The 255121-nt window shown below is 47.8% G+C and overlaps 6 protein-coding genes and 1 pseudogene across 12 annotated transcripts; 6 read left to right on the top strand and 1 right to left on the bottom strand.

Annotated features, from left to right (window-relative positions):
- Positions 1 to 36072: 36072 nt before the first annotated feature.
- On the top strand, positions 36073 to 49044 carry Cavin1 (caveolae associated protein 1). 2 transcript variants are annotated; one of them, XM_051158643.1, is made up of 2 exons: positions 36073 to 36723; positions 43129 to 43534. In XM_051158643.1, exons 1-2 carry the CDS (start codon positions 36247 to 36249, stop codon positions 43336 to 43338), a joined length of 687 nt encoding a protein of 228 aa, XP_051014600.1. In that variant the 5' UTR covers positions 36073 to 36246; the 3' UTR covers positions 43339 to 43534. The 2 variants fall into 2 exon arrangements, with proteins under 2 accessions (XP_051014600.1, XP_051014599.1); XM_051158642.1 differs by lacking the exon at positions 43129 to 43534 and adding an exon at positions 48173 to 49044 and having other exon boundaries at positions 36077 to 36723.
- Positions 49045 to 95938: 46894 nt separating this feature from the next.
- On the top strand, positions 95939 to 122901 carry Stat3 (signal transducer and activator of transcription 3). Of its 4 annotated transcripts, none has more exons than XM_051158641.1 (23): positions 95939 to 96102; positions 99103 to 99247; positions 99783 to 99881; positions 102263 to 102358; positions 102541 to 102622; positions 103108 to 103202; positions 103344 to 103495; positions 105094 to 105252; positions 105357 to 105449; positions 106133 to 106192; positions 112215 to 112244; positions 112338 to 112431; positions 112528 to 112575; positions 114514 to 114597; positions 115394 to 115492; positions 115619 to 115754; positions 116459 to 116511; positions 116753 to 116847; positions 116959 to 117098; positions 117489 to 117698; positions 121520 to 121562; positions 121905 to 121967; positions 122710 to 122901. In XM_051158641.1, exons 1-22 carry the CDS (start codon positions 95975 to 95977, stop codon positions 121927 to 121929), a joined length of 2166 nt encoding a protein of 721 aa, XP_051014598.1. In that variant the 5' UTR covers positions 95939 to 95974; the 3' UTR covers positions 121930 to 121967; positions 122710 to 122901. The 4 variants fall into 4 exon arrangements, with proteins under 4 accessions (XP_051014598.1, XP_051014596.1, XP_051014597.1 ...); XM_051158639.1 differs by having other exon boundaries at positions 121855 to 121967; XM_051158640.1 differs by having other exon boundaries at positions 117489 to 117701.
- A 4431-nt stretch (positions 122902 to 127332) lies between these two features.
- On the bottom strand, positions 127333 to 150140 carry LOC127200408 (signal transducer and activator of transcription 5A). Its single transcript, XM_051158637.1, has 19 exons — positions 150031 to 150140; positions 149121 to 149258; positions 148685 to 148841; positions 147425 to 147514; positions 144650 to 144824; positions 137460 to 137590; positions 137107 to 137258; positions 136551 to 136706; positions 135976 to 136155; positions 134875 to 134962; positions 134671 to 134793; positions 132589 to 132681; positions 131839 to 132045; positions 131297 to 131391; positions 131048 to 131178; positions 130414 to 130569; positions 129815 to 129881; positions 129454 to 129558; positions 127333 to 127614 (listed from the first exon to the last, which is right to left on the bottom strand). The coding sequence occupies exons 2-19, from the start codon at positions 149246 to 149248 to the stop codon at positions 127452 to 127454; spliced, it is 2397 nt and encodes a 798-aa protein (XP_051014594.1). The 5' UTR covers positions 149249 to 149258; positions 150031 to 150140; the 3' UTR covers positions 127333 to 127451.
- Positions 150141 to 159885: 9745 nt separating this feature from the next.
- On the top strand, positions 159886 to 234067 carry Stat5b (signal transducer and activator of transcription 5B). 3 transcript variants are annotated; one of them, XM_051158632.1, is made up of 20 exons: positions 159886 to 160053; positions 190584 to 190720; positions 204502 to 204639; positions 208870 to 209026; positions 211672 to 211761; positions 212717 to 212891; positions 215641 to 215771; positions 215973 to 216124; positions 216526 to 216681; positions 217068 to 217247; positions 217757 to 217844; positions 217921 to 218043; positions 219823 to 219915; positions 224644 to 224850; positions 226404 to 226498; positions 226871 to 227001; positions 228002 to 228172; positions 232719 to 232770; positions 233044 to 233148; positions 233616 to 234067. In XM_051158632.1, exons 3-20 carry the CDS (start codon positions 204512 to 204514, stop codon positions 233740 to 233742), a joined length of 2361 nt encoding a protein of 786 aa, XP_051014589.1. In that variant the 5' UTR covers positions 159886 to 160053; positions 190584 to 190720; positions 204502 to 204511; the 3' UTR covers positions 233743 to 234067. The 3 variants fall into 3 exon arrangements, with proteins under 3 accessions (XP_051014589.1, XP_051014591.1, XP_051014590.1); XM_051158634.1 differs by having other exon boundaries at positions 204487 to 204639; XM_051158633.1 differs by lacking the exon at positions 190584 to 190720 and having other exon boundaries at positions 159887 to 160053.
- A 4888-nt stretch (positions 234068 to 238955) lies between these two features.
- Positions 238956 to 242535, top strand: LOC127200624 (60S ribosomal protein L31-like; annotated as a pseudogene).
- Positions 242536 to 245561: 3026 nt separating this feature from the next.
- Ghdc (GH3 domain containing) lies at positions 245562 to 249656 on the top strand. The gene is made up of 9 exons (XM_051158630.1): positions 245562 to 245589; positions 245925 to 246205; positions 246512 to 246633; positions 246753 to 247254; positions 247889 to 248081; positions 248175 to 248246; positions 248325 to 248458; positions 248978 to 249066; positions 249303 to 249656. The coding sequence occupies exons 2-9, from the start codon at positions 245938 to 245940 to the stop codon at positions 249519 to 249521; spliced, it is 1599 nt and encodes a 532-aa protein (XP_051014587.1). The 5' UTR covers positions 245562 to 245589; positions 245925 to 245937; the 3' UTR covers positions 249522 to 249656.
- A 781-nt stretch (positions 249657 to 250437) lies between these two features.
- Hcrt (hypocretin neuropeptide precursor) lies at positions 250438 to 253825 on the top strand. Its single transcript, XM_051158993.1, has 2 exons — positions 250438 to 250548; positions 253354 to 253825. The coding sequence occupies exons 1-2, from the start codon at positions 250438 to 250440 to the stop codon at positions 253723 to 253725; spliced, it is 483 nt and encodes a 160-aa protein (XP_051014950.1). The 3' UTR covers positions 253726 to 253825.
- Positions 253826 to 255121: the final 1296 nt, after the last annotated feature.

The raw sequence follows: 255121 nt of genomic DNA, 5'->3' as shown, positions 1-255121 counted from the left end.
TTCCTCATACATATTTTGAATGCAAAATAATACCTAGTGTTAGGATTCTGCAAGCCTGTGATGTCACTGCCTAACAGGCAGGCCTACTGAAGCAGAATCCTAACACCTATTTTTTTTTTAAACCTCCTTTCCTAAATATTGATAGTCTATTTCCCTCTATTAGAGGGGAGTAGGGAGTCAGTTAATAGCCAGAAGCATCGGGAGGAACTCGGAGAACTGGTCAGTCAATCTCCGTGGGTGGCGGAACTCTATTGAGATTCAAGTCTGGTGAAGGAGATATTCTAGATTGAAAAACAAACAAACAAACTTGTGGGGATAATTTTGTTTGCCTGGCAAAAGCATTACAAAACCTGTTTTGTGCCTGAACAAAATGATGGGCACGATGAACATTTTATTAGAATGTTTCTATTCCAGATGGTAATTGAAGATATCACCTCATTACAATTCTCTTGAGAAGCAGCATTTCTGACACCCAGAGTTTACCATTTCCATATCTCCAAGTTCTTTCGACTTTCCAGGCAAGGCAAGTGTTAGAAAAGGATTTCACAATGACTGTCACTTCCTTCCTCAGACACTTTAAAAAAAAAAAAAAAAAAAAGCTAACCTCAGAGTCAGCTGCTTCTTAACCACAAACAAATGTTTCATATGCTACCTGTAAGAAAAGCCTATCTCGCAGCCGGGCGTAGTGGCGCACGCCTTTAATCCCAGCACTCGGGAGGCAGAGGCAGGCGGATCGCTGTGAGTTCGAGGCCAGCCTGGTCTACAAAGTGAGTCCAGGATGGCCAAGGCTACACAGAGAGACCCTGTCTCGAAAAACCAAAAAAAAAAAAAAAAAAAAAAAAAAAAAAAAAAAGAAAAGCCTATCTCGGACTAACTTTAGTGCCCTTGAACTTTTTCTCTGTCTCCTCTAAAACTACATCTTCTTAGACATCCTTAAATAATAGTAATAATAATTTATTTATTGGGTGTGTTTGTGTGCGTGCGTTCCGTGGTGCAGGTATGGAGATCAGAGGACTACTTTGTGGGAGTTGGCTTTCTCCTTCACCAGGAGTTTCCCAGGTATTGAACTCAGGTGTTGGGCTTTCTGAAAGTGCTTTAACCTGCTAAGGATTTTCATAGTTCCTTTTCTTTTTCCTTTCATCTCCTACCAGATATCTTTCCCCAACATTTATTTATTCTCTTTTCATTCGTGGCCATCTTGGCAGTTTCAAATGTCTGTGATTAGGGATTCATATCTATTTTTCTTTTCTTTTTTTTTTTTAATTTTCTTTTTAGTTTTTATTTATTATGTATACAGTGCTTGCCTGCATGACATAAAAGGGCGTTAGATCACATTATAGATGGTTGTGAGCCACCATATGGTTGCTGGGAATTGAACTCAGGACCTCTAGAAGAGCAGGCGGTGCTCTTAACCTCTGAGCCATCTCTCCAGCCCCCTCATATCTATTTTTCTATCCACCACCTTTCTTTATGATCAGAGATGGGATTTCTGTCTGTTAGATAATACCTCTTGGGTTAGTATGTTTGCTGAAGTCGACTATGAACCAAACAGTATTGGGTACCACAGATATGAAAATGGAGCAGATACACTTCCTTTCTGAAATATACCTTGAGAAATAAGTTCCAATACTTACAGGGATGGGGGACGGGGAGCGGATTGTAGTGGCTCACACCTGTAATCCCAGCAATGGAATGCTGAAGCAGGAGGATTGCCTCCTAGTGAACACCAACTAGGTCAACTAGAGCTACAAAGCATCTAAAAAGAATACAAGGAAGAGAGGTGAGTGCAATGATTAATATTGTATTATGTGCCAGCAAGTTTTCTCAATGTTTTGTAACTATAAAGTCATTTATTCCTCACAATAACCCTAGGAGATAAATACTCCCATTTATCAGAGCATATGGCAGGATTGAGGCATTGTCCAACAAATAAAATCTTAAATGGTTTTGAAGCTAGGGGTGTGGCTTGGAGTTAAAACATGTGTTTACCGTGCATAGGGTTTAATTCCAAGGATAGAAAAAGAAGTGAATAGTAAAAAGTTAAAAGTCAGGTGTTCGGGAGGCAGAGGGAGGTAGATCTCTGTGAGTTCAAGCCCAGCCTGGTCTACAAAGCAAGTCAAGGACAGCCATGGTGACACAGAGCAACCCTGTCTCAAAAAAACAAAAAACACCCCCCCCCCCCGCAAAAACCAAAAAACCAAAAATCCAACCAAACAAAAAAAGTCAAGTGTTGTTAAGCACTTCTAGTCAACTGAATCTTGAAAGCTGAGGCAGTAGCATCATTAAACCTAGAATTTCTAGGCTGCTTGGACAACACAGTGAGAACCAATCTCATAAAAACAAAAACAAACAAATAATAAAGTAAAATGCTATTGAATATGCCTGTCACTCTAAAAGATCTTAGCAATTCCATATGAGACCTAGGGAAAACTATCAACTCTAAACTGAATTTTTGCTTAGACATTTAAACGGCAATTACAAAGATTAATTAAGTCTTCACTACCAAGATAGAGCAGAGAGCAGATACAAGGATCCAAGAAACAGAATGTTGGAAATTCACAAGAGGGCCAGTGAGATAAGGCTTGGGTGCCCAAGCACACACACACACCCCACATAAACACACACCAACCAACCAACAAAACAAATAAAAACTTGAAGCCATGGACAGCAGCTATGCTGGAAAATGCCTGTAGTCCTAGCACTTGGGAGATGAAGGCAGGAGGCTCAAGAGTTCAAGAAAAGCTGGTCGTGGTGGCGCACGCCTTTAATCCCAGCACTCAGGAGGCAGAGGCAGGCAGATCACTGTGAGTTCGAGACCAGCCTGGTCTACAAAGTGAGTCCAGGACAACCAAGGCTAACACAGAGAGACCCTGTCTTGAAAAACCAAAACCAAACAAAACCAAACAAAAAACAAACAAACAAACAAAAACCCACAAGAGTTCAAGAATAGTCTCAGCTACATGAGACTGTTTCAAAAACCATACACAAAGTTACAAGAATAGTTACTGTCATTATAATAAACATAGAGGGTTTTTTCCTCTCTCTATTTTTCTTTTCTTTTCTTTTTTTTAAACAAGTGGGTTTTTTTTAATGGTTACTTTTTTTTTTTTTTTAAGGTTCATTATTATGTATACAGTGCTCTGCCTGCATGTACACCTGCAGGCCAGAAGAAGGCATCAGATCACATTATAGATGGTTGTGAGCCATCATGTGGTTGCTGGGAACTGAACTCAGGACCTCAGTGCCCTTAACTTCTAAGCCATCTCTCCAGCCCCTCTCTCTCTATTTTTCAGATTAAATAAGTGTGTGACAATTATCTAAAGTTCTACTAGTAAGAAGCTAATTCTATTTCACTCATGGGGCTTGGACTAGCCTGGAACTCCTGATCCTCCTGCCCCCAACTTCCCAAGCGCTGGCATTGCAGGAGCAGCGCACTGCACTTGGTTTAGACTCTGACAATTCTGGGGGCTAGAAATATGAACGATGATGTCTCAGGGTCATAATTCTGAAAAGGTTCCTTCCTTCCATTTTCCTTGCTCCTTATGATCCCTGCAAAACAGAGGCGTTCCTTGGCTTTAGGATGCGTTGCTCTGGTGGCTACCTCTCTTTTCACAGGGCATTATTTCCTTCGTGTATCTTTTGTTTGTTTGTTTATATTTATTTATTATATGTACAATGTTATGTCTGCACTTACACCAGAAGAAAAATAACAGATCTCATAGATGGTAGTGAGCCACCATGTGGTTGCTGGAAACGGAACTTAGGACCATCTCTCCTGCCCCCTGTTTGTTTGTTTTTTATTCACAAGGTTTCTCTGTTTAGCCTTGGCTGTCCTGGAATTCCCTTTGTAGACCAGGCTGGCCTTGAACTCAGATTTGCCTGCCTCTGCCTCCCAAGTGCTGGGATTAAAGGCATGCACCACGATGCCCGGCTTCATCTATCTTTTTATGTCTACATTTTCTCAACCTTATAGGGACATCAGTTACAGGATTACAATGCACATAAGTCCAATAGGGCCTTGTCATAATTACATCTGAAAATACCCTATTCCCAAACAAGGTTTTACACACACACACACACACACATAGAAACACACATAGAAACACACGTTTATCTCTGCATTTGTTGAAAGGACAGTAAATCAGTGATTACCTGTATCTAGTCCAATAATTTTTTTTTTCTTTTTGGTTTTTTCGAGACAGGGTTTCTCTGTGTAGCCTTGGCCACCCTGGACTCACTTTGTAGACCAGGCTGGCCTTGAACTCACAGCGATCCGCCTGCCTCTGCCTCCCGAGTGCTGGGATTAAAGGTGTGCGCCACCTCGCCCGGCTAGTCCAATAATTTTAAAGTGTTTTCCTTGTATGTAAAAACAAATTCTATTTCTTAATTTGTCCAATAAATAATCCGAGTATCAGGCAGAGAATTGTAGAACAACCGTTATGTGACCTATTAAGCCTTTGGCGAGTCTTCTTGAAGTGCTGCTTGGCAGTTAGTTTCCATGGAAGGAGTCTAATTTTCAGTTTTACTTTGAGTTTCCCAAAATAACATTTCATGCTTCTTTACTTTCAAATCTCAAGAATGTCTAAGACAAAGGTCTTTTGGGAAAAAGCAAAAACCTTTTCAAGTGCATTTGGAAGCCGCCTTTGATGCCTGAAGGGTCAGCTTACCCAGACAAGGAGATGTGAATGCGCCTCAGGCATGCGACGTTTTACCCAGCCCTCATGACTCTCAGCTGCACGAGGCAGGAAGCCCTTGAGCCTGAGGAGATTGAATGCTATGCAAAGGGGAGTCCTAGAGAAGCCACACGCAGAAAGCATGAGGAAGCTGTGGGCGGGAATGTGGGACAGAGCTGAGCGACACAGGGCAGCCATCTCTGTGACCTCAGATCTCAAACACTTGTCTAGGAAAGTAAGAAGCCAGCTTCAGGTTTCTGAAAAGAGAATCTAAGAAATTGTAAGTTCATCGGCTTTCTATTGATTTGCTTGTAGAGAAGAAAAAAAAAAAATGGAGAATTCAAGTAGAAAAAAGTTGCTTTGTTTTGTGTTTAAAGCCAGGTGTAATGGCACAGGCCTGTAATCTTAGTGTGTGGGGAAAATGGAGGCAGGAGCCAGGCTCGGGTACCTAGTGAGTCCAAAGGCCAGGCTGGGACATGTGAGACCCTGTCCCAAAAGACAAATGAGAAAAGAACAAAGAAAGAAAATAAGAAAGAAAGAAAGAAAGAAAGAAAGAAAGAAAGAAAGAAAGAAAGAAGGGGTTGGGGGGTGTGCCGCGGGCTCAGCTGGGTGGTGGTAGTGCATGCCTTTAATCCCTGTATTTGGCATTAAACTCCTGTGGTGTCTAGAAAATAACGCTGAACTCTGCAAAAAGACCGACATTGTTCTGATCCTTCAAACGCTGTGGTAATTATGGGTTTTGCATTAAAAAATGATGTACCCTAAAAAAAAAAATGCTGTACCCATGAGCTTCAGCACCAACAGGCTCTGAGGCGTGACTCTGCTCTTGGTCACCAGCTAATAGAACAATATATTCTTTATATATATATATATATTTAATATATAAAAATAACTTTATATATTTATAAATGTATGTATATATATAATCTTTATAAATTTATTTTTATTTTATGTCGATTAGTGTTTGCCTGTATGAGGATTACCAGAAGCCCAGTAACTGGAGTCGCAGACAGATGTGTGGAGAGGACTATTAATTCAGAACATGGGTGTTCTGGCAAGAGATCACATCCAAAGACCTTCTAGGTCGGTGTGATCTGGCTGGCAAGAGATCACATCCAAAGACCTTCTAGGTCTATGTGATCTGGCTGGCAAGAGATCACTCCAAAGATCTTCTAGGTCGGTGTGATCGGACTGGAATACAAACACACCTTTAGTCCAGGAGACAGAGGCAAACAGATCTGAGTTCAAGGCCAGCCTGGTATAGAGCAAGCATCAAGGAAAGGAAAGCTTAGGTTCAGGCATGGTGGTACATGCCTTTAAGGTAAGCTTAGTTTGTAGAAGGAAGCACCCATGTTTTTTTATTTTGTTTTGTTTTGTTTTTGGAGACAGGGTTTCTCTGTATAGCCTTGGCTGTCCTGGCCTCAAACTCACTGTGATCTACCTCCCAAGTGCTGGAATTAAAGACATGGGCCATAATGCCCGGCTTCTTCTTCTTCTTCTTCTTCTTCTTCTTCTTCTTCTTCTTCTTCTTCTTCTTCTTCTTCTCTTCTTCTTGGAAGCACCCATGTTTAAAAGTGATGTCTGTGGCAGAAAAGGGGACAAATCAAAGATTTGACAGAATAGGATAGGCCCAACTTTTATGAGAAGAGAGAGGAAAGGGAAGCTACTTAGGAGTCAGAGAAAGGAGGCAGTTTTACCAGGATAGTGATAGAGAGCTGACTTTCAGAGAGAGAACTCAGGTGAGAATGGAATGAGCCAGAAAATGAAAAGAAGCCAGAAGATTAGAGCAGATTGCTGAGTTAGTTTGAGGCCAAGCAGAACAAGTCCAGGCCAAGAGAAAAGCCAGATTAAATACATCAGGTGGAAGAAAAGTTTGAGTCAGAACAGCTGAGTTGAACCAGCTAGCTCAGAGCTCAGAAAGAGCAGAAAGTGTGAGTTTATTAAGTAGTAAGTCTCAGAAGCTAAAAACATTCTAAGCATAGGTTAGATTGTATAGAGGCTAGAAGCTTCCAGAACTAGGCCTAGTTTAGCAGAAGGAGGCAATAAGTCTCCAGACAATAATTTAGCCTGGAGAATAAAAGTTACTTTTACAGGTGTGAGCTGCTATGTGGTGCTGGGAATTGAACATGGGTCCTCTAGAACAGCCAGTGCTTTTAACCACTGAGCCATCTCTTGAGTCCCAACTTATATACTCTTAATTGGTTTAATTAGGGTGGTTTTCAATAACTATCTCATGTGGATCATTTCATCAGAAGTTCAAGATCCTCCTCAACAATTTCAGGAGTTTAAGGCTAGCCTGGATTAGATACCCTGTCTTGTAGTAAGTGTGTGTGTGTGTGTGTGTGTGTGTGTGTGTGTATGAGCATCTTGTGTTTTTCCTTTGCCAAATACCTACCATGTAGTATATTCCTCCCTATAAATTTTTATTTATGAATGTGCCTGTGTGTATATATCACATGTGTGCAGGGGTCCTCAGAAGCTAGTTAAGGGCTTCTGATCCCAGGGAGCTGGAGTTACAGGTAGTTGTTGAATAAAAAAAAGAAATAAAAGGAAAGAAAGGAAAAAGATCATGACTGCTCCCTGTAGGCATGAGGTTATTGTGTAATTCAAATGCTGATTTCTATATCCCCTATATTTGGCTGCAATCCTTGTTCTGAGACTCTCCTGTCTCAATGTTGTATGAACACTGCTCCCCAATTGTGCCCCGATATGCCAATAAAGCAGCTTACAGCCAATTGCTGAGCAGGGAAGAGAATAGGGCTGGACTTCCTGCCAGCGAGGGGAGGAGGAGTTAGAAGATGAAGTAGGGGATTGAGTCAGGGGCAGAGATCCAGGAGATGTCAGGAGAGGAGCTGGAGCAGGGAAGACACAAAGTGCAAGTGTCTCCGGGATGTGCTGGGAGAAAACCAGATTAGCTTAGAGGGTTAAGGATAGAGTTAATAACTGCTCAGTTCTTGTGCTGTGAGGGTTGTTAAAACACTATATTAGAGTCTCAATTATTTGTGTGTCAGCCAGGTTAAGAAGGAATCTGAGAAACAAACACAACTTTATTTAAAAAAAGAAAGAAAGAAAAAAGAAAGAAAAGGGAAAAAAATGAGTGGTCCTAGGTATAGTTGTGAAGGCTTTTTTTCTTTTAATTTTTTGTTTTTTTGGGTTTTTTGGGGGGTGGGGTTGGTTTTTTGTTTTTTGTTTTGTTTTTGGTTTTTTGTTTTTCAAGACAGGGTTTCTCTGTGTAACAGCCCTGGCTGTCCTAGACTCGCTTTGTAGACCACGCTGACCTCGAACTCAGAGATCCGCCTGCCTCTGCCTCCCTAGTGCTGGGATTAAAGATGTGCACCACCACCAAGCCTGGCTGTGGAAAAGGTTTATTATAGATATGTGGGAGAACAAAGTCAGAGGCAGGGACATCTGAGAGAGTAGATAGGACCAGACGGAGCTGGGCCATGTAGTGAGAGGGGGAGAGCAAGGAGGCCCGAAGGTACAAAGAGATCGAGTAACCAAAATGGTTGGATTCTGTAGGAAAGAAAAGACCAGTCTCTCAGCTGGAGAGTTCGGGGTAAGAGTAGAGTATGCCAGCCAGAAAGGTTCCTTAAAAAGTGGGAGACTGGGGGCTGGAGAGATGGCTCAGAGGTTAAGAGCACTGCCTGTTCTTCCAAAGGTCCTGAGTTCAATTCCCAGCAACCACATGGTGGCTCACAACCATCTTGTGCCCTCTTCTGGCGTGCAGGTGTACATGCAGGCAGAACACTGTATACATAATAAATAAATACATATTAAAAAAGAAAAGGAAAATATTATAAAAAAATTTAAACAACTTATCCTAATCCAGGCTTTCCCCTGTACCTCTATAAATAACCATTTTCCCACGTGCCGCGTCTGTCTGTCTCTCTATCCAGGGGCAGTCCTTTGTCCCTGGGGACAAATGGCCCCTCCTCTCTCTCCCTTGTTCCCTTCCTTTCCTTCCTTGTTCTCTACCTCCTGTCTCTGTCTCTTATTCCCTGGCCTCTTTCTCTTTGGGGCAAATAAATCTCCTTTGTGCTGAGAACTTGGTCTTGGGGTTCGTGAGCTGACATGTTTCCTCTCAGACTGGACCTCACTATGTCTCCTAGGCTGACCACAAGTGTGCATGGCTGCTCTGGCCTCTGCTTCACTGTGGCTGTGGGAGTGCTGAGGCCATGAACTGCTGTGCCCAGTTGATGAGGTGCCGGGAATCTAACCAAGGGCTTTTCGAATGCTAGAAAATTGTTCTACCAAGTGGGTTACTCATGGCTGTCTTGCTTTTAGATTTCCTTATTTTTATTTTTATGTGTGTGCATTTGCCTGCAAGAATGTATATGTGCCACATGCATGCTTGGTGCCCGAGGAGGCCAGAGCAGGACGCTGGAGCCTGTGGAATGGGAATTACAGGTGGGTTGTGAGCCGCCTCGTGGGTGCTGGGAATTGAACCTGGGTCCTCTGTGAGGGCAGCAGGAGCTCCTAACTGCTGAGTCATCCCTTCAGCCCTTTTCTTTTCTTTGTTTGCTTGGTTTGTTTGTTTGTTTTTGTTTTGTTTTTTTTTTTAAGACAGGGTTTCTCTGTGTAGCCTTGGCTATCCTGGACTGGCTTTGTAGAGTAGGCTGGCCTCAAACTCGAAGAGATCCTTCCGCCTCTGACTCCCTGACTGCTGGGATTACAAACACATCGCTGCTCCTTGCTGCCAGCCCTTTTCTTTTTGAATGATTTTCTTCTCCTAACGTAAGTGGGGTAGTGGTGGTACACACCTTTTTTTGTTTTTTGTTTTGTTTTGTTTTGAGACAGGGTCTCTCTGTATAACAGCTCTAGCTTTCCTGGACTTGCTTTGTAGACCAGGCTGGCCTCGAACTCACAGAGACCTACCTGCCTGCCTCTGCCTCCCAAGGGCTGGGATTAAAGTTGTGCGCCACCACGCCCGGCCTGCCTTTAATCCCAGCACTCGGGAGACAGAGGCAGGGGCATTTCTGAGTTTGAGGTCAGCTTGGTCTACAGAGTCCCAGGACAGCCAGAGCTACATACAGAATGCTAGGATTCTGTCCCAGTCTGCTGAGTAACCTGTGATGTCATTGCCTACCTGCCACTAGGCATGGCCCTACCCAGGATTATAAAAGGACAAACCCATCTCTCTCTCTCTCTCTCTCTCTCTCTCTCTCTCTCTCTCTCTCTCTCTCTCTGTTTCTTCTCTTCCTCTCTTGCTGCCTCTCTCTCCCTATCTCTCTATCTGTCCATCTCTCTGTTTCTCTCTGGGGGGCCTCTCTCACTTCCCTGCTCTCCTATGCTCATATAATAAAATGTCCCCATATCATGCCTGCTGCCTGGCATCTTATTTTTTAATCATTACAATGACCTTACATAAGAAACAATCCAATGGCCTTGTTTTTTTAATTCTAGGAAAAGGGAGGAATGTTAGGATTCTGCCCCAGTCTGCCTATCTGCCTAGCAACCTATGATGGCACTTTCTTTCTTGTTTTTCTTACACTTTTATTCTCTTCTCTCTCCCCCCACCCTGGTTTTTTGAGACAGAATTTCACTGTGTAGTCCTGGCTGTCCTGAAACTTGCTCTGTAGACCAAGCTAGCCTTGTGCTTACAGATCTCTGCCTCCTCAGTGCTGGAAGTAATAGTGTGTACCACCGTGCCAGGCTATGGCAATTATTTCCGATTTACACTTTCTCTTAGTTATTTTAGTTTTATGTTTTAGCATCAGCTATTCTGGCTAATATGTCTGAACCATGTCAGGGTCGTGGACCGTCCCGGAAGCGCTGCTAAGGCTGATGTAGGTGCAGTGAGGGCAGAAGGCTGAGGAGGCACAAGATGGCAATACCATGGCCATTTCCCTGATCCTCAGGCCTCCGCTCCAGCATGGCTTGGGGCTGCAGCAATGTGTCACCATGTTATCATTTGATTCTGTTGCTGTGATGAAACCAACCTTGGAAGCACAGGGTTTGTTTCAGCTTACAATTTTACATCAGAGGTTGAGGGATGATTTCCAGTCAAGAACTCAAGCGGGAGTCTGGAAGCCGGAACTGAAGCAGAAACCATGGAGAAACGCTATGCATTGGCTTGCTCAGCTTCCTTTCTTATATAGCCACCTGCCCAGGGGGTGGCACCACCCACGGTGGCCTGAGCCTTCCCACATCAATCATTAATCAAGAAAAAAAAAATGTCCCCTAGGCCAATCTGACTGCCGAGGCATTTCCTCCGTTAACGTTCCCTCTTCCCAGATGACACGAGTTTGTGTCAAATGGATGAAAGCAAGCCAGCACATATCATCTGCAGTCCTGCCAGTGCTCAGGAGCAAGCCAAAGGTCAGGTGCACACTAGGTGAGCATCATGGAAAAATAGCTGCAGAGTGCTAAGAGATAGGGATGGTGGTTCACATCCGAAATGCCAGCTGCCTGGGAGACTGAGGCAAGAGGACTGTGACTTCAAGGCTGGTCAGGGCCTCTGTGGAAGGAAGGAAGGAAGGAAGGAAGGAGGAAGGAAGGAAGGAAGAACAGGAGGGAGGGAGGGAAGGAAGAAAGGAAAGGAAGAAAGAAACCAAAACCTTTTGCCAAGTCTCTAGTTCCGAATGCCTGGGACAGCTGAAGTTAAATAAGCAAACAGCAGCTTTAGAGTTTGTTTGCTTTTACTCCGAAAGCTTCCAACAATCGCCACAGGAGTATGACAAATCCAGATTTCCCTCTATACAGTGTCATCCGCAATGCCCACAGCATGGACATAAGTTCCTGAGAAGATGAGCCACACTCAGGAGAGAAGGCCACCAGTGGAGACTAACCCTAGGATGAACCAATGCCGGAATTAGCTGGCAGGAGTGAGACTATTATAACTGTGCTCAAGGATATAGAAGAATACATGCTCATAAAATGTAAAATAAGAAATCTCTGGGGAGGCAGAGACAGGTGGATCTCTGTGAGTTCGAGGCCAGCCTGGTCTACAAAGAGAGTCCAGGACAGCCAAGGCTACACAGAGAAACCCTACCTCCAAAAACAAACAAATCAAGAAAGAAAGAAAAAAGAAAAGGGAAAATAAAAAAGAAATCTTGATACAGGAAAAATGCCATCGTGAAACGCAATATTTTGTACTCTTAACTTAAAAATCTGACCAGATAAGGTGGCACCCATCTTTATCTCCAGCACTCAGGAGGCAGAGGAAGGCAGATCTCTGTGAGTGCAAGGCCTGGCTGGTCTATACAACAAGTTCCAGGCCAGTCAAGGCCACATAGTGAGACCTCATCTCAAAACAGAACTAATTTAAAAGCTAGGCATGATGGTTCATGCCTATGAACCTAGCACTTAAGAGGCACAGCCAAAAGGATCACCACAAATTGGAAGCTAGCCTGAACCTTTTGTTTTTAACAAAACCTCAGTCGTTTGGTTGAGGTGAAAGCCTGCTAGCTCGGAGAGGCCGAGAAAGCTCCCAGCTGACCTTCCTCCTCAGCCTACATCCCCAGAGCAATGACCGTCTCCTATACTGTCTCAAACAAAACGTCTCAAACGGAATGTCCTTCCCTTCTACCTCCTGTGCGTCTCTTGCCATCCTCCTGACTTCCTCTCTGTTTTTTTCTTAATGATCCTATGTTCACTTTCTGTCAACTGGTTGCTTGCTCGGCCTCTTGACCTATGGTTGGCTTTATTTAATCCCATTTACAATATTCAAGCCGAAAGCTCTTGGATTAAAGGTGTGTGCTAGGGCTGAGTCACACCACAACTAGAAACAGGTCTTTTCAATATATAACACAATCTCAGGGTTCACAGTGTGGTAAATATCCTGCAACATGTCTCCCTGATGCAAAAACGAACAAACTGGGATGGAGAGATGGCCCAGAGGTTAAGAGCACTGGCTGCTCTTCTGAAAGTCCTGAGTTCAATTCCCAGCAACCACATGGTGGCTCACAACCATCTATAATGAGATCTGGTGCCCTCTTCTGGCATATAGGCACACATTTGAGCAGAATACTGAACAAGGAACAAGTAAATAATTCTTAACAAACAAACAAATAACCAACAACTGTCCTTTCCCCAAACCTGTTAGGTAAGAGTGTTGCTGTCATGCCTGATGACCCTAGTTCAGTCCCTGGGACCCACACAGTGGGAGGAGAGGACAAACTCCAGCAGGCTGTCATCTGAGCTCTTTGGCACTCATGCACAAGTGTGCCACTTCTCCACAGTAAACCTAGGAGTAAGTATAATTAAACATTTTTAACAGATCATTCTCCATCCAGGAATAAAAACTATTATTAAAAAAAAAAAAAGCCTCCAAATAAGAATTGAAGCTTAGGCCGGGCGGTGATGGCGCACGGCTTTAATCCCAACACTCGGGAGGCAGAGGCAGGTGGATCCCTGTGAGTTAGAGGCCAGCCTGGTCTACAAAGTGAGTCCAAGATGGCCAAGGCTACACAGAGAAATCCTGTCTCAAAAAACAAACAAAAAAATAAACAGACCGTAGCGGTGTGTGTGTATGACCCCAGTACTCCCACTTGGAAGTTCAAGGTCATCCTCAGGGACATAGTGAGTTGGAGGCTAGCCTTGGCTGTAAGAGATCCTATCTCAAAAAAGAAAAAAAAAGTCTAACATGTAAAACCAGGAATGGTGATTCACACTTGAGTAGATTTGGGGTCACCATGGAAACAAGCTTTTGGGTGTGTCTATGAGGGAGTTCCCAGAAAAGCTTAAGTGAAGTGGGAAGACTCATCCTGAACGTGAGCAGCCACATCCCATGGGCAGACTTCAAGGCTGAAGAGAAAGGCAAAAAGGCAGGCAGGTGGTGGCGGTGCACGCCTTTAATCCCAGCACTCAAGAGGCAGAGGCAGGCTGATCTCTGTGAGTTCAAAGCCAGCCTGGTCTACAGGCCTGGAGGGGACTGTACATTCAAAGCTTTCTTTCCTTCCTTCCTTCTGTCTTTCAGTTGCTCTATTTCAGGCATTTTGTCCCAGCAATAAGAAAAGTGACTATAATTGGAGCCCCAGCAGGAGAAAGAACAAAAAGCCTCCACACCTGCAATCCTAGCAGGAGGGTTTCAAGTCTGGGGCCAGTCTGGACTACACAATAAACTTCAGGCCAATCAGAGCTACATAGAGAGACTTTGTCTCATTTCTGGGAGACAGAAGGGGGAGGAGGGGAGAGAACGGAAGCAGGAGGGGAAGAAAGGGAAAGGGGAAGTGAGAGGAAAGACTGAAGTGGGCAGGAAGAAAGATTCCGAGAAACACGTCACCGCAGGCAGAACAAATACAAAGAAAACCTGCATAGGCACATCGTAATCATCCGGAAACACACACACACACACACATACACACACTGCAAGATAGTGAAATCACATCCCTAGAGTGCTGAAAGAAAATAAGTGGTATTTTAAAATTCTAGATCAGTGAAAAATATTCATGAATAAAAGCAGGGCCTGGAGACGCAAGCCGGTGGCCAGTGAAAGGCCCTGGGTTTGAAAGCTGATGCTTCAGGAGGAGGTGAGGGGGGAAAAGGGGAGGGACGGAGGGAAGAGGAGGAGAGAGGGGAGGGGAAAAGAAATGAAAACCAAGAGAGATTGTCACTGCTAGATCTGTGTGTGCCACTGCACCTAGCTAACTTTTTTTTTTTTTTTTTTAGTTAAGAAAAAATTACAACCAGGCATGGCGGCACACGCCTTTAATCCCAGCACTCGGGAGGCAGAGGTAGGTGGATTGCTGTAAATTCAAGGCCAGCCTGGTCTACAATGTGAGTCTAGGACAGCCAAGATAACATAGAGAAACCTGCCTCAAAAAACCAAAAACCAACAAAACAAAACAAAAAAACCAAAACCAAAAAATTACTGTAGGGGTTAAAGCATTGTGTGGTGTACACAGTGCATGTGATAACGTCTTAACTACTGCAAGAAGAATGGAGCTATAGCCCGGAATAGTGACAAACGCCTTTAATCCCAGCACTTAGGAGGCAGAGACAGGGGGATCTCCGTGTTTGGGGCCAGTCTGGTCTTCATCTTGAGTGCCAGGACATCCAGGGCTACATAAAGAGATCCTGTCTCAAAATCAAACAGGAAAAAGAAGCACCCCCCCCCCCACACACACACAAAAGAATGGAATGGAGCTATAAAAATGTCAAGATTCTGGAGGCTGGGGGGTATAGAGGGGGAGGGAGGGTGGCACATACCTTTAATTCCAGCACTCGGGAGGCAGAGGCAGGCCCATCGCTGTGAGTTCAAGGACAGCCTAGTCTACAAAGTGAGTTCAGGACAGCCAAGGCTAGCACAGAGAGACCCTGTCTTGAAAAACAAAAAAACAAACCAACAAAAATAAAATAAAATGATGGCACTAAACTCAACCACATCAATTTCATAAATATATTATAAACGAGCCGGGCTATGGTGGCACACGCCTTTTATCCCAGCACTCTGGAGGCAGAGACAAGTGGATCTCTGTGAGTTCTGAGGCCAAACTAGTTTACAGAGTGAGTTCCAGGACAGCCAAAGCTACACAGAGAAATCTTATCTCCAAAAACCGAAAACAGAAAAACAAATATAAGTGAAGGAGATAATTCAGTTACAGGGCAGAGATGATCAGAAAAGATAACAAACAAACAAACAAACAAACAAATACAGACAGTGTGCTGCAAGTGTTCCCAAACTGATCTACGGTGGTGGTTATATGCCTTGGGGAGGTTAAATTGTGCACTTGGAAAGAGTGAATTTTATTATGTAGAAAGTACATCTCAGTGCCTTTGCACTGTGGGTGTGTGTCTTATGCACACACACACACACACACACACACACACACACACACACACACACGTTTGCATTCATGAACACACGAGGCAGCTTGAAGGTGTCAGTTCTCTCCTTCCACTGTGGTTCCTGGGGCCTCGGGCCCTGACAGCAAGCATTTTTACCGTGGTCATGGATTTTCTTGAAAGATATTTACAAATCTCTATTACTTTTTTTGTTTTTGTTTTTTGAAACAGGGTTTCTCTGTGTAGCCTTGGCTGTCCTGGAACTTGCTCTTTGGACCAGGCTGAGATCCACCTGCCTCTGCCTCCCGGAGTGCGGGGACTACAGGTGTGCGTCACTGTGTCTGACTTGATGGTTAATTTTTAAGCAACACGATAGCAAATGGATGGTATAATCCACTGAACAATAGCTGGGTAAATAAATACTGATGATTGGGAGATGAGTGGTTGAGAGCTAATGAGTCGTAGAAGGAATGGCAGGGCTGGAGAATCATTATCTTGCAATGACTCTAGTCGTACTTGAGTTGGGAAAAATATATAAATAGTTCAAGTGAAAGCAAGAGGGGCTATTTGAGGAGAAGAAGAGGACCAGAAACAGAAAGGAAAGAGGTACAAGGGAGGGCAAATTAAGCCCAGCACCCTGAAGGCTAATATAGAAGGACTGACTGTCTGTGAGTTCAAACTCAGCCCGGGGTACAAGAGTAAGGCTTTGTCTCAAAATAACAGTAATACTAATAATGTTATATGTTGAATAAAAATATCATAATTAAATCCATTATTTTATATGTACTTGAAAATTGTCATGTAGACAATATATTAATGTGTTAAAGCTGGTAACAAGAGCTGGAGAGATGGCTCAGCAGTTGAGAGCACTGACTGCTCTTCCAAAGGACCTGGGTTTAATACCCAGCACCCACATGGCAGTTCACAACTGACTATACCTCCAAGATCTGACACCCTCACCCAGACATACGTGCAGGCAAAACACTAATACACATAAAGTAAAAATAAATAAATTATTAAAAAAAAAACAAAACTGGTGGGCTGGAGAGATGGCTCAGTGGTTAAGAGCACTAGCTGATCTTTCAAAGGTCCTGAGTTCAATTCCCAGCAACCACATGGTAGCTTACAACCATCTGTAATGAGATCTGGTGCCGTCTTCTAACGTGTGGACAGAATGCTATATAAATAATAATAAAAAAAAAACTTTTGGGAAAAAAAAAAACTGGCGACAAAACCTTAAAAGTATACAAAAGAAGACATGTATAGTATGAAAATGCCATCCTATAAATGACTTGTTAATTAAAATTAAAAAATAGAGTTATAGTAGAGAGAGGAAGCAAATACTATCTGTGTTATGGGAGTTTTGGTTACTCGGTTATGTGACGTAAACATGTTTTGTTTTAATCCCAGGTGAGGGATATGGGATTGATCACAGCAGCAGACTGTTTGCCTCCTGGCTCTGAGAAGGGTGCGGTCTTTGCCAGCTGTAGTTTAATTCTGAGGACTCTGGAGAGGGGATAAATGCCAGAGGAGAGAGAGGGGGGGGATGGGGGGGGACGGGACGACAGAGACAGAGATAGAGAGAGACAGAGAGACTGGCGGCTCAGAGAATGCTGCTACTTCCCCCTGCTGCTCCTGGTTGCTGTTGATGCAGCTGGAGATATCCTGAAATAGGATTGAATTTGCCCCAAGGAACCCTAAACACCAGGAAGTAAAGTAGCTAAAGAAAACGCTGCCCCTTCTCCCTCTAACCTCTCTCTCTCTCTCTCTCTCTCTCTCTCTCTCTTTAGTTTCGAGATAGGCTTTCTTTTTTTTTTTAATATTTTATTAATTTATTCATATTACATCTCAATTGTTAGCCCATCCCTTGTATCCTCCCACTCCTCCCTCCCTCCCACTTTTCCTCTTCTCTCCTCCTCTATGACTGTGACTGGGGGGGACCTCCTCCCCCTGAATATGCTCATAGGGTATCAAGTCTCTTCTTGGTAGCCTGCTATTCTTCCTCTGAGTGCCACCAGGTCTCCCCATCAAGGGGACGTGGTCAAAAATGGGGCACCAGAGTTCGTGTGAAAGTCAGTCCCCACTCTCCACTCAATAGTGGAGAATGTCCTGTCCATCGGCTAGATCTGGGTAGGGGTTCGATGTTTACTGCACGTATTGTCCTTGGCTGGTGCCATAGTTTGAGCAAGACCCCTGGACCCAGATCTGCACGTCATAATGTTCTTCTTGTAGGTTTCTAGGATCCTCTGGATCCTTCTATTTCCCCATTTTCCCATGCTTCTCTCACCTAGAGTCCCAATAGGATGTCCTCCCCTCTGACCCACTTTCCTGGTATGTGAACACTTTTATAGGACATGCCCCTTGGGCTAGTGTCTCGGTGTAAGTGAGTATATACCATTTAACTCTTTCTGCTTCTGGGTTTCTTTATGTAACAGCCTTGGCTGTCCTATACTCATTTTGTAGACCAGGCTGGCCTTGAACTCACAGTGATCCACCTGCCTCTGCCTCCTAAATACTGGGATTAAAGGCGTGTGCCATCACTCCAAGAGTTCCTACTAACTTTCTTTCTGTCCGACCAGGTGTTGGGGTGTTGGAAGGGATTGGGGTGGAGAAAGGAGAAGGAGATATAAGAAACCAAAATGAAGGCTGGGCGTGGTGGCACACGCCTTTAATCCCAGCACTTGGGAGGCAGAGGCAGGGGGATCTCTATGGGTTCGAGGCCAGCCTGGTCTACAAAGTGAGTCCAGGACAGCCAAGGCTACACAGAGAAACCCTGTCTTGAAAAACCAAAAATAAAGAAAGAAAGAAAAGAAAAGAAAAAGAAAAAGAAAAGAAACCAAAATGAAAATAGAGTTTAAAAGTGCACCAAAATACCTGGATTTAAAGTTAGTATGCAGAATGGGAACTACCTGGTGTCATTTGAGTCCCTGACATGGTATTTTAAAAAGTATGTAATAGGGCTGGAGAGATGACTCAGCGGTTAAGAGCACTGACTGCTCTTCCAGAGGTCATGAGTTCAATTCCCAGCAACCACATGGTGGCTCACAACCATCTATAATGTGATCTGATGCCCTTTTCAGCACTGTGTGCATAATAATAAATAAATATTTTTTTAAAGTATGTAACATGTAAATTATATTCTAGAGAAAACAGAAACCCTTGAATAAATCTGTCAGGTCTGGGCTAGAGGCACCGCAAGCCTGTTGCTTCTCTACCCTCCCAGCTGCTGTACAGGAATGGCCGACATCCTGCTGTGGCTGGCTGTGAGCCTGTAATCCTCTAATCTCCACTTGCTTACCAAGTACCCTAAGCTATGAGGGGCTACAAGTGGCGATGACCTCTGATGGCCACGCATTGACTTTCCGCCTTCTCTGCTGACTGGAAATCACAGACAACTCGACTGCACGTACTGTGGCTACTCATCCACTACATGTCACGAGACCTCTCCCATCTCCACGAGGAGTAGTACCCACGGGGTTGGAGGGATGGCTCAGCAACACAGGACACTGACTACTCTTCCAGAGGACCAGGACCCAAACTCCAGCATCTACACAGCAGCTAGCAACTCCAAGGTTTGACACTCACACAGACAAAACACCAATGCACGTAAAATAAAAGTTAAAAAGAAAAAAGGAGTACCCACTTAGCCTAGTGAGTCTGAATTTTCCTCAGAGCCCCTGCTGCCATGCTAGCTTTCCAAAAGACCAATTTCTTATCCAAAAGGGCAATTTGTCTCAGTGGCCCTCTTGATTCCTAGCCTGGGATCTTACATAATCTAAATCTCATTACAAGATATAGTAAATCAACTAAAATTAGCATGCGTTCTACAAGAGAACTATTCTGGGATGGCTCAATAGATTAAAATGCTTACTGTGAGCCAGGCATGGTGGCACACACCTTTGACACCAGTGTAAGCCAATAGAAAGTCTTTATTAGCATGTTCTGCCTGGCTTAAAGATAAATGATGCTCTGTTAGAGTTAAGGCCACTACGTCCTGCTATGTTCCTTACTCCCAGAGAGCTGGAAAGCCCCCAAGAGCTCCTCTACCCTAAATCCCAGCCAATCATCTTAAAATGGTTTTTCTAGCCACCTGGATACATGGTGCTCAGAAAAAAATCAATTCTTCTTATGTTTAGCTAATCGAAATGATGCAATGCTGCCCTCTCCTTTGCTTCCCACCTGCTCATCTGGTTGTTACAGTTTATTATATAAAAAGCCTGCCTTAGAGGCAGACCGATGATGTCACAGTCTAATTCCCAAATTTAGACAGTGACCCTGACCAGTTAGTTCTTGTTCAGCGTTCAAATAAACTTCCATCAGTCTGAGTCCGGTGTCTGAATGGTCAGTGTGTGGCAATTTGTAAATCCTAGCAGTCTGGGGGCCTTTTATAATCAAAGGATGCTCTAAAATGAACAAACAAGAGGCTGGAGAGATAGCCCAGTGGTTAAGAGTACTCATTGCTCTTGCAGAGGACTGGGTTCAGTTCGCAGCACCCACAAAGGGGCTCACAACCACCCATAAGTCCAGTTTTAGGGGGGCCAATGCCCTCTTCTGACTTCCTTGGGAACTGGTGTGTACATGGTATACTAACAAAAATGCAAGCAAAACCATTCATCTACACAAAATAAAATAAATCTTAAAATGAAATTATGCCAGGCATGCTGGTGCACTCCTTTAATCCCAGCAACTTGGGAGGCAGAGGCAGGCAGATCGCTGTGAGTTGGAGGCCAGCCTGGTCTACAAAGTGAGTCTAGGACAGCCAAGGCTACACAGAGAAACCCTGTCTCAAAAACAAAACAAAACAAACAAACCGAAAAGAAAAAGAAATTAACAAGACTTGACAGTTTAATGCAATATGTGATTCTGAACTGGATCTCTACCAGAAAAAGACTTACAGCCGTTGTTACTGGACTGTCGATGGGATGCTGTCATGGATCAGATAGTGTCATATCTGTGCTGAGTTTCCTCATTTTAACGGCTGTACTGTGGTCACGTAAGAGGCTGAGATCTTGTCGTTAGGAAATAGCGCTGTAGTATTTGGGGTAAAGAACATGATGCTATCTTGTATCCACAAGTCTTTTGTGGTGTGTGCACACTGATGTAAAAGGTGGGTGACATAGAGATTGGGGGACAGAGAATGATAAAGCAGTTATGGTAACAGCTACATGAGACACCTGCTTTTTGGGGGTGAAAAAGCACATTTTGTTTTCTTGTAACTTTTCTGTAAGCTCTCATCTATTTTATAATAAAATGTTTGCAAGGGTAGGAGGAATGGTACCAGTACTTGGGTGTCTCAGACAGGAGGATCCAGAATTTAGGGCCAGCCTGGACGGTGGGTGTGTGTGTTGGGGGGAGAGATTTAGGCTTTTAAATGAATAAATTAGAAAAGAATAAAGCCTAAAAATTCGTGTGCTAGCCGGGCGTGATAGCGCACGCCTGTAATCCCAGCACTTGGAGCAGAGGCAGGCAGATTGCTGTGAGTTTGAGGCCAGCCTGGTTTACAAAGGGAGTTTAGGACAGCCAAGGCTACACAGAGAAACCCTGTCTCAAAACAACAACAACAACAACAAAAACAAAACCAAAAAAGAGTGGATAGCTGAGTAGCTCTTGGTGCCTGCTGCTAACTTGTCAGTGGAGCCTTTCAGGTCCAAGCCCTCTTTTTTCTGGCCTGGAGAGATGCCTCAGAGGTTAAGAGCACTGACTACTCTTCCAAAGGTCATGAGTTTGATTCCAAGCAACCACATGGTGGCTCACAGCCATCTGTGATGAGATCTGGTGCCCTCTTTCGGTGTGCAGGCAGAATGTTGTATACATAATAAGTAAATAAGTCTTTTTAAAAATGTATTATTAATGCCAGGTATGCTGGTCCACGCCTATAATCCTAGCACTCAGAGAGGTGGAGTTCAAGCCTGGACCACTTAGCCTCATACATGAGACCGGTGAGATAGCTCAGCAGGCAAAGGTGCTGGCTGAGTAAGCCCAGGGACCTGAGTTCAATTCCCGGAATACAATAAAGATGGAAGGAGAGTACTAACTCCACAAAGTTGTCCTCTGACCTCCACAGGAGTAAGGTAACACACACACTAATAATTAAGAAAAACCTTCCAGCTGGATGTGGTGGCGCACGCCTTTAATCCCAGCACTCTGGGAGGCAAAGGCAGGCAGACCTTCCTGAGTTTGAGGCCAGCCTGGTCTACAAAGGAGTCCAGGACAGCCAAGGCTACATAGAAAAACCCTGTCTCAAAAACAACAACAGCCGGGTGGTGGTGGCACAGGCCTTTAATCCCAGCACTCAGGAGGCAGAGGCAGGCAGGTCTCTGGAAGTTCGAGGCCAGCCTGGTCTACAAAGCGAGTCCTGGACAGCCAAGGCTACACAGAGAAACCCTATCTCGAAAAGCCAAAAACCAACCAACCAAACAAACAAAAAACCAAGGAAAACAACAGCAACAAAAGAAAAGAAAAAGAAAGAAAAGAAAAATTTCCCTGGCAGTGGTGACATATACATTTAATCCCAGCATTGTGGATCTGGCAAGTAAATCTCTGTGAGTTCAAGGCCAGCCTGGTCTACAGAGTGAGTTTCAGGACAGTCAAGGCCACACAAAAAAACTCTTATCTCAAAAACCAAAATGGATTCCCAGCACTCAGAGGGGTAGTGCACACCTCTAATCTCTGCACTCAGGAAGCAGAGGCCGGTGGATCTCTGTGAGTTCGAGGCCAGTGAATCCAGGATGGCCAACGCTACACAGAGAAACCCTGTCTCGAAAAACAAACAAACAAACAACAACAACAAAGACAGTTTACAAAGTGGGGGAAGATTGTGCAGCGCACAGAGCCAAGACGCAGCTTGTTTCCGGTGTGTGATACATATTTGTTTTACAACGGCAAGGAGCAGGGCTACCTTTACTAGGACAGTAAAGGACATGCTGAAGGTTTCTTGGGGATCCTAGTCATATTACGATATTTTTTTTTAAAAGATTTATTTATTTATTATTATGTATACAGTGTTCTGCCTGAGGGCATCAGATAACTTTACAGATGGTTGTGAGCCACCATGTGGTTGCTGGGACTTGAACTCTGGTCCTCTGGAAGAGCAGACACTGCTCTTAACCATTGAGCCATCTCTCCAGCCCCCCCCATATTACGATATTTTTAAAAGAAGAGGTGATAAAAACACGCGGGTGATCTGGCTGCCATATAGGTCACACATCCCAGGGTCCTCTGGACTGATCTGGCTGCCTAGGAGAGCGTCCCCTTCCTCAACGTCCCACGTGCATCCCTCCAAAAGTAGGATTGGGTGGGAAAGACCTTCCTTCCGGGATCGAGGAAGACAGTTCTTACGTCCATGGTCTAGGAGTAGCTGTCCGCTGTTAGGACTCCAAGCACGCTATCAGCATACTTTTGCATCAGACTATGACCATAGGATCGTCAAGCCTCCAAACTTGCAGACAAGGCGCTGCGAGCAACCTGCTTTTCTGAAAAAATACCCCACAAAACAGGTGATGGTTTCTCTTTCAATCGCCCCTAAGATACAGCTGCGCCCCAGAACTTTACTCAGTGTTTGGCTCCAATTGGAGGGGTCAGGAGAAGGGGCGCAGAGAGGAGACCCCCGTAGTGCGGCGTCGCCTTTGCCCCAAGCTGTGACAGACACACTCATTGTTGCACCAGAGCGCCCCCTGGTGGGATAATTTAGAACTGACCTGGAAGCTAGCCAGTCCCTCCAGCAGGGTCGCAGCGGGACACTCTCGCTCGCCCCTAAGGCGAGTCCTGGCTCTGCTTTTGAGTAGGGACTTTGGTTACCATGAGGCTGCGGTTCCCACTCTCCCGGAAGCAGAAGAGGAGCCAGTGGGACTCAGTCCCCCTTGACTCCCTTGATTGCCTGGTGACCCCTGAGTACAGCGTTCTCCGGGTAAGATATTTTAAACCATGTGCTTATGACACGTAGGACTGAAGGTACATCTTATTTAGTGGGGTGCTGGCCTAGCCTGCACCAACGGATCCCCTGCAGAGCCTTAACACGATGGGGTGGTGCACACCTGTAACCCCTGTGCTGAGGAAGAAAAGGCAAGAGACTCAGGAATTTAAAGCCGTCCCAGACTTCACAAGAGAATTTAAGACCAGATTCTGTCCCAAAAGCAAGCAAGCAAAACCTAACCATTTGCAATTGTTCGGTAGAGTTTTGTTTTGTTTTGTAAGGCGGGAATTGGACTCCCAACTCTCCCTCTCCTGTCCTCCCTCCGGTCCTCTTTCTTCCTTCCGTAGACCTGAGCTTTAGTCATCACCTCAGCCTACAGTACTGCTGCAGCCCACCGATAAGCTGCTCACTCTGAGGGTCTGAGAAGCTGGGCTGTCAAAACACCGCTGTCAGGGAGCGGCTGGTAGAGTTCACACCAGGGTATCTTGTTACTAAGCGATATGAGAGGGTTCAAGGAATGATATGCCCAATGGCAGAAGAGTACATAGAGCAGCTTGGAGGACCTCCCACTTCCAAATCTGTGACAATTTGAGCATCAGATTGACGGTGCTGGTGGTCATGATGCAGGCCTGTAATCGGTAAAGAGGATGAAGAGTTCAAGTCTAGCCCGGCACGGTGGTCCATGCCTTTAATCCCAGCACTCGGGAGCGCGGGCGCGGGGCAGCCTGGGCTACAAAGTGAGTGAGTTCAAGGCCAGCCAAGTCCAGGGCAGCCAAGGCTACACAGAGAAAACCTATTTTTTTTTAAAAAAATTAATAAATAAAATAAAAAGACGCATTTCCTGCTGGAAATCTGCCTAGCAGATGGCATCCTTGACCCTTAAGTGACCAAGGTTAACTGCTGTAGTAATGGACAAATCACATTTTTTTTTTTGTCTACCTGATAAGATGCAAAGGAACACAGCTTGCCTCTTTATGCCATCCCTGCTATGATAATCCCCTATGCCTAATCTCGTGGAAACATGGACAACACTTTCAGAATAAGTGTCCTGTAGCCTTCAAAAGGTCTAAATTATCAAAGTCAAGGGCAGAATGAGAAGTCCTTTCCCCAGTCGAAGGGAGCCCTTTAAAGAGACAGGTACCCGTACAGCTCTGGTTCTGGAGCACTTACTTAGCATCCATAAGTCTGGGGGTTGATTATAAACCTGAGCTTCCAGCATTGAGAAAGCTGAGGCGGGTGGATCTCTGTGAGTTTGAGGCCAGTCTGGTCTAAACAGCTAGTTCTAGGCCAGCCAGGGCTACAAAGCAAGATCCTGACTCAAAAACGGTTTTCCTAGAAATGTAAACATTTTTAAAATGAAAACTTTTAGCCTAGATATGGTGGAACCACCTATGATCTCAGCACTTAGGGGGAGGATCAAGAGCTCAAGGTTGGGGGCTGGAGAGATGGTTCAGCGGTGAAGAGCACCGGCTGTTCTTCCAGAGGTCCTGAGTTCAATTCCCAGCAACCACATGGTGGCTCACAACCATCTGTAATGGGATCTGATTTCCTCTTCTGGTGTGCATGAAAAACAGAAAAATAATAAATAAATAAATAGCTCAAGGTCATCCCCAAGGTCATACTGAATTTGAGGCTAGCCTGAGCTACATGAGACTTGTCTCCAAAACAGACTTTTGTTTAAGATAGTCTCTTTCTTTTACTTGGGAGATCTTTTTTTTTGGGGGGGTGTGTTTCAAGACAGGGTCTCTCTGTGTTAGCCTTGGCTGTCCTGGACTCACTTAGTAAACCAGGCTGGCCTCGAACTCACAGTGATCTGCCTGCCTCTGCGTCCCAAGTGCTGGCATTAAAGGCACGTACCACCATGTCTGGCTATTCTGGAGATCTTAAACACTGACTGATCTATTATATATTTGTTTATGCTGAATGACATCCACCTATTTGAAACATCCACTTTTTCTTTGTTGTTCCCCCCTCCCTCTCTCTCTCCCTCTCTCTCTCTCTCTCCCTCCCTCTGTGTGTCTGTGTATGTGTCTGTGGCCAGCCTGGAACTCACCATGCAACCCAGGCTGGCAACAGGCTTGTAGTGCCTCCTGCCTCAGCCTCCTGAGAGCTGGCACCACAAACATGAGTTGTGGGCCTTTGTCTATAGGTGGAGGAGACATCCTCACTAAGTAAGCTTCTTCGTGCTCAGAAGTAGGCGGGCGTTCCCCCTGCTGGCAACAGTCCACAAGAACCTAAAATGTGTCAAAGGCTAGTTCCTTGCAGAGACGCTTTCAAAGCAAACCGCACAGACTTTAGGCAGAAAGGAGTCAAAAGCTGGCTCTTTGAAGAAACACATATCAAAGCTGCCCTAGAGACAAGGCCTGGGAGGTGTCCTGCAATTCAGATATTCTTGGTTAAGAAACCCAGAGATCTGGGGTGGGAAGTCGGGCTCTCCCATTTCTCCCTCTGTAGCTCCCTGTCTTTGTCTTTCTTTTATCATTAAGCTTAGTGAATTAAAATCTAGTTCTTCGACTCTCCACTGTCTTTATTTTAACCAAGTGCATTCTGTTATCTGGCCTTTTTATAAATTCGAGGTCCCCCTCCACCCCCAGCTGAAAGTGACACTGGACTCCCAGCGTCTCAATCCAGACCAAGTGCTTGGCCATCCTGTGCCTCCTTCAAGTTAGGGATCTGACCGGAAAGCTCCCTCCCTGCTGAAGAGGCCTTCTGCATAACCGGTTCTCGGTTCTTGGGACAGAGCCTTCCTCAGCCAGCTACATGAAGGCTGAGGAAAACTCCCCATCCAGCGCCCAGGCTGAAGAAATCTCTGAGACCAGATTCTCAGCCCAGCCTCCCGGAGAAAGGAACCCACAATGAGTTGCCATATCTAACTTGAAACTTTTGCCAAGTGGTGGTGGCACACACCTTTAATCCCTACACTGGGGAGGCAGAGGCAGCCTGAGTTTGAGTTCGAGGCCAGCCTGGTCTACATAGTGAGTTCCAGGACAGCCAGGGCTACACAGAGAGATCCTGTCTGGAAAACCCAAACCAAAGCAAAACCAAACCAAACCAACCAACAAACCCTGCTCCTTTTACTTTTTCTGTATTAGGCGGGGCTGGAGAGATAGCTCAGCGGTTAAGAGCACCATCTGCTCTTCCAGAGGTCCTGAGTTCAATTCCCAGCCACCACATGGTGGCTCATAACCATCTATAATGTGATCCGATGCCCTCTTCTGGCCTGCAGACACACATGCAGGCAGAACACTGTGTAATAAATAAATAAATCTAAAATAAAAAAGAAAGACAGAAAGAAACTATTAGGCATTCCAAGGGTAAAGGTCCTGGTTCTGTCGGGTACCTTTCTGTTGTCAAATGGACACTCTCAGTCACTTATAAGCGCTACAAGGTTTGGTGCATGAGTATCTGCATAGCTCAGTGGCCTCTTTCAAATTCAGCCCAAGGGGAAACAAACCATTATATTTTGGGAGTCACACAGGGAATCCAGGCCCAGAGTCTGAGCTGATTGCCCTTCCTCGCTAGTCAGAGCCCCTGGGACTCAGGAATGTGTGTCTTCAGGGAAACATGAGTCACTCCGCCAACGCGCAGCTGGACTCTCCCGAGCAGAGCACAATGGAGATGTGGAAATTGGAGGCGGCGCGCAGGGATCTATAGCCCAGGCAGAGTTCACACTCTTCCTGTTGTTACATTGTGAAATGGAAACACTGTTTCCTGGGAAAAGGGCCAAATTCCAGGGAAGACACCAGTTGCTGAAAAGAGCACAGCTGCTCAACGCTTCTGTGTTTGCAGAGAACAGCTTGTTTTCCACGTTTGGGTTTGGTTCCAAACATACAGAAAAGGGGGGCGAGGGGTGCGGCTCAGCTCACGTATAGCATAAACCTATCACGAACTGTCTGGATGCCTGTTCTTGACTAGTTCAAGTGAGAGAAGCACACTTGAAACCGTGCGAGTTGCTTGCCACAAGAGCGTATCAACGGTTCCTCAAAGATAAGAAAGCACTTCGGGCTGGAGAGATGGCTCAGAGGTTAAGAGCACTGTCTGCTCTTCCAGAGGTGCTGAGTTCAATTCCCAGCAATCCACATGGTGGCTCACAACCATCTGTAATGTGATCTGGTGCCCCCTTCTGGTGGGTAGGTGTACATGCAGGCAGGTACTGTATACATAATAAATAAACAAATGATAAAAAAAAGAACATATTGCATCCTTGTAACATCCTTAGTTACTGTTACTATTATTTTGATTTTTAAAAATTATGTGTATGTGTATTTTGCCTGCATGTATGTCTGTGCACCAGTATGTCCTGGGTGCCTGAGAAGGCCAGGGGAGGTGATGGATCTCTTACGGAATTGTAGACAATTGTTTCTTTCTTTCTTTCTTTCTTTCTTTCTTTCTTTCTTTCTTTCTTTCTTTCTTTCTTTTTTTGGTTTTTCGAGACAGGGTTTTTCTGTGTAGCCTTGGCTGTGCTGGATTCCCTTTGTAGACCAGGCTGGCCTCGAACTCACAGAGATCCACTGCCTCTGCCTCCCAAATGCTGGGCGGAGTTGTAGACAACTGTAAGCCACTGTGTGGATGCTTGGAATTGAACCTGGGTCCTCTAGAAGAACAGACGGTGCTCCTAACTGCTGAAATGTCTCACCAGCCCTATTGTTATTCTGAGACACGGTCTCATTGTGTATCCCTGGCGGCTTGGAACTGTCTGTGTAGCTGAGTATGACTTTGAACTCCTGAGCCTCTTGCCTGCACATCCCATGTGATGACATGACAGGCATGTACCACCAGGCCTAGTCTTATATATGCTTTCTTGTAAGGAGGCTTTTCCATCACATTGTAGTTGCTGGGACACATTCAGGTGGAGCTGTAGCTCCCGGAACTGACTATACAGCGAAGGCCATGTTGGTTCATCTCTGGGACCCCACCTCCTGCCTGGTACACCTCCTAGCTATCACTTCTTCTTGTTGTTGTTTAATTTTTTAAAGATTTACTTATTATGTGCACAGTGTTCTGTCTACCTGTACACCTGCATGCCAGAAGAGAGCACCAAATCTCACTATAGATGGTTGTGAGCAACCATGTGGTTGCTGGGAATTAAACTCAGGACCTGTAGAAGAGCAGCCAGTGCTCTCAACCTCTGAGCCACCTCTCCAGCCCCTCCTAGGTATCTCTTAAACCCAATTCCTTAAACATTTTTATACGCACGTGCATATGTGTGTGTGTGTGTGTGTATGCATAAGTTTTGAGTGTACATGTGAGATCGGGGAACAATTTGAGGGAATCAGTTCTCTTTCCACCCTGAGGGTCCTAGGATCAAACTCAGATTGTGAGCTTGGTGGCAAGCACATTTACCCACTTGCTTCTCTTCCCTGACTTTTTTTTTTTTTTTTTTTTAGACAAGGATCTCTTTGTAGCCCTGGCCATCTTGAACTTGCTTTGTAGACCAGGCTGGCCTCAAAGTCACAGAGATCTGCCTGCCTCTGCCTCCTAAGAGCTGGAATTAAAGGCGTGCGCCACCATGCCTGGCACCCTGCTTCTTTTTAATAGAGGAAATTTATGCTACATATTAATGGCATAAATATAAATAATTCACTTATTTATTTATCACAAAAGATTAAATCTAACCTCAACCTGGGGAACATTTTCAAGAGTAGCTCTATACCACTGAGAAATAATAAAGCTTAATTTTTTTTTTTTTTTTTTTTTTGTTTTTCGAGACAGGGTTTCTCTGTGTAGCCTTGGCCATCCTGGACTTGCTTTGTAGACCAGGCTGGCCTCGAACTCACAGCGATCCGCCTGCCTCTGCCTCCCGAGTGCTGGGATTAAAGGCGTGCGCCACCACGCCCGGCTTAATAAAGCTTAATTTTATGTTGTTGTTTGAGGCCAGTCCTCATGTAGCTCAGATTGGCCTCAAACTTGCTGTGTAGCTGAGAATAGCCTTTGACTCCTGGTCCTCCTGTCCTCCACATCTGGAGTGCTGGCATAGCAGGTGTGCATCATCAACACATCTGGTTTCTGTGGTGCTGGGGCTGAGCTGAGTTTTATGTATGCCAGGGCAGTATCCTACTGAGCTACAATCCCAAAGCTGAATTACTTAGGAATATTGTTTGTTGGAACTGGAGATTTGAGTTGTGGTAGAGCATATTTTTGAGGCCAATTTGCCTTACTCTTGTTTTGTTTTGTTTTGTTTTTAGACAGGGTTTCTATGTGTAGCCTTGGCTGCCCTGGACTCACTTTGTGGACCAGGCTGGCTTTGAACTCACAGCAATCCACCTGCCTCTGCCTCCGGAGTGCTGGGGTTACAGGCATGCGCCACCACTGCTCCGCTGTGGCTGTGTTCGATGTTCTTGCAGAGGACCTGTATTTAGTTCTTTTTTTTTTTTTTTTTTTTCCTCCCCAGACAGGGTTTCTCTGTGTAGCCTTGGCTGCCCTGGACTCACTTTGTGGACTAGGCTGGCCTCGAACTCACCGAGATCCACCTGTCTCTGCCTCCCAATTGCTGGGATTAAAGGCATCCGCGACCACACCCGGCCTGTGTTTAGTTCTAAGCAACCGCACCAGGTGTCTGATAAACACCTGAGCTTCAGCTCCAGGAGATCTGACACCTTCTGGTCTCTGTGGACACATACATGCACACGTGTGCGTGCATGCACACACACATAAAAATATTTGAAAAATACGCCTTCCTTGATTCCCAAGGGTTGATATTATAGGTCTGTACCACCATCCTCAGCTCCTTTTAACTATGTCTGTGTTCCCACCAGATAGGCATCAAAGAGATCCTGGTCTAAGGAGAGAGAAAAGACATATCCGTAGACAGAAGCAGTGACAGATGACAACGATGCCACAGGAGATGATGCCTGTGGCTTGTCTTTGGACTAGATCTATCAGGCGAACTGGACTAGCAAAAGGTTAATGTAGAGCCGGGCGTGGTGGCGCACGCCTTTAATCCCAGCACTCGGGAGGCAGAGGCAGGCGGATCGCTGTGAGTTCGAGGCCAGCCTGGTCTACAAAGTGAGCCCAGGATGGCCAAGGCTACACAGAGAAACCCTGTCTCGAAAAACCAAAAAAAAAAAAAGGTTAATGTAAAAACAGAAGACTGTACTATCAGTCACTACTATGTATTTAAGGCTAGGTGCCAGGCAAAACCCAGCAGCAAAGCGTCTCGACCCCTCCTCCGAGAGGAACTGACAACTAAGGCAACGCTTGAGGAAGATTAACCAGCGGTGCTGTGCCTGCAGGGTGAATTGGAGAGAAGAGGTTAAAGACACCGAGACTCGGGCTGGAGAGATGGCCTGGGAGCCCTCTGCCACTCTCCAGAACCTGCTTCATGGTAAATAAACCGTGAGAGTGAGGTCCCACAGTCAGTTCCCAGCATTCACGCTGGGTGGCTCACGACCCCCTGTAACTCCAGCTCCAGGAAACTCCGGGCCCTTTTCTTTTCTGATTTTTTTTTTTTTTTTAAAGATTTATTTATTTATTACACATATAGTATTTTGCCTGCATGTACTCCTGCCCTCCTGAAGGGGGCACCAGATCTCATTGTAGATGGTTGTGGCCACAATATGGTTGCTGGGAACTGAACTCAGGACCTTTGGAAGAACATACAGTGCTCTTAACCTCTGAGCTATCTCTCCAGCCTCCCTTTTCTGATTTTTAAAAAAATATAAGCCGGGTGGTGGCAGCTCCCGCCTTTAATCCCAGCACTCGGGAGGCAGAGGCAGGAGGATCGCTGTGAGTTCGAGGCCAGCCTGGTCTACAGAGAGTCCAGGACAGCCAAGGCTACACAAAGAGACTCTGTCTCGAAAAACCAAAACCAAAACCAAAACCAAAACCAAAAACAAAAACAAAAACAAAAAAAAAAAAAAAATATATATATATATATATATATATATATATATACACACACACACACACACACACACACACACACACACACACATATTTTATTTGTTTTTATTGTATGTGTATGGTTGTTTTGTCTACATGTATGTCTATGTATCACATGCTTGCCTAGGGCCTGGGGCGGCCAGAAGAAGGCGTTGGATCCTCTAGAACAGGAGTTACAGGTGGTTGCGAGCTGCCATGTGGATGCTGGGAACCAAACCTGTGTCCTTCTGCAGGAGCAGTCTCTCCTCTCAACAGCAACCGAGCCATTTCTCCAGGGCCTCTTTGGGCTTCTGTAGGTATCTGCTCTCATGTACATGTACCCCACACAGACACACAGGCTTACATGTAATTTAAAATAAAGCAGTAAGACACTGAAGAGATGGCTCAGTTAAAAACTCTTGCTACAGCCGGGTGTGGTGCCGCACGCCTTTAATCCCAGCACTTGGGAGGCAAGTGCAGGCAGATCTCTGTGAGTTCGAGGCCAGCCTGGACTACAAAGTGAGTCCAGGACAGCCAAGGCTACACAGAGAATCCCTGTCTTGAAAACAAAAAACAAAAAACCAAAACAAAACAAAGGTGGGCACGGTGGTGGCACACTCCTTTAATGCTAGCATTTGGGAGGCAGAAGTAGGTGGATCTCTGTGAGTTCAAGATCAGTCTAGTCTATGCAGCAAGTCTCAAAAGAGGCTAGGGCTACTTAGCGAGACCCTGCACTGAGAGAAAAAAAAAGTTATTGATTGAATCATTGGTTGAAGTTCTGGGGATGGGACCCAAGATAAAGCCTTACAGGAGTCCCAGCCCAATCCTGTTTGTTGTTTATTTTTTCCTTTGTTTGTCTGAGACAGGGTCTCACCTAGCCAGATGGCCTCAAACTCATTTAACTGAGGATAGCCTTAAACTCCTGATTCTCTTGTCTCTGCCTCCCAAATCCTAGGATTACATAGGTCACTACAGCTGGCTGCCAACGTACTGATTTTTCTTTTTTCTTTTCTTTTCTTTTTTTTTTTTTTTTTTTAAGAGAAGGAGTTTCTGAGGAAGAGAAACATACAAACAATAAAGAAAAACTCTTTTTATATACGTCAGGGAAACAAGAATAACACCGCCAAAGCTACTGTGGGGGTGCCCGCCGTTTGTGGCAGCTGTGAGCCAGCTGCTGAGGGCTGGCCTTGGTTTCTCTGATGTAATGACACATCTCCCATCCCAACCGTTTATTGTTCACCAAACACACTGTCACCTTGGGATTGCTCCCAGCTGGGAACCTAAGCCGAGTGGAGCAGATTACACACCTTTTGTCCCATTTGCTTAAATGGAAGCCAGGGAAGTTGAGGACACAACCACGATGAGATGAGCAGTGCTTGGCTGGTTCCCCATCCGCTTCCATTCACTCTGCTTTTTCCAGGGTTGTGAAGGTCCCTTCCTATACACTTCCAGAATCTCTTCCATCCTTGCCCACTCCCTCAGGAGCTGGCTCATGGGTAAATTCTTGTCCTTTGTTGGATAGATGCATGGGTGGGGGAATATGATAGAGCACTGGGTGTGTTTTCATTCTGGTGTGTGTGTGTGTACGTGCGCATGTGTGTGTGTGTGTGTGGTGTGCTGTGTGCGTGTGTGTGTTTGTTTCTTTCTTGCCTCATTATGCATTTTGTGGACCCCTTTCCAGCAGCTGAAACATACATTTCAGGGAGCAGACTGAGGAATGGCAAACTCAAAGACAAATCTGAATGTCGGCAATGGTGTGTGGGGTCTGCTGACTGCCACTGAAATGGAGTGAAATGGGTTTTGGAAGGATTACTGGCCTCCAGGTCTGAGCATCAGCCAGGGCTTGTAAAGCCTTGCACAGGGCTCAACACACCCCCTGTTGGAATCAGTCGGCACTTAATAATAATAATAATAAGAACCCTGAGAGAAGCTTGCTGATGTGGACATTTTTGCGACAGAGCTTTGCTGGGGTAGGGCCCTTTTGCAAAAATTCTCTGTAAGGGAGGGAGGCATCGAATGAGTCAGGTCTGTACCCATGGGGCTAACCCCCTGGGACATAACTTGACTCATCCACAAACACCGAGATTCCTTTTGAAGAAGTGGACTGCAAATACGTCCCTGGGGGTAAAGCCACAGCTGCGTTGACTTAACAGTTGCTTTAGGAAGCATGCAGCCATAGAAAGTCCTCTCTAATATGTAATGTGTAAATGTCCACTGATAGGGAACTAGTTGAATAAGTTACAGCACATGCATACAATGAAAAGTAGGGCAGTTCTGTGTGTGTGTGTGAGAGAGAGAGAGAGAGAGAGAGATCTTAGAGATATTAGCAACTCAGAAAAGAAAAACTAGCATATATATGAATATATAATATGATCATTTCTGCACAAAATTTCTTTCTTTCTTTCTTTCTTTCCTGTCTTCCTTTCCTTTGAAACAGGTTAGCACTAGTTAGTCCAGAACTTTCCTATGCAGACTATGGCTTTACATTTATAATGAGCTCCCTGCCTCTGCCTCCCAAGTGCTGGGATTAAAGGTGTAGGTCACCATGCCCCGCTTTTTTTTTTTTTTTAATAGAAAAATAGAGTCTTACGCCAGACATGGTAGTGCATGCTTTTAATCACAGCACTCAGGAGGCAGAGGCAGGTGGATGGCTGTGAGTGCAAGGCCGGCCTGGTCTACAAAATGAGTCCAGGACAGCCAAGGCTACACAGAGAAACCTTGTTTCTAAAAAAAACAAAAACAAAAGAGAAAAGCGAAATAGAGTCTTGCTATTGCAGCCCAGGCTGGCCCCCAACTCACAATTATTTTGCTTCGGCCTCTCATGAGCTGGAATTGCAAATATATATGATTAAGCCTAAGGTGTGCACAGAAAAGTGCTATAGAAAAATCCCACAGGAAAATATTAACAATGGTTTTCTGGGAAGAAGGAGAACTAATTACCAGGACAGGAGAGGAAGTACAATTTTCTAAGCTGGGCTTGGTGGAGCACATCTGTAATCCCAGTACTTTGGAGGCTGAGGCAGGAGACTCGCCACAGTATGAGGCCAGCTGGAGCTAGCAAGACCCTGTTTCAAGGAATGGAAACAGCTGGGCATGTCGGCGCAGGCTTATAATCCAAAAGAAAACAACAAATAAATTGGCATCATCCCACTGAACTACTTCCTGTACTATTTGCAGTCTGTACCTTGCCTGTTAGATAGTAAGGGGTTGCTGGTGAGGTGGCACTGCCGGTAAGGGTCCCTGCCACCCAGCTTGATGATGTGAGTTTAATCCCAAACATCATTCATGGTGGGAGGAGAGAACTGACTCCAAAAATTGTCCTCTGACATGCCTGCCTACACACACACACACACACACACGTTTGCCTAGTGCTGCTAGAGGCCAGAAGAGGGTGTCAGACCCCCTGGAATTAGAGTTATGGATGGTCATGAGCCATCATGCGCTGCTGACCAGGCTGGCCTCAAACTCACAGCGATCTGACTGCCTCTGCCTCCCGAGTGCTGAGATAGCAGGCACGTGGCACCACCACCTGGCTCAGTATTTATCTCTTAGTGATAGTGGACACCAGTCTAGAAATGACCTTTTGCCGAGCCTGTCCAGCTGGAGAACCCCAAGCCTGGTTTCCTAAGCAGGGAAAAGGTTTTCAGTATCTCTGTGGGAAAGGGAATTGGGGTGGCTCCAGGGACTGCTGAGGGCCAGATACCGAAGAGGTCTCTAGACCTCTGAGCTAAGAACTTTTCTATGCCTGCTCAGAGCTGCCAGCCCCTTGGTGTCCACCATGAAGAAAATTTCCACGTAAGGGAGTATCGCCAGAGTTGCCCCATTCCTGCCCCCAACGAAATGTTCAGAGTGCCCACAGAGTCCAAAGACTTGGAGCTAATTTTTTTTTTTTTTTTTCCGAGACAGGGTTTCTCTGTGTAGCCGTGGCTGTCCTAGACTTGCTTTGTAGACCAGGCTGGCCTCGAACTCACAGCAATCGGTCTGCCTCTGCCTCCCCAGTGCTGGGATTAAAGGCGTGTGTCACCACCGCCCTGTCTTTTAAGACTTGGAGCTAAGAACAGATGCCAACAGTAACCTGGAGTGAACCCTAGCGAGTCACCTGCCTTCTCTTGGCCTTCCTTGCTTTGCTAGATTAAGAGATGGGGTTCTGTGATCTCCCTGAATGCTCACCCAATATCTGAGAAACCGAGAGAAGAACAAATCTGATGCCACACTCTTTGAGGTCTGAGTCAGCTAGACTTCTGCTGGAGGGGACACAGGGAGAGGTGATTTTAGAGAGGTGACTAAAAGCCTTTCCTTTATATTTTATTTCTCACCTTAGTCCTGCCCTGTCCTGACAACACTTAAAGAAACCTTTCTGTCACTCCATCTCTTCCCTCACTCTCACTAACAGCTCCCCAAGCTTTAGGCACAGTGGTAACTCAATGTATAGATAGTGGCCGATTTGAAAAAGATTGTATAGGGCAAGGATCCTACAACGACACTAGGTATAGACACCCCTCCCCCAAAAATATATATTGGGTATATATATACCCAATTGACGCTCCGTTTGGATCTCAGCTTGTTCTTAAATAGCTGGAGTAGGTCTGTGGGGGAGGGAAAAGTAAGGGAAAAAGAATAAGTAGAGCACACTCCGAGGACCTGATTCTTTCCCCAGCTCACATTCCTCCGCCCCTGTCCCGCTGCCGTAGCCTCCACTGCCACGGGGGGGGGGGGTGCAGGGGGGCCTATACTCTTGCTCCAACTATTCCAACCATCCTGAACAGGGTGGGGCACTAGGCTCTCAGGTCCCCCGCTCCGCTGCCCCTCCCGGGTTGGTCTCCCCTTCTGCCCCGGTTCCTCCCTTTCTGGGGTGAGGCCAGCCAATGGCCGACGTGACTCCGGTTTTGGCCTGGGAGCTGGGCAACTCGCGGATTCCCCGCCCCACAGTTCTGGCCAGCGTCCCGGTGCGCACGGACGTGGCTCGAGTTTCCTCCCCTCTGGGCTCCTGCTCGCTTTCCCCTCTCTCGCTCCTCTTTCTCTCCCGGTCTCCCGCTCCAGTTTCACCCGGCGGGCTCCGCACGGCTCCGGGAAGCTATGGAGGATGTCACACTCCATATCGTCGAGCGGCCGTATTCTGGATTTCCCGATGCCTCCTCCGAGGGCCCGGAGCCCACCCCAGGGGAGGCTCAGGCCACAGAGGAGCCGTCGGGGACCGGCTCTGACGAGCTGATCAAGTCAGACCAGGTAAACGGGGTGTTAGTGCTGAGCCTTCTGGATAAAATCATCGGTGCCGTTGACCAGATCCAGCTGACCCAAGCCCAGCTGGAGGAGCGACAGGCAGAGATGGAGGGCGCCGTGCAGAGCATCCAGGGAGAGCTGAGCAAGCTGGGCAAGGCTCACGCCACCACGAGCAACACCGTGAGCAAGCTGCTGGAGAAGGTGCGCAAGGTCAGCGTCAACGTGAAGACTGTGCGCGGCAGCCTGGAGCGCCAGGCGGGCCAGATAAAGAAGCTGGAGGTCAACGAGGCGGAGCTGCTGCGGCGCCGCAACTTCAAAGTCATGATCTATCAGGTGAGCCCACCGGGCAGATCGCTTCCGGAGCTGGGGGTACCCCCACTCGCGGTCCGGGCCCTAGGATCCGGGTGACCGGGCTGAGGCTCTCCTCTCCGTCAGACCGTGAGAGCGGTCAGCAGCTCCTCCTTCCTTCCTGCGAGTCCAGCTGGAGTGGGGTTAAGGGAGTGGCGGACTAGCTGAGGTGGGCTGCAGAGGTGGCGGACTCTTGGGGCGCACAGAGAGGCGCACCCCGCGCCTCCCCGCCCAGGCTCCTCCCCGCAGTTTCTAACTCCTAGCGGAAAAGTTAATGGGCTGGACTTGGGAATGCTGTACTTGCTGAGTGCTCCCTGTTTGTCTCTGTCAATTGCCTCCCCATTTGGAGAACGTTTTTTGGGGGGGAGGTAATGCCTGAGGTCCCTGGTGGTCTTTGGGTGCCCCTCTGTAAGCAGACACTGAAGGTGGGGCCCGGGGCCTGGGGCCTCCGGCGCTGAGGGCCCGATATAGCGGGTGATTCAGGACTCAGGCACGCAGTGGCGGGGGCGCCATGCAAGGGACACAACCCTCAGCCCCCTTTACCCTACCCCCGCGCCCCCGCACCAACTTCGGTTGCCCCCGCGCGTCCCCTTGCTGCCATCTGCCCCTGGCCTCCAGGCACTTTCAGTTCCTTGGGGACACTGTCTCGCGGTGCAGCGGGGCGCGGGCGCTCTTGGCGCCTGGTGGGAGCGGGTGGGGCAGGTAGCGGTGGGCGTTAGAAGTGCAAGTGGGGCTGGTGGAGGTGGCGGTCTGGGCGAGATGAATCATCCCCCTCGCCCCCGCATAACGCGGGGGCTATGGCCGTGTCCAGAGCTGAGCAGTGAAGGGTGGAGGCTGCCGCATTCAGGCTCCACCGGTTGCTTTCTTTGTGCCTTTCTGGGTTCCTCCTGCCTGGATACAACTGTGGTATCTCAACCCCTAAAGCATCTGGGACTCTCAATGTTGATTTGCGCCTGCATTCCCATCCTTGACCCTATTAAGAGTAAATCTGCCTGGCGAACGTCTTTAATTCCAGCACTCCGGGAGGCAGAGGCAGGTGGATCTCTGCGAGTTCGAGGCCAGCCTGGTCTACAAAGTGAGTTCAGGCCAGCCAAGGCTACACAGAGAAACCTTGTCTTGAAAAACAAACAAACAAACAAACAGTAAATCTGAGCTGGGTGAGGAATTGATGCTCTCTCCCTGGGAAGGAATGTGGTGAGCCCTGTCTCCTGCTTGGGTCTGGTTGATGCTTCCACTCCTAAGATGAGTGAGGGGTTGTTAGTTTATGCTCTTGAGGGGAATGGGGGGGAGGGGGGAGGAGAAGACTAGGTTTCCCACCTGCCCTACCTTCAAGGACCTGTGTCAGGAAGCTGTGGAGTCTTGCTTGATTCGATGTTTCTGAGTAACTGTGAGTGAGATGGGGTTCTTAGCTTGGTCTCCCTACGAGGAACAAAGACCAAGACCAAAGCAGACAGGGACAGTGTCTGGGGGAGAAATGAACGGACAATATGCTTGGAGACTTTCGTGGTAGGACAGGCAGAAAAAGGATTGCTCCCAGCTCCTGCCTCTACATACTGCTGAGGGACTCTTCCAGGTGGCCTGTAAAGTTTTGCCTTGCTGTTTCATACCCGTGGCCCCGTCCTTCCAGAGGCCAAGGTGGCCTGAGACACATAAAACGACTGTGTCTACGAACAAAAAAAGCTTCGCTCCTCCCATTTATAGCACCCACTTGGTAGGAGAAAGTATTTACTTAGCTCTGTTTCCACTCAGTCTAACTGTTTAGAGACAGGAGGTTTAGGGCTATGGGGCCTTGTGAGTTGTTTTTAGACTTGTGTGGCCCTTGCAGGTGACATCTAGGGAAAGAGAACGGGGTCTGGGACAATAAGCTAGCTCTCTCGCTCAGAACCTGCACTTGTCACAGTGAACTTGGGTAGGTGACTTTCCCATCTTAACTGTCGCAGGTTGTTCAACTTGGGGACATTCTCAACCTGGAAGTAAGCCTCCCGGTGCTGGGTGAGCGTGGGGATTCTGAGAGAAAGGACAAGTATTGTGCTGCTGAGGTCAGCGTCCTCTCTGTTCTCTCCATCGCCAGTGCTTGACAGCCATTACTATCTGAATAGTGGGGTGGGGGCACACACTAGGTGGTTTTGAACCAAGCCAGCGGGAGAGGAGAGCAGAGAGTTGAGTAAGAGTGGTTTGGGACTGGGGCTGGAGAGATGGCTCAGTCATAAACAGGACTGGCTGCTCTTCCAAAGAACCAGGCTTTGGTTCCTGACACCAACGTGATGGCTAACAGCAATCTAATTCCAATTCCAGGGATTCTGACACTCTCTTCTGCCTCTGCAGGGGCATTGCACACATGTGTTGCACAGACATGCATATAGACATAACATACACACACACACACACACACACACACACACACACACCACACACGTCTGAAAAGAAAGAAAGCATTGCTTAAATTGAACCATCAAGCCACAGGAGAAAGAAAGAACTAAGAACTAAAATGGTCCCTAGCCCTGGGACAAGCTCAGAGGTAAGGACCAGCTTCCAGCACGTGGGGTAGGGCTCAGGGTTGCCGAACTTTCCTGAGCTGCTCCACAGATGTGCCAGGTAGGGGTGAGGGAGTGGGGCCTCCGATGCTGGAGGAAAGCAGCCTGCTCTCCTCCTAGATCTGCAGAGAGGTCCAGTCCGAGGAAAGAATGGGGTAAAAATAGCCATGTGTCTTGGCAGGCCTAATAGGGAAGACTGGGGGCCGCAGAGTTTATGGGAAAGTCAGGATAAGGAGATGGCCAGGGAGAGGGAGCAAGAGAGGGGAGGGGCGGCTGAGACGGGCTGGAAAGAGGCTCCCAGATGATAAGAGTTTTTTAGAGGGGAAGCAGAAAGGAGATTCTATGTTCCCCCCTATCGATGTGGGAGGTCATGATGTGGCAAAGGGGACAATGTGAAAGAAGGGACGCAAGGGTCTGGAAGTCTCAGTAGTAGGATCAGGATGTCTGGCCACCGCGCCCTATTCCTGGGTGAGGGAATCCCTTGTGTGGCTATACACAAATGCGAGCGGTTTGGCATCACATGCTGTCCTATAGGCCACAGTTATATACTCAACAGCTAGTGAGGAGGAGGAGGAGGAGAAGTGCATTGTACTAGTTAGTGGTGGTTGACTGAGGGCTTCTAGGAAGTCTGGGTACTTTGTGCAGAAGGATGGAAGCAATTGCTCTGAAGCACCAGGCAACACAGGAGAGCTGAAACCCACACGTCCACTGTGACGACTCGGAGATAGATTAGAGTCTAAGAAGGGGAAGCCGGGTGTGGTGGCGCAGGCCTTGAATCCTAGCACTGGGGAGGCAGAGGCAGGTGGATCACTGTGAGTTCGAGGCCAGCCTGGCCTACAAAGCAAGTCCAGGACAACCAGGAATACACAGAGAGACCGTGTCTCAAAAAACAAAAACAAACAACAACAACAAAAAGAATCTAGAAAGGGAGATAAAGTAGAAACAAATGCTCTCTCTCTCTCCTTCTCTCCTGTTTTTGTTTTGTTTTTGTCTTTTTTGTTTTTGTTTTCCAGACAGGGCTTCTCTGTGGAACAGCCCTGGCTGACCTGGACTCCCTTTGTAGACCTGGCTGACCTCCAATTCACGGAGATCCACCTGTCTCTGCCTCTTGAGTGCTGGGATTAAAGGTGTGCACCACCACGCCCTGGCTGGAAACAAATGCTTTTTGGCACTTGTAATTTTTCTAGTCTCAAAGTGATTTATCATAGCCCTATATGCCCAAGAGGTGAAGTAGTTTGGATGAGGCAAAGTTGATACCCATTATATCTGCCCTGAGGGCTTGGGGAGAGGCCCCTGAAGCATTGGTGACATTAGATTATTCCCAGGCATTAAAGGGGAAGACAGTGTGGCTGGAATAAGGGCTTGCTGGCTTCTTTTCAAATCTTCACCCAGCCTTTAATTCCTTCCTTCCGGTATGTACTCCAAGTGAATCACAGATACCTTTCTCCAGAAGAACCTTAAACCTTCATCTAAAAATACTCATAGCTTGTCTGCTCTGGTCCTTTTTGCCCCCTTAGCCTCACTACCGCGAGGAGTGTATCCGCCATGCCGTTCTTCCTAAACGGTGGCTTTGGGCTGTTTTTCGTGCTTGTGGATCCAAAGCAGACAGGGTATTTTTAAGGGGCACTCCCAGGAGTGAAGGAACTCTTATTATCTGTCTAACCCACCCTCCTTTTTTAAAAGTCAAATCTGACTGGTGTAAAAGCCAAAGTTAAAAAGGTAAGACGAGGTCATAAAGCAGGCAACTGGCAGCAAGCAGGCGCAGGATATTATGCTAAACAACGGCCTCAGCAGATGAGGGGCGCCTGCGCAGTGTTGGGATCCCGTCCCTCCATGTGAATTCGTCATCACTCTGTTGCTGTACACGCTGAGCTGGAAGATAACCAGCTTCATTCCTCTCCACTGTGTCTCTTAGGAAGCTGGGGCCCAGTCCAGGAAGCCACTTGCCTATTGTCACTTAAAGGATGAGGGGCTAAAACTGGGGCCAGATGAATGTGGTCGTGCACAGCTGAACTCCAAGCTCCCCGGAGGCTATGGGAGCAGGATTGTGAGTTTGAGGTCAGCCTGTGCTACTTAGGGAGACCCTCTCAAAACAACCGCCACCCTGCCCCCAAAGGAGCAAACAACAGGGGAAAGGAATCTACTGTATTTTTCTGGACCATAAGATGCACTACCGCCGGGTGTGGTGGCGCACGCCTTTAATCCCAGCACTTGGGAGGCAGAGGCAGGCGGATTGCTGTGAGTTCAAAGCCAGCCTGGTCTACAGAGTCCAGGATGGCCAAGGCTACACAGAGAAACCCTGTCTCACCCCCCCAAAAAGACGCACTACCACCACCACCACCAAAAGTGTTGGGGGTAGGGGGAGGTGAATTAGGGTGCGCCTTATGGTCCGATTGCTGTTTTTACTGTTTTTCTTGTTTTACTCCTGCTCTAAAATCTGGGTGCGTCTTATGGTCAGGTGCGTCTTATGGTCTAAAACATAGGGTAGCTTCACTGGTAGAGAGCTTGCTTACCATGCTGCAGCTGGGACTCCATCTCTAGTACCACATAAACTGGCAGAGCGGTGCACGCCTTTAATCTCAGTACCCAGGCAGTAGAGTCAGGAGGATTAGAAGTTCAAGCGCAGTGACATCTACATAGCCAGTTTGAGGCTCAACAAACAAGCAAACTAGGCAACAAACAAACCTTGGATATGTTGCTCCTTACTAGAGAGGTGTGTGTGCGCGCGAACATGCACATGTGTGCAGACACGTGCTATGTTGGCTACCATTGGCCCACAGTGGACTATTGATGGCCATTAGCTGCTCAAGCTCCTGAGTGCTGAAGGAGAAACAAAGTCACTCAGCCACATGGGAGTAGGAGGAGAAGGTGCCCAGTGTAAGGATTAAGCTCCCAGCCGGCCAGCCTTGGGATCCCTGGCTTAGGCTTCCTTTCCAGGAGAGAGTCGTTTTCCACTTCCCATCTCCTGGCCACTTCTGTCTCCTCCCCGTACTCTGCAGGTTGGGACCTGCTGGTGCTTTGGAGTTTTATGACAACATGCCTTACTGAGCATTGCAATTGTCTGAGTCTGCTACTCCCCTGACTGCCCCTCTCCTGAGTTCTGACTGCCCGAAGCAGCTCTCCAGAGGGTCAGAAGCTGCTGCCGCCCCCCACCACCCCCCCGCACAGACCCACCTGTCCTGAAGATAGCTTGTTTTTAAGACTCTGATTTCTCTGCATGTTACAGTGTCATATTCTAAGGCCTGGGTAGCAAGGGAGGCAGGAGGTAGATACTCAGCCAAAGGGAAGTAGTCAGGGTGTCCCTGTTCTCTCTCTGCCTGTCCCTTTTCTTAGCCAGGGTGGCACCCATGCATGCCCACCCTGCCTCAGGGAAGAACAAGAAGGAGGGGGTGGGGCGTTTGCGTGGTGTGTTTCTTCCACTCAGCAGAGCTCCCCTGGTAGAATTTACCAGCCGGTCTCGAAATTTCAAAACGTGCCTTCTCCACACCTGGTAGCCCCTCTCCAGCCTCCCAGTAGCCATGGCCATCTCACGGGTGACAGTGGCACCGCGAGGATAGAAGGTGGGAGCCCAGGGAGAGGCCTAAAGAACAATCTGGAGAACAGGAAGGCGGTGGAGGGCCGTTCAGTTGAAGCTGTGTTTATTAATTCATGGGTTTGGGTTCGTCCCACCCCTTCTTGCCCTAGGGCCTTCCTAAAGAAGCATTTCAAATGTGGTCTCGGCACACCCTAATCCATTGGGGGGGGTGGCTTCCTCTCTCTTCAACCAGACCCCACTCTGCATACCACAGAGGCCTCTTTCTGCCAACTTCCCCGCACCCATCCCAAGTGCCATTTAAACCCCTTTTCCTCATCTTAGCCCAAGAAGAAGCCGAATGCACCCTCTGGCCCGGCCACACCCAAGATCGTGCCTCTTGACCTCCTGCCTGAGACTGAGCCCTTTCACCAGAAGCCTGAGACACTGCCTGACCGCCCAGCCTTTGAGCAGATGCCCAGCCCACTGCCCTATTACCCAGAGCCTGGGCCCCGACCCACCCCAGAGGAGCCAGCAGCTGATGGGAGTACCTAGGATCTCCTGGGATGCCAGGGCCACTGGGCACAGGGTATCCCTCCTGGATCCCACCAGCTTATCATTTGATGGAAGTCAGCGCCTTCATGGCCTGTCTTTTCAAGCTGTTGGCCATTATGGGCTGGCAATGGGTGTTGGAAAAAAAAATGCTTGTATGGGGCAGCGGTCAGGCAAATGTGATGTGTGCAGTGGGGGTGGGAGGCAAAGAGGAGGGTCCTCCCTTCCTTCGGTGGTGGTGGGAGGTGGGAGGGATGTTTTGTTTTCCCAGTGCTGGGGATGGACCCCGGAACCTCATGCATGCTAAGCAAAGTTCAACCACAGAAGTGTATTCCTTGATTCTTTTTTTTTTTTAATTGTGGCTTTCCCTGCACCAGACTTGAGCTGCACCTAAAGGCTGCCCTGCATGAAGCTGCATGAAGCTGGGTGTGTCTTCTGAGTCTCTCTTCCCTCCCCCCTCAGTCCTTACCCCTCAGGGACAGGCCAGTTTGGCTCAAAGCCTCTTTGGAGGAGGGCCTTCATGAGGCCCAGGCCTGGGAGTTGTTCCGTGCCCTCTTCACCCACTCCCCTGTAGCTGAGGAAAACATTTACACTTACTTTTTTTTTTTTCATTTTCTTTTAGAAAATGTTTTGCAAAGGGATCCCTTATGTTTGCCAGATCCTGCCTTGGGTGGGGCACCCAAAAGCTGCCAGCGCAGAGAGGCCCAAAGGGAAGAAGACATTTTAGCTGGCTCCACCACACCAGGCTTCTCAACCCCTTTTCCCTTTCTTTCTCCACGATCATCCCCCCACTAAGAAACCCTTGTAGATTTTTTTTCCCCATTTACCTCCTCATGAAAATTTAATACTATGGATAATGTTGTGTGGTCGTTTATGTGAGAGGAGGTTCTTTAAACCATTATAATAACCGAGGCTCCGACACCTTCCGAGAGTCGATTTTCACCCTCTTAGGAACAAAGCCATCCCTGGCGAGAAAGCGTGCCTATAGAAGAGCACGCCTTTCTTCTGCCTTTGGTGTCTCATCTCCTTGTCTTGGTAACCCAAGGCAGAGGTCTGGGGCTTTTAGGACTGTCTCTTCATTTCTTCTTCATGACTCATCTTCTGCTCCGTAATGCAGCCTCTTCTAATGTGCTCTCTAAGCAGATCGTGGGTCTCGGAATCACCTCCACTCTCTCCGCACCAGTTGTAGACAGACTGGTTGGCACCAAGTCGAGAGAGGCTCCTACCCACAGCTGGATAACACTCGTCCCTCTCTCTAACAAATATGAAATGCCAAGGGTAAAATGGGCACTGGGTTAGATTCTTATCTATCTATCTATCTATCTATCTATCTATCTATCTATCTATCTAACTAATCTTTTTTCCTGAGACAGCGTTTCTTTCTCTGTGTAACAGCTCTGGCTGTCTTGAAACTCCCTCTGTAGACCAGGCTGGCCTTGAACTTACAGAGACCCACCTACCTCCACCTCTTGATGCTGGGATTAAAGGCGTGAGCCACCCACGCCTGCCCGGCAGAGCTCATAGTGGTCTTTCTAAGCCAGAAGGTCTTGCTCTCTGCAGCAGGGTTGGGAGGTGAAGTGTAAGAGGTGGGAACCTCCCTGAGGGCCTATCTCTATCCTGGACTGGTGCCATCCTGGCATGGGGAGCTGTGTGTGCTTGGCAGGGGCTGGGGAAGCCGTGCATGCTTTTGTTCAGACCTGGTCATTAAAGGTAACTGTGGAAACCAAGCCTGTTGGGAGTGGTGGTTTTGTTTAATAAAGACCGGGAAAGTGGGACAATCAGAACCCTCCCTTCTTGGTCACCACGAGGCCCCTCCATTGCCTTAATGCCAGGGGAGTAGGGGTGAGACAAAGGTGCCTGGCTCAGGGATTGGGGGGGGGGCAGAGTAAGGGGAGGTGCTTTTGGAATTGTGTTGGTGGCTGTTGTAGCAACAGGCAGACTGGGTGGGCCCAAGACAGCGCTCCAAGGCTGTGAGTCATGAGGAAAGCCTGACTTGGAAATGGGGGTGGAAAAGAGAAATCCATTAATGGAGGGGAAAAGCTAATGGTGTTGTTCTGTGGCCGGAGCCAGCCCACAGGAGATCGCGCAGGGACTCGGGCCAGGTTGCTTCTTCTTTCCCAGCCCCCAATCTTCCACCCAGAAGATGGCGCCTCTGGTAGAAGCCATCACTCCAGGGGAAGGTCCACCATGGAGGGGGCTATGTTTTCCAGGCACCAACTTCTTCCTGGGATTGCTTCCCGGCCCTGTAGCAATAGAAGTTGGCGTAGGAGGGAGAAGCTTGTGGTGTTCTCCTCAGCCTTATATTTTGAGCTCAGATGGTGAAAACCTTTATCTAGAAAGATAGAGGCTAGGGAAACCAGCTAGCTCCATCTTCAGGGGTTAGGATGGGGTGGCAGGAGAAGAGTCTCCGGGGGTGGGGTGGGGCGTGGGGCAGGGATTTGTCCTCTAGGAGTTGGAACTGTTTCCTGACTATTCCACAGTCCATCCACATTGCTGGGCTTTAGTAAAAGGTGAAAAAAAAATTAAAATAGAGTCTCACACACACAAAAACCACCACCACCACCACCACCAAACCCAGAGTCTCACTATGTAGTCCTGGCTGGCCTGGATCTCACTTTGTAAACCAGGCTGGCCTCAGATTCACAGAGATCCACCTACCTCTGCCTCTCCAGCACTGGGATTAAAGACTTGCTGCACTACCAAGCTGGATCCAAGAGGTGGTTTTTGTTTTTGTTCTGTTTGTTTGTTTGTTTGTTTGAGGCAGGGTTTCTCAATGTAGCCTTGGCTGTCCTGGACTTGCTTTGTAGACCAGGCTGGCCTCGAACACAGAGATCCACCTGCCTCTGCCTCCCCAGTGCTGGGATTAAAGGCGTGCACCACCATGCCCTGCCTTTTTGTTCTTTTTTTATACTGGTACTACTGGTGAATCTAGGTTGAGATGCAAGGAAGAGGTGGCAGAGGGTTTAATTCTAGGGAATCTTAAGATGATGTGTAAACCCTAGTGATGTCAATCCGGATTAAGTCTCCAGGGATAGGCAAGATGACTCCAAGAGACTCAAAGAGTACCGCTGAAGTCAGAAGAATGCTGGGAGAGGCTGGGATAGTCCTACACTCAGTATAAGAAAAACATTCCTTCAATGCCTCAGTCAATAAGAGGCAAAGGGATACAGGATTCCAGTGGTAGTACTAAGCCCCACTTATGCCAATTGGAGACTACAAATCCCAGCATGCCTTGTGCTCAAGCTACCTTGCCTGCTGGGAGGTGTAGTAGTGTAATAGATAGCATGAGGTGGCTTGGTGCCCGTTAGTGTTGGTGCCCAGTCCGGAGACAAGGTGGAGACAGCATTCCCTTTTTGTTCCTGCTAATGTTATTGACAAGGAGGGAAGGAAGTTGGGAGGAGGTGTTCTAGTTTCTAGTGTAAACCAGGAAACCCTGGGGGATGTGAATGGGAGGGAATAGGAAAGGGGCTGGGGGTGGGGAAGGAATTTCTGTAGCAGGTGGTATAAAGATTTCATGGAGCTTATGAATAGGTGTGTGTGTGTGTGTGTGTGTGTGTGTGTGTGTGTGTGTGTGTGTGTGTGTTCCTATGAGAAGAATCAATTATGTTGCCTTGTTTTCTCAGGAGATGGGATTTTCTTATGATTCATGGAAATGACATTGAGAAAAAGTTTTAGGAAAAAAATGTGCCCTCCCCCCCATCCCTTGGACTTAAATATTTAAAAAAGAGTCTTGGCCTTTTTTAAGAGTTCCTATTTCTGTCCTGTGCTCACCCTGTTTTGTTCCGTGTTCACCCACATCTGCTCTTCGGTGATGGTATGTTAGGGTATTCCTAAAATGATGAAATGTTGATCCCAGGTCAGCTCGAAAACCCTCCACACAAGCAAGAGTAGGTGCTAGGGTCTCTGAGTGGAAGAGAAGAGCTAAGGGCTGGCTGGCGTTGAGATCCAGGATGGGGTCTCTTACAGGCAGCCCAGGATGGGGTCACCACCCTCCCCGCTCCAGACTCTTTTAAGTTCTGGCCTGGGAAACAAAGTAAGAGTAGGAAAACAGTTCTTCTCGACCCCACCACCACCCCACCCCGCCTCTCCCATTCCAGGGCAAGGAAACCAGAACCAGAAGAAATGTCGGGGGGGGGGGGGGGGAGAAAACAAATACTTGGCGTTCAGCCAGCCTCTTCCCTGGCCTCCGTTAACTTATACGTGGGAGTAGGGGATGCCCACTGGTGGAGCCAAATAGCATAAGAAAATCAAGGACGGAAAAGCTGTAGGCAGAGCTCTCCTGGTTCAATCCTTAAGAACACACTGCCAATAAGGGTAGCTTAAAGTTACCTTACTTGGGGACCGCTTGGGATCAGCTTTGAGATACCACGTTGAATTTCTAAACTCTCCTGGACAGGCTTTCTGTCCCGTCTGGTGCAGCGTGCAAGTCAGGGCGCCAGAGGGAGCTCTGCCATTTCCCAGGTTAAGCTGTCCTTTTCGAAGTCACCGCGGCTTAAAGCAATCATATGGAGTAGCCAGAGTGTGCAAGGGTTTGAGGGTCCCTGGAACATTGCGCCCAAGTGCAAGCATAATATTGACCAGTTTTTGCCCCGAAGCTCTGCTATCTCTCCGTGTTGTCTGTATAACAACCATTCGACGCACAGGTTGTGACCAGTTCTGTACCAGGCACCGGGGTGTTCAAGAGTGAACGAGTCCGGTAGATCTCACCTTCGCTATATAGGTCCCCATGTTCTCCCCAGAATCGCCAGCACCCCACTCGGTTTCTCCTGGGTCCTAGTCAGCCCTCGCTCTGCCTTCTTCGGTGACATTTCTCATCTCAGTTCTGCTCTCCTCTTAGGATGAAGTCAAGCTGCCGGCCAAACTGAGCGTCGCCAAGTCCCTGAAAGAGTCAGAGGCGCTGCCGGAGAAGGAAGGCGACGAGCTGGGCGAAGGCGAGAGACTCGAGGAGGACGCCGCGATCGAGCTGTCTTCCGATGAGGCGGTGGAAGTGGAGGAGGTGATCGAGGAGTCCCGCGCCGAGCGCATCAAGCGCAGCGGCCTGCGGCGTGTGGACGACTTCAAGAAGGCCTTCTCCAAGGAGAAGATGGAGAAGACCAAGGTGCGCACCCGCGAGAACCTGGAGAAGACGCGCCTGAAGACTAAGGAGAACCTGGAGAAGACCCGGCACACACTGGAGAAGCGCATGAACAAGCTGGGCACGCGCCTGGTCCCCGTGGAACGACGCGAGAAGCTGAAGACGTCACGCGACAAGCTGCGCAAATCCTTCACGCCCGACCACGTGGTGTATGCGCGCTCCAAGACCGCTGTCTACAAGGTGCCGCCCTTCACCTTTCACGTCAAGAAGATCCGCGAGGGCGAGGTGGAGGTGCTGAAGGCCACTGAGATGGTGGAGGTGGGTCCTGACGACGATGAGGTTGGCGTGGAGCGCGGCGAGGCCACTGACCTGCTGCGCGGGAGCAGCCCCGACGTGCACACGCTGCTGGAGATTACTGAAGAGTCGGATGCCGTCCTGGTGGACAAGAGCGACAGCGACTGAGCAGGACTCACGGGGCTCTGCCCTGGAGGCCAGCGCCTGACCCTGCCACTCCCTCACCCCCACACCTGCCCGCCTCCTTTCTCTTTTCAAACTTTCTCTTGTGCATTCTCCTCAGCCTCCCAGTCTGGTTGAGCTCTTTCTAAGCTGAAAACACATCGCCTGGAAGAGCACCCCTCCAAAACACAGGCCGTAGATAGAGGGGAAGTGGTCTCCCCACCACGGACAGCCTCAATATGGACACAGTCTGGGTAGGAAGTGGGGCGAATGACCCATGGCCTGGTTGTCCTGCTCCAGGATGCTTTTTCTTAATTCCCCAGTTAGGCCCCGTCGAGGGTCGGCCTGCCCCTTGGCCTTCCTACCACAGCCTCATCCTCATCTGCGCCATGCTCCTTCCTGAGCTGTCTTCCCTCATCTTCACCTTGGGAGACTCCAAAAGCCAAAATTTCTGTGAGGGGAAAACGTGACTCCTAAAGTCAACCCTTGTAGGGGCAGCCTGTTAGTGCCAGCTTGCCATCCCAGCTAATAGAGAGGCTGAGGCAGGAGAAATGGCAAATTCCAAGGCCTGTCTGGGCTAAAGAGTGAGTTCAAAGCCAGCCTGAATAATTTAGTGAGCCCTTGTTTCAAAATAAGAAAAGATGGCTAGGGCGTATCACTGATGGAGCCCTTGCTTAGAAGATGGTGGTGCAATTCAAAGTGCCAGGAAGAAAGAGTGTGTGCAGGGAGGCCTTTGCCTACATGGGAGGTAGCCCACTGGACGACCTAAGGGTCTTTGGGGAACCTAAGGCAATAGGGTAGGGTGGAGACAGAGTATGACCCTGGATAAATGTCCCACCAAAGTAAGCAGGGGGCAAGCAGAGCCTGGGAAAGGCTGGTAGGTGTTGGTAGGAGTGTGGCTTTGGGAAGAAAGGGCGGAACAGAAGAAAGTTGAAAAGGAATAGGAAAAAAGTGCCCTCGTTAGCAGCACAAAGAAACCCAGGACAAGAATCTCACTTTGGTGGGGACTCGGGCTAGCAGGACAGTTTTAGGAACAGGAAGGCAGCCAGTTCTAGAAAGTGTGTCCCAAAGAGGGTTAAAGCGTCTCTTCCAGGGACTGGGAAATGCCTTCTGGGAAGCTTTGCTTCCAAGGCCAGAAAAGTAGGGTTCCAGCAGGGGGCAGCAGCAAGCTGTGGAGAGCTGCCAGTTAGGAGGGCGATGGGAGGGAGGGAGGGAGGAAGGAGCTAAAGGCCAGGCCTAGAGCGGGAAGGGAAGCCGGGAAAGCAGGCCTGGCTGACTTACCCACCACAGCGCCCGCTCAGCTGCTTCCAGCGTGGATCTTTCCCTAGTGTAAAACTGCAGAACTTGCCAAGACCTCCCTACGTTCCTTACCTCTGGGGCACCTTACCTGAAAGTTTGGGGGAGGGGAGGAAAGGGGGCCCTGCTTCTTGTCAGGCTTGAGTTCTGTAATTACTGCCCAGGCTTTCTCCTGAGGATGCATTTCCTCCCCACCCACCCCCCCCCCCCATTAAAGGCTGGTCAGGAGCAAAGACAACACCTCCCCCAAATGCTTTCCTCTCTCTACCTACTTATCTTCCCTGCTCTGCTTTCTAGAATTGTAGCTAATTGATATGGGGTGGAGGGGGGGGGGCGCGGTATGGAAACCACAAACCTTTTATACAGTACAAAGCTTTGCTTTTTTAATTTTTATTTTAAACTTTCCTTTTTTTTTCTTGGTTCCCTTCCCTCCTCTGAATGATTGGAGACATATAAGCTGAGGAGGGTGGGGTATGTAGGATGAGGTCCCTTGGTGCTGACAGGCTGAAGTTGCGGGTAGATGCAGTTTCCTGTGGGCTCTTGGGGAGTCCCTCACAGTTGCTGTGTTCTGGTGAGCAGCCGGACCAATAAACCTGCCTTTCTAAAAGGATTTGTGTGGGGTTTATATTGTCCAAAGCAGTGACTGAGGGTGTTACAGAGGAAGGGAGGAAGGGAGGGGACACTTCTAGCCTACAGTCCCGGCTTCCAAGAGCAGGGCTGAGGTGGTGAAGGTTGATAACAACAGCCAATGTGGCTGCACACTACATTGGTGCAACCCCCCCCCACCCCCCACCGCTTTAATCCCAGCACTTGGGAGGCAGAGGTAGGTGGATCGCTGTGAGTTCGAGGCCAGCCTGGTCTACAAAGTGAGTCCAGTCCAGGACAGCCAGGGCTACACAGAGAGACCCTGTCTCAAAAAAACAAAAACAAACAACAACAACCAAAAAAAAAAAAAAAGAAGGAAGAAATGGACACTGATACTGAAAATTTGGAGCCTCCAAGCCACTCATGTTTCCATCTGTCAGGAGAGATAAGCCCAGACTTCCACTTCCTCTGGGGTGCACATGCGCGCCTGTGAAGCAGGCAATAATGCCAGGGGCCCAAGTACAATCAGATGTCCCTCGAGATTCCCGGCCATTCACCCGCCAGCTTTTCCTTTGTCTCCCATTAGCCCCCTCTTTCCCCTTTTCATACCAGCAAGTGACTTCACTGTGCTGCCCCCTCCCCCTCCCCCAGTTCCAGTCTTGCCCATTCCTTTTGTGAACAGTATCCCCGATCCCCATGGCACCCCATGGCATTCCTCCTTTACCTCCCAATGCCCCGAAGCCCTTCCAGAACCAGGAAGTCTCCTTTTCCCTATAGAGAGACAGGGCGGCTGCTCATGGGCACCGAGTTAAACATCTCGCGGCCCACTAGCAGGAACGGATGGTATTCCGAGGTCCATACCCACTTGGTATCTTCCCCCAATGGGTCATGAACTTGCTTTCCTCACTGGCATTAATTCAAACAGTTACACTGAGACAATCAAATAGGGAAATTGTCTGGCAAGGGAACCTGTCTCTGCCCCCATACCGCCCTCCTTCACCACAGGGTTTCTCTGTGAAGCCTTGTCTGTCATGGGCTTACGTTGCAGACCAGGCTGGCCTCGAACTCACGTTGATCTGCCTGCCTCTGCCTCCCCAGTGCTGGGATTAAAAGCGTGTGTGAGCCACCACCGCCTGGCTACCAGCCCGTTCTTAAACCAACTTCTAATCTCTTCCCCAGCTCCATCTCAGTCATCCCTTAGAGCTTCATATTAGTAAGCATTGATTGCATGAGTAGATGAACGTCAAAATTCTTCATCTTGCAAGTGTGGTAAACTCATCTCTGAAAACAAACAGGCAAAACACTGAAGATGAGACTCTATGCCCAGAGGGAATTTCCACGATAGAAAGCTCCCGACTGCAGCGTTGGCTGAGCAGTTTGGAGAGCATAACTGCTCTTGCAGAGGACTTGAGTCCGGTTCCTAGCTCCTGTGTTGAGTGCATCGCATCACATCTACCTCTGACTTTAGCTGCAGCGGGGCCTCTAGCTTCCTAGGGCACTTGCGCTCATGTGCATAGATCCATACACAAACACACACATAAACATTATATAGTAATAAAACCCAGTAATGTCCTGTTCTTCCAGAGGACCTGGGTTCAATTCCCAGCATTTATCTGGGCAGCTCGCAGCTATCTGTGACTGTAGTTCCAGGGAATCTGATGACCTTTTTTGATCTCTGAGGTTACCAGGGATGCACATGGGGCACATACATACATACATACATACATACATACATACATACATACAAATACACAGGCAGGAAAACACCCATAAGCATAAAATAAAAATGAAATGAAATAAAATGAATGAGTAAATAAATCTCTAGGGAGAGGAAAAACAAAACAAAACCTTCCCTTAAATAAGTCCAGATGTAACTGATATTGTATCAGGCTCTGATAAAATATAGCCAGAAATATAGCTCTCTTGCTCCTTTTCCTGCGCTACAGTGCATTAAAGTGTAAATAAAACACTTGCTTCCCATGTGGTCGTTAAGATGACTGTCAGCAGCTGCAGGCTCATGGCCTAACAACTGAGCATCCCCAGGGACAGGGTCTGCTTTCCAGATCCTTTTAGCCAGAGTGATGCTAGGCAGGACGCTTGTTGGTCCCTTTGGGCTTTCCGTGCCTCTGATGAAATAGTGATCATGTGATCACCTCAATACCCGCTTCCTCTCAACCTGATACATGGACTGAAGAGTAAAGGAGGCCAGGTGAGATGGTGCTTGGCTGTAATCTTAGCACTCTGGGGGCAGAGAGAGGAGGATCTCAAGTTAGAGCTATGTCCTGGGCAACATAAACAAGTTCAAGGCCAGCCTAAGCAATCTCTTTCTTTCTTTTCTTTTCTTTTTCTGGTTTTTTTTTTTTTTCAAGACAGCCTTTCTCTGTGTAGCCTTGGCTGTCCTGGACTCACTTTTAGACCAGACTGATCTCAAACTAACAGAGATCCACCTGCCTCTGCCTCCCTGAGCGCTGGGATTACAGGCATGTACCACTGCACCCAACTCAAGCAACTTCCAACTTCTTTCTTCTCTCTCTCTCTCTCTCCCATTTATTTGTTTATTATATATATAGTGTTCTGCCTACATATATACTTGTTGGCCAAAAGAGGGCATCAGATCACATTAGAGATGGTTATGAAGCACCATGTGGTTGGGAATTGAACTCAGGACCTTTGGAAGAGCAGGCAGTGCTCTTAACCACTGAGCCATCTCTCCAGCCCCCTCTCATTCTTCTTTTTTAGTTTTGCTTGGTACACTTGCAGGCCAGAAGAGGATGTCTCATCCCGTTATAGATGCTTGTGAGCTACCATGTGGTTGCTGGGAATTGAACTCAGGACCTCTGGAATAGAGTGCTCTTAACCTCTGAGCCATCTCTCCAGCCTGGTTTTTCTTCCAAGACAGGGTTTCTCTGTTTAGCCTTGGCTGTCCTGGAACCCACTTTGTAGACCAGGCTGGTTTCAAACTCAGAAATCTGCCTGCAGGGCATGGCACAGTGGAGCATGCCTATAATCCCAGCACCAGAGGAAGCAGAAGCAGATGAATCTCTGTGAGTTCAAGGCTAACCTGGTATACAAAATGAGGCCAAGACAGTGAAGGCTGTTATACAGAGAAAGTTTGTCTCAAAAAAATAAATAAATAAACAAAAAATTAAAAAAAAAAAAGGGGGGGGGGGCGGGAAAGAAAAGCAGAGATCTGCCTCCCATAGCCTGGCTCTTTCTTTTGGTTTTTTGAGACAGGGTTTCTCTGTGTAGCCTTGTTTGTCCTGGCGCTCACTCTGTAGACCAGACCAGCCTTGAACTCACAGTGATCTGCCTTCCTTTGACTCCCGAGTGCTGGGATTACAGGCCTGTGCCAACACTGCCCAGATGAGAACCTTTCTTAAGCAAAAAAAATTAAGCTACAAGGGGTATAGCTCAGCAGTATGTTTTGTCTTGATTGAGTGAGGAGGGCCATGCATTCAATGCCAGTATGATGAAACCAAGACACACACACACACACACACACACACACACACACACACACACGCTCAGAAGGAGAGAGTATCAAATGTACTCCCAGCATTTGGAAGGTAGAGGCAGGGAAATTAAGAGTTCAAGGTCATTCTTGGCTACATAGTGAATTCGAGGCTAACCCGAGCTACCTGAAACCATATCTCAACCCAGTATTGCAGAGGAAGAGGCCGATGGATCTCTGTGAGTTGGAGATCACTCTGGTGTACACAGAGAGTTCCAGGACTACTGGGACAACATGGAGAAACTCTATCCAAACAAAACAAAACAAAAACAAACCCCACTTCCACCCCCTACTCTCCCACCTCAGCCCCACCCTCTACCCTCCTACTCCATCCCCACTCTTTTTTTTTTTTTTTTTTTAATTTTTGGTTTTTCGAGACAGAGTCTCTCTGTGTTAGCCTTGGCTGTCCTGGACTTGCTTTCTAGATCAGGCTGGTCTCGAACACTGCAATCTGCCTGCCTCCCGAGTGCTGGGATTAAAGGTATTGGCCACCAAGCCTGGCTTCCCATTCCTACTCTTACACTCCTACCCCACCCCCTACCCTCTCACGCCACACCCATCCCTACTCTCCCACCCCACACCTACCCCTACCCTCCCACCCCACATCCACCCCTACCCTCCCACCCCACACCCACAGGGACAAGGGAATGAAAGATGAGGACTCAGCTCAGTGACAGAGCATGTATTTACAAGGCCCTACATCAACCCCCAGCACTAAAGAAGAGGAGGAGGAGGAGAAAGAAAGAATGAAGAAGAGTTGTTTGCCAGAGAAAGAGGGGGAGGGAAGAGAGAGAGACAAAGAGAGAGAGAAAGAGAGAGAGAGAAAGAGAGAGAGAGAGAGAGAGAGAGAGAGAGAGAGAGAGGGAGAGGAAGGTATGCAGAAAAAGCAAGTGCTCTTTCTAAACAATGTTGTGGCTCTGCGCTAAGAGCCAGAGCATAAAAATGACAACAAGCTCCTGTCTTTGACTCGAAAGGGTTGGTTGTAATAAGTGGCAGAGGCAGAGGCAGCTCTAAAATCTAGTAAGAGCCTCAACACTAGATGCGACAACGACCGTGCTCCACACTCCCTTGGCCCTCGGAGAGAATGTGGAAAACCTAAAGGAGGGAGGGTCTTCTTGAAGTTGCTCCTGTAAACACAGCATTTCTAGAGTGCAGAAGTAGCACATTGCCTGGCCTTCAGGTCACCATGCCTAAAAACGTCTAAAACACCATTGCATTGGGTTTTGTTTTGTTTTTTGGCTTTTTTGTTTGTTTGTTTATTTGCTTGCTTGCTTAAAGATACAACCATTCTCTGCTTAAGTCTGCAGGCCATTTTGACACTGTGCAGGCTAATCACATAGTGAACTTACACAAACCAAGGGGCCCAGACTTCACCAGAACTTTAACAGTCTTTGGGGACCGCTAGAGTGCGTGCAATCCATCACTGACTGAGCAGTTGTTATGTGACACATGACTGTAAGAGAAAGGACATTGGCTAGCTTAAAGGGAAAAGGGATAGTTTGTGTTGGACAGCAGCCAAGATAGGATCCCTGAGCACAGACTAGGATGAGCAGAAACAGGGAATCTCCAGGGACCCTTACAGACCTGGGTGATGGACAGCCTCCCCGATGACACTGATGGAACTCAGCTCTAAGGGCTCCCAGGCTCTGTGTCTGTTGCAAGTCCCAATCTCCTGGTGGAGAGAATCTGGTTAAATCAGTTAACACTAATGTTCACCCTGGATTTAATAATCTATAGCCAGGAGGATAGGGTCTCTGTGTGTGTGTACATGTTCCTATGTTCAGGTACACATATGTGCATGTGCTTGGATGTATAGGCCAGAAGGAAGTCTCCGGTGTGAAGTCTGAGGAATGCTGGCCACCTTGTTTTGTTTTTCTTTTCTTTTAAAAATGAATATAACCTTGTTTTGTTTTTCTTTTCTTTTAAAAATGAATATAAACCAGGCGGTGGTGGCGCACGCCTTTAATCCCAGCACTCGGGAGGCAGAGGCAGGCGGATCGCTGTGAGTTCGAGGCCAGCCTGGTCTACAAAGTGAGTCCAGGATGGCCAAGGCTACACAGAAAAACCCTGTCTTGAAAAGCCAAAAAAAAAAAAAAAAAAAAAAAGAAAGAAAGAAAAAAGAAAAATAAATAAAACGGCAAAATGTATAATTAGAGACAAGGGGCTAGGAGTCTAGCTCAATAGTGGAAGTTCTAGGTTCATTCCCAGCACACCAAAATCCATTAGTGAATGTTGTAAACAAACAAACAAACAAACAAACAAAAACAAAACCAGGACAGCCCTCCTTTAGGAGATGGTGGATCTAAACATGAGTAGCCCACTGCATGATCAGACAAGAGAGGGCCTTCTGTTGTGGTTTGAATGAAAAGGATACTCAAAGGCTTATCTATCTGAAAGCTAGGACAACTAGTTGGTGGAACTATTTTGGGAAGGATTAGGAGGTGTGGCCTTGTTGGATAAGGCATATTACTGAAGGTGGGATTTGTCCTTGTCCAAAGTGCATGGTGTCTTCAGCCATAGTGACTTACTTTCAACCTCTGGGGGACAATCAAGGACAACAGCAATAGACTATAATGTTTTGGGAGTCTTTTGGACTCCCTCAACCAATAACTCCCAAGGGGTGTTTGTTGTTTTAAAAAAATGAAAATCCCTGGCTGGGTGTGGTGGTGCATGCCTTTAATCCAGGCACTTGGGAAGCAGAGGTAGGCAGATCCCTGTGAGATTGAGGCCAGCCTGGTCTACAAAGTGAGTTCTAGACAGCCAAGCTACACAAAGAAATCCTGTCTTGAAAAACCAAAAACCAAAACCAAACCAAACCAAACCAAAACAAAAAAACCACCACCAACAAAAAGACATCAACTGATAGTGAGGTTCCTGGTGCCTGCAAGGGTCCTGTCCTATGGATAAGAGAGGACAGAAACCACTTTGGAGCAAGTCTAGTAAGGACATTGGGGTAATGATGGAAGGAAGGCAACATGGAACTATCAGGGTCAAGACAGAAAAAAGAAAGCATCTTCAGAGACAGAAGAGAAGGAAGGAGAGGACATCAGGAGAGAGGAGAGGGGCTTTCTTTCTTTCTCTCTTTCTTTCTTTCTTTCTCTTTCTTTCTTTCTCATGTATATAGCATTCTGCCGGCATGTACACCTGCGCATCAGAAGAGGGCATCAGATCTCATTAGAGATGGTTGTGAGCCACCATGTGGTTGCTGGGAATTGAACTCAGGACCTCTGAAAGAGCAGACAGTGCTCTGAACCATCTCTCCAGCCCACCACCCGGCTTTATCAGTTTTTAATTCTGTACATGTTTGTGTCTGTGTGTGAATATGTGCACATGTTTGCAGGTCCCCACAGAGGCCAGAAGAAGGTGTCAAGATCTCTTGGAGCTGGAGTTACGACAGTTATGCTATACCTTACCTGGGTGCTAGGAACCCAACTTGGGTGCTCTGCAAGAGCAGTATGGTACTCTCTTAACCACTGAACCTTTTTTGGACAGGGTCTTCTGTATTCTATGCTAGCCTTGAACTCACCAAGTGGCCAAGGATGACCTTGAACTCCAGATCCTCCTGACTCTACCTCTTAAATGCTGGGCTTAAAGGTGTGTGCCAGCACGCCCCATGTTATACGGTTCTGAGGATCAAACCCCAGTCTTCACTCATGCCAGGCAAGCATTTTACCAGCTGAGCTACATCCCTCCCCCCTCCCCCCCCCCATTCACTAGTTATCAAGCACAAAATATACGATGTGCATCCTGCTAGGCGCTAGGGAGACAAAGGAAGAGACATCCATTTTCCTGGAACTACCAGTGCGATGACACAGATAAAACTGGACAGGTAAATACGACTTGTGGGGAGTTCACAGGAAGCAGGGCAGAGAGAAGGAGAGGAAGAGGTGGGAAACAACAGTAGACAGAGGTAGTTAGATCAAGCCTATCTGAGTAAGACAGAAAGTGTGAGCAGGAAATAGCTGTGCCAAAGCCAAGGAAGGGACAGGAGCAGCAGCAGCAGTGGGAAAGGCCCAGAGCTGGGGAACTGGGAAACAGTCTGGCTGGGATCCAATGGGCAGCAGGGAGTGTGGTAGTGGGCGGGGCTTTGAAGGGTTAGATAAAGAACGCTTTCTATCCTAGGGCCCTACAGGAAGTCACTGCAGGAACAGAATGACACTGTATGAATAATGTTTTAAGCAATATAGGGTAGAAACCTTGGCCTTGGTGCTGAATGGAGAGGCCCATTCTCTAGACAGGGGGGAAGAGAGATAGTCCAGTGTTGATGCCCGAGAAGTGTTTTTGCACGAGAGTCTACGGTGCTCCAAGTAAATAGACTTGTTGGTGTCTGTGATGCTGATGTCTGTGTCTGAGGCCCGTGAGAATCCCAGCACCCACACAGTTGCTTCTTGTACTGTTTCATCACTACGGCAACTTACCACCCACTTAGCATTTTCAAGGCACTTCTCCAAATCTTGTCTTTGCCATGCCTTCTTCTTATGCAGGGATCAAGAAGACCTCCAGGGAACGGAGAGTAAATAAAACGTTTCTAGGGCTGGAGAGATGGCTCAGAGGTTAAGAGCACTGTCTGCTCTTCCAAAGGTCCTGAGTTCAATTCCCAGCAACCACATGGTGGCTCACAACCGTCTATACTAGGATCTGGTGCCCTCTTCTGGCGGACAGGCACACATGCAGGCAAATGTTGTATACATAATAAATAAATCTTAAAAAAAAAAAAAAGTTAAAAAAAATGTTTCTGGAACCTTAGGAAGTTGCACCAGTGTCAATTCTTTTTTTTTTTTTTTTCCCAGTCTCAATTCTTGAGCTATCCTATAGTTCCTGAATCTTTCAGGTAACAAATGAAAAACTAACCTGGTTAGCTCTGGCTGGTTTGAAACGCACTGTGTAAATCAGGCTGGCCTTGAACTCACAGAGACCCATCTGCCTCTGCCTCAATGCTGGGATTAATGTGCGTGTCCCTCCTCTGGACCCTCACTGTGTGCTCTTCACCACTCATCTGTCTCTCCAGCCCTACATTTAGTCATTCAAAGCAATGGCAGTTTATTTTGCTCACGGATTTGCTATCTGGGTAGGTCTTATTAATTGGTCACTTCTGTTCTCTGTGGCCTTAGGATGGCATGAAAACTGGGACCTGGACTCACCGGAGCGTGGCTGACTTTCCAGCTCAGCTTGCGTTCTGAGCTTTAGCTGGGTTGTTAGTCAGAACACCTACTCATCGCCTCCTCAGGGAGCTTGGGCTTCCACACAACATGGTGGCTAGTTTCTAAGCATCCTTGTTCACCATGTTCAAGCCAAGTCAGGTGGAAGCTGACATTTCTGCTTCACTGTGCTTGTGAGAAGTGAGTCGGTCTGCTGGGTATGGGGGTATATACCTGTAATCACAACACACAGGAGGTGGGGGCAGGAGGACCAGGAATGTGAGGTCATATCAAGTTCAAGGCTGGCCTGGGCTACAGGAGACCCTGTCTCATGCAACCAGGAAAAAATAAACCAAGTCCTTCAGAGAGTGGGATTACACTAGTTACGTAGACTGCTTATAGATGGGGAAGTTTAGGGGTTTTCAGATGTGTAAGCTCATTGGATGTAGGTTTTATTTTTGTGTTTTGAAATAGAGTCTCATGTAGCCCAGGCTGGCCTTGAGCTTACTATATACTACTACTACCCTCTTGCCCTACCTCCACTTTCTGAGTGCTGATTACAGAGTTCTGGACTACAGGAGGTGTGCAATATTTCACACACACACACACACACACACACACACACACACACACACACTTGCCTTTTTGTTGTGACACATCTCAAGAGGCACACTAGAAAAGTCTTTTTAAAAAATGAATTATTTATTATACAGTGTTCTGCCTGCATGTAACACCTGCAGTCTTTAAAAAAAAAAAAAAAAAGAATTATTTATTATACTGTGTTCTGCCTGCATGTAACACCTGCAGGCCAGAAGAGGGCACCAGATCTCATTATGATGGTTGTGAGCCAACCATGTGGTTGCTGGGAATTGAACTTTGCAAGATCAGCCAGTGTTCTTAACCTCTGGGCTATCTCTCCAGCCTCTAGAATGGTCTTTTACTTCCTAAATCTGTAAAACAATAACTATATGCCTGCAATCCTACTGCCTGAAAGGTGGAGGTAGGAGAATCAGGAGTTTTAAGACCCAACCTCAGCTACAAAGTAAGTTTGAAGCAAGCTTGGGCTAAAGGAGACACTGTTTCAGGAGGTGGGGGGTGGGGGGGGGGTGGGGGAGGGGGAGGGGAAGGGGGGGGGGGGGGCTGGGAACCTAGGCATTGTAACTCATACTTGTAATCCAAGAATACGGGAGGCAGAGGCAAGAGGATCGTTGCAAGTTTGGGGCTAGCCTGGTCTATGCAGCTTATTTTAGGCTAGCCAGAGCTACAAGGAAGACCCTGCCTCAGCCCCTATGGCCAAGATGAGAATTATAATATCTGTATCACTGAGTTAGCTATCTAGGACAGTTAGTGGAACACAGAAATTAATAAATTTTTTTTTTTTTTTTTTTTTTTTTTTTTTTTTTGTTTTTTGAGGCAGGGTTTCTCTGTGTAGCCTTGGCCATCCTGGACTCACTTTGTAGACCAGGCTGGCCTCGAACTCACAGCGATCCGCCTGCCTCTGCCTCCCGAGTGCTGGGATTAAAGGCGTGCGCCACCACGCCCGGCTGAAATTAATAAATTTTAATCATTAATTTTATTTACTAGGAAGTAGGCCAACAAATGGATGCATTACACCTCAAGAGGATGAACATTAATTTAGATGGGGAAAGGGCTTGCCAAGGCAGTATAGCAGAATATATTAACTTTGCCGAAAATATCTAGGAAAACCAAGAGAAGGTGATTCTTAAAAGAATCATAGTTTTCTCTTGGGGTATGGGAGAGGATATTCTAGGTGGAAGAAAGTGTAACCACAAAGATACAAAGTTACAGGGGAACTGACACATTTAAGAGCAAGGAGATAGGCCCAGAGTGGTGGTACACACCTTTATTCCCAGCACTTGGGAGGCAGAGGTAGGCGGATCTCTATGAGTTCGAGGCCAGCTTAGTCTACAAAGCAAGTCCAGGATAACCAAAGCTACACAGAGGAAAAAAAAAATTAAAAATCTATATATTCATATGTGTGTGTGTGTATGCGTGCACACAGGTGTGCGTGTTTGAGTGTGTCTGTATGCCATAACATGTGTGGGGAGCTCAGAGAAAAAACGTGGAGGAGTCAGTTTGCTCCTTCAATCATGCGGGATGCTGGGTATTGAACTCAGGTTGCCAGGCTTGGTGACAAGTGCCTTTACCTGCTGAGCCATTTAGAAGGCACCCATCTTATCCCTTGGAGTTGTCCCTTACTGAACCTAGAACTCACTCACCAGTGACAACAACAACAAAAGGGAGATGAATATATGTGCTTTGTCAGCAGGAAATCATTAAACTATATTACCAGGGAACTAGGCGACTGCATGGGCCATCAAGCTCAAAGAGAGTTAGGTGCTGTAGGGATATCCTGCAATAAAGAGAAACACTTGTGCTCTCCCTCCCTAGCCCTCTCTAGGTAAATACCACAGTTTCTACACTGCAGTGGATCTCCTGGGCAGTGGGAGGACTTATGTCCAACATTAATGACCCTCCTAGAGGCATTCCCTTCCCGCTTTGAAAATAGGCATCAGCTGGGGAAGTGGCGTATGGTTGAACCCGTCCTTTAGCGTGTACAGAGTCCTGGGTTCTGTTCTAAACATGGATCTGAGGTGGTACCTGAGGTCCCAATCCTAAGGCTGGGAAGCCATTAGGAGATGTGAGTAAAAGCTTGGGCTGGGCGTGCTGGTACACACCTTTAATCCCAGCACTTGGGAAGAAGAGGCAGGTGGATCTCTGTGAGTTGGAGGCCAGCCTGGTCTACAAAGTGAGTCCAGGACAGCCAGGGGCTCTGTGTGACAGAGAAACCCTGTTTTGAAACACAGCAAAACAAGACAAAACAAAACAATAAGAGAAAACAAAACAAAAGCTTGGGCTGTCTCTTTTCCTGGGGGCCAGAATTAATAGTTTATTAATATTGAAGAAGGACCTGTGACCCAGGAAAGGTTGATAGTTATTGATTTTTCTTGCCAGAAATTAATAACAATATCTATCTTTAGTGAAATGGAGCGATGGGGGGGAGGGGCACCAGAGAGATGACTCAGTGGTTAAGAGCATTGGCTGCTCTTCCAGAGGACCCAGGTTCGGTTCCCAGCGCCTGCATGGCAGCTCACAACTGTTTCTAACTCCAGTTCCAGGGGAATCTGACACCCTCACACAGACATACATGCAGGTAAAAGACCAATGCACATAAAAATAAATAAATTTTAAAAAGAAAAGAAAAGAAAGAAAAGGGGTGGTGGAAGAAGGAGAAGACTTTTATTTAAAAATTTTAGTCTAGGGGGCTGGGGAGATGGCTCAGCAGTTAAGAGCACCATCTGCTCTTCCAAAGGTCCTGAGTTCAATTAATTCCTAGCAACCACCTGGTGGTTCACAACCATCTATAATGAGATCTGGTGCCCTCTTCTGGCCTTCAGGCAAACACAGTATATGTAATAAATAAATAAATCTATTAAAAAATGTTTTCAATTTATCCAGGCAGTTGGGGCATACGCCTTTAACCCCAGCACTTAGTTGTCAGAGGCAGGTAGATATCTGTGAGTTTGAGGCCAGCCTGGCCTATAGGGAGAGTTCCAGGACAGCTAGGGCTACACAGAGAAACCCTGTCTTGAAAAACAAACAAACAAAACAAAAACAATTTCCCCCCCCCAACTAGCTGGGGGTGTGGTAGGAACGTCTTCAATCTCAGTGCACTCAGGAGATAGAGGCTGGAAAATCTGAGGTCCTGTCTGAAGAAGCCATGAGAGTAATAATAAAGAAAACAAAAACCTTGTTTCCTGAACTGTATGGGTGTGTAGTAGCTGTGCTTAAAAATATGTCATTGGGCTGTCTGCATGGTGACATAACAGGCCCCTTTAGATTTTTTTTTTTTTTTTTTTCTGAGACAGGGTCTCTCTATGTAGCCTTGGCTGTCCTGGACTTTGCTTTGTAGAGCAGGCTGGCCTCGTAGATTTTTGTTTGTGTGTTTTTGTTTTTGTTTTTGAAGACAGGGTTTCTCTTTCTCTCTTTTTTCCCCAAGATTTATTTATTATGTACACAGTGTTCGGCCTGCATGTACACCTGCATGCCAGAAGGGGGCACCAGATCTCATTATAGATGGTTGTGATCCACCATGTGGTTGCTGGGAATTGAACTCAGGATCTTTGGAAGAGTAGCCAGTGCTCTTAACGTCTGAGCCATCTCTCCAGTGCCAAGACAGGGTTTCTCTATGTACCCTTGGCTGTTAGCTGTTCTGGACTTGCTCTGTAGACCAGCCTGGCCCTGACTCACAGCGATCTACCTGACTCAGCCTCCTCGAGTGCTGGGATCACAGGTGTGTGCCACGACCACCAGCCTCCCTTTTAGATTTTATCTTTACCCCTCTATGTTAAACACAAGCAACACAAACTCTTGATATATTTGTAAGTTTGCACCATCACATACACAATCAGATCACTGCAGTATGCAAAGGTCATCCTCTATTACATAAAGCAAGGCATATGTACACATGTACGTATGTATGTATTTATGCACCATGAACTACGAGTTTCAACTCAATAAAATCTGCACACCCAACAGTCAAGATGGAAAGAGGTTGGACAATTTCAAGAGCTTCAAAACCCCAGAAAAGGCTAAATGAATATTATCTCTAACAGGTGCCACACCAGTCTTACAATGGTGGTGAAAGACTGTCCCAGAACTAGTTCTTTCACCTGGACATTTAAGCTTAATGGTAGAAGACTAATTAAAGATAACAATGAATCCTAAAACCATCAGAAGGAGAAATTTTATGAGGAGTCTTTTGTGTGTGTTAGTTTCAGTTTTTAAAATCAGTACCTAATTCAAAACAAAACAAAACAAAAGCATTTGTATGGATGTTTGTTCACTGTATTTGTGTTCCTAGTGCTGGCAGAGGCCTGAGGAGGGTCTCAGATCTCTTGGGACTGGAGTTACAGGTGGCTAAGAGCCATCATGTGGGCACTGGGATTTGCATCTGAATTCTCCACCAGGACCAGCCAGTCCCTTTTCACTGCTTAGGCATTTCTCCAGCCCCTAAAATAAATACCTGTTATTGGAAACAACTAGTCAAAATTCTGTTACAGAACTTTGTTTTGTTTTTCCAGACAGGGTTTCTCTGTGTAGTCTTGGCGTCCTAGACTTGCTTTGTAGACCAGGCTGGCCTCGAACTCACAGAGATCCGCCTGCCTCTGCTTCCCTGAGTGCTGGGATTACTGGACCAGGCTCTCTGTTACAGAATTTTAAGATCCAATATAACAAAGTTTAATGAAAGAAAGAAGGAAGGAAAGAAAGAAAGAGAGAAAGAGAGAAAGAAAGGGCAAATACTATGTATTGGTGTCAGGTGTCATGTGTAGGATCTTTGCATTTCTGTGAGCTGACCAAAAAGCCTTGCTGTTGAGTTTCAAGGTTGAAGCGATGGAGTTATAGCACTGGGTTATGGCCACTATTCTCCCCCACGCAATCTAGTAATTACTTTATTTCCACGTCATATTTCCGGGTGTATGTCCAGACTCACGCAGAAACTGAAGTTCAGAGCACCAGGACTCGCCCATGCTCTTTTTGATGCCCCCAGAAACCCAAATGTATAAGTGGGGTGATACCTGAAGACCGCCTGACTGCCTGATTCCCACGTGGTAAGAGGCTCACAATCTCGCCCCCCACGTGGTGCCAAGGGCCGGGAAGAAGGAGAGCGGGCAGAAGCGAGCCGTCAGGGCATTTAAAGTGTCTTGACGTCACGCACTGCCAGGAACTCAGCTGAGTTTTCAGCAGGACATTCTGCTAATGTGTCCTCCCTCCCCCTGGGCTTTTTATGAACTAGGCCTCCGCTCTTCCCTTGATCGCGGAGGGAGAAACAAGAAGCTCTCGGAACAGCCAGCAAAGGGAGGCGTGCCCAGCACTTCTCGACCCCACCTTCTCTCCTAGAGGCGTTCTTCATTGGCCAGTAGGCGGGGCTTCGGAAGCACAGCGCTCGCCCAGAGGCCTCAGGGTGGCCTAGCCAGCTGGCCATTCTTTAATTATGCATGGAGGCGTGTCTTGGCCAGTGGCAGCTGGGTGGGGATTGGCTGGAGGGGCTGTAATTCAGCGGTTTCCGGAGCTGCAGTGTAGACCGGGAGGGGGAGCGTGGGGTTCCGACGTCGCGGCGGAGGGAACGAGCCTTAACCGGATCCCTGAGGCACAACCCCGCTCGGTGTTGCCTGACCGAATCGACTAGGAGAGGCCAGGCGGCCCTTGGGAACCCCAGCTGCTCGCATCTGGAGCCAGCGCAGCCCGGCCAGTCGGGCCTCAGCCCGGGAGACAGGTGAAGGGGGTGCAGGGTGGGGCCACCTCCCCGAGAGCACGCTGTCCGTAGGACCCCGTGGGGCGTCGCGCGGATGCAGCTTTGGGGGTGCTTAGTGGTGTGAATGAACATTTAAGTGGGACGAGAGGGTAGGAGGAGACTCAGAGGGTCGCGCGGGAGAGACAGCTGTCCGGATGACAGGAGCCGGCCTGGGAAGGGAAGGGGCGCTGGAAGTTTCCAGGGGGAGATGCGGACGGAGAGTGATGAGTCCTGGGGTCGGACCGTGGGGGAGGGTGACAGAAGTGAACTACGGCAGCTCTCCAGTGACTGCTCCGGAAGGCCAGAGACATTCGGGCCACCAGAGCCACTGTCACACCGGTAGAGATCATTGAGGTTGGTGATTTGGAAAGAGCTACCTTCCCGCCCCCGTGCGGGGCCTGGCGGCTCCGTGCTAAGCCACTCCTTGTCTTGCCTTGCCTTGCTTTGCCCCTTCGGCAGCCCACTTGTACCTTAGGAAGTGGGAACTGTTGTGCCTCCCCTCCCACCCCGCCCCCAGCCTCTTGGGCTGACTACTTGTGGGTAGGATTTTTTTTCATAAGAATCAGATTTCCTATAGGAAATTGACAAACTTGTGTTCTTTCTAAATTCTCTCCCATCTCTTTCTATGTTAACCTATACTTCCCCTCACTTTGTTAAGGAAAAAAAAAAATTTTTTTTTTTTTTTTTAATTCAAAGTAAATCTCTGGTCAAACCAGCTCTAAAGAGCGACAAACCTCTTTCCTCTTTTGACGTTGTTCTCTCATAAACACCTGGTAAACTCGACTAGACGATAAATAATTGAGCCATTGCGTTTACTGGATTGTGGTGTTGCTTAATTGCATAGGACCGAGTGAGCCAATCAAGAGTGGGAGTTTTCTGTCTCAGAGCCAAGCTCTTGGGTAAATGCAGAAGCTAGGGAAACAAAGACTTGGCTGGCCTTGACTGAGTTGTGTGTGTAAACTTTACCTGTTGGGGGTGTGTGGCTGTAAGTAAGTTACCAAAATCCAGACTGTCACGCAAGTCACTCTGTTGATACCCAGGCCACTTCATTCTGTTGTATCAGTTGACCTGTATATTCATACACAGTGCTTATTCATTTTTTCTTATTCAAAATGTATACAGTTTATACCTGCTGTTTGCTATATTAAAGGGCTTATTTATTCTGTGTGTGCATCGTAAATGTTGGGCTGGCAGTACAGGCAAAGCATTGATTTGAATATATCAAAGCAATAAATCCTTTTATATGTGGAATTAGATTGTTAGGTCTTGAGATAGCCTTTTAAAAATATTAAATAATGTTTATGTTCCTTGAGGAAACATGTTTGTTTCATTATTGTATGTGCCAGACCAGAACACTAGCAGACCCCCCCTTTTTTTTTTTTACAGATTTTATTTATTTTTATGTGTATGAATGTTTTACCAGTATGTATATCCGTGTGCCATGTGTGGTGTGTCCAGTGTTCGAGGAGGCCAGAAGAGGATGTCAGATCCTCAGGAACTAGTTCCTGGTTGGTTGTGAACCACCAAGTGGGTCCTGGTAATTGGATGGCTCTTTTGGAAGAGCCATTGGGAAGAAAATCTGGGATAATAATAATAATGAAAAAGTTGGCGTGTTTGTTCTTAGTCTGTTAGCACACTCACCACAAAGAACCATTAGCGGACTCATGAATCTTTTATGTCCATGTGTAGTTCACTGCGGACGAATAACCATTTAGAAATAATTCACAGTCATGAGGCCCTTCAAAGGGCCTGTGAGGTAGGTTGTTCACAGAATGTCAACCTCATTTTGGAGATAAGGAAATTGAGGCCAAAAGGACAAGACACTTGCCTAAGGCATAGTGTGTCACAGTGGTGAAACTTGTGCCTTCTCTGTATTTCTTGGTCCACGCTTAAGTATTCCGTTTCAGTGTCAAGTGAGCATAGCCTCTGATGAGAAATGTCAGTGACATTCTGGATAGTGACCACTAGCAGCAGGCTGAAAGATTCAGGGAGAGAAATGCTTAGTGACTGCTCACTGACTTACTGTCCTGTGTCTCTTTTTAGACTCACTTACTTTTATTTTATTTGCATTTGTGTTTTGCCTGTGTGCATGTTTGTGTGTGAGGGTGCTAGGTACCCTGGAACTGGAGTTACAGACAGTTGTGAGCTGCCATGTGGGTGCTGGGAATTGAACCTGGGTCCTCTGGAAGAACAGCCAGTGCTCTTAACTACTGAGCCAACTCACCAGCCCCTCTTTTATTGATTTATTTATTTTTAAAGTTTATTTATTTCTGTTCTGTGTCTTGAGAAGTACTTTTTTTCTTTTCTTTCTTTCTTCCTTTTCTTTTTTCTTTTTGGTTTTTCAAGACAGGGTTTCTCTGTGTAATAGCCCTGGCTGTCCTGGAACTGACTTTGTAGGCCAGGCTGGCCTTGAACTCACAGAGATCTTCCTGCCTCTGCCTCCTGAGTGCTGGGATTAAAGGCATGCACCACCATGCCCAGCTGAGAAGTAAATTTTTTTCTTGTTAGCATAATTTATTGTCAAACTTCAGCTATTTATTGATGGAGACTAATCATTAAATTTTAGGTATAGGGTAGCTGGGACTTCGATGGCATTTAAGCCAGAGATCATTGTGGTCAGTGGTCATTTCTGTCTGCAGAAAGTTCTGTTTTCTTTTGGCTTTTGTATGTCTTGACGTTCAACTGTGGGACAGGCGGAGCTAGTGAGCACCAATCGAGATGCCCAAGCCCAGCAGCCTTTAGCTGCTGTTTCTGGTGTGCATCTCAGTGAGTATGTACTCACTCTTTCTAACTGTGTGAAAACTACTAGGGAGACTGAGATATACCTTGTTTGTAGATGTTGCAGTCTATTGGGGCAGCTTGAAAAATGCTTTATCTGGGGCTGGAGAGATGGCTCAACGGTTAAGAGCTCTGACTGCTCTTCCAGAGGTCCTGAGTTCAATTCCCAGCAACCACATGGTGGCTCACTACCATCTATAATGAGATCTGATGCCTTCTTCTGGCCTGCAGGGGTACAAGGAGGCAGAGCAGTGTATACATAATAAATAAATAAATCTTGGCGCACGCCTTTAATCCCAGCACTCAGGAAGCAGAGGCAGGCGGATCGCTGTGAGTTCGAGGCCAGCCTGGTCTACAAAGTGAGTCCAGGATGGCCAAGGCTACACAGAGAAACCCTGTCTCGAAAAAAAAAAAAATCTTGAAAAGAAAAATGCTTTATCCTCTAATACAACAAGTTGTCACTAAAGAGAGCAGGGTGTCACACCTGTGTCTTCTTCCCGCCTCAGTTTCCCTCTCCATCACTATCCTTTTCTCCCTTTCTGGGGGCAGCAACCCACCCTGCTAAGCAAGTACTTTACTGTGTAACACATTTTTAAAATTATTTATTTTGTATTTAAAAAAAATTTTTTTTTCATGACAGGGTTGCTTTGTGTAGCCTTGGCTATCATGGACTTGCTTTGTAGACCAGGCTGGCCTTGAACTCACAGAGATCCATGGCCTATGTAACATGTCTTATGTCATTTGTATTTTAAAGCTCTACCCAAACTTTTGGATTAAAAAAAAGAAAGAAAGAAAGAAAGAAAAAAAAAAACATAACGAAAAATCTCATCTAAAGAGCACTTGAGGGACAACACTAAATACTGATGGACTCTGGTGTTGTTGGTGTCTCAATGAAATACGGGAGGGTGGGGAGGATGTCCTTGCCTTGCTGTCTTTGGTGGTGGAAAGAATGTCCTGCTTTGTTGCTGGGAGCCTCAGCTTACTATGACTCAGAGTTGGGGTGGCCAGGTTGTATTTGGTGGCAAATTCTTGGAAATAATTTGTTTAAAAGAGTAACATTTGGAAGTGAATTTCTACTATGGTTCTCATTTTTCTTGTTAAGTTTGGTATACTTTTATTCAGGTTAGCAAACATACCACAACACACACACACACACACACACACACACACACACACACACACACACACACAAAGCTAGGCAGATGAGCCTGGCTGGTCGCACATGTCTTTAATCCCAGCACTTGGGAAGCAGAGGCAGTTGCATCTCTAAGAATTCAAGGTCAGCCTGGAGTACAAGGAGTTCCAGGCCAGCTGAGACCCTGTCTCAGAACAAACAAACACTAACAAACCATCATACCTGGATCTGCCTAGCCTTTTTTTCTTTTTTGGTTTTGTTTTTGAGACAGGGTCTTACTCTCTACCCCAAGCAGGCCTGGAATTCACTATGTAGCCCAGCCTCGCTTCAAACTCAGCCATTTTCTTGCCTCAGTGCTTAGCCACATGCTATAATCGCAGACATGAGCTTAGTGTTTGTTTGTTTGTTCTGAGCCAGCGTCTCAGTTGGCTTGGAACTCTTTGTAGACAACAGCAGAGAGTAAGAGCTGGGCAGGATCCAAGGAGAATGAATTTTCAAAATCTCACCTTAGTTCTTATGGAACGGAAGAAGTGGTGGGGCCCAGGGCATGCGCAGTGTGCACTTAGAGCAGAAGGGTGGCTTAAGACTAAGGCTACATACAGAGCCAAAGAAATCTGGCATTGGATCCTGGATGGGCTACTTCCTGGTCCGCCCTGGCTGTCCTGGAACTTCTTCTGTAGACCAGGCTGGCCTCGAACTCACAGAGATCAGCTTGTCTGCCTCTGCTGGGATTAAAGGCATGCATCCCACGCCTGGCTGAGCCTCAGTTTTTTTTTATCTTTTTCTTTTTAAAGATGAGAGACAGGGCTGACAAGATGGCTCAGAGGTTAAGAGCACTGTCTGCTCTTCCAGAAGTCCTGGGTTCAATCCCAGCAACCACATGGTGGCTCACAACCATCTATAATGTGATCTAATGCCCTCTTCTGGTGTGCAGGCACACATACAGGCAGAGCGCTGTATACAAGATGAGAGACAGGCCTGGTGGCACCTGCCTGCAATCCTAGCAGTTAGCAGGCTGAGGCAGGAGGGGACATCTTGAGTTCTGGGTTAGCTTGAGCTACACAGGGAGACCCTGTCTTAAAGTGAAACAAAGCAAGAAATTCATTAAGACCATGTTAGCAAAGTGTTCACAGTGTGCTGCTCTGTAGCTGTGTGTCTGAGTTCTTGGGAAGGGCCCAAGAAAAGAGGTTCATTCTCTTCAGGGCTGAGGGGTTACAAGGAACCCCTGTAGGAATTCCAGGACTTCCTGCAGAGCAGTAAAGGTTGCGTTCAAGGTGGAAGGAGCATGGGTGCGCAGAGCTTAAAACAGCATAGTGTGTTCAGGGGCTATAAGTGGAAGCTCTTAATTTAGGAGAAGGAGGCAGGGAGAAAGCCACAGAGCTACATCTTTTGTCCCTTCTCTTCTGTTCATAAGTGACTAGGAATGTCCTCCAAGTAAGTGGTACTCTTTTAACAAAAGTAACACATGCTGCTATAAAAAGCTAAACTTGTTTTCCTGTTAATAGTTGAATGCGTGTCCCTCCAGATACTTTTTTAATTTACCAATTGATCTTGAGTCTATTTATTGAAAATCATTTAAAGCCGGGCGTGGAGGTGAACCCCTTTAATCCCAGCACTCGGGAGGCAGAGGCAGGTGGATTGCTGTGAGTTCGAGGCCAGCCTGGTCTACAGAGTGAGTCCAGGATAGTTAAGGCTACACAGAGAAACCCTGTCTTGAAAAACAAGAAAAGAAAAGAAAAGAATTTAAAGAGTTCAACAAAATAATATGGATGTTTTGACCCTGGCTTCCCTTCCTGCTAGCTCTGTCTGTGGTAATGAATGACTTTACTAACTATTGACCAGTTTACCTGACCTTTGACCTTTTAATTGCGACAGTGGAGAAGCTCACATTCTGAGCTTTCCTAAGGTAACCATTGCAGGGTTGATGCACTTGGGGAATGTGCTTGAGGCTTTTGTGGTATACAGCTGTGACGGCATTTTAAAGTAGTACTGTGAGGCCAGACACTTTATGTTTGAATTTTTGGACGTGCCCCTCTTTGTCCTTAAGGCTGGTTGCTTTAACTTCTCTGAGTTTCCATTTCTTTGTCCACAGACTGCCTACTAGGCCCACTCACAGGGTAACTGTGAAAGACTAAGTGAGATAATTTGTTATATCATAAGGTATTTTGCAGAGCGCCTAGCATACAGCTAACTTTCAAACACTATTAACTATTATTATTGAAGTCTGCAGTCTGTCTTTCCCTCTGGCTACAAAGTTGGGCAAGTTATGATTCATGATACCATTAGTGACCTAAAGGAAAGAGAGAGTAATTGGGAGATTTTGACCCACCGGGGAAAAGCTAAATGAATAAGGACTGGGGATTTACACTGTGGTGGAGGAGATGGCAGCTTTCAGGTAAAGCCATAGACCTGGCAAACGGTGAATTCCTGTTACATAAAGGTCCTTATGGTAAGCCTCTTTGCAGGTTCAAAGCTCCGTCATTACACCTCATTTATTTTAAGTAATAGTCCACATATTAAAACTCCGTGACAGTCCCTTGGAGTTTTTCATGCCATCAGAAGGACAGCTACAGGCAGAATGTGCCAGAATTGGTAGAGTGTTTCCCTAGCATGCGTGAAGCCATGGCCTCCATCCTTAGGACTGACTACATAAACTAGGATGTAGTGACGCTCTCCTGTAAAACCCCAACCCTGGGGAGGTAGAGACTATATTGGGAGTGTGCAAGCAGTCTGGGTCGTGTGAGACACTGTCTTGAGAAAAGGGTGGTGGTAGGTGTTGCTGGTGGCCTGGCTCAGTGGGTAAAGGTGTTTGCCGCCAAGCTTGACCACCTGAGTTCGATTCCCAGAACCCATGTGGTGGAGGGTGAGCACTGATTTCCATAAGTTGTCCTCTGACGTCCAAACCTGTAACATGGCATGCGCGCAGACACGTACACGATTAAATTAATGTAACAAATTTCTTCTTAAAGAGAAGTAGGGCTAGTCTGATTGGTGGAACAGGCCTGTAACCCCAGTGATGATGAAGGCTGAGGCAGGAGGATTGGGTGTTTGAGACCAGCCTGGGACTTAGTGAGTGAGATTCTTGAAAAAGGGCCAGAGACTCAGTGGTAAAGAGCATACCTTCATGCACAGAGCTTTGAGTTCAGTCTCCTGTAATGTGCAGAATTTTAATTTTAATTATATATATTCTCAATATGTAGCCTAGGAACTCACTATATAAACCAATATAAACCAAGCTGGCATCAAACTCAAAGAGATCTGCCTACCTTGCCTCCCTACCTTGCCTCTAGTGGTATTAAAGGAAAGGTAAGGTATGTGCCACCACACACTGGTCCATACCAAAAAAAAAAAAAAAAAAGTACAGATAATATTGGCTAGTTGAAGGCCGAGGAGTGATAAGGGTTGACTTTTTCATAGGAAGATGCTACCAGGAGGAGTTCTGTTTTGAATTAGTGTGAGGAAAATAGGTCAACTTTAAATTTTTCTTTTATATTTATATTTTAGAAAGATCTGAGGATCATGCTTCAGCATCCCGAGAGGCTAGAACTGCAGGCAGGAGGCACTATGTTCAGTCAGTGCACAATTTGGCTTGCGGGGGCCGGGGGGGGGGCGGGAGGAGGCACCCAGGTAGCTTAGATGACCCCAGTGAATGACCACGTGACACTGGAAATTGATTTGCTGTGGCCTATGCACCTGCTACATCTCCCTTTATATCTGCGCATGTGCGCGAGCAAGTGTGTGTGAGGTGTGTGGGTGTGCAGATGTTCACGAATGTCCTCCGACATTTTTGTGTCACCGTAACTTTTCTTTGGACGCTAAGGAGCCCTCAGGATGGCCTCATGTATGGATAAGAAGGACTTGGCTTCCGTTAGGTTCAAACTCAGACAAGAGCGAAGCCGCAGCCCATCCAAGCCGTGGGCCAATGTGGGGCAGGAGGAAGCCAGCCGAGCTTGAAAGAGAAAGTAAAACTTCTTGTAAATAATGGCTTCCCTATTGTGGAGGAGGGGTGCGATTTATTAGGGGGATGTTTGGGTAGTTTTTGTAGACGCCATTTCTGAAAACTGATGGGATTAGGGAAGGAACACCCTGCCCCGTCTGCGCAGCCACCTGCTTTCCCGACTGCTGATTGATTTGATTAGTTTGCGGTGTCCCGAGACCCGACCTCTTGCTCTCGGTATGAGAGTCTGAGCTCTTGAGTCTGGACCGAGCCCCTGCTTATGTGGAAGCTTACTAAAATGCATGTTTTCCACATCTTGTCTGATGCTAACTTTGTTTTGCTTTTAGCAAGCTTCCACCCCCCTCTCCCCGCCCCCCAGAATCTAAATACATTAGTCCTTTCCTTTGTCTTCCCCTCCTACTCCTACAAAATCCTAAAAAGACCTCGAAACTCAAATGCAAGCTGGGTAATTATCTTTCCTGTAAACCAAACAATGTGCGTTTATCATTAAAATAGCTAGCCTTTGAGTTTTTCCTGCTCGTGGTTTGGACACAATAAATATTTAATGCAAGGCTGGCTTTCCCTGGCAAATCAGTTTTTCGGTCTTTTTGTCAATATGTTTAGGAAAAACTATTTTTTAACACTAATCAAAATAAATTCGTGCCAGTGCACCCCTTTAATCCCAGCACTCGGCGAGGCAGAGGCAGGAGGCCAGCCTGGTCTACAAAGCGAGTCCAGGACAGCCAAGGCTACACACAGAAACCCTGTCTCGAAAAACAAACAAACAAAATTTTTGAGTGTAAGAGGGGATAAGATGATTAAAGCATCCCGCAGCACACGTGTGTGTAAATAGGTGCGTGCGTGTATGTTTTAACAGGTTTCACCCTCTAACCCAGAGAACTCTCAGCATTCTCCTGCTTAAGCCTCCTTAATACTTATTCCTAATTACATGTGAAAAAAATCCAGTGGACCTCATTTGCCAGGGCAGGTTCTGCATAGGACACTGTGCTGGGAAAGGGTCCTGTGTGTGGGGCTCTTTTAAGCCCTAATGGCTGTATTGAAGATTGTTGGGGGTCACAGAGTCATCAAGAGATTCCTTTCTTGGAGGAAATGTGTTTCCACTGCACATGAGGCCGGGCCAGGAGGTATTGGGACTGCTGTACTCCGCTCAGCTTGCTCTGGGAACCTACAGCTGCTCTGAGAGCTTGGGCTACATAGCAAGTACCAGGGCTACAGATTGAGTCCAGGTCTCAATCGGACAGCTGCGGTCAAATTAAATACATTAATTAACCCACCCCCCCCCATATTCGTTTTTAAAAACTGCTTTCAAAGTAAAGTTTATTAATTAAAAAGTGATCTCTTTCTCTGCAGAAGTGTCTGGGGTGGCCTGGATGAGAAGTGTTCTGCGGGTGTTTGGGGTGCAGCTTGGTCCAGTACATGCATTCAGCTGTGCCATGCCCTGAAAGGATGCAGATCAGCTGGGGTATGGCGGGCACTGCCTCAAAAATGAGAGAAGACAAGTTGTCTGTTTATCTAAGGGGGAAAAATACTGGCAATGTTTGTTGCTATTTGTAAAATGTGACCTTAGGAAAGGAGAAAAAAAATTGTAAAAATTAAAAAATAAATTATATTCACCCTATTCCGTAGTTTCCTGACATTAATGACTGTAGCTCTTTGCGTTAACACGTGTGATTTATTTTGGATGGTGGAGAATAAAATGTGTCAGTGTTTAGGCTTATAAATCTTAAAACCAATGTTTTCTTTTTTTTTTTTTTTTTTTTTTTGGTTTTTTGAGACAGGGTCTCTCTGTGTAGCCTTGGCTGTCCTGGACTCACTTTGTAGACCAGGCTGGCCTCGAACTCACAGCGATCCGCCTGCCTCTGCCTCCCGAGTGCTGGGATTAAAGGCGTGCGCCACCACGCCCGGCTTACCAATGTCTTCTAATTAACCAATGTATATTACAAAAGCACATTGGGAGGGGGCATCCTATGAAGAGTACAAGGTAGAGCGGATCTTAATGTAGCTGTGGAAGACCCCAGAGTCCACACCGTGCTGACCTTTGAACTGCAACCTGCCAGTTTGTTGACTAGCATTGAAGACTCCAAATTATCTTGAAAGAATGTATAAGGAGTCTTGTCTGCTGGTTGCTATATCCCGGTGACGCCAGCTTTCACTCGGGTACCAAAACAACACATTGCAGCAGATATATGCAGGCAGTTCTGAGATTCCAACAGCTCCTTCCCTTCCCCCCTTCCTTGGATCTCATGCATCTCAGGCTGGCTTCAGACTTGCAGTGTAGTAACCAAGGTTAGCCCTGGATACCCGATCCTTCCACCTCCACCTCTCAAGTGCTGGGATAGACTGCAGGCACCACACCCACCCAGCTTTAGAACTTTTCTATTGAACCAAAAGTCAGATTTCTATTTAAAAACAAAAAAACAAAAAAACATTATTAGCCGGCCGTGGTGGCACACGCCTTTAATCCCAGCACTTGGGGGGCAGTGGTAGGGGGAGTCTCCATGAGTTTGAGGCCAGCCTACAAGGCGAGTCCAGGACAGCCAAGGCTACACAGAGAAACCCTGTCTGGAAAAATAAAAGAAGCAAACAAAATGCATATTTATTATCAAGATTTTGTGTATGTGTGTGATGTGCCTGTGTAGGTATGTGTGTGGAGATCAGACAGTAGTTTTTTGTTTTGTTTTGTTTTGTTTTTTTCCAAGACAGTGTTTCTCTGTGTAGCCTAAGCTGTAGTAGACTCACTTTTTTTTTCGAGACAGGGTTTCTCTGTATAACAGCTCTGGCTGTCCTGAAACTCACTCTGTAGTCCAGGCTGGCCTCCAGCTCATGGAGATCCACCTGCCTCTGCCTCCCAAGTGCTAGGATTATAGGCGGCGCCACCACCGCCTGGCCAGACAGTAGTTTTGTGCAGTTGGTTTCCTTGTCCACTTTTATGTGAGATCTGGGGATGGAATTGGGTCACCAGGCTTATGCAGCAAGCACTACCCCTCCCCAGCCAGCCCTAGATTTGTGAAACTTTCAGCAGTGCCACTTTTTTCCACTAATTTCTCCCCCTTCGGAAAATGTGGTTACCTTTCATAAGATATTACTGTCCCTTCTGTTAATGTGCTCTAAGTTAATTGTTTAAATGAATTTTGTTTGTGACTGCATCTTCCTGTATCACCTAGGCCGACCTTGGATTTAGGAAGCTTCCAGAGTGCTGGGTTTATAGATGGAGGGCCGCTTTGTCTGGCCTACACATATAATTTCTATTGATGGGTTATAGCTAGTAAGTCATTTGTTTTGTTTTTGGTACTATGAGTCATGGTCTTATATCTCTAGGTACCCTTGAACTCACATACCTTAGGTTGGCTTCAAATTTGTGGTAATCCTCCTGCCTCAGCCTCCTTTGGATTACAAGTATGTGCTACCGCCCGGGCGGGGTGGCGCACGCCTTTAATCCCAGCACTCAGGAGGCAGAGGCAGGTGGATCTCTGTAAATTTGAGGTCAGCCTCATCTACAAAGTGAGTCCAGGACAGTCAGGGCTACACAGAGAAAACCCTGTCTTGAAAAAACAAAAACCAATACACAAATGTAGTCATAGATAAAAAACAAAACAAAGCAAAACAAATTATGGTCTCTGTACACAGAATTTTGAGGTCACAGATGGTCCTGATAAGAATGCATTTGAAAACTGTTAATCTAAAGGTTTTAGTGTAAGCATTCTTTGAGGAGCTAGGGTTGGGGAGAGAGAGTGGTTCTATGGCTCTGATTAAATTGATCTAGGACCATTTTAACAACCATGGTACAGAGTGGGCCTTCGTTTGAGAGACACTTTTACAAGAGCCATAAATTCTTCAGATTAGTGAAGGCGTATGGCATGTCTAGGAGTTTAGAAATTATTGTTTGTTTGTTTTTTTGTTTGTTTTTGTTTTTTGAGACAGGGTCTCTCTGTGTAGCCTTGGCTGTCCTAGACTCACTTTGTAGACCAGGCTGGCCTCTGCCTCTCGAGTGCTGGGATTACAGGCATGAGCCACCACGCCCAGCTCTGGACTCGCTTTATAGACTAGGCTGGCCTTGAACTCACAGCAATCCACCTGCTTCTCTGCCTCCTAGTGCTGGGTTTAAAGGTATGTGCTACCACGCCAGGCTAGAAATTATTATTTTGAAGATAAAATGCAAAGCCGGGCGTGGTGGCGCACGCCTTTAATCCCAGCACTCGGGAGGCAGAGGCGGGCGGATCGCTGTGAGTTCGAGGCCAGCCTGGTCTACAAAGTGAGTCCAGGATGGCCAAGCCTACACAGAGAAACCCTATCTCGAAAAACCAAAAAAAAAAAAAAAAAAAAAAAAAAAATGCTTTGGAGATTTCTTCTTATCTTCTTGATTTTTTTTTCTTGGTGTTTCCGAGAATGAATCTTGAATTGATTAAGAATGACAAAACAGCAGTAGGTCACCAGCCTAGGGTTTAGTCTGGTTTTGCTAGTGGTATCCAGGGGCATTTTCTGGTAGCTTCTCAGTGCTTGGCTAAGTTCTTTTCTTTTCCTCTCTCTCTCCCCCTTCCTTTCTTTCTTCCCTTTCTTTCTTTTTTTGTTTTGTTTTTTTGCTTTTTGTTTTTGTTTTTGTTTTGAGACAGGGTTTCTCTGGGTAGCCCTAGCTGTCCTGGAACTCACTATTGTAGACCAGGCTAACCTTGCCTCTTGAATGCTGGGATTAAAGGCCTTCCACAGCACACTTGGCTATACTTTTTAAAGATAATTCTGATGCTAAATTGCAGTTCAATTTTTTTAAAAAAAATTGGGTCAGACATATAATAAAGTTAACTTTTGATTGTCTTCCTAAAACAAAGGAAGACTTTTTTTCCCTCCTTGTGATTGTATAAGTTCAAAAAGATACTTGTTAGATGCTATGTGCCTGTAGTCACCTCTCTTCTAACTGCCTGTAGTCACCTCACTTTTCTATCCCTCCCCATAATAATGGGAATGGCTGTTACTGGGAGCAGCCTGGTGTTATCTTGCCCCCTCAGGGTTCCCTCTGGCTGAGAGATTGGCTGGAAATCACTGGTGAATTTTTTGCTTCAGGCCACATTTTGTATGGGTGTGAGCTTTAGAATTTAGGTTACAAGCTCTCCCAGAAATCTGGAGATTGTTTCTTTTTTACTTTCTTCATTCCTTTCTTTCTTTTTGTTCAAGACAGGGTTTTTCTCTGTGTAACCCAGGCTGTTCTGGAATTCACTCTTTAGACTAGGCAGGCCTTCAACTCAGATCCACCTGCCTTTGCCTCTGCTGGGATAAAAGGCAAGTGCCATCACTGTCTATCTTGTTTCTTTCTTAAAAACAAAACCAAAACCAAAGCAAAACAAAAACCTTATCTTTTAAAGTAAATGCGGAGGTCAGAGTACAACTTTTGGGAGTCCGGCCCATGGATTGAATTTAGGTCTTGAGGTTGACAGCAGCACCTTCCTACTGTGGCGTCTTGCCTCCCCTGATTTCACCTTCTGTGTGGTCTCACTTATTTTTCTCAGCATGTTATTAATTTTGACAAGATTTCATAGGAAAACTTGTGTAGATAACCTTTCTGGAGTTGGACTGATGCTTGCTTTTTTGTTTTGTTGTTCCTTTGAGACAAAGTCTTTATCTCAGGCTGGCCTCACTATATGGCTGAGGGTGACCTTGATTTTTGTTTCTGGTTTGGTTTTTTTTTTTGTTTTTTGAAGCAAGGTTTGAACTGGCTTTGCAGGCCAGGCTGGCCTTGAACTCATAGATCTGCCAGCTTCTGCCTCCCAAACGCTGGGATTACAGCATATGCTGCCACATCTGGTTGATGTGGTGCTAAGGATCGAACCCAGGGCCTCTTGTATGCCAGGTAAACACTCTACGACTGAGCTACATCCCCAGCTTGTCGTTTTAAAAGCTTTCCATAAAGTTAAATTAAAAACATTTCAACACACACACACACACACACACACACACACACACACACACACACACACACGAGTTTGAGTCAATTTCTTTCTATAAATGTCTGCTGAGCCTGTTACTGGATGTACAGTCACACTGGCCTTAAACGCATGGCAGTCCTCCTGTCTCTGCTTCCTGAGTGCTGGGATACTCCTAGGTTTGACAAAGTAGAAAATACCTATTTGCCCTCTTCAGTTTCACCATTGTTAACTTCTAGTGTTGGTGTGATACATTTGTTGCAATTGGTGAATACAGCTATGTATAGCTATTAACCGAAGAACACAGTTTCCAGCACAGTTTACTATGCTGTGTATTCTCTGCTGTTTTCTTTTTTTTTTTAGTGTTGGAGACATGGTCTCAACTGTAGCCCAGGCTGAATGTAAACTTGGAATCTGTCCATCTCAGCTTCCTGAGCCCTGGCATTACAGATGTGCGCCTGTGCCTGGCCACTCTGTGGATTTCCACAAACATGGGCTGCCTCGCCACTGGGGCAGTGTCATTTAAAGCATTCTGCCTCCAAAGCCCGGTGCTCTGCGCGCTCACCCTTCCTGCAGCCCCTGCCTGTTGCTCATCCTTCTTACTGTCTCCTTAGTTCTGTCTTCCAGAATACTAAGACGACTGTCATCGGGCTGGAGAGATGGTTCAGCCAGTAAAGGCTAGGCTCACCACCAAAAAATATAAGATGCAAGCAGTAGCCTTCTAGATGGCAGTGGTACAGTGGCCTCTCCAGGTTGCCTTCTTTCACTTAGCAGTATGAATTCAGCTTCCTCCTTGTCTTTGGAGGCTTGGTGCGGGTTTCTTTTTGTAGCTGAGTAACACTGCCTTGCGTGGCCCCTCCTCTGGCGTATGTACCCACTCGTCCCAAGGTGTCTTGTTTGCTTGGTAGTTTGGGCTGTTATAAAGAAAGCCATTTGTTACTGTTTTGATTGGCGGTCTCCTAACGCGCTCTGGTGTGCTTGGCCATCTGTGTGCTCTCTTTGATGTGGTATCTGTTCAGACTTTCTCCCGGCTGTTTCGTTTCTTTTTTGCGGTGCATCGGGGATTGCACTTAGGGTTCCACTGTTAGGTATGGTGGTGCGCGCCTTTGATCCCCAGTACTCAGGAGCCAGAGGCAGGTGGATCTCTGTGAGTTTGAGGTCAGACTAGTCTACAGAGAGAGTTCCAGGACAGCCAGGGCTAACCAGAAAGAAAACAACTTGTCTCAAAACAAACAAACAAACAAACAAGAATTTAGGATTCTCTGTCACTGAGCTGCACCCCCAGTTCTTGTTTAAAATTCTTACCTTGAGACCAGGGTCTTATGAAGTTGACCAGGCTAGCCTTAAAGCTGTCTTGTAGCCCAGGCGGGGCATGACATTGGGGAGCACCTGCCTCAGTTTCCCCAGTAGCTGGGCTTACAGGCTTGCTCTACTAGGCCCAACTCTCAGCCAGCTCTAAACTGAGATGTGTGTGTCTGTGTGTCCTTTTTAATTGTTGAGAGTTTTAAAGTATTCTCAGTATATTTTAAATGTACAAACATACATCTCTCTCTCTCTCTTTCTCTCTCTCTCTTTTTTTTTCCTTCTCAGGCTACCACTCACAAGGCAAGTGCCAAAACTGACCTATATCCACTCTTTGGATTTATTTAGTTTTTTTCTTTATGAAACTCAAAGTCTTACATGTGTTAGACTGAGTTATGCCTCTAGCCTTCCTCTTTAGAATACTTTAGGTGGCATACAGATTTTAGTTTTCTTTTTCTGGAATTCAGTCTCATGCAGACACTAATGCTGGAAGGTTGCAGTTGGTGAAATGGGGACAAGGAAGTGAGATACTTGTCCGTCACTTGTGCTCAGCGCCTGTGATTATAATTTTAACCTTTAGCTCTCTTGTGTTTAGATAAGGCTGAGCATAGGGCTTCGGTCCCAACTACACACCTAGACCAGTGTCTCTGCTCTTAGACCTGTCTCCTAGATTATGTCTGACTCCTTAGGAACGGGCCCCTGCTGAGCCTTGGTGACTTGGATCCTGCCCAGTTTTTACTCTGTTGCTGTTGTTTTGTTCTGGTTTGGTTCCTTAACACCAGGTTCTCTGTATAGCCCCAGCTGGCCTTGAACTCAATATGTAGACCAGGCTGGCCTCAAACTTGCAGCAAGGCTTCTGCCTCTGTGGGAGTGTTTTTCCGCTGTTGTTGTTTTTGAGAGAGGAATTGTTTTTCTTGAGCTCTTTAAAAAATTTTTTTTTAAATTTTAACTTAAAATACTTTTAGCTTAAAATGTATTTGTATGATGTATGGGTGTGTGTAGAGGTCAGAGGTCAACTTTGTGGCGTTTAGCGTTAGTTATCCTTCCACATTTATAGAGTTCCAGGGTTAAATTCAGGTAATCCGGTTTATAAACAAGCACCCTTATCTGCTGGGCCATCTTGTTGGACTTCATGGAGGCCCTTTTAATTCTTGTTTTTTGGTGGGGACAGATTAAAGGAGAAAAATGAGAAGACAGCCTTCCAAGGGGTCCAGGATATTTTGTTTGTTTGTTTTTGTTTTTTTTTTCGAGACAGGGTTTCTCTGTAGCCTTGGCTATCCTGGAATCGCTTTGTAGACCAGGCTGGCCTCGAACTCACAGAGATCTACCTGCCTCTGCCTCCCGAGTGCTGGGATTAAAGGTGTGTGCCACCACGCCCTGTGGTGGTGCCAGTTTTTTTGAGACCTCAAAGCCTCCCCGCTGCGATATAGTTCTTCCAACCAGGCCACACCTTCTAATCCTTCCTAAGCAGTTCCACCACTTAGGATTTGTGAGGGTCATTCTGGTTCAAAGCACCACACTATGAAAGCCAGCAGTCTAGCAAACGTTCTTCCTTCCCTCATACTTCCGGTTCTGTTCAGATCATCAGCGAGCCTTGGTTTTGCCGCTCATGGTTTCTCAGCTCCCTTTGCTGTCCGTCGTGTCTCTTCTGTGGTGGAGATACTAAAGTTGCTCCTGCACCAAACTTTCTAGCAGTGCTGGATAAACGGGGCTCTCAAGCAAAAAGAGAAAACTTAAGATACAAAAGCAAACAGTCTCATCAGAAGAAAGAACAGAACCCAGCCTGGGCTACTACTCCCCAAGCACAGCCCTGAAATGCCTTTGTCCCCACCCTCTTCTCTCCCCTCCCTCCAGCCATCCATCCCTTCCTCCCTCCCTTCCTTTCTTCTTTTTTCCCCTCTCCCTTTCTCCTTCCCTCTCTTCCTTTTTCCTTTGCTGTCTTGGCTAGCCTCAGCTTTGTAATCCCCTGCCTCAGGTTTCCAAGTGCTGGGCCATCATTCTAGGCTTCAGGAGTTAGCCATCTCCTCTCACCACCTTATCCCTTCACACCTTGACCTGGCTCCACTGTGTAATCCATAGCCCAGGCTGGCCTTGAACTTACTATTTTCCTACACTAACCTCCCAAGGGCTGAGATTACAGGCATGTGTTACCACGCCCAGCTGGTAGACTTGTCTCTGATTCTCTCCACTGTCAGCCAGGGCTTCTGACCCTGCCATCTACTGTCCCTTCCACCTCCAGCTTTGGGCTGCTTGAGCTTGTACACCGTACTACCCATTAGACACAAGATGTGCAGGTGCATCAGCCTCCTTTTCTTTTTCTTTCTTTCTTTTTTTGGTTTTTTGAGACAGGGTTTCTCTGTGTAACAGCTCTGCCTGTCCTGGAATTCGCTCTTTAGATCAGGCTGGCCTCGAACCCACAGAGATCCACCTGCCTCTGCCTCCCAAATGCTAGGATTAAAGGTGTGCGCCACCACCGCCCGAACAGCTTCATGCTCTTAGCTCTGCTAGCTCAGGTATTACCCTGCACTTTCTGGGTTCTAGAATTCCATTGCTATCTCTTTCCTCCTCCTCTTGTACGCTGCCATCTTATTTTTTTCATTCTTTGTCCACGTGTCATGTTAGCTTTTGGGACATATTCACCCAGAAGGTGTGTGTCACCCTCCTTGTTTGCACATGCTGCCCCCTCTGCTTAGGCTGGCTGCTCTTTGCTCTCTAGAATGACCTTCTCTCCTGGCCCCCTGCTCTCCTTGTGAAACAGCCTTTCTTGAGTGTAGCCCTGAGCCCACTTCCAGGGACCTCTCTTGCTCCTGAGCCTGCCCTTGTATCAAAACAGTGTTGGTGTCTTTGGCAGTAGGAACCAGGTTGCATAGCCCTGGGGGTCGGGTGGGGGGGCGGGGGAGGGGAAAGGACGGACTCTTCACCTTATTAGGTGCTGCCCCAAGCTGCCTCTCAGGCTTGTTCTTGTCCTAGTAGGGACTCTGCCTCTTCCTTTACCTCTGTTTCTCTGGCCTCAGCAAAGCACCTGGTAAAGACACACACAAATATTCAACATGCCAGTGGAGACGTATACACCTGGCCGAAATCCATGTATTTTCATCTGCCAAGGCCACAAGTGTCCTCTTTCGTTTTATTTTCCTGAGGTAGCCTCTGAGCAGCTTCAGCTGCCCTCAGACGCACAAAGGCTTAGCCATCTCCATTGGCGGTGTTGAGGAGGCAGCTGGACACCAGGCTGGCTGGCATCTGTGAGAGAGGATGGATGGGCTAGAGGGGGGAACCTGGGCACCGCCAGCGCGCGCAGGGTGTTTGGAAGGAGTGAGATCGGATGAATCATTTAGAGAGTGAGTTGCAGAGAAAACAGGAGGATTATATTAAAAAGAGTTTTCACAGCAAAGCCTGTTCCTGTAAAATTGTGATATATTTTCTCATGAAAGTTAGACTCTGTAAAGATAGAATTCAGTTATTAGGTTGGAAAAAATTGCCTTAGAAATCAACAAATGCAGCGAGCCACCTCAGACTTCGTAGATAAACGGACACTTACTGTGTCCACTGGCTCTGTGGGCGGAGACTCAGGTAGACATGGCAGAGGAGGCTTGTCTCTGCTGTTTGACATCTGGGGGATCAGCTGGGGAGCCTTGAGCATCTGGGCTTTTCTTTATTTCCCTGCCAGTGCCTGGCCTAGGGTGATTGCAGCTGGGATCGTAGGTCAAGTGGCTGTATGCTGCCTGTCTGCCTGCCTTGGGTTTCTTCCAGAATGGTGGCTGGGCTATAGAGAACTTTTCTCCTTTTAGGAAAACCTGACAGGCCCTGGAGATTCCATACCAAGCCTGGCCTCGTGGCACAGGTCTGAAATCCCAGCTACGTGGGAGACTGAGTCAGGAGGATCTCAAATTCAAGGTGTGCTTAGACTACTGAGTGATTTCAAGACCAGCCTGGGCAATTTAATAAGACTTTGTTTAAACAAAAACAAAACCTAGCATGTCAGGGTTCTAGTTTTAATCCCCGGCACCATACGGGAGAGGGTGCATTTCAACACTTTGAGCGCTATGCTGCTGGGCTAGGGGAAGAAGAGCAAAGGATGACGGGGACAGGCTGTCCATCCACCACAAGATGCTTGGATGTGAGGCTCTACTGCAAATCTGTGGTGACTTTGGGGAAAGGACCGGGGTGTGTTTTGGTTTTTGCAGGTGGGAGACAAGGTTTTTGCCTTCAATTCACGATAACTTCTTTAGCTTCCTGAGAGCTGGGATGGCAGGTGTGTGGCACCAGTCCCTCCCTCCTTTCCTTGTTCCTTCCTTTTCTCTACCTCCTTTTTGAGATAGGGTCTCACTTTATAATTCAGGCTGGCCTTTAACTCATGACCATTCTCCTGCCTCAGCCTCCTGAGTGCTGATCTGACAGGTGTGAACATACGGATTCTCAGTCCACATTGCCCTGTGCTGAGTGACTAAGGACTTCCTTAGGGTCACCTAAAGGGAATGCGGTCTGAATAAATTTGGGAAATTTCCTTCTTTTCTCCAGTAAAGCATTGAGCTATCTCATAGGCTTGTGACTTTGAAATTCCAAAATCTACATTTTCTTTATCAGCTTTGTTTCAGATCCCGTATCTCTACCTCCCTTGCACCGGCTCACAGGCCAACACTGTGCGTGCTGGGACCCAAACATAGGCCCTTATGCTTGTGTGGCAAGCCCGTTACCGAGCTGTCTCCCCAGCCCAGAAATGTTTGTTTTCCGGTTGAGTAACTTTTCCCTTGTTGAAAGATCCCTGAAGGGCCATCTTAAGTTTCCCAAACAGCAAAACAGGAGGAGTTGGACTCCTTAAAGAATACTGTTTTGCTGGGAGCTAGCGCTCACCTGGGAGGATCTGGTTGCCTTAATACAGAATAGTTCACTCCAGTAGTCCATCCATCCTACAACACATGGATTTTGTTCATCTCTTGTGAACCGGTCATTTAGTGAAGCCAAAGTTCTTCTTGTCATCATGGACCTTAGAGTACAGGAGTTCAAGGCATGGGTCCACCGATACCAGAAGCCATTCGTGCATGAGAGCCTGTGAGTGGAGGAGCTTGATGATATTGCACAGCTAGATAGCCACGTGAGTGCTAGGGGTTTAGCCAGCAAGCAGGTGGCAGCAGCCTTCTAGGCCACTGACCACGTTAGCAACTCTCATGAGTGCTTGCCATGCCTGCTTGCTACAGCCTATGGCATTGTGTGTTTTAAGTCAGGTCTGATGCTGGGCCCGGGAGTGAGTGCAGTTGTCTTCCGTTTTTTCTGCTTAAGGAAATAGACGGTTGGGGAGCCCGGACTGTTGGCATGCAGCGCGGAGGGAAGTCAGGGCCCGCAGCTTCTGCTTTCAGAGCTGATGATTTCTAGTCTTAGATTAAAAAGTGGTCATTAGGCCTTTAAGGAGGCAGATGGCACGTCTTCAGAAAGCCTGTAGGGATGCAGGCAGAGGAGTGGAAACAGTTAAAAGCTCCTGTGCATAGAAACCCAGGAGTGGTTTTAGAGACCCCAGAGTTCTGGTTGACTTTTCTTTCAACTTGACTCCTTCCCTGGGGACATTGGAATTCCTGTCAGCTGGAGTACAAACTCTGGACATTTGACCCTTTCTGGTTAAATGTCAATTTGCTTTGTCTCACCTCAGCATGTTTTTGTTGGGTTGCAGCAATCTTTGCATCTTGAGGGGGTGGAGCTGAATAAGCTTTAGAGGCCATGCAGTCCCTTGCCCTCCCGGAAGGACACCTCCAACTAAGTGTCAAGTGCAAATGGAACTGGGGTGTGTGAGGGGTGTGTGTGTGTGGGTTGCCCCTTAACTCTCCCATTCTCAGTCACTTTTGCTGTTCAGTCTTCAAGCCCGAGCTACGTCATCTGTAAATGAAAATGTATGTGCCGTCTCCCACTGAAGTTATACCTGTTTTTTTTTTTCCCCCCCACTGGTTGTCCTGCTTGTCCTATAATGTACTCTGTAATCCAGGCTGGCCTCGAACTGCCACAGATCTGCCTGCCTCTACCTCCTGAGGGCTGGGATTAAAAGAGTGCACCACCACTGCCTGGCTTTGAGAGATCTTTTGAAAGATGAATCACATTGTCACTTATGTATATGACCTTCCAGACTTCTCCATCCCTGTTTCTCACTATGGCTTTTAGAATCTTTTAGAAACCCCATGCCATGTCACAGTTTCTGTTCTGCTCCATGGCAACTACCTGGACCCTAGGACAAATTAATATTCAGTAGTAGGTATGGGCTGAGGACCAGCACATGGTTCCCCACCTTATTCCTTTGAGATGGGGGCCTGTCCCTGCATCTGGAGCTCCCCGTTTGAGATGGGGGCCTGTCCCTGCATCTGGAGCTCCCCGTTTGAGATGGGGCCCTGTCCCTGCATCTGGAGCTCCCCGTTTGAGATGGGGCCTGTCCCTGCTTCTGGAGCTCCCCGTTTGAGATGGGGCCTGCCCCTACATCTGGAGCTCACCTATGTATTTCTTTTAGGCTGGCTGCCTGGTAAGCCCCAGCGATGCTTGCTTAGCAGCGCTTTCACCCAGTGAGCTTCCTCTCCAGCTCACAACGCTGCAGATCGGGTGATTCTTCTGTGCATTCAGCGCTGAGCTCGGGTCTCTGGTGGGTTCCCAGGTCTCCATCTCAGCTGCTCTTAGCATCCTCTGAGGAACTTTCCCACTGGAAACCAGACTCCCACCCTCACCTTCAGATTGGCCTCTGACTCGGCACCCTGGCACCTCCTCTCTTCTCTTCCCTCTCTTTCTCATCCTATCCTGTACTGCCCTGTCCTTCCAGTCCCTGATTTCCCTGTCCTGTCCATATCCTAATTCTAACATGGAGTCAGTGTAGGGACCTCTGGTACTGAAAGAATTATTCCAAGGGGGCAGAACTGGGAAGTGGATATTAAGTCCCTGGACTTTGTGTAGAGATGTCTAGATATTGGAAGAGCTACTCTGCTACTCTGCTGTAGCTTTTTTTTTTTTCCTTTTCTCCTAATGTTTCTTGCTGTTGACCACTCTCCTCCTTGGCAAATTTGTCCAAGGACTTGTATTCCTTACACATGGATTACCACCCCCTACATGTTTGCTTTTTTAATTAATTAATTAATTAATTAATTAATTAATGATTATGTATACAGTATGAGCGCATTATAGATGGTTGTGAGCCACCATGTGGTTGCTGGGAATTGAACTCAGGACCTCTGGAAGAGCAGTCAGTGCTCTTAACCACTGAGCCATCTCTCCAGCCCAATGTTTGCTTTTTATTTTATTTTATTTTATTTTTGTTTTGTTTAAGACAGGGTTTCTTCTGTAGTCTTGGCTGTCCTGGACTCGCTTTGTAGACCAGGCTGGCCTTCGAACACCCAGAAATCTGCCTGCCTCTGGTTCCCAAGTACTGGAATTACAGGTGTGCACCACCACGCCCAGATTGCTGTTTTTTTTTTTTTTTTTTTTTTTTTTTTGTAAACCACATTTATTTTTGTTTTGAGACAGGGTCTCACTATGTAGCCCTGGCTGTCCTGGAACTCACTCTGTAAAACAAGCTGGTTGTAAACTTAGAGATCCACCTGCCAAGTGCTGGGATTAAATGTGTGTGCCACCACCACTCAGTTTAGAACTCCATTTAAACTGTGGACTACACACTTAGCTGCGGCCTCCCAGATGTGGCTAGGCAGAGCAAGGCTAAAGGAGCCTTCAGCTCAGGCACCGTCCATCTGTTGAGACACTGGAAAGGTGCTTTGGCTTAGCACTGTGCTTGACTGCTGGCTTGCTTACAACATTCCTGAATAGGTTAGTAGCAGGCTGTGTTAGGATGCTGCTCCATGCCGACGCTACCGGTGAGACCTTGAATGAATCCTGTAACGTTCTGTTCCTCCACTCCTCCTCTGTGAAAATGAAGATAAAGTGTACTGTGTTGGCCAGGGAGATGGCTCAGCAGGTAGAGATGCTTGCTCCTGAACATGACAACCCGTGTTTGAGCCACACTACCCACATAGTGGATTAAGAGAACTGATCACCTGAAGATTGTCTTCTGGACGGACACACACACACCACACACACACACACACACACACACACACACACACACACACACACAGAGCAGCAGCAGCAGACTCTCTCCTAGGGCTAGCACAGTGATGAGATGAATCAGTAAGGTGTATGTTAGATGCTCAGGACAATGCCTGGCGTGTGCATGTGGTAAAAAGTGTACACAGTATTTAGCCACAGTCACTGCTTCTCTTTTTTCTTTCTTTCCTCCCCACGTCTTATTTTGAAACAAGGGTCTCTCATGTAGTCCAGGCTCTCCTCAAATTCACTGCTTAATAAAGATGACCTTGAACTTCTGACCCTTCCGCCTTCACTTCCTGAGTGCTCGTATGTGCCACCATACCTGGTTTTATGTGGTGTTGGGACCGGAGCCCAGGGCCTGATATATGCTAGGGAATCCCTTCAGCTACTCAGCTGTACTTCCGGCTTATGGATCGTTCTTCAACCAAGGTTCTTGACTCTCATGTTTTTGTTTTGAGCACTAATTGGTAGGTTTTTTTTGTTGCAGTCGGTGGTGGGTTGTTTTAGGAAAGGGTTTAGTGTAGTCCAGGCTGTCTTCGAACTCACCCTTTAGTGGAAGATGACCTTAAACTGGTCTTCCCGCATCTAAGCTGCAAGGGCTAGAGTTGAAGGCATGAGGTTTCATCTTTAGTGGTTTTGGGGCCAAGAGGTATCCTGTGTTTGGAGAGATTTGATCATCCAGCCCTCCTGCCCTGAGGTGAAGTCACCAGATGCTGATCCTCCCTCCTCAGGATATGACAGAAGCGTCCATAATAATGCCTATGCATATCCGTATCAGGGAGAGCTCTGATTAATTTGGGTAAGGCCTAGCTTAGTGGGTAAACTGAGGTAGGTTTCTGACCTCCCTGGGGCACTGAAACATGGAGTTCATGTTAAATACTGATGAAAGGGCCACAGACCTGCAAGCAACAGCACAGGAACAGCGTGTACCCCACCCCGTGGAAAGGCTACCCTGTCCTACTGAAGAGGAGGCAGGTTCAGTAGTCAAGCCTTGGTCCCCCAAGCAGCTCATGGGAAATAGGCAGTGTCTGCACCCCAGCCCTGGGTCCTTTTGCCTCTTACCACATAGGTTGGAGGGAATGTGTCCACTTTGGGGAGAGGAAGATTCAGAACCTGGGGAGGTGACCTTACATATAAATTTAGTCTCTTGCACTTTATGTAGAGCTCAGACTTTTTCTCAGGCAGCGCTGACTGTGAGCTCAGTGGTTGATAAAGCATGTCTGGCCATGTCACCGTCAATCCAAAGGTTCGCTGTGGTTCTTGCTCCTTTAATCTGCAATATTTGAAATCAGATGTGGTGCGCGTATCCCACATCAGCAATGGATAACACATCAGTTCAGGTTGTTTGTCTGTCTGTCTGTCTTTCATCCCCCTAACATGCCAACACGATGACTCACACCGTTAACCCTGGCACCCAGGAGCCACAGGCAGGCAGATCTCCGTGAGGTTGAGACCAGTCTGTTCTGCATATTCAGTCCTGGCTCATCCAGGGCTACATATGTGGTCCTAAAGAAGACTTTGACACATTGTGAAATGGAGCAGGAATTGTCTTTTTTTTCTTTTCTTTTCTTTTTTAAAGATAGGGTACAATGTATCTCAGCCAGCAATGAATTTACTGTGTGGCTGAGGCATGTTTAAGCTCCCAAGCCTCCTATTTCTGCCGTCTGAGTGCTGGGAGTCCCATTACAACCTGCTTCAGAAATTACTTTGTATCATTTTTCTACTGGGGGATTTTGTGTGTATTTGAATTTTGTCCCTTTCTTCATCTTCCACCTCTTCTTGCATAGGTCCACTGGTTCACACACGTGCATATATGTCTTAGCTTAGACAGTTTAGGAAATTGTGTGATTAACCCCTTCTATCTGGAGTCCCCTGGGGTTCCCTTGATCTATACAAATGAGGCTGGTACTTTAACAGTAATCTCTCCGTTGAGAAGTTCCTCATTAGACTGGAGTTGTGCTCCATATGACTTACTGTTGGTAGGTTATCCCCAAGGGGCTAAGAAATTCCTGTTTTGAGAAGTCTAGTTTCATTTTCTTTTTCTCTTGAGGTAGGGTCACTGGGGGCTAGAGAGTGGCTCAGCAGTTAAGAGCGCTTACTGCTCTTGCAAAGAGCGCAGGTTCAGTTCCCAGCACCCACTTGGCCATTCATCAGCCATCTGTAACTCTAGTTCCAGGGAATTCAACACTAGTGTCTGGCCTCTGCTGGCACACACACAGGGCAGACATGCCAACAGAACTCCCATATGTAGAAAATAAAAATGAGTCTCTTAAAACAAAAGAAAATAGGATCTCACAGTCTTAGTTGTGGCTCTGTTGCTGTAGAGAGACCCCTACGACCAAACCAACTCTTACTAAAGAAAGCACTTAGTTTGGGGCTCGCTTACAGTTTTAGCCCATGATCATCATGGCAGGAAGTAGACAGGCATGGATGGGAGCAGTAGCTGAGAATTTGCATCCTGTCTTACAGGCAGCAGGCACACAGAGAGACGGGGCCAGATAGGGCTTTTGAAACCTCAAAGCCCACTTCCAGTGACACACCTACTCCAACAGGCCACACCCCTAATCCTTCCCAGACACTTTCACTAACTGATTATGGGTGCTGTTCTCATTAAAGACCGAAGCCTCATAAAAGCCAGCAGAGCAGTAAGCCCATGTCACACTCTGTAGCAGTGATGTGGCTGCTCCTTTGGCACCCAGGATGGCGCTTGGCATTCAGACTGTTGGGCAGATGACCGTGTGTGTTCTGACATCCAGTGAAGTGGTTATTAAAGCACCAGCTTCAAGTGATTTTTGAAGATAAAAAATATTTTACTTAGAACTTATGGAAATTGGGCATGGTGTGTACCCTTGCAGTCTAGGAGCACAGACTGAGGCAAGGAAATCAGGAGTTCAAGGCCAGCCTTGGCTACACTGCCAGACTCAAAAAAAGAACTTGGTGGAGTCGATTGTGTTGTGTGTTTGTGGTGCTGAGGATGGAACCCTGGGCACTGAGCATGCTGGGTAAGCATTGTGCCACTGGGCAATGTCCCCAGCAGTTGTCCTATGCCTTCTGTTAATTAACACGCTTTGCATCCTCGCAGCATGTGAGCATGTGGCTGTTCACTGAGGGCTAAACCATGTCACCCAAACACCCATACTTTCCCTGGAGATCCCACCTGCTCTTTGCCTTTAATTTATGGTCACCTCTGAAGGAGAGATAAACATGTTTTTTTGTTTAGATCACAAGTGGGGGATGAGAACAAAACTTGTGAGAGAGCAGGGGTTATTTATCCCTTTAGAAGTCAAACCACCGTATGGGGAAGATTGGTTGTTAAACAGCTGAAAAACATCCTTGAACAAATTCTGAGAGGAGGTATAAAGTGAGCCAAAAATAAGAGGCAGAGCCTTTGGAGACTTGGGATAGTTTTGGCTGTTCATTGCTCCACTTCGAGCTGCTCCTAGAGAGAACTGCTCGAGGGAAGGCTTCGGGCTCCGGGCTCTGGGCTCCAGCTGGGGTTCTGGGTTCTGGTTGCTCCACGTTTCAGCAGAAGAAATCCTGCTGATTACGCCAGGAGAATCATTCCTCGGAACTGACATCTTTACGGTTTCGTTATTGTATTCTTTAATTTTCTTTTCCTATTGTTTAGGTCAGTCGGGTTACAAGTGAGGTACTCTCGGTTAATAAGTTCATAATAAAATATATTTGCTAAGAAAATTGAGCCTATACACCTCCTCATGTAGAATAGCTTGACAGTTTTGCCTGTCTCGGTTAGACCAAAACAAAACACAAAAATCAGCTGTGGACACTTAGCTTTAATTTTAATTTTAATTTTTTGGTTTTTCGAGACAGGGTTTCTCTGTATAGCCTTAGGTATCCTGGAACTTGCTCTGTAGACCAGGGTGGCCTGCAACTCACAGAGATCTGCCTGTGTCTGCCTCCATGAGTGCTGGAATTCCAAGTGTACACCACCTTGCCTGGCTAATTTAGCACTTTTTTATGTTAGCTTGAAAATGTGCACCTTAACTGGAGTGTCCGTCTGTGCCTGAGCAGGTAGAGTGGGTGTGGTTTTATGATTTTTATCTTGGGACTGGCTCTGTATTTGTGTCCAAGATAAACGATGAAATAGTCTGTTTTTGTAATTAATTTATAGCACTGGAATTTACTATTTTAAGCAGGTGATTTAATTAGGACCACAACGTTTTTTATAACATGGCCCAGAGCAACAGTTTCCTTGTTTTTAATAAACAGAAGTCAGGTGATATGTACTATATTACATTTTCTTTTCTTCCTTTTTTTTTTCCCCTTTTTTTTTTCTCTTCCTTTTTTTATTTAGGTTTTGTTTGTTTGTTTTATTTTATTATTTTTGTTGTTGTTTTGAGATGTGGTCTCTGTAGCTCTGCCTAATCTGGAACTCACTGTGTAGACCAGGCTGGCTTCAAACTCATAGAAATTTGACTACCTCTGCCTCCCAAGTACTAGGATTAAAGACATGTGCTATCATGCCCAGTCTGTTAAAATTTCTAGTAACCACATTAAAAGTAAAAGGAAATGGGCAGGGGCTGGAGAGATGGCTCAGAGGTTAAGGGCACTGGCTGCTCTTCCAAAGGTTCTGAGTTCATTTCCCAGCAACCACATGGTGGCTCACAACCATCTATAATAAGATCTGGTGTATTCTTCTGGTGGGTAGGTGTACATGCAGACAGAATACTGTATAAATAAATAAATAAATAAATCTTTAAAAAAAAAGAAATGTGCAGAATAATTTTAATAATGTATTCAGCCCAACGTTTCCAAAATATTTTTTTTCCCCTTGGTTTTTCTCTGTGGAGCCTTGGCTGTCCCGGACTTGCTTTGTAGACCAGGCTGGCCTGGAACTCACAGTGATCCACCTGCCTCTGCCTCCCGAGTGCTGGGATTAAAGGGAGGCGCCACCATTGCCTGGCCCCAAATAATATTTCAGCATTCAGATTTGCACATTTTTTTCTCTCAGTTTTCAAATGCTGCATGTATGGGTGTGAATGGTCCATTTTTTCATTGCTCAGCAGCCACAGGTGGCTGGTACCTCCCCTGCTGAACAATGAATGCAATCCCGCCATAGACTTTCTTTTAGTTTTGTGAATGTTCATGCATGTGTAGGTTCACGTGTGTGCTGGTCAGAGGACGACCACGGATGTCATTCTTTCACCGTTTGTTTGACACAGTGTCTCTCATTAGCCTGAAACCCTGCCAAGTAGGCAAAACTAACTGGCCGTTGAACTTCCAGGGATCCACGTGTCTCCACCCTATTGCGCTGTCCCTGAGATTATGGGTGTGGACCACCCTACCCAGCTTTTTATTAATATGTGAGTTCTGGGAATCAAACTGAGGCCCTCGGCACTTGTGAGGCAAGCACCTTACCAACTGAGCCATCCTCCCTGCTTCAGATTGACACAGATTGAGGACACTGACTCTGACCTGGCCTTGGTGTAAGAGGGACCTAATAACTTTCGGTTTCTTCCTTGAGGCACTATACGGAGAGTCACAGTGCTTCAGGCTGGACCGCTGCTCCGGCAGGCTGTGCTTTAATTCCAGTTAGTGTTTGCTGTACACACACCACTCCCTGATCTTGGGCTCTTACTCATGGCTATTTTTAGACCTTAAGATTCTTGCTCTGGAGAGACATTTTTGTGATTGGTTAGCTGGGCTGGTTTCTCATAGCTGAGCATTTCAGTGGGCTGGTTCTCATCCCAGGGTCAACCTGTTTGTGTGGTGTTTAGCTTTCTTTGCTTTGCACCCCAGATATATAATTTATATGCTATATATATATTTGCACACACATGTATTACATAAATTACACACATGCGCACACTCATATATACTTCCTTTCATTGAGTGGGCGAATTCCAGGCACACGCCTCTTCACCTTGTAAGCCGCTGCTCTGTGGCCTTCCTCAGCACCCAGTGTGCATTGTTTGACTTCTGAGTGGGTTTCCTTTCTGTAGCTTCATGGATGGCGTGAATGCGTGTGGTTGGAAAGGGGCATGTGTGGGACTCTGCTGCGTCTGTGTTCCCAGCTGAGGACTTCAGAACTACTAGGGCTTCAATGGCCTGGGTAGGGGGGAGTAATTATCTGCATTTTATAGAGGAGGAAATAGAAACCCCGAAATAGAAAGAAACTGTTCAGCTTCACATAACAATTTTTAAACCTCACTTACCTCTGGCAGATAACAGGTTTGTTGCTGTTGTTTGGTCAGTTTTTTGTTTTGTTTTGTTCTGTTTCTGGAGACAGGCTTTCTTGTGTAGCCTTGCTGTCCTGGACTAGCTTTTGTAGACCAGGCTGGTTTAGAACGATCCACCTGCCTCCGCCTCCCTGAGTGCTGGGATTACAGGCCTACACCAACATGCCCAGCTGTTTGGTCGGTTTTTAAAAAAATTTTTATTTTATGCATATGAGTATTTTTCTCAAATGTGTGCATGTGTACCATGTGTCTATCCAGTGCCCTCAGAGGTCACAAGTGTGTGTCAGATCAGATCTTCTAGAGCTGGGTTTTTTTTGGCTGGCTGTGAGCTACCATGTGGGTGCTGGAAACTGAACTTGGGTCCATTCTCTCTCTCTCTCTCTCTCGTAGGTTTTACTATGTATTAGAGTATATATACATAGTCTATAGCCTTGACCTCTCCGTCAGAATATCACTGGAGTGCTGGAAGTACAGGCATGAGCCACTGTGCCTGGCTTGAAAGTGGATTCTAGAGCTTGGAATATCACGCCTTATTGCAACTTAAAAGAAAGTGTGACGTAGCCATGTATGGCAGCCCATGCCTGAAATCCAAGCACTTAGGAGGCAGAGGTAGGAGGTAACAAGGCTAGCCTGAGACCCTGTTTCAAAAACTCAAGGGCCGGGAGATTAGCTCAGTGGTGGAGAACTTGCAGAGCATGTGCGGGGGGCCTGGGTTTGATCCCAGCATCAGGGAGCCGGGAGAGCTGTGGGGGTAGTAATTGTGAATGCGCATGTGTCATTCAAAAAGACTACAGAAACCACACAAGAGCCTTCTCAGAGCCACTGGGACAGCTCCAGATTTTTTTATCCCCTATGAGGGCTTATGGTGACCTTAGGTTCATTTTGGTTTACAGTCGTGACCCTCCGATTGCGGCAGGATGGCTCAGTGGAACCAGCTGCAACAGCTGGACACTCGGTACCTGGAGCAGCTTCACCAGCTGTACAGTGACAGCTTCCCCATGGAGCTGCGGCAGTTCCTGGCGCCTTGGATTGAGAGTCAGGACTGGTAAGTCCTTCTTGGGAAGCTCCCGGAATTGGGGCGAGGCAGGGGGTGGGGTGGGGTGCTGGGATGAGCCAGCTTTTTCCAACTTCACACATTACTGACCTTTCATCAATGGCAGATGAGGGCAGGTGTTAGGGAAGGGTCAGGAGAGCAGAGCTAATTTAGCCTCTTAAAACATCCTGTGTTGGAAGCGCATGTGGGCAATGGCCTCTTGGTGCAGTGGACCAGCAGCTCACCGAGAGATGCTTGGAAGTCAGATCTGTGTCTCGCTTGGTGAGATGTCAGTGTTTTGACTCTCTTAACAGCGAGGAATACACACACACACACATATACATATATATATAAAATATTCATTCTGAGAGTTCTGTCTGAGGTAGAAGTTGGGATCCACCACACACGTGGCTTCCCCTGTTAAAAAGGAGACATGGGGTAAGGGAAATAGAGTCATAGAGGAAATGATGTATTCGGGCCCATCTATTGTTTTGGCTTAAATCAGGCCTGTCTAAATGTGACCTGCTTTTTCCAGAGTATGTACCCTGACTTGGTGAAGGACCAAGGAGGCAATGGAGACCACCCCAGCCCTGCATTGCTCATTATGCTAATAAGCACTTAGTTACCCTAATCTGACCACAGGGGTGAATTTAAGGCAAAGCAACCTTATCTGTCCTTTAAAACAAAAAGTTATGTGTATGTGTGTACATGTTTGTATAGATGCAGGTGTGTGTGTGTGTGTGTGTGTGTGTGTGTGTGTGTGTGTGTCTAGACCTGAGGATAACCTCAAGTGTCATCCTTAGGAATAGCTTTTGAGTCCTTTGGGACTGAGTCTCTAGTTGGCCTAGGCTCACCAATTAAGGCAGGCCCTCAGGGTCTGTCTCTGTCTCCCCAGTGCTGGAATTACAAGCCTGTGCTACCATGCCCAGCACTTTCTTTTTTAAATTGAAAATCGATTTAAAAAACCACACAATCTATTCTGGCTATGGCTTCTCCTCCCCCAACTCCTCTAGAATCTTCCCCAGTTCCCTTCCCACCCAAAGCCACACCCCTTCTCTCTCTTACTAGAACACAAACAAGCACTAAAAAGCAGATAAAATAAAATAAGACAAACAAACTGGAATAAAATGAAACAAACCCACAGAAGAAAAAGAGCCAGAGGAAAAAAAAAACCCAAGAAACATAGACACAGACACATGTTCATGCACACACAGAAATCCCATAAAAACATAATACTGGAAATGATAATATACATGCCAAAGACCTACAAGGAAAAAATGCTCAAAGAAAGCAATATGAGACATAGGATCTCCAAAAAAGCCCTTGAGTTCCGTCTTGTGTTTGCCACCTAACCCTGGCATACCTAGCATTTTTATGTGAGTTCTCTGGATGGGAACTTGGGTCCTCAACACTTGTAAGGCTGAACCTTACATTTGCCCAGCCTTTATCTGTCGTTTTTCTTTCTTTGGACATCATTTGTTCCCTTGTTTACTTATTATTGTTGTGTGCATATGGGCTTGGGGTGGGGGCCAGTTCGTGAACATGCTACCACGCGCATGTGGAGGTCAGAGGACGGCTTCATGGAGTCAGCTCTCTGCTTTCACCTTTATACCAGCTCCAAGGGTTGAACTAATGTTGTCAGATTTCCCTACCAAGAACTCTATCTACCAAGCCATCTGGCCAGCCCCTGTTTTTGTCTTGTTTTGAGACAAGATCTCATGTAGTCTAGGCTAGTCTGGAACGTGCTGTTTTCAGTTGAACTACTGATCTTCTGCTTCGACCTCATGTATTAGGATTGTAGGTGTGTACTGCCATGCCAAGGTCTGGTTTGTATGTATGTATGTATGTATGTATGTATGTATGTATGTATCTAGGTGTTGTTTTACATGAAAATTCCAAATGTTCTACTTTACCAATAGAATCAGGAGCCAGATCCTGGGGTGAAAGCCTGCTATCTTAGAGAGGCAGAGAAAGCACCCAGCTGACCTTCCTACTTAGATGATGTGCCAGAAGGAAACAGGCCCAGCAAGCTCACTAGCTGAGTTGTGAGCCCAGGAGGAAAAGGCCAAAACATCCAAGGCTTGCTAACTCAAAGCCCAAAAAGCCAAAGGCCAAGGAACTGAGGAGACGAAGAGCTAAAGAGCTAAAAGCTAAAAATTAAAAGCTCTTTCTACTTCTAGACACTGTCTTAAATACCCTTTAATTCAAAGTTTCTCCTACTCAGCTGGTTTCTTGCTCTGCCTCTTGACCTAGGGTTAGCTTTATTAAATCCAGAAATAACAGATTAAAGGTGTGTGCTAGGGCTCAACCGAACCAAACCAAAGACAGGTTTGTACAGTTCACAGTCTCAGGGATCACAATGGGATCAAGTAGCCTGTAACATGTTTGTATGTTTGTATTGGTGGCAGTGTCTTACAATCCAGCTCAGGCTGGCCAAGAACTTACTGCGTAGCCTAAGCTGGCCTCCAACTTGTAATTCTCCTGCCTCAGTCTCTCAAGCAGGTCTTGTGGATTACAGGTGTCACACCACACTAGACTTACAGCTGTACATTTTGCTCAAATGTTCTAGTCATATAGACTATAAGAATGAATAATAGTATTGGAATCATTCGTATATAATATCTCTCCTTTTTTCTCCCTCTGCTGAGGATCAAACCCAGAACCTTGAGCACGCTAGGCAAGCCTGTGTCACTGAGCTGTACCACCGACTGACGGTATTGTTGACCTAAGCAAGAGGAATGGAAAAAGAGGAATGGTTTCTAGCGTCAGTTTGTCTTGTCCTCCCTGCCACCCCTTGGTTGTGGACTCTGCGTGTATGTGTCTTAGATTCCTGTTGTTACTGTTTTAGAGACAAGGTGCCCAGACGGCCTTGGAACTTTCTAGGTTGGGAAAGTTGGCCTTGAACTGTTGGCCCTCCTGCCTCCACCTCCCGAGGGAGCCTCGGTTACACACACATATTCTATGTACCCCAGGCTCTCCAGATCACTCAGCCAGCTCACTTCCTTTCCCTAGGGCATACGCAGCCAGCAAAGAGTCGCACGCCACGTTGGTGTTTCATAACCTCTTGGGTGAGATTGACCAACAGTACAGCCGCTTCCTGCAGGAGTCCAATGTCCTCTATCAGCACAACCTGCGAAGAATCAAGCAGTTCCTGCAGGTGCGACGGGAAACCGAGCGGGAGACACTGGCCCCACAGTGTGGAGTGTTAGCGTTCTTTCCTCACTGGGCTAAATGACAAGAGCCCATCTTGTACTCTCAATGAAGGGAGAAGTAATTCGCTCCTTCTCAATTCCCTGTACACTGGCCCCTGGGCACCACTGCTGGAAATTCACTTCTTAGGTTACAGTTGAAGCAATAAAGCAAGGGCTCAATGGTAGCCTGTTATAACAGCGCACTAATAGCTCCTCCTCCTCTTAAGCACGCGAGCGACTCCTAGTTTTAAATGTTAGAAGTTTGAGTGAAGTCAGCCTCTTCCCTATAAAACCAGATGACGTACTGTCCCAGGATGGGCTCATGTGCTCCTGCCGTCGCCAGTCTTCTCCCTTTTCTTCCCTACGGATGTCAGTCAGATTCTGAAGCCGTTGGTCCGTGGTTTTATTGGAGGCTCTGCAGAAGTGAGTTTTAAGTCAGCTTAAGCCCCGCATGTCCTTAGTCGGCTACGGCTTTCCACTCTCTTTTGGTCTTGTTTACAGAGCAGGTATCTTGAGAAGCCAATGGAAATCGCCCGGATCGTGGCCCGGTGCCTGTGGGAAGAGTCTCGCCTCCTCCAGACAGCAGCCACTGCAGCCCAGGTGAGACTGAGAAGAAACAGAAAACGTGGGGTAGGGGCCTCAGGAACCAAGCAACCGTATACATAAATAAAACAGTAACGGTTTAATGTGGCTAAAGAGGAGAGAAACACTGGACTAGACCAAAGCTCTAAACATACATTGAAGATGACAAAAAAAAAAAAAAAAAAAATCACACAATCCCCTCCATCTTGCCCTGCCTCCTTCTCCTGAGTGCTAGGATGAGAGGCGCAAAGCGCCATATCCTGTATGTGAGGTGCTAGGGACAGACCCAGGGCTCTGCGCCTGTTAGACAGGCACCGGAAGTTGCGTCTTTGATTGTTGTTGTTGTTGGTGGTGAGTCAGGCTCTTGCTGTGTTCAACAGCTGACTCTCAGTTTGGGATAATCTTCCTGTCTCTGCCATCCGAGTGCTGGGATTACTGGTGTGTGCCACCCCACTCTTCACACACCTTTTTTTTTTTTTTCCTGGTCTTCATTTCCAGTCTTTTGAGGCAGGGTCACATTCTGTTACCCATGCTGGGCTAGAGCTCACTGTGTAGGCTGGGGCTGTCGCAAACACATGGCAGTCCTGCTTTCAGTCTCTCGAGTCACTGAAGCTTCAGGCATGGGCCACTGTGCCCTGCTTGCTTTTGAGACAGGGTCTCAAATACATAGCCCAGTGTGGTAAACTCCAGACCCTTTTGCCTCAGCCTCCGGAGTGCTGGTATTCAATATGTGAGCCACGGTGCCCAGCCCGCGGGGACCTCCTAACGCCTGAGCCCTGAGTTAGAACTTGGAAGTCTGCAGAGCACACCTCCCTAGCCATCCATATGGAGTGTGAGAGACCCTAGACCATGGCAGGCTGAACACAGAGATTGTCTCTAGAGACCAGGCCTTCATTCCTGCCCTAGGCAAGCTTAGGAAATAGAAGAGGGAGAGGCAGAGCTTTGGGGCTGGGCCCTCGGTCTATGGCACTTCGCTGTGTTATCAGTCAGGGTCCCTCCCATGATGGGGAAGAATGTAGGGGCTGGGTTGTTTTCCCGAGTCTTGTGAGAGGGTTGCGTTCTGTGGTTTGGTTTGGGCAGCAGCCTTGAGAAGCAGAAAGAAGGTCTGCCTCTAAAATTGCCTCGTTCAGACCTACTTTGGAGACGTGTGGCACTAGTGGAGGGGACGGACTGGAAGCGAGGGGTCTAGAAGCAAAGAGCGGTGCTGGAGACGTCAGTGGTTAAGAACACGGGCTGCTTTTTGAAGCAGACCTGGGTTCGGTTCCCAGCATCCATAAGGTGGCTCACAACCATCCATAACTCCAGTTCCAGGGAGCATAACATCCATTTCAGACAGCAGGTACACATGCACACAGGCCGATCAAACAGTCATACACATAAGATAAAGCAAATAAACCTAAGGAACAGAAAACAAAATTTAAAAAAGTAAGGGGGCCGGGAGAAAAGGCTCAGAGCTTAAGAGCACTGCTTACTCTTCCAAAGGTCCTGAGTTCAATACCCAGCAACCACGTGGTGGCTCACAACCATCTGTAATGTGATCTGATGCCCTCTTCTGGCATGCAGGTGTACATGCAGACAAAATGCTGTAAACCTAATAAATAAATATTAAAAAAAAAAAAAAAAAAGTAAGGAAGCCAACAGTTGGGGCCTGATTTGAGCGCTTGACAAAGTGTGAGGGATTAGAGCTTAGGCTCAGGTGTGAGCTTTTCTAGCTCGGACAACTGGACGGATAACATCTCTCTGGACTCCGCAGTCTCTGAGATTGCGATCTTTATCCTTGGGCTGCTGTCCTGCTGTCTTGTTCTTGGAGCTTCCACTTGTCTTTCCTCACCGTCAGATGTCTGTTTCTGCTCCCTGCGAAGCCCAGCCATTTTACGCTTTGTCCTAATTGACCCCTTAAGGCATCGGCCTCTTGTCCTCTCCTGGCTGAAGCTAATGGAAGTGCGATTTTGTAAGTCCTTGGGAAATGATATTTTTTTTCACGGAAATATATTGCACTCTGCTGTCACCAGTTATTCTGAACTTGTTTATTCATATTCTCTCAGTGCTGGGATCAAGCCAGGGCCTCATTCATTTGGGCACAATCTCTTCTACTGAGCTGTACCCGAATTCTTTCTAGATTTTCTTCTTCTTCTTCTTCTTCTTTTTTGGACAATTTGACCCATGAGATGCTTGAAGGCTGAGACAACGTCTTAGTCCAACATGCTGGCTCCTAGTTTAATGAGGAGAGCGGTTTACAGTGTTTCCTGTTGGTAAAAAGCCAGTGACAGAGCAACAGGAGTGTTTTTCCCTAGCTCACTCTGTTCTTGCACCACTGCCTGTGTGTCAGGGCAGGTAATAGGATGGGGTGGGGTTTCCATGAAGCCACCTGTGTTATAATTTTATTTTATTTTTTGCAGCAAGGGGGCCAGGCCAACCACCCCACCGCTGCCGTGGTGACGGAGAAGCAGCAGATGCTGGAGCAGCACCTTCAGGATGTCCGGAAGCGCGTGCAGGTGAGCCGGCCCGCCAGGGAGCCGCGCTCTGTGGGGGAGTGGGCCCTGCGTGCACGGCTTCATTACCTTCAAAACCTCCTTTTCCCTTTCCCGAAGGAGACCTCTACCACCCCCCCCCCCCTCTCTTTCTCTCTTTCTCTCTCTCTCTCTCACTTCTGCTTTTGGTTTGTTTGTTTCAACAGGATCTGGAACAGAAAATGAAAGTGGTAGAGAATCTTCAGGATGACTTTGATTTCAACTATAAAACCCTCAAGAGTCAAGGAGGCAAGTGAACGTTAGAGATGTTAAGATCTGTAGAAAGCTGGGCTGGCCGGATGGCCCAAGGGTTAAGAGCACTGGCTGTTCTTCTGAAGGTCCTGAGTTCAATTCCCAGCAGCCACATGGTGACTCATAAAACCATTTATAATGAGATCTGGTGCCCTCTTCTGGCCTGCAGACACATGTGCTACAATCAATCGATCAATCTTTAAAAAAAAAAAAAAATCTGTAGAGAGCTAACCTGTCACTGAGTTTCAGGACCTGCCTTCACAGTAGGAGAAGGGAGCTTCTGGGACAACTGTTTGATTGTTTTTGAGATCAGATTTGTCCACGTAGCCCAGGCCGGCCTTGAGCCGGCTACCATCTTCCCTCTGCTCTCTGAGTAGCAGGAACTGCAGGTGCACACAGGGTTTGGACCCTCCCTAAGAAGGCAGGCAGATCGATGTGAGTTCGAGGCCAGCCTGCTCATGGTGTCTCACTTCCCCCACCAGACATGCAGGATCTGAATGGAAACAACCAGTCTGTGACCAGGCAGAAGATGCAGCAGCTGGAGCAGATGCTCACAGCGCTGGACCAGATGCGGAGGGTAAGCGTGCCGCATGCTTCCCCAGAGTCACACCCTTGCCGTGGGAACACTTGGCAGTCTCTAACGGGTTCCTTCTCTGGAACCTGTGCTTAGGCATGGTCTGGGGAAACATCTGCTGAATTCGATTTGGTTTCCAAACAGAGCATCGTGAGCGAGCTGGCGGGGCTTTTGTCAGCAATGGAGTATGTGCAGAAGACACTCACAGACGAAGAGCTGGCTGACTGGAAGAGGAGACAGCAGATTGCGTGCATCGGCGGCCCTCCCAACATCTGCCTGGACCGTCTGGAAAACTGGTAAGAGTTGGAAGAAGAAAGGCTTCTTTTTCCTTCCAGAGAGCTGGGTTTAGTCACAGGCCCACAGAGCGCTGCTTGTTCCCTTCCTCATGATTGTGTTTCTCTGTTTTAGTGTTGGGCGTGAGTGGAACCCATCCCTCAGATGTGTGCTAGGCTAGTGTTCTAGAACCATGAACACTCTCTTGCCAAGATGGGCACTTTTTTTTTTTTTTTTTTACTTTGAGAAAGAATCTCACTGAGCTCATAAGCTAGCCTCAAACCCGTTACACAGCCCACGCTGACCCTCCATGTACAGCCCTCTTTCCTCAGTTTCCTAAGCATCTGGGATTACAGACATGCGTCACCATACCTACCTTAAGGTGGCTTCTTCTTTTTTCCAAGATAGAATTTTTCTATGTAACAGCCTTGCTGTCCTGGACTCGCTTTGTAGACCAGGCTGGCCTCGAACTCACAGAGATCCACCTGCCTCTGCCTCCCGAGTGCTGGGATTAAAGGCATGCGCCACCATGCCTGCCCTTTGGTTTGGTTTGGTTTTGGCTCAGCTCTAAGTGGCATCTTTTTACAGACTCAAATCTAATACAAGCGTTAAAACTGTTACCAAATTTTAACAATTTCTTTTTTCTTTGGCTTTTCGAGACAGGGTTTCTCTGTGTAGCCTTGGCTGTCCTGGACTCAATTTGTAGACCAGGCTGGCCTCGAACTCACATTGATCCACCTGCCTCTCGAAAAACCAAAAAAAAAAAAAAAAAAAAAAAAAAAAAAAGAGTTTGAAGTGCCTCCTGGTCAGAGCTCCAAGAAGCATGAGAGGTTCTGATGACAGAAAGGATGGGTGTGGAGCTCAGACCCCTGTAACTGTCATCTTCTCTCCCTCCATCGCCTTCTGCCTTTATTAACTTAGTGGGAGACCGCACAAGACAGACATTAGATTTAAGGGGAGGGTGACTAATATTCCCCATTCTTGGAGGAGATTTAGTCAGCTTTGTCTCTCTCCTTCTCTCTGCCTACTTTTTCTTTGTTCCTAATTGATTTTGTTTGTTTGTTTGTTTTGGTTTTTCAGACAGGCTCTCACTATGCAGCCCTGGCTGTCCTGGACTCACTTTGTAGATCAAGCTAGCCTTAAAAGTCCCAGAGATCTGCCTGCTTCTGCCTCCCAACTGCTGGGATTACAGGCATGCACCCCTGGCTTTTCTAATTGACTTTTAAAACACTGTTTTCACTCTCTCCCCTCCTTCCTTCCTTCCTTCCTTCCATCCTTCCTAGTTTTTTGAAACAGGGTTTCTCTGTGTAGCCCTGGCTGTCTTAGACTCACTTTGTAGACTAGGCTGGCCTCGAACTCATGGCAATCTGCCTGCCTCTGCCTCTGAGTGCTGGGATTAAAGACGTGCATCACCATGCCTGGCAAAGTGGCCATTTTTATGCTCTGTGTATTCCCTTTCATTATTTTAGCCTCCCCTCCCCCTTGTGAGACAGGGTCTCACTGCATAGCTCAGCCACCTTGAGGTCACTATGCAGCCCAGCTGCAAGGTCCCTTTGCTCCTGAGTGCTGGGGTTGCAGCGAGGCAGCGGAGGTGACTGGGGACTCCTTTCATTATTGGCAGGATAACTTCGCTAGCAGAATCTCAACTTCAGACCCGCCAACAAATTAAGAAACTGGAGGAGTTGCAGCAAAAAGTGTCCTACAAGGGGGACCCTATCGTGCAACACCGGCCCATGCTGGAGGAGAGGATTGTGGAGCTGTTCAGAAACCTAATGAAAAGGTAACTTTAGAAAGCTGGTGTTCTGAAGCAGGGGACAGGAAGAAGGCTGAGCGCCGCAGCACCGCAGCACCGCAGCGTCTGACATGCCACCCTTTCCCTCCCAGTGCCTTCGTGGTGGAGCGGCAGCCCTGCATGCCCATGCACCCTGACCGGCCCTTAGTCATCAAGACTGGCGTCCAGTTCACCACTAAAGTCAGGTGCGCCCCGGCCTTACACTCTGGGTGGAGCTTTGATTGACGTCCACTCCTTTGAGGACTGTAAGGGAAGGAGTAAGACTCGGTGATGCGATAGCTGAGGGGCCCCATCGAGGGGGGGAGGAGAAGCCCACTCCTCAGCCCCCTCACAAGTGTGGAGGGCTCCCCTGAATTGTGAAATCTGCAGAAACAGAGCTGTGTCGGCTCCCAGGCTTAATGGGAGGGTTACCACGTGCAGAGCAGGCGTGCGCATGCGCTCTCATTAAGTGCTTTTCATGAGCTTCCCGTTAGTCTCTTATCCCCAGGTTCGCATTCTTAAACATTTCAGTACTGTTTGGCTGAAGGGTCAGTGTTCAGCTTTAATATCAAAGATGACTTTAATATCAAAAATGACTTTGGGCGGAGGTGGGATTTGGGGTTGTAAATATACTTAATTATTTTTTCATCTAGACAGGGTTTCTCTGTGTAGCCCTGGCTGTCCTGGACTCACTCTGTAGACCAGGCTGTGTTGAACTCCACCTGTCTCTGCCTCCCAAGTGCTGGGATTAAAGGCACATGCCACCACTGCCAGCAGTATATTTACTTCTTAGGAATTGAAGTATTAGCATTTTAATTTTTTTTCTTTTTTAAATTAGAGGTCATGGTAAGGAGCCTACTGACTTTCCTTGACTGTATGATTTTAACAGGTTGCTGGTCAAATTTCCTGAGTTGAATTATCAGCTTAAAATTAAAGTGTGCATTGATAAGTAAGTATTCTTCATATATATGTTACTTTAAACAACTTTTAAACTTAAACATATTTTGATCATATTCTTTACCTCCCCCAAGTCCTTCCAGAGCCTCCCTTCCTCCCTACCTAGCCAAAAAAAACAAACCAAAACCTCAATATAACAACAAAGCCCCAAAAACCTAGAAAACAAAACACAACACTCAAAAAGAAAAACAAAAAGCCAAAGCAAACCACCAAACTGTAGCCAGATAAAAGCGCTCGCGCGCGCGCACACACACACACACACAATTTGTCGATCAACTACTTGTGCACATGAGACCTGCCCTGGAGTGGTTGATATGTCCAGTATCACTCCAAAACTGATTTCTCTCTCCTGGCCGGTCTAAGTGACAGTTCTATTGTTAACCTTTTGACCTAGTAGAGTTAGGTCATATTCACTCATGTGTTTAACGTTACAAAATATAACAAGGTAAAACAAAAACTATCACATCCAACTTGGACAAGGCAAACCAACAGAAGGAAAAGAACCCAAGAGAGACACAAAGGTCAGAGATCTGTTCGTTTGCACACTCGGGGTATCCTGTAAAAACACTAAACATAATATTAGCTCAGAGGGCCTGGTGCAGACCCACGCAGGCCCTGTCCGTGCCGCCTCAGTCTCTGTGAGCTCATATGCGCTCTGCTCATGTTGGTTTAGGAGCCTTGTTCTCCTGGTGCCCTCTAACCCCTCTGGCTCTTACGTTGTTCTTTCTGTTACCTCTTCTTTGGCATTTCCTGAACTCCGAGAGGAGGGATCTGATGGAGACATCCCATTTAGGGCTGAGGGTTGCAAGGCATCTCACTCTGCATGATGTCTGGCTTTCGTCTCTGTGTTTGTTCCTGTCTGCTGCAGGAGCAAGCGTCTGTAATGATGGCTGAACAGGCACTGATCTATATGAGTGCAGCAGAGTGTCATTAGGAGTCATTTTTATCACTACGTTTTTTTCTCTTTCCTTTTTTTTTTTTTAAGACCAGTATTATTTAGTTTTGCCCTAGGTCCCTGGACTATCTAGTCTCTGGTTCTTGGTCACCCCAAACATGTCTGGTATGGATTCTATCTCATGGAGTGGCCTTCGGTCAGATCAGTTATTGGTTGGTTACTCCCACAAGCTTTGCACTACCTTTGCCCTAGCATGTCCTGCAGGTAGTACGCCATTGCAGATAGAGAGTTTGGGCCTGGCTTGGTGCTTATATTTATTTTTTGATAGTATGCAGAGTGCCTTCCTGTACCAAGACACTGGGACATAGGGGTGAAGGTTCTGTGTAGACACCAACTCAACATCTCCATGTTCAATGAGTTGTGTAGACGTTATCTTTTTTTGTTGTTGTTTGTTTTTTTGTTTTTTCAGACAGGGTTTCTCTGTGTAGCCTTGGCTATCTTGGACTCACTTTGTAGACCAGACAGAGCCTCGAATTCACAGTGATCTACCCGCCTCTGCCTCCCGAGTGCTGGGATTAAAGGCGTGCACCACCACCGCCCGGCATGTAGGCGTTATCTTTAATAATAGGGCCTTGCTCTCAGTTTGTGGGAAACAACCTATAGTCTTGGCAACAGCCTAGGTTGTTTGGGGATTCCCATGGGTCCACTTTGGCCAACGACTCAATTAGATGTAACCCAAACCCAGTACTGGAAGCTTTACTTGCTAACGAGAGATGGCCAGTTGGGGCCTTACGTCTCTCATTATTTGGTGATTTAATTTAGATCACCTTCGTATATGTTTATATTTTAGGAGGTTTCTACTAGTCTAGATTTCAATGCTACCCCACAAATGCTCCATAATTTTTGCTGTCTCTCCCACTATTTCCTTCCACTACCAGCTCTCCTCTCCCCTTCCCCGTTTGTTCCTCCAATTTCAGACCCCCGTCCGTCCATAAATATGTATTCTGCTTTTCCTAATGAGATCTATCTGTCCCCTCTGGTCCTTCACTCTCCACCTACCCTCTGTGATTCTGTGGATTGTAGCTTGCCTTAACAGCTAATATTCATACATAAGTCAAGACATACCATAATTGTCTTTCTGGGTCTGGGATACCTCACTCGGGATAATTTTTTTCTAGTTCTACCCATTTGCCTGCATATTTATGATTTCATTTTTTTAATGGCCGAGTAATACTCCATTGTGTAAATGTACCACATTTTCTTTATCCATTTCTCTGTTGAGGGACATCTAGGTTGTTCCCAGTTTCTGCCTATCATGAAGAAAATGGCAATGAACAGGGTGGAGCAAGTGTCTTTGTAGGAGTCAGCATCCTTTGGGTACTCGCCCACGAGGGGGGTAGCTGGCTCTTGAGGTAGACAGATTCCCATCTTCCTGAGGAGCTGCCACACTGATGTCCATAGTTGCTGCATGAGTTTTCACTCCCACTAGCAGTATGTGAGTGCTCCTCTACCTCACAGCCTCGCCAACATGAGCCATCACTTGTGTCGATCTTAACCATTCTGAAAGGTGTAAGGTGGAATCCCAAAGTAGTTTTGATTTGCATTTCCCTGATGGCTAAGGATGTTGAACATTTCTTTAAGTGTTTCTCAGCCATTTGGGTTTCCTCTATTGAGAATTCTCTTTAGATCTGTACCCTATTACTTATCTGTCTATTGGTCTTTTGTTTGGTTGGTTTTTGTTTGTTTGTTTGTTTTTTAAGACAAGGCTGTGTAGCCTTGGCTGTCCTGAACTCACTTTGTAGACCAGGCTGGCCTCGAACTCACAGTGATCCACCTGCCTCTGCCTCCCAAGTGCTGGGATTAAAGCCTGTAGCACCATGCGTGGCTTTTTTGTTTGTTTTTCAAGTCAGTGTTTCTCTGTGTAGCTTTGGCTGTCTTGGGATTACTTTGTAGACTAGGCTGGCCTCAAACTCACAGTGATCCATCTGCCTCTGCCTTCCCGCATGCTGGAATTACAGGCGTGTGCCACTGTTCCAGGCTTTGTACCCCATTTTAAAATTGGGTTATTTGTTTTCTTGATATCTAGTTTCTTGAGTTCTTTATATATATTTGGATATTAGTTTTCTACTGGATATATAATTGGTAAAAATCTTTAACTATTCTGTGGGCTGCCTATGACAAGTAAATATCCATAAACTTAGCTCTTATCTTCAAATGGTAGAGGAACAGGAACCTTGACGGACATTTGACTTTAGAGATGTCCCCATTCGGGTAGTCTATTTTTTTTTTTTTTTTTTGGTAAACAACTGTGTCCAAAAACCCTGCAGAGTCACATCAATTTGCCTCGAGCACTGAAAATAAAAAAGGCCTGGGAATTATACAGCTCAGTGTTAGTGCGCTTACCTAGCATGCACGAGGCCCTGGGTTCAACTCGAGTACTGAAAAATAAAGACATACTAAATAAACAGTTCTTGCCAAGTTATAGCACAGTTGAAAAAAGTAAGCAAAGATTGCTTTGTTTTTCTTAGTACATGTGGGCGTGTGCATAGACCAGAAGTGTCTTCCTCCATCACTGTTTGCCTTATTTTTTGAGACAAGCTCTCTCACTGAACCCGGAGCTCAGGCTGGCTGGTGAGCAAGCCTGTCTCTGTAGCCCCCAGCACTGGAGTTATAGATGCTTACTGTTGCACCCATATTTGATGTAATTGTTGAGGACCCAAACTAAGGTCCTCAGGCACTTCACCCACTGAGCCATCTCTGCATCCTTTATTCATTCTTAAGAGTCAATAGCATTTGGGCATTCACACTGCTGTGCAGAAGTTTCCAGAACACATCATTTTACAAACCTGAAGCATCACTGATTGAGCAGCTGCTCTTGTTCTCCTTCCCTTAGTATCTGACACTCACCACTTACTTTCATTTTTGTTGTTTTGGTTTTTTTGTTTTTCGAGACAGCGTTTCTCTGTGTAGACCAGGCTGGCCTCGAACTTACAGTGATCTGCCTGCCTCTTCCTCTGCCTCCTTGAGTGCTGGCGTTAAAGGCGTGCACCACCACGGCCAGCTTCAAAAAAGTTTACACACACACACCAGGCCTGGGTAAGGGAAGCTGCCCTGCCAGGTATTAAAATGGATTACAGAGTTCTAGTCATTAAAGGAATGTGTTACTAGGACAAGAACGTGTCGACTGAACATATAACAGAATCTGAAGTTTAGAGATAGACTTGAGGTGAGTGGGTCTCACCAGGCGGAGAGGCAAGGTACTCAGTGAAATGGCTGTGGTGCAGCTCCCTCTGGGTTGGAGCGGAAACTCCAGGTATATTTACATGTTAGCAAAAGCACCCCACAGAACACAGGTGAGTAAGTACATAACGTAACAGTGACACAGCAAAATGACACCACCACTTTGGAAGACATTCTGACAGTTTTCTAAAAACTAAACCATGGCCCTAGCTTACGACGCGTCCATCTTCACTCATAGGGAAATGAACAATGCACATCCGTGTCCACTAACAGGTGAATGAATGGACCGCTTGCAGCCCGTCATACAATGCCATCCTGCTCATCACCGAAAGGAAAGGAGCTGTTGATGGTTGTGACACACGAATAAGACTTGAGTGGTTGTGACACACGAATAAGACTTGAGTAGTTATGTTGAGTGAAGGAAACCTGGTCTCTTCCCTCAGAGGAGGGTATATTTTATCTTTCCATGGATATATTTCTAAAATGGCAGATAAATCTGTAGTGACAAAAAACACAATAATGTTTGTCTGGGGTCCGGGTGGGGTGGAGATGGGATCAATGCGTTACAAATGAGTTTGGGAACACTTTGGCTTATGAGTGTGTCCTGGACTGTGCTGGCGGTTTCATAGGTGTGCACAGCATTTATCTACAAACCAGCCCCGTAAGCTGTACATTTTACATTGGGCAGTTTATTGATTATGAATTCTAGATTAAACTAACACAAAAAGGGAATATAAAGCAGAGACATCAATTCTGACATGAGGGCGAACTTTTTGATAACTAGTTTGAAAATGTAATACATAGAAAGAGAAATAGTTTAAAGTTGATAATTTTCTTCTACAAACCCACCAGGACATGCTGTTTGTAGGTGAATATATAGCACTGGAAAATAAATTTTACTATTTATTTATCTATCTATTTATTTATTTATTTATTTGAGAGAGGGTCCTACTATATAACCCTGGCCAGACTTGAGTTCACACTAATCCACCTGCCTCTGTGATAAGGTTAAAAGTGTTTGCCACCATTCCTGGCTAACAGGAACTTGTAAAATAGTATTCTAAAAGAAGATAAAGACAGAAAACATCATACTATAAAAAGGCGCCCTAGTCAGAGACAGAGGCAGCAGGCCTTCCATGGGAACGGCTTCCCCGCTGTGTCCTCGGAGGTGCTGTGTCCTTTGCATTACTTTTCGGAAAACCCAGCGTGGCTCAAATAATAAGGAAATTCCCAGCCTGTGTAACTGGAAATGCAGTTGGGGCAAGTACCTGACAATGAGGTCAGTGACTCACGGGTGTCTTGAGAAGCCCAGGATCTTCCATTCCATCCTTAGTGTGTCACCTGTAGGCACACAGGTTGTCCCATGGCCTCTGGTAGCCATCACCAAACACCATGTGCCTTCTCACACACGTCTGTGGGACAGAAGCACAGCCTAGGATAGAATTCCCTCCTTGGTCTGATTGAGACAAGGCATTCAGGAGACAGAGGCAGGTGGATCTCTGAGTTCGAGGCCAGCTTGGTCTACAGTGTGGGTCCTAGGACAGCCAGGGCTACACAGAGAAACCCTGCCTCGGAAAACCAAAACAAAGGCACGGCAGACCCGTCCTCACCTGGCCTGTGGCTTCCTCTGTTCTGATGAATGTAGTGAGCAGGGCTCTGCCATGGCAGAGAGGCGGAGGGCGGAGAGGAAGTTTCCTTAGAAAAGGAGAAGAGGCTGTGGGGTAGGCACCCAGTGAGGCTACTGCCTAAGTTTTGTTTCACACCTAAAACATGACTGAACAGCTGAAAGCTTTTTCCGTCAGTCAGTCAGTAGTAGGTTCTGGAAAGAAACGTGGTCTATCATTTCAGTTTTATTAAGCTTCATCTGTGTTCTTTACAGAGACTCTGGAGATGTCGCGGCCCTCAGAGGGTAAGTCCAGCCTCCTTCTGTTCCCTTTCATCCATCTTTATCCTCTGGCTGCTCTGCAGTCACGCATGTGTTGGTTTCTCTCCCGTGACTCAGGTCTCGGAAATTTAACATTCTGGGCACGAACACAAAAGTCATGAACATGGAGGAGTCCAACAATGGCAGCCTGTCGGCAGAATTCAAGCACTTGGTAGGTCACCAGGGAGGGGCCAGGGTGCCCTGCGCAGAGAGCAGATGACCAAGGGACAGCCTCACCTGACTCTTGGCTTCTTTTCCTTCCTTCCAGACCCTGAGGGAGCAAAGATGTGGGAATGGGGGCCGTGCCAACTGTGATGTAAGTTTTGTTCGGGCTAAAAACTAACTGGGAGTATTTTCTTGGAAGAAGAGCATGCTCTGTCTCTCTGTCTCTCTGTCTCTGTCCCTCTGTCTCTCTGTCTCTGTCCCTCTGTCTCTCTGTCTCTGTCTCTCTCTCTCCTTCCCTCCCTCTCCCCTTTTCCTTCCCTCCCTGTCTCTCTGGCCAGAATTAAATACTTTCAGCTGCTATCATTTAGGAAAGTCATTCTGGGCCAGTGTGCCATGTTCAAAAGTCACAGGTGCGTGGAGCACTTCCCTGAGTGCTGGGGAGTTGGCTCCCCTTTCAGCAGTGGGGAGTCCCTCGCTGAGTTGTCACCCACACCCATTTAGTGGAAAAGAAGTTTCCACTGTGCCTGGGGCTTCCCAAAGTCCCTTGTCACCACCTGCCAGCTGGTTCCATTTCCAGTGCCTTGGTGAGACAGAAGGCATGAAGTCAGAGTTAAACTTAAGAAAAAAAACAACAGCAAAAAAAAAAAAAAAAAAAACCCCAGCACTCAGGAGCTGAGGCAGGGGGATTGTGAGTTTGAGATTATCTTGTCATTCAGCACCCACGTAAAAGAACTGGAATTTCATTTCTGGGAATTAGCAATTCTTGTACAGACAAGTGGCTGCACTGCTTGGCTGCTCCTGTCAGTAAAGGTTGTCACAGTCACTTTGGAAAGCGACTTGGCATTATAAAAATGGGCACACCCTGTAAACCCGCAGATCCAGTTCCAGGACTTAACAGTAAGGAAAGCTTTGCATAGGTGGATCAGGGACAAGTACACGATCATAGCCACCGGTTACTCTCTAAACACAGCCCAGATCCACCAGCACTCTGGGGAGAGCTGTGTAGTCACAGTATAAGAATAACTGGGACGCACCCGTGACCAGTCACACCTAGGGGGAGCTCAGCAGCAGGAGCATACTGAAAGCAGGGTCTTCTCCAGTGCGCATGCTTGGAGAAACAACCCTGGCCGTGGTTAGGAGGAAACACTAGACCCATAGGACACAGCAAACTGCTAGAGGAGGGGAAGAAAATTCACCTGGGAATTTCAGCAGTAATGGCTTGTCCATGAACCGGATGGTACCACTAGGCTGTAGCTCAGTGTTGGGGTGCCCTTGGCTTGCGTGAGACCCTGAGTTTTCTCCCTAGTGTAGATGGAAGGAAGGAGGGAAAGAAAAGGAGGAAGAAAAGAAACCTAAATAAGCTTTCTTTTTTTTCTTCCTTCTTCTTTCCTTCCCTCCCCTTCTCCCTCCCTCCCTCCCTCCCTCCCCTTCTTCCTCCCTCCCCTTCTCCCTCCTTCCCTCCCTCCCCTTCTCCCTCCCTCCCTCCTTCTCTTCCTCTCTCCCTCCCCTTCTTCCTCCCTCCCTTTCTTCCTCCCTCCCTGCCTCCCTCCCTCCCTCCTTCCGTTCCTCCCTCCCTCCTGCCCGCCCTCCCTCCCCTTCTCCTTCCCTTCCTCCCTCCCTCCCTTTCCTTTTTTCCTTTCTCTCTCTGTGTCTCTGTTTGTGTTTGGTCACCCATGTGCCATGGTTCGCATGTGGCAGTCAAAGGACCACTTGCAGGGCTGTTTTCCTTCCACCATGTGGGTCGCTGTGATCAGGCTCAGGTTGTCAGGCGGTTGCCCTTGCCTACTGACCCATCTCACTGGCATCTACATAAGTAGATCAGCTGGGCCGTATATCCTTGGACGGCCATTGCTTTGTTGTCCTTCATGCCTGAAACCTGCATACTATAAAATAATGATTATATGTTACCTAGCACATAAGAAAGGAACATGTTGAGGATCCTGTCCCCGAGGGTCTTTGTGCTGAAGAGACAAGGCACAGAGCGGTGTCCCTGACACTGTCTGCGGATGTCTTTTACATGTCACTGTCCTCTGCTGCTGCTGAGAACTCAGGGCCATTATCTGCATAAGTGACCTCCTTGTTGTTGCAGGCCTCCTTGATTGTGACTGAGGAGCTGCACCTGATCACCTTTGAGACTGAGGTGTACCACCAAGGCCTCAAGATCGACCTAGAGGTGAGCCCTGCACAGAACTAGGCAGCTCCCGTGCACAGGTGCACACGCGGAGACGACAGGGCAAAATGCCTGTGTTTATTTTTCACTGCCTATCTCTGAAAAGTCCTTGATAGCCATCCCTTCTCCCCAAGAGTAAAGTCTTGCTTGAGTACATGTTATGAAAATCTGTATTTAGCGGTTACTTAGAATCAATCAGCAGCCGCCATTTCAGTATGTAGGAAATCACATTTAGATCTTGTTTCCAGCTTTCTTGATCTTACTAAGTTAGACTGGAAAAGTGGGTATTCTTTTGTTTGATTTCTTTCTTTTTTTTTTTTTTTTTTTTTTTTTTTTTTCAAGACAGGGTTTCTCTGTGTAGCCCTGGCAGGCTGTCCTGGACTCTCTTTGTAGACCAGGCTGGCCTTGAACTCACAAAGATCTGCCTGCCTCTGCCTCTGCCTCTGAACTTGTGTTTGATTTCTAACACCTCGGTTTCATGGAAAGATGCAGAGTCTTTGAGTTTTGGAGGTTGCCTTCCAGATCTCCCCGTGGAAAGTCAGGGGCAGGGCAGGGTGGCAGCTAGCTTTGAACCAGTTACACTTTGTTCAGACATCAGCGAGTCTTGGTGCTCAGCTTGGGCATTCTTCTCTGGGCCTCGGCTCCTTCAGCCTCACTCCTGCCTGGACTTGGCATCGGGTGTGGCCATGGCATGAGTGTTAACTGTAACCTGTTGAGATACAGGTGACGAGGGTTTTGGAGCTTTGAGGGCCCCGCTGTCTCACTAAGTCATGCTCCACTTTTCCCCTGTACGCTACAGACCCACTCCTTGCCAGTTGTGGTGATTTCTAACATCTGTCAGATGCCCAATGCTTGGGCATCAATCCTGTGGTATAACATGCTGACCAACAACCCCAAGGTGAGTGCTGCCCCCCCCCCCCAACACCCTCCCTGGAATCCCTGAATCCTGTGGCTTCTCTGCCCCCCGGCTGAGGTCATCAGAGTTACTCTCTCATCTAAGTGAGTGAATCTTTCATTTCAATAGAATGTGAACTTCTTCACCAAGCCCCCGATTGGAACCTGGGACCAGGTGGCCGAGGTACTCAGCTGGCAGTTCTCATCCACCACAAAGCGAGGGCTGAGCATTGAGCAGCTGACCACGCTGGCCGAGAAGCTCCTAGGTGGGATTTGACAGCTTCGGACATGTCTGGCCTAGGGGTTGGTCATCCTGGCAGGGTTTCTTAGTGTCAGCCTAGGGCAAGGCACTCTGCTGGGGCCAGGGTGGGAAGTCAGGGTATATCTTGGTGTTCGATTTTAGGATGCATGGAGGGGATGAAGGCTTCTGCTTCTCTTCCTCCTCTTCCCCTTCCCCCCTCCTTTTACCCTCCTCCTCCCCTCTCCTCCTCCTCCTCCCCCTCCTCCTCCTCCTCCTTCTTTGGATTGCCTTCCAAGGCACTGGTCTGACTAACCTGGGAAGATATTTTAATTGTGTCTGAAGACAGGTGAAAGCTTGGCATGCCCTGCCAAGCTTTCTTTAAGTAGCCATAGATGCTAGTCTGGACTAAAAGTAGCTTTGACCTGTGCAGCCTTCTAACTCCAGCTGTCGGCCTGTCAGTGTGTGACTCCGGGCCTCAGACCACACAAGGCCAGGAAGAACAGGGGCCCCATAGGACATCCGGGGGTCAAATGCTGGGCTTAGGTATATGTGGGCTTGTTTACGCATGTGAGCACACGCATGCACTCACAACGGTGGCTCCCTGCAAGTACATGAAAGCAAATACATGGGACAGATGTTTGCAAATTCTGCTTGAGAAATAAAACCTTCCATCAAGGCTGAAATTCTTCTGGTTTTTTATTTTGTTTTGTTTTTTTCCCTCTATCCTAGGACCTGGTGTGAACTACTCAGGCTGTCAGATCACATGGGCTAAATTTTGCAAAGTAAGTGATCTTGTTGGTTTCTTTGGTTCCCTCCCGGGAGGCAGGTGTGATGTGCTCATTTGTAAGGCGGTGGTGTCTGGGCATCCATAGTGAAAGCCCAGGACCCCTTTTCTTCAGCATGTAGTAGGAGCTGCCTGAGCATAGAGGAGCCTGGGGGTGCTGGTGGAGTACCAAGGTTGAGGCAGGAAAGGGCTGCCATGAATAGTGGTAGACTGGGCTTTCTCTTCATCCTTTTCTCCAGGAGAACATGGCTGGCAAGGGCTTCTCCTTCTGGGTTTGGCTGGACAATATCATCGACCTTGTGAAAAAGTATATCTTGGCCCTTTGGAATGAAGGGTAAGGTTGAAACTCTGTGCCCCACTGTGTAACCAAGTCACCTGCTCCCAGCAAGCCCACAGCAGGGACAACCTTCTGAGCCCGGATAACACTGGCTCTCCTTGGCGGCAGGTACATCATGGGCTTCATCAGCAAGGAGCGGGAGCGGGCCATCCTAAGCACAAAGCCCCCGGGCACCTTCCTGCTGCGGTTCAGCGAGAGCAGCAAAGAAGGAGGGGTCACTTTCACTTGGGTGGAAAAGGACATCAGTGGTAAGACCGCTCACCCGTGCCTCCTGTCTCACTTGCTCCACCTGGTGGCCACTGGCAGCACCCGGCTGCTTCGTGTTCTGGGTACTCCTGCTGCCCCCTAGAGGGCAGAGAGGGCTGTGCCTCCTTCTGAAGGGGTGGCCTGCCAGTTTGTTTTGTTCGTCCCATTGACTAATATTTGTATAGAAAAGTATGATTTAAATCTTATTTCCACGTTGCCTTTTCTGCCTACCCCATTAATACACCTGAGGCAAGTGTTTGGCCTGCGATCCTGCTGGAGAGCCTCTCTAAAAACCAGCCTGGACATTGCCACAGTTCTAAGTCACTGGGTAGGGCACCCAGGGTCTGCAGCACTAGGCTGACAGAAGCGTTCCTTCCCATGTCTTATGACAGGCAAGACCCAGATCCAGTCTGTAGAGCCGTACACCAAACAGCAGCTCAACAACATGTCATTTGCTGAGATCATCATGGGCTATAAGATCATGGATGCTACCAACATCCTGGTGTCCCCACTGGTCTATCTCTATCCTGACATTCCTAAGGAGGAGGCATTCGGAAAGTATTGCCGACCAGAGAGCCAGGAGCACCCTGAAGCTGACCCAGGTAGTTGTTGATTTTCCATGGTTCTAGCTTTGTTCATAGGGAAAGCGCAGGTCCTTAAAGGGTCCAGGTACAAGGACATAGGCATGCCTGGGGACCTTGGGGGATTGGCGATTTCTTTTTACAGGAAAGGGCTATTTACTGGGTGTTTGACAGGGTGACTGACGGTATTCAGGAGAAGAGCAGAATTGCATCTCACAGGGAGCTCGTCAGTCTGAAGATGAAAATAGCAACACACATGTAAACACACATACACACACACACACACACATACATACACACTTAAAATACTGGGAAAGAAAATGACAATAGTTCTCTGGTGCTTCTTTTTGGGTTTGTTTGTTTGTTTGTTTGTTTTAATATTTTCAAATTTTTTATTTACCTTTATTTTATATGTATTGCTGTGTTGCCTGTATGTATGTCTAAATATCAGATATTGGAGTTACAGACAGTTGTGAGCTGCCATGTGAGTGAACCTGGGTCCTCTGGAAGAGTAGTCATTGTCCTTAACCACTGAGCCATCTCTCCAACCCTCTCATTTCTTTTTTTTCTGGGGAGGGGGGCATGTTCAAGACAAGGTTTCTCTGTGTAGCCCTGATTGTCCTGGAACTCTCTCTATAGACCAGGCTAGCCTCGAACTCACAGAGATCCGCTTGCCTCTGCCTCCCAAGTGCTGGGATTAAAGGTGTGCACCACCACTACCCGGCTCCTCTCTGATGTTTCTTACACAGTGGATTCCAGAAGACTTGAGACAGATCTGAGTCCAGTATGCATCCCTGTCATGAGTAAGCAGTGCTAGGAGTCTGAAGAAAGGCTTTCTGGGACTGTGGCTATTAGCTGCCTGGGGCAGAACTCACAGTAGGCCGGGGAGTGTCGAGGTTGCAGGAGATGATGGCTGGAGGGAATTATGGACTTGGCATTTAGAGTATACAGCTGTTGAAACAAGCAGCATCTCACTATGTGGGAGTGCGTGTCACTGTAAATCAGCGTTTCTCAACCTTTCACAGAGGCGCCTAAGACCGTGGGAAAGCACAGATATTTACATGACAGTTCATAACAGTAGCGAAATTATAGCTATGAAGTATCAGTGAAAATAATTTTGTGGTTGGGGGGGTCACCACAACAGGAGGAACTGTATTAAAGGGTCTCAGCATTAGGAAAGGTGACAGCCACTATTATAAATTATACAGAAAATAGGAGTTACGTTGTGTTAAATCTGTAGTTCCTGGGGCTGTCCCCATCCTGAAGGGTCAGAGCTGTCTGATCTGAAGCCATTTAGTACTTGCTGCATTGACTGTTGCTGCCCTCATGGTGGCAAGGAGTCTGGTTTGTCCATCTGTGTTTTCTATGACTGTTCTTTTTTCTTTCTTTCTTTTTTTAATATTTACTTATATGTTAATAAGTGCTCTATCTGCATGTACACCCATACACCAGAAGAGGGCATCAGATCACATTATAGATGGTTGTGAGCCACCATGTGGTTGCTGGGAATTGAACTCAGGACCCCTGGAAGAGCTGCCGGTGCTCTTAACCCCTGAGCCATCTCTCCAGCCCCCTGTGACTGTTTGTAATCATTGTCCCATGCTGCACTCTGTGATGCAGTGTGTGAGTCGGCCTCGTTGCCTTGACTATTTTTCACCAGCTGTTTCGTTCACATAGCACCTGAGCACAGCTCCCCGCACCCCTCTCCGCTGTCCTGGAGGAGAGGCCAGGTCTCAGGCTGGAGGGGTCCAGCTTCTGACAGTTACTTTCCTTTCCCTTTGTTCTGCCGCTGAGTTCTCTGCATTCTGTGGAGGAGTTGAGCGCTCACTTCCTGTCTTTCCCTTATCTCTGCTTCCACCTTGCCTTCAGTTGGGAGATCTGTTTATCAGTCTCTCTCACAGCAGTCTTTGTTCTCTTCACAGAAGACTTTGAAGTCCAAGTGCTGATCCTCTTGACGAATTTTGCTTTCAAGATCTAGGCCCCTGGTCCGAGGCTGCCGCCTCCATCCCGTCCCCTGGTCTGAGGCTGCCCAGAGACGGTCCTCAGGGGCAAGGCCCTGGGCATGGGAAAGGGTTGCCTGTGAGCATAAGGAGGGTGCGCTGTGGGCTTGAGAAACTGAGGCAGGGAAGGAGGTTCAGACGAACCCCTCAGAGAGGTGAGCCTGTGATGGCTCCTTCTTCTGCCTCTCCAGCAGGAATATTATGGGGGAGATGACTCAGATGACTCACAAGACTGCCAGAAGTCCACACAGCTCCTCAGGAGGGATTTTGAGCAAGTTCAGTCATAGCTTGTCCAGACCCAGATATTAATTGGCTGTTTCTTCTTTCTTCTGTCTGAGTTCTGTGTTCTGCACGCCTACCTTGGGTTCAAAGTGTAATTCTCAGCTCCGTTTACTTGTTTGTTTGTTTTCCGAGACAGGATTTCTCTGTATAGCCTTAGCTATCCTGGACTCACTTTGTAGACCAGCAATCCACCTACCTCTGCCTCCTGAGTGCTGGGATTAAAGGTGTGTGCCACCATGCCCGGCATCAGCATTCTTGATCATTATAGAAATTCTTCTTTTTCTCTTTTTAATTTAGTGTGTGTGTGTGTGTGTGTGTGTGTGTGTGTGTGTGTGTGTGGTGGTGGTGTTGTTGGAGGTAAGTGGACCTTGAGGGTGTCAGCTCTTTCCTTCTACCATGTAGGTCCTGGGGATTGAGCTAAGGTCATCAGGCTTGGTGACAGACAACATTAGCACTGAGCGATCCCCCTCCTCCCATCTGCCTCTCTAGGGTGAAAGTTCAGAAAGTTTTGGGACCAGAATAATTGGTTGCATTTGTAGACAGCACAGTTGCCTCAGTAGTTCCTTTGGTTTTGGTCTAAACTTGTCTCTTGGCTAAAAGTGAACTTGGATCTTCATCTATGGCTACCTATTGGTTCCCCGCCCCGCCTCCCCGAGACAGGGTTTCTCTGTGTAGCGTTAGCTGTCCTGGCCTGACTTTGTAGACCAGGCTGGCTTCGAACTCACAGAGATCTGCCTTGCTCTGCCTCCCAAGTGCTGGGAGTAAAGATGTTTGCCACCACGCCTGGCTTATGGCCACTTTTCCATGGCTTCTCCCAGGTGTTTGTCATGTGTCTTGCTGGCTGCTTGTAAGCCCAGTGTTGTGCCTGTGCTTTTCTCAACCTGCCCACAGGGCCCTGGCCTGCCATATGCTTTGCCCACCTGAACTCTCAGGGTTTCATGCCAGTGTTCTCAGGGCTCTTCCCGATTTCCTGACCTAACATTCAGTCCTCACATTTACAACATAAATGGCAGAGATGAAGGATAATCAGTCCTGTCTCTCTCCCCTCCCACACATGAGGGAGAAGGCACCTTGGCCAGGTCTCCTGGCTGTTGCACATGGACTTGGACCTGGGTGTCCTGTCTTCCCAGTGGCTGGGATGTGTTTTCTAGATTGAAAGTGGCTTTGGAGCCACCAGCATTAGCCGTCTCTGTGTCTTCTTAAATAGTCAGTCTTATTGGTGTCTGTGCTGGTTGCCAAAAAGGGAAGTCAATTCCCAAGTATGGCCAGATCACAGGAGATGCCTGACACTACACAAAGGTGGTTGACCCCGCAGGCAGGGTGGGGAAGGGAGCCGGAGAGCTGGCAGTAGGCCAGGTATAGGTCCAGATTGGGCAGGTGTGCCCAGAAAGAAGTGACAGAACTTCAAACTGCAAGATTGGATGTGAAGCCACATGAACTGAGAGAGGATAGCCCTAAGGAATAGACAGAAGTGTCCGGGCAGTCTCCCCATCTGGGAGGGGCTTGCACTGTTCTCAAAGCAGGTGGCCATCAGCTAAAGCCGGGGTTTCCTCTCCACAGGCGCTGCCCCTTACCTGAAGACCAAGTTCATCTGTGTGACCCCGTAAGTATCTTCCCTTCCCAGTTCTGCACTCATTTCTAGTGTCCTCAGTTATCCCCAGGAACAGGGGGGACTTGGGGTGAGAGTTACCCGCGAAGGGCTGGCAGCTCCTGGACCTCTTTAGTGCTCAGAGTGACCTTGTGTGTTTAAAAAGCTTGAGTTTTTATTTTTTCTGTTGGAGACCAGAGTTTGATGGCTTGTGTGTGTGTGTTTTGTTCTTTTTTTTTTTCCCCCTCCATTGTGTCTTGTCAACCCGGCCCTTCCCCCTCCTGCCGTTACCCCCCCTTTCCTACAGAACGACCTGCAGCAATACCATTGACCTGCCGATGTCCCCCCGCACTTTAGATTCATTGATGCAGTTTGGAAATAACGGTGAAGGTGCTGAGCCCTCTGCAGGAGGGCAGTTTGGTGAGTGTTTGGAGAGTCAGGCCCCTTTGATGTTTGCCTGTACAGAGCCTTCCGCACTGGGAGACATCAGCTATAGAGCCAGGTGTGGTGGGGCACGTCCAGCATACAGGAGACAGAGGCTAACAGATCTCTGTGAGTTCGAGGCCAGCCTGGTCTACAAAGTGAGTCCATAACAGCCAGGGTTACACAGAGAAACTCTGTCTTGAAAAAAATGAAAAATAAATAAATGAATGAATGAATTGGGTGGGGGTTAAAGCCATGTTCTGCTGTGGAAGCAAGCCCCACACACGTGTAGTTTCCCGGTAGCCACAGTAAGAAGTGGCAAGTGACATTAAAACCTTATGTAGACAGCATACTGTCACTTCAGTATCTGAGTGATGCTGAAACAGTCATTGGGCTATCTCTCCCCCTTCCCTGCCCCCTCTACTGAGTTTGAAATGTGACTCTCGCACCATGACTTAGACTTGAGTGCTCAGTGGCAATGTGTGACTAAGGCTGTCACACGTGGGGCAGCCCCAGGCTCCTGAAACAGAGAGCTGGGGCTCAGGTGGAGACAGCTATTCTGGAGGGCAAGGCCCTGTAAGGGGCAGGAGGCCTGGCTCTTCTGACTTTGCCCAGGCCTGAGAGGACAGGAGACCTGCTAACAGTGGCACCTGAGCCCTGTCCCCTTGCAGAAGGGTGGGGGCTTGTGTGTTGGCTGCAGTGAGGTGGCTGAACTGGCATTCTCTGTCTGTCCCTGCAGAGTCGCTCACGTTTGACATGGATCTGACCTCGGAGTGTGCTACCTCCCCCATGTGAGGAGCCGAAAACGGAAATTGCAGAGATGTGACTGAGACACCTGCCCCGTGTTCCACCCCTTAAGCAGCCAACCCTCAGATCATCTGAAACTCCTAACTTTGTTGTTCCAGATTTTTTTTTTTTTTTTTTTTAAAGTCTACTTCTGCTATCTTTTAGCAATCTGGGCACGTTTTGAAATAGAGAAACGAGTGAGTGTGGGTGATGTGCTTTTGTGTGAAGAGGAGAGTGCTCTCTGAGTCCGCACTGGGGGTGTGGAAGCGGGAGGCTGGTGGGGGGATGCCTGTGTCTGTCCTGCTGCCTCCTGTCTCAGCAGCTCCAGGGTTATCGTTAGACAAGTGCCTCCTGATGCCCGTGGCATCCTTCTGCCCATTTCTGTGAGCTGGTACCCCAGGCTGCCTGCAGCTGAGGACTCCTGGCACTGCACTTTTAACCTTGCTAATGTTCAAATAGAAGATAGGACTAGGCCCCTAGGTTTATTTTGTTTGTTTGTTTGTTTGTAAGAAGAGTTAAAGAGCAAAACACACTGAAACAGCATAGCCTTTCTGTATCAAAGGAAACTGTTAGCCTCTCTGGTGCTCTAAGCCTTCAGCTGTCTTTGGGCTGATCATCTCTATAAACCCTGAAGTGGTTTCAGATCAAATCTGTAAAGACATCTGAGACTGTGGCTTGGCCTCTGGTTCGAACATGAAGGTTAGAGGGAACATAGATATTCCGGACTCTTCTCCCGAGCTGGTTTTATTTTCCTAGTGCGCCTCCTTGTTGGAGGGATGAGGCTAGGTCAAGGGCACTGAAAACCTCTGTCATCATCCTATCCCCACCCAGTTTCCAGACCCTGTGTCAGGGTCAGCCTGCCCTGTGGGTGCCTTACTGGGCCTAGGATCAGCCTGGCTTCCTTTCCCACTTGACCTCGCTAGTGGTATGTCCCCTACCCATGTCCAAAGACCCGCTGTCCTGCCTGTATTGGGAACCCTGGCCTCAGGACATTATGACAAGAGGGACTGAGTTTCAGGTTTGAACCTGACTCAGACTACAGGTCCTCAGCAAAGCTCAGGGAGTGTGGTACTTGTTCTGTTTGCCTGGTTCCCAGGGGTACCTGTAACCACAGGGCAAAAGCTGACTGATAACCTCCAGGCATGCCCCTCCTATGATGGGTGTACTCTTGGCCTCCCCTGAGACTGGTGATTGTCTACTCCCCCACTGGGGCCCCCAGGTGAAGTGGAACAGTGTGCCTACACCTACTATGGCCTTCCTGTCACCTGCTTGCCTTGGCCACTCAGCTTACTTGAGCACTAGTGGTTCAAGGCCAGTCGCCCCTGACACCGGGCCATGGCTAGATTCAGTGACTCAATGCCATCCCGCTCAATTGATCAGTGCTTGTAAATTTCTGTTTGTTTCACTCCAATTAACCAGTGTCTGAATTAAGGGTGGTGAGGACATTTGTCTCCAGGACAGACTGCTTGTCGTGGCCACCCCTGGCCTTCTGCTTTGAGACAGTTATTGCTCTACCTTCCCCAGCAACGTTCTTTAGTACACAATAAACTGAAAGGGTGTGTAGAAAGCCAAGGCTTAAGCATACTGACAGCTTTAAATCCTGGGGACCCAGGATCAATGTGAGGACTTCTCTCGGGGCAGGTGGGGTAACATCCGGCTCTGGGAAGTCTGTGTACCTAGGTTAACCACCCATAGCGATCTCGCACTAATGAGCCCTCGGAACCACCCACTTCCCCTCCTCTTGACCCCCCTGCCTGTCCCCAGTCTCTCCCAGCCGTGCCTGCACATTGCTTAGCCCTCCTGGTACAGTGGCTTGTATTCTATCCTGGCCACTGCATTCAAATTCCAATGTATACTTTCTAGTGTAAAAATTTATATCACTGTGGGTTGTTTGTTGTTTGTTTGTTTGTTTTTGTATATTGCTGTAACTACTTTAACTTCCAGAAATAAAGATTATATAGGAACGGTCTGGCGGCCATGGGGGACTGCCTGGCTGGTGGGACAACCTTTGCCCAGCTGGTGCTTCAAGGACACCTTCTGCTCGGGCAGAGCCCAGCTAGGAGCATGAGGATCAAGATGGGGTAGCGGCCCTGTTTGGGCTGAGGTTCTGTTTGCTTCTCATTCCTGGGGTGATGCAGGGCCCCTCCTCCCCCTGCCCATTTTACATCAGCTACCATCCTCCAGAGGAGATGACCTAGGAGCCAAGGGTCAGAGTCCAGTGTTAAAGAGTATCAGAGTGGCCTCCTCGCTCTGCCCTCCCAAAGCTGCTGTTTGTTCGGGAGTCAGATAAGCTGCCTAATGGCGGGTGGGAGGCTTGGGGTGTGTAGACGGAGGCCTCTCCTTCCACCCGTTGGCCCATTATCACTTTCTTTTCAGTTCCATCAGTGGGGACAACTTGCAGACACTTCCCTGGCTGCTGGTTACAGGGCCCCTGGGCAGTCGGCAAAGATAACTCAGGGAAAGGCCACAGACTGAGGTGCCTGCTCTCAGCAACTCCCCACATGCTCCACTCACTCCCCAGTGCCTTGGAGCCCAGCCCAGCACTGAGTGCCTCTGTGAGAGATACAGGCACTTCCCCTGCAGAGATGGAAGCAGAGATTAGTGTTCATAGTGTGGCTAAGGCGGGGGTGGGGGAATGGGGGGGGGGGGGGGTGGGCAGACACTGCTTCCCACCCACCTCCAACCACCCTGGGCCCCTGTACCTCCCTGGGGCAGGCTGTGAACTGAGCTGCCTCAACCATGCTTTGAGCTTGGAGGTAACCTGTCATACAGTTCCTTGTGCCCCAGCTCTCAACCCCTCAGGCTACTGAGTCCAAGGCCCCAACCCCAGGCCCTGAACTAGTACCTGGGTGCCAGAGGTCTAGCTAGGGCTAGCCAGGCCTCTTTCTGTCCTGATCAGCTTCCCTTACTCTCAGGCCACAGAAGCAGTTGGATGGTGCCACCTGCTGGGCTCTGGGAAGAGGCCAGGGGACAATGGGCTGTTGTCCAGGCTCTCTACTGCCCCTAGCCACGGGAAGGATGGCTGGCCCTTTGGCACTGGCCTCCGTGATCTCTTAGGGGAAGCTGGGGAGTGGTAGCTTTGCCCTTCCCCCAGTTATTCGTGCATCTGCTTTCCCCAAGCCTTTGAGCCCCTGCTTTCCTGGGCATGCAGCTCCTGAAAACACACGCGCACACACACACACACACACACACACACACAGTCCTTTAGCTTTCTAGGGCAGCAGCACCCTTGAGTTCACAGCAAAGGGAGTAGAAGTAATTCCAAGCCTAAACAGGAACAAAGCAGCTTCAGCTTTAGTCCAGCCCATGAAACCAGGAGGCAGACTAGTAGATTTACAACAAACACTTTATTTAAAAACATTGTTTACATAAATGTGAGGTCTATGTACAAATTACAAAAAGCATGTCTCTGTTCATCCTCCTCTCTCTTCAGAGAGGTTGGAACCCAGGACTCCTAGTCAGCTAGGCCTGGCTGCCTTGTCACATCCTCAGAGGGAGGAGCTGTTGGGAGGCCTTCCTAGACCACAACCCATGATGCAACAGTGCAAGGCTTGTTCCAGGTTCCACCTCCCAGCAGAGTGGACCAGACTGAAAGCTTCTGCCTGACCCTGCAGACTGTCGTCTGCACTAAGTGCTGATCTGTTACTTTTCATGTGCTACGGGTTCTTATCCCCAGGTCTCCTGTACCCAGATATCCAGTATCCCCTCTCCTTCCTGATAGAAAGCAAGGTTGCAAACAGGACAGGAAGAAAGGCTGAAGCCAGATATGGCTGTGCATGCCCGAAATCCTAGCACACCAGTAGCTGAGGCACGAGGATCATTCATGGCCAGCCTGAGCTCCATGGGGAGATCCTGTCTCAAAAAACAAATGACAAAAGAGCAAGAAGAGTGAGCTGGGCGTGGTGGCGCACACCTTTAATCCCAGTACTCAGGAGGCAGAGGCAGGTGGATCGCTGTGAGTTCGAGTCCAGCCTGGTCTACAAAGCGAGTCCAGAACAGCCATGGCTACACAGAGAAATGAAGAAGAGGAGGAGGAGGAGGAGGAAGAAGAAGAGAGTCCATATGGAAGGCTGAGGATATCACATGGGAAAAGGGGAAGGCTGTTAGGCTAAGAGCCCACATCCACCTGGCTCAAAGATAAGAGCCCAAGAATGACACACTCAGCTGAGGCGGCCCTGACTCAGATGAACAGGGCTGCTGTGTTGATGGCTGCCACTTAAGCACACTGCGAGGGGTCACCCAATCTGCAGCCCATATTTATTAAAATTACAAAGGGATACTATGGCGAACCCCAATCTCCCTTTAGAGGGACCACATCAATAGGCTGCCACATGTGTGAAGACAGGGGCACACCAACACGAGTGACGCTTTATAGGAGTAAAATGCCAACGTAGTTGCCTAAACTTGCCTCCTTTTTCTAGAATTGTTTCGCTTAAATAGCCATCAGGCAGATAAAGGGAACTGGAGAAATAGGTTTGTCTGCAGTGATAGGTCCAGAGGAGCCTTGAGGTCTGAACGACAAGGCTTTAGCCACAGACCCTGAACTGTGTGGGCAAGGCGGCACTGCTCGCTGCTCGCTGCTCGCTGCACAAACGTGCACAACGCAAAGCCATTGGTATATACAGAGATACTCCAGTCACAACTGACTCGGGCTCTTCACATTGAAGGTGGTTTTCTAAGCATGGAGTCGAGCATTCAGGACAGGGAGCCTCTAGCAGAGGTGAAGAGGCCAGCAGGTGGGGAGAGGCGGGGGTCGAGACCGTCCATGGGCCGGCGTAAAAGCTCCTCCACGTGCCTGGCCACATCCATGGTCTCATCCAGGTCAAAATCGCCATCTTGGTCAAGGACAGGGTCAGGGCTGGAAAAGAGCAGGATGTTGGGGAAACTGGCAGGTCTCCTGGCTCCAAGCCCCCCTGAGAGAGACAGAGAGTCCTCAGGCTGCTCCTCACAAGGACTGGGGTCTCTGGAGGACAGGACTCATAGCAGCCTGGCTGGAACGCCCACCAGGCTGGACTGGGGTAGATAACCTACTTCCACTTGTATCTCCTGCTTCATAGTCATGATCTCAGGAAGTTCGTTCTCCCTCACGTGTGGTCTTCCGTAAGGCAAGGTGATTGGCCACTCACCTGTGACGATCTTCACTGTACATGCTACCACGCCGTCCACCAAGCCCCCATGGTAGCTTTTGGCCACTTAATGCCAATCCTCTAACCATCTTAAGGTGAGGATTAGGAACAAAGAGACTTGTTCTGGGCTGTTCTGCAGCTAGAATCAGAATCTAGGTCTTGGCTGGGTGTGGTGGCGCGGGCTTTGAATCCCAGCTTTTACTTGTAAGGCAGAGGTATGTGGATTTCTTTGAGGGCCAGCCTGTACTACATAGTGAGTTCCAGGCTAGCCAGGGCTATACAGACTGTCTTTTTAGGAAAGAAAAAGAATCAGAGCATACATAGGTCTTGAATGATAATGGCCCCATGAAACCCATCACTTTGTACTACGGCGCAATGACAAGAAGTTTCTTTTTTTCCTTTGGTTTTTCGAGACAGGGTTTCTCTGTGTAATAGCTCTGGCTGCCCTGGAACTTTCTTTGTAGATCAGGCTGGCCTCGAACTCACAGTCTCCTGAGTGCTGGGATTATAGGCATGCACCGCCACGCCCGGCTTGGTAAGGACTTTTAAAGGAGGCTGGGGTGATGGCTTAGTCAAGTCAGTGCTTCACAAGCAGAAGGACCCGAGTTGAGATCTGCAGCACCCACATAAAAGGCTGGCTGTGGCAATGCATGTCTGGAACCCCAGCACTGTGGGGAGAGGAGGAGAGGGCAGACACAGGAGGGTCTTTGGAACTCATTGGCCAGCCAGCCTAGACACATGGCTAAGCTTCTGGGTCAGTAGGAGACAGAATCAGAAAATAAGGTGGGAAATAATTGAGAAGCATCTCTGACATTGATCTCTAACCCCCACATGCATGCACATGCGCACAGAGCTACGTAGGCACATAGATATATACCACATGCCATAATAATAACAACAACGATAACAATAATAAAAAGATGCTGGTGATACACTCAGTGACACTTGCCAACAAATCAATCCTGACACCATGGGTTCGATCCCAGAACCCACGTGGTGGAAAGAGAGGACTGATTCACACAAGTTAACACACACACACACACACACACACACACACACACACACACTTAAACTTTAAAATTAAAAGGCTCTAAGTCTTTGAGATTTCCACATGTGGTGGCCTAGCTGCAGTGTCCCACCTCCCCAGTACCAGCCATCCAACCTAGGCCGCCATAGCTTAAAAAGGACTCAACTCTCCGTTCTGCTCCCACCTTGTAGCCACTCCAACAAACAGTGGCACTGTCCTAAGCCCTTACATGGAAATGTTCTGCATCACCGTCTCATTCAATCTTCAGCCCAATACCGTGGGGGGGGGGGGCACATCCATCTAAGGAAAACTTCTCCAGATCATATAGAATGTACCAGAATGAGGACAGGGCCCTAGTTGTCTAGCTCCAAAATGCTCGGGCAGGCTAGAGCCGGGGCGGGGGGGGGGGGGGCAGCGGGGGGGGGGGGCCCTAGGCTGGATGGAGTCAAATTCAGGGGACTCCTGGATGCCTTTGTCCCACAAGAGTCTAGCCTGAGGCCCAGCTCCAGTTCCTTCCCGTGGACCCCATGAAAAAATGACCTACTTCGGTGGGTACATGTTGTAATGAGCCTGAGGGCACACCACTGGGGAAGGAGCCTGGTCCATGTAGGTGGCGCTGGCTCCAGCATCTGCAGATGCATTGACGAACCTGTGAAAGGAAGCAGAGCGCAGCCTCAGTGGCCAGAGAGACCGGTGGCACAGACTCGGGGAAGGGGCTTCTAGCATCTTTATGACTTTTGGCCAAAGTGTTCCCATTGGGCTCAAGGAGCAGGTGTGAGGTACCATCCCAGTACAGTGGAATCTTTCCTTCTCAAGGCCTAAGCCTCATTTCCCAGTACTGGAAGAAGAGCAAGAAAAGGATAAAGAGGCAGCAGGAGACCCAGAGTTGGGCTCTGGACACTTACTCAGGGACCACTTGCTTGATCTGCGGCTTCACATATCCATCAACTGCTTTTGCTGTGGGGCAGGGTCAGGAGAGGGAGAAGAGCAGTGAGAACAACATGCCCTCAGCCTCCTGTCCACACCACCCTGGAGTTTTCTCAGGGATGAGATTTTCCTAGGACATCTGATAAACCCCTGCTGGTGGATCCAGCCCGAGTGCCACTGAGATGCCTGGCTTTAACCCATCCTCTCTCCTGGATTCTTCTCCTGGCCGTTCACGTGCCTGCTAAGGAAATGGCACCAACAAAACCGCAGAGCTCTCCAATGGGCCGAACACATAGGAGAACCTGTCCATTTTGCCCCTTTATTTAACTTGAGTTAGGCCTGGGAGGGTTGAGGGTGTGTGGGAAAGTGGTGAGGGCTGCTGATGAGAGAGGCAGGATCCCAGCTCCTCCCTCAGCTCATCTGCTCCTTTCTCCACGGATGTAGAATTGAGAACTTAGCTTTCTGGTGGAGGGGTGGGGTAGGGGTGTTCACTTTCTCCTCAGCTGTGAGCCCTAAAATCTTCCATACTGAGACTCAAAGCCCACAGAGGAGACTTCGTCTTGGAAGCAGGACGCACCAAGCACAGGAGTGTAGTACTTGGCAAAGACCTCGTCCTTGGGTCGGTCTGGGAACACGTAGATGAGGTAGCTCAGGTCCCCCAGGCGGTCCGCCAGGGACCGAATGGAGAAATCCCTCGTGGTGAATGGCTTCAGATTCCAGAGATTTCGGTCCGCTGTGAAAGAGACAATTGGTTGCAAAAGCTGCCCTCACAAGAGGATCATGGGATTTTTTTTTTTTTAAGAAAGAATTGCTAGAACACCAAAAACAAAACAAAAACCTAGAGCCTTTCCCAGCATGCACTGCAACCCCAGCCTTCCTGCTTTTCTCAAGCAGGGGCGCTCACGCTGGGACATTCTACTCAGCAAACTGTGAGTGCAAGAGGTGGGGACAGGATGAAACGTCAGGGGCTCACAGGTGTCTGATGTCCGTGGAGTCAGTGGTTTTAGGTTTTGGAGACCAAAAGTGATGGGGGGGGAAAGTTATTTCCCTTCCCACGCTTCCCAAGCTTTGAGCTCAGTTCCTGCCTCTCCTGCAGGTGGGTGACTGCTAAGGACAGGGGTCCTCATGCATATGGGATCGAAGACAGAACTCACGTGGGGTGGGGCCGGGGCGGGGGAGGGTGTTGAGGTGTGGCTAAGAGGGCAACTCACGAGAGTCAAACTTCCAGGCGATGGTGATGCCTCCGATTTCCGAGTCGCTGAAGCGCAGCAGAAAGGTCCCATCGGGTTTGTTGATGAGCAGGTCGTGGGCTTGTTGCTTGTTCACAAAGCCTAGGATAGCCCTGGGTGTGTGGTACCTTCGGTGTCACTGCTGAGTAAAGCGGGCACCATTCCCAGAACCCTCCACCCGCCTACGGCCCCCGGGGCCCCGCCCCTCACCCGTGGGGCCCCGCCCCTCACCCGTCGTTCCAATGAGGCTTATGGTGTTTCTTCAGCACCTCCATCACGCCGTCGAACCACTGCCAGAAGGTGTAGTTCCAGCCGGGCAGGTTCTCCTGTGAGCCCCAGGACATCCCAAGTCAGGGCGGCAGCTCAGGAGTTGGCACCCTCAGCTCCCACCACGCCTGTCCCCAATTCTCAGCAGGCCACAAACGGACACCCCTCCCTACACGAACAAGTCCTCACGCTTCTACACGTGGGGTAATCCCGTGAGTGGGGAGAGACGCTGCGAAGAGTTGTCTGGGCTGGAAAGACCGTGAAGGGGATCCTGGCTCAGGCTTCCTCTTACCAGCCCTCTTTGGCTCACTTGGCTGGACATGATACCTTGTGGTCCCTGTTTGCATTTCTGTGGTCTGAATGTCAACCTCCTCTAGTTATAGGAAATGTGGTTGAGAGCGGGGGATGGGACGATAGCCTCAGAAGGTGGTAGCCTGATTTCAAGGTAAGAGAAAGTGTGCCGGAGAACTTGATGGTCTCCAGGTAGTTGGCGGCCAGCCACTCACCCGGTTGAACTGCGACCAGGACACGGACATGCTGTTGTAGTCCTCGAGGTGGTTGCTGCTGCTGTTGAACAGTTTCTGTGCCAGGAACACAAGGTTCTCCTTGGTCAGGCCCCGGTTGCTCTGCACTTCGGCCTTGAATTTCATGTTGAGCGCTTCACACAGCTGCGGCCACAGCACCTTGTCAGGTACGGCAAAGGGCACCCTGCCCTGAGAGGGAGAGAGGAAAAGAGAAGAAAGGACAAGACTGAAGGAGCTGGAAATGTTCTTACACATGCACATTTGTGAGAGCGCTCACACACACGTATGCACACACGTGTGCACGCACACACACGGGCGCTCACGCACACATGAGATATGCAGAGACTAAAGGACAGAAAGGGCTCAGAACCACCCAGAAAAAACATACAAACACAGGGAGAAAGCAAGGTAGAGGGAGTGCGGTCCAGCAAAAGCAAAGGCCCAGACCATGGGATTGAAGACAGAGGTCTGGGACCTCAGCATAAGGCAAAGGAAGGCAAGGACTGGGCCCAGAAACCAGCCCCGTTCCTTAGAGAACCAGTCAGTCCTGAGTCCTAAAGCCTAGCCATGGCCTTAGGACATGCCAGGCAGGCACTCACCTGGCCCTGCCCACCTCACTGTCTACCTCAGCTCTGGGGCCTAAGGAGTTGGACTAATCTGAGGACAGTTCTAGGGCCTGAGGGCCAAGGTTGGAGGGCCCCCTCGCCCCCCGCCCCCCCGCGGAGAACTCACCGGCTCAGCAAAGGCATTGTCCCACAGCACGGTGGCGGTAGCATTATGGTCCTGGCTGCCATGAACTATGACAACCACAGGGAGGGACAGGGTCTATGGAGGCCAGAGAGTAAGAGTTGAAAGGTTTCAACACAGTGTGCCCTCTGCATAAGCAAGACTCCTAACCCTTATCACAAAGCCGCCACTCAGCCACAGGCCCTTCCCACCAGTGCTAAACACAAGCCAAGCAACATGAGCTAAGCCTGTTGGCCCACGCTTGTAATCCCAGTGCTTGGAAGACGGAGGCAGAAGGATTACAGAGTCAAGGCTAGTCCGTGCTATAGAGCAAGACTTCACTCTAAAACAAAAACAAAGAACCCTGAGGATACAGCTCTTGTTAGCCTATTGCCTAAGTAATATTGTGATGAACACAGCCAACAGGTACCTGCAGAATCAAAGTGAGTTCGCAGGGCACTGCAGGGTAACTGGGCTGAGGCAAGAGAACTCAGAGCCCTATGACTTTTTTTTTTTTTTTTTTTGGTTTGTTTGTTTTGTTTTGTTTTTCAAGACATGGTTTCTCAGTGATAGCACTGGCTTCCCTGGACTTGCTTTGTAGACCAGGCTGGCCTCAAACTCACAGAGATCCACCTGCCTTTGCCGCCCGAGTGCTGGGATTAAAGGCGTGCGCCACCACTGCCCGGTCCGCCCTGTAATTTTTTTTTTTTCTTTCTTTCTTTCTGATTTTTCAAGACAAGAGTTTCTCTGTGTAGCCTTGGCTGTCCTGAAACTGACTCTATAAACCAGGCTGGCCTCTCAAGCACAGGTGTTAAAGGCAAGCACCAGCACTGCCCGGCTTTGATATTTTGTATTGTATTACATGTGATTTTTTTGTTGTTGTTGTGTTGTTTTGTAAATAAGGTCTCATGTATCCCAGGTGGGCCTTGAACTCCCTATGTAACTGAGGATGGTCATGAGCTTCTGATCCTCTTACCTAGACCTCTGGGGTTACAAGCCTGCGTCACTACTGCTGTCTTGTTTTTTTGTTTGCTGGGGATCAAACCTAGGATTTCCTGCATGCTAGGCCGGCACTCCAGCAACTGAGATAGATTCCTTAGACTGCTTTCCACATTGTGTTCTATTTATTATAAGTGTGTGTGTGTGAGGGGAAGGGGGGAGGCAGAGCGAGCATTGCTACGGCATGTCTGAGTACATCAAAGGACCGCTCTTTCAGGAGTCCATTTTCACCATCTGCTGTGGATGACAGGGGTCACATTCAGGTTGTCAGGCTTGCAAAGCAAGAGCTTGCAACCAACTAGGCCGTCTTGCAAGCTCCACATTTTTTGTTGATTTTTAAAAGATTTTTCGTGTGCGTGCGTGTGCCTGAATGCCCGTATGTGTACCACATGCGCAGAGGTAACTGTGGAGACCAGAGAGGTCATCTGATTCCCTGGAACTGGAGCTACAGTTGGTTGTGAGCCATCCAGTGTAGGTACCGAGAGCAGAACCCAGGTCCTCTGCTGGAGCTGCAGAACCCAGATCCTCTGCTGGAGCCGCAAATGCTCTTAAGAGCTGTTGAAATATCTCTTCAGCTCCTCCTCCCTCCCTCCCTCCCTCCCTCTCTCCCTCCTTCCCTCCCTCCCTCCTTTCCTTCCTTCCTTCCTTCCTTTCTTAAGATTTATTGTATGTTTGTTTTGTCTACATTTGTCTATGTGCAAGTATGTGCCCTACATTCATGCGTTGCCCACAGAAGCCAGGAGAGGGCATTGGATCTCCAGGAACCAGAGTTACAGTTCAAAGCTGCCATGGGGTTGCTGGGAATTGACTCCAGGTCCTCTGCAAGGGTAGCCAGTGCTTTTAACCACCGAGCCAGCTCTCCACCGAGACATGATTTTCCTTAGTAGCTCAGGCTGGCCGGGAACTTACTATGTAGCCCAGGCTGGTCCTGACCTTATGGTCCTGCTCAGCTCCTAACTCCTGAGATTACAGGTGCACCCCATCACACCCAGCTCCACCTGCGGCTTATCCATTGGAGCCACATAGCCTTGGGCAGGTCCCTGAATTAAGCTGGCTGGCCTTCAATGGACGGGGCAGCTGGAGCCTCACCTTCACCTGGAACACCAGCTCGTTGCTGCCGACACTGAACTGTGACTCGAACAGGACCGTGAACTTCTCCTCCGTCACGGACTCTGCTCCACGCCTATCGGCACGCTTGATTCTTTTCAGTGACTGCAAAGCCAGGGATGAAATGGCCACCGTGCCCCAGCCATGGGTAGACACCTTTCCCCTCCAAGGCAGACCAGTCCTCACCATGTTTCTGAAGTGGGCGCTGAGGGTGCCCGTGGCCTGGTGATACTCCATCACGCAGCAGTTGTTCAGGATCTCGCCGCTGCACTCGCTGCAAAGAGAGGGGAGCGCAACTCCACAGTGTGGTGCCAAGGTCTAAACCTAGGGCCTTGTGTACACTGGGCAGGCACCACTGGCATCATTCATTCATTCATTCATTTCAAGCATTCCATGAACAGCTTGTCCTGATCCGTCTCTTAGTTCTCATGTGCCTCTCTACAGCTCTATGGTGTCTGCCTGAAAACAAACAAACAAACAACCCCCCCTCCACCTCACTAGCAACTCCCTACCCAACTTCTGTCTTCACTTGACTCCTCAGGGGTTTGTAGTTGTTTATTTTGAAAGACACAGAGGCCTTACACTCACAGAGATCCTGCCTCTGCCTCCCAAGTACTGGGATCAAGGTATGTAACACCATGCCCAGCTGATTTTGTTTGTTGTTGGGTTGTTTTGTTTGCTTTTGCTTTTGTTTTTTATTTGTTTGTTTGTTTGTGTGTGTGTGTGTGTGTGTTTTGTTTTTGACAGAGTCTCTTTTTGTCCGAGCAGGCCTCAAATTGACTATGGAGCTGTGGATGACTTTGAGCCCTTGATCCTCCTGCCTCTGTCTCCCAAGAAGTGGAGATATTATGTGCTAACCTACCGACCCCAGGCTCTAAATGTCAATTCTCGCCACCAGCAACGTGTGCCCCTGTGTGTCTGTGTGTGTGTGCGCGCGCGCGCGCGCGTATGCACGTCTGTCATACAACTGTGCGAGCGATCGCAGTTCACTGAATGAAGTATGTGCTACAGGTCAGCAGTCCGGTTAGGAGAGAAGTTCTCTTTGGACCACAGTGATGTACTCACTGCTCAGCACACATGGCAGTTCAATGCTAGTTGCCCTACTAGGTATCAGACGCAGGCAAGGCTGGGAAAGCACGCAGAGGGGCAGAAGTAGATTATGGGGGAACCAAGGGCACACAAATGTCAGAACGGGATGAGAACTGGGCTGTGCCAGGATCCAGGCCCCACCCGAGCAAGTGAAACAGCAGCTGACCCCAGTAGGGAGGGACAGGCAGGCACACTCACTTGCGCGTGTTCTCATTCTTGAGCAGGGACTTGGCCTGCTGCTCACTGATGATGGTCGCCTTCACCTGGGGGGGGTTCATGTGCACGTTCAGCTTCCCCCCCACCAGCAGGCGCACGGTGGCCGCGAACTTGGTCTGGGTCTTCAGGACCTGAGGAGGCTGCTTCTCGATGATGAACGTGCTGCAGGGGACACAAGTGACCACACAGTGACCAGATGCTGGCTCAGGGGAGAGGGCTGACACGCCAGCTAGGAGGGGGGCGGTCTTCCTGTGGGGCCTAGTGGGAGAAGGGAGACAGGCAGAGGAGGAAGGGGTCTGGCCTGTGTTCCCAGGGAGGACATGGGGGTTGGAGACAGGTGTGAGAGAGGCTGGGTACCATGGTGCTTCCTGCAGTGTCCCAACACACACTGGGTCAGGAGAGCCACAGCAGCAGAGCTACTGGAGCCACAGTGGGTGGGAAGGGCAGAGGAGCAGGACAGGGGCAGAGCTCTGGGTTTGGACAGCTCCTGGGCATCAACAGGCCCACCCCCAGCAACTGGTATGTCCCCCTGAGCATGGCCAGGAGGCAGCAGTCACCTGGTGACCAGGGCTGAGATGATGTCTGTGATGGTGGCGTTGACCTCAGCCAGCATCTCCTCCACGGGGCCTGGGATGGGCAGCTGCTGGCAGAGGTGCTCGGCCCTGCGGATCTGCTGCCGGTTCTGCCAGATGATCTCGGCCAGCTTCTCACACCTGCAAGGAGCCGCGGCCCTCAGAGGGACAGTAGCTTTTGTTCCAGCCCAGGCCAGGAGAGGAGGCTGAATGACACTGTCCCTCCCTCCCAATCAAGTCCCCCAGGAAGGTGCTGGCCTTGACCACCAGTACCCTGCATGGGCACAGAGCAGAGTCCTACTTCCCAAAAGCCGAGGGCAGATAAGGTGGCCCCAGCTTGGAACCAACCAGCTCAGGAGTAGCCCTGCCCATTCCAAGGCACCGCTGTCCCTTGGAGGAGGGGGCACAGGTCTGAGGAGCCAAGTCCCACTGGGAGCTGTCACAGACAGTGGGGATCTGCTGCTCACGCCCATGGGGGGGACAGAAGAGGCAGCTGGCATCATCGCCCGAGCTGCCCGCCCTGCCCACCTCTCGCCCTCACCAGGACTGCAGCACATCCAGGCTGCCCTCGGGGGGACCCCCGTTCCCGGCCAGCTGCTGCCGCCGCTTCCACTGGATCAGCTCGTCGTCCAGAATGATGGTCTGTTGCTTGCGCAGCAGCTGCAGGGTCTTCTGGTGTTTTTCAGCCAGCTCCTGCATGAGGGCACAGCAGCCTTCTGGCTCCCGGGGAGCAGCTCCCAGGGCCTGGCCCAGAACCTGGCGCTTGGCCCTGCCCTCTCACAGCTGCTCCAGCTCGCATGCAACCCCAGAAGGAGGGGACCTGCTCTCATCTTGGCTCTGTCCCCCACCTGGTGCCCTGAGTCTCTGGGGCAGAAGGATGCAGGATCCACTAACCACTCGGTACTGCTGAAGAGTCTGTGCCTCTCGCTGCAGCCAGGTCTCCAGGGACACTTGCTTCTGCTGGAGGGCTGTCTCCCGGCTCATGCGCTCCTGGGGGTTCAGCTGAGCCAGCTGGGCAAACTGAGCTGAAAGAGGGGACAGGGCACCCACCACCATCATCTCCTGCATCAATCAGGTACCCTAGGCGATGTACACTCATAGGCTCTGGAGTGAGCTTCTCAGGCAGATATCCCATCAATGACAAGTCAGGGTGCCTACCAGGCATGGGTGCCCAGCGATGGTCCCTTAGTAGACAGCTTCTAGGCTCTGCTCACAAGCTTCCTGATGAATCTCCCCAGACTGAGGCAGAAGAGAGTCCTGCCTGGTGGCCCTTGCCTGTCCCACAAGGTTCTTGGCAGGCCCTCTCCACATGGCTTGGAGATGGGTACAAGCGGCCTTGCTGCTTAAAAGCTAGGTGAAGATGGGCAAATGCCTGGCCTTCCTGTGCCTCAGTTTCCCCATTTGTAAAAGAGACGAATTCTGACACCGGCTTAGTGGGCTATTGTAGTGATTGAAAGACTGATGATACAGAAAACACTCTGAAAGCTTCCCAACGTGTGTAAGATCTACAGTTTGGCCCTGATTGGTGGACGGACAAAGGTCAGGAATGAGGGGTGACAGAGACAAGCCCCTCTCATCCCCATCCCTGACATGAGAGCCCCATCCATAGGCCCTGGCTCTTCTATCTCACCCGTTCATCCCTTGAGTTTTTGTTTTTGTTTTTTCAGGAGCAGTGAGACTGGTTGGGACTGCATGGTGCCTATGATGCCTGGACCAGGTAGGTCACCATGAGCTTAGCTGAGCACCCAACTAAGAAGGAAGAAAAGACAGACGGACAGACAGGCATTTCCAGGACCTCCTGCAATACCATTACCAAGAGTCTCAGAAGGAACAAGGGGTGACAGCGTCTCACCACCAGGTGTTGGGTCACCCATGGATGACAGGAACAGGTGGTGAGGGAGGTCCTGACGCCCTTGCCTGTATGTGTATGTGGGCATGTGTGTGTGTATGTGGTGTGTGTGTTGTGTCAGAGGTGGGTGTTGATATAGGCATCATGAAGCTGAGGATGGCCTTTCCTGACTCTACTTAGAGTGCTGGGACCATAGAAGTAGGCCACCATACCCAGTTGTATGTGGTCCCGGGAACTGAAAGACTTCCGGCGTGGTGGGCAAGTACTCTACCAGCTAAACTATGTCCTCATCCCTCACCCCAGCACTTTTTTAACATTCAAGAAGAAATCTAGAGACCCAATTGGGGCAGAGAGCCATGCAGGGAACATAAACTCGACAGCTCAGCTTGCTCCCCTCAGCTCAGCATCAAACACATTCAGGGTTGAAGTTACCTGCCTGTCTCCACAGCTAGCAACCCTTCTGTGACCCTGTCCCTGAACGCTGGCATTCATCACTCTCCTCAACAGCCCCTTGAGTCTCCCTGAATCCTTACTCAGGTCTAGTCAAGAAACTGTACACACTGACATGTCTGATTCAAGTTCCTGGCTGGCTCTGAGAAGCATGTCACACTGACCTGGTCCCTGCCCCAGGGACACACAAGCTGGGGCAGACAAAAGCAACACTAGCAGCCAGAACAAGCCCACAGGAATATGGCTCCCACCTTCCTGCTGTGTGGTGGATGGCAGGAGCACTGTCTAGATTCAGAGCATACTGCTGAATGTGGAGGGCCAATACCCTGGCCCAAGACTCCCCTTTAATGATCCATTTAGGTCTCTCCTGGACATTTGCACAGGTTTCTGGGAAGGAGACGAAAAGATCTAAGTCAACCGTGGGCTCCACTGGAGGATCTAGGTCTTCCCTTCTGCAAACAAATCAGTAGTTCGTGTTTTGATTTGCAGTGCTAGAGATAAAAATCCAGGGCTCTGCGCATGCCAGCCAAATGTTCTTTTACCGAACTGTGTTCCCAACCCTCTGTGCTTACAGTATCGAAAAAGGTGAGCAAGACAAGTCGGCATCATGTGACTATGAGTGCAAACCGCACTCGGAATCCAAAGCTAGACCTGTACACAGCCAACAGAAACCGCTCAGGTAAAAATGGATTGCCAGGAGCTGGCAGTGCATGCCTGTAATCCCAGCACTTGGGAGGTTGAGGCAGAAGAACTAGGAGCTGAAGGCTATTGTCAGGTATATAGTGAGGCTAAGGGCTGCCTGAGCTAAAAAATAAAATAGAGTAAATACAAAGCAAAACTCAATGGCATGCTGTCTGCATTATAAAACCTTTTTATACCCTGTCTGGTAAGAACAAACAAACAAAAACAAACAAACAAACAAAAAAACCCTTTTTATGTTACAACTAGTTTTGATACATTATAAATTTTTTTAAAGCATGGATAAGGGGCCGGTGAAAATAGTTCAGTGAGTCGAGTGTTTACTTGCAAGCCTAAGGACTTGAGTTTTTCACCTCCCAGGACGCACATAAAAACCCAGCATGAAGGTGTTCATCTGAAACCTCAGTTCCGTAGAGGGGTGGGGGTAGGGGGGCCCAGAGATGGAGGATCTCTAAAGTTCAGAGGTCGCTGTGGAGCAAAACTGAGAAGACACTACATATCAACCTCTGGCCTCCACATGCAGAAGCACACGAGGCCACCAGTGCTCACATGACCACGATAAACCAGGAGAGGTGGCACAGGCCTTTAGTACCAGCACTTGGTAGGCAGAGGCAGGACAGCTGCTCAGCAATTAAGAGCTCTTACGGTTTTTTTCAGAGGACCCAGTGTGATATCCAAACCCCGTGTCCTAGCACATCTTCATCTCCCAGACACACAAATACATAAACCAAAATAAGATAAATCCCGAGAAAAGAAAGGAGGGAAGGAAGGAAGAAAGAGGTGGGCATATGACCAAGCACATCTGTAATCCAGGTTCTGGGTTGTTCTTGTTTTGGGTTCTTTGGTTTTGTTTTGTTTTGTTGGTTTCTTGAGACAGGGTCTCTCTGTGTAGCCTTTGCTGTCCTGGACTCGCTTTGTAGACCAGGCTGGCCTCGAATTCACAGCGATCTGCCTGCCTCTGCCTCCTGAGTGCTGGGATTAAAGGCGTGCGCCACCACGCCCAGCTTTTTTTTTTTTTTTTTAAATAAAAGGTCCAGCCCGGTGAGGTGGATCAGCGGGCAAGGACGCTGTATGACAAACGTGACAACGCGAGTTTAGTCACCAGAGCTCACATTAGAGAAGAGGAGAGCCAGCTCCCACACACTGTTCTCTGACTTCCATATGCCTGCAATGGCAGGCATGTGCCACAAACATGTACGTATGCCTGCATGAACACACAAAATAAATAAATACATAAATAAATAAATAAATAAATAAATAAATAAGTGTAATTAAAAAAAAAAAAATCAAAAGTCCAGAGCTGGAGAGATGGCTCAGCAGTTAAGGCACTAGCTGATCTTTCAGAGGGATCCGGTTTCACTTCCCAACACCCACATGGCAGCTCACAACTGTCTGTAGCTCCAGTGTTAGAGGATCCAACACACATACAAGCACAACACAAATGTACATAAAATAGAAATAAATAATTTTTTTTTTTAAAAAAAAAAGCTAACTTAAAAAATAAATAAATCAAGTTAGGCCTGGTAGCGCAAGCCTATAATCCCAGCACTTGGAGATGCAGAGGCAGGTGGATCTCTGTGAGTTCAAGGCCAGCCTGGTCTACAAAGCAAGTCCAGGACAGGTAAGGCTACACAGAGAAACATTGTCTCAGAAAACAAAAAACAAAAACAAAAAATATCAAAAGACAAATGTCTCAAAAAACCAAGGTCTCAAAGAATCATCTAAGGGACCCCTCATGAGTACCTGACACCCTTAGAAAGAACCCAGAAATTTCCCTCAGAGAGAGAAAAAGGTCTTGACAAAGTCATAAGACCTTAATTGCCTTGCTGTGGTTTTTGTTTGAATTTAACTTGTGAAATTGCATAGTATATTGATAATACAACAACACAGCAAAAAGAATCTGTTCACAAAAGTTTCTGAGACATTTTCCTTACTGTACAATATCAATGTAATATTCCCTAAAGACAAAAGCATTGCAAATAAATCTTGGACTTTAACTGGTAACTTTATGATTGGGAGTAATAATGACTTCTTATTTTTCTTATTTTAAAATAATTTTGATTTTTCTCCTTGAAAATTTCACACATGTATGTAATATATTATTCTGGTTGTATTTACCCTGCCGTGTTTTTTGAGTGGGGTATGTGGTTTCACTATGTAGCCCAGGCTAGCTTTAAGCTCTTTATCCTCTTGCCTCAAATCCTTCTCCAACCCAGTGCTGAGATTATAGGTAAGTACCACCATGCCTGAGTCTTCCACCTTTTCGTTTTATATTTTTATTTTATTTTATTTTTTTTTTTGAGACAGGGTCTCTCTGTGTAGCCTTGGCTGTCCTGGACTCACTTTGTAGACCAGGCTGGCCTCGAACTCACAATGATCCGCCTGCCTCTACCTCCTGAGTGCTGGGATTAAAGGCATGTGCCACCACACCTGGCTCATCTTTTTGTTTTTGAAACAAGATCTAATTTAGCCCAGGTTAGATTGAACTTGCCATATAGCTGAGGAAGACTTTGAACTTCTGATCCTTTTCCCTCCACCACCCAACTACTGGCATTACAGGATAAGGCCACCATGTTCCATTTATACAGCTTGAACCCAAGACCTCATCATACTGGGCAAGCATGCTACCCGCAGCCCTGAGTCTTCACTCTTGATATCTAACACGTGCACAGTGGAATTTTCCAGAAGCTACAAGACATTACCACAGATTGAAAGCAAGACACAGCTATCTTTTATCAAGGCTAACAACGAAAGTGATTTGCAAATACTGTCTTGCATTGCTTAGGAATGTGGATACTTTCTGAGAAACGCACCGTTGGGGGATTTGTCCTTGTGTGGATAACAGAACACTTCACAAGCTAGATGTCATGGCTTCCTACATACTGAGGCTATGAGGTATGTAACATATTACTGCATTCCACTGCTGACCAACACCTTATTATGCAGCACGTGACTATATGAAATCACTTCTGCCCGGGTGATGGTAGTGTACATCTTTCTTTAATCCCAGCACCCAGGAGGCAGAGGCAGGCAGATCTCTGAGTTGGAGGCCAGCCTGGTGTACAGAGCTAGTTCCAGGACAGCCAGGGCTATACAGAGAAACTCTGTCTTGAAAAAAAGAAAAAGAAAGAGAAACAAAACAAACAAAACGCTTCTGTTCTACTCACTAAATCTGACTTGGGCAAATGTTTTTTTTTTTGTTTTTGTTTTTATTCTCCCTTTATGTTAACATTTGTTGCTGCTGCGTTGTTGTTTAAGGAGACAGCCATAGAAGACGCAGTCTTTTCAAGCACCCCAGCTGTGTTCACCAGGACAGAGCATATCCTGGGCCGTAAGAAAGCCTCAGTCTAATCGTAAGCTCTGAGAACATACAGAACATGTTCTCGAGTCATGGTAGAGTTCAAGAAAAGATAGCATCAAGGCCAGTAAAAGCGCAACGTCGACACACAGTAGACAGATGGAAATCAAAGAGTACATTTCTAAACAGAACACAGGTGAGGAGATCAATCAGGAGAGAGATTAGAAATAGTTCAAAGTCAATGGCATGAGCACACACAGCATCTTCAAGAGCACAGCGTGCTATAAAGCAGTTTGTACAGGAAGATTTATATCTTCGAAAAATATACACAAAGAGAGCATAAAATTTACTCTTTCCATGCCTTGAATCTCAGCACTCAGGAGGGCAGAGACAGGTGGATCTCTGTGAGTTCAAGTCCAGCCTGGTCAACATACTGGGTTCTAGGTCAGCCAAGGCTACCTAGCAAAAGTCTAGTCTCAACAATATAGAAATCATTTTTTTCTTACAGTTTCTGAGGTAGAGATAATATGTTAGGTAGATAAGTATTATATAAATATATGTAATTGGGTTTTGATGGTACATTTTTATCTCAATATACTCGGAAAGACTAAAATCATTATCTTAAGAAACAAGGATAAGCTGGGCATGGTGGCGCATGCCTATAATCCTAGCACTTGGGAGGCAGAGGCAGGTGGATCGCTGTGAGTTCGAGGCCACCCTGGTCTACAAAGTGAGTCCAGGACAGCCAAGGCTACACAGAGAAGCCCTGTCTTGAAAAACCAAAACCAACCAACCAAACGAACGAACAAAAAAACACAGTAAGGATGAAGGCTCAGGAAAAGGCAGTCAGGCCCTGCTTGTTCTCACTGGGCCAGCGAAGGTCATCCTATCTCTAGGGTCAATCTCAAAACAACTCAAATGTACCTGGAGTTAATTCCTTCTAAGGTAATTTTTCTCTCCCCACACCCTTATTACAGCAGCCATTGACAAACTACAGACCTAGGAGACAGCAGAAATTCCTCAGTCACCCTGCCTCTAGGACCAGCTTCTCTTTGAATCTCAGCTAGGAGCAAGGCTGGTATTTTAGCTCCTCTCAGCCCTCTCAACCACTGACCTTTATGTCAAGTGTTCCTTCTGATTGAGGCACACTTGGTCCATATATTTTTATTTTCTCACATTTTACTGACTGCTTAAGACTAGGTGTGGGGGCGGGTGGGTACTCTTGGTTAGGAAGATAAAAGGGTCTTATGATCTACCTTTAGTTAAGATTTGGTTCTGTAACTCACAGGCAACCTAGGCCAAGGTATTGGTTCTCTTTAAATTTCCCTTGTAAAACAAAGACACCAAGCTGTGCCCTCTGTGGGTTCCTTGTGAGGTTGCCTTGCACGATGCCTACAAAGGTCTTAGCCCAGAGCCTTAGACCACAGTAGAGGCTCAAAGCCCCTGCAAGCCATGATGATTTGTTTGTTTGTTTTTAAGATTTATTTATTTATTTATTATGTATACAGTGTCCTGTCCGCATGTACACCTGTATACCAGAAGAGGGCATTGGATCACATTATAGATGGTTGTGAACCACCATGTGGTTGCTGGGAATTGAACTTAGGACCTTCGGAAGAATAGGCAGTGCTCTTAACCTCTGAGCCGTCTATCTCTCCAGCCCGCCATGATGATTCTTACTAGGATGGTGACCCTCCTACACACACACACACACACACACACACACACGCACACACACACACACCTGCAAGATGCTCGTGGCATCCTGGACCCTGTATCAGCGCTCACCTTGGATGCGCAGGCTCTCCTGGTACTGGATGATGAAGTACTCTTGGGTCTGTTGCAGCTTCTTCAGCTCGTTCTCTGTGTCCTGAGTGATCAGCCGCAGCTCCTCAAACGTCTGGTTGATCTGAAGGTGCTTCTGGGACATGGCGTCAGCAAGGACACCAGCAGGGGAGCTGCACTGGGGACAGGACAGAGTGAGGGAGCTGGGTGATGGTGGCGCACACCTTTAATCTCAGCACTCGGGGGAGGCAGAGGCAGGCACATCTCTGTGAGTTTGAGGCCAGCTTGGATAATAAAGCGAGTTCCAGGCCAACCAGGGATACACAGGGAAACCTTGTCTTGGAAAATAAAAACTAAAAAACAAACAAGTAAGGATAGAGTGAGTGAAAGTGATGGGGGTGGGGGGGGGTGGCAAGCAGAAAGGAGGGGAGAAAACGAGTCCCTGGGGAGTGCCAACACTAGACACGCCAAACTCCAAATCTAGGATTAGAAGAGAGGGCCAGAAGCTAGTCAATACCAGAATTGGAGTAGAAAGGGAAAGGAGAAGGGAAACAATTGGTCTGGTAAGTCATGGAGACTCTGAGGCAGAAATTTCTGTTTCAGATCTGGTTTACATGTAAGAATGTTGAGCGAGTCCTTCAAATTTCCTTTAGAGAAACTAGAATGAAGCACATGCCAGGCGTCCTATGAATGGTCTTCCTAAGGATGACGATGATGATGTCCCCAGTCCATCCTTATCTACTGACCCAATACCACTGACTGTGCTAAGTGCTGGCGACAGGTCAGAGGCAGGGCCTATGTACAGACATCCATAGCCTTTGTGTCCTCGCTCACACCTGGAGGAAGAAGGGAAGAGGCAAATCTCTCACAGGGGGATATCCTGGAGACCTCCCAAATAAAACGAAAGGAGTGACGTCAAGAAGGCCTCTTTGAATTTCGCCATTTCTACAACAGCTTGTTGAGAGGGGACCGTGTGGTCAGGGACTTTCCGACTAGGTATTCTCAAAATAAAATCCAAACTCCTTCGCACGGCTTTAGGCAGCCTGGCAGGTAGCTTCTGCCTGCACGCTCCCAGCTTCCCTGTTGTCAAAGCATAGCAGGTATGTGTACTTTCTGCATCTGCCCCTTCCACACAGCATAGGCCTGCCTCAGGGCCTTTGCACTTGCTGTTCACTCAGCCTGGGGCATTCTGTCAGCAGATCTTCCTAAGACAGGCACTTCAACCCCAGATTGTAGATGTGAGTTTCTCAACCCAGCTGAATCCTTCTGTGTGCTTATCGGTGGCTCAGAGATTTCAACAAGTCAGGGATGCAGAGTTGGGCTGGGAGATGCAGTGCCTGGCGTTGACTCCTTGCCCATTGTGACAGGCCAGTTGGCTCTCTGCTTTTCCCGCTGCGTTAACCACTTGCAAGTCTTCAGCCATAAGGCATCACCTACACTTTCCTGCCCCAAAGTATACTGTTGTTACTTTGGGGTACAAAAGTCCTCCTTCCTCCTCCCCTCTTCTGCCCCCTCAGGACATACTCCTGTCAGCTGCCCTGGGTCTTCCCTCTAGCAGTCAGTCAGCTCAGTCCAGTCTTTGCTGTGACTCCTAGGTGGAGACTGCTCTATTTTAAATTTTTATTTTAGTGTGTGTGTGTGTGTGTGTGTGTGTGTGTGTGTGTGTGTGTGTGTAAAACTTTCTCTCCTGTCCCTGTGTGCAGTTGTCCATCCTTAGCCTGCATACAATTTCATTTAATCCTTATGATAACCTTATAATGCAAACACTATTACTATACCCACTGGGCGACAGTGGGAGCTGAGCACGCATTGGTAGACAGAGCACTTGCTTAGCAGATTCGAAGCCCCGACTCATCATTAGAATCCAGGAAAGAAACAGCAAGAAAAGAAAGGGGGAAATGAAAATGAGGCTGGAGAGATGGCTCAGCAGCGAAGAGCAGGAAGACCCATCTTGCAGCGAATCCAGATTTGGTTCCCAGCACCCATATCAGGCAGCTCACAACTCCTTGTAGCTTACAGGGGGATCTGATACCTCTAGTTTCCAAGGACACCTGCACACTTGTGCACACAATCAAAAATAAATAAATCTTATCTTTAAGAAAGGAAGCAAGGGTCCTAGAAACCTACAAGTAGAACATTATGATAGGCAGATTTGGGCCCAGGGGTCCCGCTCAAACTAAGGCACCAGCCAAGGACAATACAGGTGGTAAACTTTAAACCCCTACCCAGATCTAGCCAATGGTCAGAACATTCTCCACAGTTGAGTGGAGAGTGGGATATGACTTTCACACGAACTCTGGTGCCTCACATTTGACCATGTCCCCTGGAGGGGGAGACCTGGTGGCACTCAGAGGAAGGACAGCAGGTTACCAAGAAGAGACTTGATACCCTATGAGCATATACAGGGGGAGGTAATCCCCCTCAGGAACAGTCATAGGTGAGGGGAATAAGGGGAAAATGGGAGGGAGGGAAGAATGGGAGGATACAAGAGATGGGATAACCATTGAGATGTAACAAGAATAAATTAATAAAAAAAATTAAAAAATAAAAAATTAAAAAAAGAAAGGAAGCAAAAAGGAAGAAAATGAAAGAAATAGAGGTTTAGATGGCCAGGGACAAGGCCCAAAGATTCACTCTGTCCATAGCCTGAAACACACCATTTCCTACACCTGCCCATTTCTGATCTCCTCATTGCCACATTGCATAAACACGGCGGAGTCTAGAGGGAGTCTCATGGAGGCCTCCCCAGCCCCTCTCCCCACGCCTACACAAACTCACGTTGTTGGCTTCTCGGACCAGCCTCTGTTCGTTGTACAGAATGTGCCGGATACAGCGAACCAGCTCCATGGGGCAGCGGTCATAGGTGCTCTGAAAGAGGGACAACAGGAACCACCAATGGCCACCTGGTTCTGACAAAGCGCTGGCTTCCTTGCCGTGCCCATCCCTTCCTCTCCCAGAAGCCTCAGCTTTTCCCAGGAAGCCCCAGGATTACCAGATTCCTCTAACTCTCCTTTTCGGTCCCGCCCCAGAGCTTCTTACTAGGTTCCTAGAGATTTACAAACTCAAGGTCTAAACACAGAACACTTCCAACCTCCCACCAGCTTTGTGGGGCATCCTACGACAGAAACTCAAGCTGTTCTTAAGTCATGGATGGGAAAACTGATGGTAAGATAGGGTAGGTATGTGTCCAGAGGCAGAGAGAGAGGGAGAGAGAGAAAGAGAGAGAGAGAGAAAGAGAGAGAGATATGGGGGGGCGAGAGGAAGAGAGACAGGCAGACTTGGGGCATCTGAGGCCAGCATCAAGGTGCTTTCTGATAGGCACCTGGCCCTGCCTTCCTAGTTTACTTCCCTCGGGGCTTCTGCCATTTCTTCCTTCTCTGGGATGAGCTTTTATTTCCCCTGCATCTTGCTGTTTGGATGTAAGAAGGGTTCTCTAAGAAATACAAGTGAGTTCCTATAAATGCTTGACCATGAGTGCCACCCACACCCCTTTCCTGAGTCCATCAAAATTTCCTCCCCCTCCCCCATATAAAGGGGAGGTTACTTTTTTTTTCCTTCTTCTTCTTCAAAGCCTTTTATCCAGCTCTTGCTCCAGGGCAATTCTGCTTCTCAAAGGCGGCAGTCTTGCCTTTAAATGAGCCCCGAGGGGGATCGTCTGCTTGCCTTATCCCCCTCATTTCTAGACTCTGCCCAGGCTTCCTTTCTCTTGCAGAGGAGTCCACCTGACTCAGTCTGTCTCCATCTCTACTGTCCACAATGCTGCTTCACCCATCCCCCCACCACCACCTTGCTGGAAACACCCCCTCCCCCCTCCCCACACACTCCCACCTCTTGCTTTGTAATATGTTAAAGGATCTGACAGGTCTGACTTAGAGAGAGGGGGTGGGGGAAATTGAAGACAAGTTGCCAGTAAGCTTTTGGTCACATGGTGACTCAGTGGCCAAGCCAGTAAAAATCCCAGGGGTTCTGACGCTGGAAGAAAAAGCTGATGGGGGGGGAGTTGGGGGGTTCCAACAGAAGGCAGGCGTTCATACCCACCTGGAGCTGCGTGGCATAGTGCCCCAGCTTGATCTTCAGCAAAAACCCATCTTCCCCCACCTGGTGTTCCGCCTTCTTCTGCAGCTCCTGCACCAGGCCCTCCAGGAGCTGGGTGGCCTGGCCTCGGTCCTGGGGATTTTCCAAGTCAATAGCATCCCTTAGGACGGAACAAAGAGAGAGAAACTGTACCAAGAAGATAAAACACTAAGAGTGATTCAGGGCAGTCTAGTGCCACGAGACCCACTCCTGGCTGCTGTATAAGCGTCAAAGTCTAGAGGACGCTCCCTGTTTCCCTCTTCCCCTTTCCCAGGGACACCGCCCCTTCCGCACAAGGACAGATAGAACCAGAGCCATACCAAACGACAAAGGGAAGACCCTTGGCTGGGATAGCGAGGACCCACACTGAAGGTGAAGACTCTCGGCATGAGGAACCTACCATGGCTGGCTCTCGATCCACTGGGCCAGGTAGTGCCTGACCTCAATGGGGAAGTGCTGCCCGTACAACACTTGCATCTGGCGCAGCGCATCTCCCTGCAGCTGCTGGGCTTGAATCCAGCCCGCCATGCCTGTTCACCTAGGGGAGAAGATAAGCCATTTGTTCCCGCAGAGGTCTCTGGCCTGCCAGTGCGCCCTGCAGTGCCACCACCAAAGGACCTAAGGACCGGCGGTGAGGCCAGGCTCCTCCCCTCACCCCAGGCACGCTTTCCTGTGCGGGAAGAGAGATGGCCACCCTCCCTTCCAACAAGGAACCCTCGAGGCTGGGGGCGGAGATCTGGACAGGCATATGCCCTCCTCTCATCCTGTCCCTTCGCCCCATCAAGCTATTCCCCAGACTAAAGGAAAGGGGGGGGGGTCTACAAAACGAAAGAGAAACTTGAGACAGAGGCCCACAGTCCCCCTGCTACAGACAACTGAAAAAATTCTTCCCACTCAGCCTGGGACCCACATTCTGAATTTCTGGGAAGGGAAGCTGTTCCAACGTAAAAGTTAGAGCAATACAGTGCCTCAAGGTCCAGGTCTCCTCAGGCACGTGTCTGGGGCTGTCAAGGGGAGAGGCTAAAAGGTCGACGCTGTCTTTAGAGCAGCCCTGGGCTGTCCAGAGTCTGTCCGCTCCCGGTGGAACTTGACAGTGTCGGTGTCCACTGCTTGAGTTCACCCCTGGCTGCACCCTGCACAGGTCCCTTGTCCCTGCTCTCTCTAAAGCTCCCATTCGAAGCTGGGACGGATGCCTGTCCCATGTCCCGTGTCAGGTTGTGGGGACTCCAGGGTGCTGAGTCTCGAGGACGCGGCTGCAGCCTAGATCCCCTGTCCACCCGCCGCAGGCGAGGCTACGCCGACCCACCCACCTGGTGCTGCGGAGCGCCAGCGGCTGTCGCTCCGGGCCGGGGCTCTTGACGGCTCCTGACTGCTCTGGACGGCGGCGGCGGCGGCGGCAGCGGCGGCTGTTACTACAGGAAGGAGCAGAGAGCAGCGATTTCCTCCTCAAAGGTCAGCTGCCTCCGATAGACCATACACAGCGCGCGAGCTCGCGCCAGCACCCCTCCCAGCCGCGGTCGCTCCCTCCGTGCCTCCGCCCTCGATCACCCGGCTCCAGGCGAGCGTGCCGCCTGGTGCCCCGCTTACTGGAAGGACCACCGGGCCAGGAGGCGTGCGGAGGACCGCCCCCGACACCAGGGTCCTCCCCCTCCCACCCCGTACGGGGACTCCCGGTCTGTGCTTCCCGGCGGCTCTGGGGGTCGGGGTGAGGGGCCAGTGTCCTGGGACAGCTGAGCTGGAGCAGCCAGAAAGTCTCTGAACTCTGGAAATCCCAAACCAGGGCCTCAGTTTTATCCTCTGTTTAAAAAAAAAAAAAGGGGGGGGGGGAGCTACCTGGAGATGTCTCCTCTGTTTCTAGATTTACAAAATATGGTGGTGTGTGTGTGTGTGTGTGTGTGTGTGTGTGTGTGTGTGTCTTCATTCAGGTGAGGGTGTGTGTGTGGCTTTAATGGCCTTCAGAGTAAAAACTTTAGAAAGACTGGACATCCCAGAAAAGCCAAGCCCATACTGAGGTCTCCCCACCTCTCTCTTTGCATGACTCCCGCCCACCATGTGACCTCCTCCCCCCTCCCCTTAAAGCAGGACCAAGAAACACATTGGCAATCATATGTTTCTACCCTCCCACCCCCTCCCGACCTTTGCAGGTAAGAAATGTCAACCAGAGAAGAGAGGACAGGGGGCCTGCCCAGGACCACACTGTGGTCACATGACAGCCTCATCAGAAGACTGTGACCCATAAACGATGCAGGCCCTCTGTTCACCTAGAAGCGTCACAGCTGACCGTGGCCCAACCTTCAGAGAAGGCCCAGGAAGGGGGTCTTCTGCACTCTTCAAGTTCACATCTGCCTACAGACTTTGCCGAGGTGGCGGTAGACCTGCTGCTCCCTGGCGCTTTGCCTGGATCATAGTCCCCATCCCAAAGAGTTCCCCCTCAAGGCCCACGGGTTGGACAAGGCCAGGCTGGAAGTCTGCCATCCCCTTTGCCCAGCTTCCCTCTCCTCTGGGCCTCCTCTCTGCCTGGCAGCTGGCATGAGTAGTACCAAAGGAGGGGCCAGCCTGGCTGCCTACTCACAGCCCATCTGGGCCAAGACCCAGTGGCCTGGGGGCATCATTTTCATTGGCTCCCTCCCTCACTAATTCCTTCTTGTATCTTTTCTCTCCGGTCCTAGTTCCTGGTCCCTCTTACTGGCTCTTTCGACCTCCTCTCTTTTATTCTTTGTACTTCAGAGTGGGAAAAAACCTGAACCTTTTCTGCAGAAGTTGAAATGTCTGGGTTCTCCCCGCCCTCTGTGTGTGGTCACAGTGACTTGACTTGGCAGGATCACGAGGAAAGGAATTGAAAACTGAGGGGGGGGGGTTAGCAAGGAGGACTGGGTGGGTGGGTGGGGACCTTAATTTTCAGATGCTCTGCAGGGACCAGATAGCACAAGGGCCTATGGAGGAAGAAACACAAGCCTTTTCTCCTCTCTTCTTCCATGCTGGACAATGGATTGGAAAGGAGCCAGCCAGACCCTCAGCTCCAGATGAGTATCAGTGAGCTGGCAGTGGTCACGAAGGTGATTTTTACCAATGGAAACAACAAAAGGCCAGATGAGGAAAGTGACTTGGCCAGAGTCTTGGAGCCTGTCTGTGGCAGACCCAAGCCCATTGTCCCATGGTATGTGGACCTCACCTGGCACCTGGACCTACCAGTCTTTCACTGCAGGCAAGTGTGGAGGCACGTGATAGAAGATTCGTTAGGCTTCCCAAGCTCTCTGAGTTATGTCTTTAGGCAGAGGACCATGCTGGCTAATGGCCCTCCCATCGGGACGCCTGGGAGCGGATAGTACAGAGAGCTGCTCACCCACTTCCAGGCATCAGCTTCTCTAGACTCCCACCCCCAGGACTCACAGAAGTCCCTTCCCCAAAAAAAACCCACATCTGGGTGGGTTGGGTTTGGTTTGCCGGGAAGATGGCTAGGCCCATGTCCTAAAAACCTAGGGTGGAGGTGCCAGTGAGCAGGACTGGGAGGGAGTGGAAGAGTCTTCAGAGCCCACTCACGTTTTCAGACCCCACCAGGGCCCACAGGCTGGCCGCTGACTCTCTCCTCATCGGGTCGTTTTGTGGCTCCTGATCCTCGTATCTTTAAACTGTCCTTTTGTTATTTCTTATCACTCTTGGTGTGTGCACACTCTGTGGCCCTTGTGTGGCTGTTCAGGGACAACCATCATGGGAAAACGTCTGTCAACCTTATAAAGGTTTGCCAAGCTTGCTCGGCAAGTGCCTTTACCCACTCAGGCGTTTCACCAGTTCATCTTGTGTCTTTCACTGTTCGATTCTGCCCTTCCCACCCCAACCCCTCTTTTTTTTTCCCCTGTGTTCCTGTTATCTTAAATAGACACAGTGGGCAGGTGGGGTGCGGGGCAAACTCGACAGCTTTCCCAAGATGGGTGCCAGGGAGGAAAGGGTGTTGGGTTAGGGTTGAAGGCAGAGGTGACTGTGGTTGTGACTCCGGATAACACAGCTCCCCGGAAGTGTCAAATTTGGGTTTGTTTTTGTTTTTGTTTTTGCTTTCTATCCTTTGGTTTGGTCCCTGTTATTTCCCCACCACAAAATGCCATAGTGGTTTTAGGGGGACCAAGGTCTAGGGGAGAAAACTGAAGCTCAGCGGGGGGGGGGGAGTTAGGGAGATCAGAGATGGCTTGATAACTGGATGGAGCTAGAAGCCTTTTGCCTCTGATGGCACTTCGTCCCCAATTTTGGGTTGCCGGATTCAGTGGAGTAAGAGGGGGTGAGGTTTTTTGTTTTAATCACACAAGAAAACCCAGGGCTGGAGAGATGGCTCAGAGGTTAAGGGCACTGACTGCTCCTCCAGAGGTCCTGACTTCAATTCCCAGCAACCATATGGTGGCTCACAACCGTCTGTAATATGACCTGATGCCCTCTTCTGGCCTGCAGGTATACATGCAGCCAGAGCACTGTATACGTGATAAACAAATAAATAAATCTTTAAAAACAAAAACAAACAAACAAAAAACACAAAAGGGTAGTGTGTACTTGCAATCTCAGCACTGGGGCTGTGGAGAGAGGTGGGTCTCTGGGGTTCACTGCCCCGACATCCTAGCATAGACAGTTCTCCCAAGTCCCAGTGAGAGCTCCTACCTCAAAAAACGAGGTGAACAACTCCTGAGAGGGACACCTGAGGTTGTCCTTTGGCCTCCACATGTGTGTATCTACATATGTACACACACACACACACACACATCCAAATCACACAGAAGCATGTACCCCTCTATGCCCAGCTTGTCCTAACCGTGGCACATGTAAGCTAACCTGGTAGGTAGCTTGACTGATCCTGCCAACAGCCTTGAATGAAGGCAGGGCTGGAAACACCCCCGTGATTCATCCACGAGACGTATCTAATGCTGTATGCCTGGGATTTTATGTAGTTGCCACCACCAACAGCTTGTGGGCTGGGTCTCAGTGACCATTCGTAGGTGTGCCACCTCCAATCTCAGGCCACACTTGTAGACTGAAGAGGTCTCCTCTGGCTGGCCTAGCCCAGACAGTTCTGTGGTATCGGCTGTAGCTCCGCCTCCCCACTGCACCCCCACTTGAAGCAGAGCACTGTTGTACGGAATGAGCCCGTGTGATCATAACACCCCTGAGGCTCCTAAACAGCCTCCTTCACCCTATTTGAGTTTTGCTTGGACTGTCCACAGCAGTTCCAGGCCCCAACCTTGGCCACAGACTAGTGCTCAACACCTACCCTACCTGTGTATAGAAATGCTGTCCTTTTAATGATCATGAAGCCAGAGCGGGAGTTGGGGAATAGGGATACATGTGTGTATGTGCATGCATGTGTATGCTCATGTGCATGTGTGTGTGTACAGGCGTGTGTGTGTGTGTGTGTGTGTGTGTGTGTGTGTGTGTGTGTGTGTTTTCTCAGTGAATGCTGAGAAGGGGAAGGAGCCTCAGGATTGGATTGAAGCCCCTTCCTACCTCTGTCCCCTGGTCTCTAACACTCTTCAGAGAAGTCAATTTACAGAGAACTCACCAAGAGAACACAAGGCTACCCCCCCTGAGGCATGGTGACTGTCCTCTGTTTCTGGGAATAGAGGGAAGGGAGGGAGGGTGTGAGACTAACCTGGGTGGTGGAGGAGGGTGGGAATCTTGCTTCCTTTGCCCAGCGGCCATGCCCACCTATCCAGAGGAGAGGCTGGCAGGTCGGGTACTCCAGACGCAGAGAAGAGGGTGCAACTACTATACTGGGTGCCCATCTCCTCCCTGGCCAAGTGAGCAGAGAGAAACCTGTGCTTTGCACTCCCTGCTCACAGCGGGCGTAGGCCAGGACCATGGGAGAGCATGGAATGGGCAGGAGTGGGCTTGGCCACAGTTCTGAGCAGCCCAGGCCAACCCGGCTTTGTGTCCTCACCCTGATGACTATCGTTCCCTCTTCCCGCTGAGCTAGTTTGCCCTCCTCTCAACTCAACAAGACCTCTTTTGTGCCTTGACCAGCCTGCACCCGACCTCAAGTCTTCTGGGGGTATGTGGAAAAGGGTTTCTTCCCTGCCACTCCCCAGTGATCTGCCACTTTCCTCTGTTATGACTCCAGGGGCCTTTCTTTCTTACTGTCTGTCTCTCATTGTTCCTGGGGGTTTCTTAAGCCTCCAACCCACCCACAGCGTCCTTTGCCAGCTGCCTGCTCCCTGTATTCCAAGCTTTAAACTAGGGCTTCATAGTCCCAGAAGCAAATGGAGACCATAACATCAAAAGAAGGCCAGCCCTCTGCTTTGGCTTTGGGCCTGACCTTCATGTACTGCTGAGCTCAGCCCCGAGCATGGGCTTTCCCTTCACCCTGGCCTCCAGCCACCCTAGTCCCCTTGCACCCCTTCTCAACGCTAAGCCTTTACTCTCCCCTGTCCACCCACCTGGAACGCCGGTGGTCCTTCGGCCGGTTGCTGAAACCCTTCTCTTTGTTCACAGAGTCTTGGTGCTCTAGAGGAAAACACAAAGTCTTTAGTCAGAACTTGGCTCTGTGACCTTGTGCAACTTCATCTGCCTCTCTGAGCTGAGCACCCTCTTTCACAGAAAGAGGACAGCAAGGTCCATGGGTCAGGATTGCTGTTAAGACTCAGCCATAAGGCCAGGAATGATGCCTCGTGCCTGCCATTCTAGCATCAGGGAGGCAGAGACAGAATTGCCTGGGCTACCCAGTGAATTCAAGGTTCAGCTGGCCTGACCCTGTCTCAATAAACCAAAATACCAGCCAGTCAAGACTCAGTCACAGTGCCTGGCACTATGTGTATTGTGTATCCCAGATGTATTGTGGGCCCCTTCTTTTGGCCCTAATCAGTCGACCCTCTCCCACAAAAGACTGTGTTCTGCTGTTTATTCAAACATATGTTTGTTGATAAGAAGGCTCCTAAAGCTCAGAGCTTTCTGGAGCTCCAAGTTCAGGGCATATCCTGGGTCACTCTCCCCAACCTAGGGCCACTGAAAGGCTCTGCCTTTCATAGTCCTAGCCTCAGCCTGTTGACATCCCACTGACCTGCTTCCAACCCCATGGCAACAATAGCAGCGATAGCAGCAGCAGCAGCAGCCGCTGTGGCAGTGGCAGCGGCAGGATCTTTGCCTGCTGCTGGGCTGGCTTTTGAGTTCCTAACCTGCCCTGCAAGCCGGCAAGATACTGGTTGTGCTGGCACTGTTCTTTCCTCTGCCATCAGCCACACCCTCCCTTGGTTAATGCACCATCGCCCCAGGACTCTGGGTGTAGAGGGCATGGTGACCCTGTCCCAGGAGAGACACAGGGGCCCTTGAGCTTTCCAGAGAGCCACCCCTTAACTATTCCTGGAAGGGTGCCCAGATAGGTGAGGTACACAGGCGCCAGAGAGGAGTGCGTGAGAATCTCCAGGTGGTAGTCCTTCATCACTCCACTTCTCACCCTACCCTTCCCACCCCTTAGCAAAAATTTACTCCCTCCTGACCCGGCAAGCTGGCTGGGACTAGGCTCGGGGAAGGAAAGAAAGCACACTTTGTTTTTTTCCAGTTGATGGAAGGGGACTTTATTCGGTCCCAGGGTCACAGGTTAGGTATGGCCCCAGCTTTATTTGACCTTCTTCTTGGGGCGCAGGTTGTTGGTGTGGCCGCACTTCTTCTTGGGGCAGTTGACTGCACGGGGGTGCAGACGTGCGTAGCACTTGTGGCAGATCAACTTTTATTGCATGCTTTTCCTATCGTTGGTCTCATAAGCATATCCTCTCCCCTCTCCTGCTTCCCCCCCCCCAGCCCCCATTTAAACTTGTAGTGATGCTCCATCCCTGCTTCTCAAGGGCTAGGACTTCAGGAATGCCTCTGAACACCGAGCCACATTCCCTATTTTTTTCCTTTAAAAAAACGCAAACATCCATTTAACTAACATTTTACATGATATTGAAGGCACAAGGTCCAAAAGGACAGACAGAGGACAACTGGTTTTTCTTTCCGTGTTTTTCACATTACATCCCTTCTGGCAGGCCACCCGTTGTTATCAGGGTCTTGCATGTACCCCCTGAAAGATTGTATTAACTTTACCCTTCAACCATGACTTATCCACGAGGGGAAACTGAGGCTCTCAGAGACCTTAAGCAGTTCAGCAAGGACATGTGGCCAATAAATCAACAAAATTGGTTGACACTGGGGTGAAGCCCTAACTGTTGTTCATCTTGGGCAGAAGCTATCCTGAATACCAGCAGAGCCCCTCCTGAGGAATTGGCTGTGACAGCTTTCACAGGTCCCAGAGCTCTGGGCTGTCTGCTGGCCAGCCTGTTAAGTGCCTGGCCTTCTCTCTGCCTCTAAGGGCCTGGTCTGGCTTCTTCCCATAACAAAGAAGGGAAATTCCCATGAGTATCCTTCCTTGGCTGATGTTTGGCGGGTGCTTTCCCTGGTCCAGCCTGATGCCTGGGAAGCCACATAAACACGGGTCTCTCTGGCTGAAGGGAGTCTTGGTTGTGGCTTCAATTACGTTTCAAGAAAATGGTCTCATGATCTCCCTGTGGCTATGAAAGAAGAATGTGAAATGAAGGAGCTGTTCTCGGTGGCAGCCACATGGTCACCCACCAGCATGAAGGAAGGAGGCTCCAGCTGGTCCTGGCTGAGAAGCGGGAGGATGTATGGTCACAGCCTGTGTGCCAGGCCTTGAGGCTCTTCCACGCAGTTTCTATGTCTTTTGGTCAGGCTGGAGTGGACTGGGGGCTGTCTCCCAGTGGCCATCTCTTCACCTCCAGGTATCGTTCTGGAATCTTCCAAGATCCTACTTTCCTATTCAATTTCCTTCCAGTACTTTCTGTATCCTAAGACTGGTGTCCTCACAGCAACATGGTCCTGGGATCCAAAGGAGAGGTATTTGGGCTCGTCGGATTTTTCAAGCGTGGAGGACTCTGTTGGACCTTTCTTCCTGTCCCAGAATGACAGCTTTCTGTTTTGGTGAGGTAGCCACAGAACACTCCATCCTTTGTGTCTCCAAACATAGGACTAATTTGCTACCTAGTGAGCCGTGAGACATGTGTTATGGCTTCTCGACTAGAGTGAAGTGACTGACCCTTGCTGATGCTACTGGTCACCAACCACAGTAGCCAACTCGAGCCCTAGACCATATTCAGTCTTAGGAAAAAGGCATTTAAATCTTGGCTCTTATTAATAACAACAACAGTTAACAGAAATATAGTGTTTGGCAGTGTTTAAAGCATCTCACATCTCTTAGCTCACTTGATTCTCAGGATGCCACGAAGTAGACAGTACTGATATTGCTATGCAGTGAAAACAGAGAACAAGGCAGAAAAATGTTCACCAATAGTGTGACTGGTTTTGGACCTTGTGCTCTTGGTATGTACATAGCTCTTGTAGTTTCCTTTTCCAGTATATAGCATATTTACTGGGTGTCTACTCAGGGTTGGGTGTGGGTGGGGGGATTTAAAGGTGAACAGGATATTGTGTCTGCCCTTGGAGGAGATACACGCTAACAAGAATTGTTCTTCAGCACAAGAGGTATGGTGATAAGGCATGCATGAAGCGTGTGATGAAAAACAGGAGAGTAACCGTCCGTACTGCCTAGACTCTGGGCAGCAACCTGTGTGTGTGGTGGTGGTGGTGGTGGGGGGGGGGGTCGAACGACTCTTTCACAGGGGTTACCTAAGACCATCGGAAAACACAGATATTTAAGATAAACAGCAGTAGCAAAATTATAGTTATGAAGTAGCAATGAAAATAAATTTATGGTTGGCCTTCACCACAACATGAAGAACTGTATTAAAGGGTCACAGCATTAGGAAGGTTGAGAACCAGGGCACTAGAGCAAGCATCACACAGAAGGGTAGGCATTGAGAGGCCAGGAGTGTGTTCCCAGAAGGGGAGACAGCACATATGCTGGTATAAAAGCCTGAAAGGAGAAATGTGCCCTAAGCTGGCTGGGGGGGGGGGGGGGGGCGCGAGGCGGGGGAAGCCCAGGGCCGCTGCTTTCATCCAGCTTCCTGTCCCAGCCTCCAAACTCCCTGCTTCTGTCAGGTGTTGGCCCAGCCTGTAGAACAGGAGCAAAAAGGTTTCGTGATCAGTTGCAGACCCCAAAATCTTTGTAGCTGGTGTTATTCTTAGGGTGAAGGGAAGGCTGCTGGGGAAGAGGATCATGGGAGAGCTTGCCTCTTGGTCCAGCCTGGCTAGGAAAATTTTCAGCTGAACATATTGTAGGAGACTGTAGAGAATTGGCGTTCAATGTGTTTGTGCGGGGCTGAGAAGGGGTCTTCTTTCTTTTGCCCCTGCAGCTGAGGTTTCTGTACCTCCGATGTGCCTTGCTTCCGGGCTGGCCCCGCTGGCCCTTGGAGGGTTGCCAGGGAAACCACTGGCCAGCTCGGGTGATGGAGCTCAGGAGAGTGGGTGACTCAGGTTGTCTTCTCTCACATGTATACAGCAGCCTCTCTCCAACATCGACGAAAGGATCATGGAGACCCTGTACCCCTGGAATAAACACAGACAGCCCAGGATAAACCTGTCATTCCCTTAACCTTGACTTGTGGTAGCTGGCAAAAAAAAAAAAAAAAAAAAAAAAAAAAAAAAATCCCAGAGAGTAAGGCGTCTTCCCGGTACCCCCATAGTCACCCAGGGGCAGTCTACCTATCTAGTCGCTCCGGTTCTGCCTGTGCCCGTCGGGGTAGTCTGACGCGGACCCTGGTTTAAGCCGCCCTCCGGGAAGCGGGCCCGGGATAATTATTGATCGGGGCTACGTGGACTTCTGCCCTCGGCCTGAGAGCTAGAGGACCCGGAATGTGGGCCTGGTTCCCGGCGAGAGGGCGGTGGTCGGGCCTTGGAGGGGAGCCCAACCTCTCAGACCACAGGCGCCCGTGCCCTTGAGCAGTGGTCGCACCAACCCAAAGAGAGCAACATGTGCTAGGAGCCCGGAGGCCGTGCGGGGGTGTCTAGGCGTCCTGGAGCTGGCTCGGCCAGCAGCGGGAGCGCGCGGCGCAGGCCCGACCGAGCGCGCCACCGCGCCCCGCTGCGCGCAGAGGGTTCCGGGGCCCCGCAGGGCGGCCGCGCAGGGGGCGCGGAGGGACCTCGGGGCTGGGGAGCGCGCGCCTGGAGGAACCAGGAAGCAGGGCGCGTTCGGGGCTCCGGGCGAGCGCGCGTCCCCGGAGCCTAGGCGCGAGAGCGGCGCGCGCGCCCCCGTGGGCCCGGGCGGGAGGAGAGTCGGCGGCCCTAGCCGTCACCCCGGGCGGGGACCGAGCGCTGGTGACGACGCGCGGAGGTCCTGCACAGGGAGGGAGCGAGCGGGCGCAAGAGAGCTTGCGGGGCCGGAGAAGCCGCTGCCTCTAGTGGGGCAGAACGAGGTAGGAGCCGCGCCCCGCGCGGGGCCGGGGGCCGGGGAGCCCGGGCGGGGCCCGGTGCTCCTGCTGCCTAGAAGCTGGGCAGGGCCGAGCCGCCGCCATCGCTCCGGGGCCGTGGGGAGGCCGCGGGGACCGCGCGCCGGGCGGCTGCAGAGGGGCCCGGGGCGCTGGCGGGGGGAGCGAGAGGGGCGCGCGGAGGCCGCGGCGGGGGGCGCCGTGGATGCGGTGGAAACTACCGAAGCGTGTGTGTCACGTTGGGTGTGTGAGAGACACCCGAGAGCGATCCCCTGGGAGCGAGGGGACTGCTGTCGGCCGCCTCACACCTTCCTGTTGCAATTCTGAAGAGTCCCTGTGGTCTCCCAGGTTTTCCTCTTAATATTACTGAGCTCCCCTCAAATGGGGGCTGCCCAAGACTCCAGGGAAAGAGATGAGACAGAGGTGCCCAGTGGGGTGGGGGGTACCAGCAAAGCTTGAAGAAATAGTGCCTTATAAGGAGTCAAGACAACAAATGCGAACATTTTGATAAGGCTCTGGGCTGCGGGATCCCACATCAGGACCCGCCAGGCCTGGGCTTGAACGTGTGGTGGTGTGATGCGGGCTTTTTCTTTCTTTCTTTCTTTTTGGTGTGTGTGTGTGGGGGGGGGGTATGGGGTGTCGGAAGGAGAGCTGTCTTATCACAAAAGCTGGTCTGAGAAGAAAAGAATCTGGCAAGATGGTCAGAGTGATCAAAGACGGAAAAAAAAAACTTGTCTGGAGCAGGAGGTGTTTGCAGACACTTGTAGCTAGCAGTGATGGAAAAGGCAAGGAAGGAAAACAAGCGCCAGCACTTAGGAAGCTGGGATTAATGAAAGCCACAAGGATTTTTAAAGGCAAAAGGAGATACCAGCTCTCTTCCTTGAGGACCCATGCCCACTTCTTGTGCCCGTCTCACTGTGGGTCGTAGCTTGTATTAAACAGATAGTGGAAAACGGAATCTTAGAATTGGGAAGCCTCCACCCCCGGGATTATACTACATTCTTTTATTGTAAAAACTAGAAAACTGAGGCCCAGATAGGTGGAATTAGTTGCCAGCTCAGGTCTCAAGCGTTTTTATTTAGTAGTTTAGGGACTCACATTTACCCTCAAGGACCCATCGTGTGCAGTGGAGTAGATCTTTGCCTAAGTAGGGTTCTATAGGTTGTCATTGGAGTGCCCTCAGAGAGTGTCCCTTGAAAGTGCTAGTGTGTCACTGGGCTGATGGCTTTCTGCAGTCTTGTAGTAGTGGCATTTATCACCTGCTTGTATCTTGGGTTTCCAAATCAGTTGGATAGCTGCCTGAGCCATAGTAAGCTTTCAGCTGTTGAGTCCACGTTATCTCACATAATTTTGTTACCACTCAGTTAGGATCTTATCCCATTGTTCTCCTATTGCTATTTTGCTCACTTGTTTTTGTTGTTTGATGTTCAGTGTCTGTGGGGTGTATTTTATTCATTTCGTGTTTCTCTAATTGCATTTGTGAACATTGAATTGGTCTTGAACCTTTTCAGCTCTGTGTGTGTGTGTGTGTGTGTGTGTGTGGTTTCGTTGATTGGCTCCGATTTGTTTGTGTGTTTGCTTGGTAGCAATCTTCATCATATAAAATAGTACAGTTGTTGTTTTTTTTTGTTTTGTTTTGTTGTTTTGCAAGACATGCTTTCTCTGTGTAGCCTTGACTATCCTGGACTCACTTTGTAGACCAGGCTGGCCTCAAACTCACAGAGATCTGCCTGCCTCTGCCTCCCAAGTGCTGGGATTAAAGGCGTGCACCACCACCACCCTGCGGGGCTTCTGAGTCCAGATAAAACAGCAGCATACATCTGGCCAGGTGTCACCAGAGGATGACCTGTTTACTGTAGGCTTTGGAGATTCAAGCACGAAGTTGGATACAGCAAGGGGATGGAATGGTCTCTCCATCTCTTCCCCTCCCTCTTTCTCCCCTCACATCAGAAAGAAAACAAAAACAAGAGTTGATTTTTGTCACTAGCAGTTTGGGGATTGCATAACTCAGAGCTAAATTCCTCTAAAAAGGCTTTGCTGTAAACCCAGAGGTTTCACCTTCTCCCTAACCCTTACCTTTCCTGTTTTCTTATTTCTGCCAGGAAGCTATTAATATATGTTTGGTTGAGTTTAAGATGGATATGTTTCTTAAGTGTGTACTCCATGATATGTAGAGGAAGAAGAGGAGAAGGAGAAGGAGGAGGAAGAGGAGGAGGAGGAGGAAGAAGAGGCAGAGGAGGAGGAGGAAGAAGAGGAAGAGGAGGAGGAGGAGGAAGAAGAGGCAGAGGAGGAGGAGGAGGAGGAAAAGCTGCTATCAGTGCTTGGAGTATTACAACATAAATATTTTGACCAACACTTCCTATTGGCTCTGAGTTCTCATTTCACCTCCATTTTCTTAGTCTCAATTGGTTTTTCTTCCTCCTCCTCCTCCTCCTCCTCCTCCTCCTCCTCCTTTTTCTTATACACAAAGACCACATCAAGATTAAAAGTGTCACTTACTGCTTTTTGGTACATGATTAATATTTCCCTCCCAATGTTGTTGTGGTTAGTCTTTTTTTGTTTTGTTATTTTTTTGTTTTTGTTTTTTCTTCCGAGACGAGGGTTTCTCTGTGTAGCCTTGACTGTCCTGGACTCGCTTTGTAGACCAGGCTGGCCTCGAACTTACAGAGATCTACCTGTCTCTGCCTCCTGAGTGCTGGGATTAAAGGCGTGCGCCACCACCGCCCAGTTGCTAGTCTGTGTTTGTATCAGGCTTACCGTAGAAGAATATGCTTACTGCCTTTACTTTGGTTTGTTATTATGTAGGCAGGTGATACATGTGGCCCTTATAGTAACAGGAAGATGCTATAGCATGCTTAAATCTGAGGGTAGTTGAAAGTGGGTTCAACGGAAGCCTCGCTGTTCTAGTGCCGTATGAGGTGTGTGTGTGTGTGTGTGTGTGTGTGTCTGCAAAGTCATGCCTTGCCCTTCATTTGGAGTGTAGACTACCATAGAATTTCCTACAAAGAAAGCATGCACACTAAAGACAAAACAAAGTCCCAGGTACTTATTGAGTTCTTCTGAGGAGTATTCTTTCATTTTGTTTTGTTTTGTTTCCAAGACAAGGTTTCTCTGTGTACCTCTGGCTGTCCTGGAACTCCATCTATAGACCAGGCTGACCTCGAACGTAGAGATCTGACTACCTTTGACTCCCTAGTGCTGGAATTAAAGGCTTGGGCTGCCACTGTCCCGCCTGAAGAATATTCTTTTACTGTGTAATAAAGTATCCAAGTACTGTAACTCTGGAACTTCTGTCTTCAGCTCCTCCTCCCCTTTCACTCAACTCCTCTGTTTTTTGGGTTTTATCCTAAAGCAGGCCATGGTCGTGTATACTTATACTTCTGTCTGCTATAGAAGCTGAGGCAGGGGGGTTTCAGAGTTGGAGGCTAGCCTGGGCTAATAATCAAGAATTTGGCTCAACATAAAACAAAATTGGGGGGCGGGCAGTGTAGCTTAGTGTATATATGTGTCTCTACATCCATTGCCCAGTGGCAACACCACACTGGGAGTGGGGGTGAGGTTGGCCTCAAAATACTACCTTGTCCAAATGTGTCATATTTAGAGAAATGTTTTTTTGTTTTGTTTTGTTTTTAATCTGTTTGTTTTTGGTTTTGTTTGGTTTTGAGCCAAGGTCTCATTCAGGAATGCAACCTGGCCTTGAATTTGTGACAGTCGTCTTTCCTCAGCCTCTCAAGCACTAAGATTATAGTTGTGAGTCAACAAGTCTACCTCCATTTTTTTTTAAATTTGAATTTTGTGAATAAAACTGCTCTAAAACCAGAAGTGGCTTTTTCCTCTAGAGTGGTGTGAACGAAACAGTTCTGTGCTTCTTTCCGGGAATTAGAAAGTCTAATTTAACAATCTAGTTTCCATTGATTAGGCAGGGTTTTGTGTGTGTGTGTGTGTGTGTGTGTGCGTGCGCGCGCGCGCGCATTTAAGTTTATTTGTTCCTAATTATAATGGCTTTATTTTCAGTAAAATATTGACAATGGATATTTGATTAAGATAACCCTTCACTACTAAAAACAAACACGCAAAACAATACAAACAAAAAACCAAGACATTTTGGAGAAGACTTGGTGTATCAGAATCTACGTTGCTTTACTCATGGAGAGAGAGGAAGACTGCTGTGTCAGCTCTTTACTTGGCAGAACGAGACCCTCACTTTGGTGGCTGCTGTGTCTTATGTGATGTTTTATTACTTTTGTTAGTTTGTCACACCCATGACTTCCTTGAAAGGTATTTTTGAGGTTTGCTTTCCCCCCCCCTTTTAAATGGTGATATTGGGGTGGGGGGTGCTTCCTGTTTATATTTTCAAAATTAGGTCCACATGTTAACTTTCTCCTCAGGTCACGATTTTACTTTAAACACACAAAGGCAAGGAGCAGATATCATGTGCATGCTCTACTCTGACTCTGTCATCCTGCTTCATGGAACAGTGTCACTGAGCTCAATCCAAGACCCAGTTGGGAATGCAAGGGACTCTTGAATGTTTCCCCCATCTTTCTTCAAGGCGGAGCACTTTTGGAAGGCGCCTTAAAGCTGCCACAGCAGAGGCACAGTGAGCGGAGAAAGGGGGCTGTTGCCAGCTGTTTCCTCCCAGGTGCCTAGAAGACACAGAGTGACGTTAGTGCCCTCAGGAGAAGCTGCCCCAGTGTGAGAGCAAACTGCAGCAGCTTTCCTGACCTTACCCAAAAGCCATACGCAGTGCCATGGAGAATGAAGAAAGAACCAATTCGGGTCTAGTGGTAGATCCCTGAAGGAATCACCTCAGCCTCAAAGCTCCTTCTCCATCCTCTGGGATGGTTGCCCACCCCATCCCGTCCCGTCCCCCTAGGGCTGTGGTTCTCTCACAGGGGTTACATATCAGATATCCTGACTATCAGATAGTCACATTAGGATTCATAACTAGCAAAATTACAGTTATGAAGTAGCAACAAAAATAACTTTATGGGGGCAGGAGAGATGGCTCAGTGGTTAAGAGCACCGCCTGCTCTTCCAGAGGTCCTGAGTTCAATTCCCAGTAACCACATGGTGGCTCACAATCATCTATAATGTTATCTGATACCCTCTTCTGCAGATAAAGCACTCATATACAATAAATATAATAAATAAATCTTTAAAAAAAGAATTAAAAAATAACTTTATGGTTGGGGGGTCAGTATAACATGAGGAACTGTATTGAAAGGTTGCAGCATTGGGAAGGTTGAGAGCCACTGCGCTAGGGTCTTGTGTAGCCCGGCCTGGTCTTGAACTCTTTAGGTAGGCCAGGATGGCCTTGAACCTCTGATTCTTCTGTTCAGCTCCAGAGCGCTAGAGTAACAGGCCTGCACTACCAGACTTGGTTTGATGCAGTGCTGGAGAGACAGCCCAGGGCTTTGTGAATGCTAAGAAAGCTACTCTACAGGTTAAGCTGTACTCCAGACCCCTCGATGGTTTTTATGTAACTAGTCACTGGGAATCTAAATGCTGGAGAGTGAGCTGTGTAGAGCTTTGGGGGAGAAGGACCCAAATCTCGTTTCTCTTTCCCTGTTTCTTCACTTTCTTCTAAATAGTGTAATGACCACACAGACTCAGAACGGACTCGGCTGCTACTGTGCTTGTGGTTTCAAGGCAGTTTCTCTCTTCTATGTTTTCTTTTGGATCACAGTCCCAAAAGAAATAGCACTTTAGCATGGAACAGGGTTACACATAGTGAAATTGCAGACGGGGTCAAGCCTCAGGGTACCTTGGCCTCCCGTCCTCTCCATACCAGGGTCCTAGAACGAAGAGGTTTAAATTTGTCTCACAGGGTATTTTCTTCTTTTTTTTTTTTTCTTTTTTTCTTTTTTTGGTTTTAATTATGCCCATGTCCCCTTTTGTTGTGCTATGAAGACGAGCAATACGGAGACTGGTTGAGGGACCGGTTGTCTCTTCCTACCTGCCTTCTTGTCAAACCTATGACACGTCACTCTCCATCAATGCTTCCATTGCCTCTGGCGCGCTGAAGAGCCCTTTAAAAATTCTTTGCACATTTCAACATGGCGAGAAATAACTGCATATTCTATGCACTGGTAGTTTTTTTTTTTGTTTTTTTTTTTGTTTTTTTTTGAGGTACCTGTACTGACTCATTTAAAAAATTACACTAAGATGGAGAGCATGTTTGAGAGCGGTAATGAGATTCTCAGAAAATATGAAAACTTTCCTTTATGACTGGCTGTAGAGAGGTTGGGGAAGACAAGGGGAAATACATCAATGAGCCAATCAATTATTGTTATTTGTTGCGATTAATTTGGTGACTAATGTTTTCAGAGCCTGTTGGGCTAGTAGATATGTGTCTGGCTTTACTCTGCAGTGGTGGTAGGACAAACCTCAGGGTTTTCTGATTGTGCTTGTGTCTCCCTGACAGGGGATTTCTTTGTGTATGGGGAAGCAGGTCAAGGTTACCAGTCATTGCCACATATACGGCTTGTATTTAAAAAAAAAAAAATCACTATTTAAGGCCAGGTGTGGTGGCACATGTCTTTAATGCCATCACTAGGGAGGCAGAGCGGGAGAAATCTGTAAGTTTGAAGCCAGCCTAGTGCACATAATGAGTTCCAGGCAGCCAGGGTTACAGAGTGAGACCCTGCCTCAAATGTTGTTGTTGTTGTTGTTGTAGATTTGGTAGCGATGTATGACATGCCCTTACAAGTGGACACACTAATTATATAATAATTAGTTTTGTCATTCTTCAAGAAATAAACAGAAAATTAAGTAAAAAGTACTTCAATTTATATCCAAACCCAGAGCTGAATAGACATTCTGATGCCTTAGAAAGATTGTGAGAATAATACCTAACACTTACTGTTCATGTTCAGTGTGTCAGACAGACAGTGTTACAGGTGTGTGTGTGTGTGTGTGTGTGTGTGTGTGTGTGTGTGTGCATGTATGTGTAGGTTAGAGGAAATTCAGGGGTTAGTGTCAGGAGACATCCACCTTGTTTTTTTGAGATGGGGCTTCTCACTGAGACCTTGGGAGCTGGAACTTGCTGACTGGGTTTGGCTGTCTGGCCAATGGGCCGCAGGGGTGTGGCCATCTTTTCTCCGCCTTCCCAGGGTGGGGATTACAGATGTGCACCCCCATGCCCACCTCTTTGATGCGGCCTCTAGGCATTGAACCGGGTCCTTATGCTTGTGGGGCAAGTGTCTTAGACACTGAGTCATCTTCCCCAGCTCCCTGTTGCCCTGTTTCATAGTCCTCGGAGGAATGGCTGTTATCTCCAGATGAAAATGAAGAAATGACCACAGGGAAGTTAAGTAACTCATCCAAGGCCACATTGCTAGTGACCGCAAGACTAGGGCTAAGCCCTGACCTATTCTTAACCACTGCCCTCAGGGACAACAGACATCTGCAGCTTTGTAAAGGCTCAGATCTTAAACCTGTCGTTTCGTTGTATTCCATAGGAGAAGAATTATAAATAGCCCCTTGGCCTCTGCATACAGACAGGAGGATAATTTGTGCCACGTGGCAGCTTAGTTTATAGGAGATGCCCCTCCTTACAGAGAACCAAGTATCTGGCTCATTTACAATTCGATTTTGCATTGTGTATTGTTTTTCTGAAGCTCTTTAGAGCTATCAATTGCAATTTCTGAAATACAGAAATTTAAAAGTGTTACTTAGATGGCATAACTTTAAAAAAAAAAAAAAACTTATGTATATATGTGTCTCTGTGTGTGTGAATATGCAGGTGAGTACTAATGCCAAGGCCAGAGGTGTTGGATCTCCCCCAAGGCTGGCATTGTGAGCTACCTCACGTGGGTGCTGGGAACTGACCTAGGGTCTTCTGCCAGAGCAATATGTGCCCTTACCACTGAGCCATCTCTCCAGCCCTTTGGGACATCTTTTATCAGAGCTGAATGGATTTAACCAAAGCAAAGCCCATTAGAAGTTCCCCAAGCTGGGAGTTAGGTGTGACGTTAGGTCTCAGAGACAAAAGTCACAGGCCTGAAAGGATGCGACATAAATCCGGGAGCTCAATCTGGGAGTGGAGAGAAATCTGAATTTCCTGGGCAGAAAGTCTTCCCCTACCCCTCTTTAAACAAACAGAAGGCGTCAGCACCTGGGATTGTCACCATCACCTTTGACCGGGGTTGAATTTTCTTTGAATGTTGACAAAAGTGACACTGTCAGTGGAAAAAGCTTAATGTGAGATGTCTGTAGGTCGGAATTTCCTTGTGCTTTTTGCAGTGGGAGCCTACAGCTTGAGCTGTTCTCGCTCTCTCTGTCAACCCCCTATGTCTGATAAGTTTGTAAAGCCTTCGGTGGGGTTTTCCAGCATTTTAGGTGAGAGTAAATTAGAAAGGTTGTGAAAATCCATTCATGTTGGCTAAAACGCGAAGCCTATAGCTGGTAGAGCATGGTTTGGGGGAAGTGCAGGATTTTTAAAAAGTCCAACCCAGGCCAAATCTCTCTTTTTTTTTTTTTTTTTTTTTTTTTTTTTTTTTTCTTTTTTTTTTTTTTTTTGCCAAATCTCTTATATATAAACTACACTCACATAATTTATTGGAGTACAGCACCATGCTAGTAACAGAAGGGGAGCTTGGGACACTTAATCTGTTAAATTACTAAACATTGGACTTTATTAGCCCTAAAATACATGCAGGATAGCTGGAAATTTAAATAGCCAAAAATGTTCTCTTGGAAGGAAGGTTACTGTTTGTTTGTTTGTTTTTGTTTATTTTTGAGGCAGGGTCTTACTATGTAGTCCAAGCTGACTGTGTGTACTCTCAATGTAACCCCAGGCTGGCCTCCAGCTCATAGGACACTCAGCCCTCTGAGAGCTGGGAGAAACCAGTGTGACCTACCGTAATTCTCTTTGACTCAAGCCAAATATGTATTTTGATTTTGCTTAATGTGCGTGCATGTGTGTGTGTGTGAGGGTGTGTGTGTGTGAGGGTGGGGGGAGTATCGCTGGAGACTGACCCAGGGATTTGTGCACATTAGACAAGTGCTCTACACTGAGTTACGTCCCAGGCCCGGGTCATATTTTAGGCTTGGGAAACGTTGCAATCCTAAAGAGTGACCCAAATGTATAGTTTGAACCGAATGAAGCGGTGTACCTTGTGGGTTAGTCCTTTAGGACCATGTCTACAGTGAAAGTCAGATGGCCTGGAAGGCTTTCCATAGTGGCCTGTGAATGCAAATATGCCCTCTTTGACTTTTCCTGTGGCTAGTGCTTTAGTCTGTACCTAGTTTGGAAAGTCTGAGTGCGCTCGTGTTGTAAGGATGAGCTGATCTTGCAATGAGTTTGGTTATCAAGTACTAATGCTTGTTGTGTTGCAGTGCGTGTCAGTTGCCCCTCCTTCTGCCTGTTGAGGACATCAAAACAAAATAGAAAATACTTGGCTTCCTGAATGACATGGCTGTAATTCACAAGCCGAGCTAGTGCTCAGGCATGACCCTCTGATTTCGCAATAGCAGAGCAGAGCACACAGTGTTAAGTCAGATAACCGCCCACCACAGACTTCTGCCCCAACAGTGTGACACTTGTGGCTTTAAATTTCAATTTATTTTTAATCTTTTTTGAGTGAAGCGCTGATAATTGAAGCCATGGTTTCGTGCGTACAAGGCAAGCATTCCAGCAACTGAACTATATTCCCAGCAAACAGTTTCGCATTTGTAATATCTAGGGGTGAGATACACTGTAGATCTGTAGGTGAAAGTAAGCTAGGAAGGTTGCGAAAATGACATTTGAAGAGAACAAATGCAGATTTATGGATTAATTTATAAAGGGAAATATATATATATATATAGAGAGAGAGATAAAGAGGAGAGAGAGAGAGAGAGAGAGAGAGAGAGATGAAGAGAGAGAGAGAGAGAGAGAGAGAGGGAAATTGTTTGTTTTGTTTTTTGTTTTTTCAAGACAGGGTTTCTCTGTGTAGTCTTGGCTGTCCACGACTCACTTTGTAGACCAGGCTGGCCTTAAACTCATAGAGATCTGCCTGCCTCATTAAAGGCATGTGCACCATCTGAGAAAGACAAATAGTAAAACAAAACATTTATGCTCCAAGTATCAGAAGTTAAAATGACAGAATAAGAAAAACAATACCTTCATTATAGGGTTATAGGTTAATATGTATTATTTTTTATTTTCGTTATATAGTATAATAATATATACATGTATTTATATATTATATATTTATATATATTATAGTCTGCATTATTTATATAAAAAATAAGGAAAAGATGAACCCTAAAAAAAAAGGGAAAGAAGTGGGACTAAAAAAGAAAAACAATGGCCAATAATTATATAAAACTGTGTTCAGCTGAACTAGAAATCAGGATACTAAAGTAAAAATAAGGTTTTTCCAGTGTTTGGGGGCTCGGGGAGGGGCTGGCAGCCTTGGTGTTCTGCTTCGGAGTATTAGTGGTCTAATTTGTCCCTCAATCTCTGTTTACACAAAGTAATGCCACTTGGGTATTTCGAAGCATCTTTTAAAACAATGTTTAATGATTATACAAAGTTCACAATACGTTACTAAGTGAAAAAAAATCAAAATACAAAACAATTTTATACATACAATTTTACTCAGGAAAAAAAAAAACCCACAAGTCCTGAAAGTGAATTCTGAGTTGTAGGATTTTAGAGCTTTGGGCAGGGGATTTTCTAGTCTCGCGCCAGTCTTCGGTAACAAACAGATAATAACAAATCGTATTTCTGTGTTGGTTGTTTTTTAAAATGGCTTTTCTGTGTTGACTTGTCTTAGAATATAAAACTTGTTTTTGTTTTCAGTTTTAAGGAGCAGAGGAGTGAGTGGTGAGTCAGTGCTCTCATGCAGTAGCTTTTGGCGGAGGGCTCTGTTTACGTAAAGCATCTTCATTGTATTCAGTATTTTCAGAATCCCAAGACCTTGAATTTGAGGCCATTGTTTGTTGCTATTCTAGGGGCGTGGGGGGCCCTGACCTGTGTTTTTAAGTGGAAATTGACGAATCACACTGTTTTGTAAATACAATCAATGATACTGTTTTCTCTGTGCACACGTCTTGTTACTGAAGAAGTGCATTTGAGTTTTTTCCAACTTGTAAGAACTCACCTCTTGTTTTGTCTGACCTTACTGCAACTCTGAGACGTGATGCTTCCATCGTGCGTGACATCACCCTCCTGCCACTTTCCCTGTCATGATGACACCTGTGAGAGCGGGAGGGCCAAGCTAAGTGTCTCTTCCCGTTCCTGTCAGCCAGACCTAATGACTTCTATAAATGCTTTTGTCCTCACTTGGGAAAGTCGGCTGAGGGAGCCCTTTCAGAGGAAGAGTCTCTCGCGGACGTGTGTCAATGCCACCACCCAAGGGGAGTGTTTCCGCTTAACTAAGCCTACACTGGTTTCTTTGTGACTTTGTGCATGAGGACAGTTTTTTAATGTTTGAAGAATTACAGAAGGGAACAAAAAAAAATATGTTACAAGGTGATGTTGCTGGCGGATTCTGGAGCACAGCTATTTCTGGCTTATCACGAGTGGAGCGAATACGGTGACAACTATATGAAAATACCTTTGAGCCTTAGCAGATCTATTTATTTCATATAAAGTAAACAGACGTCTTTCTTAGCTTCGGTTATGCTTTGTAATTTATTGTAATGAAATTTTCTGTACTAGAATTTTATTTTAATCCAATTTGGGCAATAATAAAATAAAACGAATATGCCGTTCATTCCTTTTAGTGCTTTTCAGATCTAAATCCACGATAGTTAAAATGCATGAAAACAGCCAGGCATGGTGACTCACACCTTTAATCCCAGCACTTGGGAGGCAGAGGCAGGTGAATCGCTATGAGTTCCAGGCCAGCCTGGTCTACAAAGCAAGTCCAGGACAGCCAAGGCTACACAGGGAAACCCTGTCTCGAAAAACCAAAAAAAAAAAAAAAAAAGCATGAAAACAAATATATTTTTTTATGTGTTAAAGACTGAGATTGCTTTTTCTTTTTCTTTTTTCTTTTTCCTTTTTTCTTTTTTGAGACAGGATCTCACTTTGTAGGCCTGGTTGATGTTAAATTTGCTATGTAGACCAGACTGGCCTCCAGCTCACAAAGACCCACCTGTTTCTGCCTCTTGCTCATGTTAAAAAGAAAATACAAAAACAAAAGTACGGTTATTGACTTTTGGGCTTTTGCTTGTTTTTATTATTCTTACCTCATCTGCCTTTAAAAATATACTTTTCTCATTTAAATCAAAATTATGCTTTCTTGTGGGGTGTAGAGGCTCACACCTTTAATTCCTGTACCCAGAGGCAGAGACAGCTACATCTATGTGATTTTGAGTCCAGTCTGACCCTACATGGTGAGTCTTAGGCCAGGGAGGGCTACACAGTGAGACATTGTCTCATAAAATAAAATACACTAAATAATAAACTTTCTCTGTGTTCAGTTCATTTATTATTGCTATTTCTGTTGGGCTCTTGATTTACAATAAGATACTCTAATAACCAGTTAGAATAATTTCATTTTTTCCCCTTAGGTATTAGAATCATTTCACCAGACATGAAATGTTTTTAAAAATCCATGCAAAATCCCGGCAGTAGTGGCACACGCTTTTAATCTCAGCACTCGGGAGGCAGAGGCAGGTGGATCTTTGTGAGTTCAAGGCCAGCCTCATCTATTAAAGCGAGTCCAGGACAGCCAAGGCTACACAGAGAAACTCTATCTCAAAAAAAAAAAAAAAAAAAAAAAAAAATTCATGCAAGTTTGGGGCCTCAAACTCGACATCACATATTTTTTGGTAAATTATAGGATATATTTTTAAATAAACATAAAAATGATTTGCAGATTGTATCCTAGTATTTATTTGACTTTTGGACTTCAATAACAAGTCTTTTCCCAGGTCTGTCCTTTTTTTTTTTTTTTTTTTTGGTTTTTCAAGACAGGGTTTTTTTTGTGTAGCCTTGGCTGTCCTGGACCAGGATGGCCTCAAACTCACAGAGATCTGCCTGCCTCTGCCTCCCAAGTGCTGGGATTAAAGGCATGTGCCACTATATGCCTTTTTTTTTTTAAGATTTATTCACTATTATGTATACAGTGTTCTGCCTGAGTGTACACCTGCAGGACGGAAGAGGCCATCAGATCACATTATAAATGGTTGTGAGCCACCATGTGGTTGCTGGGAATTGAACTTGTGACCTCTGGAAGAGCAGTCAGTGCTCTTAACTGCTGAGCCATCTCTCCAGCCCCAGGTCTATATATTTTAAGATCTCCAATAAATAAAGGAATTCAAATGTACATAAGATTCAAGAGACAATTTAAAAGACAAAACAAAACCTAATTTGGAGGCAGGGCACAGTGGCCCATGTGTTTAATACAAGCACACTAGAGGCAGAGCCAGGCAGGATCTGCATCTGTCCAAGACCAGCCTAGCCTACAGAGCAAGCTCCAGGTCAGCTAAGGCAACATAGTGAGATCCTGTCTCAAGAAAAGGATGCGATGGGGGTGAGGAGAGGTGGTCCTGAAGAGATGGCTCAGTGGTTAATAGTACTGGCTGCTCTTCCAAAGGACGCAGGTATGATTCCCAGCACCCAAATGGCAACTCCCAAACTGGTTTGTAACTCCTGTTCCAGGAGATTCAATGCCCTCTTCTGGTCTCTGTGGGCACTGCATGTACATAGTGTAGACACATACATGCAGGTGAAACATTCATACACATAAAAAAAATAACACATATACATAATTTCTAAAAAGAGCAAAGCCGATTTTGAAAAGTTAATTATGAAAATTTCTTTATAATTTTTAGCCTACTTTTTTTGTTTCTTAGTTGCTATGGACCTTTTGAGGGGGTCTGTGTAAGCATATGTGTTTACGATACTTACAAAGTGAATAAATAAACTTATCCCTAAAGTCTTTGATAATTGCGTTGTCAGACAAAGTACGACTTAGAACCAAGTAAATGTTTGTGACCGGCAAATGGCCCAGCCTCTTAATCACAGCTGCTTTTCAGGGTCAAGGCAGATGACAAGTTGACCTGTCAAACTATAGAACCCAAAGCTTTCAGCTGTTTGAGGACCCAGGAGGCGTTTCCAAGATTCTGATGAAACTAGTGATTGTCCCGATCCAGTAAAACATACAGAAAAATTTAACCTTCAGTTTAAGGGGTTTGTAGACTCAGGGTAAGGCCTAACAGCGGCTCTGCGGCTCTGCGGCTCTGCGGCTCTGCGGCTCTGCCAGTCTTACATACTTGTCTGCATTCTATTTCGATCTGTTTTTTTTCTGGCAAGTTTGGACCCCAATTTCCAGAATCCATTGTCCATTTTCTTCCTTCTTTGTGGTTTTCCCCTTCTTGTGTTTATCATCTAATGAAACTATTCCCAATGCTCTTTTTTTTTTTTTTAATCTTATGCATTATGTAATTTTCCATTTTGGGGGGCATTTATCTTTATATGAAATGCTAAAATTTTATGTAGTCTAGTTTAATTCTTCTAATCTGGTTGTGAAGACATACTTATTTTTAAAAATCTCTACCAAAAGACTATAAAACTTTCTATTTTCACTAAAAAAAAATATTTTGGGGGGTGGGGAGAGGAAGCTGGTGCGATGACAGGTAAAAGTGATTGTCACAAAAGCCTAAAACCCAGACTTAAATCCCATGTGAAAGCAGGAGAGAAAAGCTTACTTGTTCTCCGTCCTCTGGCTTCCATACATCCACAGCATGTGTGTGCCGCATCCACGCATCCACAGCATGTGTGTGCCCCATCCACGCATCCACAGCATGTGTGTGCCCCATCCACGCATCCACAGCATGTGTGTGCCCCATCCACGCATCCACAGCATGTGTGTGCCCCATACACGCATCCACAGCATGTGTGTGCCCCATCCACGCATCCACAGCATGTGTGTGCCCCATCCACGCATCCACAGCATGTGTGTGCCCCATACACGCATCCACAGCATGTGTGTGCCCCATCCACGCACCATCCAGCATGTGTGTGCCCCATCCACGCATCCACAGCGTGTGTGTGCCGCATCCACGCATCCACAGCGTGTGTGTGCCCCATCCACGCATCCACAGCGTGTGTGTGCCCCATCCACGCATCCACAGCGTGTGTGTGCCCCATCCACGCATCCACAGCGTGTGTGTGCCCCATCCACGCATCCACAGCGTGTGTGTGCCCCATCCACGCATCCACAGCGTGTGTGTGCCCCATCCACGCATCCACAGCGTGTGTGTGCCCCATCCACAGCGTGTGTGTGCCGCATCCATGCATCCACAGCATGTGTGTGCCACATACACGCATCCACAGCATGTGTGTGCTGCTTGTGTGCTGCATCTACAGCATGTGTGTGCCGCATCCACATATCCAGCTATAGCATGTGTGTGCCACATGCAGGAACATAATACAGAAGGTTTCCATTCTTTGTGAGGGCCTGGAGAGGACCTGAGTTCAGTTCCCAGCACCCATGTCAGGTGGCTGGAAGCGGCTGTAACTCCAGCCCTCTGGGCCTGCTGTGTCTATCTCAGCAGGCAGCTGCACTCACGTACGTGCTCCCCAACACACACATTAGAAATCAAATAATATTAAAATTTTTTATTCTGTTTTTCAATTACTATATAAGAAGTGAAAGAGCTGGGCAAGGTTGTGCATGCCTGTATTCCCAGCACTCGGGAGGCAGAGGCAGTTGGATCTCTGAGTTTGAAGTCAGCCTGGCCTAAAAAAGGCAGCCAAGGCTCCACACAGAAACTCTGTCTTGAAAAAACAAACAAACAAACAAATAAACAAACAAGCAAAAGACAGTGAAAGGAAATTATACTATTTTTCTTAATGATAACAACTCATATGTGTACACATACATACAATATACGTAGTTATTATTTTTCAGACAGGCTCTTACGATAGAGCCGAGGCTAGCCTGCAACTTACTTGAAGATGAGGCTGATCCTGAGCCCACAGAGGTCTCCCTACCTCTGCTTCCCAAGTGCAAGGCTTAAGGATATGTCTCACTACCCCCAGCCTAATAATTAATATTTTGGTACTCACTGTGTGCCAGGTGCTTTGAAAATATTTTATATAAACTGACATATAATCTAAATGACTTGAAAATTAGGTTTAAAAAACCAACCAAAACAACAAAACAAAACAAAAACAAACAAACAAAAAAAGCAACCAAAAACCTCCTATCATTTCCCCCTCCCCTCTGGTGTAAGAGTACATTTTCAACATATATCAAGCCTTTGTACATTGCTCGGATCTGCTCCCTAAAGCAGTGCGTCTCTAGATGTGTCAGAATTACAACTCATTTGGATTGTTACCTTCTTTTCAGAAAACGTAGAGGAGAGTGGCACATAACATTTTCTCTGAAATATGTATTAGAATAGGTTTTTCCCCCTTTGAGACAAAATAGTCATAGCCTTGAACTCACAGAGATCCATCTGCCTCTGCCTCCCAAGAGTTGGAATTAAAGGCGTGCGCCATCATGCCTAGGACTGGGATAGATTTTTTTTTTTTTAAGTGTCAAAATGGATCTACATTCTTTGGACAGATGCTGGACGTTCACACTTTACTAGATAAATCAAGTGCTAGGCTGGGCATGATGGTGCACACCTGTAACCCCAGCACTCAGGAGGCTGAGGAAGAGGGATAATGAATTGGAGACCAGCCTAGCAAGACTCTATCTAAAAAAAAAAAAAAAAAAGTTTTGTGTTTTGCTTTGCTTTGCTCTGTTTCGTTTTAATTTTGCTAGACCTTTAAACATATCTCTGCAGAGACTATGAACAGAACAGTAATTTTTAAAAATAGTATCTGCACTTTGAACTCAAATACTGTAATTTCTCTCTGGCGTTTCGGTAAACACAGGAGAAGTGCTCTGGAGGCTTTCCCCACGGGAACACAGAATGAAGCTTCAGTGCTCCATGTGGGTGAGGTTTGTATGACCTAGAAAACTACACAGGTGAGGTGTCCAGGAACACAACGTATTTATGTTCTAAACCTGCACTGTCTACTAAAAATAAAATATGGTAGTATAGCTATAAATGTAGCAAATGTAATTGTTTAGTAGTCATCATTTCGAACAGTAAAACAACAAGATCAGGCACATTCAGCTAATTTAAACTGGAGGATTACCACCAGTTTTAAGCCAGCCAGGACAACAGAACAAAACATTATCTCAAAACAAAACAACAACAACAACAACAAGAAAAAAACCCAGCAAACATTAGCATGTAACCCAAAATTTAAAATATTCAACATGTAATCAATATGAAAACTATTGTGAGATATTTTACATTTTATTTTTGTACTTAGTTCAGAAATTGGTATATGTATTTTACCCTTACATACTATGTCAATTGATATGTAAAATTTTTTAGCAGAAGTGATTAAATGGTTGAGATTTCATAAAACCTAAAAAAAAAAAAAAAAAAAAAAATTTCTGAGACAGGGTTTCGCTGTGTAGCCCTGCCTGTCCTGGAACTGGCTCTTACTGTTTTTAAATTACCAGTATTATTAGTAGGCCCAGCTAACAATCAATTAAGACACAGACACTTGTTATATTTTAAAATAGCCTTAGTTAACCTGGGGCAGGACAGACATTAATCCTCTAACCTACCTCCCATAGTGGGGCAGGTATCACATATGCCAATCTTACCCCATCTGTTTCTAACGACCTCTATCAAGTTACTTTCCATCAATAATGTCATATACTTAATAATGTTCTTTATCTGGGCCGGATTCTATGTCCACGCTGGCCATGTGCTTCTCTTTTATCTAACCCATGGCGGCCTTTTTTCCCCTCTCCTCTGTCTTGCTCCTTCTTCCTCATGGCAATCTCTCCCTTTTTCCCCCCCCCCAGAACTCCCCTCTCTCCTTCTTGGGACCCTTAGCCACACCTCTAGCTCCTCTGCCCTGCCCAGGTGGGATGGCTTTTTATTAATTAAAAGGTGGGTCACAGAGACAGCAAGCAATAATTAACACCAAAATATATTAGACCATTCCCCAACAGACTCTGTAGACCAGGCTAGGCTTGAACTCAGAGATCCACCTACCTCTACCTCCCCAAGTGCTGGGATTAAAGGCGTGTGCCACCTTGCCTGGCAAGATTTCATAAAACTTTTATTTGGTAAGGTCGATCCCCATATTTACTCTATCTGTTTCCAATACCTAAATTGAACTTGAGTTTTTTAGTTTATTGTGGAGAAATGGGAGGGACGTTGACACAGGGTCTCATGTAGCACAGGCTGCCTGGAACCCCCTATGTAGCTGAGGATGACCTTGAACTCTTGATCTTCCGACAAATTTTGAGTGCTAGGATTACACACCTGGCTTCCTAAATTAATTAATATTAAGTTTATAAATCAGTTCCTCAGTTTCAAGTGCTTGGTTTGTAGCAAATGTGGCTGCCGTAGAGGACAGGGCAGTTGTAAGCCTGCTGCTGAAGGACAGTACTGTTCCGCTTTCCTGTGATGTCTGGTCCCCACAATCAACTGTAGTCTGAAAAGAATACATAGGAATTTTCAGAAAACAAAACAAAACAAACCCCTCATGTTTTGAGTTGTACACTGTTCTCAGTCAAGATCACGAGGGCTCACACCACACCGTTGTGTCCCACCTGGGCCTGACCCATCCTTTCCTCCAGGGTATTTATGACAACATGCCACCTGCTGCTGGCTAGTCACTGTTAACTAGTCTTCCTTCTCAGACCAGGTCTAGAGATATGTCAGTGCTAGCATGCAGCCACTTCCTGTGTGTCCCGGTGTGCACACCAGTCACAGCATGTCATCCTAAAGGTGACCTTACATGAGAAGAGGTGAGCACTGTACAGTGAGCAACTCAGAGGGAGGCTTCATCTAACTTTCTTTCTTTCTTTTCTTTTTTAAAATATATATTTTATTCCATCTAACTTTCAAAACTGTATTGTTGTGATCATTGCAAACCATTACTTCTTATTTGTTTCTGTTGCTGGGATAGAACATCACGACCAGAAGCACCTTGGGAAGACAGGGCTTGCTTCATTTTACAGTTGTACATCACAGTCCGTTGCTGCAGGAAGTCAAGGCAGGAACTTGAGGCAGAGACCTGAAGCAGGGGCCATGGAGAAACACTGCACACTGGCTTGCTCTTCATGGCTTGCTCAGCTTGGTTTTCTGTACAGCCCAGGACCACCTGTCCAGGGGTTGCACCGCCTCACAGTAGGCAGGGCCCTCCCACGTCAATCTCTAATTTAAAAAATGCCCTACAGGCTTGCCTACAAGCTTTCTTCTTCTTCTTCTTCTTCTTCTTCTTCTTCTTCTTCTTCTTCTTCTTCTTCTTCTTCTTTCTTCTTCTTCTTCTTCTTCTTCTTCTTCTTCTTCTTCTTCTTCTTCTTCTTCTTCCTCCTCCTCTCCTCTTCCTCTTCCTCCTCCTCTTCTTCTCCTCCTCTTCTCCTCCTCCTTCTTTTGGTTCTTCAAGACAGGGTTTCTCTGTGTAGCCTTGGCTGTCCTGGAACTTACTTTGTAGACAAGGCTAGCCTCACATTCAGAGATCCCCCTGCCTCTGCCTCCTGAGTGCTGGGATTAAAGGCCTGCACCACAATGCCCAGTTTGTCTGCAGGCTAATCTTATGGGAATAATTGAGCTTATGTCAGTTTGACAATAAACCAGCCAGGACAATTAGTAATTTTTATATTGTGCCTAACATATAAATCAAATGTAGCCATAGGGGTGTATGTATAGAGAAAACACCCTATAACAACATCTGTTTTAGGGTTTGGTCCTACCCAAGGCTTTAGGCATTCATTGGAGTCTTGGAATGGTCTGCCTTGTCTCTGAAAACAGAGGCAGGTTGTGGTGTCCAGCTCACAAACAGCAGATGGACAGAGGGACTCTTTCCCTGTAGGAACTGGAGCCACTGCTGTCTAAGGGGCACTGACTCCCAGCTGCACTATGGCTTGTTATCCCCATCGCATGACTGAAGTCCTGTTCTGGTGTCTGCATAGGGTTTCCCCAGCTCTGGGCCCCTCCCCTCTTAGGAGCAGAAAAGCCCAGTTGGGGTGGGGAGGGCTGCACACTGGTATGGGGGGTTCCTTTCTTTCTCCTAATATTCCTGTCAAGAAGTTTTAATATCTTTTCCTCAGACGTTAAACTGGTGGGCATGATGGCACACACCTGTTGTCCCCGTTTTGGGATACAAACTAGAGAATCACTTAAGGCTAGCCACATGGAAAACATATGTGATCCTGTCTGAAAATAAATAAATAACCCAGGCAGTGATAGGGCACGTCTTTAGTGCCAGCACTCAGGAGGCAGAGGCAAGCGGATCTCTAAGATCAGGGCCAGCCTGTTCCAGGACAGCCAGGGCTACACAGAGAAACCATGTCTTGAACAAAAACCCATAGATGAATAGATAAATGGGTGGATGGATGGATGATAAATAAGGGCCAACAATAGGGCTTAGAAAATAAAGGCCAGGCTGGGCATGGTGGTGCGCGCCTTTAATCCCAGCACTCGGGAGACAGAGGCAGGTGGATCGCTGTGAGTTCGAGGCCAGCCTGGTCTACAAAGCAAGTCCAGGACAGCCAAGGCTACACAGAGAAACCCTGTTTCAAAAAAAAAAAAAAAAAAACCAAGAAAGAAAGAAAGAAAAGAAAGAAAGAAAGAAAGAACAGGCCTTTGCTGCTAAGCCTGACAACATGAGTTCTATCCCCAGTGGAAAGAGTGAACCTAGTCCTAAAATTAACTGCTGACATCCACACATGCGCCATGGAATAGATGCGCCCCCTCTCTAATAGCTTGGTAAAAATGCAATTTAAAATGTAAAATGAAACAAAACCCTGAGGTGTAAAGGGTAACCGAGGCTTTGTCAGCTTGCAGCAACAGGGGTTCGTCAGGCGTTCCTCTAGAAATTTCTCAGGTGTCTGTGGGGGAGGTGTTCCGTGGTCCAAAGAGCACATGCCCAGGTAAATTTTGGAGTGTAGTTCCATCTGTAAGGAGACTGGGCGGGGAGCAGGGAAACACAGGGCGTTGGGTGATTTTACTGCAGCTTTGAGCAGGGTGCGAGGCATCCACCTGAATTGCCTTCATGCCCTGAGACTGAAACAGCCGTTGTGTTTCAGGTGTGCCTCACTGTGATCAAACGACTTTTAGGCAGCTGGGAGTTTTGCTGGTTTTGTTTTGTTACAGGATGTGTATGTGTACATTGTTTTGGTTTCTCGCTTGTCTTTGTGAAACTGAGTTTGCTGAGAAAAACAAAAATCGTGCTCATGTTTTGAACTCGGCTTCTTTCTATTCAGGACAAGATGCTTACTGAGTTGGTGGCTTAAGGGGCCAGGGAGGCGGCTCAGCAGGTAAAAGACACTTGCTGACCAAGCACGGAGGCCTCGGTTCCGTTGCCGGAACCCCATGTGAAGGTGGAAGGAGAGAATTAACTCCCACAAAATTGTCCCCTGAACTGCCACATGCTTGCTGTGCTACATGCACTCTGACACACATCATGTAGATACACAGTAAGAAAAATTAACCATGCCATGAAAGTCGGTGTCCTAAGCTTGAATCTAGTGACAAATGAAGAGTTGATTCTCTCCACACATTTCCCCTCGGTTGCTTTAGTTTGGGGAGCTAGTGAGGATGTGATTTTCAGTGAGGGATGAGAGGTGTCCTCCTTAAACTGCCAAGCTCTGGAGAAAGCTGCTGTCTCCAGGTGGACATGAAGACCAGACCCGAGAGCTTCAGGACCCCCACTGCAGAGAGATGCTGGCAAGCCGATGGTGCTGAGCTCTGCCTTCTCCATCTCTCAGCCCACTTCCTACTTGGCATATCTGGTTTAGTTTGGATTTTGAGATATGGTCTCACAGTGGAGCACAGGCTTACCTTGAACCCAGGGCACTCCATGATTGTCCTCCCTCTGTCTCCAAGTCCTGGGGTTATAAGCATGTGCCCCCAATCTGGGCCTACATTGTTTAATCCTGATAGTTATTTTAGACCCCTAGTTCCTGAAAGCAACTTCTGAGGAACTGGATAGAACTTCTGTGTTGCTTTGAATGTGACCTCATCCCTGTCAGATTTGTTGGCCATTAACATGTCAAGTACAGTTCTCATTAGCTTTACTCCAAGGCAAGCGTTAAGTTCACTGTAATATTGAAAATATCTTGATGCGAATTGTTTTTCCATAATGTAATTTATATCTCCATAAGAAATGAGAGATGGAGCTGGAGAGATGGCTCAGCCGGTGACGGTGCCTGTTCCCAGCCCTGTCACCCGGAGAACAGGCCCCAGAACCCAAGCAGCAGAAAGAGAAACCCGACTCCTTCTAGTTGTCCGCTGACCTCCACATGGGTGTGTGGCACCCACACTCCCCAAATACATACAAAAATATAACAAGAAGATAATAATGAGGGACGGTGCCCATGAATGGGAAAGACACCTCCTCCCAAATATATCCTCACAGCATAATCTAGAATCCTGAAGTCGTTTCCTTAAAGATGGAAATTTAAGAGCCCATGTGAAAGTTGTCGTGGTCCAAAGTAACCGATGTCTTTTGCTTTAAAGTCTATTATGTTGATGCTTCCACAGTGCTGAATTAAGAAACAAGTGGTCATTTTCAAATATTTCACATATTTTTGTTACAGGCAGGTTTTAAGCATGATGACATTTTCTGTGTTAGTGGCGTTTGACCTACATTTTATTCTGTGGGGAGAAGAGACTGCCCGCCACCTGTACTGCTCGCTTTGTGTGTGTGGGGGGGACATTCATCCCCGTAGAATTTAACTCCATACTTGGTAGTGATTAATCTGCAGATCCTCTTTGAAAGAGGATTTGGTTTGATTGTGTCTAGTTTCCCCCCAGTAAAACTGCACCGTAGAAGAGGGCTAGACTCACTCTCCCCTGTTTTGTTCTTGCGTGACCCCGATTTGTTCGGTGCATAAAGATGATCGGCTTTTGGCAGTGGTGAGCAGATGTCCTGATTTGATCAGGAATTGCCTGCACACGTTTGCGATTTCCCCAAAGTCAGTAATCCCTGTTGATCTGATGTTTTGGCAGACTTTTAAAGGTATCTTTTCAAGTATTGGTTTGGATACAGACACTATGATGCTCACCTGTAAGGTTTTAGAATCTGGTGGCATCCTCTTTCCCTCAACAGAAGTGGAAGAGAATGGAAAACAAGACCATGAAATATAGCAGAGGCACAATTAAAGTATGCACAACAACCTCCACGCATTTAATATGAGATACTAGCATTCAAGTTTGGGGAATGTGTGTCGGCTGTGGTCATCACTGTGTGTTGGTATCTACAGCTGAGCCTGGCATGTAATGGGAGCCCAACAAATGCTTTCTGTTTCTGTGAGAGGCTTGCTCCAGTTCTGTATTGAAGGCAAGGAGATGCTCATTGATGCACCTTTGATTGACACCTTGATTCCCTTTATTCCCCTTCACTCTCAGCACAGCTGGTATATCTAGAGAGCATCAACTCTCAGGAAGACTTGCCCTTTTCTGTGGAAGAAAGGAAAGAGACAGGAGAGCGCTTGGCTTCCTTTGCATTTGCAGAGTTAAAGATGAGGCCAGGGCGGGGAGTATGTATCTACTAGATAAAATTGCTCCCTGGTTTTAAAAATTGTAATAACATATAATAAAACATGCTATTTAAAAAATTTGGCAGGCAGAGAGACTGTGGTCTGTCCTGGCCTCACATGGGCTAAGGCTAGCCATCACCAAGCTTCTACGTCCCCAGCCCTGACTTGAACCATTTTTCAAGTGGTCAGTTCAGTGTCACTAAGGACACACACACGTTATGCAATCACCCTGTCATCCAAAACAAAAATTGTTCGTTAAAGAATAACTCTCCATCTGCCCTCACCCCAGCTGCCACCAGTCTATTGTCTGCGTGAACTGGACTCTTCTGTGAACCTCACCTAAGGGGACTCACACAGTAATTGTCCCTTCCTTTGTCACTGCCACCCTCTCCTCCCATCCTCAGAGACCTGACAGCCCTCTCCTCCCTGGTGCTCTAGTTCTTGCTCTGTGCCCAGACCTAGGTAGTGATGTGCACACAGGAAGGCTCCAGAGACGAGTTAATGCAACAGTTGGTGGCACACCACTAGGGGGGCATTAAGCCTTTGAAGCTGTGATTCCTACTCAGGACGCCTGCGGGCTTATCGCCTCCGAGTCCTGCTGATAAGCCTGCACCAGCAGTAATATTGGAGATTAGTCTTTTTCCATGTTTCATAAAACAAATTGTTCTCCTTTAAACGTCATTATGGGCTGGACAACCACTGGTACGCTCCTGTAATTGCTTATGCAGACAGTTAGCATTCTCCACACAGAGGGCCCAAACGACAAAAGAGAGTTTAATGGCGGGCCCCACTATGAAATCATAGGCCCATGCTTGTCGACGGTCTCGCTTCCCCCATTCTTACTATATTTTTGTTCTTCCTTTCCTCCCGTTTTCTATCTCTCCCCTTCCTTCCCTTCCTTCCTTCTCTTTTTCTTTCTTGTTCATTCTTTTTTTTTTTTTTTTGAGTAGTTGGCACAGAGGCAACCCTACCCTTTGGGTCCAGATAGAAACAAAGTAGTCCCAGCTCTCCAGTAGCTCGCCTTAAAGCAGAGAGAGATACAGAGGGCGGAATGCAAAAACCATGCCAGAGCTAGCTATAATGTTCTTATAGATATAACAAGGAGGGAAGGGGAGCCGGCCTCAGAGAATGACTTGAAAAGTGTTCCAAGCGTGATAATTCCTGCACTCACGGATGGAGGTAGGGGAGGATCAGGAGTTCAAGACCAGCCTTCACTGCATAGCAAGTTCAAAGCCACCCTGTGCTACATGAGACCCTGACTCAAAAAAAAAAACAAAAACCAAAACCAAAACCAAAAAAAAAACCAGTCTGAATTTAGCTTTCAAATGGAATCTTGTTTTCTCTGGTGCTGGAGTTGGAGCCCAGGGCCCTGTGCTCTACCACTGAGCTACACCTCAGCTTCTGGTTCGGAATCTGTGTGTGTGTGTGTGTGTGTGTGTGTGTATGTGTGTGTGTATGTGTGTGTGTGTGCGGGTAAAGATCTGAGGTTATTGTCAAGAATTATCCTTGATTGTTCTTCCACTTTAATCACTGAGACAGGATCTCTCCTTAAAGCAGAGCCTGCACATGTGACTAGTCTCTGTGGGTCCTCCTGCATCTCCCGAGGCTGGGGTTCCAGGTGGCTCCTATGCCCACTGGAAATGTGTGTGGGTTCTGGGGATATGAACTCACATCCTTGCCTTTGTGTGTCAGACGCTACCCCCTGAGCAAGCTCCCAGCTTCCATCTTGTTTATTGAGACAGAGTCTCTTACTGGTACCAATTAGGCAGGCTGGCTAAAAAGCCTTAGAGAGCCACCTGGACCCCACCCCCAGCCACACCCCTCCCCCATATCAAGTGGACCTACACTGCTTCCCTTGACTCCATTTCAACCGGTAAAACATAAGGCCAACAGTTCAATCCAGAACCATAAATGTTTCAACTGAAGCCAGTAGACTGTGAAAAGCACATAGAAGATTCCAGTCTTACAGTGGTATTTACAAACACAGGTGCTAATGGACCAGAGATAGAGAACCTGACAGAGAAGACTTACCTGTGCTCAGGTCTTCCTGGAAAGGTGACAAGAGCAGAGATGGGACTTCGTGGCATCCTAGGAGCATCCTCCCACCCTTCCTGTATAAAGAGGAACTGGCATCTATAGCCGTTACTGCCCCACCCCCACTTCTCCCAGATATAGACTGTGTGTGTGTGTGTGTGTGTGTGTGTGTGTGTGTGTGTATAAAGTTTACCAGCCACAAATAGGTTCTGTTTTCCAGTCCTTGTTATAGGGCCTTCTTTCATTTCAATATGCTTTTATTGGCACTTCCTTCGGTGTTCTTTACAGCAGTAGCTAATTAGTGACAGCTTTTGAGCAAGCAGCTTGTCAGTTTTGGCAGGGACTGGGGACATCCGTAGCTAAGTTTACCACGTTTCGTGGAAATACATCTCGAATTTACAAAGCGTCAGTAGTCAAAGGTGGCTGTTTCTACTGAAATATCATCTTGAGTTGGCATTGTGTCCTACAGCCTGAAGAACTCTCGGAGGGAAAAGAATAACATCGGTTCTGTGTGTGTCATCTTCCCAATCTTAATCTGCATCGGGGATGTCAGGCCTCATCGTGTTGTTTCGGCATGGTAACACATCTCTCTGGGTGCCATTTAGCGGCAAGGATGGTAACCGAAGGAGTGTGCGGTTGCTGTTAGAGAGCGCTGTCCCTTCCATTTAGACCCAGCTTCTTTCTCGCAGTGTCATTCAAGGAAACAGTTTAGTTTGCTCGGAGATGAAGGGAATTTTTTTTTTTTTTTAAGCTTCAAGCTCAGATCAGCGTTGCCACAGCCCGTGTCCTTCTTTTCTTTGGAGCCACTGCAGTAAGCCGTTAGCTATAATTTACAAGCTTGTCACGATGTTTATGGATGGTTCATCTGTTGATTACACTAATGATGAGTCAAAACTTCCGTCACAGTTTCTATAAAATGTGATTCACTCCCGTTACTCCTGTAATGAGGATTCAAATAATGTGTTAAAAATAACACATTGAAGGAAATAATTGGCCCTACTATCTATTCCTCCCAATTTGGTTCCCTTCGTAACATGGGGATCTACTGAAATTATATGTAATGCTCAATTACCAAATACCTACCATGTACCATGCAGAGCGCAGGGTAAATTGTAACTCTAGAGAGGTAATGCAGTCTGTCCTTTAAAACTGAGATGATCAAATTGATGAAGGATGCAGCACACAGCATTGCTGTTCTGTCAAAGAGTACAAGGGACCTTCTTTCTTAAGAGCTTGGGAGTGCCAGGTGTCCTTGTCCTCAGTTTCCCCCTTGACAGGTCACGTATATGGCAAAATCCAGAGGTGCTTTCCCTTTGTCTGCTTCTTCCCAGCGTGGCTTGGTGAACGCTGAGGATTCCTGGCACTCAACTCATATTAGAAGCACACTGAGATAGCAGCATGGTTATTTCTGTGGCTTACTTAGTAGCGCAGGGACTCACACCTCTCTGGGTTTAGGTGCACCAGCATTAGGTAAATGGACACTGAGTTATTACTGTTTTGTCAACAGGCCCCCAGGTGATGCCCAGCTTCAGCCCTCTGTATTGGACAGTCCTGTCCTGCCCCTCTACCCCCCACATAGTTGATGAAGTGTTTTCTCTTCAGTGTGAGTGGCATTGTCCCTTGAGGAAAACCAGAGTTGAGCATGGCCTGTGGTTCGGATTAGTACAGCTGGCATCTTAACACGGCTCACTGCCCATTCTGACGGTGAGCTGTCAGGACCAAGGCTTTCTCCTCAACACAGAGCTCCCAGGATGGTCCTCCCCTTGGCCCCCTTACAACCTTTTTCAGCTGACTTCTGATTGGTTCAGAAAAATGAAGAGGACACCAAGTCCTCCTATGGCTGCCTCCAGTGATGCTTAATGGCTTCCAGAAGGACTCTGATTTAAAGCTTTTTTTTAAGGCTGTGGCTGTTTGGAAATTGCACTCTGGGATAATTTATTCTGTAGCTTTTACTCTAAGGCAGCCTCGGGACAAAGGGGTATGCTTTAGAGAGAACTGCTTTGAGCTAAAGGAGGATTTTTCGTTAAAAAAAAAATAGTGTGTGTGTGTGTGTGTGTGTGTGTGTGTGTGTGTACAAATGCATGTGTATGCCACAGTGTACATGCAGGTGTCAAAGAACAACTGCAAGAATCTGCTTTCTAGAGCCGGGCATGGTGGCGCACGCCTTTAATCCCAGCATTTGGGAGGCAGAGGCAGGCGGGTCTCTGTGAGTTCGAGGCCAGCCTGGTCTACAAAGCGAGTCTAGGGCAGCCAAGGCTACACAGAGAAACTCTGTCTCAAAAAAAAAAAAAAAAAATCTGTTTTCTGATTCTACCATGTGGGTCCCGGGAATCAAACTCAGGTTGTCAGGTTTGATGTCAGGGTCTTTATCCACTGACTCATCTCCATGGCCATCAATAGTGAGGCTAGTTCATGAGCAAAGCCGTGTGGCTGAGCGCATGCTCTCTGAAGGTGTGAGGCCTCTTAGGGAATTTGAGAGCCCTAACACTTAAGCCTGTTGCCACATTTGTAGCATAGTGACACTATTTAGAGACACCTCAGGTGTCCTTGAGAGACTTATTGAGGACGCATGCAGAGTGCACAGGTGTGCATGGCATGTGGTAATAGCTCCTTGGTCTTTTTCATATCTTCTGCTTTCCAGGACCACTGTTTCTTCTGCCACTGCCTTCTCCAGTGAGTGCCAGCCCCCCTGCTGCTGGGAAGCAGAGGAGTGGAAATTAAGTCTCTTACTTTGTGTCAACATGAACCTGTTTCCAGTATGTAGCTTAATTTAGCCTATGTAACAAGTGTTTTCACCCCAGGAGCTCTCAGTTGTCTTCATCTCACGCTGGCTGCTCTGAGCCTGGGGTTAAGCGCTCCATCATCAAAGCTTCTGCAGAGGAACGAGCGCCTCCGAGCGCCTCCCACAAAAAGCCTGGTGTCTTTCTTGCCACCACAACCTGAAAGAAAGTAGTTAGAAACCACACGGAGCTGGTAGCATGCCATGCAAGCCTGTCAGAGGGACTCGTCATATGTGTAATTTTTTTTCTTTTCCTGTGTGTGTGTGTGTGTGTTCATGTGTGCAGAGGTCAGAAGACAAGTTTGTATGTCATTCCTCGGACACCTTGCACCTTTAGTTTGACAAGTCCTCTTGGTGGCCTGGAACCTAATCAAGTAGACTATATTAGGTGGGCAGCAACCTTAGCTCTCTCCCTCATCTTGCCATTCCTGGAATTATAAAACATTCACCACTGTGGGCTCTACGGATTTGAACTCAGGTCCTCGTGCTTGCCAGATAAGTTCTTTACCAACGGAAGCTCTCTTCCCAGTCTAGCCCATCACATTTTCTTGCCAGACATATGTAAGAGTTAAGGCAGGAACTTAGCAGACAGAGAAACCTTTAAAACCTTCATTTTGCTTCATCTCCTTCTTTGCACTGGGATCTTACACTGTGACCTCTAGGAGAACCAAATACAAACTCTTCTGTAGTTTGGCACTGTCTTCATTTATACAAGTCTGTGCCAGACTACAGTGCTGTTGAGGGGGGAGTGGGCACTAAAACCTCCAGCGTCATTTTAAGCATTTGGCATTACGATCTGAAGAAGACTTTAAACCTCTCTTTGCTCATCAGCTTGGTGGTCTTTTCTCCACGTGTAATCTCAGAAACTGTATGTGCATTCTCTGGAGCCTCTGGGGCTTTAGCACCGAATGCATGCCAGGCATAGTAGATGGCTAGGCTTTTTGTTAGTTTGACTGGTTTGTTTTAATTTTTTTTAAATGATTTTATTATTTTTTTATTTGACATGCATCAGTGTTTTACCTTCATGTATGTCCATGTGAGAGTGTCAGAGCACCTGGAACTGGAGTTAACCGACAGTTGTGGGCTACCCATGTGGGTGCTGGGAATTGCACTCATGACCTCTGGAAGAGCAGCCAGTGCTCTTAACTGCTGAACCATCTCTCCAGCCCCCATGACTACTTTTGCCTTTAGTTTAAGAAAAGAAAAGGCTGACATTTTAATTTTGTCAATCACTCAGAGACCTTAAATGTCACTCTTATCACCATATTACTATCTCATTTTCAGATAGGGACTTCTGGATTGTTCATGTAAAATATAAGAGTGGGGAGGCCAGCACAATGCCTCAGTGGTTAAAGGCACTTGCCACCAAGCCTGAAGACCCAAGCTTGGTAGCTGGGACCCAAATAGTGGATGGAGAGAACAGACTCTGTCCTCTAACTGCCACACATGTGCCACGGCACACACGCACCACACGCAAAACATACAGAAGGGGGTGGGGGAATAAACAATTAGTTAAAATCTAAGATGGTTCTTGGCCTTCCACGCACCTCCTCCCAAGAGTGATCTCACTTTGAAGCTAGCAGTTCTTAATGGTGCCCTTGCTGTTTAGAAAGCAGGGGGCCTCCTGTTCCTGCTGCTTTCAGCTTAAGGCAGCCGAGAAAGACCCTTTGGTGGCAGACATCCTGGGTCTCCGTTTGCTTGTTTTTCTTGGGAGCTTTACTGGAAACAAGATGTGATTGCGTACTAGCGGCAGAGGGGAAGTTGGCGAGAACTTGCAGCTCTCTGTTTGGTCTGTCGGAAGCAGCTGACCTTTTGGAAGGAAATCGCTGCTCTTTGCTTCTTCCTGTAACATTGCAGCCGGTGAACGGTGAAGGAGGGTAGACAGAATTCTGCCTCTAGCCCGGCTGCCTAAGGCACCAGCCATTAGGAGCAGGAGCCCTGCACAGGCCCCTGGTCGTGGTGCTGAGCTGTGTTTACATGTGTTAGCTGCTGCACAGTGAAAGAAGATGTTTTTAGCAAAAGCGATTCCATTTTGATGGCAGAGTCCCCAGTGGCAGTGAGGTAGTGAGGGTGGGCAGCCTACTGTTTCAACTCATCTCATCATTAAATGTCCTGATAGTGATATTGAGTCTTCTACCTGGATAACCATTTTTTTTCCAGTAACTTTTTTTTTTTTTTTTTCCTGGCAGGAAAACATTTTAATTTTCTAAGCAAGAAGCTCTTATGCAAAATACCATGTCTGTGACCCAAAGTAAAAATGGATGGTAATTCATGTGAGTGTGCGCAATACAGCAACCTGAACCTGCATTTGACTCGTGCTCAGTAGGTAGGTGCGCCTTTTCCAACGTATTCGTGGTCTGTCTCCTAGATTGGCTGTTGGTAGCAAAGGTGGTTGAATGAGAGTGAGCGCTGATGAGCAGAAGTGATGCAGGGTGCCCTCTTGCAACGCTAACACTTAGACTGAGGCAGTGGGACTGAGAGAGCAAGGCCAGCCTGGTCTACACCATTCCAGCCCAGTCTGGACTACGTATAGGTTCTTAGTGCAAACTGAGTTGATACCAATCAGGCGAGCCTGTTTCTCTCGCAGTCCCATCAGCCTCTAGTAGGAGTCAAGTCAGGAGCTAACAGCTGAGGCTTTCTGTTGCCTCATGTCATCCCAGCAGCTTTCCAGAGGCCTTGAATTGTTGCTCTTTACTGTCCATCATGCCAGCCAATTTCCGGGAGGTGTAAGATTCACATGCTAGAAGTGTGATTTTTTTTTTTTTTTAAAGGAATTGTTATACTGTTCTGAACTGGTTTCTGTGGTTTTCATTCCGTCTGCAGCTGCTGTTAAATTGGTGTTTGTTTGTTTGTTTTTTGGTCATGCCAAGGGTGAAAAGAGAGCTGACAGCACATATAAATAGACGTCAGTTCTACACTAATCTTACCCGCCGCTTGTAATCTGGACCCGCTACTTGAAAACATATTGAGTTGCTAAGTATCTGACAGTGATAGGATCGCGTTCCTTTAAAGAAATATTTTATAACTAAAGTTCTACTGTTTCATGCCCTACTTAAAATCAAGGATATCTAGTTGGTAAGGCAGTGTCATAACCTGGGCACTGACAAGCTGTCTCTTCCTCTGTCTTTAAAAAAGAAACTAATTAATAGTGTGTGTGTGTGTGTGTGTGTGTGTGTGTGTGTGTGTGCGCGCGCGCGCGCGCGCATGGATATATGTGCACGCATATGAGCAGGTGCATGAGCAGAAGACCAGAAGGGGCTAGATCCCTCTGAAATAGAGTGACAGGCATTTTGCCAGCTTGTTATGTTGCTGCTGGGACCTGAGCTCTCTGGTCCTGACTGGTACCCGGCAAACTCTCTCAACCCCTGAGCCCCATTCTGTAGCCCCTTCCTGTGGTTTTTTTTTTTTTTTTAATTTATTCTTGTTACATCTCAATGTTTATCCCATCCCTTGTATCCTCCCATTCCCCCCCCCCATTTTCCCATTATTCCCCCTCCCCTATGACTGTTCCTGAGGGGGATTACCTCCCCCTATATATTCTCATAGGGTATCAAGTCTCTTCTTGGTAACCTGCTGTCCTTCCTCTGAGTGCCACCAGGTCTCCCCCTCCAGGGGACATGGTCAAATGTGAGGCACCAGAGTACATGATCCTGTGGTTTTTTTTTGTGTCTTTGTCTCAGGTACTCACTGTGTGGTTCAGGCTGGACTTGAGCTCTGGATCCTGCCACCTCAGACTTTCAAGTGCTAATAGTAGAGCCTGTGCTGTCCTACCCGACCCATCTTCTGTGTCTGCGTAACTCTTTAAACCTAGTTTCCATGGAGTCCATTGTTACTGACTTTATGTTTCAGCTGTTATGTTTTTGAAAAGCTGGGGCTGGAGAGATGGCTCTGAGGTTAAGAGCACTGCCCGTTCTTCCAAAGGTCCTGAGTTCAATTCCCAGCAACCACATGGTGGCTCACAACCATCCATCATGAGATCTGGAGCCCTCTTCTGGCATACAGGTGTACATGCATTCAAAACATTGTGTACTTAAATAAATACATCTTAAAAAATACTTTATAAAAAAAAGAAAGAAAAGCTTATTTAGTTTGTGATCCGAGATGGGGGATCAAGCCTTTGACCTCACTCATGCCAATAACACACTCCCAAATTCTAGACACAATTTAATAACTGAAAAAAAAAAAAAAAAAACAACCTAAAAATGCCTTTGCTTAATGTAACAGGTGCTTACACTGTTACGACCTTTCTCTGGTTTTTCTTCACTAGACTTCTGTAAACACTTTTACTACGTTCTTTTCTTAATCCTCAAAAAATGTGTTGACATGGTGTTTGCATTTCAGTGTAGTCACCTCTATATGTGATTTAGGTGGCTGTGTGTTATTCCATCTGGTTAATATGTTACAGCTTTCCCATCCCCCAGTTTCATGTTATTTTCAGTTTCTCCCATAATACTTCGTACTATTTAGCTAATGGTTGCCCTTAGGAGTTGACCTAGAACAAAACACTCTTCAAAGCAATTTTTTGCTAAGTGGAAACAGTACTGTAATTCTCAATGGGAAGAGAGAGGCTATGAATTTTAATGAAGAAAATATTGGGAGCATGTTTCTTATTTTCTGTAAGGCAGATGCCATTATTTGTGGGTTCCAGCAAACGCTTGCAGTCATCTGGAAAACGGTACAGCGGCAATTCTTCTCTAATGGCTGCTCAAGTCGCTTGTTAGGTTTGGCCTTGGAGATGGTCATGCGCATACTCAGGCAAGGGTGCTGGCATCTCCACCACCACCACCGCCACCACCACCACTACCCACCCACCCACCCCCACCCCGCCCACAGTGCACAGTCGGAGAAGTCCAGACTTTTAGAACCACTCAGGACCAGTTCCAGAGGAGACAGCAGTTGCTAGTTTAATGGCCTTGTTTTTCTCTTTTAAAATGTTTACTCTTAATTCTGATTTTGAAAATAAGTTGCTGTCCTGGGAAGTTGAAAGAACAGAAATGAGTGAGCCCCAGACAGACTTTACCAACTGTGAACAGTTGCCACGTCTATGTTACCACTCCCACACACACCACGCTTCCCTTCTTTTGAAGGTGAAAATGCAGACTTCGTGACTCCTTAGCCTTAGAGGCTGGAGTACGTGCACCAAGAACTAGGGCACCTCCTAGCACAACCCCAACACCTCGTCACCCTCAAGACATTCAGCTCTGACTCGAAGGCTGGGAATGTGCCCTTGATAGATAGGAAAGCACTCGCCCAGCATGTACAAGACCCTGGGTGGGGTTCTCAGCAGTGCATAAACAATGTGTGATTACCACGCGGTAATCCCAGCACACCAGAGGCAGAGGCAGGAGCATCAGAAGTTCAGGGTCATCTCCTGCCATACAGCCGCTTTAAGGCCACAGAAGACACAATAATAACCAACATATAAGCCATCCTAAACTTTCTTTCATTCTCTCAATAAGGTCTTTTAAAGCTGTGTTTCTGCTTTAAAAAATAAACAAACAGGCTGGGCAGTGGTGGCGCACACCTTTAATCCCAGCACGTGGGAGGTAGAGGCAGGTGGATCGCTGTGAGTTTGAGGACAGCCTGGTCTACAAAGTGAGTCCAGGATAGCCAAGGCTACACAGAGAGACCCTGTCTCAGAAAATAAACAAACAAACACCTCCCTCTCCCCCCACCCCCACCTCGTGTGTGTGTGTGTGTGTGTGTGTGTGTGTGTGTGTGTGTGTGTAAGTGAATCTACATACCAAGGTCAAAGGACAACATGCAGGAGCTGTTGCTTCTCCCATGTGGCACATGCTTCTTGATTCTTTCTTTCTTTCTTTTTTCCTTTTTTTTTTTTTTTTGCCCAGGCGTGTAATTTAGTTGCAGTTGCTATTCATATTTCTCTGGCAGAGCTGCCCCCAGTGCTGCGTTCTGTTCCTCAACTGAGAAACAGCATGCGTTTCATGTGTGTTCTGTCATCCTTGCCCAGGGGCAATGTCATTCCGGGGTGGGGGAGGCGCGGGGGCTGCAGAGTCTGGCACTGTTGATGGTTTCTTCCTCATTCTTCGTAGTTTAGTTCTTTTCTTCTTCGCCTATCAGCTCTGGAGGTGTATAGCGCCACTTTTCCTAACCTCCGCTAGGGTGCCGTCCACCAGATTCACCTACTGACCTACCTTTTCCTGTCTCTTTTTGTTTTAAAGGTTCAGAGGGTTGGTATCAGGGCCTTGTGCGTTCTTGGCCATAGCCCCGCTGCTGGGCAGTGTCTCCAGCCTCCTCTTTATTTTGTGAATAGCATGCAACTGCAAGAACATTCTGTTCCCAGAGACTGGCTTTAGCAGCGGTGATGCTTCTTGTCTGGGTCTACTGTGTGTGTGTGTGTGTGTGTGTGTGTGTGTGTGTGTGTGTGTGTGTGTGTGCAGTCATGTGTATAGATGCCTGAGATCAATGTTGAGTGTCTTGCTCAATTGCTCCATACCAGCCGTTCTCAACCTGTGGGTCGTAACCCTTTGTCGGCGGGGGAGGGGGAGGGAGGTCAAACACCCCTTCCACAGGGGTCACCTAAGACCATCAGAAAACACAGATATTTATATTATCAATTATAACAGTAGCAAAATAACAGTTATGATGTTAACAATGAGAGGAATCTTATGGCCGTGGTCACTTTATTAAAGGGTGTGGCATTAGGAAGGTTGAGACTGGGTATCTTAGTGAGCCTGGCACTTGCCAGCTGGGCTATAGTGGCCAGCAAGCTCCAGGGATCCTCATGGCTGCCTTCCCAGCCCTGGGGTTACAAGTGCGTACTGCTGTTTGACGTGGATCCCGGGGATTAAACTCAGATCCTAGTGTCAGCACACCCAGTGCTTTATCAGCTGAGCCGTCTCCCTGGCCCAGCCTGTTTTATTTTTGAGCTTATGCATGTTGTAATAATATAAATGTACAGGGCTGGAGAGATGGCTCAGAGGTTGAGAGGACCGTCTGCTCTTCCGAAGGTCCCGAGTTCAATTCCCAGCAACCACATGGTGGCTCACAACCATCTGTAATGAGATCTGGTGCCCTCTTCTGGCCTGCAGGTGTACATGCAGGCAGAACAGTGTGTACATAAATAAATAAATCTTTTTTTAAAAAATAATGTAAATGGAGGTCAAATGTACGAAGCCCACTAGCAAGCTTACTTTCTGCACTTACCAAGCAGCGTGCCCCTTCTTTCCCTCCTGTCCCTCCCGTCATTACCTCTTCCTACAGTAACACACGGTGACACGGCTGTGAGGTGAAGACGTATGACTGACTTCCTAGAATGTTATTATCAGTGTTGCCTGGGCCAATTCTTCCTTGTTTGTTTCTTTGTGGGCCAAACGCTTTTACTCCTGTTCCCTTCCGATCTGCTTGATAATATAATCTGTTTCCTAAAAGAGAACTGCCTTTCTGGTTGCTTATAAGCTAGTGTTGGGCCTTTTCCGTTTTGTTTTCTTTTTTTAAAGGGCAGGTGGATCTGGTATTGACCTACTTTTGGATGTGGTCATTTGACTCTATCCTTGCTCAATGTCAGGCCAGTACGAACATCGTCTTGAGCCTCTAATTAATCCTGCCTTTCATATTTTCTGGCTCTCAAAGTTCTCCCTATCCGGCAACCATCCCCACCTAAGACAGTAATAATGTTGACACTGACGGGGAGACCGTCAGCATGACCGGGGACCTGGCCTTTATCCTCCTCTCAGTCCTCAGCGGGTGCCGGGAGGTTTAATAGTTTGCAATGCTGGCTCCTCGCCTGGAACTTTTCAGATCAGAACCAGTGTTTATACATTCGGTACATCTGCCAACTGGCCCTAGCCTTTGCTAAAATATCAGAGTCTCCCAGTACTAGGTTTCTCATTCCATTTTCTTCTTTCTCTTTTAAAATGTGAAATGTGACAACATGCGGAAAAGTAGAGAGAGCAACATGCCAACTCACCACAAGTCCTTGGGGCACGGGCAGTGTCGGGCGGTGGTAGCAGGACACACACACACACGGCACAGACAGGGGCTCTTGGCATTGAGAGATGGGGGTCAAGTGTCCTACTTCTGTCTCTGTTTTATTTTATTTTTTAATACAGGGTCTCACTGTGTAGCCCTGGCTGGCCTACAACTTTCTATGTAGACCAGGCTGGCCCCTGACTCAAAAAGATCCACCTGCCTCTGTATCTTGGTGCTGGGATTAAAGGTGTGTGCCACCGTGCCTGACTTCTGTCTCTTTTTCAATAACAATTTTATTGAGATAGAATCAAATATCATAAAATTCATCTTTTTATTTTGTTTGGGGGTTGTGCACGCGCGTGTGTGCGTGCATGCGTGCATATGTGCGTGTGTGGGGGGGGGTGGGTGTGTATGTGTGTGTGGGTGTGGGCATGCCCACGCATGTGGGGGTCAGAGGACAATTTTGAGTGTTTGCTCTTTATTCCACTGTGGGTTGCAGGGGTCAAACTCAGGTCATCAGACTTGTATGACAGTGCTTTTACCTGAGGGCCATTTCGCTGGCCACATCGCCTTCTAAGATATCCAAAATTCAGTGTCTTTTGGATGGTGTACAGCCATCACCAGTGTCTCACCCTGATGTATTTTCATCACTTCCCCCAAAAATCCAACCTTCCTGTTTTCTCTCTTTGAATTTGCCTATTGTGGGCATTCCATGAAGGCAATCACAGTGTGTGTGTGTGTGTGTGCGCGCGCGCGCGCATGTGCGTGCATGCGTGCGTGCATGTGCATGTGTGTATGTGTGCATGTAAACCTAACTAGTCTCATGCCTCCTTTGTCCTCCACAGTTTTCAGCACTCTCCTTCCGAGTTGGGAGAACAGGACTCACAGTGCCTCTGCCCCACCCTCCTGTAGGTTCTTGTCTGTAGAAGTCCTATGTCAGTGAAACTGATTAAGAAATTGGGGCCAACAAAATGGCTCAGTGGATAATGGTGATTGCCACCAAGCCTGACAACCTGAGTTCAGTCCCCACAGCTCACACAGTAGAAGAATAAACCCCTACAGTTATTCTCTGACCACCAAAGGCATGCTGTGGTCCGTGCACACATGGGCATGCACACACACATACGATAAAAATAAGACAAGGAATACCTTATTTTATTTGTTTGTTTGCTTTTTATTTTGTGTTCATTGGTGTCTTGGCTACATGTATGTCTGTGTGAAGGTGTCAGATCTTGGAGTTACAGACAATTGTGAGCTGCCATGTGGTTGCTGGAAATTGAACTCAGGTCCTATAGGAAGAGCAGTCAGTGCTCCTAACCGCTGAGCCATCTCTCCTGGCCCGGAATACCTTATTTTCAAAGGAAGGTATATTTTATCCTGTGGAACAGTGTTGGTTAAGCAGAAGAGTAGCAAGAGCTGTCTATCAGTTAGAGTATTGACTTGGGAAAAGTTGGCTGAGTTGGGTTAAGATGGAGGTGGGGAGAAGGAAGTCCTGTGGTAAGCGTGAAAGAACCGTTGGCCCTTCTGGGGGGCTGACTCTTCTCATGTGCTGTGTTATGAACTTACACATATTAACCAGTTTGCAGGTTGGTTTTTGGTTGTTGTTTTGTTTTGTTTTCTGAAACAGGGTTTCTCTGTGTAGCCTTGACTGTCCTGGAACACACACTCTCTCTCTCTCTCTCTCTCTCTCTCTCTCTCTCTCTCTCTCTCTCTCTCTCTCTCTCTCTCTCTCTCTCTCTCTCTCTCTCTCTCTCTCTCTCTCTCTCTCTCTCTGTAAAACAGGCTGACCTCGAACTCACAGAGATCCTCCTGCCTCTGCCTCCCAAGTGCTGGGATTAAAGGCATGCGCCACCACGCCAGGCTCACATATTAACCTGCTTTTATTGCAACCTCCCCCCAAACACCTACATCTCCCCGTCATTAGTAGGTTGGAAGCTTGAGACACAGAAGTTAAGGGGGCAGATGTTTTGAAGAACTGTACGGAGCTAAGTTCAGTGTCATCTTCAGGACATTAATCTTGTTTCCTACCTTAATTCTACTGGGGACATAGCCTCCCATCACAGTGCTCACCTAGCATGCATGAGGCCCTAGGTCCGAGCTCTGCTACCACACTGAAAAGAAAAACTCAGTAGTTACAAATGCTCCGGGTAATAAAAACTAACCCAGCAACCCGAATCTCTCTGCATGCACCTTAAACCCTCATCTTTCCTCAAGCCAGAGTTTGTTCAGTCCATTGGCAAAGTTCTCTTGGTCCCCAGTGCTAATTCCTGTCATAGTAGACACCCGTTCCTTTGGCTCTCAGTACAGCTGTAGCATTGTGGTCCCTTGGTATAACCTTCCCCCGTCCTTGGATAGGTCTTGGTGTTCTGGGTCAACACTGGTGCTGAGCGTGTTTAGCGGTACAGCACTCTGCGTCCAGGCTGCGCTGCTGAGTGTGAACGCCACAAGTGTGACTGCACCAGAGCTCAGCAGGTTGTCAACACTGTCCTAAAAATACGAGATAGTGAATCCACTTCCCAGTGTTTAGAGTAGCCTGCTATGATGACTTTACCAGAGGTACAAACCACTTCCCTTGTCAGGATGTCACGCACTGAAGACAGCTGCTTGTCGATAAGCAGAGATGAGCATGCGCGCGCGCCCGGTGGGTGGGCCATCTCGGTGCAGGTGGAGGGGCAGCTAGTGGCTGGATAGATGCCATGTACATACGAGGGTAGGGCCCCTGCGTGCACCCCTGTGCACGTTGCTTCCTGGTGAGAGTGAAGTGTTCTGACAGGCATGGAAGAAAAGCATTAATTAGACTCTAGATATTATGCATTTAAGCTGACAAGGCATGGGAGCAGCTTTTGTCTGGAGTGAATATTCAGCATTTAGGAAGTGGAGGCAAGAGGGCAGGAGCTATAGGAGCTATAGGAGATACGTAATAACCTCAAGCCTCTCATAGTCTATGTGGATAAAAGTCACGCTTTAAAGTAAAATGAGGACCGGGCATGGTGGCGCACGCCTTTAATCCCAGCGCTCAGGAGGAAGAGGAAGGCAGATCGCTGTGAGTTCGAGGCCAGCCTGGTCTACAAAGAGAGTCCAGGACAGCCAAGGCTACACAGAGAGACCCTGTCTCGAAAAAACAAAACAAAACAAAAAAGTAAAATGAGGGCTGGAGAGATGGCTCAGAGGTTAAGAGCACTGACTGCTCTTCCAAAGGTCCTGAGTTCAATTCCCAGCAACCACATGGTGGCTCACAACCATCCTTAAGGAGATCAGGTGCCCTCTTCTGGCCTGCAGGCAGAATAGTGTATAGATAATAAGTAAATAAATCTTAAAAGTAAAATGAATGTGACTGTACTATTTAGTGGGTTTTTATTTTATATATTTTTAAATTTTAACTGACACAAACTCTTTATATTTGGAGAAGGGCATGCTGTCTCACACAACAGCACATAATGACCAGATCAGCTTAATTGCCAAATGTCACTCAGCGTTTCTCACCTGTTTGCGCTGGGAGCATTCAGATCCCCTCCTGTTGTGTGTGTCCTTTACATTCTTCATGGGTAGAAAGCAAAGCTTCTCAGTGGCTCTATTTCCTACCCCCATTGAAGCACTCTTACACACTTATCAAAATAAGGCAACTACCACTTTGTATTTTTCCAGCTGTTACCCACTTCAAGTGGCATGCTATTTAAGAAAATAATAATAACTACCATGACATGCTCAGAATTGGAATCATAAAAATATTCTGACGACTTCTCAGATCTCAGTGTTACACTTTTTAATGAAAACTAAGATCAAACATAAACCCTGAAACACACACTGCACTTAATGCAGCACCATGCCTGGCGTGGCACACCTCCACAGTCCTTCTGTCTCTGTGGGTTTGTTTCTACATTTTCTGAAGCTGAGCACAACTTTAATACCAACACTCAGGAGCCAGAGGCAGGTGGATCTCTTTGAGTTCAAGGTTATCTGGTCCACATGTTAAGTTCCAGACCAGCCAAGGCTACCTAGTGAGACTGTCTCAGAAAACAAAGGTGTTTTATTTTATTTTATTTTATTTTTAAAGGAAAGGCATCACCTGTAAGCCCAGTCTGGCCTTAAACTCACAGCCCTGTAAGGCCAGGCTGGCCTGAATTCGAAACCCTCCCACCTGCTTACCAAGTGCTGGGATTCTCTCTTAAAACAATAATAGACTCCAGTAATAAGCTTGACCAACAGAACACATGAAATATTTATGTATTTGTTCATTTAGCAGTTCTCTACTTGTGTGGGTCACAACGCCTTTGGGGGGGTCAAACAATCTTTTCACATGGGGTCTCCTAAGACCATTGGAAAATACAGATATTTGCATTATGATTCATAACAGTAGCAAAATTACGGTTATGAAGTAGCAATGAAATAATTTTATGGTTGGGGATTACCACAATATAAGGAACTGTTTGTTTATTTATTTTATTTTATTTTATTTTATTTTATTTTTTTCGAGACAGGGTTTCTCTGTGTAGCCTTGACTGTCCTGGACTCACTTTGTAGACCAGGCTGGCCTCGAACTCACAGAGATCCGCCTGCCTCTGCCTCCCGAGTGCTGGGATTAAAGGCGTTCACCACAAAGAAAAGAATTGACATGTTCAACTTCATTTTTTATTTATTCACTTGTTGTTTTTTTTTTTTTTTTAAGCAACAACAACAAAAACAGTGACGCTTATCTGCGAGGCACTGTTCTAGATAAAGTCCTTGTACGTTTAAGATGGCTTCACCTTCCCTAGTCAATAGGCTTATGATGTGTGTCGGACAGTGGTAAGTGACAGGAAGTGACAGAGAGGAGGAGAAAGTGAGCCCAGTGCTTTCTTACTTGGGTGAGTTGGGAAGAGGGCGCGGAACCACTTCCCTTCTTTTGCCTTGGGGCAGTTCAGCAGGTGAATTTGCAGACATAGAGAGTTTTGCAGCTGTTGGAATCATCCAGATGTTCATTAAGGGAGCTACAGCGATGCCCTACTTCCACCCCATTCTAGGGGGTGAGTGTGTGAGTGTGCGTGTGTGGTATGTACACTTGTGGAGGCTTGAGGTTAACCTCAGGACCTATTCACCTTCTAATTTATTTTTCAGACAGGGTCTCACTATGTAGCCCAGGCTGGCCTGAAACTTGCTATAAAGACCAGGCTGGCCTAGAACTCACAATATCTACCTGCCTCTGCCTTATGACTGTGACGCCATACCCAAACACACATCTCTCTCTCTCTCTCTCTCTCTCTCTCTCTCTCTCTCTCTCTCTCTCTCTCTCTCTTCTTTTGAGACAGTTTTTAATTGGCCTGGACAACTTGGTCAATTAGGTCAGACTGACTGGCCAGTGAGCCTCAGAGAGCCACCTGTCTCTGCCTCTCCAGCACTGAGATTTTAAGTGTGTACCACCCTGCCTGGCTTTTTATCTGGACTCTAGGATTTGAACTTGGGTCCTTATGCTTGCAAGGCAAGTACTTTACTGGATGAGTCATCTTCCTAGCCTAGTCCTTGTTTGTTTTTGTTTTTTTATAACATGCGTTTATATTGGTTTTATATGTATGAGTGTTATACAGGCAAGTATGTTTGTGCACTCCCTGTGTCCAGGAGAGACAAGCAAACAAACAAAAAAGCAGCAAGCGCTTTTAGTTACCGAGCCATCTCTCCAGCATTCCCATCCTTAACTAAAAAAGATTGCTACCTGAACCCGGCTCTTCACTCCTCTGTGTTTGTTTTTGTTTTGTTGGGTTTTTTTTTGTTTTGTTTTGTTTTGTTTTGTTTTTTTTAAGACAAGATTTCTCTGTGTGGCCTTGGCTGTCCTGGACTCACTTTGTAAACCAAGCTGGCCTCGAACTCACAGAGATGCGCCTGCCTCTGCCTCCCGAGTGCTGGGATCACAGGCACGCGCCACCGCGCCCAGCCTGCTCCCACGTCCTTAAGTCCCCGTTCTCCTCCATTCCCCATCCCTTCAGTCTTCCTCTAAAACTGAGAGCTGATCCTTCTGTTTTGGAGATTTCCCTAAAAAACTGTGCAGACGACTTTCAGGTGCCTGAGTAGGAAGCAGAATTGTTCTCCTGTCCCAATTTTGTTAGTTTGTTTGTTTCTTTGTTTGTTCTGGTGAACTCGCACCCATTGAAATTTACTGTCTTGGAAAATCTCTCCGTTGTCCCAGCCCTAACGCCCCGAAAGCCCCAAGTTAAACCACGCACCATTTCAAGTGTTCTATAGCGGCAGACACATCTAAAATAGGTAACCGGCAGCCTCCCCACACCTCGCTGTTGGCTAACTGACTTGTCCATAAATAGCTCGGTGTCACTCGATCAGACAGCCGCTGCTCACAGAAAGGGACCTTTGTTTCCTGGCACACGTGTGCAGCCTCTGGGAGTCAACAAAACCCAGGCCCAGCGTACTGGACCATGGCTGCCACATAGTCCTTAGGAGGACTGTGCAAATTAGTTGCTAAGCTGTTTTCAGATGGGATTCAAGATGCCGAGGTCCACATTACAGAAAGGAGAGTTAGAGCAAGAGCTGGTTTCAATGCCTCCTATAACATTGCTTCTCTAGTCAGGGGAATCCCAGAAGCTCTCTGCCAAATGCGTTGAAGTCTCAGGTCTGTCTGAAAAGATTCCTAGAATTTCAGAAAGCCATTTTTCTGAAGCATGCTTTCATTGGTGCTGTTTTGGTTTGGGTCTTGTTTCTTTAAGACAGAGTGTCAGGAAGACCAGGCTGGCTTTGAACACTTGATCCTCCTGCCTTCACCTCCTGAATTCTAGGATTATAGGAATGCTCCACTGCAAGAGCCTGTTTAAAAAAACAAAAATAATTTATTTCTCTACTTTTTATTATTATTTACTTTAAATAATAAAAGTAGTCTTTACTTTTTTCTCTAAAAGTCTCACTAGTGCTGAGACTCGTGGCTCAAGCCTGTAATCTTGGGGTGGTGGTGGTGGAGGTGCACACCTTTTATCCTAGCACTTGGGAGGCAGAGGCAGGCAGATCTCTGAGTTCAAGGCCAGCCTGGTCCACAGAGAGAGTTCCAGGACAGCCAAGGCTACACAGAGAGACCCTGCCACAAAAATAAACAAACACCACAAAAAGAAGAAGATAGCAGGTTTAAGGCCAGCTTCGGCTATAGAGTGAGTACATAGCCAACCTAGACAACTGAGTGAGACTCAGTCTCCAAATAAAAAGTTACAAAGAGGCCTGGAATATAGATCAGCCATGGCCAAGGTCATAGGTTCAATCTCCATTACATAAGGAAAGCACGAACTAACCCCACCCAAAGCCTGCCCTCTCCTCACCGTTAGAACCAGCCGTCCATTCGTACTTCTCCCAGCTGATATATTGTCATTAGTTTTGTTGGTCTGTACGTGCTGTAATTTAACAGAACACTGTCCTACAAAGTCCACAGCGGGTAACTCCAAAAGTGAGTGTCGGGAACTTGGCCAGATAAGCCTCGGCTCTGTAGGAGCATGGCTGCCAAGCTGACTAAGATAACACGCAGGCCTCAGTCTGGCGACCATATTTTCACCTCCTTTTCAAACGGTAGCATGTTCCTCCGCTTTATAAAGCCCAAATACCGAGTCTGCAGTTACTTTTCTGATCGCTCTGCCAGTCATACGCAATGACTGTGGACGCGCTCCTTAGCACCTGTGGCAGTTTCGAACAGAAGTGAAGACCCGATGTGGGATGGCAGAGCTGTTGGCCGTGCCTTCCCTATAGGTGGTTTTTGCTTTTTGTGCCACAACAGTCAGTACTTTGTAAGACCCATCCAGGGCCCTCCCCACGGCTGTGCTGAGTGTCTGCATTTTGAAAACATTATAAAGCTCAAGGCCAGTTTGAGAATATTGATCCTGGCCAGGTGAGATGGTTCAGTGGGTAACGGCAGTTACTAAGCAACCCAGCAACCTGCAATTGATCCCTAGAGCCCATGTAAAGGTGCAAAGAGACCAACTCCATGAAGTTGCCCTCTGACCTCTATGCATTCTCCCTGGCACATGCGCACCCACACTTCACCCAACACACACTAATAATAATAATAAAGAAAAAAATTTTAAAGACGACCTTCAGTGTACCAAAAGGAGAAAGGACATTCACTTTTAAACCCTGTGCCTGTTTATACCCTGGGCTTTGAAGGGGGGCGGGGACTAGAAACAAACAAATCAATCAGTCAAGGTCTTTGTTTAACAGGTTGTGAACCATGGCAACGTGGATACAGGCTCAGCAGCTCCAGGGCGACGCCCTTCATCAGATGCAGGCCTTGTACGGCCAGCATTTCCCCATCGAGGTGCGCCATTATTTATCCCAGTGGATCGAAAGCCAAGCCTGGTAGGTGAACGGTCTCTACAGCATGTCTGGGGACGCGCCAAGGATACAGAACTTTGACTAGAAAAATGTTATGGCAGAGACTTTAAGGAGTTGTGTGTAACCTGGGCCTAGTGGTCCCCACCTGTAAGGATTGCAAATTTGAACTGCAGAGTGAGACCCTGTCCCTACCTTAGAAAGAAAGAAAGAAAGGAAGAAAGAAAGAAAGAAGAGCCGTGTGTGTTGGGCTGGGTGTGTGGCTCAGTGGTAGAGTGCAGGCATGAGGCTCCGGGCTCAGCCCTTAGGACCTACCAAGAAAAGCTTTCTGAAAAGCTGTATATAATCCACAAAAAGTTATATAGCCTTCTTGTAGATTTAGGGAGATGAAATAACTCTTGGAATCTTAATTTTTGCTGGTTTCTAATTTTATGTGTGTATGCGTGCGCACGCATGTGTGTGTGTGTGTGTGTGTGTGTGTGTGTGTGTGTGTGTACGTGCACGTGTGTACAGATGATGGCAGGTACCTGCACAGGCTAGAAAATGGCACGAGATCCCTCGGAGCTGGTGTTACAGGTGGTTGTGAGCCACCCAGAGTGGTGCTGGGATCTGAACTCAGGTCTTCAGGAAGAGCAGGACGCCCTCTTAGCCACATAGTCTTCTCTCCAGCCCTTTTTTTGTTTGTTTGTTTCTTGAGACAAGGTCTCTTTATGTAGCCCTGCCTGTCCTGGATCTCACAAGGGCTGGAATTAAAGGTGTGAACTATGCCTGGCATTTTTTTTTCCCCCAAGGTAAGGTTTCACTGTGTGGTTCTGGGCGGCCTGCATTTATTATGTAGACCAGACTAGCCTTAGACTCCAAATCAGCCTTTGCCTCCTATGTGCTGAAATTTATAGCTTATAAACCAGATACTTAATACCTTAACTTAACAATCAAAACATTCCTGGCTCTTTGGTTTTCGTTTTTCTGGAACTAACTCTGTAAAGTAGGCTGGCCTCGAATTCACAGAGATCTGCCTGCCTCTGCTTCTGGAGTGCTGGGATTAAAGGTGAGTGCCACTATACCTGGCTTGAAACATTTGTGTTTTTTTTTTTTTATTGTATATTTACATATACAAACAAAAATACTCTCAAACCTTAACAATGTGGCAAGATGGCTCAGTGAGTAAAGGAATCGTCCCCAAGCCTGATGTCCTGAATTTCATTCTCAGAACCCACATGGTAGAAGAAAACTGACTCCTGAAAGTTATTCTCTGACCTCCAAGCATGTTCACACACACACACACACACACACACACACACACACACACACACACACACACACACACAGTTTTTTTCTTTTTAAATACTATGTTGACTTAGCCAACATTTTATCTTTATTTCCCCAACTATGCATTACATACTTGAGTTTTTACATTGTTAGATTGGTGTAACGCAGTCCAGGGCCAATGCATTTTATCTTGCAGTACTGGAGCAAAGCTCCCGGCACCCAAGACAACCTGTTCACCACGGACCTTGTCCTCAGCCCTGCAGCATCTTCTCTACCGTCACTGTTAAACAGTAGCCATCAGCTGTGCCCGGCAGTGCCCAGGGCAGGGAGCTTGCTGCTTGGCCCCGGTCTGTCAGTCAGTGTGACAAGTCTGATGAGACCAGCCAGGCTTTCACCAGGCTCTTTCACCTCTTTGGAGAGCCAGCCCTGACACTGTTGGGAGAAGGCTGTCCATATCCACAGTGATACTGCCATAGGGTAATTGCGACAGCTTGTTAGCACGGTTCTGTTCAGAAGAAAGCGTTCCAAAGGAAAGCAATTTTCTAGGCAATTAAAAAAAAAAAAATCCTAGCTTCATATAATTAAGAGGGGGAAAAAAACTGGCTAAATATAAGAACATCAAATGCACCTGGGTTAGTACTTTTCATTTTCTTTTCTCATTTAATGATTTGGAGGATTTAGGAGAACATTAGTAGGAAGCTTCTGTTGGTTTAAAAATCTCATTTAGCGGCTAGAGATAGGATATAGATTGAATGGTGGAGCTTTTGTCCAGCTCAACAGACCTGGCTCAACACCATAAGAAAACAAAACAAGGTTTTCGTTTATTTGAGCACGATAGCACATGCTTGTAATTCCATCAACTGGGGAGGCTGAGACAGGGGGATTACTAGAGCCCAGAAACTCTGCACAGTCCAAGGCGAACAGGCTTGCATCTAACAGGTCTCCTGAGTTTTCTTCTCACTGAATACCCTTTGGATATTCTGGACTTTAGGTCGTTCTTGCTTTTCATAAAAAGAAAAAAGAAAGAAAGAAAGGAAGGAAGGAAGGAAGAAAGAAAAAGAAAGAAAGAAAGAAAAAAAAAAGATATTCCCAGGCGATGGTAGCACAAACCTTTAATCCCAGCACTCAAGAGGCAGAGGTAGGCAGATCTCGGTGAGTTCGAGGCCAGCCTGGTCTATAGAGTGAGTTCCAGGATAGTCAAGGCTGCAAAGAGAAACCAAAAAAAGAAAAAAGAAAAGAAAAGAAGTCGGGCGTAGTGGTGCACACCTTTAATCCCAGCACTTGGGAGGCTGAGGCAGGCAGATTGCTGTGAGTTCAAAGCCAGCTTGGTCTACAAAGCGAGTCCAGGACAGTCAAGGTTACACAGAGAAACCCTGTCTTGAAAAACAAACAAACAAACGAACAAACAAAAAGAAAAGAAAGCTATCAATGAAGAGCCTCCAGGTCTTCATACTGAAGTTGTCGTGAAGATTCTTGTCACAGGCGATGGTTGAGTCCAAGCTGAGAACCAGACTGCTGAGTTCTGCTCAAGGACTGGTTCCTCTCTCAACAGTGGGCTCCCAGTCAGAACAGAGGAGCAAGGTTGTGTCTTCAGTCCTTCTAGACTTTTACTTAATACATATTTTTATTCAACACGTAGAGCACGCATATCTAAAAATTGGCTCTGTCACTGCCTTCTCCAGACACAGGTCAGGTGGTCTCTAATAACACAGTCTCAGGGCTTTGGTGCCCCTGTGCGCGTCTCTGTTTGCCACCAGGCACTCACTAACTGCGGAGATTTGCATGTGGCAGCCTTTTAGCTGCCACTGGCTCTCTTCCCTGGCGCTGGACCTGACCAGCAGTAATTAGATATTATTTCAGTCTGACAGCTGTTTGGTTTCTCAGCGCGCTAAGTCACTTAAGTATTACCCAGTAGCAATTGTTGCCTAACTTTGTAGACAAAAATTTTTAAAGGACAAAAGAACAAAGAGGAAGAGGAAGTGGACCCAACCCCTGTCACCAGCTGACCAGCTCTGAATGATACTTGAAGTCTGTGGACTGGCTTCTCGCCTTCCCTGGACAAGCTAGCATTCCTTCCAAGTCCCACATCTGTAACGATGACAGACATTTCTCATGGGTGTAAATACTTGTAGGCACCTTCTACCTTGATGCCTCCCTTCCAGGGTTCCTTAGAAAGGGCAGTGACTGGGGGGCCTGGAAACAGTCAGGGCTGGAAAGGATATGCTGAACAGTCTTGGCCTTGTGCCCCTTACACCCTGGAGATGGGGCTATAAACCAGAAGTTAGCAGACCCGTAACTAACTCCCTTCAGAGTGCAGGAGGAAACCTTTCCCTTTCATCCCTAGGAGGCAAGTGGGTTAATACCAGAGTCAGTCAGGAAAGGAAAGGAGAAGGGGGAGAGTGTGTGTGTGTGTGTGTGTGTGTGTGTGTGTGTGTGTGTGTGTGTGTGTGTGTCTGTGTGTGTGTGTGTCTATTTGTTTGTTTGTTAAGAAATGTACAGTTTCCAGCCAGGTATGGTGGCACATGCCTGTAATCCCAGCACTCGGGAGGCAGAGGCAGGCGGATCTCTGTGAGTTCGAGGCCAGCCTGGTCTACAGGGTGAGTCCAGGACAGCCAAGGCTACACAGAGAGACCCTGTCTCGAAAAGCCAAAAAAAGAAAAAAGAATAGAAAGAAAGAAATGTACAGTTCCACTAAGGTCATTAGAATAGAGCAATGTAGACATTTAGCCAATGTGTACTGGGGTGTTTCTTAACACATATGAATATAAAGAAGAAATCATGTTTCAGGCTCATATGGTGGCTCACACCTGTGGTCTTAGTACTCGGGATGCCGAAACAAGACACCTGGCCAGTCTGGGATATAGTGTAGGACCCTGTCTCAAGAAAAGAAAAGAAAGCCCCCACAAAACAAACATAGTATGTAGACGCTGCATGTGTACAGGCTCCTGTGCATGTATGTATACAGATTGTGTAATTTTTTTCCCCTAGGGACTCAATAGATCTTGATAATCCACAGGAGAACATTAAGGCCACCCAGCTCCTGGAGGGCCTGGTGCAGGAGCTGCAGAAGAAGGCGGAGCACCAGGTGGGGGAAGATGGGTTTTTGCTGAAGATCAAGCTGGGGCACTATGCCACGCAGCTCCAGGTGGGTGCACATGCTGGCCACACTCCGGCCCCGCCCCTTTGAGGTCTTCTTTATTTAACCTTCTGTAGACACGTGCGCTCTGATCTTCAGCCCAACATCGTACAATTGTGTGCTCCACGCACATGGTTCTGATTGGCTTTGCGGTTGTGGCTGTTACCTTCTTTTGAGAAAGGAGTCTCACCGTGGGGCTGGAGAGTTGGCTCTGTGGTTAAGAGCGCTTCCTGCTTGTCTTAGGGTAATTATTGCTGTGATGAAACACTGTGACCAAAAGTGAATGAAGGAAGAAAGGGTTTGTATTGCCTACCCTTCCAGGTCACTGTTGTCATTGGAGGAAGTCAGGACAGGAACCCAAGCAAGGCAGGGACCCAGAGGCAGGAGCTGATACAGAGGCCATGAAGGAATGCTGCTTACTGCTTCCTTAAAGCTCCCAGGACCACCAGCCAGGGGGTGGACCCACCCACGTCAATCACTAATTAAGAAAATGCCCTACAGGCTTGCCTACAATCCAATCCTATGAAGGCATTTTTCTCAACTGAGGCTCTCTCCTCTGATGACTCTAGCCTGTGTCAAGCTGACACAAAACCAGCCATCCCACTTCTCTGCCAGGGGACCTAAGTCCAGTTCTCAGCTTCCACAACAAGAGATTTGCGATTACCTGTAACTCCAGCTCCAGGGGCTGAGGCGCCCTCTTCTGACCTCCACAGGCACTCACCCACATGTGGCCCGTGGTAACACATAGACATAAATAAAATAGAAAATAAAATATTTTTTAAAGGAGATTTAAAAAAAGCTTCACTGTGTAGCTCAGGCTGGCTACAAACTGGAAATCCTCCTGCATCGGTTCCACTCCAACCCCAGGTCACAGGTGTGTACCACTCCCAGCCATGGCTTTTGCTCCCTCTTTAAACTTTTTTTTTATTTCAAAATAAGTTTGAGGATCCACAGAGAAGCCCTGTCTCAAAAAAATAAAACACACACACACACACACACACACACACACAAATAAGTTTAAATTTGCAGGAAGCTGCAGCATGGTACAATGAGCCCCTTACATAAGCTCACATTCATCTGCTGCCAACATTTACTTTATCATTTCTCTCTTCCTTCCCCTAAACACACACACACACACACACACACACACACACACACACACACACACACACACACTTTTTAGTTGAGAGCAAGGTGCCTGCATTACATCCCTCCCCTGCGTATCTCACTGTGTAGGTTCTAAGAGCATGAGCCTTCGCTTACATGATCATAACACAGATATCAGGTTTAGTGTGGGTTTTTTCTTCTTTTTTTCTAACAGGGTTTCTCTGTGTAGCCTTGGCTGTTCTGGATTTGCTTTGTAGACCAGGCTGGCCTCGAACTCACAGCGATCCGCCTGCCTCTGCCTCCCAAGTGCTGGGACTAAAAGCATGTGCCACCACTCCCGGCTTGCTTTTCATTTTTTTAAATTATATTTCTTCTTCTTTTTTTTTTTTTTTACATATACCTTTATAGTAAGTTTAGTGTGTTAACATGTACACTAATTCTTACTTAATACTGTCCCATATCCATTTGTCAACTGACTCAGAAGTGTCCTTTCTGGTATCTTCTGTTCTTCAGTCCAGGGTCCAGTCAAAGCTCATGTATTATACCTAGAGTTGTCATATCTCCTTAACGTTTTATTTGGTTCGCTTTCAATTTTGTGTCATTTGTTTTTGAGATAGGGCCTCCCATTGTAGCCCGTGCTGGTCCTGAACTTTAAACAACCCTCTTGTCCCAGCCATCCTGTCTACCTTTTACTGTTCTTTAACCTAAAAACACTCTGCAACCTTATTTTGGCTTTGATGTTAACATCTTAAGAAGATTGCTCATTTCCTTGCTTTTTTTTTTTTTTTTAATTTATTTATTTATTATGTATATAGCATTCTGCCTGCAGGCCAGAAGAGATGGTTGTGAGCCACCATGTGGTTGCTGGGAATTGAACTCATGACCTTTGGAAGAGCAGTCAGTGCTCTTAACCTCTGAGCCATCTCTCCAGCCCCATTTCCTTGCTTCTAATACTTTTACATTTTTAAATTTGTGTGTGTGCATGTGTGTGTGTGCATGAGTGCAGTGCCCTTAAGTGCCAGAAGAGGGCATCATATCCCCTGGAGTTGGCAGTACAGGCAGTTTTGAGCCTCCTGACATGGGTGCTTGAAGTTGAACTCGGGTCTTCTGTAAGGGCAGTATGAGGTAGGGTCATACCATGATGTTAAGCTGGCCTCAAACTCTTAAATAACTGATGCGTCGTCCTCTTGGGATGCCCCATCCAGAGAAAGAAGATGCCTGTCTTCCCCTCACTGTGATAGTAATTCTGATGAAAACTGACAGGAAATTTCAGTGTCCTGTCTCTTGTCTGCTGTAGCCTTTTAAAAACTTACCCGTTTCCAAGAATGTCTATAGTGCTTTTAGCATTAAGATTGAGGAAAGAAAGCAGCCTTACCTTTTTACTGTAATTGCCTTTTCCATGATGTGTTCCTGCCCCTGTGGGAGGAGCTGCACTGGCAGCAGCTTCATGGATAACCGCATCTCCAACGTAAGCCTCCCTGTCCTGAGTCAGGCTAACCCGCAGCACGGAGCGGAACAAAGTGATATCTGCTATTTTCCTCTTTCAGAGCACCTATGACCGCTGCCCCATGGAGCTGGTTCGCTGTATCCGGCACATTCTGTACAATGAACAGAGGCTGGTCCGAGAAGCCAACAACGTGAGTGCCCATGGGTGTGGGAGAGGCTCTGGGGAGCCCGTCTTGATCCATTTCTCCTTGCACCCCACTTTGTCAAGGTGACCCAGTATGCACTAGTGTCTCTTTAGGGGAGCTGATCTTACATTTATACTTCAGTGAAACCACAACCACAGAGCAAAGGGAATATGGGCAAGTCACTTAACATGTGCAAATCGTTTTTGTGTTGAAGCATGCTCACAGTCAGGTGAGATGACTTAGGAGAAACTTCCTCATGCTCTCTGGGTCAGCTGATGAAAGAGTGGGTCAGACGTAGCCAGATCCACAGAGGCTTTGTGCATGTCTGTCCCATAACTGCAGCTGTGGGGGCTGCAGGTGCCTTTGAGAGGCGTGGCTTCATCCATGGTGGAAGCAAATGACTTTGTCACCAGAATGCCTTAAGATAGATACAGACCATGTATTCCCAATGTGTCCCCAACATAGCCACAGTCATGGCATTGGGTAATATGAATAAGTATGGAATTCAGGGGTCATAATCATCAGTAGGAGACCTGAGTGAACCTCTGAGGCATGTGAGGCATGTGAGGCATGTGGAGTTGAGTTTCTCTCTCTCTCTTTCTTGTTTTTCAAGACAGGGTTTCTCTTTGTAGCCTTGACTGTCCTGGACTCACTTTGTAGACCAGACTGGCCTTAAACTCACAGAGATCCACCTGCCTCTACCTCCCAAGTGCTGGGATTAAAGGCGTGCGCCACCACCGCCCCAGCGAGTTCAGAGCTGAAACAGAAGTTTTCACCGTAAAGGTGTCCTGTCAGGTCACCTCCTCACGCTGTCCCGTCTGCCCCCATGTGTGAGAACACACGGCACACTTGTGACTTCTTCTGACCTCAAACTAACTTTGGGAGTCTTAGCTTCACCTAAGGATTAGGACCAGAGGCTTCCTCCCACCCTGACACCCTGGACCTCTCCATCTGTCCCCAGGGGAGCTCTCCAGCTGGTGTCCTTGCTGACGCCATGTCCCAGAAGCACCTTCAGATCAACCAGACGTTTGAGGAGCTGCGGCTGATCACTCAGGACACAGAGAACGAGCTGAAGAAGCTGCAACAGACCCAAGAGTACTTCATCATCCAGTACCAGGAGAGCCTGCGCATCCAAGGTGAGCGCTGATACAGGGTCCAGGATGCCACGAGCATCTTGCAGGTATGTGTGTGTGTGTAGGAGGGTCACCATCTAGTACCAGGAGAGTCTATGCATCCAAGGTGAGCCTGGCAGTGGGACCCAGGGCGCCTAGGGGCAGGAGTGAGGTCAGGAGCAAACTCTGAGGGGACAGAAGGTTCCGTTCAGAGCCTTGCCTTTGTCTGGGTGGAATGGAAGCATTCACACTGAAGAAGGAGCTAGAAGGATGAGGCACCTGGTGGGGAGAGTGTGGCATCTTGCTCAGGCTTACTGTACTCAGCCCAGACATTCATGGGCTGGAGAGACAGCAAAGAGCACTGGCTGCTCCTCCAGAGGCCCTGAGTTCAAGTCCCAGCACCCACATAGCGGCTTACAACCATCTAGCACTGTAGTCCCATGGGAGCCAATGCCCTCTTACAGTGTGCATACATGCAAACAAAACACTTATAGACATAAATAAATACAGCTTTGCCAAGCATGGTGGTGCACACCTTAATTCCAGCACTTGAGAGGCAGAGGCAGGCGAGTCTCTGTGAGTTCAAGACCAGTCTAGTTTATATAGCAAGTTCTAGACAAGACAGGGCTGTTACACAGAGAAACCCTGTCTCAACAAACAGACAAAACAAACAGCATTCATAGTTTAATAAATAGTTTACAGAGGGTATAATACAGTCATAATAGAGTAAGCATTCTATTTTTTGTTTTGGTTTTGGTTTTTAGACAGTCTTTTTGTGTAGTCCTGGCTGTCCTGGAACTCACTCTGTAGACCAGGCTGGCCTCCAACTCAGAGATCCACCCGCTTCTGCCTCCAAGTGCTGGTATCAGTGGTGTGCGCCACCACCTCCTGACCTAGAGTGGGCATTTTATAAGCGCAGCCTTGCTGGCGCGATAAATTGGAAGCACATCACATGTGGGTGCTCGGGGTGTAGCGCAATGGTAGAGTGCTTTCCTAGCGTGTGTGAGGCCCCGGCTCACCACCAGCACGGAAGGAGCGCTACTTGTGGTGCCCACCGTTTAGTGGGCTATCCAGAAAGGCTTTCCTAGGACCCTGTCTGCCTTATGAACAACGTTCCAAGCCTTTGTTCTGAGACACACAGAAATTGAGAATCCTTCTAAGGGTTGTGGAGGCTCACCAGCACTTCCTCCTGACCCTACAAGGAGCATTAGCACTTTCTTCTCCATGCCTGTATTGCATGTCTCAGACTCTCAGAGAGGGCTGGACCCAGGGCTCCAGTGATTAAGAGCACTGCCTGCCCTTGTATAGGACTTGGGTTTTATTCCCAGAATCCACGTGGTGGCTCAAAGCCGTCTATAACTCCACTTCCAAGTACTCCAATACCCTCTTCTGACCTCTGTGGGCACCAGGCACGCACATGGTACACAGATATACATCTATACAAAACACTCATACACATAATATAAAATAAATCTAAAAACAATTAAAATTTTAAAAAGAATTAGCTGGGTGTGGTGGCTCACGCCTGTAATCCCAGAGATCAGGGAGGCAGAGGCAGGTGGATCTCTGTGAGTTAAAGGCCAGCCTGGTCTACAAAGCAAGTCCAGGACAGCCAGGGCTACACAGAGAAACCCTGTCTCAAAAGAACAAACAAAACAAAAGCAAACAAAAAACGGAAAAGTAAGGATCTCAGAGGACTTTTTGGCCCTCAACCCCAGGCACATAGCCTGTGTCTTCTAAGGTCATGGGGGTAGAACACAGCACATCAGTATGTTGACATTATTTACTGACTCCCAGGCTTCCCAGATTATAAATCTTTGAGAAAGAGCCGGCATCCTTTACTTCTGTACCCTGAGGCCAGCATAAATTATACTTGTGGGCTTATTCTGGCTGTCTCAATGTTGCTTTTGTCTGTCCCAGCTAATGTGTCCCTGGGGCAAGGACAAGGTCAGTGTGACATGGTTCTCAGAGGCCAGCCAGGAACTTAAATGAGACATGCCAGTGTGCACAAATTCTCGGCAAGACCTGAGCAAGGATGCCTGGCTGCTAGGGGGTCACTCAGGGTCTTTTTCTGGGTGTCGAGTGGTGAACAAAGAAGGGTTGCAAGCAGTGGTGATGGGCAAGTAGGTCAGACCTGGACATGCTTGCTTGAGCAGGGCTGTTGAGCTCTTTACATGGCTCTGTATGCTGCTTGTGTCTCAGGGTTCATCCAAATGTACAGAAAAGTGCAAAAAGAAAACTGAGGATGTAGCTCTGTTGGGAGCGGGCTAAGCAAGCACCAAGTCCTGGGTCTGACCCCCAGCATGCATAAAGAGAGGCACGGGAGCATTAGTCGCCGAGCAGCTCCCTGAGCTGATGTCAGGATCCTCCCTTGACAGATGGGAGACTGAGGCATGGGAAAGAAAGGGATTTGCCCAAGTTCACCCAGCTGGTAAACCACAGAGCCACTTGTACACCCGGCCTAACATCAAACCTACTGCCATGTGTGGAAAGCAGGATGCCCTCTGTGTGCCGAGCAGAGAGGCAAGCAGGACCAAGTTGTTGCTTTCCCATCAAGCAACTGCTCCCAGCCCAGGAGAGCCTAGGTTAGAAGAACTCTAAAGAGAGACTAGAGCCTACCTTCTGAGAGAGCACCGTCATCATGGGATGCCATGACTAATTGGAACCCCAACTTACTGTTGCTGGGACATCTGACCCTGAGAATGGGAGACACTCAGGACTTCCCACTGTATATAAGAAATGATGGTGGTGGGTGCCCTGTCCCCTCTTCCAGCTCAGTTTGCCCAGCTGGCTCAGCTGAACCCCCAGGAGCGCATGAGCCGGGAGACAGCCCTCCAGCAGAAGCAAGTGTCCCTGGAGACCTGGCTGCAGCGAGAGGCACAGACTCTTCAGCAGTACCGAGTGGTTAGTGGATCCTGCATCCCTCTGCCCCAGAGACTCAGGGCACCAGGTGGGGGACAGAGCCAAGATGAGAGCAGGTCCCCTCCTTCTGGGGGTGCATGCGAGCTGGAGCAGCTGTGAGAGGGCAGGGCCAAGCGCCAGGTTCTGGGCCAGGCCCTGGGAGCTGCTCCCCGGGAGCCAGAAGGCTGCTGTGCCCTCATGCAGGAGCTGGCTGAAAAACACCAGAAGACCCTGCAGCTGCTGCGCAAGCAACAGACCATCATTCTGGACGACGAGCTGATCCAGTGGAAGCGGCGGCAGCAGCTGGCCGGGAACGGGGGTCCCCCCGAGGGCAGCCTGGATGTGCTGCAGTCCTGGTGAGGGCGAGAGGTGGGCAGGGCGGGCAGCTCGGGCGATGATGCCAGCTGCCTCTTCTGTCCCTCCCCATGGCCGTGAGCAGCAGATCCCCACTGTCTGTGACAGCTCCCAGTGGGACTTGGCTCCTCAGACCCGTGCCCCCTCCTCCAAGGGACAGCGGTGCCTTGGAATGGGCAGGGCTACTCCTGAGCTGGTTGGTTCCAAGCTGGGGCCACCCTGTCTGCCCTCGGCTTTTGGGAAGTAGGACTCTGCTCTGTGCCCATGCAGGGTACTGGTGGCCAAGGCCAGCACCTTCCTGGGGGACTTGATTGGGAGGGAGGGACAGTGTCATTCAGCCTCCTCTCCTGGCCTGGGCTGGAACAGAAGCCACTGTCCCTCTGAGGGCCGCGGCTCCTTGCAGGTGTGAGAAGCTGGCCGAGATCATCTGGCAGAACCGGCAGCAGATCCGCAGGGCCGAGCACCTCTGCCAGCAGCTGCCCATCCCAGGCCCCGTGGAGGAGATGCTGGCCGAAGTCAACGCCACCATCACAGACATCATCTCAGCCCTGGTCACCAGGTGACTGCTGCCTCCTGGCCATGCTCAGGGGGACATGCCAGTTGCTGGGGTTGGGCCTGTTGATGCCCAGGAGCTGTCCAAACCCAGAACTCTGCCCCGATCCTGCTCCTCTGCCCACTGTGGCTCCAGTAGCTCTGCTGCTGTGGCTCTCCTGACCCAGTGTGTGTTGGGACACTGCAGGAAGCACCATGGTACCCAGCCTCTCTCACACCTGTCTCCAACCCCCATGTCCTCCCTGGGAACACAGGCCAGACCCCTTCCTCCTCTGCCTGTCTCCCTTCTCCCACTAGGCCCCACAGGAAGACCGCCCCCCTCCTAGCTGGCATGCCAGCCCTCTCCCCTGAGCCAGCATCTGGTCACTGTGTGGTCACTTGTGTCCTCTGCAGCACGTTCATCATCGAGAAGCAGCCTCCTCAGGTCCTGAAGACCCAGACCAAGTTCGCGGCCACCGTGCGCCTGCTGGTGGGGGGGAAGCTGAACGTGCACATGAACCCCCCCCAGGTGAAGGCGACCATCATCAGTGAGCAGCAGGCCAAGTCCCTGCTCAAGAATGAGAACACGCGCAAGTGAGTGTGCCTGCCTGTCCCTCCTTGGCCCTCTCCTTGGTCACTGAGATGGCTGATAAAAATTAATGAGCTGCCTGGGGGGGTGCAGAGGGGTGCAGGGGGGTGGAGGTGCATGACTTTTTCAGCACTCAGAAGGCAGAGGCAGATGAGTCTTTGAGTTCGAGGCCAACCTGGTCTACAGAGTGAGTTCCAGGTCAGCCGGGACTACACAGAGAAACCCTGTCGGGGGGGGGGGGGGATCTTCCTTAATGTTTGATCCTGGTTCTCTTTCTTATTCTGCTGGACCTGAGAGAACGAATCTCAGGGAGACATGTGTATATGTATGCATAGATATACATGATGTCATTCACCAGGTAGGGATATGTTGCAGAAAGTCATCTCTGTGCCTTGTCTCGGTAGCTGCATTCCTCTCAGTGACAGCTGCTCCTCGCAGCTCCCCTTGACTCCTGGCTGCAGCTTGCCCTCTGTGCCCCTGCGGGCCTGCAGCTCACTTTCTGTCTGATTTGCAGCGATTACAGCGGCGAGATCCTGAACAACTGCTGCGTGATGGAGTATCACCAGGCCACGGGCACCCTCAGCGCCCACTTCAGAAACATGGTGAGCACTCGGGAGAGGCAAAGTGACCTCGCCCTCAGTGTTTCCGGCCTCCTCATCTCCTGCTTCTCCTCTGCAGTCCCTGAAACGAATCAAGAGGTCTGACCGCCGTGGCGCAGAGTCGGTGACGGAAGAAAAGTTCACGATCCTGTTTGACTCACAGTTCAGTGTTGGTGGAAATGAGCTGGTCTTTCAAGTCAAGGTAAAGTCCTACTCCCCGTCAGATCTATGCATGTGTGTGTACATTGTGTGTGCAGTATTATGTAATGTGTTGCCGTGTGTGTACACAGCATGCATGCATATATTCAGCATGGGTACCATATATGTTGTGGGTATAAATGTATATAGTGTGTGAATACACGTAGCATCTGTGCAGCAGGTATGTAATGTGCATGTTCATAGAATATGTATATAGTTTATGTGCAATGTTTGTATACACCTTTTGCATATACAGTGTATGTGCAACATGTGCAGATATTGTGCGTGTGCGTACAGTGTACACAGTATGTACACAGTGTGCCTACAGCATGTGTATATACAATATAGGCACAGTGTGTGAGAGTGTATACAACGTGTGTAGTGTGTATGTACTGTGCTTTCATATAGTGTATGTCCATAGTGTGTGCGTGTATTTACAGATTGTGTTACAGTGTGTGTGTGTGTGTATAGTGTGCAGTGTGTGTGTTGTATATGGGAAGTAGGTATGTAGAATTGTATATGTAATATATAATATGTGTTTGTTTGTACAGAACGTATACAGTGTGTCTTTTCCTCTTTCTTTCTTTCGTTCTTTTGTTCTTTCTTTCTTTCTTTTTGCCAAAGGAATTGTGACCACATAGTGTGTCTTCTTTTTCACTGTTGATAGTGGGAAATAGAGAGACTCTTATCCTTGGAGCTATTTTTTTTTCAATTCTCTTGAAACAAACAAACAATAAACAAAAACAAAATGAAATAGCTAGAAAGATGCCTGCAAAATGAGTCATGGGAGCCACTGAGTGTGAACTTAAAGAAGGATTGGAGTTGGAGTTTTTGTGGTTGTGTGGTTTTATATTTGCTTGTTTAGTGGGTAGGATTTTTTTGTTTGTTGGGTTTTTGTTTTTGTTTTTAAATATGGTCTTACCATGTAGCTCAGACTAGCCTAAAACTTACCTTGTAGCTCAGGCTAGCTTAAAACTTACCCTGTAGCTCAGGCTAGCCTTGAACTTGATGTCCTGCCTTAGTGTCCAGTGCTGGGATTACAGGTGTGCAATGTGTTGTTGTTTGTTTGTTCATTTTTTGTTCTTCGATACAGGGTTTCTCTGTGTAGACCAGGCAGATCTCTGTGAGTTTGAGGCCAGCCTGGCCTACAGAGTAAGTTCCAGGACAACCAGTGCTACACACACACACACACACACACACACACACACACACACACACACACACACACAAAAACGCTGTCTCTAAAAACAAACAAACAAACAAGCAAACAAAAAAGAGTTTGAAATTCAAAAGCTTTGCCTGGCAGCAGCATATGCATGACTGTGATCCCAGCACTTAGTAAAGGCAGGAGGAGCATGTGTTCAAGACCAGTCTCAGCTCCATGGGGAATCTGAAGCTAGTGTTAGGATTCTGCTTCAGTCCGCCTACCTGTGATGTCACTGCTTACCTGGCACGGGGGCGTGGCCCTGCCCAGGGACATAGAAAAGGCAGACCCTCCACGTGGCTTGCTCTTTCTACTCTCCCTCTCTCTACTTTCTCTCTCTTGAGTACCCCTTTCCCCCTTTCCTTCTCCCCCCCCCCACATGCTCATCTAATAAACTCTGTATAATATAATATCTGCCTGGTACCTTGTATTCTATCATTAATCTTTAATATATAACATTGGGTGTTTTATATAACATAACAGTGCGTGCTAACTGAAACTTGAAGGAAAACATTGCATTGATAAGGAAAACAGTCAGAAGGAGAAGAAAGCAGTACTCAGACTTTCTCTGTCTCACAGACCTTGTCGCTCCCAGTGGTGGTGATTGTTCACGGTAGCCAGGACAACAACGCGACAGCCACTGTCCTCTGGGACAACGCCTTTGCAGAACCTGTGAGTGGATTCTTTGGTGTGTGGGGTTTCAGATCTCAAGACTGGTGTCATGAATCTCCCATAGGTGTGTTCACATGTTCATGTATTTGTGTTCTCTCTCTCTCTCTCTCTCTCTCTCTCTCTCTCTCTCTGTGTGTGTGTGTGTGTGTGTGTGTGTGTGTGTGTGTGTGCGTGTGCGTGCTTTTTTCTCCCCTTTCTCTCCTCACTCTCTGTCTGTGTGTCTGTCTGTGGTGGGGGTGCCATTCTCCTTGGGAGGCAGCGTAGATCATGTGAAACAGGAAGGGCTTGACATCCAGGCAGGGTTCGAATTCAGACTCTGCCTCCTCCAGTGGTGACCGTGGAAGTTCGTTTGGCCTAGAGAGGCTCAGAGGAGCATGGGTTTCCAGCTGGTACCTGCGACACAGATAGATTGGTGCGCCATGGTGCCATCACAAGGCTAAGCTCAGTAGCACAGAAGATGCCCTAGCTGGTTTGGAGACCCTTGGATCCTTCCTAGTGTTTACTGTAGCTGAGAATGTGCTTCCGTCATTTGTCAGTAAATAAGGATGGCACTTAGTGCTCTTCCCCAGGCCTCAGGTCCCAGGTCTCCTGAAGAATAGCATGGCTTTATGTGAAGGAACAGATAATCATGGTGGGGGCTTACATTCCCCCCCCCGCCCAAAAACAAAACAGAGTTACAGTATCATGCTAACAAGCATTTTATACTCTCACTCTCTCCTCTCCCACTTCTCTCTTTCCTTAGTGTCTCATGTAGTATCCCAGGCTGGTGTTGAATTCACTCTGCTGCCAAAAACTTATGACCCTCTTGCCTCCCCCCGCCCCCGATAAGTGCTGGGATTACAAACATTCTCCAACCAAACCCGTTTTTTTTCGTGGTGTGCTGGGAACAGAACCCAGAGCGTTGTGCACTCTACCAATTAAGCTATAATCCCCAGCCCATGACGAACACTTTTAAAACATCTCCATGAGGAGAGATGTGTATTGCATGTTTCCAGTAAAACTTAATTCACGGACGTGTGATAAGAGAACGGTTGATATTTGGCACATCAAAGTTTATCTTTCTCTCATGCGCAGTGGGAGGGTCTCGGCTCTCTAGCTGTCATCTTTAGAGGACCAGGCTTTATTGCAAAGGCGGGGTTTTTATGAGATCTTCCCTGTGTGTGCTGCAAACCCAGAGTCTAGACTCTTGAAAAAGGCCGCTGCATGCCACCTTCATGAGCCATCTGGGTTAGATTGCATCATCTCTGTCCCTGCCATCCACAAAGCTCTCTGTAACCTTGACATGCCCTGCAGTGTGTAACCCGTAGGGTATCTTGTCCAAATAATATGAATTTTCACATTTTTGGTTATGCTAATGACCCTGGTATCTTGAATGCTATTTTAAAATAAATGCAGAAAGCTTGGCGTGGTGGTACACCTTTAATCTAAATACTTGAAAGGCAGAGGCCAGCCTGGTCGACATAAAAAGAGTCCCAGGCCATTCAGCGTTACGTAATGAGACCCTGTCTCCAAAAACAAACAAGTAAGCAAATAAATAAATAAATTCAAGGATTTGGGAAATGACTCATATTTCCTAGAACCCATGTAAAAAACCAGCGTGGCTGCTCTTGACCGTAATCCCAGATCTGGGGAGGCAGTGACACGAGGATTGCTGTGGCTTGTCAGCCAGCTGGTCTCTCCATGTCAGTGAGAGAAACAAAGAAGACACTGTACATCAACCTCTGGCCTCCACGTAAATGTGCACGCACACACAGGAACACCTACACACGGTAAAATATATATGTTCTCCTGGGCTTTTATTCTACACAAATATTATGTATATGTTGTGTAACAAGGCCACTGTGGCCTTGTTTGTCATAGCTAAAGACTGGAGGCTGGCACATAGACCATCTGCGTGCATGACAAATTTGATCTTCTCTGCAGCAACTATAGGAGAAAGTGAAGAATTGGCCAAGTGGCGGTTCATCCCTGCGCTCTTAGCACGGGGAGGCTCAGGCGGGAGGAGAGTGAGTTCCAGGCTAGCCTGGGACACATAACAAAACCTTCTCTTCAGAAAGTAGGAAAAGGAAGAATCTCTTTTTATGGTTAAATTGGTGCATTCAGATTGTACATATAAGCCAGGTGAGGTGGTACAGGAAGGCAGAGGCAGGCAGATCGCAGTGAGTTTGGCGCAAGCCCGGTCTACAAAGAGAGCCCAAGACAGCCAAGGCTACACAGTGAAACCCTATCTGGCGGGGGAGGGGGGGAAGATTGTGCATATAAACTGGGCAGTGGTGGCACGCACTGTTAATCCCAGCGCTCGGGAAGCAGAGGCAGGATCTCTGTGAGCTTGAGGCCAGCCTGCTCTACAAAGAGAGTCCAAGATAGTTAAGGCTACACAGAGGAAGAAAAAAAAAAGATTGTACATATCTATGGCATATACGGTTATGTGTTACATTTTGATTTACACGTACATTATATAATAATCAAATCAGGGTGATTAGCAGATCCAGCTCCTGAGTATATATTAATAAATTGTTTTCTTTTCTTTCTATTTTTGGGGGTGGGGTTGTTTGTTTGTTTCTTTGTTTGTTTGAGACGGGGCTTCTCTGTATCACCCTGGCTACATGTATTATTTTCTTGTGTAAGAAGGTTGGCTCACAGGTTAAGGGTGATTACTGCCCTTGCAGAGGACCAAAGTTCAGTGTCCAGTACCTGAGTCAGGTGGCTCACAACCACCTGTGATTGCAGGTCAAAACTCTGAAACCCTCTTCTGGCCTCCACGGACACACACCACACACACATACACACACACACACACACACACACACATACACACAAAATAAGTAGCTTTTTAAAAAGAAAGAAGTCAGGTGGTAGTGGTGCACACCTTTAATCCCAGCTCTTTAGGAGCAGAGGGATGAGGATCTCTGTGAGTTTGAGGCCAGGCTGGTCTTCAGAGTGGGTTCTAGGTCAGCTAAGGCTACACAGAGAAACCTTGTCTCAGAAAAAGGAAGAGAGAGGGAGAGAGGGAGGAATGAAGGAAGGAAGGAAAGGAAGAAAGAACTAGAACATTGGGAGGTGGGTCCCCTGACCGTGAGGCATGGTAACTCACTCTTATAATCCTAGCACTTGGGAGGATCAGAAGTTCAAGGTTATATATATTAATATCAAGTTTAAGGGCAGATTGGGCTGCCTGAGACCCTGTCTCAAACAAACTAAAAAGGGGGACTGAGAGATGGCTTAGTAAAAAGTGCTTGTATGCCGGACCAGGTGTGGTGGCCCATGCCTTTAATCCCTCCCAGCACTTGGGAGGCAGAGGCAGGCGGATCATTGTGGGTTCAAGGCCAGCCTGGTCTACAAAGTGAGTCTAGGACAGCCAAGGCTACACAGAAAAAAAAAAGTGCTTGTAATGCAAGTATGGAGACCTGAGCTTTTATATTTTATTTTATATGTATGAGTGGTTTTGCCTACGTGTACCGTGTTGTGCCTGCTGCCCATGGAGGGCATCAGATGCCTTGGAACTGGAATTATAGATGATGGTGAACTGCCATGTGGGTGCTGGGAATCAAATCCATGTCTTCTGCAAGAACTGCCAGCGCTCTTTTTATTGTTGTTGTTGTTGTTGTGTTTGTTTGTTTGTTTGTTGAGACAGGGTTTCTCTGTATAGCCTTGGCTGGCCTTGGAAGTCACTCTGTAGACCAGGCTGGCCTTGAACTCACAGAGATCCACCTGCCTCTGCCTCCTGGGGTTAAAGGCGTGTGCCACCACACTCTGCCAGTGCTCTTAACCACCTGTGATAAATTAAAAAAGAAAAAGTAGAAAGCTGGTGAGGAATGGCACTGAGTTGGTGACCTCTGGCTTCCAGATACACGCACATATGCACACCACCCCCACGCACCCACACAGGACAGGGAGGGGGAAGGAAGGGAGTAGAAAGGGAAAGAGAGAGAAAGTCCCTTCTAGCTAATGGAAAGCATATAACTGCAGTCCGTGTCCTGTGTGAGATTAGCACCAGGCCAGGTTCCTCCAGCCTAATTGCACTCATTGACCAGAATGAGAAGCAATTTATTAGAAGCTCAGATTCTAACGATTTCTCAATAAAGTTGCCAACTAGAAATTTTCCACTCTTTCATGCCAAGTTGCTTCACTTTGAGCTAGAGTTTCTTGGCAGGTGTCAAGGGCAAGTGTTCTACTCTGGCTGTGCATGTGTGCCTATTCTCTCTGCTCACTTAGAAAGCCAGGCTTGCTTGGTTTTGTTGTTGTTGTTTGTGTGTGTGTCTTTGTTTGGTAGGGTCTTATGCTCAATGCTCAAATGCTGTGTGGCAGAAAATGACCTTGAACTCTTGATCCTCCCTCCCTCCCTCCCTCATGGGTGCTGAGATATGGGCATGTGCCACCACACCTGGCAATGTTTACAATATCTAAACTTTCAGTGAATCTGGACCATGAGCCAAAACCTGGTGATACTTTGTTCTGACGCCATTTATTAGAACCTGAGTCTGACCACAGGCTCGGCAGCTCCTGAGCCAGCGCACCTAGCGCGAGGTGGCCCTCTATCCGTGTTAAGTACGAGGACAGGGAAATAAAACCGTGTGTGTCTCTCAGAACTGCACACCCCCATGAACGCCTCAGGTTTGGCAGGACAAATCTTTCTAGCTCCTTCCGTCCATGGCTGCTTTTCTTCTGTGCCTTGGGGGAATCAGTCATGCAGCTGTTTTCTTATATGCTGGCCTCTCTCCCTCTCAGGGCAGGGTGCCCTTTGCCGTGCCTGACAAGGTGCTGTGGCCGCAGCTGTGTGAAGCGCTCAACATGAAATTCAAGGCCGAAGTGCAGAGCAACCGGGGCCTGACCAAGGAGAACCTTGTGTTCCTGGCACAGAAACTGTTCAACAGCAGCAGCAACCACCTCGAGGACTACAACAGCATGTCCGTGTCCTGGTCGCAGTTCAACCGGGTGAGTGGATGGCCGCCAGCCACTCTCACTATAATCTTTCCAAATGTTTGCATGCTAAAGTTTCCCTGCCCTGGGCCCCTCTTCTTCATAGTTCTCATAAACTCTACCCGGGGTCACAGAAACATCTGTGTAGCTGGACAGCCTAAGAGTTAGTCGGGTCTCATGTAGAGCGATGTATTTTCATTGTGTCAGTGACCTGGGCCTTGTGTGTACTTTAATGCATTTCTTCTTTTGTGAGGTAAACATGAGCCAAACTCCAGCTCTGACCACCACCTCTGATGTAGAGTGCCAGCTCAGGTTTCTAGGGGGGACCCTCCACCCCTTAGAAAGGGGAATGGACCGAGGGAATATTTCCTCTGGCATCTGGCAAATCTGTGATTCCATCAGACTTTTGACTTTCAGTTAAACTTCTCCCTGCTATGTCCGCACCCCAGAGTTTTAAATGTCCTTAATTCCAGGCACTCATGGCTTCTGGGTCATCTGAATAGTTCTGTACTCATAGTTGCTGCAAGTCAGAGGTCAGGGAGACGGGCCTCAGTGGTCTGTCTTTGCCACTGTGGTAGAGTGCTTGCCTCCACGGGACCTGGTTACTGTAGTTGGCTGAGAGTTACTAGGAATGTGTGTGTGACATCAGCCTCTCTGTGGCTTGGTGTGATCTAATTCAGGTCAGGTCTACGAAGCCACCCTGCATCTTTTTAACATGTAGGCTGTGATTCATAGCGGGTCTGAGGTGGGCCTAGAAGAGTGTGCATTTCTCAGAATCACCCAGGGGATACCACTGCTGCTTGTCCCAGGCTACAAAGTCAGAAATGGCCAGAGGCGAGTTTACCAGATCTACCCCCGGGGTCGGTACCAGCTCTGTCGCTTTTGCCAGATGCTTCTCCCTTTTCCTCGGTGGTCTGTCTATGGAGCTGTATGGCTGCTTGGTAACAGGCAGCAGCAGGGACGTTTGCACGTTTTTGACAGTGGAGATGTCTGTTTTCCATGCAAAGTCCTGTAAGCCCCCTGTGCTGCCCATCACACAAGCACAAGCCAGGATTGGAAGCTTTTCACTTTAGTCAGAGGGCTGACAGTCTGGGAAGCCAGAGCCTGGTCTGCCTTTCCTGTCATTTCCTTGGGCGTTTCTACAGAAAAAACAGAAAGAGGCAATATATCAACTTAAAGTTCAGCTTCATTCTTCCGGTCAGTGGGTCCCGGAGTCCGTCCTATCTTCCTGGCAGGTGGTCCCTAGAGTTCAGACTTACCCTTTGGCCAGCTGAGCCTTGTCCCTGAGATTCCTGTTCCCCTCTTTGCCATCTTGCTCTACGTGACAGTGGATGGGTCCACATACACCAAGGCCACTGAGTCTTGTGTACCCCCTAGGTGACATCTAGATTTAAAGTTCATTCAGAGCAAGCCAACCCTTCGCAGGCTGCATGAGGAGGGCCTTTCTACAGACTACAGTACCGAGGTCTCCTAACAGCAGGCTGTGTAGAGTCTTGGGTCATCTGTGCGGCTGATATTCCAACGGTCACTCTGCCTTTCTTCCTGTTCCCTATTGTGTCTCCAACCAGGAGAATCTGCCAGGGCGGAACTACACCTTCTGGCAGTGGTTTGACGGCGTGATGGAGGTGCTGAAGAAACATCTCAAGCCTCATTGGAACGATGGGTGAGGATCGCCTTTGTTAGTATTATTTATTTTTTTATCATATGCCACCAACGCCCATCTTGAACTCAAGCAATGCTTCTGTCTCAGTCTCCCAAGTAGCTGGGGCTGCAGTCGTCTATTAAATCAGTACCAGAGCTGGGCGTGGTGGCACACGCCTTTAATCCCAGCACTCGGGAGGCAGAGGCAGGCGGATCACTGAGTTCGAGGCCAGCCTGGTCTACAAAGCAAGTCCAGGACAGCCAAGGCTACACAGAGAGACCCTGTCTCAAAAAACCAAAAAGAAAAAAGAAAAAAAAAATCAGTACCAGAACTAAAAACGTTTTCACTCTGGCATTGTCACCCTCTGCTTCTGTTCCTCTTACTCTGCTCCAGGGCCATCTTGGGTTTTGTGAACAAGCAACAGGCCCATGACCTACTCATTAACAAGCCAGACGGGACCTTCCTGCTGAGATTCAGCGATTCCGAAATCGGAGGCATCACCATTGCTTGGAAGTTTGACTCTCGTGAGTGCCTCGCCCTTTCTGAGACACATTTTTTTTGGCCCGGTGTCCAAAGTTAGCTGCCTTTTGTCCCATAATGATTTTAACACAGCTTTTTGAGAACACATTGTTTGTTGAGGCCAAACCTAATTACAGGAATCACTAGCACAGCCGTGACACAGCTGCTCGTCAGGGCAGCCTGTGAGCAATCTTATTATGGGAAATGCTGAAGCGGAGCCTTGGAAGGGGTGCGGGCACTTCCCTTTTGAAACATTTCGCTTCATTGTTACTCAGCCTGGAGCTCCGTTCAGTCGTCCCTGACTCCATGATCCCTAATTAGCGTAAGGTGTCGACTGACAACTGAGCATTGCCACCAAGAATGTCTGGCCCTTCCTTCGTCTGGCCCTCACTGTGAAGCGGGGTGACTTGCCAGTTTGTGTATTTTGTGTTTTAGAGATTTTTCCAGCTTGTCCCAGCCCTTAGGCCTTCTCTGGCTATGGGCTTGCTCCCTAGGAAATAAGATCGGGGTCCCCAAGAGCTACTCCTTTTCTTTTCCTTTATTTTTAGTTTTAGTTTTTTACTATTTTGTATGTGGGTGTTTTGTCTGCATGTTTGCACCACATGAATGCCGTGCCCAGAGGCCAGAAGAGACAGTAGGATCCCCTAGAATTGGAGTTATGGATGGTTGTGAACCATCACGTGGGTGCTGGGAGTCGAACCCCAGGCCTCGGCAAGGATAGCAAACGCTCTTACCTGCTGAGCCTCTCTCTGGCTCCAGTGCTGTTTCTTTTAAACAGGGGAGTCCTCTCCTTGAGCCCATAGATCTGTAGGGAAGTGGTGTGTACATCTGCTTACATACCGAAGCATCTAACAAGTTCCTGTCTGCAGCCTGTGGAGATTTGGGGGTGAACGTCTCTGTTGGTGTGACTTTTATATGGGGGCTTGAATTTCCGGCATGTGGGTTTTAAGGCCTTCACATCTGGAAACCGTGGTTAGAACATGACTGTTCTGTTTATTGATCTAGAGGAGAGAATGTTTTGGAATCTGATGCCTTTTACCACTAGAGACTTCTCTATCCGGTCCCTGGCTGACCGCCTGGGGGACTTGAATTACCTCATATATGTGTTTCCTGATCGGCCAAAGGACGAAGTATATTCTAAGTACTACACGCCAGTTCCATGCGAGCCGGCCACCGGTGAGTGTCCGCCTGCGGTGGGTTTTGGACTGACCTCGGTTTCGGTTTTGTTTCAGTTTTTGCTAGTGTGTGTATGTACCTGTATTATGTGTGTGTGCATGTGTGTATGCCTGGATTGCAGGTCTCTTTCCTGCACAAAACCCAAACAGCACCCCACTGGAATTCAAGCAATACCGAGGGAGAATGTAAGCCCTGTGTACTGTTTGTCAGTGAAAGCGCCTCTGCCTCCTGGATGGTGAGATTAAAGTTACACAAGACCATTCCTGGCCAAAATATTCCATATTATTGTAAATTTTTTAGGAAATACACAAATTTGTAAGAAAAAAAAGACATCACACACATCCAGAGGCTAGCCTGTGTAAACATCTCTTGTGGCATCCTTCAATATTCTGTAGCCGTGTGCTCTGTCCTCTCCCTGCTCCTCTCTCACAGCTCCTTCTGTGGAGGCTGCAGTCTGGTCAGAGAGAGAAAAACAGCAAGTGAGATGGCAGAGACGCGTGTTTACTTAGCAGTGGATACCCTTAAGAGCAGTACAGTAAAAGAGACTGTGATGGAGAAGAGGCGGGGGTCGGGGAGGGTGCATGATTTCTCTAGAGTGGTAAGGAGAGCTTTCTGAGGAAGTGACCTGTGAATAGACTTGAACAAAGTGAGGAAGCTGGCTTTGCAAAGACCAAAAGACCAAACATCCTAGGCTGAGAGAACAAGTGCAGCTGGGGTGGCTGAAAAGCTCCCCAGAGTCAGGACTCTGCTTCCAGCCAAGCAGGAAGCTAGCAGTGGGAACTGAGGCCAGGGTGAAAGGTCAAACCATACCTCGTTCCTAATCCTTAGCTCCCTGATTTTAGAAACACACAGACACACACACACACACACACACACACACACACACACACACACACACACTTGCACGCTCATTCGTCCCGCATCATCTTTATGATTGCACAGGATTCCATTACATAGTGACTTTATACTATATTCAAAGTTAGGTAATTAAGATTCTTTGTTGTTGTTGTTTGTTTTGGTTTTGTTTTTTGAGACAGGGTTTCTCTGTGTAGTCTTGGCTGTCCTGGACTCGCTTTGTAGACCAGGCTGGCCTCGAACTCACAGGGATCCGCCTGCCTCTGCCTCCCAAGTGCTGGGATTAAAGGCGGGTGCCACCACGCCTGGCAGTAATTAAGATTCCTATTATTTAATTTATTTTGTTTTCACATATGTCAGATACTAAGATAACCTAATACAAGTTTCTTGTTTAGCTATTTCTTAGGATAAACCTAAGCAGAATTAGATTAAAGGGCATCTGCTTTTTTGTTTGTTTGTTTGTTTTTTGAGACAGGGTTTCTCTGTGTAGTCTTGGCTGTCCTGGACTCCCTTTGTAGACCAGGCTGGCCTCGAACTCACAGCGATCCGTCTGCCTCTGCCTCCTGAGTGCTGGGATTAAAGGCGTGCGCCACCACACCCAGCATGGCATCTGGTTTTTAAGCTTTTTGACACATCTTTCCAAAACTGCCTTCAAAAAGCCAAATTAACATTTCCCTACAGACATCTGGTTGGCATAAAAATGGTACCTTATAGGTCTTCTCTGATTCTCAGCAACCTTTACATATAGTGATTAATAATTCTGGAATTATACATAATAGCAGCAGCTAGCATTTGCTGAATGCCTCTGTGTCAGGAAGGTTTTTGTTTGTTTGTTTGTTTTTTGTTTCGTTTTTCAAGACAGGGTTTCTCTGTTTTAGCCCTGGCTGCCCTGGTCTCACTTTGTAGATCAGGCTGGCCTCAAACTCACAGTGATCCGCCTGCCTCTGCCTTCCAAATGCTGGCATTACAGTCACCACCACAACCTGGCTTGCCAGGAATTTTTAGAAACATGTTTCCTAGAGTATCTGTGTGCATCACTGTTGTACTGCTGTGAGGAAACATCAAAACCAAGGCAGCTCTTGTAAAGGAAACCCTTTAACTGGGCTGCCTCACAGTTTCAGACAGTGAGTCCGTTCTTACCGTGCCAGGGAGCATGTATAGAGGCATGTGTGGCACTAGGGCGGTAGCTGAGAGCTACATCCTGATCTGCAGGCAGAGGAAGAGACAGGGCCTGCATTGGAAGTTTGAAAACTCAAAGCCCACCCCCAGTGGGCACACACAACAAGGCCATACCTCCTAATCATTCTAATCCTATCAAATAGTTCTACTCCCTGGTGACTAAACATTCAAATACATTAGCCCATGGACACCATTATTATTATTATTATTATTTTTTTTTTTTTTTAAATGTTTTTCAAGACAGGGTTTCTCTGTGTAACAGTCCTGGCTTTCTTGGACTCGCTTTTGTAGACCAGGCTGATCTCGAACTCACAGAGATCCACCTGCCTCTGCCGCCTAAGTGCTGGGATTAAAGGTGTGCGCCACCACCGCCCACCACCACCGCCGGGCTTGTGGGCGCCAATCTTATTCAAACCACAGCAGGGTCTCATTTAATCCTCGGACCAGCTCTGCAGAGTAGGCCTCTTTTAAATAAAAAGAAACTGAGGCATGGAGTAATAAAATAATTTGGCAAAGGTCACATGACTGAGAAGTGAACAAACCAGGATTTCAGCTGTGTTTAGCTCCTGAGCCTAGATTCTTCATCCAGCATTGGCCAGCCCTGGCCATTTGGTTTTGTTGTTGTTTGTTTGTTTGATTTTGAAGTTATATTTTTCTATAGAAAATATACTAGACTGAGGTTGAGGAGCTCGTTCAGTCAGTAGAGTACTTGCTGTGAGTTTAATACCGACAGCCCAGGCAGTGTAACACATATTTGTGCCCTAGTGCTGAGGAGACTGAGACAGACACTGATGGGCCAGCAGCCAGCCTAGCCTACTCACTCAGTTCCAGTCCAATGAGAGACCCTGTCTCAAAAAAAATTTTTTAAAGGTTGGGCTGGGGAGATGGCTCAGCAGTTAAGAGCACTGACTGTTCTTCCAGAGGACCTAGGTTCAGTTCCCAGCACCCACATGATGGCTCACAACTGTCTGTAACTCCAAGATCTGATACCCTCACGCAGACATACATGCAGGCAGTCCCACTAGCCTGCCTTTTGGGACTCTAGCAACCTCTGATGTCATCTTCTGCCGCCACCCACCAGATGTGATGCCAGGTGTGTGCAGGATAAAAAGGACGCGCCTGCCACCCCCACTTTCTTTCTCTCCATCTCTTCCTCTCGACCTCTCTGCTCTCACTCTGTCCCCATGTTTTCTCTCCATGTCCCTCATGGCTCGGTCCCCATCTGCCTGCCAGCATGTATGGTTATCCACCCCCTAACGCCTCTCCTTGTCCCTGTCCCCTCCTTCAAATAAACGTCCTTATACCAGATATTGCATACCCTAATTATATAGTATAACATTGGTTGGTTGTTTTGGTTGATTGGTTGTTTTTTTGAGACAGGGCTTCTCTATGTAGCTTTGGCTGTCCTGGATTCACTTTGTAGACCAGGCTGGCCTCAAACGCACAGAGATCCACCTGCCTCTGCCTCCCACAGTGCTGGGATCAGAAGAATGTGCCACCACGGCCCAGCGGTTCGTTTTTTCTGAGACAAGCTTTCTCTATGCAGCTTTGGCTATCCTGGACTCGATTTGTAGACCAGGTTAGCCTCAAACTCACAGAAATCTGTCTTCCTCTGCTCCCTGAGTACTGGGATTACAGGCATGCACCACCATGCCCAGCAATTTAGGTACAGAAACTTGTGATTTTCATAGATACCCAATCTATCTGGTGTGTGTGTGTGTGTGTGTGTGTGTGTGTGTGTGTGTGTGTGTGTGTGTGTGTAATGCATCTGGAAGCCAGAGGACATCCTAAAGGAGTCAGCGCACTCCTTCCACTGTCTGGGCCCTCCTGACGAGTACCTTTACCTACTGAGCTGTCTTGCCGGCTCCAACTGTGAAATTTTAAGGCTTTTATTTTTCAATCAGGCCTGCAGGCACAGGCATATAATCTCAGTTTGGGAGGCTGAGGCAGGAGGATCCAAAGTACAACACCTGCCTGGGGTGGATCGTGAGTTTAAAGCCGGCAACTTAGCGAGGCACTGTCTCCAAACACAAAAGGAGAAGAGGGCTGGGAATCCAGCTTAGTGGTAGAGCTTTTGCCCAGTGTGCATGATGCCCTAGGTTCTGTCCCCAGTACCAGACAGAGTCAGGCAGTGCCAGGAACTCATAAGGTAGAGGCAAGCAGATCTCTGTGAGCTTGAAGCCAGCCTGGCCTATGCAGTAAGACTGTGTCTCAAAAGAAAACAATTATTCTCACAAATATACAGCACTAGCAGTTGACTAGATGTACATGAGGTGTCCGCCTACTCTCTGTGGGACTTTCTATAGCATGCCAGCCGACCTGGAAGGTGGCCTGATTTATGGTTTTAGTGCTGCACCTCTCCAGGGTGCGATCTCCCTGCAGACAGAAATGTTCCCTGCTGTGTCCTACCCTGAGTTGAGATTAGGTGGCTGTGTCCTAATGCAGGAAAAGATGGGTTCTTAAGGGAGGTGTCTGTGAGGAGTCTGCTTTTCACCTCTCTTCTCCCCGGCAGCGAAAGCAGCGGATGGATACGTGAAGCCGCAGATCAAGCAAGTGGTCCCCGAGTAAGTGTGCAGGGCCCAGCTCTGTTCTCCTGGTACCCCTCTCTCTACTTTGTGTCTTCCCCCAGTACCCATCACTCTCAGTGGCTGAGTCCAGGATCCCTTCCCCCCACCAAGTAAAGCTGGCTTAGCCTTTGAGAAGGAACTGAGTTCTAGCCATGCTATGACCAGGGCCCTGGTGTCCAACCTCCTATGTCCTGAAAAAGAAAGGAAGATGTTCCCGAATCCTTCCTCCAGTCCTTGTGGCCCAGACTATGTTTCCGCTTCCTTCTACAGGTTTGCCAATGCATCTACAGATGCAGGGAGTGGTGCAACCTACATGGACCAGGCTCCCTCCCCAGCAGTGTGCCCTCAGGCTCACTATAATATGTACCCACAGAAGTAGGTCATGATCTGGGGGGCTTGGGGGAGGGGCTGTACATGGGGAGGAACTGGGGCCTTGGCCTTAAGCTGGACATCCTAAGGCCTGGAGTTGGGAGGCAAAGAAACCTGAAGGTTCTCTGGAGATTACCTCAGCCTAGGCTCAGGCTCTGGCCTGTGGGAAGGGGAGATTTCACCAGATATTTAAACCATCAGTGGCCATGAGCAAATGGCATCTGCGTATCTTCTCTAAAGATGGAGACTTGCTACACTTTATGTGTAAGGACTGAGTGGAGTTTGGATGAGGGCAGCTCGGGTGGGTACCGAGGTCTGGTTCTCTACAGACCTGGCCAGCAAAGGCCTCTGCTTGTAGTGAGGGCCTAGGTAGAAGGGACAGCCCAAATGTCTTACCTGATGGGTTGTGGGGTTTCAGGTGACCTCTGATAACCCCGGCCCCTCCCCTTCATCATTTGTCTTTCCCTCTGAAGCCCTGACTCCGTCCTTGATACTGATGGGGACTTTGATCTGGAAGACACGATGGACGTGGCCCGGCGTGTGGAAGAGCTCTTAGGCCGGCCCATGGACAGCCAGTGGATCCCTCACGCACAGTCGTGACCAGACCTCGCCACCTGCAGCTTCGTCATCCTCGTGGAGGAACTTCTTGTGGATGTTTTAACTCCATGAATCGCTTCTCTTTGGAAACAATATTCATAATGTGAAGTGTTAATACTAGTTGTGGCTTTAGTGTTTCCGTGCATAGTGGCACAGGGAGTGTGTGTGAGTGTGAGTGTGTGAGTTTGCACGTTGTGTTTTCTCCACCCCTTGCTGTCCAGTCTTAAGCCGCAGGCCAGGCCAGGGCCGGGCTTGTTTTTACCTTGTGCAAAAAAAAAAAAAAAAAAAAGGCAGTCGGTTCCTGGAACCCTGGAACCTGGCCATGTGTCTCAATGGTGGCTGAACTTTGACGCGTGACTGTTTAAGTAAGAGAAGGAAAAAGAGAGGAAAAAGCATTTCCTGTCTGGGGAGCCTTCCTTCCTCTGCCAGGTAGTCCATAGTCCAAGTAAGCTGTCATCATCCCAACCTGTCTCCTGAGATGTAGCTGACTGTCTGTTGATGAAGGAAGTCAGCGCCTCACGTGTCCCCTGCCCCCTTTGCACAGGGGTGGGAGAGGGGAGCTGAATAAAGAGTGTTGGGGCGAGGGTCGTCACGGGTGTTTTGGACGGGTGGTGACTGCTTCCACCACTCAGCCCATCTTATCACCAGCCCCCTGTTTTGTCCTCTCCTTACTCAAGCCCTGTTTCTAGAATTGCTCCCCAGCTTCTGTGTGTGCTCAGGTGGGTAGGAAGGAGGGACACCCAGCTCAGAGCGTACAGGTGATGCCCTATGCTCTGCCAGTAAGGTGTGGCATACCCAGTCCTGGTTCCACACACCAGACATGGTCTGTCTGGGCCACCCTTCCCCACTCTGTGCTGTGGTGAGACTGTGTCTGCGTTCTCCAAGGCTTTTTCCTGACAACGGCTTTCTGCAAGTGTCCAACGGTGTTGTTTCTTAATCAGATCTCTTTATGTTTTTCCCGTTCGCATCCTAATTTGACATGAAACTTCTCCTTCCTGCATCAGGTCCTGGGTCCTCTGTATCCAGATCGCCTCTTTTTTTTTTTTTTTTTTTTGTCTTTCTCCCTTAAGTGTCACAGAGTGTCCTGAGGACTAGGTGTTCCTGCACCTGGGCCCAGCCTGCCAGCCAGGCAGCCACCACTCTGGGGTGCCGGGTGCTGTGGGGAGTTGGGGAAATGCAGTCAGTGAGTTTTGCTAGGAAGCTTGGTAAGCTATAGAAACAAAGCAGAAGCCTCAGCGTGATTTTCTTCCACAGAATCCTCTGTAGTGTCACCAAAAGGAAGGAAGGGGCTGCAGTGGGCAGGCAGGGAGAGGGCCAAGCAGAGAGCGGTCACCACTCAGGCCTACAAAGCCCTCCTTGGCTTCCTCTCCCAAGCAAGGGCGGAGCCACACCCAGGAGAGGAGCCCCAAAACCTTATTTTTATACATGCAAGTAAATAAACATATTTTTTTTACAAAAATAACTTCTGAATTTATCAGTGTTTATCATTAAAGGAAAATACTCCTGTGTAGTAAATTATTTATTGGAAGATGACTTTTTAAAAGCTGCTGTTTGCCTTGGCTTGGTTTTGTACACTGATTTTTTTTCTATGCCTGGCAGGTAGTGTCTCTGCCTCAGGTGCTCGCTGCATGGTGGAGGTGTGAGGCCCCTCCCTGCCCCCTCAGGAGGAGGCTGGAACTGCTGGAAGAGTCCAGGCTGAAGGGACTCCTCCCCACCTGTCATGTGGCGGCCGGTGTGTCCCAGTAACCCTCACAAGGGTATGGAGTTGACAAACTTCTAGATTTATGGTAGACATGGCCCCGGGGCGTGGGGAGAGCAGAGCAGCCTGGCACCCCTGGAAGGTTCCAAGTTTACTCTCAAGTTGGGTTACAGAAGAAGCTAAGCTACCCTGGCTTCCCTGAGGCTGTGCCTGGAGATGGGAGAGCTTCTGAACTGGAGGGTGTGTTCTCTATCAGCCCCACTCCCGCACACACAGCCTAGGTGAGGGCAGGTCTCCGCCCGCCTCTCGCCTGCTTAAAAACCCACGCGTGAGTCCTGGGAAGTCTCAGCTTGGGGTGTGGCGTGTGTATGTGGGTCTTTGTTGGGGGGGGCGGGTTGGAAGGAGATTCAAAGTGGCTATCTCTTACAATGAAAATATTCTTTTATAATTTTTCTTTTTAACATTTTATTTCAGATACATATTTTAGTGTTGAGGCAGATTAGTATATATTAGCCACCAAAAAGTATTGTGTATAAATTGGGGCGGCCACAAAAATTGTGTATTTTATGTTACAATAAAGGCGTCTTCTGAAGGATAATATTGAGTCCTGTTTCCTTTCCATCACGTGTCAAGGGAGGGCGGCTTTAACCAGGAAAAAGTTTTCAGTCATCAGTGTGACTGTGATGTGACTCTAAGAAGAGGGAACTAGCTGGGGACTCGGAGGCCTGAGGTGACTTGTCGTGGGTCTCATCTTCCTGCTGGGAAATTGGACCGATAGCATCTCAGATTCTCCTCATACTCTTCCTGATGGAAAGCCAGCCCTGAATGAGTTGTGTGCGGATCCTTCCCCCGAGCCTGGCACCATGGCAGGGAACCGGTGATGACAGGATGTTGGTTTCTGCCAACACTATAAGATACGAAAGAAACATGAAGAGGGCCAGGCGTGGTGGTGGCGCACGCCTTTAATCCCAGCACTCAGAAGGCAGAGGTAGGCAGATCGCTGTGAGTTCGAGGCCAGCCTGGTCTACAAAATGAGTCCAGGACAGACAAGGTTTTTGAGAACCTTGTCTCAAAAAAAAAAAAAAAAAAGAAAGAAAAGAAAGAAAAAGATGGATGGAGAGTCATGGAGCGTTTGAGCTGGCCTTTCTTCCTCTGTTTTGTGGTGCTGGGGCTTGAACCTGTGGCCTCAGCATGCTAGGGAATCACTCTACCACTTAGCTATGCCCCCTAATGCCCAGCCCCCTCTTTCTTTGGAGACAAGGTTTTAGGCTATGCTTGAAGTCGTTTTCTTTCTCAGCCTCCAGAGTAGCAGGCCCACATGTACAGCCCAGTGTCTGGGCCAGCTCAGGACAAACAAGAGTTTAGGAAGGAAGAAGCCTTCAGCCTGAGGGAGCGGTGAAGGGTAGGCTTAAAGGAAAGCAAGAGAGGGCTGGAGGCAGGGCAGTATGTATGTAGCAGAATCTTCTGGAAGGCTTGGTGCAGTGCAGGCTGAGGCTTCTGCCCACTCCTCAGAGGAGGTCCTGTGCCAGGGGCCATGCTGTGGGAAGTCTCTTGGATGAGGATGAGACTGCCAAGCAGGCAGGGGACCAAGGGACCTCACAGACCTGGCTGATTTTGAACTTTACCTGAGCAAGATGGTAGGTGGTGAAAGCCCAGCAAGTTGGAATGGCCAGATTGCATTTTCCTATGTCTTAGTCAGGGTTACTATTGCTCTGATGGAACAACATGACCAAACAGCAGGCTGTGGGAGGAAAGGGTTTGTTTGGCTTACACTTTCACAGCACTGTTTATCATCAGGACTGATTATGGAATCTGAGTCCTCTGATTGTTGCCTGCAGCCTTGATTCTCTTGCCAAGCCTGTCATACACCTGCATGGCGTTTCATGAGGTCAGGTCACAGATACTGGTCCTATCAGTGGCAAGTCCTTCCTCAGTCAAGTCAAAGATGATGGTCACAAGCTGGGAAGTCCTTCAGGACACAGAAGGAAGTCAGGACCGAAACGCAAACAGGGCAGGAATCTGAAGGCAGAGGCCACAGAGGGGTGCTACTTACCAGCTTGCATGGCTTGCTCAGCCTGCTTTCTTTCTTTTTAATATTTTATTTGATTTTAATTTATGTGCATTGCTGTGAGGGTGTCAGATCTTAGAGTTACAGACAGTTGTGAGCTGCCATGTAGGTGCTGGGAATTGAACCTGGGTCCTTTGGAAGAGCAGGCAGTGCTCTTAACCGCTGAGCCATCTCTCCAGGCCCTCAGCCTGCTTTCTTAGAGAACCCAGGACCAAAGTTGGCTGGGACCTCCCCCATCAATCGCTAATTAAGAAAGTATATTACACGCCTGCCTATAGCTCTGTCTTTTTGGTTTGGTTTGATTTTGGTTTTTCAAGATAGGGTTTCTCACTGTAGCCTTGGCTGTCCTGGACTCACTTTGTAGACCAGGCTGGCCTCGAACTTACAGAGATCCACCTGCCTCTGCCTCCCCAATATAGCTCTTGTTTTATTGAGGTATTGTCTTAACTGAGGCTCTCTCCTCTCCAGTGACTCTAGCTTGTGTCAAGTTGACAGAAAACTAGCCAGCCCACCCTACAATAATAAACGAGGCGTGGTGGAACATGCCTGTAATCCCAGCACTTGGAAGATGGAAGCAGGAGGACCAGAAGTAAAACCAAAGAACTTTTTGTCTGAGGCAGAGACTTCTCAGAGGGGGGCAGGGGGGAAGGGGAGGGGGGAGGGGGAAACATGGCTGGGAAAAAAGGGAACAGGAGGAGGCGGAGGGAAAGGTCGTGTGCCCATTGTGTGCTGAGGCAGTAGCGTTTACCTAGCATGCACGTGGCTCCGAGTTTGATCCCCAGCAGTGCAGAACCATTGGTGGTGGTATATGCTTCTAATGCCAGCATTTGGGAGGTGGAGGCAGGGGGATCAGAAGTAACGGGTTTGAAGCCATCCTGGGACAGAGACCCTCTTCTGTCATATTTCACTACAATAGCCATGCGTGGGGTTTTAAGCAAGTTTAAGTATGTAGCAAGCAAAGGTAAATGAATAAAGAGCAAGTAACAGATACCTAGCACACATCAGGAGTTGATAACGTCCAGCAGAGATGACTTAGTAGCCTGACTGAGAAGGCACCCAGAGGGGACATCGTCAAGCTGGAGGCTTAAACACAGAGAGAAGAGATGGAGTGGGGAAGGTGAAGCATTTCCTGATTGACCTTTTTTCTCTCTCAGTGAGCTTCTGGCGTCCTGCTCAAAAGTGTCTCTTTTTTTTCTCCCACGGGATGAGCTGTGGTAACCTCTGTTGGAAATGGTTTCTCCCCCCATAGCTGCTATCAGTTTGGAATATCTGGAGATGGTTCAGTGTGGGGCTGTTTTTTCTGTTTTTCTGTGTCAGGGCACCAGCCTGTCTCAGGACATGGGAGCTTGGAGGACACACCATGCGTACATGCTGCACACACCATAATAATTAAAATGTTACGTCTTAAAAATATTTATCGAATTTTATGTGTATGAGTGTTCTGCCGACATGTGTTTGAGGGCACCGCGTGAGCTTTATGCCTGCAGTGGCCAGAAGAAGGCATCAGAGCCCCAGGAACCAAAGGGAAAGTAACCCCGGGTCCTCTGCAAGAGCAGAAAGTGCTCTTAACCACTGAGTCATCTCTCCAGCTGCCACAAACTTTTTGAAAGTGTAAGCATGGATATGGGAGCAATAATGGCCTAGTGCCAGAACCATAGTAATACATCACAAGACCAGCATGGCTCTGAAACGAGGAAGCAAGCATCCTGAGCACATGCCAGCAGGTGAGTCCATCAGCATACAAAAGGAACCAAAGCCGGATTTATCTCCGTAATTCAGAGTTGGGCTTAGCACATGAGAATCTATTTGAGTAGAACCACAATTGAAAATAAAATCAGAGCTGGGCATGGTGGTGCACGCCTTTGATGCCAGCACTTGGGAGGCAGAGCAGGTGGATCTCTGAGTTCAAAGCCAGCCTGGTCTGCAAAGTGAGTTCCAAGACAGCCAGCGCTACACAGAGAAACCCTGTCTCGAAAAAAAAAATTTTTTTTTAAATTTAAATTTAACCACTTCACATGCTTTAGAATAGCAATAATCAAAAAGTCAGAGGCAGTATGGTGATGTTCATTTGTAATCCTAGTGCTCAGGAAACTGAGGCTAGAGGAAAAAAAATTCAAGGCCAGGGCCTCTCTGATCTCCACACATGCTGCAGCACACACATGCCCCACCCCAAATAAATACATAATTTTCTGTTGTTGTTTCTTTTGGTTTTGTTTTTGTTTTTTTCTTTTTTCTTTTGGTTTTCCGAGACAGAGTCTCTCTGTGTTAGCCTTGGCTATCCTGGACTCGCTTTGTAGACCAGGCTGGCCTCGAACTCACAAAGATCCACCAGCCTCTGCCTCCCAAGTGCTGGGATTAAAGGCATGCGCCACCATGCTGGGCTCTGTTGTTGTTTCTTTGAGACAGGTTCTATGTAGCCCTGGCTGTCCTGGAACTGGCTTTGTAGAGCAGGCTGGCCTCAAACTCATAGACTTCCATCTGCTTCTGCCTCTTGGGTGCTGGGATTAAAGGCTGACAAATGCAAGTCGTTCTCTTGGATGGTGCTGAGAATGTTCTAAAACTGACTTGGCATTAGTTGCCTGGACCTGTGGAGATCCTGGACACATTGAATTACACACTCAATGGGTGATTTACACAGTGTGTGAATTATATCTAATAAATCTGTAACAAAAACAAAAAACAAAACAAAACAAAAAAACCCATATGTGGGGGCAATCTGGCTAAGACATCTGTTACCCTATTGATCACCAAGGTTGACTGGGTTCATCTGCCTGGCTAAGTGAGTGTTTCCTCCCTCCCTCACCAATTCACATGGGTCCCTCCTGAACAACTCTGGGTTGAACAAACTGACCTTTTTTTGTCACAGAAGAGGATCAGTCTTTGGCCAAGGGTGGACCAGTAGTTGCGGTGCCCATCTGAAGGGGAGTATAAGGTGATCAAATGTCCAAAACTCTAGACACTTCTGTGGTGGTTTGAATGAAAATGGCTCCCACAGGGCGTGGCACGATTAGGGGGTGTGGCCTTGTTACAGGAAGTGTGTTGCTGGGGCTTGGGCTTTGAGGTTTCAAGCTCGCAAGCCAGACCCATGGTTGCTCTCTCCTTTTGCTGCCTGTCTATCAGGATATACAACTCTCAGCGCCTTCTCCACCGACTGATCGGCCTGCATGCTGCCATGCTGCCCACCATGATAATAACAGTCTAAACCTCTGAATTAAGTATTTTCCTTTACTGCTGTCATCATGATGTCCCTTTAGAGCAATAAAGCCCTAAGACAACACCCAAATAAGGCAATCTGCTGTTTGTTTGTTTGTTTATTTATTTATTTATTTTGGGTTTTCAAGACAGGGTTTCTCTGTGTAGCCGTGGCTGTCCTGGACTCATTTTGTAGACCAGGCCGGTCTTGAACTCACAGAGATCCACCTGCCTCTGCCTCCCGAGCGCTGGGATTAAAGACGTGTGCCACCACCACCCAGCCCAGTCTGCTTTTTAAATCATAAAGAAATAAATATGCAGCCAGATATGGTGGCACACACCTTTAATCCCAGCACTCGGGCTTGAGCAGCAGAGAGTATATTTGGACTTGCCCAAGGTGAGCTGATTATGTTGCTAGGGAATATTTTTCTGTTTAGACTAGTTTGTGGTTTTCCTGGAATCTAGGTTCAGCCCGTGGCTAGGTTTAACACAAAATGGAGTTTCTTTTCCAAAGTGGAATTTGTCTGGTCCTTACAGTACAAGATCAGACTGGCTTAGAACTCACAGTGATCTACCTGCCTCTGCTCCTGGAGTGTTGGGATTAAAGGTGTGTGCCACACCCAGCAATGTTTTTTACTTTTTTGTTGTTTTTTTTCTTTTTTATTAATTTTGTTTATTGGTTGGTTTTTTTTCTTTTCTTTTAAGATTTATTTATTATTTATACAGTGCTCTGCCTGCATGTATGTCTACAGGCCAGAAGAGGGCACCAGATCTCATTACAGATGGCTGTGAGCCACCATGTGGTTGCTGAGAACTGTATTCAGGACCTCTGGATGAACAGCCAGTGCTCTTAACTTTTGAGCCATCTCTCCAGCCCTTTTCTTCTCTCTCTCTCTCTCTCTCTCTCTCTCTCTCTCTCTCTCTCTCTCTCTCTGTATTTTGCTTTTTTGACACAGTGTTTCTCTGTGCAGTGTTGACTGTCCTGGACTCACTTTGTAGACCAGGCTGGCCTCGAACTCACAGTGATCTGCTTGCCTCTGCCTCCCGAGTGCTGGGATCAAAGTCCTGCTCCACGATGCCAGGAGGTGTTTTGAGAGAGAGAGAGAGAGAGAGAGAGAGAGAGAGAGAGAGAGAGAGAACCTAAAGTTAAATGGGTAGGGAAGTGGGGAAAATCTGGGAGGAGTTAGGGGAGGGAAAACCTGATCAAAATATGTTATATGAATTTTGAGGGGTTTTTTTGGGGTGGGGGCTTTTCAAGACAGTGTTTCTCCGTGTAGCCTTGGCTGTCCTGGACTCACTTTATAGACCAGGCTGGCCTCGAACTCACAGAGATCTGCCTGCCTCTGCTTCCCAAGTGCTGGGATTAAAGGTGTGTGCCACACACCCGGCTGATTTTTTTTTTTTTTTTAATAAAATAAACTAACTACAGTGGAAATGATTTAGTCAGGAGCCAGGCAGATTGACTCTGGTAAGGAAGAGTGGCAAGAAGAAGAGCCATTCTGCCACCAACAAGGCGGTGGCCAGATAATACACCATCGACATTCACAGGCGCATCCATGGCGTGGGCTTCATGAAGAATGCTCCTCAGGCACTCAAAGAAATTTGAAAATTTGCCATGAAGGAGATGGGGACTCCAGATGTGCGCACAGATACCAGGCTCAATAAAGCTGTCTGGGCCAAAGGAGTAAGGAGTGTTCCTTAGCGTGTTCAAGTCCATCTGTCCAGAACACATAATGAAGATGAGGATTCACCAAACAAGCTCTACACGTTGGTAACTGACACGCCTGTTATCTCATTCAGAAATCTGCAGATGGTCAATATGGATGAGAACTACTGAGTGTCAAATAAAGTTGCAGAACTGCATCAAAATAGAAAGAAAAGAAAAAAAAGTTTAATCTATTTTGTTGGGCAGTGGTAGTGCATGCCTTTAGTCCCAGCTCTAGGGAGATAGAGGCAGGCAGATCTCTGTGAGTTCCAGGCCAGAGTGAGTTCCAAGACAGCCAGGGCTACACGGAGAAACCCTATCTCTTAAAAAAAAACAAAAACAAAACACAAGGCCAGGCGGTGGTGACGTATGGCTTTAATCCCAGCACTCAGGAGGCAGAGGCAAGATGATCGCTGTGAGTTCAAGGCCAGCCTAGTCTACAAAGTTAGTCCAGGATAGCCAAGGATACACAGAGAAACCCTGTCTTGAAAAACAAACAAAACAAAACAAAAACACCACACACTTGAAATATTTTAATTTTTAAGACTTTTTATTGATTCGTTGTGAATTTCACATCATATATCCCAATCCCTTGGTTTTGGGGGATTTTTTTGTTTGTTTGTTTGAAATATTTATTTATTTATTATTATGTATGCAGAGCTCTGCCTGTGTGTACACCTGCACGCCAGAAGAGGGCGTCAGATTACATTACAGATGGTTGTGAGCCAACATGTGGTTGTTGGGAATTGACCTCAGGACCTCCGAAACAACAGTCAGCGCTCTTAAACTCTGAGCCATCTCTCCAGGCCCCCCTTGGTTTTGTTTTATTTTTATTTCATTATTTATTTATTTATTTTGGTTTTTCCAGACAGGGTTACTCTGTGTAGCCTTGACTGTCCTGGAACTCACTCTGTAGACCAGGCTGTCCTTGAACTCAAAGAGATCTGCCTGACTCTCTGGGTGTATATCACCTGGCTTTTTTTTTTTTTTTTTTTTTTTTTGAGACAAGGTTTCTCTATGTAGCCTTGGCTGTCCATCTCTCTTGTCCCGAAATATTTCTTTTTATTATGTGTTTGTGTGTGTCCTCATGTGTGCAGTTGCCTGTGGAATCCAGAAGACAACTTTAGATCTGCTGGAGTCACAGGTGTTTGTGAGCTACCCAAAGAAAGTGACCGAAGTTCAGGTCATCTGGAATGGCAGCAGTAAGTGCTCTTGACTGCTGAGACAGCTCTCCAACACTCCCACATATCCTTTTTTAAAAACAGGTGTCAGCCCAGGCTGATTTTGAACTTGATAGGTAGCCAAGAGTGACTTTGAACTCTTGACCTTCCTGCCGATACCTCCAAAGATCTGGGGTTACGTCAGGGGCCACCACATCCACTTTAATGCAGTGCCAGAGATGGAACTCACGGCTTTCATATGCCAGGGAAATACGTTATCAATTTAGCTGTGAATCACAGCTTGAGATTTTTTTCTCCTAAAATTAAATATTATTTCTTTTTGTTTTTGTTTGTATGTGTGTGTGTGTGTGTTTTTCCTTGAGATAAAGTCAGTGAGTAAACTCAATCACACCAATTACCAGGTAAAGTTGACCAAACTATATATGACAAACAATGCTGAGCCGGGCGTGGTGGCGCACGCCTTTAATCCCAGCACTCGGGAGGCAGAGGCAGGCAGATCGCTGTGAGTTCGAGGCCAGCCTGGTCTACAAAGTGAGTCCAGGATGGCCAAGGCTACACAGAGAAACCCTGTCTCGAAAAACAAACAAACAAAAAACAACAATGCTATGAGATCATTAAGTACTTGCGCTCCGTTCTGGAGCAGGCTCCATGCTTAAGGAGTGGCCATTGGATAGCTGACTGTGTGTCTGTGAGAGAGGATGAGGCTGCCATCTATGTTGGAGGTTTGTTAGCAGACTGCCTATGAGCCCCACACTCAGGGCTAACGCTGCCCAGATGAAAGTCATTTTTCCTTCTTAACTAAATTTGTGGAAAGGATTCTGGGCTGGGGATGACTTAGGATATTTGTTTGTTGGTGTTTTTATTTATTTGTTTGTTTGTTTGTTTGTTATTGTTGCTGTTTGATGCAGGTCTGGCAGTCCTGGATCAGGTTGGCCTCGAACTCACAGAGATCCTTTTTTCCTTTGCCTCTGGGTGTTGAGATTAAAAATATGTACCACTGGATCTGGTTTTTGTTGTTGTTGTTTTGGTTTTGGTTTTTTGGTTTTTCAGTTTTTCGATACAGGGTTTCTCTGTGTAGCCTCGGCTGTCCTGGACTTGCTTTGTAGACCAGACCGGATATTGTTTACTTTTTTAAAGCAGTATCTGGCTATGTGGGCCAGACTAGCCTCAAACTTGATTGAACCATTTCTCTTCCCCGGGCCCCCAATGCTGGGACTACAGATGTGTGTCCACTACACCCTGTAGGTTGGTTGTTTTTTGTTTGTTGTTGTTGTTGTTGTTTCGAGACAGAGTTTCTCTGTGTTAGCCGTGGCTGTCCTGAACTCGCCTCGTAGACCAGGCTGGCCTTGAACTCACAGCAATCTGCCTGCCTCTGCCTCATAAGTAGGTTTTTTGTTTGTTTGTTTGTTTGTTTTTTAAGACAAGACCTCACCGGGCGGTGGTGGCACACGCCTTTAATCCCAGCACTCAGGAGGCAGAGGCAGGTGGATCTCTGTGAGTTCGAGGCCAGCCTGGCCTACAAAGAGAATTCCAGGACAGCCAAGGCTACACAGAGAAACCGTCTCAAAAGACAAAAAAACAAAAACAAAAAACAAAACAAGATCTCTGTGTAGCTCAGGCTGGCCTTGAACTTGCTGTGTAGCTGAGGACCTAGATCCTCCTGTCACATCACAGAGAGCTGGAATGGCAGGTGTGCACAACCACCCTCCACACCTGTGGTTTTTAGTCGTTTTCAAGTCTGAGCCTGCTCCAGAATAGCGTGCGAGCGCTCTTCCGCACACCTCCCTTACTCTTTCGCTATGAGCACCCTACCCTAGCCCTTTAGGTGACCTGTTCCTTTAAGAACACCACCCACCCACCCCCTAAGGACCGCCCAGTCAGCCCGGATTTCCTGTCCAAGCCCTGCCCTTTAAAGTCATCACTTCAACTTTCTGGCCTGCTGTATACAGATATCAGAGGCCCTGAGGGGCCCTGGAGGGATCTGGGGTGCTGAAACTAGGCAGAGGTGGGCTGTGACAGGTGCATATTTATATATATATATACCCTGGGCGCTAGTGGAGACAGGGAACTGGGTCAGGGAAGATCCTGAGAGAACTTGGGAGTGGGTCCAAATGTCGTATTTTGTGCCCAGCCCTCCCTGTGCCTTCCAGCGACAGGGATAAGGCATCGAGGATGTCAGCTAGGAGGACGCCAAAGGCTTGAGGGTCTCCCTTCCATACCACCTGCCAGCGGGGCCCTGGCTTCCTCCTACTGTCTTCTTCTGGTTACTGTGTGCAGGGGAGTGTGTGGGAAAACCTGGTTATCCCCCTTAGGCCCCCCTCTGTTCCGTTCTTCTCCCAGGAGCTGCTTGGAGATGCTTCTGCTGTGGCTGCTGCTGCTGCTGCTGTTACTGCTGCCCCCACTGGCCATACTCTGGCCACAGAGGTCTCGGGATGCCAGGCCATCCTGGCTGATCCGCCTCCAGCACCAGATGGCCTGGGGGGTGCTGGGCTGGGCAGCTGCCTGGCAGCAGCAGAAACTGAAGCAGAGAACACTGCACGTGGGCCAGAGCCAACAGCAGGCCCTCAGGTGGTGTCTGAAGCGAGCCCAGGGCCTCTGCTGGCTCCCCAAGGAGAACACAGGTGTGTTTCTGGCACCTGGGGGAGGTGGCCCAAAGAGAGAAAATAGCCCACAAGACAGTCAGATTCTAGAACCCAGAGGCCCCTTCACTTACCACCAATACATTGCGTCCTGGCCCAGAGCCCTACCACAGCCTACACCTGGCTCCTGTAAGGATGAAATTTCCTTTGCTGGGCCCTGTTCTAGCCCTCACTCTACTTCCCAGCTCCTTTCTGGGTTCTTTCCTTAAGGACCTCCACAGTCTTCTCATTTCCTGAGGAGTTTCTGGAATTTGGGGTGGGGTGGGGGCGGGGGTTGGTTGCTTACAGACATGAGCACCTTCCGGAATCATCTCCCACTGACCAAACCCAGCCACGGCCAGGAGGAAGAAAGTGAAGAGAAGCCCCTGCCTCCCACCCTTCCTCAGTACCATGGAGAGACCTGTCTGCAGGTAAACAGAGGTATACCCCCCAAACCCCACAAGAGTAGCCCCTCACCAAGGACCATGCAGAGAAGGCCCCTCAGTGGCAGCTGAGGTCTGAGTCTGACGTCACTCCTCTCTGCCTCCAGGCCACCCTTCTGGGTCTAGTAACCCTAAACAAAGCCTACCCAGAAGTGCTAGCTCCAGGAAGTACTGCCTGTGTGACCCCGACATCCCCGTGGCCCTACTCTGTCCCCTGGCTTGGGCATGCCCTGGGCCGGGTAAGCCCTCTTGGAGCCAAGGATCCCCGAACTCTGCTGCTGGAGGCACTGACAAGCCCTGGGCTGAGGGGACTGGAGGCAAGGACTGCTGTGGAGCTCCTGGATGTCTTTGTGCGCCTGGAGACTGATGGCAAAGAATTGGCTGAGGCCATAGCAGCTGGGAATGTAGGAACACCTCTCCCCGGACGAGCGGCTGAACTGCAAGAGGCCTTAGAGCAGGGAGCCCGAGGACTGGCCCTTCGCCTGTGGCCAAAGCTACAGGTGGTGGTGACGCTGGACGCAGGAGGCCAAGCAGAAGCTATGGCTGCCCTTAGGGCCTTGTGGTGCCAAGGGCTAGCCTTCTTCTCTCCTGCTTACACTGCCTCTGGAGGTCAGCATGATTGGATGCAGGTGGGACTGGGGGGCAAAGTCACACAGCTGACTACCATGCTTTTGAGCCACGTATACTTTTACTTAACCTTCTTGACTCCTCCTCAGTGCCCAGAATGGTACGGGTTACTAACTGCCCAACAGCTAAGCATGCCAAGGCTCACTGAGATGTACTGACTCACGCACTCACCCGTGAGGTACCAGGATTGGTTTCCAGCTCTGAACCCTGCAGAACCACAGCCTGCCTCCACCCAGTCAAGACCAGGAGGAAGCAGGCTGGACCTGAGGGTGTCCAGAGAGGTTGTAGCAGGAGGACCAGATGCTCAATGGGGGTGGGGTGGGGGGTGGGTGATTGCCATCCAGAGTGAGGCATTGCTTTCTGCCGTTGCCTGGTAGAAAGGAATGCACCACAAGGTTGACAACCACAGGATTGTTTTGCTTTCTCTCTTTTTTTATTTTTGGTTTTGGTTTTGGTTTTTCGAGACAGGGTCTCTCTGTGTTAGCCTTGCTTGTCCTAGACTCACTTTGTAGACCAGGCTGGCCTCGAACTCACAAAGATCCACCTGCCGCTGCCTCCCGAGTGCTGGGATTAAAGGTGTGCGCCACCACTGCCCAGCCTGTTTTGTCTTCTATAGGGGTGATAGCCCTAAACCTCTGGCCGGAGCAACCCCAAGGACTCTATCTTCTGCCCCCTGGACACCCGTTTATTGAGCTGCTTCCAGTCAAGAAAGGAATCCAAGAGGACGCAGCCTCCACGCTCCTCCTTACTGATGTCCAAAGGGAAGAAGAGTATGAGCTGGTGCTCACTGACCATACCAGCCTGACCAGGTGATCCCCTACTGGCCCCCGTCACCTCTGATGAGGACCCTGCCCTTGGGAGGGGACGAAAGCTTTACTCTTCCTCCTAACCCGGCTCATCAGGTGCCGCATGGGTGATGTGGTGCAGGTGGTTGGTGCCTACAATCAGTGTCCTATTGTCAGGTTCACCCGCAGGTAGGTGACCCCGGGACGGGGGTTGCTGAGGGGCTGTCCCTGTGCCTTGGGTCCACTCCCTCCTCTCTCTTCCTTCAGGCTGGGACAGACCTTGAGTGTTCGAGGAGAAGCTACTGGTGAGGCTCTATTCTCTGTGGCCCTGGCCCAAGCCGTGGGACAGTGGCCAGGGGCCAAACTATTGGACCACATCTGTGTGGAGAGCAGCATTCTGGGTAAGCATCTCTATCAGCCTCTACCTCCATTTCTTGGGTCTTGCTATCCCCCAACCCCTGCTTACTCTGATCAGAGACTTTCTAGGAAGGAGATAAAACTCACACTTCCTCGGCCCGGTGTGATGGCGCACACCTTTAGTTCCAGCATTTGGGAGGCAGAGGCAGGTAGATCCCTGAGTTCAAGGCCAGCCTGGTCTACAAAGGGAGTCCAGGAAAGCTAAGGCGACACAGAGAAACCCTGTCTCAAAAAACAAAACACACTTCCCCACTGTTCCTAACCAAATCCTCTCTCTCTGTCTAACTCCCATGCCTCTCTACCATCTCCACCCGTTTTCTTCCCTGACCCCTCTCAAACTCAGGGATCTCCTCGAATCACCAGCTTCTCTATTTGCTACACGCTGCCAAGAATCATTTCTTCCCCCATGAACTTTAGAATAGGGAAGAAGTGAAGGCAGAGGGTGTTGCTCTGGCGGCTGCCTTGTTCTCAAGAAGTCTGTGTCCGGGTGGCTTTGTTCTCAGACTCCTGTGAGGGTTCCGTCGCCCCACATTACGAAGTATTCGTGGAGCTGAGGGGGTTGAGGAATCTGTCGGAAGAAAATCGAGACAAGGTAACCGATGAGACCAGGGTCTTGATTCTAAGTCTCTTTTGCCCTACAAGGCCTAGTTGTTATGGAGATGGAGGGGGAGCCCCACTTCGGGGAATCTGAGAAAGGGAGCAGGGGGTCCCACGACACGCATCTCCATGCCGAAGCCCTAACTAAGTGCGCATAGCCTTGGGTATGGTCGCGCGCATCGTGCACGCATGCCACCACGTCATAGCCTCACCCCGCTGTTCTATCCTTAGCTTGACCACTGCCTTCAAGAAACCTCCCCTCACTACAAGTCGTTGCGGTTCCAGGGAAGTGTGGGTCCTGCCAAAGTCCATCTGGTGGGGCCGGGTAGCTTCAGAGAACTCCGGGAAGCGCTAGCAGCCTGCCCCTCCTCTTCCTTCCCTCCCGAAATGCCTCGGGTCCTCAGGCTCAGGCACCAGGCCCAGCTCCTGCAGAAGAGGGTAATATCCTAACCAAGGCAGCCAGGCTTCCCTTTGCCACGTCTCTCCTCTGGGGCATCTCCAGATGTTGAGTCCTGGGCTAGAGCTCACGCACTGTTGGCCTATCAGAGCCATTGGATCTTAGGGAGGCGGCCTTAGAGTCACTGGCAAGTTTTAAAGTGCAGGCTTTGGACACACAGCAGAACCCTTTAAGTCAGTGCCTTACAGGTGTCTCCCTCAGCCCACCCTGCATGACACTTCTAAGGAGTTCTGATGCACCCTCAGGGCTTTCTGTGTCTCAGCCATTCTCATGTGCTTGACCAGGGGACAGCATGGGCTGGAAGTGTAGGTGGTGCTCCGGGAGCAGGAACAGATGAATAAAGACCTCAGCATCATTGTCTCATGGTCTGAGGTGTATCTTGCACAATCTCCTGAAAGGATGAGGCTATGGTCCATTAGAACAGTCCAGGGTTTAACACTCTTCCTACTAGCTCTCCTCTCTTCCCTCTGTCCTGCCCCCTAGCATTCTGCACCCTGGATCCACTCCCAAATGAAAGTATTTAAAAAAAAATAATTCGTGTCTTTCTTTTTTATGTTAATCTGTGTGTGCCTGAGTGTGTGTGTACCGTGTGTCTGCAAATGCTCTCAGAGACCACAAGAGGATAGTGAATTCTCTGGAACTGGAGTTAACAGGCAGTTGAGAGCTGCTATGTGGATGCTGGGAACCAAGCCCAGATCCTCCGTTAAAAAAACATCGACGTGAGTTCGAGGCCAGCCTGGTCTACAAAGTGAGTCCAGGATGGCCAAGGCTACACAGAGAAACCCTGTCTCGAAAAACCAAAAAAAAAAAACAAAAAAAAAAAAAAACATCGACTACTTGGCTGCTGAGCCATTTCTCTAGGCCCCCAAATAAAACTGTCACACCCAGAGTCTGGACCCTGCCTTGGGAATGCCACTGCTTCAGCCACAGCCAGAGAAGCCCAGCCATCTGTCCCCTGTCTGCCCTGAGATCCGGGGCGTCCACCTATTCTGCACACTGGCTCGAGTTAGTCCCAAGAGTGTGAGCACACAGGAGCTCCTGGCGACCTCCCAGCAGGCTTTGGCAGGACCAAGCAGACAAATGCCTTCTGCTCTTCCATCCCTAGCGCAGCTTGAAGGTGAAGGAGCTATTGCCAGTTTCTCAGTAGTGGGTTCCCTCCTGGCCTGGCCTGCACAAATCACTCTACTTCAAGTCACAAAGTGTCATAGCAGGAAGGAGCCTTAGGGCTGTGTGCAGATAGTGTCCATGGCAGTGAGGAAACTAAGGCTAGGAGGCTAAGACCTGCAGCTCCTCCCAAGTCCAGCTCAGAATCCAGCTTTCAGTTCTGCCTCAGAACCAAGTTTTTTTCTTTTTTGTCCTCCTATACCCCCAACTGTGGGTTTCTCCCCCTCCCACATCAGCCTTTTAAAACCTACCACCACCTCTGGGTGGGAGGTAACACAACACAAGTCCTTTAATCCCAGCACTTGGGAGGCAGAGGCAGGTGAATCTCTGTGAGTTCGAGGCCAGCCTGGGCTACAAAGCAAGTCCAGGACAGTCAAGGCTACACAGAGAAACCTTATCTTGAAAAGCCAAAATAAGAAATAAAAATAAAAAAATAAAACCTACCACCAATGACTGCCCAGCCTGGCACACAAGGCTCCAGGAAAACCTTAACCACCTGATCTGTCCCTTCAACCCCATAGCGACCATGAGGCCCACACCTTTCCCCTGTGAGCCAAGCACCATCACAGCCAGGCATTTGTTCACTTTGTCCATTCCCGAGCATGCTCTGGCCCCTTACCTACCTAATGAAGTGACTTTCCAGGCAAAGCCTTTGGGGGACCCCTTGCCCCATCCAGAAGGAAGTGACTGGCTAATCTTTGATGGTATTTGAGGAGTCCCTCCCCTGTGTTGAACTATTCTTGGGCCCAGATGTCAGCCCCACCCATTCTTATGTGCTCTTTGAAAGTGGGGACATTTGGGCCAGGAAGATGGATGGCTCCATTAAGAGGAAGTATTGCTTGTGCAGAGGACCTGGGCTTGGCTTCCAGCACCAACATGGTGGGTCACAACCATCCATAACTTCAGTTCCAGGGGATCCAAAGCTCTCTTTTAGAATTCACAGGCACCAGGCACACATTTGGAACAGATACATACACACAGGTAAAGCACTCATATATATAAGTCTGAAGAAAAAAGGAAGAAAGAAAATAGAAAATGGAGTCACTTCCTAGGCACACTGCTGTCCCTACACCCATACTGACCTGATCTACATCAGGAGCTTTTGTTTTGTTTTTTCTCTGTGTAGCCCTAGCTGTCCTGGACTCCCTTTGTAGACCAGGCTAGCCTTGAACTCACAAAGATCTGCCTGCCCCTGCCTCCCCAAGTGCAGGGATTAAAGGCATATGCCACCACACCCAGCCATCAATCTCTCTCTCTCTCTCTCTCTCTCTCTCTCTCTCTCTCTCTCTCTCTCTCTCTCTCTCTCTCTCTCTCTCTCTCTCTCGTTGCCCACAGTAAGTTTCCAAGACTTTCCACAAAAGAGTTTGGTGAAAGGGACAGAAGAAAAGGAGAGCTGTGGGGAGGGGAAGGGAAGGGAGGGCAGTTTAAGAGCTGTTTCCATGGAGGGAAAAGGTCCAGAATCAGTGACCATGAGTGGGGTGTGGGGGGAGCATGCTACTCAGGTACCCTCTCTACTCTTCCAACCCTCAACATACCATGGACAGTTGCTCTCAGGCTGCCACTTCTTCTGTCCCTAATTAGCAACTGCCCCCCTCCCCCATTGTCTCTAGCCAGTGCCCCAGCGGAGACTTCTTTGTGAGCTTAGATTCCTGGGTGCAAGGTAACCTCATTAGTACCCGGAGACCGCCCCATCTCCAAGAAACAGGCAGACAGACAAGCGGGGCACCAGGGACAGGATGGCCATTCTTTGGGCCCAACCTGGAGACGGCTTCCCTGCAAGATGCTAATCTTAGACATGTCTTTGTCTGGTTTCAAGTGCCCATGTCCCACCCCCACCCCCACCTCCATACACCTCAGAGCACTATAAAACCCCTGGCCTCTGAAAGCAGACCACTGAAGAAGACTGGCCTCACTCAGACTTCCTGGGTATTTGGACCACTACGCTGAAGACACCACCATCTCTTCAGATTACTCTGCCTGGAGCTCCAGACACCATGAACCTTCTTTCTACAAAGGTAAAGAGCTAGGAATAGCAGTGGCTCTCATGAAACCACGGAGGCCATTAGAGTGCTTGCCCAGGGCCTGAGCCGTGATAATCTTTCTCTATAGTAGGAGTCTGGGTGGCCAACCAGCCTGCGTGGTTAACCCTTGGTTTGCCATTCTCTAGGGGCTCACGTTTATTGAGCACCTGTATCCCAGATGCTTTAGTAATTGTCACTTTATGTCTTCCACTCAGGCCCTGGGTAGTAGGGATGATTTAATGCCTAGTTAGTAGTTTGAGCAAAGGCTGTTCCAAGAAGGCAAGAAACTGCTCCAAAAGCCAGTGTTCAGTTTCCCCAGCAAAGGAATAGGCCTGCTATGTGTATAGAAGGAAAGACCACACTGAATGAACCTTTTGTTTCTGTCAAGCTTTGGTACAGGTAGACTCTGACACACCTGTCTGCAGGTGCAGAGGTAAGCCTTTAAATACGTTTACAAGGGCCAAACTTATTCTATCCTGGGAAGTCTATGAGGGCTTCCTGGATGAGATGGCTTGCTTGTGTACTGAAGGATGAGTTGACAAAGGAGCCAGACACAGGAAATTTAATGGCAGCCAGGCACCGGACGAGTCTACTGGGTGTGGAGTGAAACCCATTTGCACCTTGCTTCTGTCTCCTTTAGGTTCCCTGGGCCGCCCTGACGCTGTTGCTGCTGCTGCTGCTGCCGCCGGCGCTGCTGTCGCTTGGGGTGGACGCACAGCCTCTGCCCGACTGCTGTCGCCAGAAGACGTGCTCCTGCCGTCTCTATGAACTGTTGCACGGCGCTGGCAACCACGCTGCCGGCATCCTGACTCTGGGAAAGCGGCGGCCTGGACCTCCAGGCCTTCAGGGACGCCTGCAGCGCCTCCTGCAGGCCAACGGCAACCACGCAGCAGGCATCCTGACCATGGGCCGGCGCGCAGGCGCAGAGCTAGAGCCACGACCCTGCCCTGGTCGCCGCTGTCTGACCGCAACAGCCACCGCTCTAGCGCCCAGGGACGGGTCCGGAGTCTGAACCCATCTTCAGTCCCTGTCCTGGTCCTAACTTCTCCCCTCTGCTCTCCAGTGTCAGTCTGTAGGAAAACGGCAATAAAGACGAGTCTTTGTTGGTGTGGCTAATCTTTGTTCCTGTGTGTGTGTCAAGTTCAGGCCTCCAGGGGGCAGGAAAGTATTTTGAGAACTGTGATACTGTGTTTCCAGTCCTAAATACTTGGTTGGGAAGAACCCAAGGCAAGGAACCCGGCAGAGTCCTGGGGCGCATGGTGCATGCTTGCAAATGAGGTACCACTGTGCCCCCACGTTGTTCTACTGTCCAGTTTGTTTGTTTATAAACAAGGTCTTATGTATCCTAGGTTGTCCTCGAAAGACCAGAATGACCTTAACACTTAAATGACGTTCTGATCCTCCTGCCTCTACCTCCCCCATGGTGTTGATAATTACAAGCGTGCTCCACCACATCTGGTTTGTGCCGGGCTTGAAGAGTGAACCCAGAGCTTCTTGTATATTGATTAAGGACTCAATCAGCTTTGCTACATCCTCGGCCCCTAGTGTTTTGTGATAGGGATATACACAGAAAGGTCCAGGAAAGCTGCTCAAGGGCACAGAATCCAGCTGGCAAGGGCTGGATGTAAGGCTGCAGAAAAGAAAAGGTATATGAGCATCCCTGAGGAGCCTTCCAGAGCATCTGTATTGTGGCGGGCTATACTGTGGAGTGTGAGCAATGTCACACTGGAAAGGAGGTGGGTACCTTTGTAAAACCATTGCATATGGCCAGATTTTTGCACCTCGCTGTATAGAATGGTTTGTTTCTTTGGTTTGGTTTGGTTTTGTTGTCTTTCGAGAAAGGGTTTTTCTGTGTAGCCAAGGCTGTCCTTGAACTCATTCCATAGGCCAGGCTAGCCTCGAATTTATAGAGATCCACCTGTTTCTAACCCCTGGAGTGCTGGGATTAAAGGTGTGTGCCACCACCGCCCAGCCACATGTTGAAGTCTTAAGCTTTCAGCATTTAGGAAGTGGCCTTGCCGATGTAGTCAGCTATAGGATCTGAGAGCATGGTAGGCCTCTAAGCCAGTATGAGTAGTGCTTTTGTTTGTTTGTCTTTGTTTTAGCTGTCCTGGACTCACTTTGTAGACCAGGCTGGCCTCAAACCTACAGTGATCTGCCTACCCCTGCCTCCCTGAGTGCTAGGATTACAGGCGTGCGCTTAGTTGTGCTCTTATAAAAAGGGGGATTAAGGTACACACAGAAACACTCAGGAGGCAGAGGCAGGAGGATTCCTCCCTGTGAGTTCGCAGCCAGCCTGGTCTACAAAGTGAGTCCAGGACAGCCAAGGCTACACAGAGAAACCCTGTCTCGGAAAAAAAAAAAAAAAAAAAAAAAAAGCACAGAGGCAGTGCACCCACCAGCTGAGG

This window comes from Acomys russatus, chromosome 16 (assembly GCF_903995435.1).
Source record: "Acomys russatus chromosome 16, mAcoRus1.1, whole genome shotgun sequence".
NCBI lineage: Eukaryota > Metazoa > Chordata > Mammalia > Rodentia > Muridae > Acomys > Acomys russatus.
This window is presented reverse-complemented; position numbering and strand designations above follow the sequence as displayed.

Bases quoted from the DNA above. Each gene is read 5' to 3' on its own strand.
- Hcrt (XM_051158993.1), top strand. From the start codon at position 250,438: ATGCCACTGCTTCAGCCACAGCCAGAGAAGCCCAGCCATCTGTCCCCT. The intron at 250,549-253,353 runs GTGAGCACACAG...TGTCTCCTTTAG, and splicing joins CTCGAGTTAGTCCCAAGAGT to GTTCCCTGGGCCGCCCTGAC.
- Ghdc (XM_051158630.1), top strand. From the start codon at position 245,938: ATGCTTCTGCTGTGGCTGCTGCTGCTGCTGCTGTTACTGCTGCCCCCA. The intron at 247,255-247,888 runs GTCAGCATGATT...TGTCTTCTATAG, and splicing joins TGCTTACACTGCCTCTGGAG to GGGTGATAGCCCTAAACCTC. The intron at 248,247-248,324 runs GTAGGTGACCCC...CTCTTCCTTCAG, and splicing joins ATTGTCAGGTTCACCCGCAG to GCTGGGACAGACCTTGAGTG.
- Stat5b (XM_051158632.1), top strand. From the start codon at position 204,512: ATGGCAACGTGGATACAGGCTCAGCAGCTCCAGGGCGACGCCCTTCAT. The intron at 211,762-212,716 runs GTGAGTGCCCAT...ATCTGTCCCCAG, and splicing joins TGGTCCGAGAAGCCAACAAC to GGGAGCTCTCCAGCTGGTGT. The intron at 215,772-215,972 runs GTTAGTGGATCC...GCCCTCATGCAG, and splicing joins CTCTTCAGCAGTACCGAGTG to GAGCTGGCTGAAAAACACCA.
- Cavin1 (XM_051158642.1), top strand. From the start codon at position 36,247: ATGGAGGATGTCACACTCCATATCGTCGAGCGGCCGTATTCTGGATTT. The intron at 36,724-48,172 runs GTGAGCCCACCG...CTCTCCTCTTAG, and splicing joins TCAAAGTCATGATCTATCAG to GATGAAGTCAAGCTGCCGGC.
- Stat3 (XM_051158638.1), top strand. From the start codon at position 95,975: ATGGCTCAGTGGAACCAGCTGCAACAGCTGGACACTCGGTACCTGGAG. The intron at 112,245-112,337 runs GTAAGTCCAGCC...CCCGTGACTCAG, and splicing joins GATGTCGCGGCCCTCAGAGG to GTCTCGGAAATTTAACATTC. The intron at 117,099-117,488 runs GTAAGACCGCTC...GTCTTATGACAG, and splicing joins GGTGGAAAAGGACATCAGTG to GCAAGACCCAGATCCAGTCT.
- LOC127200408 (XM_051158637.1), bottom strand. From the start codon at position 149,248: ATGGCGGGCTGGATTCAAGCCCAGCAGCTGCAGGGAGATGCGCTGCGC. The intron at 147,515-148,684 runs GTGGGTATGAAC...TCCCTCTTTCAG, and splicing joins ACTATGCCACGCAGCTCCAG to AGCACCTATGACCGCTGCCC. The intron at 144,825-147,424 runs GTGAGTTTGTGT...TCCTGTCCCCAG, and splicing joins TGGTCCGAGAAGCCAACAAC to TGCAGCTCCCCTGCTGGTGT.